Source organism: Aptenodytes patagonicus, chromosome 2, assembly GCF_965638725.1.
Source record: "Aptenodytes patagonicus chromosome 2, bAptPat1.pri.cur, whole genome shotgun sequence".
NCBI classification, from domain to species: Eukaryota; Metazoa; Chordata; class Aves; order Sphenisciformes; family Spheniscidae; genus Aptenodytes; species Aptenodytes patagonicus.
In genome coordinates, this window is record NC_134950.1 from 127,663,522 (window position 1) to 127,951,879 (window position 288,358).

General features: G+C 38.7%; 2 protein-coding genes across 5 annotated transcripts; both read left to right on the top strand.

Annotated features, from left to right (window-relative positions):
• Positions 1-3,119: 3,119 nt before the first annotated feature.
• Positions 3,120-101,500, top strand: SLC4A7 (solute carrier family 4 member 7). 4 transcript variants are annotated; one of them, XM_076331151.1, is made up of 26 exons: positions 3,120-3,278; positions 40,444-40,525; positions 54,608-54,751; positions 56,097-56,232; positions 57,268-57,428; positions 59,678-59,866; positions 62,697-63,065; positions 68,498-68,613; positions 70,081-70,238; positions 72,167-72,254; positions 73,684-73,830; positions 75,110-75,213; positions 76,747-76,921; positions 79,345-79,478; positions 80,042-80,287; positions 85,292-85,397; positions 87,355-87,516; positions 88,503-88,616; positions 89,064-89,225; positions 89,485-89,736; positions 91,970-92,038; positions 92,483-92,656; positions 93,008-93,139; positions 93,869-93,966; positions 95,786-95,893; positions 99,142-101,500. In XM_076331151.1, the coding sequence occupies exons 1-26, from the start codon at positions 3,231-3,233 to the stop codon at positions 99,221-99,223; spliced, it is 3,756 nt and encodes a 1,251-aa protein (XP_076187266.1). In that variant the 5' UTR covers positions 3,120-3,230; the 3' UTR covers positions 99,224-101,500. The 4 variants fall into 4 exon arrangements, with proteins under 4 accessions (XP_076187266.1, XP_076187263.1, XP_076187265.1 ...); XM_076331148.1 differs by lacking the exon at positions 62,697-63,065; XM_076331150.1 differs by lacking the exons at positions 62,697-63,065; positions 95,786-95,893 and adding an exon at positions 94,196-94,247 and having other exon boundaries at positions 99,142-99,181.
• Positions 101,501-103,972: 2,472 nt separating this feature from the next.
• On the top strand, positions 103,973-227,651 carry NEK10 (NIMA related kinase 10). The gene is made up of 36 exons (XM_076331152.1): positions 103,973-104,007; positions 109,512-109,621; positions 109,946-110,006; positions 111,028-111,158; positions 111,677-111,775; positions 114,572-114,656; positions 115,431-115,472; positions 117,616-117,694; positions 118,066-118,133; positions 119,198-119,277; positions 120,454-120,540; positions 121,958-122,182; positions 122,704-122,843; positions 124,508-124,569; positions 126,003-126,080; positions 129,012-129,076; positions 130,470-130,572; positions 130,684-130,812; positions 131,372-131,509; positions 132,180-132,225; positions 132,848-132,969; positions 133,175-133,277; positions 147,403-147,478; positions 168,546-168,675; positions 169,281-169,351; positions 175,611-175,824; positions 190,689-190,872; positions 190,961-191,047; positions 198,541-198,589; positions 201,833-201,870; positions 208,268-208,368; positions 211,455-211,565; positions 213,969-214,077; positions 215,478-215,530; positions 215,615-215,670; positions 227,533-227,651. Exons 2-36 carry the CDS (start codon positions 109,548-109,550, stop codon positions 227,588-227,590), a joined length of 3,354 nt encoding a protein of 1,117 aa, XP_076187267.1. The 5' UTR covers positions 103,973-104,007; positions 109,512-109,547; the 3' UTR covers positions 227,591-227,651.
• The last annotated feature ends 60,707 nt before the right edge of the window (positions 227,652-288,358 follow it).

Sequence of the window (288,358 nt, forward strand, 5' to 3'; positions counted from 1 at the left end):
GCCTGTTTCTATTTCAATAACGGCTTTTGGAAAAGGTAGGTTTTGAACATTATGAAGTTCTGGTCAACTTGATGTGAGCAGAGACATCACGTTCTTTTCACTCAGGCAGCATGGCATGGGGAAGCTAGGTTGGCCTTTTCTGCTATAGTTACACATACGGTGACCAGATGGAATGCAGCGAGCAAACAAGTTTTTCAGCTCAGCAAATGACTGGGTGTTCACCTGGAGATGCTGCTGTCAGTATAGTGTGCCAGAGGAAGTACGATGGATGAATGCTGGGCCCTACTGCCCTACTGCGCCTTGATTTGTCTATTGGGTATTCTCTGATGCCAGGGAAAAGAGTGCTAGAGCATCTCGCCAGAGATCTCTTCCGAACCCCTCTTCAGAGATTAAGAGTATAATGGAAAAGGAACATCCTTTAATGCCAAAACCTAACTGACATTCATGTCAGTAGGCTCCTTTTTGACGGACTAAACATTCTTCTCACTCTGGCTGAGTTTTTAGGAACACTCTGTCTGCTGTCCCCTGAAGAATCTCACCAAATACTGTCGTTTACTGCGCATTACGGGAAGTCCTTACTTTAGATATTACTGTTCTCTGGGCTGAGTCCCCAGAGAATGGAGAGGTTCTGTGCTCGTGAAGACGGGTTGTGTGCATCCCAATATCAAAGGAGGACCTCTGTGATCTGCCCCCCAAGACATGTATTTAGCACTAATTATGTGGGACCTGAAGTTACAATCCATCCACATTATACCCATGCTGCCTAGTGCAAGATCATTTTCAATGGTTTATCTGAGTTGAAACTCTGACAGCACTGTTGCTGGAAGAGGAAAGGACAGAATAGGTCACAGTTATATTGCAGGTGTATCAAGGCACTTTATATCAAGGTGGTTACTTTTTTGGTGGTTGTGCACAGTGCTTTATTTCTATTACCTGTTCAAACTCAGCTGAGACCTGATCCAGGTCATAATCTTTGACTGAAGAGTGTTAAGATTGCTCCCTGTTCAATCGGTTCCACACAGCTTGCCTTACTTCATCTCCTCAGTACAACTAGGCAGGTGTAGCTTACACTAATGATATGTTCCTCAAAGTACAGGTTATAGTGACCTGGTGTAGGCCCATGCCAAGTCATTCATTTGAAAGCTTCCTCCAAGTTGTACGGGTCAGGAGCTCTGGCCTTATGGCCAGGATTGCATCTGTGCCTGGTGCCATCCAACAGTGGGTGCACCTGCTGTTCCTTCCAGGACATCTGCTTCTGTTCAGGGAAACAGTGAACTATTTTCATCTGCAGACTGATCTGTCTCTGCCAGTGCCTTTCCTGAAAAGCATAGAGAGGACTACTGGTCACCAACCAGCTCTTCTTGCCCACACTCAGGCAAAGGTTCGGAGCCTTTTGCTAGCCTGTGGCCAGCCTCCAAAGCAAGCCGGTCTCTAAAGCTGTGCTAAGCCTCCTGCTGGTAGGCGGGAGGAGAGGCCTGGTTTGCCTCTACAGCCAGGTTTACATTTTTGCCCGCGGGCTCTGCAGAGCCTCCTTTTGTAGTGTTCTTAGTCCAGCACGGTGTTTGCTGATGCACGCATTCCTTTCATTTGCTACTTCTAAAGCTACTGATAAGACCAGCAGCTCTCTTATCTCCATTTGAGAGGGCTTGTTTGAGACCCAGTCTAATTCTGATCCCCTTGCCTTGATCTGTCTTGACCGTGTTGTACCTGCGTCAGTCAGCCTGCCTTCTCTTTTACACTGCATCTCCTGTGATCCCAGCCTGATCCTGAAATCTCTGTGCCTCTCTCCAAGCGACCCATCCAGACTTTGTCACTTTCGGAAGACAAGCTGGGACTGAGCCTGCAGTGAAAGTCACTGGTATTTTCTTCCTGACACTTCTGAGCCATTCAGAGTTCACATGCTGCATGTAACAAGCGCTAAGCCCAGTGCATCCCGAAAGTGGTCCAGGGTATTGGCTGTATTGCACATGTTGTGGAGACGTGTGGCATCTCTGCCCCGCTGGTGCACACCAACTCATTACATTTATGGTATTAGAGCTTCATTGACAGCTTAGTCCAGAAGTCCCGGGCAAATAAAGGCTGCCTTCTAGTCAGGCCAGGCAGGGTTTCAGGGTGGAAAAAGGGGTCACGGCATACAACTTGCCCCCAGACTGTGGTGGGTGTAGTTAGAAGGAGAAGCCCCGGGGTGGTGTAAGCATGTCATCAAGCATAGGAAGCACGAAGGGATGGTTCATCTGCTGTGTATATGCATGTTCAGTCCTATCGGTACAAGGTGTTTTAGAATTGAATGTGTCCAAGGAGGGCGTAATCTTTACAGAGACAGACAAGGCGAAAGTTACCTCTACTAGACAAGTGTAAACAGCTGTTTCTTTCTAAAAACTTTTACTGGCCCAAAGCTTTACAGAGGCAGCCAAAAGCACAACCTTGACACTACCCCCCGCCCCCAGCCTTTTGAATAAAGGACTGTTGGCATATTTATACAAGGGCAAATAATATTATTTTTGGAAATGACTGAATTATTTTTGTTACTTTTTTTCCCCCAAAAAATCAGCCTGAGGCAGGCACCTGGCATGGAAAATTTCAGCTTGCGTGGTGAAAGCTTGGCAGAAGTTACCAGCAAGTGACAAGGGGTGCTGTGCGAGGCAAGCGTCAAACAGCCGTAGTCACCGGCAGCGCTACCGCTCTCCGTCCGGCAGCGCCGGGAGCTCGCTGCTCTCCCGCGCCGGGGGCGCGGCGCTGCCGGGGCGCCGCTCCTGCCGCGCCGGCCCCGCCAACCCGGGACTTGAGCCTTTCCGTCAGGCGGAGCTCGTCCGCCCCGGCAACGGGCGGCCTCCGCCGGGAAGGCGGCTGAGGCGAGGCAGGGACAACCCGCCACGCGGCTCCGCGTGGGACCGCGGCCCCCGCCGCCCCCTCCCGCGCTCCGCGCCCCGCCCCGCCGCGGCGCGCCGGCCCCCGGGGGGCCGCGGCGGGCGGGGGCGTCGGCGCGCCAGGCGCTGCGCTCCCTCCCATTGGCTGGCGGCGCTGCCGGTCGCGCGCGGGGCGGGGGGAGCGGGCGCGCCGAGTCGGTCTGGGCTCAGCCCCCGGCGCGGCGGAGTAGTCGCGGCCGCCCCGTCCTGAGGGCACCAGCGCCGCCCGCCTCCGCCCGGCAGCCAGCCGCCCAGTCCCGGCTCCAGCTCGCCGTCCGCCTCCCGTTCCGCGTCCCTATCCCGGGCGATCTCGGCGGGGCCGCGATGGAAGAGGAGCGGGCGGGCGAGCAGATGAGACCGTTGCTCACCACGGTAACGCGGGGGTGGGGTGCGGTGCGGTGGGAAGGCGCACAAAGGGCCGCCGCGGGGCAGCGCCGCCCGCGTCGTGCGTGGGGCCGTCCCGCTCCCCTTTTGTCGGGGGACGGGGGCACGGCAGGGACCCTCCTCTGGCTCCTCGCCCCTCGGCGGCGGCAGGACGCGGAAGCGGCGCCTCAGGTACCTGAGCGCCCGGGGCTCCGCGGCCTCTCTCGCCGCGGGGCGGGAGGGCGCAGGTGTGCCCGCGTGCCGGCCTCGTGCGCGCGGCCGCCCCCCCCTCTGCGGCGGGCGGGATGGGGGCAGCGGGGCCGGAGCCTTTGTTCTGCCGCCGGCTCCGGGCGCCGCCGCGGCGTGCGCTCGGCGTCTGCGTCTGCCCCGTCCCCCCCTTCCTTTGTGAGATCCCCGCGGGGCTTGTGCCGGCGGCGGTGGGCGGCGCGGCCGCCCCTGGCCTCGCCTTTCTCCCTGCCCCCGGCCCCGCTCGCTGACGAGTTCCTGGGCGAGGGAGAAGTGCGCACACATGGCAAGCAGCGAGCTTCCCCTTGTCCTCATGTTGCACGGCCGCGTAATCGGGTCAGGTGGTGGATACGGTTCCCCGGCGGATTTCTAGTCTTGGCGGGGAGGGGGGGGGGGAGGCGGGGGATAAGGGGGACGGGAGTGTTGGTGCGGGAGGTGGGTGACACTACGGAGCTTGGGTTCATTTCCTTCCCGGGCCGGTGGCTAAGTAAAGCAGACATGTGTTGCCTTACTTCCTGTGCTACTGAAAAATACATGTGGTTCCACAGTTGTAATTTCCCCTCCCTTCAGATGACTCAAAGTCTGGATTTTGTTAGTGAGCCTCTGAGCCCTTACTCTGATATTCTCCTTCAAGGCCTTTTCCAAAAAGGTGTCGCACAGCGACTTGTTTTCAGTGCCTGAAGAGGAGGGATGTGTAGTTTGTGACACAAAGAATGCTGTGACGGACAGAGGAAAAACACGTGAATTTTCATCGCTTTTCCACTACTCTTCAAGGAGAGACTTGAGTCACATTTGATAAAATTGGCAATCTAATGAAGTGCTAGCTTCCTGTGACATCAGTATCTTTAGTGTGTCTTTCCTTTGTTATAACAGGAGTGTTGATAACTTAGTGATTCAAAGGTCCATGAATTATGGAAATTCCTTGGATTATTACCATCTTTGTATGTTGGCTTCAGAAATTAACGTATGTGCTCACCTCTAAAGATTTTGTAGATCTATTCTAGACTGCTTCTCCACCTTCTTGTCTCTGCCCCAAAAAGGCATATTCCTTATTTGTGTTAGCTTGTTCAAGATAAATTCTTGGTAAGAGCAGACTGCTTGATAGGTTTAATTCATGTTAAAACTACCTTGCCTCTCTGTAGGAGGTATCTGTTAGCTGGCAGGAGAATACTCCCATCTAGTAAAGAGATACTAGGCTGCATGGAGCAAGTTGCAAAAACTTTGGGCTTCAAGTGCATGGGGTTAAAGTGCAAGATGCTAATGGTTACCCTCAGGTGAATCCGAATGAAAAGAGGATTACAGACTCCATGAAAGTCAGTGTGCCCTGAGCACATCTTTGTCAGGCCCAGCAGGAGTCATTTAGGTTCTATTGTAACAGAAAATAACTAGGGGCTTTTGGGACAGATGCATAAGCTGCTGTACTACCGCATGGTCATTTTTGATGTAGGTGTTTTGAACAGAGGTGCTCAATGGAGTGGTCCAAGTTGGTTTCCTCGCAACAGCAACGCCTAGTCAGGAGCCTGACCTTGGTGCCAAAGTGTATTCAGGAGGTAGCTGCAGCCGAGACAAAACTGAAATGGTTAGAAAAGTGAGAGAGCAGAAAGATTGGTAGGAACTAGAAAAAAGGAATTTCTAGGGAAAACACATGAAGTAAATGGGTTAAAGGAAAGACAGGACATGCTGATCTTTGGGCAATTACATAGTATAGCAGTGTTGGATTTGTTGTGGTTTTTGTATGCAAGAGGTGTAATTTTATATACACAAAAGCTACTTAATCCAAAATACAAGTATTTTTGACAATACAGCTTGACTTAATTTTTCTAATCCTGTGCTTCTGGTAGTACAGGCCACCTTCCTGCTAGCAGAGCTTGCTGAAACTGCTTACACTTGCATAGCTTTTTCAGAAATAAACATCTCAGTAAGATGAAAGGACTTTGTAGAAAGTGTGAATCAAATCTGAGAACTTAAGTGCTGTGGTTTAATAATACAGAGGCATGATCAAACAAAGAACTCCCTAACACTTCCTTTTCTTCCTTCCTCCAATGTTGGTAAATCAAGTGGTTCTGTGTTTATGTAGGATTAGATACGTAATAAGTATCTAATCTGGTGCTTCTTGTATGGAGGAGCACCTCTGTCAGTCAGCGCCCCCCCCCCCCGATTTATTTCATCAAAAGTCTAAAATACCCTTTAACCTTGCTTGTTTTGTATTTTAGGTCCAGTCTTAAAGAAGAGAATCATCAAGTGTTTAGGACATTGGTATTTTGAGGAGTCTGCTTGGTGGCGATGTGTACATGAAAGTCGGAAGGGGGAGGTGAAACAAATACCTGATATAGTTATTACAACCAGACAGCAACCGATGGTCAGAACATCTGGGATGAGTAGAGAATACAATAGGAAAAAGCTATGCAACTGCATGTATCCATGGTTCATACCTTACGTACTGTAAGCTGTTCTGCCCCTCATCTTAGAAAAGATGCATTACTATTGGAAAACGTTCACTGAAGGGCAACAAGATATGAACTAGTTCCTAGATGAGAAGTGATTGAACGGACTAGGACTTGTCAGTCTAGTAGAGATGATGGGACAATGATATGGTAAGGCTCTATAAAACTCCTGTGGAGAGAGCAGGTAAAGATGGAAGAGGAGGCACATAGTCAGATCAGAGTTAGGCGCTAGGTTCAGAACAAACAAAAGGAGGTGGTTCTTTACTCAGTGTAGGGAATTCACGGGTATACTTGTGTATCCATCGTATAGCGAGAAGGTTTTGTGGACTTAAGGGGAGGTTGGACAAGCATTGGAAGACGGATACATTGAGGTTAGTAAATGAATGAGCAACAGCCTCAGGAAATCTGAGTTGAAAATAGCTGGAGGTTGTGAGAGTGTAAGGAGGAGGAGTTGTATGCTTGTCTTGTTTTTCCTCTTCCCTCAACGGCTACTTGGTCATTCTTTTTTGGTTTGTTTAAATAGGAGTAGAGCGCATTAATACGTTGCTTTCTATACAGTGGTGAGTTTTGCAGTTACAGTCATAGTATTCAAATGCTTGATACTGAGTACCAGTGATCTTGGTTCTAACTTCTAGCTTTTGTCATTATGGTGTTCATTACCAGATAGTTTGGTGGGTTTCTTTGCAACAGCTCTAAGTAGCATTTAAAGGAACGTATATTGCAGTTCTGTCTCTAGGTATTTTGCAGGTAATATTTTCAAAATACTTTATGTTATCTTAAAAAAAAAAAAAAAGTAGATGGAAACTTTTTTCTTTAGTATTTGATACTACTTTCATGTATGTCATAAAATGTTCACAAGGTTGTAGACCATGCAGTATGGCTAAGTAACGGGTTTATGTTTCTTTGTGTTTCTTTTCTTTCAATGAAACAAATCTGTTTTTATCACTATTCTACTGTAGATGACGATAGAACTGAAAGTGGCTCTTGTTGGAGAAGGGCATATTTCCAGGCTTCTCCTTCTGGCTTTCCTAATCAAAGCATTAAAGTAATGCGGTCTGCCATATCTCGCTGAAGAGGGCATTAGTGTCCCTGTGCTTTTTCTGAAGTAGCTATGTGGTTGGCTACCGCTTTTATTTTTTAACAGCTGTGCATGCACATTATCAGGTGGGTTTTAGACTTTCCTGTTCAACAGTGGTTGTGTTTCAATGACAGCTTTGGGCTTTCACTCCAGGCTTCATTTGAAGACTCTTTCAGGTACAGCCCACTTCACTAACACACGTCATTGCTTCAACGGGGTCTGTCCATTCCTTTATACCGATGCATCTTTTTAATGCAACAGGGTAGTGACTGGTACTCCAACTTCTCAAATCCATAACAAAACACATGAAGGCTTGTAGGAGTATAGGGTAACAGACGTCAGAGCCACCTGAAATAAAAAAAATACACAAATTGATGAGAAGTATCTTGTCAGAATTGGCAGGTAGTTACAACTTAAATAGTTTAATAATCAAAAATACAAACTGCGTTTTCTTTTCAAGAAAAATCTTATCCATTCATGAAAATGAAATTATGTTTTTCAAGGGAGAACCAGGTATTTGGTGGCAGCTAGACTGGAGTACATAGTTTCCGAACTAAGCTTTGGTCCAGTTATTGCATTTCAGATAGCTTGGTAACTTTGTCTAGCTGTGTAGTACTTCTCTTAGGTGGTTATTGAAACAATTCATTTTAAAATATGTTCTAAGTCTTGATTTACCTTGGTGGTACTTCATATATACAGTACAGTATGTACAGTATCAATACAGTAAAACAAAGTTCTACAGAATTGATTTAATACCTTTCCATATAGCTTGGATGACTTACTGTTTTAGAAATTGACTAGTGGAAAGTGTTCTTTTGTGTGATTATTGGCCTTCTTATTTGACATGTGGCTTTTGTGATGGTAAGTCAAATGACAGGTTTCTGAAGAATATTATGCTGGTACATATAAATTTTTTTCATATTAACATAGTAAGCTTGAGCTGCTGTTTTCCCTTTATGGCTGGACAAGGGTAACCGAGGGTATGTTTGTGCTGCATAATTGAGGACTGCGCAGGAAACTCTCCTCCCCCACGAGTTCGTGGCGTCTGGCTGAACACATGTTCTCCACAAGTTAAAGCAATACAGTTATACTGGTGTGGTGGTCCCTAGCCCTGATGAGAGAGAATTTTACTAACTTGACAACCTTGCAGACTTGAATCTATGACTTTTGGGAGACAAGCTGCTTTTCTGTATTGTGCTGTTTGGGTGGGGTGCATACCTCGTACAACTTGCACCATACAGTGGGCTATGTGCAATGTCTCTGATCACCTCTGGGTTAAAGTACTGTAAGCTGCTATTAAGTGTATGTGCCGGCAGTCTTTTTGAGTTCTTAAAAAGTTACCATGGCTGTCAAAAACTTGATGTGTTACTTGAGAACTTAGGCTTCATTGCAGTAGTTTTATTTGCTGTCCAAAATAAGCTGTAGGGTGTACCAAGTTGAGTAGTTGTTGCCTTATATCCATGTGATTGATCTGCTTCTGTAGGTGACTTTTGACATGTCACCGTGATTGGTGTTGGCTTTTGAATATTGATATCCTTTACACAAGGATATTTGTTACACAAGATCTTTAGTGGTCCTGAAGTAGTACTTAGTAAATAGAACTGCTCTATAACTAGTGATTGATAAAATACAGAGTATAACTTGAATATACTTGAACTTAGCTAGAAAAGGTCTCCAAAGAATATTGTCATGCTTTTGGTATAGCATATTCTGAAATGATAAAGTTTAGGGACATTTCAAATTTTTTGCTGAAATTAAGATAGCTGCCTAGCTAATGTTTTGAAATAGTGATATGAATAGTAAGATTCAAATGAGATTTTTATAAATAAGCAGGTGGAGAGAACCACCACAAACTACTTAACCCTGTAGTAAATCTGAATGCAAAATTGAGACTATGGATTCTTCTACAGGTGATCTTACAATGTTCTTAAATATGTATTTCTAAATTTACATTTGTACAATTAGCAGTAGGTGAAAATATTACATTATTTTTAAAAAAGTGCAACATTTGCATTTAAAAAGTCAGTCCTGACATCTTAGAAGCTCCTTTTTGTATTACTGAGAATAAACATCGATTATGCAAGCATCTCAGATCTACCTTGCCAGCATATCTCAATGGTTATCAGAAGGGATTATCTGTGTAAGAGTATGTGTTAGTTTGTGCTTGGCACCCTCTGAGTTCCTTGTTCACTGGAAGTTAACTTTGCTGCAGTAGAGAGAGCATGTCATGACAAAGGAAATGTGTATTTTAACCAGAAGATGGAGCCATTTTAGTTACAGATCAGCATGCCTATTTACATAAGTTTTTGAAAATTTGGTTTTTTAAAGTCTTTTCAGTCATTTTGCCTTTAGAGTATGGCTCATAGTTATAAATATAATTTCTTTATCTACAGAGAAGACTAAATGTTTTATTTTTCCAACAACAGTGCCAGGATTGTACAGTGGGAAGGCTATTCCACTTTCATAAATGTGCAAAAGAGAGTGAATGCTTGTGCTTTATGGGAATTACAGTTATGTCTGTAAATTGTCCAGTGTCCTGTGACTAGAGCTCTATAGCCTTTGTACACCTTGTGTTGCCTGAAGTAACGTTTCGGAATATTGATCCGTAGCGTTGTATCCGACAGTCTGGATGCTCTTGTGACTTGGGCCCAGGAAAGGCTGTTAGCTCAGACTGAGATTTTGTTTTTCCTACTCCAGTGCCTTAAACTAAATTGACTCAAAGCTATGTAATGGAATGGTTGTCCTATTTGGGTATACTGGCACAAGTTGTCTTATTTCAGCAATGTTGGAGTGCTTCATAACCTTGAAACACCCCTGGCTTATTAATTCTAGCAAGTCCCATTTTAGCAGAAGTATTTGCAATGCTGTGCTTATATCATCTTGTATCCTCCTTCAGCATCCACTTTTCTAAAAGGTATATTTATGTTTTTCTTAGAGTTTGACTCTTTGCCCCTGCATTTATACTTAATAATGTACCTGATAGACTTTCCCTTTCCCCCACTCTTTCAAGTCTTTGGCACTGAAGATTATTTTTGGTGAACACAATGTCAACTTGAAGAGTAAGACCTTATTCAAATCTTCATTTTGAACTCTCTCAATGTATGGTATTTTGTGTGTCATCTTCTTCCCCATATTCCTGCTGTGAGAGAATTTGAGGTTTCTTGTGACTCAGTTTTTGTTGATTTTTTTTTTTTAATCTACTTATTCAATCTCATTGGAAGTTTAAATTTTCTATGAATGATACAGAATTAGTACTGATATTTTTCATAAGACGTAGTTGTGCTGGAAGGCATCTAGACTTGTCTTGTTGGCAGTATGGCTAAGACAGTATCCTGAAATACCAAAATATTTTTAAACTTAAAAACAGACTTGAGGTTTTTTAAACTAAAAGAGAGTCTTCAGTAGAAGGTTCCAGATTGGGCACCTGTTGACAAACTGTTGCCCCAGTTTAACAGAATTTCTGGAGTCTGCCTCCGAACAAACTGGAGCTTCCTGTGAATGAGGCATGTGGGCAGAGGCTGCAGAGGGAAAGGGGGAATTACTTACAGAGCAACGTCCCACGTCCCCCCACCATCTGATGTATGTTGGAATTCTGCTGTTTGACCTTCTACTCTGCCCTCTGCTACTGTTCCTTCTACAGTACAGCTATACTACTGAGGATCTCTTAGCAGAGGTCTGCTTTTAGGTGGGGAGAATGAGGACTCACATGAAAACTTGACTTTTTTTCGGTTATTATCTTTTCACTGGGGTGGCATGCGTGTACTAAGAGTGTGTATGTGGACAGCATGTCTTGAAAAACTATGTTTCCCTAAAGTGTAAAGTGAAGATTCCTCTTCCCCCCCCCCCCCCCCCCCCCCCAATTGTTGCACTAGGCTGATTCCGCTGCATTTTCCATGACTAATGTCTACTAAATATATGCTGGCTGTGTCTTGACTGGGATCTATTTTGAGATGAAGAAAAAGATAGCTAAGTGATTGTAAATACCTAGGTTACGGCAAGGGTAATGATATCAGTTATTCCTTGCTAGAAAAAGCTAAGAATTTGCTTCAACGAAAAGTGCCACTTCTGAACACCATGACTGTTTCACTAGCAGAGTATAATCAGAAGACTAGAGAATCTCTAATCAGGCTGCTTGTTTGTATATCTTTGTTACCAAAGAACAGAAAGAGGTTAAAGCAAACCTGTGTTCACAGAGGTGTTGTAATAGAATCTCATTTGGTGTCCATTTCTGGAATGTGATTGCTTCTCAGTGCAAAAATTCTGTCACCATGTCAAGAGATTCAGGCTACTGTGTTCTGGATCTCAAAAGTCATGCTAAGCAGAAGCATGTGTGATTTCTTTCTTTTAGACAGGGTTATGAGTAAGCTAGTACAGCTAGTAAATCATGTTTATTGCTAGCTGATCAGACTTCAAGTTCACATTTAGAAGCCCTGATTCTTCAGATTCTCTCTTACATTTGTAAGAAAAGGATGTATAGCAGATGCTAATGTGCGTAACGCCTTGTTGTACAAAGACCTATTTTCTGTTTCTGTTGTATAACTTCAGTTTTGGAGGAAAAAATTAAAATGTGTTTTCTCCCCTTCGTACTGCCCTCCACCTCCATTGTTAGTTTCAACTCCAGTAACTCCACCCCTGCACGATTAGATGATGTCTGTATATTCCTCCCCGCCCCCGGCTTCCACCTTCCATGTACTGTTTTGCATTTGAGGTCAGTCACAGGTTCCCTTTTCTTTCATGCTGGTCCATTGTCAGCCCTGCTTGAATTCCTGCATGCAGGAATGGTCCCTCTTGTGCTTTGAGGAGGTTGTCCTTGAAGGTCAGCCAGCTCTCACAGGCTTTCCCTTCACCCTCCATGGTGGTCTTCCATGAAATCCTACCAAGAGGATCCCTGAACAAGCTGAAATCTGCTTTCCTGAAGTGCCATGTTGTAACTGGGTCTTGCACTGTACTATTTGTCTTTCTCACTTCTCTCAGGACTTTAAACTCAGCAATTTCATGGTTGCTGCGGCCAAGGCTGCTCTTGACTTCTGCATCTCTGTCTGGTTCTTCCTTGTTTGTGAGCAACAGGTCCAGCAGAGCATCTTCACTAGTTGGCTCATTGATCACTTGCACCAAGAAATCATTTTCAACACACTCAAGAAATCCGGAGTGCTTGTGCTTGGCCACACCCTACCAGCAGATACCAGTAGTTTTAGTATTTAGTACCAATGTGTACCAGGGCGTGCAGTCATGAAGCTTCCTCCAGCTTTCGAATGAAGGTTTCTTGATAAGGAGGTCTGTAGCAGGCACCTAGCACGGCATCACCCATGTTGGGCTGTTCTCTGATCCTTAGCCATAAGGTCTTGACTGTCTCGTCACTCGTTCCAAGCAAAGCAGTGTTGTAGACAGCCCTTTCCATAGACTGAAACTCATGTTCCTTAACTTTCCAGCCTGGCTTTTCTCAAGAGCTTGTATCCGTCCATTGCAGCACTCCAGCCATGTGAGCTGTCCCACTGTCACTGTAATTCCTGTGAGGTTGTAGCTCTGCAACCGTGCATGGACTAAGTTCTCCTGTTATTTCCCATGCTGTGTGCGCTTATGTGCAAGCACTTGAGATGGGCCCCTAGACATGCCTCTTTACAAGGGAAGTGTGAGAGCCTTCTGTCATGTGTTCCCCATGTCTTCACTTCTCTTAAGTGTGACAACCTTTCTCTACCATGCCTAGTTTAAAGTCTTATTCACAAGCTTAATGCGCTTGGTGGCAAAAATACTCTTGCCACACTTTGTCAGATGGATCCTTGTTCCTGAAAAAAGTTCCTGTGGTCATAGCAGTAAAAGCTCTGCTGATAACCACATATTGACCTTCTGGATGCATCTACTCTGCCCTGAGCCTTTTGCTTCTCACTGGAGAGACTGAGAAACACTACCTTGGCCTCTTCACCCTTGCCCACAGTCCTCAGCAGTCACTCTCGATTTGCTCAGTAATTGCTTTTTGGAAGTGTCACTGGTGTCCATATGGATAAGCAGGAAGGTGCAATAGTTTGAGGATTGGATGAGTCTCAGTCTTTCCAAAACATTATTCAGCAAGCAGCAGACCTCCCAGGTCCTCCTGCTTATCTTCCCTCTTGTGCAGTGTGTTTATCCCTTCCTGCAGCTCTCTCACCTGGCCACTCAGCACCTCAGAGATAGCAGTGGCCTCATCTGAGGGTGGTGTGCTATCAACAGCACCAGGGAGGAGCAGCGGGTGCTCCCTGCAGCCCAGCACCTGGATGGTGACATCCTCCCTGTGCAGTTCTTGGACTTGGGATCTCTGATGTGTGAGGGACAGTTGCTTCAGCTAGTGTTGGAGACTTCACCCTTTAGCATGTTGCACAATCTTGAATGGTGTTTCAGGGCCCTTTGTAGGTTTGTCGTGTGAACTGCTGCGACCTCTGTTAGCTGCCTCTGTGGGCTGAGCCCTGGGAGGTGTGCTGTGCCCATGTTTATGTTGTTAAACTATTAAACTTTGCCATCTAGTTCTGTTCATAATATAGATTTAAAGCACACGTTTATGTGAATGTTTTGTTCTACCTGCAATTGGTTTCTGATAGACACATCATGTCAATATTATTTTAACAACTCCAGTATTGTAAACTTACTTGTAATGACTACCATCTCTGCAAGGCAGCTATTCATTAATAATAATCATGAATTTTTTTAGTTGGCTGGTGCTGTTGTGTCGGCTGATGTTGCATAACTTCTTGGCTTCTCAGCTTGGAGGGACCAAACGCGACACATTTTCATGTTCACGTTTTGTCAGGTCATGTGCCTGTAATAATATACATCTCTTTCCCTTACCCTGAAATACTTAATGAGGTATTTATTAAATGCTATGAAGTAGAGGGGAGACAATTCTGCCATATTGGAGATGCTTCAGTTGAAAAGCCTGAATTTTCTTCTCTTTTTCTCTGTGATATCTGTAACATAATTTGTTGCAGGTGGAAACACTGCAGCTTCGGTCTATGTTCTAGGAATTATTTTCTTCACCTCTGTCTCTTTTATAGAGGGATTTTAACTGAATAAGGCTCCTGGTGCTTACTAGTGCTAGATAAAACTATATTATCTTCTTTTCTAGTTGCTCCCGAGAAAGAACACTTAAAAGAAGGAATCCTTTTGTGGGTTCTCTGACTAACTTGTGCAGTCAAAGGACTGATTGCAAGCTCTTTAATTAGCATTCTAAACGATAAGGTAGGATTGTTTAGGCTACTGCTAGACTTATTGCTTCTTTGTTTCTATTAAAAAAAAAAAAGCTATTGGAAAGATTGTATTTAAACTACTGCTTGTTTTAGGCTAGTGATTTTTTGCATTTTTTTTTCTTTGGCTTGTAGAGCACTATTGTGAGGATATACTATTATGTAAGTGCATGCACTTCTTTAACGTGTCAAACATATTTCCAGACAGACTTCGTGTACGAAAAAGGAAATGAGAAACTTCTTAGTGAATAGCCACAGTTGGTGTTACTGTTGGTGGTAAATGCTTCATTTTGTTTGTCAAATGACTACACCCTACCAGTCATGCATTTTAAAACTATTTATGTAAAAACAAACAGATAGCATCTGATAATTATTATGACTCATTTAAGGAAGTGATAAAGCCCAAGAGTAGCAGAGATCCTTTCCTTTTTCAGCTTGATTTTTATTAACATTGCTACGCTTGCCTGCCATTGAGAGATATCAAAAAGGAAATTAAGGAGACAGATACTCTTGTAACTAATATTTGGTTGAATTGCAAGTCGTTAGATAATGATAGGATGGAGAGGCACGTTTCAGCTTATAAATTAAGTGTACAAAACCAGTTATTGGACAGTTTTAATTTTAGATTGTAAATACAAGCAAATTTATTAAAGCTTTTCTAATTGATTTTTGTGGAAATTCTTGAGTTTTGAAAACTGCTGATGTATGCCAATCAAAAACGGAAGAACATCAACCAGTTTTTTTTTTTTGTTGTTGGCATCAGTGTTGCCATCCATTACCTGCCTTAACTGTTGGTGCTATATAAAATGCTTGCAATTACTTTACATTTTTTTATACGCGTAACCAGAGTTTATTTTCAGCATATTTTGTAATATACTTTGCTAGATTGACTTCACTTGTTTTTACTGAAATATGTAACTGTATATGATTCTGTGTATGGTAAGGATAAATATTCTTGAGTCTTGTTTTATACCCAGATGCTCCAGGTAGAGCTTCAGCTGAGGAAGATCTGTTTATTGAGAAACTGAGAGTATTTTTCCTTAAAGTCAATAGAATGAGCATTTATTTTTAAACTAAGTCAAATTATAGATTCAAGCCTTCAGAACGGGGGACCCAAAAAAGATTAAATATCTGATCCCCAAGAAAGAGAACAAATTAAATAGGGGTAGGATGCTAGCTTAATTTTTTTTTTTAATGGAACAGCTGTTCACCAAATGATTTTGTCTGACGATTAAAAAACTATTTGTCAAACGAAACATTTTGTTTGACATGATTAAATATACTTAAATTATGGTCCATTTATAGACAAATAAATTCCAATGTTTATAACTTTTGTATAGTGCAGATGTGCTTGGTAGGTAGCCTGTTGGCTTACAGTTAAGGAAGAAGATGGCTGTATTCTATTGAGTGAAGACAAATAGCGTTAGTCTGAGGCTTTTAGTTCTTGAGCATGAGTAAGTTGTCTTTGCTATGAAGAAGACACAAATGAAGGACAAAATATAAATAGGGAACTGAAGAAATTTGATATGTTCAAGGCCAAAGAATATACCTACTATTTGTATTCTGTGCTTTGAATGGACAGAATCTTTTGAAAAGACAGGCAAATGAGAGTTCAGTGTGCTTTTCTCATTGGTGATGGGGCCGACTTACTGTAACCCATTTGGTATATGGGATTTTAGCTAATCCTAATACAGCAAATAACTTGGAATATGCTGCTGTGTTAAATAAGGTGACTAATTTCTCTCTGTCACATTCAGTGGTTTGTTGTATGACTGGATATTGACTGTGTTTGCATTTGTGGTAGCCCAGGCTGGGTGTCTGATGATTATAAACTTCCGGATCCTGGAGGCAATGTAAAGGTGAGAATTTGCATGTTAAAACAGTAGTTCTCAAACCAGGTGTACTTTTCCAGATCATATTCCATATGCTTCAGTGTGTACAAGGGGTGTGCACTTAACCTGCTGGTCTACATGTATCAGCTCTATAGCTGTGTTTCTTTGGGGAAGGGGCGGGGGAGTAGGTCTACATTTTAAAAACTATTGTGGATTAATGCATTCACAAATAATTAACTTCAGCTTCTTGGCAAAAGGCTTTTTCTTTGGCTATCCTTGGAAGAAATCTGTAGAGCTTGATGACCACTGGTTAGATAATTAAGTTTCAAGCAGCTAAGGCTGTAGTCTTGTCTGTTGCCATAGGAGGTTGCTGTGGAATACCTGGAGTTGAAATCATCACTGGTGCATATTTTGAGTAAAGTCACAAGTGTCCACTTCCAGGTCCTGGGGGAGGTCGTAGCCAAAAGGTGAACTTGGTAGCCGTGAAGGCACTAGGGAACGAGGAAAATGTCTATCTGTTTTCAGAAATAGCTTCTAGAGAATGGTGGCAGTATCTCCAAACAGAGGTTTAAGTTTGTTTTAGAGGCTGCAGAGGTGGCAAAAGCTGGGGAGAGACCCGGACAATGGCAGTATAGGTGTCAGGGCTGGGAATGGTGCTGTGGAAGCTGTTAAGAGCCCAAGGGAATTGCGGCTGGGCAAGGCAATGGAGCTGAGTACTTGTGGAAGTGACAGAAAGGGTATCTGTGTTTGTGTGCATGCTTGTTTCTGGAAATGTAGTGTAAGTGTGCAACATGCATGAGTTTCTACTTAAGAGTAAGAATACATACCTGCAAGATGGCATATTGGCTTCTGTGTTGTGACTTGCATTACTGCTGTTTCTTGTCAAGTTCAGAGGATCAACTGTATGTTTGTGGTGATACATCACAAAACTGTAAATAGTTTAATGTATTATGTCCACATTATGATATGGAGAACCTACTTCTTGCTTCAGTTGTCTCGTGGTATAAAACAGGCTCCTGGGGCAAAGACAGAAGAAAATTTCCCTTCCTATCTTGAGGGTTACTAAAACAAAAAAATCCAAACACCATGAATGGCTACAATATGCTGTACAATTTAGTGAGATCTGAACAATGGCTCTTTATTGGCGAATGGATTGTTCATGTGTATGTGTGTATTTATCTTTAAGATGTACTAACTTTGAGTGGAAGAAGGTGTGTGTTGTTACAGAAAAGTAAAGAATGGACACAATCTTAATTTTTGAGAACTGGTCTCCTGTAGAGCTGTATATCAAAGTAATTTTATATTGTGCAAGTCTAATTTCACTTAACAGATCATTGATAAACATATTTCAAGTCCACTAGTATTCCTGAAGTGAAGTATAGGATGGAAAAGAGGAGAATAATCTGGGAACTGCTTTCAACCTCCTCTTGCTTATACAGGAATCATTAAGATAAGATAATGATCAAGAAAGTGGCTTGTTGTGAGGAGTGATACGGGGTGAAGGGGAGCTTGGTGGTGTCCTTCCGTAGGCTCTGTGGCCAAGGTAATTCTCAAAAATTCCATGGGAAATTCATGTGTAACAGCAAGCAACAGAGGTGAGTTTTAGGTATGCCTTGACAAGACTGCTGTTGTCCCCTTTCCCCTTTTATTTTGGTTTCCAACTTTGTTGTAAAGTATCCAATGGTTTTCTTTGTTAGAAGGAGCTTTGCCTGAATTTTATCCTTAACCTCATCTGTTGACAGATGGCCTCAAAGGATTTGGATTGGCACTAAGTGCCCTATTCTCTGTGATCAGTGAGTCTATATTCCTGTGATGTGGAAGGATTCCCATGGCATGTCTCCTATAAAAAAAATGTGGTTTGCAACTCTGAAAAATTGGTGTGCTTTCTCCACATACCTGCGAAGATTGACAGTGACTTGTACTGCAGCACTGGAGAGAAGTTTCTCTTGGTGGCTGTAGACAAGTGCCCCCTCTGTTAAAGTGAGAAAGAGAGTATTTGCGACTCTGCAATACTTCTGTGTTTCATATACTGCTTTGTATATAACTGAACACTGTGTTCCTTCAAGTAGTATAAAGTCACCTTTCTTCATGTTACTGTGTTAGTATCTCTCAACTTTGGTATGATTTGCTAAGCTCCAAGTGAAGTGCGTACCTTGTTTCTTTTGATGAATGTAATTTTAAAGCATGGCTTCTCTTTAATAACTAGACAGAGACCCACAGCAGCTTTCCAGTGTATTAATTCTAGGCAGATAGTAATGAAAACTGAACTGTAAATGATGTCCTGGATGTGACTATTTTTTTTGAAGTTTGATTCTACCTGCCTTGTGCTATTTGTATTATTGAAGAAAGTGCTTCTAAACCCCTTGGGTCCCAAGAAAGCAGCTTTGTTAGAAGTACCAGAAATTGAAGAACTTACAAAAATAATCCTGTTTTCTCTTTGATGTACATAGTGATCGTGCTTTGAGACAGTCATCAGCAGTGATGTCCTAATTTTGCATCACCAGTGTGGACAAAAGTTTCAAAACAAGTTACATGCTTTATATTCTATCTGATAGGTCAATAATCCTATATCAATGCAAGTCCTAGAAAATCCAAACCTGAAAACTAACTCTTTGTTGGAAGTGAAACAAAGAGTCTAAATGAGCTCACATTGTGTTAAAGGAGCAAAGCTCTTGGTGCAGTTGATCATGGAACCTCTTGTAGATGAGAAAGCTTATCTTTAAGTGTCCTCTGCTGATTATGTAAGTTTATGTGTTAAACTTACTTGTAGCAAGTAGTTTGACAGAAGTCTTATTAAAGGGAACAATGGTTTATATCAAAGTTATTCAGAGACTAGATGTAGTGAAACAGAGCCAGAATTACTTGCTTTAAACTGAATAATTGGATGTGGTCCTGTCATGGTATTTTAAGACCCTACTTAAGCAACAAGCGAGTCTTCTTTTCATCATAGAAAGTGCCACCCAGCATACAGCTACAGCACAACAGAGAAGTCTAGGATTGAGCACAGGGCAATTTGTCTTCCCTTGCAGCTGAGGGGAGGGCTGAGTGAGGTATCTGGTTTTAAATACTTACTGGTGACTTTTTTTTTTGAGTCTGTGTTTGTTACTGTAATAGAGAGAGCTTGTAATTCAGGGCCTGCTCATGATGTGTTTGTAAAGAAGCGGTCCCTGATTGTCAAAGCGGTATAGCGTGGGAGAGTTATGTTCATGGCTTCTTAGATCATGTGTTAGTATTATCCTGTTATGAATGGTAGCTCCTTCGGTGGCTTCCTAATTTAGAATAGATAGAATTTTCCTCTGTAATTTCATAAATTTCCAATAAAAGGTTTTTTTTTTTTGTCTTGTGCCTTTATTGCTTTTTGCTCATAAAAATCTTGAAGTGTTTGAAAAATTGTATTTGAGTCAGTGCTTCAGAATTAATGTAGAATGTTAAGGATATTCCACTTTAGCAGTATGAGCACTAATGATAACATTAGTAAAAAAGACTTGAGTCAAGTTAGTTTGCAACACCTAGAAAATACATGAATGGTTATCTGAAAGGTTGTTTGGTTTGGTGGTGTGTGGTGGGGTTTTTTTGTTTGTTTTTTTTGAGAAAGCTTAGCTATGGAATATAATACCACTTTAAAGTGTCAGTAAGTACCTAGAGCTATTAAAATAAGAAAATTATTATTTAAAGAAAAAGAAAAGGGGCATTTCAGGAAACCATTGGTGAGCTCCCTCTTCTACCGCCCTCTTCCTCCATCCTTCTTTTAAAGCGTTAGACTGTGAATGCTGCTAACTACATATTTCAAACCTGCATGCCTATGTTTGTCTCTAATGCTACTTAATTCTTTTAGAGCTTTTAGAAATGTGGGTTTATCTTGTAAATTCAAATAAAGACCCAGAGTAGAAGTGAAGCCTGCTGACACAGTGGTTCCAAAAGTCTGATATTGTGGTACAGCTCCTCTGTTGTGGAATGTGATACTCTTTAGGAGAGCACACGTGTTTATGAATGTGTATAAGTTGCTAATAATATTACGTGCTACCAAAAACCCAGTTTCATTATGGAATCAGTTAAAAGTGGAAACAAGCTTCAAATACATAGAATAAACTTTACTTTAGGCTGCTTTCACTGTTTTATTTCCTAAACAGTAAGTGTAAATATGCATTGCAGTCTCTTCAATTGCTTTTTGTTTAACATACTTCTTTAACAGATTGGTATTTGAATATGCATTTTGATAATTTTCTTCAATAGAAAAGGCTGGAAGAACCATAAGAATAGAGAGCGTGATGGTTGTGCTCTGTACTATTGTACAATAGCTTCCTTTCTGAGGTACTCAGAATTCCATGTTTTTCCCCAGTTACGTAGTCTGTATGACTAAATTTCAAGTGTTTAAGCATTATGACCTCAGTGGTCTGAAAAAAGTAAGTTATCTTCACTCATATATCTAAATAACTTGTCCATGAGTGAAAATTTGGGGTTAATAGCAGTATCAGCGTATACAAGTTATTTTTGAAGTGGACTAGGTTCCCCCTTGTGTCCTGGCATGAATTCTGTAATTGTAAACTGAACTACAGTTCAGTCTTCCTTTAACGGGAGAGCTTCCTTTTGGCACAGTTGTTCTGTCCCAGTGAGAAAAGCATGCATTACCCTTTCTTTGAGCCCGTCAATGCACAGAGACCTCAGACAACAGAAGTAGTTTTAGTAGACAGTTGACCTAGTTATAAACATTTTAAAATATCCATTTATTTGTCTCATTATGTGTGAATGTTTTTGCTTTGTGTATATACATATATTTTTAAGTAATGCTTCTGCTAGTGTTGATTTTGATAAACAAAAATGAAAACTGGTTCAAATTTTAAAGACAGATCTTTTGGAAGCCTCAGTTTTTGAGGAAGTGTGTAAAAGTTTGTTAATATCTGATATGAAATTATTGCTTTTATTTAAATTAATTACATCTCAGTCAAAAGCTCTGAAATTGATTTTAAGATCACCAAAAGCTTTATGTCATACTGCCCCAAATACAAAATTTTATTCAAATTTCAATAAAAAGGTACCATTTTCTACCAAAGTTGAGTGCCTTGTCATCATTCAGATATGATCTCATTTGATTAAGGTTAGTGTACAGTATAAGCCAGTTTGATTCTGTTTGTTCTGTACATATGAGATTTTTAGAGCATGCTGTTCGGTGACACTTTTCCAGCCTGGTTTACAGGCAGTTGATTTTTTTTCTGTAGAGTCAGTCCTGTGAAGAAATGTGAGAATAATGGCAAATAATTTGGTGGATAGGTCAATTTCTTTGTGTGTGCCCTGACTTAAGCTAAGTAACACTGGAAAAAAGGGATGGATATGCTTATGATATGCATATGATCTAGGCAAATGAAAACTTGGGGAGTTGCCTAAAACATTAGAAACTTGGGGAGTTGCCTAGAGGACAAGTATATTGAAATTCTTCCTATTTGAATATTTCGTTACATATTGCTTTTGGCTGTAGGTGGGAAAGTTTCAATATTACCACTTTTAACTGTTGTTTCCCCTGTATCTTGTATTTCATTTTTCAAATTCTTTCCTGTATCAGTTTGAGGTGGAAAACAGTCTTTTGGAATCATGGAATGATGAAAGCTTGGTTTGGTTGCTAAAAGCCTTCTAGTGAAGATGTCGTCCATCTGCCCCCGTGTCCGTGTCCCCCCCCGCCCCCCCCCCAAAAAAAAAACAGTTAAACATTTAAAGTTATATTAATGTGTGTATGATTAAGATATCTGCAGAAATTTGTTTGATACAGTAACACATCCCCAGGGCTGTAAGCTGTAGTTGTTCCTATTTTATATGTCACAGTAAAACCAAGTCTTGGATTATGTGTAGATGGCTTCTCTACAGTTTTGATAGTATCAGAAGGACATACTTATTCTGGAGGCTTGGTTCCTAAATTGTTAGAAATGTCGTGCAATTTCTTTTTTTTTTTTCTTTCTCTATTTTCCCTTATCCGATGTTTGTAGAAAATTCATTTGGCTGCCAGATGCAGTTGCCATTGTCTAGATCAACTCTTGCAATTTTTTTTTCAGCATTTAAAAATTCCCTACTAGCTGTGAAATCCTGAATTACAAATGTTAAGATAAAGTTCTTGTAGCCATCGGGTATAGCACATTTAATTCATATTGCTGGAAGGTCTTTTGCTTAGGTCTCCAGTCTGGATGATGTATTTTATGTATTTGTCTTAATGTTTGGTTTACTGTGTATTTGACTTAGTATTTTAGTTTTCTGTCTTTTAATGGGTTCAATTATGTTTGTAAGGACATCTTAAAGCTATTGAATCTCTTTTCAAGTTTGGGCAGAGAATGCAGGAGGAGAGTTTGTATCTTGGGGAATGACTTGATATCTTGAAGCCAGCTTTAGAGTTCCTAGGGCTGGTCAAAATTGCCATGGTTGCATCTCAGGGAGCATGGGTCTGGTGTAAGCTTACTCTGCAAGTTCAAATTTGCCTTACAAGAAAATAAAATGGCAGTAGAATTTTTATGGGTAGACTTTATGCAAGGCTAGATAATCATCTGTCTTCCAGAAGTCAATGTGAAAGCCAAAAGCCTGTCTAAATTCCTTGTTGTGCATGCTCTAATTTAACTTAAAATCTGTCATGGTTTAACCTTAGCCAGTAACCAAGCCCCACACAGCCGCTTGCTCACTCCCCCCCACCCGGTGGGATGGGGGAGAGAACCGAAAGAGTAAAAGTAAGAAAACTCGTGGGTTGAGATAAAGACAGTTTAATAGGTAAAGCAAAAGCTGCGCACACAAGCAGAGCAAAACAAGGAATTCATTCACTCCTTCCCATGGGCAGGCAGGTGTTCAGCCATCTCCAGGAAAGCAGGCCTCCATCACGCCTAAGGGTTACTTGGGAAGACAAAACGCCATCACTCTGAACGTCCCCCCCCCCTTCCTCCTTCTTCCCCCAGCTTTATATGCTGAGCATGACGTCATATGGTATGGAATATCCCTGTGGTCAGTTTGGGTCAGCTGTCCTGGCTGTGTTCCCTCCCAACTTCTTGTGCACCCCCAGCCTACTTGCTGGTGGGGTGGTGTGAGAAGCAGAAAAGGCCTTGACTCTGTGTAGGCACTGCTCAGCAGTAACAAAAAACATCCCTGTGTTATCAACACTGTTTCCAGCACAAATCCAAAACATAGCCTCATATGCTAGCTACTACGAAGAAAATTAACTCTACCCCAGCCAAAACCAGCACAAAATCAATCTTTCCTTGAGCCTGTATTTGTGCTGCTGGATGGCAGTGTACAGATTAAGCTGCATGGAACTGTGGTCTAACTGTGGCTGTGTTAGGAAGACAGGTAACTTCTGTTGCTTATTCCAAAATGATAAAAAAAAAATGCCTCTCTATTGTTTGGGTAACCTTTTCAGAGAGCACCCTTTTTAGTAGTTGTTGGCTGGTTAGAACTCCCATGCAAACTCAAATGTTAATGCTCTCTAAAATAGAGAATTTTATCATTTGTTAAACAAATCAAGAGTATCTAATTTGCCTGCTGCGTGTTGGATGCATTCAACTTTTTTTTTTTTTTTACTAAATAACCACTCAAGTCATAAGTTTACAGTAAGAGTCCTACAGCATGAGTTTTTCCTCTTCAAAAGACAAATGCGTCTATCTTTCTTGGAAGTATTATGTTGTAGATTCTTTTATGTGGTTATTCACAAAAGGAAAAATTGTAATAAAGTAATAAAAAAAATAATCTTTCAGTAGTTGTTCTTGAGACAAAGGATGCAGTAGCTACAAAAGAGGTAGGTTTTCTTTTTTGGCTAATTTTCAGATCTCTGTCAGATTTTTGTCCTTGCGTTTTGTCAGTTGAACTTTCCTGTAAAATACATACCATGTACGATGGCATGCACGAATCTGTTGTGTCAGAATCAGCACCTTACTTTTAAATTGATGTCTCCCAGAACCTCCTGGTCAGACACAGCAAAACATTACATTTCTTAGTACATCAGAAAATCAGCTGCTTCCTCTTTTTAAACAGAAACAAAAGGAGCTCAGCTGTATAGCTTTAAATGATGTTAGACAAGGCAAATAAGAAATAGAAGTGGATCCCCTTTTTAATGTCCCTTCAGTGATCCTTCGGAAGGATCTTAGGCTGGCTCCTAGAAATTTAAAGTTCTGTGACAGTTCTTTGCCTAGCAACATCTTCCCTTATAAAGATTATTTCAGACTTTTAAAATGTTCTGTTGTGCTTTAGAATTGCAGGAGGAAAATGGAAGAAATTTCAGCAAGAAAGTACATGTCTTAAGATACGCCTTCATGCTAAGACTGAGCTGGACTAATTAGTTCCTGGTCTTGAAGGGGAGGTGTCATTCCCCCTTTGTCTTGTCTCCTTTCGCATAAGCCAATTCAATTTGTGATGCTGGCAAAAAACAAACAAAACCTCAGAAAACACCCAACAAACTGAAACAAAACTTGTCAGGGTTAGTTTTCTGGAATGACTGTTAACTGAATTATATGTTTACTTTGTGATCAGGAAAGCATCAGATCTAATGTAAGGTGAGGATGTTATAATGTCTAGTCAAAATATTGTGAGAAGAAGAAGGGAAAGCGGCATGAGTAGTATCTCTTCATTTCTCCAAGCTGTTAATTGTACCCGAGCTGAGATGCGAAGCTACGCTATTGGAAGTGTGGCTCCACTACAGTCCAAGTCAGTCTCTGCTAGAGTTGCTCCATGGTCCTGCCCTTCCTACTCTGGGCTCAACAGTCTCACCTGCTCTATGCACCACCGCCTGCGCCTCACCAGTAATGACTGGTGTCAGAGCTGAAGTGGCAAGCAAAATATTGTCAGCGTAATTTTATTGCCGGATCAGTTCCCTGATCCACTATGTTGTTGGTTCAGATGATTGCCAGCACTAGCACAAAAACGGGAATTGCAGCTTTCTGTTACTGTCTGCCTTATTAATAAAATACATGCAGATTGCTAGAACTTACTTTTTTGGTAGTTGTGACTTTATCATGGTAGAGGCTTGCTAATACACTGGTAACTAGTTGATATTCAGCATATGGTAATAGTCTAACTGGTATTCATGATAAATGTAGATTTCAGATACCTTGAAGTTATTCAGCATAACTTGGGAGATGTGATTTGTGGAATATATTTTTGTAGTAAAATAATCTACAGAAAACAACACCTGAATCCTGTATGGTACACCACTTGGAAAGTTAAAAATTTATGATTAAATTCTGCCCTCATTCAAATTGCAGTGGTCATGAGCAGGCCCGGCATTTTACTTCCATTTTGCCTTCCTTGTTTCTAAGAAGAAACGTTGTGGGCCAGCTGAGTGCTGATACCTCCTGCTCTATCAGTCCTGCTACTGATGTTGGAAACGTTGCCTTACCTTCCCGTTACAGTTTGCTGAGCTTTGATTTGTAGGTAGTAATTTTTGTTCATGGTAAGAGTAAATGTGTTGTCAGGAAATTATTACAGATACTTGATTTGACTGGGATGCAATTATATGAATAGAGGAAAATTCGAGAGATGAGGAAAGCTAAAGGCGAAGAGTTAAGCCTTGAATTCATGTGAATCAGTGAGATTCATGATCTTTCACTTTTCTATGAAGAGAAAGACATGTAGGTGAATAATAATTCAAAAATTACAGCATTCATTGAAAGAGCAAATTTTTTATTTATTAGCTGCTGATGTTTGGTGTTCTTGCCAAGACACTGTTCTGTGTGGGTATAGCTTGGTTTGGTTGTATTTGGAGAGTCTGTCCTAACTGGATAATTGGATAATTTGACTATTTTTTTTTTTTTTTTTTTTTCCCTTTTTTCCCCTCCTTTTTTCCTCCTGAGTATCTGCTGTCAGGGAAAGGCTTTCCTGTGCCTGTACTTCAAATAATGTCAGTATAAACCAGATAATTTTATCTGCCCCATATTATGCTGCTTCATATCTGGACTCATCAGCTGTTCACGTCTGTGCCATCTATTATTCTGAGATATGAATGTTTAATATTTGTACAAGTGATAGTAGAGCATTTAAACATATGGCCTTGGTTAGGTGGCATTAATAGTGTTGAAACAGCCCTGGTTTATAGTTCTTGTGAACTTGCACAATGATCTAAGACTTCTTTAGGATAAAGAAAAAATAGAATATCTTTCAAAAATGCTGCCAAAATGCCTGAAGATGAATTTAGGTAAAAGCAAGCAATGTGGGATATGTTGTAGTTGTAAAGTGAGCAGCTTTGAATTTAGAAAGCATCCTCATTCTTTTGCCAAAAAAAACCCCAACCCCCAAAAAACGCCCACAAAACCAAACCCAACCCCCACCAAAACCCCCAACAAATCAAATCCCCCCTAGCCTAGCTCAGTGCCATTTGCATGGTGACCACATGCTCGTACATGTTGAAGTAAAATTCTTGGTAGTGTTCTGTTTGAACATGGTGAATTTCTTCCATCTCTCTCTACTGAGGGATATTTTTGAGTCCAGAAATACGTAAAGTACTCTAAAACTTTACCTACATCTTTTGTTTTTCTGCTTCATCAATGTATCCAAATCAGGACTGCAGGGTGATGATGGAGTAGTCTCTACAGTAGAGTACATAATAATCTCACTGTTGATGACAATTCAGATTACAAATTTCAGTGGTACCCTCTCTAGAGAATAACTATGCAACTCTCAGAATGAAGTGTAATGGTGTAATGCCAGGAGGGCTCAAACTAGCGATCTGCCTCATGCTTGCTCTCAGCATCCTGGTGGCTTGGGACAGCTGTCCCGCAATGCGCTGAGAAACCCAAGAGTCCACTACTGGGGCAATACACCAGAGTGTATCTGCACAGAATACATATATCTTTTTTCCTTCCTCTTTTTTTTTTTTCTGTTTTTGGAAACAGTTCCATGTGTACGTGCCGATACAAACTGAAGCAAGCTGAAGCGTGCTATGCAGATGTACCTCCTGGGAACTAGCTATTATGTGGAAATTGTGTTCTGAAAAATACGTGTAGGCAGTCAAACTCTTGGTTTTTATGGGTAGTTTTATTTCATTAAATGCTGAGCCACTGCCTGCAAAGGTTTCTGTGTTCCCTTGCTAAGGGAATAACGTCTCCTTAGAGAAATAGCTTATATTTAATTTATGTGTAATAGATAACTCATAGGAAGCTGCTGTTCTTAATATGAGTTAGTAGGTTCTCATTTAATAAGAAGCTGAACAAAACCATCTGTAGTGGTATTTGACGTACTAACATGAGACAGTTTGTGTCATACAGCTTGCTCTCCTGCATCATCTTAATCCCCTAGTACCTTGTCTCCTTTCCTGACTCCTCCCTGACCTGGGCCGCCACCCCTTCCCCCATCCAAAATAAAGTCTCATTTACAAGTATTGTCTCATAGGTAAGTATTTCTTGTTTTTTATATTCTTTTCTAAAGAGAGGTGCTTTGAGTTTGATAGATGCTATCCTGTCAGATACATGAAGAAAGGTGGCAGTGAACTGGGTTGTTTTTTGGGCTGCGATGTTAGAAAAGATTGTCATGTTCATTTCGTATAATTTGTTCATATAAGGAAGGGTTGAGTTTGGATTATGGATGCAACTCTTAACACCCCACCTCCCGAAACAGGATTTTAAAGTATCAATAGAAACCTTACAGGGCTAGATGTGTGGGTATGTCAGTATGGCCTCTTTGGAAGCAAACGAGCACTCAGTTTCCTTGTGTTCCTATCTGGCTAGGTCTGAGAGCTCTGGGCTTGAGCTCATGTGGTAAATCCTGCTGACAGCACAGTCCTACCCACCGCAGCTACTTTAAATGAAAACGTGCTCGTGTCCTGCTGTCTCGGAATGGCAGGTTAAGCACAGCTCTGCCTGCTAGAGACTCTGCAGACCCCACAATAAGGCAGTTTACTGCTTTCTTCATGATAGACTGGGATCATAATTGCTCTCTCATTTTAAGAGCAAAATGGGGAGGATAGGCAAGAAGAGGTTGTGGCTGTAGTAATATATGCAGCTTGCTGGTGTGTTAACACTAGTGTTGCTGTAAGATGTGATAGGGGATATTTTTACAGATTGATCCAGAAACGAGTTGTAACAAGTGACGTGCAAGTTACTCTTCTAATCCATTGTAAGTGTTTCTGCATTGTACCCCATAGTTAACAGAGGTTTGGGAATTAGTCCAATTTAGTTGATTTTGAGGAAATTTTTAATGTAAGCCTGTACTGCTTGCAAGGAAATCATGGACTACATAGTGCTTGTGAAAAGATTAAAAGTTTTGTAAAGAGCTAAGAGCTCAGATGAATTCTTTCTTTTCTGTCTGGAGAATAGATACGTATTTTTTGGACCTGTCTTTCAAAAAAAGTGCTTTTATAGCTGGAGATAAGCTCAAATAAGTGGAACTTGAAAGGGTATAAAAGTGAAAATAAAGAAGGAAAGATTGATGGACAGAATGTATGTTTCATGATTGCTACTTCTGTTTCTTTTTCTTTAAAAAAAAGCCCTCCTACACTTCATAAAGACTATTTTGCAGAATCGAGCATATGGTTGAAATATTGCTGCAGCACAAATAGTTTTGCTCAGAGTTCTCACAGTGTTGTCACTGAACATGTTCAAGGATGTGATAATTTTGAACATATTTGCCTACAGTTTGTTTTAGAATACTTCTGTAGTTAAGCACGTTGAGACAGTTGCAGTTTGAAGTTGTTGTGGTGTTCTCCATCTAATGCGAAACTTTTACCTGGTATTTATTCTTAGGTAAGAGCAGACGTTTATCCACAAAGTATTTTGGTATGGGACTTAAAGACACAAATTTCCATCTGCTTGAAAGAAACTTGTTTACATTTTAGAATGTTGGATTTTTGAGCTTGGCTTTACATGTGCATGTTCTTTGCTTTCTATTTTTTGTAATGAATAAAGCTTCTGAGTGTTTTTTTTGTTCTAAGACCGAGTGACTATTAACTAGGAATTGGTTGACTACAGACTAGAAAGAGATTTCAGTAAACTGCTTCAGAGAGGGTTTTTTTTTTTAAAGCTTCCAAACCGAGTAAGTATTCTTTCCAAAACTTATAAAAAATAAAGTCAAAGATGTCATTCCCAGCCCCTCCCTCACCCCCCTGCCTTATTCTATCCCAAAAGAATAGACAGCCTCTTCCCCCTTAACACCCCACCCCCAACCTAAACAAACCAACTTTTGTACTTCTAGAAATTGAAGTACTTCTAGTACGGATTTATGCTAAGGAAGACTGCATTAAAGTGTGGGAGAGCCACCAGAACACAATTCAGCATAGCTGTTTCAGTATTCATCTGAGTAGCTGAAGAACTGTATGAATCTGTGGTCTACGTTAGGAAAATAATAGGTTTGGTTTAGGATGCTCAGTTGAGAAGAGATCACTAATAGTTAGGGTATCTGATATTTTTGTTGAACTTTGTTCTTGCTATATGAAATCATTTAGTTTATAGTCGTTTACATCTAGCAACAGAGAGGCCTTCAATAGCTTGGAAGTGAAAAGATTCACACACATGTTAGAGTGCACATCTATTTACAGAGTGGAAACAAACTACTTTTACACCCTCTTGTCAGCACTATCTGAGACTACTTTTATTAGTCTATGGTTAGAGAATTTTCTGGACTGAGAAAGGCAGTGAGGGGAACTGAATGTGGCCTTCTGATTCCTGAACTACTAGGTGATAAAAACCATCTTCACAGTTGCACAGTATGTTTCTTTGGCTGGTGGTATTTGCCCTAAGTTTATGAACAGTACGTTATTTGTTTTGTTTTGTCCAAGTTGTTCATTTGTTCGTTGGTTGGGGTGGCACCAGTCCAGCTTCATTACTAGAGTTCTCGTCATCCAAGAAGTAGGAATGAAAGAAGAAAAAAGAACAAGGAAGGCAGTGTCATGTCATGAAGGTTAATTTATGGGTAATGCCTTAAAGAGCCAGTTTTCCTACGCGTTATGTGATGGGACAAGGAGATTAAGGTATGTCACTGCTGAAGAGGGGAGGAGTGAAATGAAGCTCTGAATTTGATCTGCTAGAGTGGAGTTTGCATTTTTCTAAGGTTGGCTTAAGCAAGGAAAAAGTACGGCTATGCGTATCATACCTGAAACAGAGAGCCATCTTATTCTGGAAGGAGACGTGAAATTAATTGCAGCTAACAGCATGGCTTTTCTACCTCTTCAACAGGAAAAAAACCCCCAAACCTAAGTGTGTGGGGTTTTTGTTTTGGTTTTTTTTTTTTAGTAAGCCCTGGTTTATTTTGCTGAACAAGAATATATGGCTTATGTCAAAAAAACCTGCTTTGGAATGAGCATTCAGTGAAAGGTCAATAATACAGCTATAAACACACTTAGCAGATGTTTGACTTCTGGGTTGTTCTGTTCTGGGACCCGAGGTACAAATGTGCTTTCATTTTGCAGTGCTAACGAAGTCTTGGATCAGAGCAAAAATATAACCTTGGAGCTGTTCTTAGCTGCCGTTGATGCAGAAAATGTTAAGTCTCAAACTCTGTTTCAGTTCCTTTTTTGGTATTCTGTGAGCTGGAATTGAAGGCATGCCGTCTCGCCCATTCCACTCTTGTGCGACCCTGCGGTAGCTGTAATCAGTGGCCTGGGAGATGAGAGACTCGCGAGGTAGCGATTGGCTGCGGGGCTGGGGAGCAATTTCCCGGAGTACATCTGTGTCAAGCAGAGCGAGCTAAAGCAGTCATGTATGCGCAGTCTCTGATCTCTTGGGAGGTTCATTACAGGGTCTCGTACAAGGGCATTCTCTGTTTCTGCACATCAGCATGGAAGAAGCTCGTCCAGGGAAGAAAATGCAACCTGTATGTAAATAGCAGTTGTATAACTTAATAATGGTTCAAATGTGCTTTGATGCAAGTGATATTTAGCAACTGTGTCTCAGAATGGTGTGCTACCTTAGACTCATTAGTTGTGGAAGAAATTTTTGAAAGATCTGGTGATAGAAATAATACTTGAAGTAGATTTCTGTATTAGGGAAAATATTTTCTGTGTAGTTAGAATTGCTTAATCATACTAACTGGCTTAATCCAGAAAGAAAATGTGCAATTTTGAGATTGGCTGTGTTGTGTGGTTGGTTGTGTGGTTTTTTCTTTTTTTTTTTTCTTTTTTCTCTCTTGCATTATTTTGAGTCTGCTTTTCTTAATTTGAAGGTTATCATCTGTGGCTTTGAGTAATTCTGTGCAAGTATAGCAGGGAAGTTACTGGTAGAGAATCTTGAAATAGCCTATTGATTGTTACTTTTGACAAAAAAAAGTGAACTTAATGAGCTGTGTAACTGAGGTAAAATGTTCATGGAGATAGTGTTGTCTTCAGACTTCAGTGGCATAGCCACAAAACTCTGTGGGGATTTCTGCAATGAAGCAGTGAACTCCAGTATTAATGTTACAGGCTGCTGCTTAGCTCTTGTATGGGTAGTCTTTATCACTGCCATTTAACTGCAATGCAGTCTGTAAAAGGGGTTACTACTTTAGAGTTCCCTGGAAACTAAAATCTATGGGATGGAATTTTCCTAAGCTGTAAAGCTTTAAAGACCTCTGAATTGTTTTATATAAATTTTATGAGATGGCCAGTAAATTTTCTGTTTCCTTTTGTGAGCATAAGCAAGTAAGAGTTTCATTTAGACATGTTAAACTGCATCTGATTGCAGTGGTCTTGTTTGTTAGGGTCTTTGTAGTACAGTGATTGATTTTTGATTTTCATTGTGGTGCTGCCTTCAGCTCTGAACACAGAACTCTACCAGGCACGCATATGCCTAGAAGACTAGACAAAAATCTGAGGTGACTAGTTACAACTTTGCATACTATAGTCACAGGACTGTTCAATTTTGAATGAAGCAGTGCAATGTATAAACTTTATACTTCACTCATTACAGTGTTATGCCTTAAAATTTAGAGAAACTTCAGTTTGGCTGTTGGGAAACTGATTTTTCTTAACTGTAATTTTAGAAATTGAAGTGAATGGAGCTATGAATTTTTGAATGAAACAGTGCTGTGAGGCAGTGATAAAATGCAACTTTGTAAAATGACTACTATAATGTTAGATATGCAACTTGATATCTTGTGTTGGATTGGTGACATTACTTGCTAACTTTATGCATGGTGGTAAATTTTCTGGCTTGCAGAACACTGGGGTTGAATTCAAACAGGCTTCTAATTTTAATCAAATATTTTCTTGCATTTTAGTCATTCCTTAATATTAATCAAGCCATCCCTTTTTCTTGTGTTTGTTCTAACCCAATTTTTTTTTTTGTGACAAATTGCTGCGGTGTGCTATAGTTGACAGCCAGTCACTACTGTGACCAGTCTCTTGTCAGTGTTTATGCTTCCTTTTCTTTCATACTTTTTCTCCCAATTTAATTTTGTGTTCTGATTAACACAAGCACTTTGTGTTTATTGTCCAAAGACTAGTGTCTGACTTGTCTGGGACATGGCTTGTCTTGCAGGTTGTGGCGCTCAGTGTGACGGTGGCCAGAGTAATACCTGCTAGAACCACTGGAATAAAATTATTTATAAACATTAAATGCTCAACTCTGCAGGAAGCAAAACATTAACATGTCTGGAACTGCTTTTTTCCAAAAGTGTGGTGTGTTTTTTGTTGTTGTGTTGTGGGGGTGTTGGGTTTTTTTTCTTTTTAAATTTTATTTTTATTAGCACACATACTTTTTTTTTTTTTCTTTACTGTCCTCCACATACAGTTTTGCAAAAGTAAAATGCAACTTCTGGAGAGTCTTATTGAAGTCTGTTGATGTCTGTTGGACATACTTGTCCAAACTGAAGGTTTGTATGGCTCCTGTGGTTTTTTGGTAAGTCTTCTAGAAGCAGATTGGTCAGGCATATTTAGTAGGGTAAGCTGAGCAGTTAATTAGAGGATTAGTAGGCTAGAAAAACTTCTCTAGGTATTCCTAACTGCTTTTGTTATAGCTATGGTCTTACTGAAATCTAAGGGTCAAACCTTCCTGTGAGTCTCTGAGTATTGCTTTGATTAGGAGGGATCTTCATTTACATGTGAGGATAGTTGTGTAAACTAGTAATTGTATAACCACAGATAAAATTCACAAGAAAAGGGGGGGATGGAGGGGCGACACCAAAACTCTTGAGCTGTACTGGAGTCTTTCCTATTAGTGCTTGAGCAATGCCCACTGCTATGATAGTAGGGGTGGGGGGGGAAATCTGGAAAGCAGCTGTTCCTGTGCAAATGAGACCATAGCGAATATGACCAAGGGGGAACCCATTGATACGGTGTGCTTCCTATTTTGAAACTGGCAAGTGTTCTGTTTGTGAATTATTATTAATTTTACTCTCATCCGTATATATGTAGAGGGCAAGGCCAGCTAAAAATTGTATGCTGACAAAATGAGGCAGGATCCATTTATATTTGGTGCATTTTTCCCTTGGTTGTTAGGTTGATGTGCTTGATTTAGAACTGATAGTGTTTCATCACTCTTGCAACTTCTGAAGATACAGTATTGCTGTGTAGACCAATACTGTGCCCAAATAACTTACTTTAAATATGCATTTTATGACTGCTTGTGCAATTCAGCTAAAGACTTTAATAGGCTGAATAATACTTTCACTTACTACTATTTAGAAAGAACTTTGATTTTTCATACCCTGGCTGTCCTTCAGGGAGGCAGCAACCGGAGATGCCTGCCCTCCTGCGCACCATAGGCTCATCTTACCTCTGGTTTAAAAGCAGAATCAATCTGACAGAGCAGTAAAACAATATATTTAGAACTTACCAAGTGCTGCTGTTAGTCGTTCCTGCAGGTGAACAATGTCAAAAAGCCCTTCCTAATTTAGGCACTCTTAACTAAGGCTACTCAGTGCTCTGTATGGGTCGCAGTGGGAGAGCTATAGGGTAGACCTAGTGCTGATGATTGCCAGAGGTAGAATGATTGTCATTGAACTCTGCATACAGATGGCATTAACAAATATACTAATTTTCTGGTTTCTTTTCTTATCACTTCCAGGGTTGCTGTCACTGGTAGACTTGTAGTCCTACAAAATTAGGAGATAACAGTGGTCTTGTCTGATTATTTTTATTTTTATTTTTTCCTGAAGTATTAGTGCTTATTAGCTTGCAGTTCTGGGAGATTGAATCGATAGAGAAGAGGCTGTATGTGCATTCTGTAAATTGGAGATGTGTTTTTATTTCCTGACTACATGGAGAATTATGTGTGCTTAGAACAGAAATGCAGACTTCTGAAACAAACCACTTAGGAAATGCTGCTGTGAAAATGAATTGTGAATTACCCTACTGGTTCTTAATTGTTCTGAACAATATATTTCAGTAGCTTTGTGACAAAACAATTGAGTGTGTGTATCTATCTATAAAAAAAAAGTCCGTTTTAAAATATTTTACGTATGTACATACACATGTCTGGAAAACCATTGCAAAATCAGGTTTTGTAGTTCCTCTTTAGTTATCTTTGAGATGTGTGGTCAAAATGAAGGTTTTAATTTCTTTTTCCAGCTAAACTTTTATTTTTCAAGCAGAGCAATGTTGGTAATTCTTCTTTACTTAATTTTCCTTTTTTGTTACTGGAGCCTTGATGGCTATCATATCTGTCTTCTGAATGCAGATCCAACAAAGCAAGAGGGCTGACGATACAACAAAAATAGTGCTTTGACTATGCTTCCTAGGTCTAGGTCAAGCCACCATTTTGAATTATGTTTGCACTGATTTGTAAGTTTATTGGGAAGTTGCTGTAGGCCTCTACTGTTGTATCCTCTTGGAGACAGTATGCTGGGTTTGATGGATGGTTTGATCCAGCCTAACTGCTCCTATGTACTGATGATGAAAGAATGAAGAGCAAAGTACGAAGAGCAAAATGCACTGTGCAAAAATTGTCATTTGACCTTAGTATGTAAAGCTACAGTAGCATGCTACATAGGTTTACCAGTTGGGTCTGTAAGCAGTGCGTGCTCATGTTTTGAGAGGAATGGTTTGTTGGTGCCACATTCCAGCCTAAGAGCTAAATCCTGTCTGCCAGATCTGGTGTCTCTACAAAGGCAGAGATGTATCCATGGATTCTTGTGGGAAGGAGGGGGGAAGTATTTGCCTTCTGTTCAAGCCAGAGAGGATGGGATATAATTACAGTCATAGAGCAATATGTATGTTCACTGTGATGGTGTAGGCAGTTGTAGTAGAATAATATCAAAATTAGAAGTCTTAAACTCTTGCCCATGGACAGATGTATAAGGGATACTAGATATGAACACACCTCCCCCCCCCCCCTTGTTTTTTTCCTGGTGTTTGTTTGTTTTTTAGCATTTGCATCTACTTGAATAAATGCTGCAGTGAAAGTTCTTTCTAGCATGAAAGTGGTAATGTAATTTTTTTGGGTGTGGGTGTGTGGTTTTTTCATTTGTTTGTTTCCTCTCCTGTGCCCCTACTTATTCCCATGAACACTAGTGCTATCTCTTCTGGTGCTATAAGTAGTTCCCCAACTCTGTTGGGGAAGAACTTTGTGCTGAGGGGATGTAAATGGAGCATATGAACATTCACTTAGCTAAGTAATGGTTTTAAATGTTAAGCTCAAATTATTCTCAACACAATTACTGTATTACTCTTACATTTCAAAGGTTTACAGTTAACTGTATCAACCATTTGTATGATCACTGTCTATCACCAGAATGAATTGATTGAACTACATTTCAAGTACCTTAAAAATGTGTTGCTAGCAAGTTGTATCTCTTGGAAGTGGTTATTCAGTAATGCACTTTGGCAGCGTGCCCATCTGAAGTCTGTTATGTGTATGTGACTGCATAAGGTTAGGCGAGTTGCATGGTGAGAAGAGCTTGTACAGACGACAGTGGAAAATTTCTTTTAGATTTAATATTCTGTGCGTCATATTTGTGCCAGTCCACTAGACGGTAACTAACACATGCTGCTGGAGGTTGACAACTTAGTTCTTGCAAACTTGAGTGCTTTCCTTAATGATTCATGCAATTTAGGATTGACTTTTTTAAATACTACTTTTAAAAGACATGAAGTGTTCATATTTTAGATCTAAAAAGTGTACCGTACTAAATGAAGACAAATGTTTGAGAAGGTAAATAAGTAAAGTGTAAATATTTTCTGGATGCTTGTTTGTCTGCAATGAAAGGGGAGTTACTCTTTTCTCCTGGACTGAGAAAAGGGATATGAAAATCAGGTGGCAAGAGGAATCCTACTGGGATTCTGCTAGAGCAGAGAGTATTTAAAAGTCTTGTCTGGTCTGCAACAGTTAAAAAGGGGTTTCATTTTCATGCTGGGGAAAGTTGGAAGGCTGAGAAGACGTGGTAGTGTATGTAGGCACCTCTGGCTGAATACGAAGGTTTTACTGCAAGGTTGTTTTTACAGTATGTTTGTAAGTATCCACAAATTTGGTGTTAGGAAAAAGTATACTTAGTATACTGCAATGTACTAGGATTTCTGGGATTTTTTTCCTTGAAGTACTCTGGGTTTGTTTTGTTCTTATAGATGACCATCTCCTTGTGAAAAAGCAAACCAAAGGTGAAGGCTTAATCTCTCCCTGGGGCACCTTGGTTGCTGCTTGTGTTGTTTTTTTTCCTTCTCACTTGTGCTGTCTCTTAACTGAAAACAGAAGTTACATTCCAGGTTAGTCTTAAGTTTTACTTTGGCTCAACTGTTTTTTGGGCATCTGTGGGATTATTGTACATAAGTTTCACATGAAATGGATGGTAAACTGCAGAGGAATGCTTGCTCTTAGATGAAGTCATTCTCTGTGCCTAAGAAAGGGAAGTTGATGGGTTTTAAACAATCCCACCTCTGTTTATGTATGTAAAAAGTTCAGAAAGTAAAAGCGATAACTAGAGTGGGAACGTGTTTTGATTCAGCAACTGAAACAGTTTTCTCTCACTTTTGTGCCTTAAACTGACATGGTAGATCTTCTATAATTACTGGAAACCTATGCCCTACAGACTTTATTTTTAGCAAGGAAAAGGTAGTTTGGGATTAGTTTTATAGCGTATTTGAATATTTTGGGTGTTTTACCTGACCTAAGGCAAAAGTATCTTATGGTGGGATTTGCTATTGGCATCACAAATGGTTATGTTAAAATGATGCTTTGTGTTTTTCTAAACAAAGGCTGTAAATGATAGGCTTTCTTCATGTATGATATTTGTGGTTGCTAATGGTTTATTCTTGGAAGAGTCTTTGCATATGTTGAGTACTTTGAGATAGTGATGGAACGGTTTGCAAGGGCACGCATGCCTTTCTGTAATCTAATCTCAAAAGACGTTGCTTTCACATGATGTGGTTTTGAAGGCTGCTTCTGTATGTATAAGGTTGGCATAGTACCTCTGTTACTAAAGCAAAGGGTGATAAATATTAATAACATGGTATAAGGCATATAGCAAATACAGCTTCAAAATGTTATTGGGATATAAAATCTTTTCTTGCATGTGTTTTTCACATGCATTTTCACATGCATTTTCCACAGCGTGTGTGTAATTTTCTACCAGTATGCAGTAGTCTGTATAATCTGGAGAAAAACTTTGTCTTCCTTTATTGCTCAAAAACTGTGTTTGGCAACCTTCCAAGTGTCCTAAAAGGACTATTAAGGGGTGTGTGTGTGGGGCGGGAGTTAGGTACAGGATATTTCAGCAGTTTGTGGCTGTAACCATGAAGCTAATTGTGGAAGAGGTTTTGACAGCAGTTTTCCTAATATTAGGGTTTTTTCTCTCTCATAAGACACTTAAGATAATTTAGAGGACTTGTAATACTTCATCTATTTCCGACTCTATTTTGAATTTTCTGGTAACATGCAGGATTTGTGTGTATATCTGTTTCTGTAAACTGGACTGTACTACAGTCCTATAATTTTTTCTTTCTGTGTCACGGAGATAAATTGGAAAGTAGGTATGCTTGACTCCTCCATAGTGTTATGGCATTACCAATGCAGCTAAATGTTTTGCTGTACTTATTTGGTGCATCAAAAGATTATTAACTTTAAGCTTTTTAATGCTGCTGCTGCTTAGAGATCTCTTTTTGCTATTGGGTTTATGTATGTTAAAAATTTTTTTCCACAAGCTGTGTTGGAAAATACATCTTCAGTAAAGATAAGAGCCAAGACTCACTTTGCGACTGTGTTTTTCCCTACCTTTGGAATGGTTATCAAAGAGATAGGAGACTAATTTACATTATGAAGGCACCTTCTGGAGGGCTTTTTAATTTCGTTTTGGTGTGTAGGAGACAGGAATGTACTGCTTCCCCCCAACCCTCCCTTATTACCATGACACTTTCTAAATTTCTGCCACTTATTTATTAATAGATCCTTGTAACATTTTCATAGATTTGCCCATCAGACACAACTTTTTGTTTAATCACCTGAATTTTTTTAACTGTAGCTGTCTGGAGTGTGCAGGAGTTTTGCTTGCATGTTAGAAAAATCAAAACTACTTTTTCAGTGCAGCAGTAGTGACAAAGTTATGTTACTGTGTAACGCCTTTCTTCAAAACCCCAGTCTTAGGGACACAGCTCAGAATTCACCTTGGCTTAGTTTTCAGAGGTTTATTTTGCCATGTGCCACTCTTCTGCTTGTTTTTTGTAATCTTGCTTATTTGCACAGTGCCAGCTGTTTTTATTTTTTTTTTTTACGCGGTCTAACTGCTTTTAACTTTTTTTTTTTTTTTTTAAAACCTCATCTGAATTTTTTTTTCCTATATGTGCCATTGTCATCTTCATATTCTTTAATCTACTTTCCTCAATAGTCAAACGCAGATTTGGAATTTTTTGTGTGTGTGTGTGCACACGATACGCTATAATAAATACCTATTTTAGAAAGACTAAGGAGTTATATGTTCAAAAAAATTTTTTTTCCTTTTTGGTGGGGGTTGCTACAGTATGTTTTAACTTACAGCTGTTACACCAGTATGTTGTTTTTCATCCTTGTCACTTCCCTGTGAGATGACAAACCTGTTCTGTATTTAAAGCATCGGACTATTGAGTAATTCTAAGATCAGAATTTAGGTGAATATCAACACTTTTAGCGTTCCCAGCCCCTGTAAGGTTCCTGATTTAGGCTTCCATTTTTTCCACATGAAACCATTATCACAGATCCCACGTTGATCGATATAAAGGCACCAGTGGGCAGCTGCCAGGAGCAGCGATCAAACAGATTTATTTGTGGTAGATCTAGCTGTCATATGGCCACAAGAAAAGTCAGTTTGGTGAACTGATCCAATGGAAAACTGAGTTGTTTAAAAAAAACCCCAAAATTAAAAAAAACAAAAACAAAAACCAAAACAAACAAACCGTTGCTTCAGCTCTTTGTATCTGACTTCATGATTGATAGATCTGACTTAAGGAAAAAAGTGTGTGCCCAAGGGAGCAGAAAGAGCAGGGACGGTATTCTTTAGCAGTTAGCCTGCCGTTATACATAGTTAGATGTAAAGCATTACCCTTAGTGTAGGCAGCAGTTCTTTTGGAGAACCAGTTCTGCCGGGAGGCTGTAATTTGTGAGCTGTTAAAAAAAAATTCAAACGTTTGGAGAAATTAAACTTAATGTTGTTTTGATGTCAAGTCTGAGATGAGATTGTGGGATTTCTACTGCTCAGTTATTTTAAAGTTTATTTTTGTCAAGACTGAGCAAAAGGCAGTGATTAAAGTTCTGCTTTAGTGATCTGCTAAATGTGATTAGGGGACATGTTCACAGATAAGACTCGTTCTTGAGCCTGGATCTATTTCAAATACTGTGCTTTTGCGTTATGAGTGGTATGGTTTCAGTAATAATGGAATCTGAACAGATTGTCTTGCAACTGCTGTTTTCTAACATTGTGCATAAAAACTGTGAATTAGATAGGCGTGTGGTTAACAAGCTGTCTGTTGAAACCTCAGTGAAACAGTTATTTTAATCTTTCCAAAACTGTTGGTCTAGGAGAGATCCCCAAGTTGTGTAACTTAACTTTTTTGCCACCCCTTTATATAACCTTTCGTTCACAAAAGCTTCTTACTCGTGCTGGAAAAACTCACACAGGAATTGTCCCCTAAGCAAATGGGCTCAAGATCTCTGAACGTTAATTATGTAAATTTTTATAAATTTGCCAGTTATTTTATTGAAGTAGATTCATTGCTGTTGAATGTAAAACTAAAAGAATATCGTTCTCCTGAAATGTACGTCCTGATCCTTGATATGATGAAATCAAGAGCATTGCAAAAGGAAATTGCATGGTATTTAGCATATCAGTTGATTTACTCTGTTTTTCCTTCAATACAGGGTAATGTTTTCTTGAAGAATTGGATGGTAGATTTTCAGTGCCATTTTCTTTCTCAGTTTCTAAGAGGTGAAAATATGTTGTTTTAGAAAACTTGGACAAACATCTTCAGAACTGCAAAATATATTTAGGAATTTAGAAAAAAATTAGTTCTACTTAGTTTTAACTTAAACTTGTATCTTGTTTCTTCAGGGTCACGATGAAGAAGCCGTGGTGGATATGGGCAAAACCAGCTCTACTATCAATACAAACTTTGAGAAGGAAGAACTAGAGAGTAAGTTTGTGGTGGTTTTCTGTTTACTTAACATGGATTTTTTTGCCTCGGGATAAAAGATCTGTTTTCCTTCAAATGCAAGCAGTATCACTAAAAGGAATCATAATTTTATGGCCATCATGAAATTCTAGAAATAAAACCAGTGAATGGCAGATGACGTGCTGTTTTTTGTTTCTGTGCATGCTAATAAATACTCACCATTATTCAAATCTGTCACAGAAAAAAAATATAAAAAAAAAATTTATGAAGCTTTCCAACGAAAGCTTGCTTCTGAGATTGTAGGTTTGAAAAAATTATTGCTGTCAGTAAGTAGTTTCCCAGCATGAATCATGTCAAGTTCTGCAGAATTAAAACTCGGGGAACAGGGGCCATGAGGGAGACGTTTGTTTTGTTTTCTGAAAGTTAAGTGTGCTTGTGATTGTGGTCATGCGCTTCAAATCCTCAGAGTCTGAACAGATAACAGTGTTTCTAGTTCTATGATAAACTGTACATTCTGCAATCTGCTGTCAGTTAAAGCATTGTGGAATCCTGTTAGTCTTCATTATTTGACTCGGGATCCTGCATTTAGCAACAAAAATGTCATTGAGTTAGTTTAATGTAGCAAAATGCAAAATTAGACTTCATCTAAGATAGAATTTGTTACTGACTTGAAAAGGAAGTAGATTGGGATGAAGATTCATGGATGCTATTTAGTGAAGCCAGAGGAAAAAGCTAGGGAGATCCAGTCTTAAAATCTTATTTATTCACTTTTCACACAGAATACTCTGAAGCTTAATTAACGTTTGCAAAATGCTAGACTATCAGTAGATCCACTAAGTAGTATTTCCTGACAGTACTGGCTTTTACAGCTTCAGAACACTGGAGAGCCATTATAGCAGCAGTTTCTAGCTGAGAAAAGTTGATTTAGGTTGCTGTCACACTTTCTTATACTGTGGTCTAACGAGAGACAGTTTAAAGTGGTTAAAGTTGTTTGTTGCTGTTGCAGTGATACTCCTGCTCTGTTCCCTTCAGTCTATTACTGCTCTCCATCTTGTACTGACACTTTTGTTTGTCTGACCGTACCATAAGCCTGGTTAAGTATGTTAAGCCAGTAGAAAATGTAACAGTCCTGACAAAGGAGAATAATAAGAAAGATCTCGGCAGTTGAGCACCCCAAACCAATTTGCCACACAGCTGGATGTGTGCCAGCACTGAGCAGAGGAAGTGTGAATATGAGGCTGAGAGGTGCAGCAGTGGAGGCTGCAACAGTGCCAAATTAGGTAGGGTTGAGCTGTGGTGAAACCATTGCCGTGTCTGTTTCTGCAGTTAAATCTTTAGTGCGGATTTAAGCTGTCTCCTCCTTCATTTTCTTCTCTTGCTTTTCTCTGGGAGATGCCCAGAAAAAGCACGTGTGTGTTTTGCAGGGAGGCAGGGGTTAAGGGGAAGCAGGCATTCAGCTGGAGTGGTTTGCCGTGCAGCAGCATGAACAGCAGTAATTCCTCAACCACGAAGAATGACATGGGAACGTGCAGCCAGATCACTTCCCCAGTCTCTTTTGTAGCACGTTGGCAGAGTGCTTCAGCTAGTACAACACTGTAGTTACACAAGATGCTGGGTGGGAAGGCAGGGGTTCAGGCTGCTTGAGGCAATTTAAGCACTTGTATTGCTGACTGTGGAAAATACCCCTGTTTTACCCACGGCCAAAGAATAAATAACCAAGACTTCTGTTTCATGAGCAATTGAGTCAACATAACAGCTGTTATAAAGGAGGAGATGAGGAGATGCCACTGTCCTCACCTTGCTCTTAGCCATCCAGCTTTATCTTTCCTTTGGCTACCTCTCACTTTCTTTGGAGTGACCCAGCGTAAGCGTCTCAACGTGAGAGAGGGCTGGCTATACAGAGGTTAAACATATAACTAATAAGAAGTATCTGACAAGAAAAATGTATTCCAGTAGGATTATCACATATCTGAAGCTTCATATAGGCACACATTTTCACACATAAGTAGGAATTATTTGTGGAGATTACATGTATTTTGTAGTGTCTTATATATTTGTAAGAAAATTGGTCCTTTTTTTTTTTTTTTTTTAGTGGTAGAATGGGAAAAGGGAGGGACAGCATGTTTTTTGACTTTTATCAGTGGAAACTGTTCCAAAGTAAGAACAAGAAGTTTTTCCTTTCCTGTACGAAAGAGAAAGGTATGTAAGTACAGTTGTTTATGACTCATATAGTTATCTTCTCTGAGATTCACCAAAAGAGATTCTTTAGATTCAGGGTGTTTTAGAGGATAAATTTATGTCAACTTACAGCTCTGATTTTTTAATGAGATCATTATTTATAAGCTATTATGATTAAAGTAGGTACGTGGGATTTTGGGGTTTTGTTTTTAATTCTGGTATTAAAACCCTACAAGGGGAGAAATAGAATTGTTGGCTGCAAGCACTAAGCAATGTCCAGATAGTATTATTTTTCATTACTGACTTGTGAATGTTTTCTCGTAGGCTTAGGAAGACCTGTAGTCAAGCATTAGGTATTTTAAGTGTTTTAAGACCTGAAACTATTTCAGTCCAGTCTTCCAACCTGTTTTTCTGGTGACTTGAAAAGGAGTTCTAGGAACTTGGAACCTTTCCAGAAGTGTGTGTTGATTCATTTTCAAGGAGAGGCAGCAAGCAGTTAATTCAGTTCAGCTATGATATGAAGCATCAAACCTTTAAGAGCCAATATGCGCAGGTGATATTTAACTGCTTTAAAGCCTGTGCAAACTAATGTTGATTAGGTTTGATGCTGTAGAAGGCATAATTTTGCTAATACTAAAGCAAAGGTTTCTTGGTGTTGTCGGTATTGGATACTTCTATTTTTCTGGAAATTTTGTGATGAAATATTAATGGAAAGAGGGCCAGATGCTAAACGGGAAAATAGATCTTGGAGTTAGGGCTTCCCAAGCTCTGCATTCTATTTATGGTGGCTGGGAAAGTGTGGTACATATCCGGAGTGACAGTGTTTAGGTTAGAAAGGTTAGGCACAGGCTACTTGTGTCGTAACTCTTCCTTGTGAAAGAGAAATGGGTAGAGATGGTAAACTGCAATTGTGGGCAGACTGTGTGTGTACTAAATAAAGGTACTGCTCTTTACTGAAGCTGTAAGGCCTTACTTTGAAATAACAAATGTCAGTTTACAGAAGAGCTAGAAGGGGGAATAACATCTTAAAATAACATTTTTAAGAGCACCTAATGTTCTTAACTTGATGCCAGACTCTTTGAGCTGCAGTGAATGAAAGTAATAACAAATTAAGGCAGGAGTTGGAAGTAAGGCAAGAATAGTAAAGGCAGAGGTATTTCATGCCATCTTGTAAAAGGCATTTTCTGCTAAGGACCATGTTTAAGGAGAGCTTTCTTTAACCTGAGTTAATATGTTTGGCTTGATATTACCAGGACCTGTCTTTTTAAATGCGTAGTTAGTTTTCCACCTTGATTTGAGGATACATTTACTAGATACAGTTTAAGGGAAAAGGGATATATTCTGTTATTCTTAGCAGACCAGTTACAGGCATAGCAAAGATAAGGAGTTTACACATAATAGAAGTCTTGTTCCAGAAACAATCTGAGGTCAAGAGTGTGTGTCTCGGTAGACTTGTTTTCTGGGGCATAAATCCAAGAAGCGGCTTTCAAGAGTTAAGATGATTTAATAGCTACTCTACTCTCACACTACCCTGTGGCAGGTGTAAGTAGTGTTTACATTTCAAGTGACCCTATTATCTCTGATACCTTGATGGTTTAGAGCCTTATTTTTCCTTTAAGAAAACAGCTGTGCTTTTTAGTTAATCTTAGTTGATAAGGACAGGTAATTAAATAATCCTGCTTTTTTCCTCTCTAGAAGAGAATATTGTATATCTAAGTGGCAAACTTGCTCTACAAGTCTTTTGCAGTTTAATGTATTGTGAGTAGTTAGAAATTGTTTTAGTATTATGAAAGGGTTTTGGGGAACTAAGAGAACTTACATGGCAACCTGTAGTAGAACGTACCACTAAGATGTTATTTCAGGTGGCAGGTTTACTATTACTCTACCTTTTAGATGCGTCTAAATTGCAACTGTTCAAAACCCCATGAGTAGTTCCTGTAAAATTTTTCAAGGAAAACAAGTTGTACAGGAGCAGGTAAACACAAGTAGTACAGCAGGACATTGTAGCTGCTGGCATAGTATTTATGTTTTTATGTTCTGTAATAGGCTGTACTAATTTAGACAGGCAGTACAGAACAGGTTTCTTATGGTTCTCGAACTACAGAATGAGTGCTTGAACCTTTAAGAGACCCCTTAATGGTCTAGAAAAGAACTGTTTAACAGAAAAAAGAATTTTGAAATGCTATTTCTCATGAAGTTGTATCTTTTTATGTGGTCAAACAGTAGAAAAATGTGTAACTGCTTCTGAAAACAAAAATAATTTAGGATGGTCATTAAGGATTCTTGCAGACTACCTTTCATCCATCCCCTCTAGAGGTACCCCTGCATTGGAAAGATCTTGCCTGCTCCTTAGTTTGGGTTGAACTGAGAGCAAGCAAAAACCATGTCTATTCAGATATACCTGACTAGCTGTACTGTACATGAGACATGCTTTGAGTCATAGGCAACACCAACAAAATGTTCACTTGCACCAGTTGTGCTAGTAGCTGGTGCAGGATAAATTCTTTTGTCCTTATCGTTCAGAAATAAATGTTAGCTGTGCTCAGCGCTTCTCTGTAAGTCACAAAAATTGAGAACGTTTTCCTAATATGATCTTTAATGCAATCTTGCTTAAGTGAATTTTGGAATTGGGCTGCATTGCTACACCTCTGTCACATGTGCATTGAAAATTTAGTTTTTGCTATGGGAATCCTGCAGTATACAGTCCACAGGCAAGTTCCTCCGGACTTCTTGTCCTGTTCATTTATTCAATATTCAGACTTCTGTGTAGAGAGAATAATTATCCTCAACTTACTTTATTTTATTATTTGTGGTGTTCATCACAAAGGTAAATCCTTAACAAATGCTAAACTGTTTTCAAGACTGCCTTTTGAGAAGGAAAGTTGGCAACCTGATTGTGTAGACATAGAACTCAATAGGGTACCCAAAGTGACTAGACACAATTTTCAGTGTTGATGTGTCGTCGGTTTTGGAGGCAGGGGGTTATTTCTAATTTCTGGGACAATCTTTTTGGAAGTTGCTTCTGATTCTGCCAAACACAGTACTCACAAATTACTGTAAATTCTGAAATTTTCATTTGCATGTTAAATTACTTGCAAATTACTGGAAAGACATACTGTAAGCTCCTGGCAAGTGAAGCTTAACAGAAGTTGCTTGAGACAAGAGACTTTTTTCACATTATGAGACTTCTTGATAGTAGCCTAACAAGAGCTGAGTATAAAAAGAAGCATAGACTAGCGCACCCTAAAATTCATATTCTTTAGCTAGATAACAATTGTATAAACTTAAAAAAAATTTTTTTAGCAGGTTTGTTACCACCGTTGTCCTCAACCTTGAGGGAAATTACTCATTATTCTACAAACACATCTTCTTGAATGAGTGTCCTTGAGACACTTGTTAATTTCTTATTTGTGGAATGGTCTCAACAGCTAAGGAACCCTTGTGCATACCCCAGTTGATGAATGGCTGTTGGCAGGAAGTTTTATCTTGCTAAAGAAGACGTTATCCAACTTTACAAGCTTTCTGACTGAGTTGGGACTGAGTAGTAGTATTCATACTGAAACTAAGTCAATATTTTTGTGCATATATATAATATATATAACATATATATAGTAAGTCATTCATTAGAATAACAATAGTATTGCTATTTTGATTTTATTTTTGTTTAAAAGACATATAGTGTATATATGATGCATAAATGTGTATGGTATTCTGCTTTAAAGTAAGGAAAACATTCTCAGAGAAGACAGCTTTTGTAATGTCAGATCTATTTAATATTGCAATCTAGGTGTTGCTTTATGGGAAGTGTAGACTTCAATAATTTCAGTGACTTCTGCATGGGAACTGGAATATATGTGTAGGGAATCATAAAATGTATTTTAGCTATGCTTCCCTTCTTATGTAGCCAATTTAAAGTAGAAGATCTTTATATAAATAGTGAACCTTAAGTGAAAATAATCTTTGAAGGAGGTGATGCAGCAAAGTATAAGTTTTCCAATATGCAGCTACTTTTTCTATAGAGGTAGAAGGCAGTACTGAATATGCATACCTTTGAATTGTTACAATTTCTAACAAGTAAGGCTAGATTATCTAATATTCACCCTCCACAACAGACAAAACTGTTCAATCACATTGTCTATCCTCTAGTAATCGTTTTTCAAAGTGAATCAGCGTTTAAACTTTAATGAGTTCATGAGAACATCTGCAGCAGACAATAACTTTGCTTATACTTAAATGTTTAAAATCCATTTTGGGAAATGTCCATGCTAATTTTAGCATTTCTTCTTAAAACACAGTTGTTTTTAAAATGGATGCCATTCAAAACAAATGCCTTTTATGTAAAGATGTAAAATAAATATTTAATGTAAAATAGACTAAGATGGAAGCAATACTTTTTAAAAGTTTGTGACATAAACTGTGTCCTAACTTTTATTTTCAAACTTGTTTTATCTGAGAGAACACGATGTAATATTTCTGTTCTGACTGCGTCAGAAATTTTGTAAAAAGGTAACTGCCTGCAGTTTTGTAATCTGAAACATAAGGAAAATCGTTATTCAAGTAGTAGGGCCATAAAACTGAAGTTTTACCAAACAGCACCAATTGAAGCTTAAAACTTTCAGTGAACTTGATGGCCCCAGATTGCTCAAATGTAAAATTTTTGAGATGAGGCAGAAGAAATAGAAGACCGTACTTGATTCTGCAGCCTACTGTTTCTTGATGGCTTTTAATAACATTTATCTTACTATTTTTAATCCCTTTAAAATCAGTTGTTCCAAAAATTGGCTAAACCTGTGACTTGACGGATGTCAAAAGTCTTTCTGAATGGATCACTTCTCCATTTGCAATTCACTGAAAGCTAATGTTTCACAGCAGTTAAAGCTTTTAAAGTGTGAGGGTTTTTTTTTTGTTTGTTTCTCAACACTTCTTATTTTATAAAGAAAGTATGAGAGTTTGAATTTTTCTCAAAAAGGGTAACCCTTATGTGAGGCAAGATTCCCTCTACAATATTTTTCATATCTTAAAATATCAGGAAATAGATGCATTTGGGGGCAAGCTAATCCATTGAAAGGTGCGTGCAGCAGTTTTAAGAGGGGTGTGTGATCAAATTTGTAATGAGAATGTGTTTGTGACCCATTGATGAAGTGGGAAAATCTTCTTTGCAAATGTTTCTTTTGAAATACTTTACAAGCACAGTGTTAACGAATGTGGAAGCCTTGTGTCCTTACAGGGTATGGCATCTGCGAAGGGCTGAGAAGGTTGGTTTCTTTATTAGTGGGTAAAGGGCCAGTCTTCGATCTTAATGGGACTTTTGCTTGAATTGCGTGTTTCTAGGTTTTCTCCCCTCCAACAGAAACATCTCTTTCAAATTATCTCAGCTATGTATCCTTTTTCCTGAGCTCTGCTGCAGAGGCAGGCTGGACCGAGAACCTTTAGCTCAGATAAAGCATGGGGCCCAACTACGGTCTGACTTGGATGTGCAATGCAAGGGCAGCTAGGCCCCCCTCCCACAGGTACCAGGTGCTGGCTCCTTTCCCGGGCGAGGGAGATCAGTGGTGGCAGTGGGCCACAAAGACCTGGGGTGGACGTAGCGTGCCAGAATCCCTGTGTAGCTTTGTCAGCTGGCACTAAGCTTTTCCTGTTACTGTTACTGCCTGCATGTCTAATGTAATTACTGATAATGCCTTCTTGCATATTGTTGATTGTGTCAAATAGACATTTTCAGTGCGTTTTTCTTTTACGACTGCCACTACCACCTCATACTTGGTTTTAAGTCAGAAAAAAATCACTTCTGTGTGTAATGAGAAATCTGGCATTAACGGCTTTTGCCAGTCAGTGTGATACGATGCTGTCTTTCATTGTGTAGTGAGAAAACACTCTTGCTGAGCTGCTTTACCGTATGCTATGCATACTAGATTTTTGGATTATGCTCTCAATTTTATCTATCCGAGTATTTTAGTATAAAGAGCGTACTCTCAGATATACTTAATTACCAGGAGCAACAGGAGATCTCAGAATAGAGCCCAGGAGGTTTAACGGATTCTAAAATACGCTGCACTGTGGAGAACCTTTGGGCTCCAGCTATGGCATATAACTGTCCCATGAAAGAATTTTCCTTACTCCTTTATATGGATTTGGTTAGAAAATTTTATTTCAAATGTTTTATTCTGAAAGCAAGAGATAATTTTTGTCAAATAATTCTTTTAACAAAGCAGAAAAAAAAATCCTTGGTAATAATAGGGCTTTTTTATAGTCGATTCACGCATGGACAACCAAGATTATATTAAAATATTTTATATTCACTTTTACTACTTAATTCCTTAGAAAACAATCTGACTATTTCTTGGGAACATTTTGTGTGAGAGAAGTTTATAAAATAAGCTAAAATACTACTGTTTATTTTGAAATATTTAGTTTGTGTCTCACTAAGAACTTCACTATCAATATTAAATTGTACATTTAATTGCATACTGCAGAAATGTGGCATTACTTTTCGTTAGAAAATTAGAGAATTAGCATAGTAGCAGTATTTTCAGTGAATTACTGACTTGAGTGAATTTTCAGAATTTTAATTATAAATAATTTAACTTTAAACAAAAGGACGGTGGTGGTGTAAAGGAGGGATTCTACTTGTTCCTTAGGTTTCACCAGAGCAGAGAATATTTGGAGGAGACCTTTGGGCTATGAAGTTGTTTTGGGCACTCTTTACTTCTTCCATACACCTAAGATTATTTTTCCCATCTGTGTCCTTCTACCTTCAGAACAGACCTGTAACAGAAAAGGTAGAAGTTGTGCTAATAAATTGCATTGAGCTTATTTTTGTATGTACAAGTACTTTCTGTTACGTAAGGGGAATTAATATCAAGGCATAAGATGATGATAGATTTCAAATGCTTCCTACTAGGGTAATGTGTTTGGGGATGTGAGTTAGAAGACACTAACAGCGCATAGCGCTTCTTCCCCGCCCCCCCGCTTTTCTTCCCGTTTTATGATCTTAAGGAACAGATTAGGATCTCAGATCCTCCAGTTTTTCCATACTGGAAAATTCCATGCTGGGACAAGATAGATTATGACATTATTTGATTAAATAAAGGCTTCCGTGTAAAATAAATGATCTATCTTTCAGATTTTTATCTGAAGATTTTTGGAAAAACAGTAATTCTTGTCATGAAGTTTTTGTCTTCAGCAGACTGTTGGGAGCTTATGAAGAGGATGGAGTCTGACTCTTGTTGGAGGTGCATAGTGAAAGGGTGAGGGGGAGCACACAAGATGCAGTATTGGAAGTGCTGATTGGATATTAGAGATTTTTTTTCATGCATTGGAATAGGTTGCCTGGAGAGGCTGTTGAGTATCTGTCCTTACAGATTCTCAAAGCTTGGCTGGCTGTCATCCCAACCAACCTGGTCAAAAAGATGGCTTCAGCTTTGAAGTTGGCTGTACTTTGAGCAAGATTGGACCAGATAGCCCACCTCCAGGTGTCCCGTACAACCGTAATTAATATATGATCTCTGCAGTTCAAACTTCTAAGTAACAGGATTTGAGAATTCACATAGATGTTAACTTGATTTTCTTTGTTTTCCCTTGTTAACATGGGGAAGAAAGTCCTTCTTTGTATGAAGCTTAAAAGGCATCTAGCTAACAAAATGATGGTTAGAAAAAAGAAAGTTCTGTGTGGAATTGCACTTAAAAGGTCGCCACATAGAGCATTTTTGGATATATGTTTTTGATCTCTCTTGGACTTAGAAGTCTTCTGTTACCATTTTCTTAGGGCTTTGGGAAGAAATTGGGGAACTTAAACAGCATTTTCGAATAGAAAATTTTATAGGACTCGATACAAACTGACTTTTGGAGTAAGACTAACCATGTGGTGGAGACATGTAGCAAGCTCCTAACATTTAAATTTGTCTCATACTGATAAGGACCTTAAGTAGTAAATACTCTTGGTGGATTTGAATAGTAAGCTTGGATAAAGTCATGTTAGATTAAAGTGAACAACTATCTCTTGAGCTTTGTATTACTAAACTTAGAATCAGGCAGTCTACTAATTCTATTGATTATTAGTTTAAAGTAATTCTATAACAAGCTTTGCTGGAGAGTAGTACTGTGGTGCAGATGTTTGTGTGAATAAAGCTTTGAAGGTCACATAATTGTACCTTTCAAGCTTTTAAAAACAATATTCAAGTAAAAGTTTGTGTTCCTTTTAGAAATAACACTGATGCTAGTAATATGAATTCCAACCTTTTTAGAGTTAATTTTTTCTCCATTGCTATTATATTACTTGCCTTTCTGGCTTTTTTTTTTTTTTTTTTTTTGCCAGGGTGAAGGGAACTGTAAGTTGTTTTGCCCTGTTCATTGGGAATGAAGGACAAAAATCCCCGTGTTCTTGTTTTGGTTTTGTTTTTCCTTGTAAATTGTGTTTGTAAGTAAATCTTTATCTGTCCATCTGCAAACATTAATTATTCCTATCTGAATAATGAAATTTAAGGGAACACAGACCTACTCAATACAGCTGGCTTTATTTTTAGAGGGCTTCTCAGTGCTTTGCTTTGTGGAGTTAGAATTAAGGTTAAGCTTATCCAACTTCTATTATGCAGTTTTGTCCTCCCTTTTGGAGTTGAATATACCTGAAATATGTGTTTGGGTAATCATGGTAGTATACTCAACAGCAGTAGTTTTGGATTTCCTAGGTAGTAGTGGAGATGTCTTTGTTTATGAATGTCTGTGATACCAAAAAAAAGGTCCCTTTCTTAAGGAAGAGCCTGGTGCCACTCATAAGCTGCTGTTTGCAATAGCCAAACTTTTCTTGGTTAGTCTACTGTATTGCCACCGCCGTGCTTGCTCTGAAAAACAAAACAAAAAAATTCAGAGGCTCTCTTTCAACATTAAGTTTTTTCTTGAAGTTATTCTGGTAGAATTACATTAGATTGTGATGCGTTTTACTTAATAATTGCTGAAAATGATCTTGCTTGTCAGTATTTCGCATTAGTCCCAAAATAAAGTTGCAGGTGTAGCAGTCTGATGATCACTTTGCATATACAGAAGTGATTTGGGGAAGGTAGCCTTGTTTTTTACATTTGCCTGCAAGACAGTGTCTACATGAGGAAATAGTCATTCACACAGTAGTCGCTTCTGGGCAGCATGGGCCGAAGGGTAGGATAACCTGTTGCTAGCCTGTTCCCCTGTCCTTGTGATACCCTGACCTGTTGGGGTAGTGAGAAGGCACTGTCTTTAAAGTTTCCTTCTGGAGTAGAAAGTAATACCGAGTGTTGTAGGTTGTGGGCTGGCTGCCCGGGTTGAGGACTAAGTTGGCAGTACCTACTCGGTGTGCCTTGAAGCGGCTATGAGGCATGTGGACATAGTGATAGCTGAGAGGGCAGTGCATTTTGGGCAGGAAAGCAATTTGCTATGGTCGCAAGTTGTTTAAAAGCACCTTCGGTTTGTTGCTTATTTCAGCTCGGTTTTCCCTGGCTTTTACCTGTCCCTTTGCAACGTGTCTGCTCTCCTCCAAACTTTTCTGTTGAAAAAAAATTTCAGTCACACTGCAGTTTTGTAATAGGAGAGAGATTTCTCTTTTCCTTGTTCCATCTCTCCTCCATGCAGCAATGTGGTCTTTGACTATGGAAATGATCACACTATTACAAATGCTAATTTTTGCAATAGCAGGGTGAATTGTTTAAGATGGAGGCTCTTGAAAAAATTGTATGGGATTTTTGTTTGTTCTTTAGTACAGAAAAAAATGTGGGATTTTTGTCTTAATTTATGGGAACAGCAAGAGACCAAGATGTGGAAGTCCTCCTAATTTTTCAGGAAGTAAAATCTTGAACAATTTCAGATTCCTGAAATTTTCTAGAAAGTAATCACCTGCAAGTTTTTTTTGTGCAATGATCAGAACATATGCTTAAAACAGTCTTACTAAGTATGTTAGAACAAGCTGATAATATAAAATGCTCTATTACTAGAAATATGTTTGAGTTTCTCTTAGGAAAAAATAGTTCCTGCAAAAAGTTAAACACTTTGGCAATGAATAAAACTGTTTAACTATGTAGATAAAACTATAGTTTAATACTTGCTAACTGAATATATAAAATAAAACAAAAATCCTAACAGGGATGATAATGGCGTTTGCAGTGAGTGGGGTGTGGTGAGTAGTGCAGCTATTTTTGAACCTAGTAATTTCACTTTCCCTATACACAAGATTATTGTATCACGATGGTATCAATAACGTGACCATTGTTAATGGTGCCACCTGGTCATATTATACATTGAGTGCGTTGATTTACGTTTAGGTGTTACATTTGCATTAATTTCTCCGGGAATTGCATTGTGCGTAGTAGTTGTGGAGGGTGAAGGTCAGGCTGACTGGCAGGGGCTGAGTGTTCTTGCTGGAAGAAGCTCACAACAGAAAAGTCTCTCTCTATAGATAGGACTGATGAATGCTTCAACAAATTAATCTGTTTTCCACTCTTACATGGAAACAAATAGCTTTTAATATGCTTAATTTCAGGTTTGGTCATAGTGCCAATCAGTCGACTCTAATTAAAACTAGTGTTGGAAGTCTGTCAAGAGTCAGGTCTTGTAATTTGAAAAGGAATCTTGACCAAATTAATTAAACATTGAAGCTACTCATGCATTATTACTGATTTTTGCTTAGTCTTTTTACTCATGTAGCACTGTAAAAATACTGCTTTATATAAAGGTTTTGTGTATCTTTTTGGGCTTAGAGATGCTTTTCTTGGAAAACAAGTTTGACATACTACCACTTTTTTTTTTATTTAAAGCTCTGTAATCGCCAGAATTTTTCAATATCCTTAATCTAGTATGTGTGTGCGCACGCGCGCTACACACATATATACGTGCATGTATGTGTACAGTCACAACTCTTAGGGCTTGGTTGTCTTCTATAAATTTGCTGAATTTGCATCTCTGCAAAAGTGGAAAACCACTTCCTTTTCCTTTTGTTAATGTCAGTCTTCTGTAATAACTCTTCTACAGTATGAAACAAAGTATTTAGCGTTAACCTCCAGGCTTATAGTTAATGTGTCTCTTCCTGAGATTGTTTGTTTAAAAAGGAATTGGAAAGGTTATTGTATATGCTAACTCCATTACAGGAGACATGGTAGTAATATGTTCATAACAGTCTGTTGATTGATTTCTTTTGCCAAGTTGTTGATGCTAGTATTGCCTTAATGTGAAAAGTCAAAGGGAAAACAAGATGTTGAAAGTACATGATTTTAAGAGCAGTATGTATTACTTTGAGGATGCACTACCTAAATTTATTAAAAAACTCTAGAATAGACACCCCTGCCCCCCTCCCCCCCCTCCTCTGTAAGTTATTTGATGTTTTGGCATACATTTCCAAATATTTACACTCCTAAACTGATGCTAAATTGGTGATATAGTTGAACATCAGGTTCACCTAGATGTGTCACATGCTACTTGAAGAAATATTGGCAGTTCATTCAAGCAGAGAAAACTCCTTGCAGACTCTAAACGATGGGGAATTTCTTAATGAAGTTCATAAACTGAACTAGAAAATTACATCTTGCTATTGTAATGACTGTCCTGATATGAATCCCTGCAAACAAGAGGAGTATCATGTAATTTCTCTGCCTTGCCCTGGTGTTCATCAGGTAGTTTCTTTCAGCGTTACAGGTTATGCTTGTGTCTCTATATTACTTGTTTCACAACTGAGTTCTTAAATTGGGCCATATTCTTATTCAGTTTATCAGGGAAATGAGTATAGCACCTAGTTCCTTGACACCAGGGAAGGACAGAAAGGAAATAGTAATATTTGTTCACTAAATGTAGTTTTGCTAAGTGCTTTGGGGTTTCTTTTTGTCAAACTCCTTGTCTTTTTGACTAAGACACTAAATTTGGGCAGGAGGTCGTTTTTTGTTTAATTGTTTCCTTTTAAACTTTCTTGAAAAGGCCACAGAGCTGTGTATATTGGAGTTCACGTCCCATTTGGAAAACAAGGCCGTCGACGGCATAGACATCGTGGGCACAGGCATCACAGAAGAAAAAAAGAAAAAGAGACTGACAGAGAGGATGGCCGAGAATCTCCATCATATGGTAAGAAATCTGTTGTGAGAGTTCTTTGTGTCTCTTGAAAATAAACTTACAGTAGCTACCCTGTGCTTAAACATTGTTTGGTTTGTGCTGTTTCTCTTATTCTCACTGTAATTAATGTCTTTCTACGTACCATCAGGCAAGGATTTTGTTGTGTTTTATCTAAATCATAAGCTGTTGGAATTCATCCAGGTGTCTGTGTGAATGTTGAGCAGCCTGCACTGAATAGGTTAGACTGGAGCTTTGTAATACTCGCCTGTAGCATAACAATCTGTTATTTAAATTAGACACCTTTTTTTCAGATTGTGTAGTCTTGTAATACTCTTCCTCTGTCACTTAAGATTTTTGAAAGTATGAATATAGCTGTGAAGCAGCATTTGACATGGTAATTTGATCAATAATCCATTAAAATATTTTCTTCAGCCTTCTTGCTGTCTGTTAGTAAAGGAATTGTACTGCCTCCTAAGTTTTAGTTTTGGATCAGACACCACCCCCCTCTGGCTCACCCCTTATCCTCAAGAGATGATGACTTTGTCATATCATTCTCTGAAATGAAATTATTTAGCTGCACTCTTAGCAGTTTTTCTTCAAGACCTCAAGCCTGCTTTCATTCCTAGACTGTAATGAATGGGAATGTTATGGTGCAATGTTCCACTTCAAGCGTGGACACGATGCTGTTCGCTGTCACCTTTCTGTGACTAGAACCATGTTCTACATGGGGCCAGTTCCCTGAAACAAAGGAGTTTTCAAATGGGAATACTTTGACAAGTCCCCTTTTACCATTCTCCTACAGTTCTTTTTTCATCCATCTTCAAAACTTCCCCTCCCAAATACAAATTATTATCGTTTGATCAAAAGCCAGCTATTCAGTATCTTGAACTATTACTAGGGCAACCAATCTATAAGTCAAGCTATTTGTTTCTGTCAGCCTGTTGGGGTTTCCCCCCCGCTCCTTTAATCAGTGTCTGTGTCATGATGGTATAATTTATTTTGTTCTCAAAGTGAAAACAAGGTTTCTAGTTCTTTGGTAGATTAATTTTTACTTTCTTACTAATTTTGTTGTTGATATTAATTTTCATATTGTTAATCTGTAGAAGAGCTAAAAATACTTAATTGCGTTACATAAACATAAATTTCCATATGTTTTGTTTTCAGAAAACAGTGAAAAATTTTAAAAGGGCCTGCTTTTAAAGAAACGTCCATGTTTGTTTCGTTCCTTTTCCCTCTTGAAGAGGATATTCTGCTTCATATTTCTAACTGAGAGCAGGAGATTTAACTGTTAGATGGTGTTTCTTGCATAATAGAAGTATGAATTCTTTTAATTGTTCAGTTTCTCCTTTTCTTCAAGACACGCCATCCCAACGAGTGCAGTTTATCTTGGGTACTGAAGATGATGACGAACACATTCCCCATGATCTCTTCACTGAAATGGATGAACTTTGCTTCAGGGATGGAGAAGAATATGAATGGAAAGAAACGGCTAGGTATGCTAGAAGTAGATTGTTTCAAGGTATATCAATAGTGATTTTATTTAAAAAGAACTGCAAATGAGGTCTAGGTTAGAATTTTCATGAACTATAGGAGTTGTTCACTCAATTCATGCTCAGCAAATTAAAACTTTTGTTGTTTTTATCCAACTCTGGAAGAATCAGTATGGTTTCTCAGGAGACTCCCAGTCTTACTGGTGCTGTGTTGACTTTCCTAAAACTGATCATGCCAAGCATTGTGAAAGGTACAACTGTGTTTAGTTATAAATACGGGTGTTCAGCCATGGAGCATGGTATTTACAATCTCGGAAATCTCTTTGCTCTATTATTGCTGATATATTAGTGTAAAATTTTTTCACTCAAACATAAAGAAAATTGGGTATTTACACATGTTCTTCTTAAATAGTATTTGACTAATTTTTTGCAAATTGCATGCAAGAACATTACAGGATGCCACGATTATTTTTGGCCCATATTGGTTTAGTTGCTTCCTTCTACATACGCGTTGTAATAAATTCTTCTGCATTCAGTACTTCTAATTACCTTATTGCATGCTGGCTTTTGCAGAAGTTCAATTTACATAACGCCTGTGAGTCAGAATCAAGATAAATTTATAGTTACACATATTAGTATTACCTAGCTCTTAAATGTCTGACTTAGCACCCTAGGAGACTTGAACATTGTATACGGTTTGTTTCAGACAGCTTTCTAACCCTAAAATGCTGATGAAACTGAGATAGGCAAATCAAGTAACAAGGCACAGTGCCACGCTGTTCACAAGAACTCGTGAATAGACAGGTATTGTTCAAACCAAAAGAAATAAAATGGGTGAAAACTAAAACAGTTGAGTGTGGTTAAAAGGCCTGATAAAAATGTGACTGTCACTCAGTTGAGTTGTCTGAGAAAATGAAAGCTGGTATGGGCTGATGAGATTTCCTGTTCCATGTCATACAGAAGCCACAGGGAAGAATGGGATTGCTTGCCAAATTGTCTGTCTTCCAGGAGAAATATAAATATGTGTATGCATTTCAGGTGGCTAAAATTTGAAGAGGATGTTGAAGATGGTGGTGATCGATGGAGCAAGCCTTATGTAGCAACTCTGTCTCTGCACAGTCTCTTTGAACTGCGAAGCTGTATTCTTAATGGGACGGTCATGTTGGACATGAGAGCAAACACGCTAGATGAGATAGCAGGTTGCCGCAAAACTTTTTTTTTTAAATATTTTATTCCTGAATTTTAATCTATAACTTGAGACGTTTTTGATGGTGTCTTTTTATGTTGTTGAAAATACTATATTGAAGAAATAGGTGTGTGCATGCTTACTGCAGTTTTCTTCATCTGGTTGTAAAGAGCTGATCCCACAGCCTTCACTTAGAAGGAGCTACGCTGGATGAGGAGGACCTCCTTTATTACATGTTTTAGGCTGAGGCCCAGAATTTGCCTTTATGTTCTAATCCCTGAATGTGTTCTTTGATTCTACAGATGAAATGTAAATATCTGCCAGAACATTTTAGGACTTATTTGTGCACTTTAGTACCATAATTATTAATCATAACTTGGCTGATGTTAACTTGATGCCATTAGTGCAGTTGATTGTTGCACATCTGGTATTTTTTTCACCTTTATAAGAGGTGAGCAGAAATAAATTTTGTACATGTTGTTTGACCTATTACGTTGAGCGTCCTCACTAATCACATGGTCATTTCGGATACTATAAAATCAGCTTTGAAGACTTCTTCATATATGACTTCTTCATACACACGCACACACACACCCCCCCCCCCGCTTAGCCTGAATGCCTTTGAACGAGTTTTACATAATTTTCCTGGTATCTCTTGCTACAGGTACCACAGAGTGGAATGCCTTCTCAGGAATCATGCTAGGCTTAGGGCTGACCAACATGTATGTGAAGGACAAGGTGTTTTGGCATTAAGAGCTTTGGCAGTGCTTGAAACATTTTCTTGTTTTGTTTTGAAATCTTCAGAATTCACTCAGGAAATTGGTATTCCCTTCCTATGTTCCTGACTTAGAGTAAGAGTGTTCAATACATGGTTTGTAAAAGTAACGTTTTGGTTTTTAATTTATTTTTAATAATTGAATTTAGCAATAATTTTAATACATAAGAAAAATAGTTATTGCTTAATTCTGTGTAAAGAGCAGTCTTTTAATAGCAGGCATTTTAGTTGGAACTAGGATGTCTTAAGAGATTGAATTTGTTTCAGGTTAATTTTAGGTGCCATTATGAAGCATGTAGGATAACAATCCTTGGCGTACAAATGTGTTGTCTTGTTTCCCTGAGCCAGGAATACCTAGTAGGTATTCTTGGTTCTTACAAAAAACAGGAGAGAGGGTGGCCGGTTTCCTTTTGAGAAGCTATAACAAAAGGTGGTGTTGCCAGTAATCCCAGAAGGAAGCTGCACTGTACTGACAGAGACTTTGCTGCATATAATTCTGTTTGTAAGGTATTCTGAGCCATAACCTTTTTCATTGTGAAGAGTTCTATGTAATTGCAGTTTACCAATACAGTTAGGTTCTTGATACATCAGTTAAGACTGGCAAAATATATTTTAAAAGTTGTCACATAGGTTCATGTTGATTTGTGCAGGTGCTGGGTTTTTTGTTGGGTTTTTTTTGTTTGTTTGTTTTGTTTGGTGTGGTTTTTTTTTTTTTTTTTTTTAAATTAATGAAAATAAAATAAAAAGGTAGCTAAGAAATCACAGCAAATATTTTCCCAGACATGCAGGCTTTCTTTCCTGGTGTGATCATACTGATGAGATGCCCTTTCGAAACTTGGTGTTGTTTGACAGCTGCTTAGTTAGTTTTAGATGATATAACTAGCTTTTGTTTTACACTTCCTCTTGTAAAGCATGTGAATCGCATGAAGTTTGGTAGAGAGACTTGGGAACTTAGGGCATCTGAAGGAGTTAGGGAATTCATCTCATTCTATAATAACTTTCACTTTTGTATAGTTGTATACTTTCAAAATAGGGAACACCAGGTTAAGACTGTCTTCAGAAATCTGTTCTCCATTGTGTTTCTGTCTTTGTGTGTTCACTTCTAGTGGAGGGTTGTTGAATATGTAGATGCTTTTTTTTTTTTTTTTTTTTTAAGGGAGTAGCCGTTGAAAGTTGAAGTAAATGACAATAAATTATAAAATATTAAGTAACGTATCTCTTAAAATGATGCTACTAATAAATACTGTCTCTTGGATCTGCATGTTGTGCTTTCCTTATTCTCACATTTGCTGATTTAGTGACATCTTTGAAAATTTCCTGTGGATTCTTGAAGATGACTTTGCTAAAGAAAAGACTTTTCTTTTTTTAAAATAGATTTTTTTTTTTATTATTTGGTGCAACTACAGTGCTTGAGTGTGGTGAAGGAGATATTTGATAGTGCTATATATATATATATGTGTATAATTTTTTTTGTTGTTGTTATGTAGATATGGTTTTGGACAACATGATTGCCTCTGGCCAGCTCGATGAATCCATAAGAGAGAATGTGAGAGAGGCTCTTCTAAAAAGGCACCATCATCAGAATGAGAAAAAATTCAGCAATCGGATTCCCCTGGTTCGGTCTTTTGCAGATATAGGCAAGAAACATTCTGACCCTCACTTGCTTGAACGAAATGGTGAGATAAGTTGTAGCATCCAGTTTGTTCTAACCTCTTAAATAATGTTCTCACTGGGAGATGAAGGAAAATTCAGCTGAAAATAGCAGATAAGTGTTTCCTTCTTGATAAGCAAAGAACTAATGATAACAATGTGTGCTGTGTGTAGCTGTGGATGATGTTTCTGTGTATTTTTGAACTTACACAAACATTCTACCTCCTGCCTGTATACGTAGCATGCATTATTGTTTTGAAGTATAGAAATAGACCCACATTGATCCTAATGTTTTTTAGGATATGCTTGAATAAAATGTGTAATGTTTGAGGAATTTCAGCATTGTGGCATAGCTTTATATGTTTGTCAGATGGATCCTACTTGCTTATTCAGTCTTTATACTAGAGATTTACTTTGTGGTCGTGTCATGAGTTCAGTGATGCTGACAATTACTGTGTTTTAATCCAGTGTTGTTATGTTAATATGACTAGAAAAAGTTCACTATCCTAATGGTGAAGAAATTACTTTTAGGTAGAACACTGTTTATTTTTACCTTGTTTTGTAGAGAAGGATCTAACAGGGGAAAAAAAAAACAAACCCAAACCCAAGAAAGGTATTTGGAATATTTTTATAGGCTGTACTACATCTTTTATTGAACCAATTCTGAAAATATTCTGGAATATCAATACATTTACTCTAGACATCCAGTTCCAAAGTCCAAATAGCAATATATACTGCAGAGCAGCATATTTTTATTCTTGTATTTCTTATGGCCTCTATTTCAGTCTCTGTTCTTTATGCTTTCTTTTGCCTTGCATTAACTAAGACACATATAATTTCAACTGAAATGTTTTAGTTTAGTGAAAACTTAGTACTCATTTCATGAATCACTCCTTGAAGTGAAGTTTCTTTCCTGTCTTGAAAGATGCCTCATTGCTTAGAACATGTTCCACTTAGTTAAGTGCTTGTTGGGAGCTCCGAGTTCGATACATACTTGGAGTATGCTCTGGCAAATGTCCAAGCTTGCTGATACTTTTTGTTAGCTAGTGAATATATGCTGCATGCTCAGATATTTCCCTGATAGTTTCAGAATTATTTTCTCTAGAATGAAAATACAAATAATTTATATAAGAGCATAATTTCTTCTATCACTTCTGACTTTCCTGTTTTGTTTAGCAAACATGAAAATTTCACATATAAACTTGGTTTTGCCCATTCTTTAACACCTGTATCCCCAGTTATAATTCTGAGAATTTTGTATTCGAGGTCTCTTGCTTGTCAGTTGCTTTTCACGTATCACTTCCACTTTCCAGTGCATTTTATTCTTAATACTATTCCTACAACAGAATACGGAATATATGCTGAAATAAGAAACCGGTATAACATGATGCACTCTTTGCCAGCGTATACTGATTTACTTTTTCTTTATAATCCTATGGTTACCCTCTAATAAACCGGTAAACCAAACTTGCATATGTGCATAATACTTTTTAGGCTCCTTTTTACACCTGTGTGTGTTAGGATATCTCATGTTCATGATTCATCACAGATATACTGACAGAAGTCTAGTTATTACTGTAGTGATTAATATAGACAAAATCAGCCAGTTTGCTTTATTGGTCCTCTTGTCTTTACTGCACTGCAGTTTTAATAGTTGGTCTTTGAGGCTTTTGTTCTTAGTTTAAATCAAGATTGTATCTGTAGGATCCACTTTTCCATTGGGGGAGGGGGTGGGGGAAGAATGTGACCTTTACTTAGGCATACTTTCTGCGCTTCCTTCTTGTAAATTGTTCTATCGTTGTTCAACTTAGTGGTCTCTGTAGTGCCTAGTATAAACGTGAGACTAAATGTGTCTAGTTTGCTGTTTCCTTGCTTGATGGCAAGGTACGTGAAAACAGCACGTTTTTGACTTTGGGGATTGTAGGAGAAGTAAGCAGTATTCTTCTCAAGGAGACTGCCATCCCAAGAAAAGTGTTTGTGGTAAACAGGAGGAATGGTATTGCTAGACCTTCTAATGGAAGTACTGATACGAGGATAGACAGTCTCTCTTCCTGCTTAAGGAAGAACTGAAATCCACTAGAAACTTAAATCTGAGGACACCATGACAAGACTATGTTCTCTTTATATGAAATTAGTGGGACATTGAAACTGGATAGGGCAAGAAAAATAACAATGGATTTTGGAGCAACATGTTTGGTTTTAGGCAAATGGGGATACTTGGTAAGTCACAGCAAGAAGAAATGGAGAAGGGACTATTTATCTCATCTTTGAAACTATGTATTGAGACTACAGCTGGCTAGGAAACTTCTTATTAAAACGAGACACTTACTGGAAGACAGTTGCATGTAACATGATTAGATATGTTTGAGCATTTCATTTTGAAATATTTTAATTTTAAAAATTAACAATTCTTTGTATATAATGGATGCAGCTAACTGTGAGGCCTTGTAAAGTTTTGGCTGCTAATGATTTTTTAAATGTATTTTTTGGATGGCATTAAAGGTAGCTGCTGTGCAATTTAGAATGAGAAATTCTTTTAGGAAAACGTAAGAATCAGTTTCAAGAGATACAAATTTTTTTTTTTTTTTGGTGTTATATTAACAAATCTTACTGGCTTTAAGATAATATCTTCTCCCATATATTTTTGGCATTCTAATTAGTACTCATCAGTAATTTTCTGACTTTTCTAATGTCTGAAATCAGATTTGCTCATATCTCGTCTTACTTGCATGAGTGTGACACTTTTGGCCCATAAAGCTTGCAATTTACTATGTAAATTGTTAATGCATATTTGTGTCTGTTTTTTTAGTATATCCCTGTTGTAAGCTTCATGGTGTTTCATTTGTTTTATCTCAGGGGAAGGCCTTTCAGCCTCCCGCCACTCTTTGCGAACAGGTCTCTCTGCCTCAAATATTTCCCTGAGAGGAGAAAACCGTTTGTCAGTTCTTCTCAATTACCTTCTTCCTTCTTCAAGAGCTGGAACCCCGGCAACCTCAAGGTGTACAACCCCCGTAACTACCCCTCAAAACACACCACCCTCCAGTCCTACCTGCAGCCACCCACCAACCACAAGTGCCCAGCCAAGTCCACTTCAGGGCAAGGAATTGCTGGTGTCACCTGCCAGTGACGATATTCCTTCAGTAATAATCCACCCACCTGAGGAGGACTTAGAAGTGCAGGAAAGCCAGGAAAAGAAGACAGAGGAAAATATTGGCAAAACACCAGGCAACTATCAAAATTTAAGCTGTCCATGTGTGATGCTGTCTGGATCTGGATCACTTGCATTGCAATGTTTTTGGCACATAACTTGGGCACAAAGGAATATGATAACGGTTACCTCTGCCTGCATGTTTTATTTCTTCTCAGTTGTGACTGTTTTCTTGTTCGGCATTTTTAACTTTTTAGCTTTTAACTAAAGCCAGCAAAAAAATTCTTTACTTAACCTTCATTTGTGTAATTAAAAAGGAATATTGTATTTTAAAATATAATATATAAGCAAAATGTCAAAAATGGTGGCCTTTTCCTTTCACTCACCTACAGTCCATGTCAGGTTTTGCTTTGCTGTTTTTGTCAGTGGTTGAAGTAATGCTTTAAACCAGTGTTTGATATCCTGAGATAGCTACAGCCAAAGACATAGGGAAGTATTGGAGATAAGTATAAAAAGAATTACGAAGGATGCAATAATCAGTGGTGTTTGTAGTTTATTGTATCATGAAGTCTTTAAGCAGTTTTATTTTTGCTTTTGTGCTTTTAAAAACCAGGGCCATTAAAGCCAGTAGTAGTTTATGATGGAACTGGCAGGTTCAGTTCATCTATAACTGTTTCCAGATAGCTATTCATTAGTGCACTGCTTCAGCATCGGACACTTGCTTACTGTTTTATTGTCTTTGATATGCAAAATAGGATAAGGTAGTTGAGAGTTTATAATTGTAGGTCAGAGCTCAGCAATTTATTAATTTGTTGTCTTGCAAAGCTATTGTTCTTTACATGTAACAAGTTATGTAGATGTATAGATAAGTTGAAAGGATGGAAAGTTCTGACGGTGTCTTTAGTCGTTTTTAGTAAACGTTTCATAACTCATGCATTCTGCATACATACTGTTATACTTGCTTTACTTTTGCAAAATTACCACCTGTTTAGAGACTTTTGGATTCTCCCAGATAGATCATGTTTTTAAGGGGATCACCTCTCTCTTTAGCCTTCAGGGTCCTCCTGCCTTCCCCCCCCCCCCCCAATTTATCTTGCCAAAATCTAGCTTGTAGGTTTGTCTGCTTTATGCCTATGTGTACTGGGGAGGGGGGGGGGGAAGAGCTGATTTCACTCAGTTCTTTCATCAGCGAGGCTTTTCTTGGTTTCCTTCCTCACTTGTTTAATAAGAGCACACTGTTACACATAGCAGTGAAAATACGCTGACAGAGAAAAGGCTGTGGTTATCTGCCTTTTCACATTTTGCAGCCAAGTCACTGAAAAGGAAAGAGCAAACTATGTTGTAGGCCGTCATCTTGAGTTGGAGTAGGGGCCCCATCCTTACTTAAATTCAGAAAAGTGAACAAAAAACTTTCTCTGACTTCCTTATGGGAAATGAAGAGAATTCACATGAAGATCATTCTCTCTCATGGGTGATCTTTCAAAGGTAATTAAAAACCAGAAGTAAAGTAACAGCTGTAATTGCTTTTCCAGTTCTCATTTTTCTACTCATCTGACAGGAATGACAGCATGCCAGACCCACAGCCTTTAGAACCCAAGAGATGGCAAACAAATGAAGATCAAGTACTTGATGCTATTATTATCACTATTAAAGCTTTCCACCAGAATCTCCAAGTCATGTTCAAATTGCGTTTGTGCCTCAAGGGGATGTTTCTCATAAAGGAAAAATCTGAAAGGGATGCTTTCCCAGTTAATCCATAAATAAAAGGCTTTCCAGAGAAAGATGAACACCAATAATGATGAAAGACATTTTTGTTTTCTGGGTTTTTCCCCCCTTTTTTAATTCAGGAAATCATCTGACCACAGAAAGACACATTTTCCTTAGAGATGCCTTTGAAGACATTCTCAGACTGTGACTTCAGGGCTGTAACGGGACTAATCTCTGGGAGACAGACTCAGAAGGGAACCCTGAAGAGGAAGTTATCTTCCTTGTATTAATTAAAATAAATAAAAAATCTTCCTGGTCCATTCCACTATAGATTATGGTCTGTATTACCTCTCTAGTAATTCAGAATATTGCAGCCTGAATACTTTTTCCACGTCTTTATGATTGGGTTGGGTTTGCCTCCTGTGAGAATTAGGAACTGTTTTAATTTTCTAATAGATGGCTTCATCTATCCTTGGCCTTCTGCTATTCAGATTTTATTTTTTAGTCTTTATAAATAGCTGGAAGGTTACTGAACTTAATGTGAATTTCCGTAGAAGGAGGGAAGAGGGGCACACTTTCAGTCTACCACTTGATTTTTATCAGCCAGTCATCAGTTCATAGTAAGTCAACCAGGCAAAGGGTTCTCTTTAACAATTTTTTTTTTCTTTTGTCATCAGTTCAAGAACAGCTTTTGTTTTCCCATCTTTGAAACTGTTGAATAATGAATTCCATAGGTAGAGCTAGGAAGAGAGCTGTGTCATAGCTAAAGATGAACGCTGTTAGTTCACCAGCATCATTAAGCTCTGTTAATGTCTGTGAACAACAGCAAAGCAGCCTGTTTTAAGGGGTCTTTTAGTTCACTGATAAATGTACTTTGAAACTGAGTAAACTAATATTTAGAACAGCTTTGCTTTTACAATAATTACTTCTGAAAATAATAATTCAGAAAGGTTTACATATTTGCCTTCTAGGATCTGCCTTCTAATACTTTTTTTCACATTAAGGCTGCGTTGGAATTTATTTTTAAAAATTGATTTTTATTTCCTCAAACACAAATGAGGTGTGACTGTGTATTTAAAGTTTTGTATTTCATAAATTTTGCATGTATAAACATAAGCATGACTGTTCCAATATAATTAGATGTTGAACTCATCTTATTTACCCCAACTTTTTTTTTTTAACTGAAGTGGAGATGTGAGGCAAATGGCTGTATTCTTCTTGCTTTCTTTTTCCAGTAGATAATGTCCGTTAGATTTTTGTGATCACAGTATTCAACTAAGTGTAGTTGGCTAGAAAATGCACATGATCTTTAGTGAAGGTGTAGTACTAAGTACTTTAACTTGAGTGCTCTTATAAGGTTTTAATCCAGACTTACTCAAGACTCAATCCAGTTGTCTTTCGAAGGAGGCAGGTGTTATATCTGCATAACAACATCAAGAAGAGTACTGTATATTTTTAATGATCCCCTCAGTAGCTTGGTAAGACTAGATGAATTCCTTGTCTCTTAGTCTGGAAAAACTAGGTAGTCTTCTTTTTAGCAGTAGCCTCTGAGTTTGTATCTACTGAAGCAGAGAAGAGAAGGAAATAAGTTCTTTGATCAGTGTGAGATTTGCGTAGAAGTGTTCTGCTATTAGAGATGATTTTTTTTTTTTTATTCTGAGTTTCCCTGCAAATAACAGATTGATTGATGTGCATAATGAAATGCAGTATCGTATGGAAACGCTTGCTCAGGTCTGAAAACCTGTAAGCAGTATTTTCATGTGAGCAGAGCAGTCTGTCCAACTGCAAGACCAACAGAAAAGAAAACTATTTACACATGGTTTAGTATTAGACAACTGTTCCTGTATCAGTGCCAAAACTTGTGGACCTTAACTGCGACTGGTTGGAGAAATTTTGAAGGCAAACCTTTTAGAAGAATCGATATAATTTCAGTATTGAAATAATAAATTAGTTTATGCTAATATGTAGAATCCTTATTCTTCATCTTCCTCCTTGATTGGTTCTCCACTTTTTGTTCTGCTTGCTTTTGCTCGCATGGCAAAAAGTGCAAAATGATGCATTATTGCTCATCTTTCATCAGTCATACACATCTTCGGTTACCTTTATCGTTACGGGGGGAGTGAAAAAAATGTCTATGTATAAACTTTTATATTATGGTCATCTTCTGCAACAACTGCTTAATATTTCTGTTCCATTTCTAGTCCTACAAACACATCTTAACATCAACTCTTAGGCAGTTAAATACTTTGAACAGCTGATTTCACAGGTCATTGATTGCTGCTAGTTATTCTTGTGAATAATGCATACATCTTGGAGCAGAAGGGTAGAATGTGTTTTTTGGTTTTTTGTTTTTTTTTTTTTTTTTTTGTCTAGCTAACTGAACATAGTATTTATAGTGTTGGCTAATTACTTGTGCATGTTAGGATTCACAAAGGAAATTGCAGGTTATTAACTTCATTTGGTTTTTCCTTCAGGAAAAACTACCCACACCACTTAGATCCCTGTGAACTGTAAGAATGAAAATTAATGGTAAAGGCTTGGACCTGCACGTTTTCCACTGATGATATGGCTCTTTGACAGTTTTTTGGAAATAAATTTGGGAATAAAATAAAGTGAATTCACCTGTAATTTGAAATGCTAGAAAATGTCAAATTGCTAAATTATAAACATGGAGGGATGCAAGTAGTTATGCAGCAGTAGTTATGATAGAACAATAGCCAAAAGGTAGCCAGTGAGGACTTCAGTTTTATCTTGACTAAAGTGACACTTGACCTAAATACAAATTTTCTGCATGTAATACAACGTTTAGACTTCGGTCTTTGTCTAGATGTGGTTTTGAAAGCATGTTAAAGCATGTTTATCACCACATCTGAAAGGTCTAGTGTAGACAAGCAAGGCCAAATGCACTTCTAGTGCATGTTAAACTGAACAAGTAAAAGCTCTGTAATCCAAAAGATGGGATTTGGGTTTGGTTATGCATGCCTAGACCAGCTTTTAAAATGATAGCTGGGTAGAGATAACCATGGCGCAACATGGAATTCGGTGTGTTCGAACACCTGGATTACTTGACTTTTGCACCCTTCACTGAACCTGCAATTCAGTGTTGCTGGTAACGTAGCAAGCTACATAAAATGATGTCTTAGTGCAGATGTTAGAGGGAAGCTGTACGTTTAACTTGAATAACTTTATTGTACATGCCTCTTTAGCTAACATGTTGGAGAGACCATTTCATATAGTAACATCTGGTCAGATCAATAGTTGGAGCTTTGGTCTGTTGATTGAAATCATGGTTTGCAAACTGTCTATCCTTCATGTAGTACACTATTTGCTTGTACAGGTTTAGTTAACTACCAGGGTGTCATTCCTTGTAGTTGTTGTAGCCTGAGGCTTGCCAAGGCTTTTTACAATTGAAATAACTGCTACACATTAGACTAGATAGCAGAGGTGTTTGAGGATTTCTAAATATAGTGAAGGTGCTATCTACCAACTACTAGAGCAGTTACGATTAAAATGTCAACAGTTGCTATTTTTTCTGCAATTAAAGTAGGTCTTGTTTTCTGGTGACTGTTCTGCAAATGGCCATCATTTGGGCAATATTTAATTTTATTTTTTTTTAATTATGTCATTATTTTGACAACACAGTGACTCGTTAATGTTGCATTTATGATACTAATGTGGGGCACTCTTACTGAATAACTTGCACATTTGCTTTAAGCAAGCTGCCACATTGAGTTTTGGTAGTGTCGCATACTCAGTTCACTTCATACACCATTTTGAACTTACCTCCTTTGTTTTAATTTAGGGCTATTAGCATCTCCACAGTCAGCACCTGGAAACTTAGACACTGGGAAAAGTGGAGATGTTAAAGGTACTGGGACAGGAGGAAGCAGAGAAAACAGCACGGTTGATTTTAGTAAGGTAAATAACATTAAATACCTTAATGTTTAGTACAAAATAACAATGTAACAAAAAATGTGGTTGTAACTTCCCTCTTAGTTACAACTAAGACATGTATATATGTGTGTGTACGAGTGTACACGAGACATGTACTAAGACATAACTTGTACATGCGAGTGTCAGAATATGGCGTAGGCTAAATGTGTCAAATGTTTTGAAACTCTTCCCAGTGGGACTGAACTTTCTGTTTTGTTTGATCTTTTCAGTATTTTGGTAACTTCAAGAGTGCAGCTGCTGTACTTTCTCATGCAGAGGGAGATACTTTCAGATCTGCTATAAAGACTCTTATGAAAACAATTTTGTAGGTGGTGGTGTAATTTTTTTTTTTTTTTCCCTAGGAATGACTTTTTGGGTTTTTTTTTTTTGTAAAGTGGGCTTTTAAAGGGGATTTGCTTTATATGTTTTATGAGTTTGCTGTGCAAAAGTTATTGTACTTCTTAATCGTTAGGAGCATACAATACCATTTTCTGAAGGAAATCTTGTGTAATACTGTAAATCCCTTGTATTTCTTTCATAATTCAAATTTGCTGGGCAAGTTCCATTACGGCTTTTACTATAAAACTCAGGTCTGTAGTGTCATCTGTACTGTGAAACACTGTAAGAAAATTTGTTTGCCAAGTTAAATAATTATGTTTAAGGAAAGCTAACTTACACTGTAGTTCTCATCTAATCATGGCAGGTGCCATATATTCCTGCTCCTCTGTCACAGTTTTTGTTTTTGCTTGGCCTGTCCTTCTGTACACCTGCCTTGTCTCCTGTTGGGCAGGAGTCAGCCTCCTGGCACTGTAGTTGTGGCACACTTGGTGTGGGACTCAAGAGGCCATCTGTAAGTTCTCTAGATAGCAATGTGACTGGTGCTTGTGTATGTGTGTGTATGTATGTGAACACAGAGTTCATGTGCTGTACCATTTTCTAATGCGCTTCTGTAATTATGTACAGAAATTAATGTTAAGATTTTCAGCCATCATATTCTTTATGGATGAAAACATAAACATACAAATTATTTTCCAAAATTATGACATATTTGAAATACGCAGCTGTGAAATAACTAATTGTGTTCTAGAAACCACGTGTAATTACATGAACTCTCCTTAGTTAATTGTGCATAGATTTTGTTAAGTTACGTCCTATCATGGAACGTTTGTCATGATAAGTAATATTAGAAAGGTGGTTATGCAGTTTGGATTCTTCTAGAATATAGTAGGTGGTAGTAATTCTAACTTTTAGAAAATAGTTTATTGTTCGTTGGTTGGCTGGCTGACATTTTCTACATATGTTTGTCTTTTCTGTACTGTGGGATATTTAATTTGCTTTTTAATTTTTTTCTTTGTAGCATAAATGTCTAGTATAAATACTGATAATTATGTTACAGAATTTCTGCTAACAAATGTAAGGGAATAAACACTTGTTTCATCTTTGTATGAATAGGTTGATATGAACTTCATGAGGAAAATTCCTTCAGGAGCAGAAGCATCAAATGTGTTAGTGGGAGAAGTAGATTTTTTAGAAAGACCTATTATTGCTTTTGTGAGGCTCTCCCCTGCTGTGCTTCTCTCAGGTCTCACAGAGGTTCCGGTTCCTACACGGTAAATAAATGCCTGGAAAGTCTGGCTTTACTTATACAATAAGATAATAATATTTAAGATCTCAAATAGTTGTAAATTTTTATACATACTCTATTAAGCTCAAGAAATGTAGACTTCTGTGTAATATGATGCCGGTCATTTGCTGCAAAATTTGAAGGAATGAGATCTGCCATAAAATTCTTTGAATGCTTTAAATATATATAATGATGCTGTCTTAAGCAAGTGCAGAAGTTGAAACTGATAGCTGACCTGGAGTAAAAGCAGTGAGTCTTCCAAGCTTGTGTTGCCATTTTAAAGATGGGCATGAAGATTGTTATAGTTCCCTTCAGCGCGACACAGCGCGACAGTGGGGAAGAGTCCACCAAGTCAGAAAGTCTGTCTAATCTGAAGCTCTGCTCTTTGTATACAAATACTCTGTATATGAATAACCTAGGTGGTGGAAAAACATACTTTTTTTATTATATGCCCAAATCTACATGATTGACACTGGGGTAACCAATCTGCAGCTAATACATTGAAGAATAGGTTTTCAATCTGCAGTATGCCATCCAGCCTGGTGCACCCCACCCCCCCCAAAATCATGGGTCTTGCCAGTATACTGTGGGTATATTTACCACAGATGATCAAAATGTCAAAATGCAGGTCCCATGATGAAGGTAGCAGGTAATTTCATCAGCCATCATGGAGGACACTTCATTTTCTGTGCACATTGATGTATTGGGTTGTTCTGTGGTGTTTGGCATAAATTTGTACATTTATGTTTTTGGTGGGTTTTTTAATGTTTTAAGATGATCAAAGTGCTTGTTTATCTTTGTAATTTTCAGCTTATATACTCTAATGAAAGGCAAAAATGATCTTGGCAGTATTCTTATAAACAGATGTGAGAATTTTCAGAGAGTAGTTGACGTTAGTGCTCATAATGTTTCTTGGGAAATTCCAAAATTTCTGCATACAGGTTATTGTATTAATGTAGCTAAAATTATCCTGTCCTAAACTTTCAGAATGGTCTAGACTTGCAGATTTGGAATAGCATACTTGATTCTGAAGATGCAATCTCAGTTTCAGTTAGGGTAGTCAGCTTGCATTGAGCTTTTTGTACTGTGAGGTGAAAGAAGGTGCTACTTTTTTCAAATGTGTTGTACTTAGGAACTTCATTTTCATGGAGTATAGGAAGAAGGTCGTGAAAAGAATTGCTGAGGTTCACTCTTCAGATTGTATCCTTTTGAATTTATAAGATAATAGTCCTGTTCAAGTTTAAAAAAAAAAAAAGTGTGGTAACTATTACTGTGATTGGAAATGGAGACTGTCTGTTAAGATATGCTGTGACCCACCCCCAGATTGGATTCTCTTCCCAAAATGTCACTTTTACCTTCTTAGGAGGTCAAAATGCAGGTTCCCTTCCTTTCCACTGACACAGGACCAGGATATGCCTGTATGAGTATGCCCAGTGTGTTGCTTGTAGTATATCTGTGCATCCGCTGTGTGACGTACCCAGCGACAGCAAGTGAGAGGGGTTTGACTCCTGTGAAGAGGTGATCATCAGGGAGGCTAGAACAGGTCATAAAGCTCCTAGGTCCTCGCTAAGGGGTCCTTGCCAGTGGGAATGTCAGAAAGGCTTGTTATCCAGAGAAAATATTCATTGAGCCCTAGCCTGTGGATTTCTGCTACTTTTAAGGCATTATAAGAAGTTGAAAAATTAGGCTTAATTAAGAAGATTTCGGAGTAATTTTGGTTCAGGATTCGTGTTCCTTCCAGTAATGACTTTGAGGCTAGTCTTGTCTTAGTCTTGCAGTAGTCTTTAAGATCTGAAATGGTGAAGAGGATATTTTCACTTCACCACTAAATTTTCTTTAGATATTAGTTTGAAAGAACCCCCTGAATATATTCAAATGAGTCAGCCGTATTCATCGCGATTGCTTTCTCTACAGGTTTTTGTTTTTGTTGCTGGGACCAGCAGGAAAAGCTCCACAGTACCATGAAATTGGGAGATCAATAGCAACACTTATGACAGATGATGTGAGTGATGTATTTTAAACACTTGTAGTTAAAGAAGTCTAGAATAATGTATTTATTGACTGTTTTCAATAACTGTATTCTGGAGTGACAGGTTAAAGAAAAAAAAAAACACAAACTGGTTAAATAAAGAACTGTAAACTTACTTATTTCTTGTGTTAGTGAACTAGATAATGGTAAATTAACTTTTCCCCTTGGCTTTCTTGAAGAAATCCTAAATGTATTTCTGAAAAAATATTTTAGCTTTGGTGTATAGATTTCATTTTTGTATTAAATTAGGAAATAGAGCTATTAAATAGAGCTGCATCTGATGTGAATTGCTGTATTTCGAAAAGGACACGGCAAACTGCGTGAGTGTTCAGGACAAAAAGTTTAAGAATGCCTGTGATTGAGTAATCACAAATGTTTTTTATCAAAGAGAGGTCAAATAATTAAAATTAGAATTTTACTAGGCATTTGAAGTCATATGCTTAGGGCCCTGGTGGACGCTTTTAAAGGGCACAGGGGAATCGGGACTTTTTAAGACTATTGTCATTCACTGAGCAAAATCAGGATGTTTTAATTCTGACTTTGCATTGAGCGCCACCTACCGAATTGCTGATAATTATTAGGGTTATCTAGCAGAAATTCTAGTATTTCTTTACTGTAGAACAATTTAAAGTTTGGAAATGTAAACCAGAAATTGGTCATTTTACAATTGGGCAACTAGTCTGTGAATACAGTATTTGTTCAGTGTGAGAACTGAATGTTAAAAGCTTTAGTTGCAGCTTCTAATTTTTTAAGTAGGCTGATTTTTAGGAATACTGTAGATCACTGAAATAGAAAAATATAAATTATTCAGTGGTCTAAAAAGACCTAAATAGACTTAGAAGATCTCGTTTACAATTAGAAGACTTAATGGTCAGGTCTTTGGAGACAAACAGTTCAGGTTTCAAATGTACAGAAGCAATTTAGGATCATCTTCTGCAAACAGTTTTTTTTTAATAGCAAAACTAGCATTTTTTTCTGGCTGTGTATAAAATGCATCTTTGGTTTCAGGGATTTTTTTTTTTTTTTTTTTTTTTTAAATACTACCCATTTGTCAATTCAGAGTTTGTGTTGTAGTAGCCTGTAAAGCAGCATAGGGGTTTTTTTTAAGTATAGGAGGATTGCTTTCATGTGCTTTTTAAGAAGTCTTTTAAAATCAATTAAGTTAGAGGTATACAAATGAAATTCTTATTCTTAATAAAAACTGTGCAACAAAATGTTGTAAGAATGTGCATATAGGTAGTTCTTAACGCAAAAGTATGCGAGTAAAGTAAAAGCCTAACTTTTGAGGACCTTTAAAAAAAATCTCCCATGCCTTTTTAAAAATAATGAAGTGTTCCTTGTAACAAGTTCCTCTTTCAAAATAATAAAATAAAAATGAATGTTGGGCACTTCCTTCTTGTAGGTTTTCCATGATGTTGCCTATAAAGCAAAAGACCGAAATGATTTGTTGTCAGGAATTGATGAATTTTTAGACCAAGTGACAGTCCTGCCTCCAGGAGAATGGGATCCATCTATACGTATTGAGCCGCCAAAAAGTGTTCCTTCCCAGGTAAAAGGAAAAAGAAAAAAAAAAAAAAAAAAAAAAAAGTCCAGTAGAGAGCTTCCATGATTTTTACTTTGAAAATGCCATTTCCAAATGCAAGTAAATTGTGTACTGAATATAAACTTTAGTAAAGCATCAGGAAAGCCCCCACATCCATTTGGAAGAAAAAGTGGATTGTCCATTTAAGTTTAAAAAAAAAAGTGTTAATCAGTTTTCTGCTATGTTTTTAAGTAAATTATATTTACTGTATTTCCTTTTGTAATGCTGAAATGAGTTCATGTAACATCTGGGAGAATTGGTCTGAAATTGTACCTGAGTTCATATTATAAATTTTATTGTTAATCTAACAATGATCAGCAAGAATGTTGTAATTCTTATAAAAACTTTTATTTGCATACAACATTGATTGATTGAAATGTTTTAATGTATATTGGCTAGCATATAATGTTCACAGAATGTTTAAGAAATAGATAAAAATGGATCATATCGCTCAGTTGTGATACAAGCTTAGAATGAGAGCTGGGGGAAGCTGGGACTCTTCATTTCTTCCCTTTCTTCCTCTTTACAGCTGAGGGGAATTCCTGCTGCCAGGATCAAAAGTGGGGGGAGAGACCAGTGCTCTTGATTCAGAAGGTTGATGTTGGTGTCGAATCCAGTGGTGGTTTGCCGGAGTGGGTGGAACGGAAGGGGTGACAGCAGTGCAGTTTATTCATGAATAGCCTGAGGCTACCACTTAACTTGTTTCCAAAATAAGCAGGGCTCAGGGGTTTTTGGAAGGCAAGGTTGGCTGAGAAATTTATGAGGAGCTGGTGAGCAGCTTGCTCAACAGGGGAATGACTTCTCATTTATACTTCAACTAAATACTGTGTGTGTGTCATAAAGCGAGGTCAGTTTCTGTTAGAAGCTAGAGGCTTCTGCTCTGAAAATGATTGACGGGGAAAAAAAAAAAATCTAAAGATTTCTAGGCCTCATGGTTGAGCCTCTACTGTATCTTGAAAAGGTAGGCTTTGTTTCATCATGTCTCGGGGACATACGTCTTGTAGAAAGGGGGAAAATTAATACTGTTGTGCAAGGTACTAATAAGATCTTTTTGGGAGTGTTGTACAGTTCTAGTTGTCTGTACTCAACAAAAGATGAATTTGGCAAATGGAGGACTGCTGATAAGCTGGGAATATGAAAAAGGTTTGGAAGGCATAGAGTCTGTGCACGCTGTCTTTGAATTATACTTTTTAGTGTAAAGGTGGTCTCAAGGTATGATTTTTTTTTTTCCCTTTTTTTTCTGTAGGAGAAAAGGAAGGTACCTAAATTTCCAAATGGATCTACTCCTACAGGAGAGACTCTCAAAGAAGAAGGCCATCATGCTGGACCTGAACTTGAGAGAACTGGAAGGTGTGTTCACTTCCCTAAATATTAGATACCATAAAGAAATAAAAGTGATAAATCTTCACAGTTTTTAATGATGACATTTGAACATAAAAAATCATGGTTTAAGTGTCAGAGCGCATCCTTTTTCCTTTTCAAGTGTTGGATTCTTGCCTATAAATGCCAATCTGCTTAAAGCATTTTCAAGCCTGTGGCAATGTTTCTCAACACATTTGCGAAGGATTTCATATAAGATGCTGCCTGATTTAACTAACTAACTTTTAAGAGTTGGGTTTTAATTGTTAATTGTCAAGAGCATGCAATTATCATAATTATAGCAGGAATATACAATTTTCAGTCTTGGGCTAGGTACTAAAAATTTCCATTAATGCAAATCTGTTTTATTAAACATGTACAAAATGGAACAACAAGGAATATAACTTTGGTATTGGTTAGGTTTTGGTTAGGTTTCTTTTAGATCTAAAATAAAACGGAAGGAATTTCTTTCAGTTGAGTTGCATTGTGGTTCTCTGTTAATTCTGAAATACTTGCCAAAAAAGTCCCCAACATTGGAAATATCTGGTTAAGATTAAACCTTAGTATCTCATATGAGAGAGTAGAGATTAAATCAACTGAGAAATTCTGGAAAATATGTACAATGTTGTTATCCCCAAAATAATAAACTTCCAAATGAAATGCATCTTTCTCACACCTTTGCAAGAAGGACTTTACAACGTTTGTATTGATTTTTACCATTTTGGCTTTGTTATACTTTTTGCCTTTTTGCAGACAGTATGTGGAACTGAGAAGTTCATTTCTGGCCACAGAATTATCTCTAGATTAGACTATTGTTTTTCTTAGGAACGGAATATTACTATTTTTTTAATAATTCAGAATAAAATCAATTTTTTGTAGGTTCAAATTATACCTAGTATTTTGGAGTCTTGAAAATTGTTTGGAAACTGTCAAAAGCTTTTTAATTTCTTGCTAGTAACTTACCCAGTTGAACTGACTTATGTATGTTTGGTTTTGTATTTCCATTTGTAGAATATCTCTGTACTCCAGATGAAAAACACTGTTAAAAATGATAGACTTAAATTTATTTATGGACCTAACCATATGTGTGTAGAGAACTTGAATCAAAAAGCTACAACTACTTATTGGAGTAGTAATATTGAAATGTATCAATGCAGTGGTCTTGGTTGAGATTTAGCATATTTCTTCTGTTCCTTGTTTGGAATATCATAAGACAGATTTGACTTCAAACATTATTTAGGTAAAGTCGTTTGCAAAGATATTTTTTCAGTATCTAGCCCATATACAAAAATACCTAGTCAGCTTTTAAAAATGTGGATAACCTGCTTGATTATATTTGGAATACTACTGAATTGGAATAGATAAGATTCTCATTTACATTTTAAACTGTTATGCTTTAATCTGGATTATGAAATAGCTAATTTGTGCTGGCAGTAGGCACTGGCAGTCATGTGTAGCCCATAGTTTTGAACTAGCTAGAATCCTTTAGTGTACAGTTTGACGAGTTTCATCTCACCTATTTAGGCTTTTTGGTGGTTTGATACTTGACATCCAAAGGAAAGCACCTTTTTTCTTGAGTGACTTCAAGGATGCATTAAGCCTGCAGTGCCTGGCCTCGATTCTTTTCCTATACTGTGCCTGTATGTCTCCTGTAATCACTTTTGGAGGGCTCCTGGGAGAAGCTACACAAGGCAGAATAGTGAGTACAAAGAATGGTAGTGGCCAGGCTTTTAGACCTTCAGAGGCAAGTCACTGTGTGCATTTGTCTCATTTATTTATACTTGTATTTGAAGAATTTACCCACAGCACTTGATTAGCCTGCCCCAAAGCAGATCTTCCCCAAAAGGTAATTGCTGTGGAAAATGTGGGGAACCCATGTGAACAGGAGAAGATGCACAGTGGAGGTAAAAAATGTTTATCCTGCCTTATTGGATGAATGGCTTCATGAATTGAGAAAGGGCTTGCATTGCCTTCTTTTTGGCTACTTAAAAATAATGAATAGAAGTAAAGGTGCACCATCCCACTAGGCCTACTTTAGGCAAAGTCAGAGGCTCAAGGTGGATAGCCAAGAACATGTACTGGCCTTGAGTAGTAGGCCTATGAGGATGATAATGCCTGCAGTGTGTGAGTAGCAGTCAATTGTGTATTTAAGTAACGGACAGGATATGTATATGCTTTCACTAATGGTATGTTGTTAACAATAAAAGAAAGTGGCTAAGGTTTATGAGCAGAAAATACTCTTCATTGTAAACGACTTCAATATAAACCATACACGTACAAAATTCTGGTAGTGTTACGTTGGGCAGTAGATAACACCAGCACCTTTTTAACCAAAATATCATTGCACTTTGGTTTTTGGAGCAGGGAAAGAATATTTAACATCAGCAATGTTAGTAACTTACTGTTTGTGTCAATTGGCTTATGAGTAAACTAGTTTGAAGGGTATTTTCTGTTTTTAAATCTATCACGAAGAAACAAGGCTCTGTCCTTTTAGGGGAGGGAAGGATGTATTCAGACATGTCCTTTACAAATTTTAAGATTCTGATAAAGCTTATGATGCTATAAAATTCTTCTTGATACTTAGATCAAGTTTTTAAGCTTGTACTATATTAAAATTTAGTTAACTATTTTATCTCTTTCAAGTAATGCTGTTGACTCAGATTTTTATTGATGTAGCACTTCAAGCGGATAGCAAATACGGAAATAAATTATATCTTTCCTGTGTGCTGTTTTTGCCACTCTAAATGTAGGAATGTTTATCAAAATGTCGATGTAATTTTTGAACGTACGTTACGTATAATTATGAAAATATGTTCCTTTTAAAGCTTGATTCTTAAACACCTTCTTTCTTTTAGCTATCTGGAATTGTTTGCGGGTTTGTTCCTGCCTTCAGATACTTGGTGTGCATCATTGAATGTAAAATTTAGTTACTGCACACACATGTTCAAGCACAGTAGCTGACATTGTAAGGTACACAGTTTGTGTTTGAAACTTTCCCTCACATTCCCAGAGGTCATCACCTTCACAGTACTCTAGTCCCTGCCACCCTGATTGAGAGCCCCAAGGTTAATGCATTGACTAACCAAAAGCACTAATTCAAAGGTATTAGAACAAGAGACTGGGATTACATATATATATATATATATATATGTATACATATATATATATTCCCCCCCCCCCCCATGTAATTAACAAAGGACTCATGTTTTCATTTTTAATAGCCCCAGTTCAGCAAACCATTTTGCCCAATTTTAGATGCTTTCCTGAATTGGAGCTTAAGTTCACATAAAGGTTGTTTTCTTAAGCTTGCATAATTGCAAAATAGCAAACATTTAAAAATTCCACCAGGAACCCTTTAATCTGTAATCCATGACTTCTCATAGTTGTAAATGGTGTAGTTAACTATTTTCAAGTGATTTTAATATCATTTTAGTATCTAAAGTCCTGCCCCTCTCTTTTGAGGTGCACTGTAACTTTTTTTTTAGCAGAAAATGTTACAGTAAAACATTTAATTCAAGAACTGAAGTAGGTACCTTACTTCAATGAAAAGAAATGCATTACCAGGTGGGACATTGGTTTACGGCTCATCTATTTTTGGTGTCATGTATACATAAACCAATATTGTTCAGTAATTTCCCCTGCACCTCCACCTGTCAGTTTTTTCTTTTGTAATGCTTGGTTGACTGATGCAGGTTTGATACGGCACACCATATCATGTTTTGGTACAGGTATGTTGCTATATATCTATCTATTGTCTTTACAGAGACAGATAATTCTTTCCGTAAACTACATGTTGAGTAACTTTTTTTTTTTCTTCAAACTTGTAGTAATTGTTGGTATGTTTTTCCTTCATAGCTAGCAGGACTAGTGACTTGTTCTCATGGTTTTGGATGGCTATATGTTTCTCAGGAGTGAAGTTTTCAAAATCTTTTGTCCATGGTATTGTTACTGCAAAACTGTGTTAAGTTATTCTTGTCTCAAACATCAATGTTAATTGCAGTGTTTTTACATCTTGTCTTGTTTCTAAGTTAATGCATCTTAAAACTGTATTTATGCAGATGTGATGCTAAACACTAACCTGAAAGGCAGCATAGTTACAGCAGTTTCTTTTCCCCCAAACAGAGTGCGATCGAGTCTCTCTTTGGAGCCTCATTAACTGGGATTGCCTATTCTCTCTTTGCTGGGCAACCTCTTACTATTTTGGGGAGCACTGGACCAGTTCTAGTATTTGAAAAAATATTATTTAAATTTTGCAGGTAAGTGGTGTTTCTATTATCTTGATGCACTTTCTAACTTTCTAGCCTGTTAGAATAACTGTAATTGAAAGCAGATGTGTGTTAAAAGTGGATGTCCATGAAGATGTAAGTTCAGTGGCAAGAGACTGAGAGATGGATGTGGTTTGGCAAAGCTGTGAGGCACTGGTGAGCCTTAATGAGAAAATCAGTGATGAGAAGTGCTGGGACTTAAGTAAAAGTTATGTTCTGACTGTGTGGAGATGTTGGCTTTGATTCTGCAGGGGTAAACAGGGATTGATCTACCCTTTTCTAGGAGAAAGCTTCTAGGTGGTTCTGGAAAGATCATCCCCATGATGCTTCCCAAGCTTAGGTAGTTGCATCTTCAATCCTGGGAACACCTTGCAGTGTTGCTTTGCTTTGGTGGAAGATGAGACAGAAAAATTTCTGCTTCCTTCAGAACTAACATCAAGGATGAGAAAAGTGGTGAATACCTATAGAGCTTGGCCTCAGTATCTGTTTTCAAATAGAATATAGTATAGGTGACTTTTGGCTCAGTTAATACTTTTGTTTCTTTCTTCACACAGGGATTATGATCTTTCCTACCTCTCCCTGCGAACTAGCATTGGTCTGTGGACTGCATTTTTATGCATAGTGCTTGTAGCCACAGATGCCAGCAGCCTTGTGTGTTACATCACTCGATTTACTGAGGAAGCTTTTGCAGCGCTTATATGCATCATATTTATTTATGAGGCATTGGAAAAGCTTTTTCATTTGGGAGAAGCGTATGCCTTCAATATGCACAATGATTTGAATAAACTGACTTTATATTCGTAAGTATCAAGTTTCTATCTGTTAGTAAAATACATAGGGAAAACGTTTATAGTATAGAGACATACCGTTTACTAAATTGCAATGTGTGCCTCTCCGTGGAAGGGTAGGAGGAATGCTGGGGGTGGTATGGGCATGAGAAACCTCAGAAAAATTCTATTCAGGATGCTGTGGAATTGAATTTTCTGTGTTAGCTATGGGTGGTTGGAAGGGATGAGGGGCCGTGACAATGCCTGCTTTAATTGCAGCTTTATTAAAGGTCAGCCTGGAGATTAAAAGTCAGAACAGGAGTTTTGCCTTGCCACTTCTAGAAATCATGATAGTTTATCCCACCTGGGTGAGGATTATTTCCAGATAGCTGAGGCATGGAGAGCTTCTGCAACTTTCACGTGCTATGAATGGGGAGTTAACATCTTTAAACAGTGTTTGTTTCTACTGGAATTATGAGGGATACTTGCCTTTTAAAAAATTACTTCTTGAGAGAGAGAAGAATAATAGAAATACAATACAGCCGTATTTTTTTTTTTTTTTCCTTTCCCAGCTAAGTAGAACTATTAGTTCTGTTCATCACAGTAACTAGCAGTAAAACTATCAGTACAAAAATAACTTTATTTCATTTAAGGAATGCTATAAGCAAGCTATTTAGGTGTGTCTTTTTTACATTTAATTTATTTCTGTGGCAGTTGTATATTATCTACCTGTGGTGTGTTGACCTTGGCTGGATACCAGGTGCCCACCAAGCCGCTCTGTCACTCCCCCTCCTGAGCTGGACAAGGGGAGAAAAATATGACGAAAGGCTTGTGGGTCAAAATAAGGACAGGAAGATCACTCAGCAATTACCATCACGGGCAAAACAGACTTGACTTGGGGAAATTAATTTAATTTATTACCAATCAAATCAGAGTAGGGTAATGAGAAGTAAAAACCAAATCTTAAAACACCTTCCCCCCACCCCTTCCTTCTTCCCGGGCTCAACTTCACTCGTGATTTCTCTACCTCCTCCCGCCAAGTGGTGTAGGGGGACGGGGAATGGGGGTTGCGGTCAGTTCATCACACAGTGTCTCTGCTGCTCCTTCCTCCTCAGGAGGAGGACTCCTCACACCCTTCCCCTGTTCCAGTGTGGGGTCCCTCCCACAGGAGACAGTTCTCCATGAACTTCTCCAACATGAGTCCTTCCCGCGGGGTGCAGTCCTTCAGGAACAGACTGCTCCAGTGTGGGTCCCCTATGGGGTCACAAGTCCTGCCAGCAGACCTGCTCCAGCGTGGGCTCCTCTCTCCACGGGTCCACAGGTCCTGCTGGGAGCCTGCTCCAGCACGCGCTCTCCACGGGGTCACAGCCTCCTTCGGCTGCATCCATCTGCTCCAGTGTGGGGTCCTCCATGGGCTGCAGGTGGATATCTGCTCCACTGTTAACCTCCATGGGCTGCAGGGGGACAGCCCGCCTCACCATGGTCTTCACCACGGGCTGCAGGGGAATCTCTGCTCCAGTGCCTGGAGCACCTCCTCCCCCTCCTTCTTCACTGACCTTGGTGTCTGCAGAGTTGTTTCTCTCGCATATTCTCACTCCTCTCTTTTGACTGCTGCTGGTGTTGCACAGGTTTTTCCCCCCCTTCTTAAATATATTATCACAGAGGTGCTACCACCGTTGCCGATTGGCTCAGCCTTGGCCAGCGATGGGTCCGTCTTGGAGCCGGCTGGTATTGGCTCTGTCAGACACAGGGGAAGTTTCTGTCATCTTCTCACAGAAGCCACCCCTATAGCGCCCCCCCCCCCCCCCCCCCCAAAAATCTGGCCACACAAACCCAATACACTACCTTTTGGTGTGCAGCTGTACCACTTCTGAATTCAAAGAGTTTGCTTATATGGTGAAATTAGCATTGAGTACTTTTTATACAATGTGTCTTAACACCCTGTATTTTTTAGTTTTTGATGATATGCTTAAATGCTGCTTTATCTTTTGCTGCTTAGTGTGGAGTTTCCAAGCTTATGGTATAGTTTCATGGAATGGGATGAATTGGGTTATCAGCTCACAGCTGCCAGAAGGGGGAGATCCTGCTAACCGTTGCTGAGAGAAACCGCTCATTTCACATAGTTTAAATGAAATCAAAAGCAAAGTTGTTCTTTGATTCATCAACAACACACAATTAACTGTCAATCAGTGATCCATATGTTCAGGATCAGTATCAGTAATACAGCAGATAAACCACAACGCGAGACACTTAAGAAATACTAGCAAGAACCTACACATTTTTAAATTGTCTTCTAATCCCCAAAAGTTCTAATTGCACCCACATCAATATTTACCCTCCAGCCCCAGACATGTGGGTTACAATCACACACCATCTTTGAGGAGCCCAGGTTTCTCTGTTAGTGCTCCCCTCCTGTTGCAGATGTGCATCCTCCAGCTTTATTTGTACCTGTGGTTCTCTGTAGTCTGCTAAGTCACACGCTGGTGAGGGAGCCCCCTGCGAGGTCACGTCCATGCACCTGAGGTGGGAGTCCCTTCTTGTTGCACCCTGCAGTCAGTCCCTAGTTGGAGGGCAGACTACTCACCGTCTCGCTGGGCGGCTGCTCTGCCTGGCCAAGGCGGAGATCATGATGCATGCAGGGTGACTTCTGGCAGTGTCAAACCAGGTTTTGACTGTTGTGTTTCCACTCCAAGATCTCTCCTCGCTTTTCCAAAGATGCATGAATGTTTGTTACTTCCTTTCAGGATGATCCCATTCCCCCCCCAAGTCTTTTTGTAGTTCCTTTGTTACTATTTAATCCAGCTGATGGTCATCATCTTCCTTTTCAACGTGATCAGTTTTGGGCAAACACCCTCTCAGACTGTTTCTTGTATTCCTTTTACACATGGCATTTACACTCACTTTCCTGTCTTAACAGCTGTTAAGAGCAGGCCATGTTGCCAGAAGTGGGCCATGGGAGTATGCTCACTTCCTAATTTCCCCCTTTCTTTTGGCTGCTCATACTTCTGTTTCAGTGGCTCTGGGACCTCACTGGACTCCTATGTGAGCATGTTAAATTCGCTAATCTAGCAGAAACTGTACTGTAGGTCTGTAGGTCTTCTGACACTTGCCACCTGATTGTGTTTTGCTACGCTAGCATAGGCAGGCCATGAGGGTGGAGAGAGGAAGGTGTGACATTTCCTTGGTTTAGCTCTGTGAGGTGTCACACATGTCTTTCAGGACATGCCACAGACTTCAGCTTTGGTTTGTCCTATTTTTTTTTTTCCTATCACAAAACTGTAGGAGATCTGGCCTTTTATAATTGCTTTTTATTTTCTCCTTTTTTTTTTTTTTTTTTTGCCTCTGTTCCCCCAGTGGGGAAGAGGGTGCGGAACAAGCATCTTCAGCTAAGTGAGCCAGAAGACAGTCTCAAATACTGTTACATTTTCTGTTTTTTCTTTCTCTTCCTGTATTTCCACTTATCTACTTGGTGGCATCCTTTATCTTCACTGCATTTGTTGAGAAATTTGTCTGTCAGTCTTCCTTCGGCTTGCTTGTTCATGTTACTGCCTTGACCAACAACTAAAGATGCTTTCTTTTCATCTCATCATACTTACTGTTGCAATTCCTTTCTCTTCTGATGATTCTTAAGTGACTCTGTTTGCAACTACCTTATAGGAATTACTGCTTTCCAATCTTCTCCTGTTTCCTTTTGCTGTCACTTTAGGATTCAGTTGTCGAAAGAAAGTATATTTACTTCTGTATTTTTTTTAAGTTCCCTAAACATTGTGCTTCGCAAATCTAGATTCTTTTTGCCCGTGCACATTTAGTCCTTTTTCCTTCCTTACCTTCACGCTATCAGGATGCAAGTTTGCCCTTCCATGGTTCGTTCTTTGTTTTTCAGTATCTTGATGAATCTCATAGGAAAAGAGTTATTTCTTGCTTATTATCTGTTTCTCTTCTATATAAATGTTTACGTGTTAAGCTTATAGTTTGATGTACTTGAATAGCTTTATTTGAAAACATCCCATTAAATTGTGGTGGTGTGTTGTTTTTTTTTTTAACAACTGATGTGTACTTTTGTCAACCTGTCTGACAAAGGATTCCACAGTCCAAGTTTGCAAACCATTGCAGTAGGGAGGGGCACTTTTGCTTGTCCAAAAAGTTACTAAAAATGCATGTATGCAGTTGCTTTAAATCTGAGCAATTTATGCATTTATATCTTCAGTTAGCTGACTGCATACTCAAAAATGGTGTCTTAATTCAGGGTGACCAGTTTTGGTCATGTGTGGATTGGAAGGCATGCCAAATGCAAGATAAATGGCTAACTCTACCAAAATTTTAGAAAAGACTTGGAAACGTCTAGAGGCTAATGACGTGTCTGGTTGAAAAGGAGTTGCTGAAACTGTGTCATCTACACTAATTTTTTAAGTGAAATGGTTTCAATCTCTATTTTATGTTAGTGTACAGTAGGACTAATTGAAGTTTGAATCATTGTGGGATGTTATGCTGTATAGAAATCTAAAAACCTTAATTTGTACGCAGTCATAGAAAACTATTTGCGCCAAGTTAGTCCAATTATGTAGAAATCTTTAGAAATAACACAATATATATTAGTATAGGATTGTTAGAAGGTGGTGTCATTTGGATTTTTATCTTCCTCTTTTTATTCACAATATGTAGAAGTCCGCATATATTATCTATTTCATTTTCTTTTTCAGGCATCATTCTGTTTAAAAACTGGCAGATCAATCATATGGTTAAGTCAACGTCTTGCCTGCTTCTAATCTGTTAAAATACATAGTTTGGTTTTCTTGGTCCAATCTGTTAAACCTCCTGAGCAGTCACTTCTTTGATTCTTCATTCCCCGTGCCGCCCCCCCCCCCCGCAATCCTAGCTCATGTCATGTAAGGAGGAGTCTCGTACTCTGCTGCTTTCATAGATGGTTGGGCTAAACTCTGGTCTAAACTCTCCAGGATTTTTGAAATTACTGTGAATAGCTGCATTTTGGCACATACAGCTGGAAAGCATGTAAATTATTTTTTTTCTTCCCTTCAGATGTGTGTGTTCTGAGCCTGAGAAACCCAGCAATGAAACTTTGCAGGTGTGGAGGAGTATGAATAAGTCTGTGGAAAATATAACATGGAGTAACCTTACAGTTTCTGTGAGTATCTAAAAGCTATGTATATATATGTGTGTGTATATATGTATGTATAAAAAATAAATACCCACACAGTACCAGTCTTGATTAATATTTTTCATCTAGTTTCTTTCTTGATTTGAACCTCGACTGTTTTCTTTAAAACTGTATTTTTGAACTCTTTTACTTCTCCCATAATGCTTTAAACAGTCATTGTAGTGGTTTGGATGAACAAGTCCATGGCAGTAAATACTAATATCATAAATGTCTGCTTGAGGTAGCCACTTTAATCCTGCTAAGCAGAACAGTCTTGTTTCTGAAGTGCAGATGAATATGATGAGATGAATAAACAGGAGATTGCTTCCTTCAATTTCCTGGAAAGGATGAATAAATATTTTTAAGAAGATGTGAAGATGGAATCTGCAGTTAAAATGTGGTAGCAAACATGTTTCATTAGTTTGTTAGACATTGGTATAAAACTACAACAGAATCAAAGAAAATTCCTAAATATTGATTGGAAGAAAATAACTATTTGGAAAATTGAAGGTTAAAAGAAAAGGGGAAGAACTATTTGAAGGAATAGGCTTGAAAGCATTACCTTCTGAACTGGATATTTCATAACAATATCTAATTTTGTGGGCAGGTGAAGAGGAGGAAAGTTTTATCATGTGGAAGTGATACTGAAGGCTTTTAGGAAGAAATATTTTTGCTGATTAGTAGTTCCTTGGGTGGGATTCAGTTGCCTAAATGCAGCTGTCTAGAGCCGTTTTGCATACCCTGGCATCTGGTTTCCACGTACATCTTGAATGATTTGGATCTGCTATAGATTGTGGTGCATTTGCTAGCTGCGTGTGCCTACTTTGGCCATCTTAGGCTATCTAAAATGGCAGTAGATACCCGTGTATGGGCTCTCCTTGTGTGTGAGCCTAGGTGTTCACACTGAAGGTAGAAGGTGTTTTGCACAGCAAAAATACTATGAAAAACCTCAGTGCTTTACTTGAGTTTTAGCGGTAGTGTTTTCTATGTACCACCAATGGCTTCTAGTCTCCCATAATCACCTAGGATGGCAGTTTCTCTTGAACTTAGTTTTTATATTTATTTTTTATTTATTTATTTTTATATTATTTATTTTATATACCTTTTCATTCTCTTAAGCATCTTTAGTCTTCCCAGAGAACTGATCCAGAATTTGGTGGTGCTTATAATCAAAGTAGATTGTTAACAGGGAGAGTTTTTGTCATGAGTTAAATTTTCGGTAAATTAACCTGTTTAAAGACTAGGTTGTGGCAGTGCTGCTTCCAACTATTTGATTTATTGGCTTGTTGTTTCCCTGTACTCCGTGTGTCTACTTTAATTCTTTGCTTTGCGTTTCAGTGAGCCTTTTGGATAGGGATCATCTGACTTTGTTTTCTTTTTTTATTCAAATTCATTGTTTACGATGCTTTTCTACTTTACTAGAAATTTTTTTCCTTACAGTTGAGTTAATCTCATTTTGTAAGAGTTTCTTCCTTAACTGTATCAGGACAAAACAAAGTCAAGAATAAAGAGGTGGGAGAAACTAAGATCTCTTTTTTTGGTGTGGGTGGGGTTTTTTTTTTTTTTTTTTTTTTAAATGTTTGTCAGCTGGAAAGTTGATGTTGGATAGGCTGCTTTTCATGAGCTTAGTCCTCAGTCTTTATGCATTCAATCTTGTGATGCTTTGAGAAATAGAATAGAAATGAGGTGAATGTAAAGAAGTTGTTTCTTCTTGGGCACCTCCCAGCATTTTGGTATCCAGACATAATCAGTGATGGACACTGTGGCTCTTCTGGAACAGACAGCACGCATTTTTGGCATTTCAGGATGAGGTAATGATGAAGGAAAGAACCCCTTTTTTGGGATTGTGAAAGTTCTCAGGTGTGTTTTATATTGAAAGGCTACAAGTTAGATTGAATGTACTAAATGAATAAAACATAGAAATTTAAGGAGTTTCTCTTTGCAGGAATGTTTAGAACTTCATGGTGCATTTCGTGGACCAGCTTGTGGCCATCACAGACCATATATTCCAGATGTTCTCTTCTGGTCTGTCATATTATTCTTTACAACGTTTTTCCTTTCCTCTTTCCTTAAGCAATTCAAGACCAAACGCTATTTCCCAACTAAGGTAATTCTGGTTAGAGGCTATTGTTGTCTTGTGATAAATACATTAGTATAACTTAAGAGTTGAATTTTTTTATTTTGCTTCAGAACTTTTTATTGAGAGATTTCTTTTAAGACAGAAAAAGAAATTAAAAACAGAAAATTAGCTAATAATTCCAAAAATTAAGACATTGGAGTAAATAAATTGGCTGCTGAAAATTCAGTGCTTATTCTCTGCTTTCCTATAGTTACAACAAGATGTTCTAAACATTAGAAGACCTAAGCAGTCTGTCTCCCGATATTAACGGGTATCGCCAGCTATCATTTGGAGAGATAATACTGCTGCTGTTTTCCTCACCTAGCTGTACAGAACAATTGATTGCTTTCCCCAAACTGCTGACCTATGAAGGGTTCTGAGTGGTTCCTCAGGGGATTACTATTTCTAATAGAGCCTAATATAATGATTATCCTTGGACTGATTTGCACACCTTACTTCTGTTAGCCAAAATAAAATGGTTAGATCGTCTCTAAACCTCAGCTGATCCCTACAATGTGTTCCTAATGTTTAATAAAGTCACCTTTGATAACCTGAATCTGTTGCAAATTGTCCCCCTCCTATCTAGTAAAACATCAAATGCATGAATATTAATTTCAGAACAATTCAGTGATGTTTTTGAATTAAGCTACAAGAGACTAGCTGTGATGGCCCAGCCTCCCAGTAGGGTTGAGAGGACAGGAAGATGAGGAAGGAGTTATTTTAAGTAATTTGCTGCTTGCAGTAGATCATTTTAAATGAGATAATTGTTGTACAGAATACTTACCTTCTGCAACTTCATGCTATGCTGGTAGGCAGCTTATATTTTAAAATAAAAGGAGAAAATATATATAATGTTCAGTGGTGTAGTATAATATAAATAGACTTCACTATTCATAGGGGAGAAAATTGACTTTCTGTACATGCAAATTGTAATGATGAAAAAGCAAGAGTTAACACAAGTCTTTTCTTTATAGGTGCGTTCTACCATTAGTGACTTTGCAGTATTTCTGACCATAGTTATCATGGTTTTGATTGACTATCTTGTAGGAGTACCTTCTCCTAAGCTTCACGTTCCAGAGAAGTTTGAAGTAAGAAATAAAACCTTTTAAAAAGCTTAACTTTTTAAGTGCTTGCAGTTTCATAGACAGTAGAATAACGGAATTGTATAGAAACAGAAATTTATCTTTTTTACTTAAAATGTAGTTGATGAAGTAATCTCCCTTTTCTGTTTTGGATGTATATCTCATCTGACAGAAGAGACTATGCTTTATATTCTAATATCACTGAAAAGGAAGCATTCTTTTGTGCAAATGTGCAGAAATGAAGGAATGGAATGGATTTGTTTTAATTTCTTCCCTATAAATGTCACATTCACATGTAACAGCTAAATCAGTCTTTTGGTTAAAGTCATTGGAAAAAAAATTAAACACATATTTAAGAGAGTGTTAATCTGTTCGTTGCAGCTGTTTGTATCAATAAAATTAGCATTTTATCTTAGTCGTTTAATTCTTATTGTTGATGTTTGTTTTTTTCAGCCCACCCGAAAAGACCGAGGGTGGTTCATAGATCCTCTTGGAAGCAATCCTTGGTGGACACTCTTGATCGCTGCTGTTCCTGCTTTACTCTGTACCATTCTCATTTTCATGGATCAACAAATAACAGCTGTTATTATAAACAGGAAAGAGCATAAGCTGAAGGTAAAAGTCATTTTTGCAAAACTCTAGTGTTGTGTAAGTCAAGTTTATTTTAAATCAGATTAATTCTGCAAGTCTGTGAAGCATTACCAACAGCTACTAAATAAATGTATATATTGACTAATAAAGAACAAATATAATCTTGTGGACGCTCTCAAAGTATCTAACTTTTGTAGTTATCTGTTATTTGCCAGCTAAGTTATAAATACGGTATCATATAAATAGAAAGTTTATCAAATGATTTGTTTGCTTAATTTTACAGAAAGGCTGTGGTTATCATCTTGATCTGCTCATGGTTGGTGTTATGTTGGGGATATGTTCTATCATGGGCTTACCATGGTTTGTTGCTGCAACTGTCTTATCTATAAGTCATGTTAATAGCCTGAAAGTTGAATCTGAATGCTCAGCACCAGGAGAGCAACCAAAATTTTTGGGAATCCGGGAGCAGCGAGTGACAGGATTGATGATTTTTGTCCTGATGGGGCTGTCAGTGTTCATGACCTCTGTGTTAAAGGTAAAAGACAGTTTTTCCAAAATACTTGTATTTTCTTTGTGCTTTTGATTTTGATATTGTGATTTAGCATTTTATAATGCTAAGAAGTTTTATTATGTTAAGTAAAATATGCCTGGACTCATTCTTAAATTGCCTTTTTAACAACAGGTGTTAGTTGAATAGAAGCGATGAGGGGAGATGAAAGAAAATGAAATCTAAATCTGAGCAAGCTAGAAATGTAGTAAATAGTGAAGAAAGCAACGTTTGTCCATGTTACCTGATTTTCTTGCCAGCTATTTTTGAGTTTCTCAAGTCCATGTTACCTAAAATAGTTCTGTAGTTTTTATGTGAGTGCCTAAATGGAGAGAGAAAAGGAGTGTGATAAAGATACACAGTTACTTGAGCAGAAGTAATATAATATAGCAGAAGAAACAGAAACATCTGGTTTAAAAAGTTATCATCAGAAGCAACACTGTTCACTTCTCATTCTTATCTTCAGCTTATTAAACTTCCTTTGATGTTTAAAGTGTCAAGATTATCTTATGCATCATCACAGTGTAATAGAGATTTTTGCAGGTAGTATTGTGGCCTCAGTTTATACTTTGTTTCTTAATTATATCCGTAGTTCCCTTCCAAAGACTTTATTGGAAGAAAACCAAACAGTTCAGTTGGCTTTTTGCTCAGATTTGAGTAAAATTCGTTCAACTTCTGCTTTGTTGTTTCAAATCCAGTAGTTAAAAGGAGAAATGAAAAAAACTGTCTTTTTGTTGCCAAAATAGCAAATATGGCATAAATTGCATAATTGCTAATACCTTTAAATAACTTTATAAAAGTCTGTTTAAAGACAGCTCACAAGTCATTTCACAGAAAGGTAGCTTCTAATGGCTGTTCAAGTTTAGATAATGGGAAGAAAGAAACCTATGAACACACAGATACAGTTTAGTAATTAGAGCTACATATTACAAATTCGTAATAGTTGACCATTTGTATGTGTTAAAGAATGTAAAGGTCTGAAAACAATAAGGCAGTAGCAGTTATTAAAAATGAGAATTCAGATTTGACAGTCTCTGGTTGAAAAGCTAGCAAGAGCTCAGCTGTATAATGCAAATGATCAGAATCAGAAGCAAAAATATTGAAATAGATTTATTGTTGCTCAAAAGCAAAAGATAAAGGTGCTGATTGCTGAAGCGAGGTGTTTACCCCACATTTTAACAGCTGATTCTTAGAAACTAAGACTTCTATTTTTTATGGAACCAGCGGTAATAGGAATGAAATTATTACTATTTGCTTTTTATGAAATGTTTTTCTTTTTCAATGTGAATGGCTGTTACTGTTCAAAAGAAGGAAGGAGAACAAAGCTTTGCATCTGTAGGTCGCTGTGCTTTTGTTCCATGTATGGATTTATACTGATTTAATGCAGTAGAAGTTAACATAAATGAAGTACTAGCATGTCAAATTATAGAGCTTACAGTGAAGACACTAGTGCTTTTTTTTTTCCATACATACACACACATATATATACAGTAATGAATCCCTAAGGCATAGTTTTATTCTACACTATTTAAGTTTCAGTAAAGGCTTTTGTTCAGGCTTGATAGCAGCAGTTTTTATTAAGATTTCGAATTGTGTCTTGGTTGTCCTTTACTCAGGAGTTTCATGAATTCAGGAGCAAAGAAAGCTTTGCTTGCTTTGTGTAGGTTGCAGAGGTTTGATGCAAGTGCCACTGAAATCGGTGGACAACTTCATTATCTTAGTAAGCTTTAAATTGATCTGCTTATTGGAGCAAAATTTAGCCCTGAATAATTAGCAGATTTTCATAGCTCAGTAGGTATGGTGGGTTTTTTGTTTCATCTGCTCCAGAAATGCAAGATTCGTGATCAAAAGCAAAACTTCATATGGCAATTTCATGAAGTTGATAGTCTCAGTACAGTTCCTATCGGATAGCAACATAGAGCAGCATACTTAGCATTAATAGAAATCTTGGTTGCAACCTAGAAAATTGAATGAATAGGCAGTCAGGACTGAACTACTTTTTTAATCCTGGTGGTAGCCTTGTTAGCTCTAGATTTTTTTGCTGCTCAATGATGCATATATTTCCTCTGTATTTATAAAGAGCCTCAGCTTTTACAGACTTCACTTAAGTAAAATATAAAGTAAAAAAAATAACTTGGTCCATGTCTTTCACTAATACTTACTGCTATGTTATGCCATGTTGATTTCACAAGTGACTGTGTGGGTGTTTTTTCCTCCCCAGTTTATTCCAATGCCAGTTTTGTATGGTGTCTTTCTTTACATGGGAGTATCTTCATTAAAAGGCATTCAGGTAAAGTCTGATTTTAATGAGCAATTTGCTTTTGTTTAACACTAAATAAAAATGAAACTGTAACACATTACTTTGTGAGCAACAATAAAGTTAGCCCATATTGTCTGAATAGCATGTAGGATACTTTCCTGAGTGTCATGTTCAGATACTTGTTCTTATCGTGTTGTGCCTTCACTTCAGTTCTTTTGCATTTATTCTTTCAGTAGTGTAGCTGAGCAACGAACTTTCTGAAATATTCTGAAATTTTGTAGTAGTAATGAGAGGCGGGAAAAAAACCCAACAAAACAAAACAGCCCCCAGCCCCACGCCCTTGAATATTCAGTGCCCTTCATTAGTATTTTATTTGGGATTAACTTACGTTTCTGGAGTCCCCTAAAAATGTTTATTTCTTTCCGGAGGGAAAGAAAATAATTAACTGAAGGATGATTTTATTTTTCAATGCAGTTTTTTGACCGTATAAAACTGTTCGGAATGCCTGCGAAACATCAACCTGACCTGATTTATCTACGTTATGTGCCACTCTGGAAGGTCCATATCTTTACAGTTGTTCAGCTCACTTGTCTAGTTCTGTTGTGGGTGATTAAAGCCTCTGCAGCTGCTGTTGTTTTCCCTATGATGGTAAGTTACCTGTTTTACAAGTTAATAATTTTCCAAGAGTACGTGCATCATCCAGGATCCCTTCAGAACATATTTGCTGCCTTAAAGAGGGGAGTGGGAAAGAAACAAAAGAACCCTTAGTACAATTGTTCACTTTTGTGAACACAAGGACTTTTCATTTCCTGAAAATAAGCAATTCAGTTGTGAATAGCTATTGATAGTGGAAATTATTTAACTTTGTGTTAAGATAAAACTAGTACTACAAAAAAGGGCTTCAGTTAAAGATTCTGAATATACTGAAAGTGTGTGTGTGCGCGTTTTTGTTCATTTAAATAGTTTAATATAAATGATTCCATTTCTGGTTCCCTTAAGGTTCTGGCATTAGTGTTCATTCGCAAGCTCATGGATTTATGTTTCACCAAAAGAGAGCTTAGCTGGCTTGATGATCTTATGCCAGAAAGTAAAAAGAAGAAAGAAGATGACAAAAAGAAAAAAGAGAAAGCAGTAAGTGTGAAAACAATCAAACTAAGCATGTTGTAAATTACTAGAATATACTTAAGACTTAAAAGAATTTCAAGTGGCCTGAGCATATGACCTTATATACCAAATACACATTTTGAAATTCTTTACTAATGAGATTTAATGCTAGAGGAACTATTACTGGCAATTAAGTTAAGGAAAAGTCACTGTTTCAATGATGCTATTATGAACTATGACTCTTAATTGTGATTAAAATTAGCAAGCAAAGTGGAAGGAAGCAGTTTTTAGCACAAAATGTTTTCTGTGTCTTTCATGAGGTTAGAAGGTGGGTGTGGATGGGAGAGAAAAACAGTGGAGTAGGGATCTTTACCCTGCTTAAATTAATCACAAAACTGTTCATATCAGGGACATTTTGCTTGTGTGTGTTTGCAGAGCTGTAGTTAAAAACAACTGCTAGTTACAAATCGTATAGTAATATAGCTTGTATAACTTCTCCATAAAAGTCTTATTTAACTGTACATCAGCTAGCTGAATTCCTTACAAAAGTTGTAACACCCTCCTTCCCCACTCCCCCATCCCCCTACCTGGATAAAACACTTCTAAGAAAAAAGGTCTTAAACTATACCTCCTGCATTCAACTCGAGTACTTATGGGGAAATGCCCCTTACCCCTATGAAAACTAACTGTCAGCATGAGATACTTTGATTTCTGCTGCATGAGTAATTTTATAAACTTTTTACTTGGAATTTACAGGAAGCAGAGAGAATGCTTCAGACAGGGGACAATGAAAGTGTACACCTTGCATATGGAGAAGCAAATTTGGATTTTCCTGTAAAAAACCTAAAATACAGGTATAATAAAATGTTGGTCTTTTAAGAGTTTTTGTATCACGTGCTGTAATTTGCTTTATATTAAGTTGGTTATGTAGGAGTTGAATTAATTTTTTTTCCCAAGCTTGTAACTCAGCCATGATTAGGAAGTATGAAGGTATATCTCATGGTGCTTATAGTAGCATTTTTATGTTGCATTGTTCTTTAAAACTGCATCTTAATTATAAATTTACGTGACCATCTTGAACAGATCAGATGACTCAATTTCGACCAGCTGTACTCAAGGTGAAGAAGCTTCCTTGGTCAGTTTTCGTGGAATACTTGTGTGTTACTGTGCATGAAATACCAAGTATTAAGCAACTAATAGCATCAGTTGAGCCGTGTGTTTACCAGCCACTTGGATTTTTCAGAAGAAGTCTAAGTGTGCAGTTCTTTGATGGTTTATTTAATTGAGGGCTAAAGTCTATAATTTCTGTGATATAAAAAAAAACGTTTTAGAGGCAGCCATTTTTACTTTAAAAGGTCATTTTCTGAAAGTAAATGTGAGGAGAGGATTACTGGTTCTCTTCCAGAAAAGGAAGTGCTGGAATTTCACTGATGGAAAGTTCCTCCAGCACTGGAAGGCGTTTTGTCCCAGTATGTATCTCCCTTACTGGGGATGTATTCAGCTGAGTTGTCAGGTATTCTACAACTGTTCAACACACCCGGAAGATGCGACAGATAAATAGCTTGCCAGCTTTTTTTGCCTCTCTAATACTAAGGGTTCCTAGGTTAAAAATTGGCTTTCCTATGGATCTAGGGTAGTGTCAGGTCTACCCTGATCTGAGTTGGGAACAGGCAGATTTTTGGATTAGACAGATACTCCTGCTGAGTGCTATTGTCTACTCTAAGAGCAGGCTTAATCAGACTTCAGCAACTCAAATGAAAATGCTAAATGCTAAAGCTTTTTTAAAAAACATTTGAGTTGCTAATTGCTCTCATGGTAGAACTAGGATTTCATCAACTATGGGCGTGTGTGTTTATATATTTTACTGTCTTGCATCTTGTGGGGTTTCCTGAGGAAAAATGTCTTTGAAAGATTCCTGTGCATTCTGAAGAACTCTTACAGATACCCTGGGGTAGATTCTGAAGCTTAAGTATGGAACAGCACAGAAAACGTATCTACAGACAACACCTAAGTCTGCTGTACATACAAACATGTGGAAGGCAAAGGGGGGAAATAGGTTTTGAAAGCTTGCTATCTGAGGGTGAACTTAATTTCTGCAGGACTTGGGGGGGTAGTGGCAAAAAAACCTTGAAAAAATGTCTAGTAAGGCTCTGCAGGAAAAAAATTAACTTGAAATCTGTCTAGATAATTGGGACTTCTAGATTTTTACTGGTTTTAAATCTCAACTGATGTACCAGTTTCAAAATTTTATTAACATCGGCTCTTCTGCCCTTGATTATTTCCTGGAAACAATTTAAAATAATTCTGATTTATGAAAGCCTTAGCAGAACAGTGTGATTAATTTCATTTTTTCTGAGCATGCAAAATAACTTTCTGAAGTTACAGGTAATTTAGAAATGAGAGATCTCTCAAATATTCTCAGTGTCTTAATGGTATCTATGTGAAAAACTGTTTTAAGATGCTATGTGTTCAAGGCAGCGCTAGTGAGTTAAATTTTCAAATTTTTGTTGAAAAAATTATTATTTTGTTGAAATATATTTGTAAGAGATGAACTCAACTTGTGGCTGTGTAAATATTGAAAGGAGGCACAACTGATGTAAATGATGAGTGACAATAAGTATAATGCTGTTGCAAGGTATTGAATACTAACCAGAAAGTATGTTTGTTCTTTAGTGTTGATCCCTCAATTGTAAACATATCAGACGAAATGGCCAAAACTGCACAGTGGAAGGTTCTTGCCATGAGTACTGAGAGTGCCAAAGTAACCAGAGCTAACCTGAGGTAGCTATAATTACTCACGCATTTTCTAACGATGGTCTTGTGTTTAGCAGCTAATAGCTGTACTTGTATTTCTTGAAATGTATCTCAAAAAAATGAGTATATGTGGTTTGTAAATCTGCGTTGACTTTTTACTTTTGAGGAACTTGAATTCGAACTTTAATTTTTGCCCTTTACTCTGAAGTTAAACAATTTCTATAAGGAATTCCATTATTTTATTAAATGTATTATTACAATTTTAAAGTTACTCTTTATTTGCTTAATACAATTGTATGCTACTCTGATGGGCTTAGGGTTTCTAAAAGCTTTACTAGAATGTATATGAGCATGGGAATTGTTTGATCCTGAACATTACAAATGCCAGTGGGAATAAAAGGTAAGTCCAGCATTTTCGTTGTTGCTTTATGCTGCCCTAGGGTCTGCCCCCTGTTTTTGTGGGTGGGTGGGTTGGTTGGTTTATTTGTTTTTTTCCCCAGCTCATTTTTAATCTCTAAAAATTAAACATGGCTCAAATACTATCTTCACTGGATATGAAATATACTTGAATGAAGTGCTGGACACTTAGGAGTCCTTGATGCTATGAACATTTCCTGCAAGCTGACATGCATCTTCTGTGATGGCCAGGAGCCTCTTTCTCAGTGAGCTTCCCATCAAACAAGAAAGTCTGTATGCAATGAATCATTCTGCTATTCCATCCTAGTTTTTTCCCCGTCTGGCTGAATCTATCAAGGGGAACAAACCAAATCCTGAATATTCATATAGAATACCCCCAACTTCCTGAAAGGCTTGTGATTTATAGGGACTGGTATCTGTGGACTGTTCCATCACAGTGCAACTATTGCTTAGTAGTTTTTATGTAGGAAAGAGGGGAGAATTGGCCTGTTGACTTGGAAAACTAAGCTTATGCAATCCTGCTGTCTGTACATACATCTTCTTTTGGTTGATCCCATTCAGCCAAATCTGTCAAAGGAAGACAGGTTTCAGAAATGGGATATTGTCAGGTTTTGTGTAAAATTACATCTTGGTGGAAGAGTTGGTGGTGAAGGGATTATTCGTACATAATAGTCCAAGCTATCGGTTGCTGTTTAGCTTGCATCATGGAAACAGCAGTAGTGACTGGCCACCTAGCACTTGTACACTATCTGTTTATCCAACACGTGCATTGCTCCAAACTAGGCATGGAAATACACTTTGTTTTGCCCAGACAGTGGGTCAAACAAGGGTGAAGAAGGAGACAAGGAGAGAACTTGGAGGTATTATAATAGGAAGAGCTGAAGAGACTCATTAGTGCAGGCACCATTTTCAGTGAATCTTCAGCCTGTATTGTTTAAACATTTTTAAATAAGTGTTTTAAACATTTTTAAAAGATCTTCTAAAACTTGCGTGCCACACAAGCTAGACTGCCAGGAAGATAGATAACAGAGGCATTAGGTAGATAACAGAGTGTGTGTGTCAGTATACCCTCGTATTCTAATTTTTTATTTTCTTTCATGCTGAGTTCTGAGAAACCTGTTACAGAATTTGTGGATGCTTCTGGTACGTTATCTGATAGTCATTGGGTGTATAAGGCTTGAAGAGATACAGACCTGTATTTCTCTTTCCAGAAGAACTAAAATTTTTAGAATCGGTTTTCAGGCAGTTAGAAGTTAGTACAACTCCATCTTGTGCTCTCCTGTTTCCTGAGTAGGTTAAATTAGTATAGAATTATATGCAGCACTAGTGAATTAGGCTTCTGACAGGTTTGCAATGTTTTTTCATCTACTTAGGTCATATTCAGTATTCCATCTATTTTTTATATTTTGCTATAAGGCATTTCCCTTTGATTCCGTAACATGCCCTGCTTGAGATTAGTATGGTAAAAATTGCATCTTGGAAGGGAACTTGCTAGAACTACAAATTGAAAACAAAAAAAGCTGGTGCCGGAAACTAGCCCTTTCAAAAGGCAATCTGATATTGCATGAATCTGGAAAATGTTAGAAGGCAGGACCTCCTTGAGCCTTAACTCAATTAATTGGTTGCTGTTTTGAGGTATTTGCTACCCTTTTTTGTATAGTGGGTGCTGGAGAGATTGAGAGATGTCACCACTGCTCAGGCAAAAGTAATTCCCGGTAAATTTTTCATGTCAGTTCTGTTAAGGTTTTTCTGTGTAACAGTCTTCATCTGAAAGCATGGACAGATGTTTAGTGCTGTGCTGAAAATGGTTCTGTAGGCACTGCTATTTTCAGATTTATAGGTTTCAAATAGGTTGCAGTTTGAAGCAAGCAATGTCTTGGAATTCCAGATGACATGTTTTTGGGTTGGCATTATTTCTTAAAAATCTTACCTTTTTGAAAAAAAATATTTTGTTAGATTTGTTTGTATTTCCTGAACTGATCCAGATTGCTTTTTCTTTCTACCTCCACCATCTCTCATATTTTATAGACTCTGTAGAGTCCAGGCACACTTATATTTTCTAAGGAATCCCAGAATGTTTCTCTTTGTGTGAATTTCTAATACTTTTTTTCCTTAAAGAGCAACTCCACAGATGTGTCCTCTCTTCTAAAATTCATGCCTAGAGAATCCTCCCTCTTATGCTGTTCCAATTTCTCTTCTACTGTCCTGTAACTACCCCGGGACGTTCCTTTCTGTCCTTGGATAAGCCACTGTTCAGTGGCTGTGTCCCTAAGAGTGTCAGTTGTCCAGGTGCCAGCCAGCCTGTTGTCTTTAGGGTCTTCCACTTGAATGGACACTTATGCAGATTTCTAACCGTCCTCTACTGTTGTTACAAGTGTGGTTCCCCATTTTGAAAAGACTGAAGTGTTTTCCCAGTCTTGTATTGTGAACAAAATTGTTTCCCTGCCCAATAATTAAGCAGCATTAATAATATTGCTTGTTATATATTTTTGAGCATTTTTAACTAGACAGTTTTGTGGGTTTTGTTTTTGTTGTTGTTTGTTTGGTTCGTTGGTTGGTTTTGGTTTTTTCCCCCAAAAAAAGATGTTTTGCAAAACAATTTCAAATCAATAGAATCAATAAAAGCAGTGGGATTAGAAATGGTATTTATAGATAAGATCTTGGGGATTTCTCTCTTTAAGCTTGTATTGTTCCTATGAATAGTATTTAACAATTACTAGAATGTAATAGAAATACATCATCATGAAAGTATCCTTACATAAATACTTTCAATGTTCATTGTTAAGTATAAAATGTTTGAAAGTTAACCTTTACTAAAGTGAACCAAACCTTACATTTTCCTCTTTGCTTTCAAACAGCCCTGAAAAACCAGGAAGTGTGAAAATAAATGTGGAAGATTCACCTGTTGTGAAATACGTGGATGCTGAAACATCTTTATAGAACTGAACCAAGGGGAATTGCGTGTATTTGTGTGTGTATATATATCACTGCAGGATATTATACCATTGAAGTGTGACTTCCAATTTAAGGAGTGACATGTATTTAATTCTGCCATTGTTTAGGGCACTGTAGATATGCTTGCATAATGAGAAGATTTTCCTACAAATAAGATGAGTGGTAATCACACTTCAGCTATTTATTTTATTGGAAATTTTATTTTCATTTTTAAATAGGAAGATTGTAATGAATACATATTATTTTCAATAATCAATATGTGCATAAAAGTTAAATCAGCTTTTGCTGATGATTACTGGTCCACATTGCTTAAAATTTTGCAATACCTCTGTTTATAATGTGCGCTACAGAAGTTTGTTTTCCATGCAGGCAATTACTGCTTGTTTTTGCAGGGTATACTTTTTTTGTGATTTCATAGAACAAATATTAATGTGCTGTTGACAAGAACTACTGTGTTTTGTGTCTCCACTACATGCTAGTGTGTTCTGGATTCTGTCTCTCCTATTTTACAGGAGTGGCCTAGAGCCCTAAGTCAGGTGGTTAGTTAATCCTTAAAATATATATAAATACCCTGTTCTGCTACTTTTTTTTTTTTTTTTAAATTTACTCTTGATTTTTCATTATTGTCCAGTAGCAGTATAAGTGCAGTAACTGTAGTTACAGTCCCAAGTTAGGATTTGCCATTCTGGGCACTCCATGTTTACACAATATAAATTGGATTTACAGACAGCAATTTGGTCTATAGGAAGTTACACATACTTACCACACGAGTGCTTTTGAATTCTTTGTTCCTGTTTTTACTTATATTTTTCCATCGACTTTCAGAGTCTGATTTACTCAGCTCTAAGACTGAAACTTTAGAGTATTTCATGTCCTCATCAAATATATTTCTTGCTTAATTAATTTTTAAATTTACTGTGTATTTGATTAAATTAGCTGTAGTTTAATTCTGTAATAGGTTTATGATCAGTATTATTTTATGGATTACAAATTGCTCATGATATTTGTGTGTACAGTTCTGATCCTCTCCATTGTAAAGGGCATATATGATAGCACACCAACTTATTTTTAAACATTTTATTTATTTTAATTAGTATAAAATTTTATCATGTAAGATTAATTAAAAAAGTAATTATTCATTTATTAAAGTAAATGGGATTTTTTGGGGCTTACTGATAAAGATGCAGTCAGTACATTTTCAAGTTCTAGTGTTTAGCATTATAGTATTTGAAATAATGAAAATTTTATGTATAAATGAAAATCTTGATCACTTACCTGCACAGTTTCCATTATTAATATTTTTTTGCCTTACGCCTTAGTTTTTTGGCTTTAATTTCTGAAACAATCTCTCTGCATTCTGAATTGCCACCAGCCCTTTCTGGATGTATTACAATGGCTTTAATTAGAATCTGTGCTCATTTAAAATTAGAAGATGCCGTTTGCTTAATTCTGCTTTTGGCAAAGTTGGGAGTTTTACCATGGACCGTGTGGTAAAATTCTCAACAACTGCAAAAGGAGCTGATTCTGGAGGAGGGCAGAGTTCATCTGAAAATACCACTTGAGGTGGAATTTTGGTGCTCTTCAGCCAAGTGTCACTTGGAGAAAAGATAATTGTATATTACAAAAATAAAGCAATCAGTGGGAATAAATAGAAACATTTAAAAATAGCATTTAAGTTACATGGACTGTTACCATGCCCTTTAAATGTAATTAAATAATGTTTTTATTTTTCTTTTTTCTTTTTTTTTTTTCTTTTTTCATTTGGCTGAATTCCGAGAAGGCAGTTTAAAGAAAGTAAATCATAGAGTACAGCAATACGAATAATGTTATCCAAACTGTCGTAACAAAGGCTCAGGTCAGTGGCAAAGCAAGTGAGGTCCGTATTACCGATTTGACTAATACTGTTTAATGACCTATATACGTGCTCCTTTATTCTTAGATAATAGTGTAGCTTGTGCCTTAGCTTGAGTATGTGCTCTTTCAGAAAGTACCCCTGTTTTCCCTCTAGTCAAACTGAGATGCAATGAAACTATAGCAGATGGTTTCCTGAAGCTTTCTGCATTATTTAAGAAAAAAAAAAAAAAGAAAAGAACACATCTGCATGTCAGTTGTTGACTACTAAGTAGCTCTTGCTGAATCAGAGGGAAGATTATTTTGGGCAGTTTACATAGTGTTATCCACAACACATTACTTCTGTACTAGTCCTCCCAGTAGTATTTTACACTTCATGTTCACAGTCCTACAACAATTTCCAAAGCCGCCGCCCCCCCCTTATTATGAGCCTCTTAGATTTTTAACTCTTTAATGGCGGAAATCAGGGTTCCCTGGTGCTGCACATCTTGTATCTGGTTTCTGCTTCAGAAGGGTAAAGTTTTGGTAATACTACAGGAAGTGGGTATTTTTCTAGTAAAGTTGAAAGGAAACAAAACCAAAGACCCACAAGTCCAGTCACAGTATTTATTTAATTTTAATTGTGTAGATATTTTAATCGGTGCCAGAAATACCATGACTTGCAACACAGTTTACAGTGACCTTTAGTTCCAGTGTTCTTGGTCAGTAGCATGTTATGCGTGCACTTTTTTCCCCATATGAATAGAAGAAGAACTGGTATTAAGTGCATAAAACCCCGTTGATAATCTATGGTTAAGTGATTCGCTGCTCATTTTACACCTTCTCTGCTTTAAAATCACACATAGTATTAAACAGCTAAGGGTGTAGTTTACTGCATGTAGATACACGTTTTGCCTTAACGGATGCAAAAGAGCGGTGATAATGCGGTGCACTGATTTTTTTTTTTCCATAGGGGTTAAGCCCTGTAAAAACTACGCCAATGTATTTCCATTCCAACAGTTAAGGAAAATAAACAGCCCTGCACTTTTTTTAGATGCCTTGGTTTCCCGGAATGGAGCTTAGTGCTACTGTGTGTCTGGCTGCAGAGCCACCTCAGGAAGTCCCTATTTTTTTTTTTTTCCTCCCCTTCTTTTTTTTCTTTTCTTTTTCTAATTTATTTATAAATATGAATGTTTACATAAAGTGTAGGTCTTAATTTTGACCACTCCATTTAAATTATCATCTAAAATATTTCACTTAAAATGCAGTTTCATGTTTAAATTATATTCTACAAAACTCATTCTTAGTATTTTCATATGTATTGCAGTGACATGCTTTTCATTCTGTTTACATATGCCCAAGTTAATTATACTTTCTTCCTAGATCAATTTTGCAGCTGTAACATAAGGTTATTCAGTGAAATGTTCCAAATTGCCAAGTTTGTCATCATAAAACCTGTTAGGGTGGAATTCGGTGCCCTAGCGGAGGTTTTTCAACCAAAGGTCTTGGCCATTTTTTCTACATTTAATGAAAGTTCTCCCATAACTTCACCATTTGCTTCACCTGCATCTCTGTCTTTATACGGTAGCTTCCTAGTCTGTGCCCTTTGCAAAGGCGGGTGCGACAGGCTGTAAAATACATCTGTAACGAACAGGTGTCGTGTCGCGGAGCCTGCACCGTGTTAAAGGGTTGTCTTGTACATACGTTCTGTAAATCGTAAGATAAATGGTTCATGATTTTCAGTTCACAAATGTAGTCTGTTAGATGAGCACCACAATGCTTTTAGTTCTCTTTTTGCTTTATATGATTAGTAATGTTTTAATTACTCATCTAGGTCAAATTCATTATCAAGTACAGTACAAACGTGTGAAATACGTTTATACCAACAGTAATTTATTTTACGGCAAATTTTAAGACTAGAGGCGCACAGCTTTGAGTCAGCGTAAAAGTAGTGCTATAAAGAAAGCAAATTGCTTAGTAATTTTAAGTCGATTTTATTTTGTAACCTTTTTAGTGAAAACTTACAGGACTTCTTAGTTGGCATTGAAGTTAATCTAAAGACACTTTCATATTGAATTTAGTATCTGTTGACATTTATTTGGAATAATGAATGAGTTTGAAAATCAATACTTTTCTAAATGATTTTATTGACAAGACACATCATTTGTAGTATTTTTCTTTCTATTGTTGCTGATACTCCTGTGCAAAGGTGTCTTCCAGGGTTCAGCATCTGTAGCTGAACCTACAATTTTGATTCTAATACTGATTATTTGAAATGTGATTACATACTGTACGGTTCGAATTTTTTATGACTGCTTTTCTAATTACAATGATGTTTTCTTACTTTATAACAAAACCCAAAGCAAATGAAAACATTATTCCAAACGTAGAATCAATATTCAGTTTATACAGAAAACACAACTCTCAGACTTGTCTTTAATGTGAAAGATCCAGCCTTCGTTGTTTTAAGTACTGCTAGAATAAAATTATCTTTTGTAATGTTTCAGAAAGTTGGTAAAAGCAATAAAAATCTACTGAACTACAGGTAGTGTGGCGCTCTCTCTTCCTTACGTGCAGACGGGGGGGGGGGGGGCGGTGGGTGCTGTGAGCGGACCCCACAGCTTGCGCGCTGCAATACGGGAGGGGGCCGCTGGGAGGAGCGGCGGCTCGGGGTGCTGGCGGCGGCGGCTCGCCGCCTCCCCGGGGCGGGCGGCCCCTCGCCCGGGGCTGGCGTCCCCGTGCCCATGGCGACGGCCGCCGGCGTCGGCGGTCGCTAGGGTGGCCGGGCGCCGCGGAGCACGGCGGCTTGCGATTGGCCGGCGAGCCCGGCCCTTCTCGAAGAAGATGGGACGCGATTGGCCGGGGGGCGGGGTCCCGTTCCCGGCGGACGGAGCGCCGCCGTAGCCGGGCGCGGGGCGGAGGCGAGCGCGCGCCGCGACGTGAGTGGGACGGGGCGGAGGGGAGGGGAGGCACGGGGGCACGCGCGGCGCGGGCTGCCCCAACGGAAACCGCCCGGCGGGCGCAGCCCCCTCAGAGGAGCCGCGGGGCGGGCGGGAAGGGAGCACCGTCCGTCTGGGCTGCGGGGCTGGCCGTTAACCCCCTCTCCGAGACCGGCCTCCGCCAAGGGCCCGCAGCGCCTCGGTGCCGCCTGTGGCAGATAACCCCGCGGGGCGGCCGAGGGCTGGCGCGGGGAGGGGACGAAGGAGGCGACAGAATTAGGCTGCTGTCTTTTCAGCGTGTCGTGGTCTTGTCACGGAGTTGCTGGATGATCACATGCTCCAGCCATGGTATGATTAAGTCGTGGAGGGGTAAAGGTTTCAAACTTGATGTTAAAAAGGTCAAAAGATAATGTTAGCATCTGGGAATATATGTAAACATGCAACTTGGTATAAAACACTTCAAAAAAATCAAGTGCTGAGCCAGGCCTGCTTAGTCATGAATAAGATGTGAAAACTCCAGGGAATCTCTGTGCTTCTAAATGAAGCCCAGTTTGTGCGGCGTGCCACCTGCCAACTCGAGCGTGCATCTCGGTCCTGAATCTCGCCTAACAAACTAGGAGTAATGCCTCTAAAATAAGGGTTACTCTGCCACCATCCCTCCCCCAATCCTCCTAATGACATCTTCCCCAGCCCTGCACCTCTACCAGCTCTGAGCCTTCAGGAGACTTCAAACAATCTCTCATGATTCCCAGAGGCTCTAAGTCGTAGCAGTACAGTTCCCTAAAAATGTCTGCCTGGTAGCGAGGGTAGAGAGGATGAGTTTCACAGAGCTATGTATTATCCTTGCGTTGATACAGAGCTGCTCGCTAGACCTCAGAAATCCTCTTTTTTTTCTACATCTGTGAACTGCAGATTAACAGGGTAGATTTAGGCAGAATCTAGAGATAAAAGTTATCTGGAAAATAGTCCGGAGACTTGCATTGCATGGGTCCAGGAATCTGAGAACAGGCCTGGCCATTTATGGCTCCACTGGAACTGGGGTTGTGCAGAGGGAAAACAAACAAAAAAACCCACCCAAAACCAGCAGTGGCTTGAATATTTCAATTTGTTGGAAAAACAGGAACCTCGTAGTGGATCCTAGAGAACCTTCAAAGAAGTTATAAAATTTGAGGTAAATACATGCGTGTGGAAGTTTTCATGTATAGCAAACATGCAGGTTTCCATATTGATTCAGTCAATAAAATGTGTAAGAAATATTCTTCAAACATTGTCTTTATGGGTTCATCAGTGTAGAATTTCCTAGACGTGGGCTGTCACCAGTGGTGACCCATCCTTCTGACTGCTGTGTTCTCTGAGAACAAGAGTGGAGGCGGTCTGGAGTTCCCTTTGGTTTCATCAGACTGGAGAAGGAGAAGTACCTTTTGGGAACTTTTCGTCGTCTTTTATGCTTCCTTTGCCATTTCTATTTTGACAATAATATATTGATAATTGCTCTTTTAAGGACTGAATTTTCATCTGACGTCACACCCAGCTTATGGTATTAGATACGTTCCTATCTGACAACATCATCAAAAGTCTTATTAAAGCTAAGATATAACATATCTATTGCTTCTTTATCCAGCTTAAGCCAGTTAACCTTCTGTGTATAATTAGATAGTAGAACTCAGCCACTGGAGTGATTAAGAAAGGAGTTCAAGGGTAAATAAAGCAACTAGTTGGCTTACAAACTGTCCATATCCAGTAGTTATTGCTAATAAAGATTATAAAGAATGTAAGCATCTTTCGGTTTAAGGGAGTTTCTAACCATTACACTGTAGTTTGTGGCGGTAGATTTATCCTCCACTGTGTCTTTGTGTTTTTGTTTATTTGGGGGTTTGTTTTCACCTTCTGAAGCTTTATGTGCTTGTGTCATCTGAGACACACATTGGACTGGGCCACAGATCAAGCCTGGGGTGGTAATTCCTTTGTCTCCCATTTCTCATCATGTGAATTCTTTCATTTCTGACAGGGTTCTCAGAGCATTTCTTGTCCTATCCTGCATGCCAGCACTATCGGAAAGCATCTCTCTCCCTATGTAATTGAATTAACACAGCTGATTAAATGTAATTATCCTCAGTTAAAATCAATTGGTCAATATTGCTCTCATTTCATTGTTTTAAATGGAACTGAATAAGAATCTATGCTGTAAAGACATTGTCCTTTTAATGTGTTTCTGTTCTTTTGAAGAGTTGTCGATCTCAATCTTTTTCTGGTATAACTTAAGTGAAATGCGAGTGTTGTTTGGTTTGTTTCTTGTACATTACTCATGGGGCTGGCTTAATAGCTGGGGGATAGTTATGAGGATAGTTAATAGCCTGCCTCCATGGAAATTTCTGCTGGCACAAGTAAAGAAGAAACACAGGGGTGGGAAATTATTCAGTGATTTCAAAAAAGTCAAATAACTGTGAGAATAGGTAAGGAAATATTTCATGTCTGTTTTCTCTCAGGTTTATGGCTGATACTAGGAAAACAGGGGGTTGTTTCCTTTTGTCTACTCCTCACTCAGGGTGTGGTGCTAATACACCTACCTGATTTAATGACTGGCTACTGATGAAAGGGTTTTCTGCTCTTCTCTATTTACAGCTGTGCGTTCTTGCCCCCTGCCTTGTCAGCAGAGATACTCATCAGGCCACTGTAACAGTGAGTTAAATTGGTAGAAAACTAACAATACAAAGGGAGGTATATTGTTTTCTGCCTGTTTAGCTCTCTAAACTGGCTCAGGTTTGGGTCAGGTCAGCTGAAGAAGTGGAGGGGAGTGGCTGAGGTTGGGAAGGGGAAAGAAGGGAAGGGGAAAGGATCCGCCATTTTCACCAGCAGCTGGCTGTTAATTGGTTTATCTCTGTAGTAAAGCTGAAGGGCACACCGCTTTAAGCTGCATGGATAAATGCTCCTTTCTGCATGTTGTACCTGTCCTTGTACAGCAGAAGTACCTGGGGACAAACTATAGGGTAATCAGGGTTAAAGTAGGAGAGATTAGATTTGTAACCTGAATCGGGTTTCCCAATGCAGTGAGCTGTGCACCTATGGTGATGCTGTGCTGGCAGACCAAAGAGGTTGTCCAGGGTCAGTTTGTGGCCAGGGCTGGCCTCTTTTTGTTGAAGTGCTTACTGACTCATGCTGGCTTAGTGGCCTCTAGGAAATAGAGAGGTAACCTCAGGATGAGTCCTCAGAGCTGGGTGAGGGCTGCATCCTTGGGTGAGCTGCATCCCTTCGTTCTCAGACAGCAGTTGAAGGGAATGTGGCTTGATGTTTGTCAGGTTCAATTTTGTACAGGGACATTTGGATCTGTGATGGCAATGAACCTTTAAAATATTAGTCAGTTGTTACTCTGTTTGGTCTTTACTAAGGTACCGCACACAGTGAAAGCATTGGACTGACTGCCGTAAGTAAGGTTGGTCTACAGTTGTAAGATTTTGTAAATAATCACAAAGACCTAACAATTTTGGATGAAATCCTAGCCATGCTGGGAATCCTGCCATTTATGGTTTAGAAGTTTAACCCAAGGATTACTTTTTTAAATGGGATGCTGAAAATTTTAAGATTTAATTGTATTTGCTCATGGACAAGTTGTTTTGTGTGTGGTTTTGTCTGGCGATTCTTTACTTGGTTGAAATCTGTTCTTTGTACACACGTACTCATGAGCAAGTTGATAATTTCTGAGTTTAACAGTATTTCTTAGTGTGCAAATGTGAGGTCATGATTGCATCGTATCATGCCTCAGTAATATGCCAAATGTATTGGGGTATTGGGGAGAGGATATAAAATACAAATATCACTAAAACAATACATGGAAATCCTTACTCATGAGGATTCTTAAACATGCTTAGCAATGTACTTGGCTTCTCTTAACTTTTACTGCTTTTGAAGCAAAGGAAATAAATGAATTGAACTAACTTCATTTGGTTTAATTTGAATTCAGGAATTTTGTCTGCTGGCTGGTAGAACAGATCCTGTTTATATTCATTCCCTGGTGATAACTGGTATAACAGGAGTGTTCTGAGGTGTTTTTTAATAACCCTGTTGAATGGGTGCGTGGAGGAGAGAGGAGGAATTTCTTGGGGATCCAGATCAATCATTCTCTGTGGGGGGAATTGATGGTAGGATAAAAGCTTGTTCAAAAGAACAGAAATGGATGAGCTGGGCTTACAGGCCACTTACTAGGGCGAGTTAATACAGTGCATGAGTTCATACCGTCAACAGTTGCGTTTTGGGTAGTTCTGATGCGAGAATGTACAATTGGGAAAATAACTGATTTTCAGTTGGGAAGCAGCAGCTTCTGGTAGTTTACGATGCTTTTATTTCCTGCCAGGTTTTCTTCTTCTTTGCCTTTAGAGGAAGAGGGATAAAAATCAATAGCTGAGGAATTCTACACTGCACAAAGAGAAAAGGAGGCTGTCATATTTCATATGGAAAATCCTATTAAAGAGACACTAAAGGGAACATCCAAATGGTCCATGTTTAGTGAATAGTAAAATGGGTAGAAAGGATCAGACAGTGGTATTATATCCTCGTTTTTTTAAATCAGAGGTGCTCTACCAATATGCTGCAGCTGTATGCAGTTCTGTGGGGTAATTCTTCAGCCCCCACCTGCTCCTGACCATGCTTTTTTTCACTCAGAGCAGGATCTGCATCAATATAATTGCTTTTGTGGCAGCAAGAGATTCCTCTTGACTATCCTCTTTCTATTGCCTTCTGCCTCTTTCTAGGGCTTTGTAAGATTTCCAGTGAACAAGTGTTGTATGCTATACAAGCAACAAGCTGTGGGCTTTTGTGGGAAGTCAGACCTACAGACTGAACACTTGTCTGCAGTGGATCTAATATATGGTAATGGCCCTGATGAGGCCAGGCCATACAGCTCTGCTCATCAGTGGAAATAAGCCGTGTGTCCCACTGCAAGAAAAGCTGGACACTATTGGCATAAGGCATTCGGCTGAAATTCAGAAGACCCAGATTCCAAACTACTGAAAATTTCTGTGGTTCTTTGGTAGACTGCGTGATGTATGCATCGCATTTATTTGTCAGATACCTCCTTTTTCTACCCTTCATCTGTCTTGTTTACTTAGATGATAAAACCATTATGTTCTGTGTTGTCTGGCTCATTCTATTTTCTGTTGATGTCAGCCTGTAAGCACTGCTGTAACATAAATAGATAATCCATGGTGAGAAATAATGGTAATAATATGCAAGAAGGGGAAAAATCCCAATAAAAATGAAGTGTTATAGCAGGACAGCCAATATTATCTTACCCATGTGTTGGGAAAAGAAGGTTTCTGTATGTTAGGTTAATTACTTTCTCGTTAGTATCTGGAATTCTAAAGGATATCCTCATATAATGCCTAAGGGTTCATGTTGAGAAAATGGTAGAGCTGTTTTTTTCCTTAAAGTTTTATCAGTTGGTTCTGTAAGTAAATATTTGTTGCTTTTGCTGCAATGATATAATTCTATCTATCTACTTTATTTTTAAGGAAATGAGTTTTTAGCCATCTGATAAGTGATACACAATGCCTGATCAGGACAAAAAGTTGAAGAGCACAGAAAAAGCAACAGACAAAAAACCTCATGGGATCTCTATGAGGTATAGTATCTGATGTCTTCCTTTGAACTTCAGCAGGACCCATGTGGAATTTGCACTAGCTGCCAAAGCAGAATGCTTTAATTTGAAATGCAGTATAAACATGACAACTGTTACTCTGGTCACAAAGTTTATTTACACCTTTGTTGATTTAAGGCATTCTGGAGAAGCTATAAATTCTTCTCTATGCAAAATGGGGACACTAGGCAACACTAGAAAACTTTTTTCTGTCAGTAGCATTGCTGCTTGTTGACCTTCTTTACTCTTACAAAAGTACTTTTATGTAACTATTAACACATATATTTATGCTATTTTGTTTTATCCTAGGGATTATTCTGATCTTAAAAAACTTCAGTCTCTCTTAAATGTTCAGTCAAGCAACCAACAGGTATTTTTCAGTAACTCTTATTTTTCAGTAACTATTAAACATGCTGCAGAATTGTGTAATCATAAGTAATGGTGATTATGGATTGTGGCAGATACTGAGCATATTGTGTTCCACTATGATTAAACGTTAGCAAAATCTTGTGTAGTGGATGTGGCGTTGCTTTTTAAAATTTTTTTTTTTTTATTTTATTGTTGCATATGGTCAAGTAGCCTAACAGATTTGTTTTCTTCCATGCCATTCCACAATGTCATGAGAAGGTAGGCTTAGAGATGTATTACTTACAACATGATGAAGGAGTGGTAAAGAATATTAAAAAAAAAAAAAATCAGCATTTTAACCATAAACAATTTGTCTCTGAAGAATAACACTTCAGCTAAAAATCTTCAGGGCATAAATAGCAATGCATGAGACTTACAGGACACAGTAAAATCTCCTTCACCTCAAGTCACTTGATGAAGCTTGTGTTTGCCATTTGAAGCACAGAAAACCAACACGTGATGATGGGTGTGACTCCTTGGAATGCCAGAACAGTTTTTCCCTTTCTATTCTGTAAAAAGATACGACAAAATGACTTAGGGAATTGTTCATGTGAGATAAGAGTTATGCACTCCTTTCCTGGATAGAGGCATGGAATTGCTTCTGAGCAGAAAGCTGAAACATCTGAGTTCTACAGCCTAAAAAGAACATGAAGGCTGTGCAGTTGTAGAAGTGTGACAGGTCAGGAGCATAGATAATACGCATGTGTTGCAGATTCTATTGAGCTTTACTATTATAAATTTTAAAAGACACTGTTCTTCACACTTTATATATCTCCATGTACTTGTTTTTCAGCCTTGCTTTACATCAGTTTTCTACCATGTCAGTTCTGTTTTTGCGTGGGGTGTGTGTATATTTTATAATGGCAGATTGTAGGTCCAAAGTTCAAGTCAGAACTCGAGAAAAGGTACTTTTGCTTGATAACATTCTTATAAAACTTAAAATGCATTGTTTGACTCATGAGTACTTTTCCTTTACTCCTTAGCTTCCAGCTATACATTTTGAAAGTGGTCAAACCAGTGTGACAAGAGCTCGGCAAAACGTCAAAAGCGATAAACAAAAACCTCATGGTCAATGGCAAGAATCACCAGAAGCTGTTGAGCTTGAAAACTTTAGGTAAAAAAACCAAAACAAAACAAGCTAATATGATGACACTGTGTTGTATCTGAACGCCTTTATGTATCTTAAGCTTCTTGAGGTGTTGAAGACATTTATATTTGTACTTACGTCTGTTACTTGTACTTTCATGTTAACCCACTATCCGAGATATGAATTATATATTTTTAACTTTCTAAACCTAACTGTGAATGTTCCTGCCACCGTAAGTTTCAGACACAGGCTCCCACTCAGCAGAGTGTACTGTTGAGAGTTAATGTAGTCAATTTAAATAAAGTAATGGTTTCTTTATTTGGAAAGCTTATATTATACCATTATAATAGTCCCAAATTATGCATTCGACAGACTGTTCTTCCATGCAATTAATGTCTGGAAATCTGAAGTTGTGTTATTCCATTGTAACTGCTGATATGACATTTCTTAATTTTTCTTGCTGATGTTAAGTTTTGGCAATCTAAAATTATGTTGTGGCAAGATAATCAGCAATTCAGCATTTTTCTTTTTTTTTTCCTTGTTAGTGTGACCTACAAGAATGAGAGAAATTTTAGCAAACATCCCAGACACAAGCTGTTTCAAGAGATCTTTACAGCTTTAGTTAAGAACAGACTTACCTGCAGGTCAGTATATTGAACACATTCATATCCAAGGAGGGTCACTCTTTCATGCCTGAAGCAAAGAACCAAGATGCATGGATAATGTTTCATACTGTTTCAACAATATATATGGCATATGTGTTTCAACAATAGACCTCTGTGTGGAAGCTGCCAGCTTCACATCCCTGCATAATCTCAGTTTTAAACAATCACTTCTGTATTGGCTTTGAAGACCGAATGCTTGGGTTAGTGGGACAGAAGAAGAAAGGCCTGGGTATATGACAAAATATGGATGACCAAAATTCTAACATCTTCTATGTTTCCTTGATCATTTGTCCATATCTGGTATCTGTAATCTATGGTTTGCTTTTCTAATTTCATTTTTATTTTACTGATTTTACTTGTATTTTATGGACTGCTGCCTGTATATAGAAAGGTCAGTGGCTTTAATAAAATTCAGATGAGTTTATGCTATTGTTCATATTTATTTGTATTCATGTGTATAATGGGATTAGAAAGGGGAAACTTTCTTATGTTGCTGTCATTTGAGCAAGGAGGAAGTGCAAGACCTTAAAAAAAATAGGGGGGATAGAAAAAGATACTTTCTGAAAAAAAGAATGTGTTTTTCAGGATTTCTATTACTATACACCACTGCAGTGTATTGTATTTTTCCTTTTTGAAGCCCAAGTACATTTTCTGAAAAATCTTAAGTGGTACAGAAGCTTAAAGGAAGAAACCTAGGGCATTTAAAGGTATTAATGTATAACTGCTAGAGTTTACAGAAGTACCTAAAAAACACCAAAAAAATCACATAGTTTGCTTAGACCCTTTTTCAGAATTAGCTAGGGAACTAGGGATCTCCTCTTTGATTATCTAAATAGCAGTGAGTTTTTGACAGATCATTTAAGTGATTTGTAAATCTGGTACCTCTTTTTTTGCAAGTGAACTTTATCATCTCAGTACCCACCAGTGGGATGTCAGTGGCTCAGCTTCATTTGCCAAAAATCTAAGAATAACTTGCGTTGTGTCTTCCCAAGTTCTATTTATACATGGTGTCATACCTGGCTCATATTTTGGTTTTTGTTTTCTTTGGTACTTGTTGATGATGATATAGCAAAACCAGCCTTGTATTATAAGTGAAAGCACCCAGGTAAGGTTAATGATTCAAGCATGTATTAGTTGGTATGTAAAACCCGTAAGGTAAGTGCAGTTACAAAGATGATTTAGTTGCCCTTTATAAATATTTTACTATGGCTGTGATGGTGTCCTCTCTTTGGAACTACTGCCATTGCATTGTGTCAGAGCCTTAGGAACTGTCACCGTCATCTGCATTATATACTTTTGCTGGCACAACTATGTTGGTTGGGGTGCAAGAAAAAAATCACACCCACTTACTGGCATCACTGTGTTGGCAGAAGTCCTGGTTGGAGGTAGTTCTGTTGACAAGAAAGCTGTGATCAGCTTAGCTTAAGTAGTTTGGATAAGGAGTATAACTAAGCAGGCAGAAAAAATCCTGCTGGCATATGCTGGATATACGCTAGGGTATCTAGTAAAGTGTATTGTAAATGTAACTATAGTAGCAGAGGCTCTCAAATGTTGGCTCAGAGAATTACTGTCCCTGCTTGGAAATGTGACAGATGCGTTGCTCCATTAAACAAACTAAATTCTGTCAAGAGTCAAAGCTTTTTGAAAGAATAAGTTTGTAGAACCGCCACGGTAATGATCTTCAGGTCACTTTAAAATCTGACCTACAAATTTTGCCTACCAGTATATGTTGCTGTTTTCTTTCCATGAAAGTTTCGTGCCATTCTGAAGCGGCCAATTATGGAAGCATAATGAAAAATAGTATTACTTTGGGCAGAATATTGGCATAGAAGGGCTGAGATTTTGTTAGTATCTATTTGCAAAACATTTATTTTTATCAAAATATTTTTAGCCATTGGCGTTGTTCCCAACTGCAAATGATAAAAAGGGAAGAGAACTGCCATGTCTCATAGACTTCTTCCGTTCCTTGGAAACTTGCCCAGATACTACAGATTCTGTCCTCTCAGTTAAAACAACAACAAAAAAACCACCGCAAAGATGTCCTATTTTAGGTTTATTTTAAATAGGAAAATGGGGATATGTACCTTCAACAGACAATGGAAATAGTGATTCCATTACTGGTATTTTATGCAGGATTACTGCCCCTGGATGCTTTGTGTAAATCTGAGTTGTGTTTTCTGCCAAGTCTTGTGCTGGGGAATTGTATGGAGAAATATAAAAGAGGAAGTTCTATTTGGAAGTATAATCCCGTATCAAGAACATTTAAACTAAATAACAAATTACTCCAAGGACTAATGGTATTAAGAGTTTTTAAAACCCAGGATAGATTATGATAATTCAAAAAATTATTTCAAATCTAGCTATTTTCACTTCTGTAGCACCCATGTGTGTTTTTTTAATATTTTTATATAAGTGTATTTTGTGCACTGAAGTTTGTTATGTGGTTTCTCAGTGATTTTGCCCTTTGGGCCTTGATCCAAACACTTTAAGTTTATGTCAAAGCATGATCAGTTTGTGCTTAGAGATAAGCATGTACTTCCCTGCATCAGTTCAGTTAATAAGTGATGGCTGGCAATGTTCATATAATGAAATCAATTTATTTAAAGCTGTTAGTATGTTTGAATATAAACGGTATTAAAAGTTCTGTGTTATAGTGTCTTGTACAGCTGTTGTAGGTCACTAATCTTCTAGTCGATTCCTGAATCAGTGTTTTATCTAAGTGTTTTAACACTCTTTTATTGTATTTGGTTTATATTTTGAATATTTCTTTTACAGGGATTGGGTTCATCAAGCTCCATCCATCCATTTTCTTAGGGTATTAATCTGCCTGAGATTACTAATAAGGGATCCGTGCTATCAGGTCAGTATGTCAAAATACTGTTTCTTGCTTGGATAAGAGAATGCATATAAGCATCGTGCATATGAGTTGTGTTGGTGCATGTGTATAAAAATGTGCGTTCTTATGGATGCATGCTTACTATATGTATGTACCTATATTTCTATATGTGAAGATGTGATTTGCAAACAAACAAGAGTGAATTTGCACTGTTACTGCATAACTCGCTCGATTTCTGATATTTCTTATGTAGCGTCTGTCGTTGCTAACCCTAACAAAGAACCTGTAAATCTCCATAATAGATGGCTTGGTCATTGCTCTGAGCCCTAGACTCCATTCTTGGCTTTACCATATAGATATGTAAAATTCCCATAATGTAGTAAGTGAAGAAAACTGAAAGCTGCCTATTCCTCCTAGCAGCCCAATGCTCTGAACTACAAACAACTAGCTTTTAATTTTATTCTGGCTATTTTAGTTGTTATTCGTAGGACTAAGCCTCAGACATCTGTTAAGATACTTGTTTTTGTGTATTTCTTTTCTATGTGTTCCAAAGCTTATACTGTTTTTCCAGTTTTAGAACCTTTAAATTCCACTTCTGTGTTTTTATTTATCTACTTATTACAAGTAATTCTGAACTGTGGAAGGTGCTAAGCATCTCCAGAATCCATTGACTTTGACAACTGGAGTTAAGGTTTCTCAACATTCATAACCAAACAGAGCATTTATATTATAGTGTTCTCTCATTCTAGTGTGTTCTGTATTTTGACTCAATTTTTTTTACTTTTTATTTTCTTTTAGGAAATACTCCACAGCTTGGGTGGGATCGAAAGTCTAGCTCAGGTAGAATTACTCATAGTACCTTTGTCCATTATGTTGCATGTCAGTTTATGATGATTAGAATGAAATACACTGTAAAAAGCAGTGTACATATATTCTAGGTTTATGGAAAGAAGCGAGTCTATTCTTCTGTTTGCACATAAGCAGTTGGTGTGGGTTTTTTCACTCGTGCGCAAAGCAGCTCTCCTTATAATCTAGCAGCATTTAACCCAGGACTTTTAGTTAGGAGGCTTAACAAATGCCCCCTGAAGTGGGAGGATTAGAAAAGTCAGCACAATTGGTTCAGTCAAAAGAAACTGTAGACTTTTGAAGGAAGATGAGTAAAGTCACCTTGAACTGTAGCAAATGATTTTTCAAAGGTAAAAGCATAGTCATAGAATGTTGAACAGGTTTAAATTTGGGGACTACAGTAACTTTTGCACTACAGAACATTATTGATAACTGACTGCTGTATTGTTATTGCTCTGTGTTAATACTGCTTTACTCCTGGGCTTTTAATACTTGTTCATCAGTGCCAATTTAGCAGTGAGATATGACATATCTTGAGTATCTTTGAAACTGTTGGGAGTTTTCTTTCTAGAAAAAAAATCAGAATTTTTATAACAAATGTATCTTTCTAGAATGCAGTGATCGTTCATTAATATTTATGGAGCCACCTGTATTTCAAAGAACCAATCGTGTGCTATGAGCCCTTTGGTCAGACAATCACCTGTTTGAAACATCCCTAAAGTTGCAGGAGTTAGAGGTTATTAGTTTCTAATGGATATGGTTCCCACAGGAACTGCTTGGTGTTTTCCGATGTCGCATGTCATTAATGCTTAGCCCTACTTTTCGAGGAGCTTGCAAAGTGCAATGGCCTGCTGAGACGTTGGCAACATCTGCAAGTGGAGTCCTCTGCAGCAGGAATCCAAATCATATAACTGATAATCATTTTTACTATGCGTTACTATGTGTTGCTGGCATAGAGAATTTAAAAAGTCGTGAGATGTAATTTTTATGATTTCTGAACTCCTGGGGAATTTAATCTCTTGTGTCCTTTGCAGTGAGATAAAATTAAGTGTTAAATGGGTTTCCAGCACTCTGAAATGCAGTTTGAAAAAAGTTATAGCTGAGACTTTCAAAAATCCCTCAGAAATTTAGAAGGTGGCAGTAATTTCAAGGTGAATTTTGCATCCAAATCTTCTTGCCAAATCACAAGTCTAAAGTCCTCCATTAGACTATTTTATACAGCATTAAAAACATATATTTTTTGGGCGAGCAGTTTCAGATAAAAAAACTGTTCTCATTTTAAAGTGTTTTGGAGTGTTTTAGTAGAAAATGCTAATAAAATTATTATTACAAATATTACTTTGCATAGTAGTGTCCTCCTCTTGTGAGTTTTCTTTCTAAATTGTGTGCTACTACTGTAGTTCTAGCCTCTTTATACCATCTGCTTGAAACTGCTGTAGTTTCCCTATACAGTGTTCTAGAAATTTCAAAATGCCACCATATGTAAGACCAATATATAAGCAATGCTGTGAATCTTATAATGATTTTGTGTACTAACAAACATTACATCCTTGTGATAATTCTCATTTCCTGGAAAAATATGTTTGACCAGGTAGTTATTAGGATTGTAAAAGAAGATTGACCACCATTTCCCACCAGTTGGCTATGTCCAAAAAAAAAAAAAAAAAAAGACACAAAATCCCCCCCTGCAGTTGTGTAGGTTTTGTAGAGTCTGAGCCTGTCAGCTGTGTGGGCTGAAGATCCATCTGGCTGTTCCAGACAGTGGCCAATAGTAGATGCTGAGGGAAAAGTTTGAGAGCAGAAACGTGAAGTGGTAGTTCACCAGAAAACTCTTATCAACCTCTAGCAGCTTGCAAAGAAGGGAATTTTGGCCCTAGAAGTAGGGTCGTTGTATTTGTTAGTCTTCAGTGGATTTTCCTCTTGTGGAATTTTACACTTGCTCTTTGAATTCTTATACTTCGAAGATCTCTTCTGTTCCCTGACAAATTTTACAGCAAAATTATGCGGGCTGTCGCAGACTTAGTTTTTCGTGAAACAGATGCACCACCTACAGGCTATTTCTGTGCATAACACTCTAGGTTTATGAATTCTTAAAACTATTTTTAATGGTATCCTTTCCCCCCCCCCCCACTTGTAGTATATGGAAACAGTAGCAAATGGCTATCTTGATTACGGAGAAGAGCAGCATAATGTAGACAAGCTGGTCAACATGACATGTAAGTGTTATAGCTGATAACATAAATTATAAGAGCACTTACAACTTTTTGTGTGAGGCTTAAAATGTTTAAAATACTTGAGATGGTCATTAAGTAAGATATTACTTAATGATATTAAGATACTTAAGATATTGTAGGCATCATCACACAAGTAAAAACTGAAATTGCTGTGGAGAAGCACATCTTGGTTTTGTACATAAGTAAGATTTCCTTAAGAAATTAATACCTCTTTACACACTGAAATAACAGAGTAAAATGAGCTAGTCATGGCTCAAAGAACTCATCCAGTGTTTTGCTTTATTATCTGATTAGTAAAATGAAAAATATTAAGTGGTAAAGCTTCAATTTATGTGACTTCCTTTGTCCCATAGACATTTTCCAAAAGCTTGCTGCTGTTAAAGATCAAAGAGAATGGGTTATAGCAAGTGGAGCACATAAAGTAAGTGCTTTATAAAATTATAACCAATTAGCTACTTAACTGAATGACTTATGCTTTTCAGATTTGATCTAGGTGGGAGTAAATTCCTTACCTTGTCAAGCTTGTAAAGTAAGATAATCTCAGTTCTGTGTTTTACAGGTGTATTAATAGTATCACAAAAATTACTTCTTTTACATAAGTTAATTGGCATGGTTATTGGTTGTTTGAGATAAATAGGTCTTAAATGTTTGGACTAAACTCGTTCATATAAAAATTAGTACTCATGTTTACACTGTCCTGAGTTACGTGTTACTATGATATAAATTGTTTTATATATTTTTTTAATATAAATGGTTTTTTTTTTTGGTATAAATTTCTGCTATGATTTTTCGCTTATAAAGTATTCTGTGTCTAAATGGAACATTGTCAACCTAGACAGTGACAACCTAGACATCCCTTGCTATACATTACTGCCAGTCTAAGGATCTATACTTAACCACTGCTGATTTGTGGCCAAACTGAGAAACAGTAGAGATCAAGATCAGCATAACTGGTGCTTTGTGATTCTATTATGCTGCAGTAAAACATTGGCAATTGTGATAAGATAGTATCGGACAACATGTTTTTAGAGAATCTAGACAAATATGAAATTTGCTTTGATACAAATCATTAACAGAATATATGCAGGGCCTTAAATTACATACTGCATTGTTTAAATATAAGCTGAAAATTAACTTTTGCTTCAGGAGGCCTTGATTTAGAGTTCTGAAGTGTTTTACACAGGAACATTTTTACAATGGTATATTAAGTTGGACAGATGCTTTAGCAGTCAAGAGAGATGCTAACTGCAGTTTGAGAAGAAACATCCTTGCTTGTCTTCAGACTGGGTGTATTCTAAGACTTTAAGTGTATATTTAAGTGTACTTAAAGTGTACTTTAAATGTGCCTAAGGCTTTTAGTGTATTGTGTAAGGATTTGGTATCTTAATTTTGACTTTTCAGTAACTAACTCTATATGTGTTTGAGTCGTAAAAGAAAAGAATATAATTTGTATTTATTTATCTTGTTTCATGTTTCATTTTCCAGACCTTAGTAATTTTGTTATCTGCCAGAGACAGCAACGTGCTTTTGGGTGCCCTTCTTGCTCTGACTAGCCTAGCAGAAAGGTAGGTTCAACTTAATGTGCTGTAGTTCACAATAAGCATTTTAATGTTATCTCTTGACACACTATTAAAACTGCTGTTTATGAGGAAGACTTCTTTTTTTCAAAATGAGGCCTTGTTCTGTGGAGGTCTATGAAGTGTGCTTAATTTTATATTGAAGCAGCAGAAACTAAGTAGAAACTTTGGTCCTTGCAGCAGACTTCTTGCTCACGTGGAGAACTTTGCAAGACTGGAGTCATAGAATCTCTCTTTGCAATCCCTATGCAGGATTCTGTAATTCTTACTGACTTCCTGCATGTAAGTGTCTTTTGTGCTGAGCTTAATATAACAGTGCCTCGCAATAACCAGCAAGAATATTGTCCAATGTAGTAAATAATGAATGCATACACTCAAATCCATGTATACGTATCCTCTCTTCACTAATGACCATTTTAAATAAAGATAGGACTTTTTTTTCCTGGTGTGGAGGGAAAAAAAGGAAAAGGAAGATACAGCATCTTTCATCCTTAATAGTTTTATAGAAGAAAATCTGCTGCTTCTGCATTATTGTTCTGCTGACTTCCAGACTTATATAACAATTTTATCTTTCAAATGAAAAATTATAAGGAAAATTACAAAATTGAAGAGAATAGGTACAACCCCTTGAGATCAGTAGAAATTTATTTACTAAGATTTCTCTGGATTTTCTTTTTTCCCAAATTTCTTTCATTCTATTTCAGTTCAATTTTTTTTTTAATATCAGCATTAATTTAAATTATGCTATACATACATTTTCAACTTCCATTTAACTTTCTTCACAGAATTAAATGCGTTACATTTGGACTGGGCAAGGAAGCGTTTGGAGTATATTACAAATATTAACAGAAATTGTATTTGATTCTAAAAATGTACCTCATTTGCTTAATTTCTATTATGAAACAAATGAAATACATTTGTGTCTTTACTTTTATGCATTCACATTTACTTTTTTTGTACTAGGAAAATTGGAAATTGTTGCAGTGTCACTCTTGACCCAGCATATTTTTGTTGCTTTAAATATTTGTGTTCACAATATAATAGTATTACTTAAGACTTGAGAAAAAAATAATTGGTCAAATGTATAAGGAGGGAGGCTAAAGAGCAATGTGTTTTTTCATATAATTTAATTTGATATAAATGCCAGGAATAATCAATTTGTAGTCCAGAATGTAGGGAGAAGATAAGTGAGCTCACCATTGTTGAGAACTTGCTGGTGATATTACATGAATACGATTTGCTTTCTAAAAGGTGAGACTTCGCTTGTAGATTAATTGTGTTAAAATATATTTTGACTTTTTCATTTAGGGACATGTTTATTTAGAGGAATTAGATAATGTGCCACTTTAATATACTCAAGGTGAAGTTCTGATACTTATGTATTTTCAGTCAGGTATTGATATAGTAAAATCTTTTCTAGTAGTTTTGTTATAAGCTGTCTCCTTTTTCTCCACTGATGGCCTACAATGCTGTGCAAATAAATTGCAATGTTACCATAAGGTGATAGCAATCGCTTTTCTTGGTGCATCTCCTCTTTGCTTCTGGCAGACCTGAGTGGTTAGATGGAAAGCACGCTGAACTCTGACAGTTCCTGGGATGCGCAATATAAACTAGTGAAAAATTGCAAGAAATAGCTGTTGTACTTTATGCCAGCGGCTGGGTCAGACCCCATATCCCTTCAATCAGAAAATCATAAAGGTCCCTTCAGTTCTTTAAATGTCCTTTCATCTCGGCTAAGCTTGCTAGTTGAGCATAGTATATCTGCATTTCAGTAAGAAACCAAGAGACTCTCAAATTTGATGATATGTCACTTACCCTATCACATTTAAAATTCTGAAGAGATTTTTTTAAAATTTCATGCTTAATTATTTCATACATGTAAATTATTTTACATATTCAATTTCTTTATCTTTAGTCATATGCCAAAAGATTTTATTTAGTTTCTGGGTTTGAAATTATTTAGATTATATGTAAACCAAAAGTTTGTTATAAAAACTGGAATTTGAATGTAGGCAGGAAGCTGATGAAGTTCAGAGCTAGTTAAGAAAAATTCAGATTCACATCTGAATTTAAAATTAATATGTTTCATCAAACACTGCAGCTTTTTTGCTGCAAGTGGAAATGGAAATTCCTAACCGTATTTTCTATGGAAAGTCCACCTTAATTGGAGTGAAGTTAAAGAAAGTCTTGTCTAACCTTTTAAATGATAGATCCAGTCCCTTTTGTAAACATAATATTCAAACCATACTGGAGAAGAATCACAATTATTTGTGGAATTATTCTAATTCCACAGATGGACTTTACAAGTTCATGCAGTCAGTGGTACTTATACTATTAATGCCATTAACAGGAAGGTGGTACCACGGATGACAGTCCACCTGGCCACTTCCATCCTGGCTGTGTATGCTTGGCTGCCTATGCTGACAGTCAAACTCAATGTAAATATAATTTCATTGCTTGTGCAAATTTGGACCTTCTTCTTTTTCTTTTTTTTTAAACAGTGACTTTAACCAGTTTACAGTGACTTTAAGCATTTTTCTTTAACTTCTTTTTTTTATAGGAGGTCTCTGTTCTTTCTTAAACATTTGCTGTGTTTTTTTCCCTTTGTTAACTGACAATACAAAGTAATGATAGAGTTATTGTTAACATTTTTTGCTGATTTTTTTAGGCTCACAGCAGAGTTGCTACGTCTCCTCTGTGCAGAGTCACAAGTCAAAGAGCAAGTAAAAATGTATGAAGGAGTTCCAGTCTTGCTTGGTTTACTCCATTCTGATCATATCAAACTTCTATGGAGTATAGTTTGGATTCTGGTACAGGTTTGTGAAGACCCTGAGACTAGTGTGGAAATTCGAATTTGGGGTGGAATTAAGCAGCTCCTTCATATATTACAGGGGTAGGTTTTCAGTTCTCAACATTGTGGCAATTATACGAGACTGTGTCATATTTTAAGATATATTTGACCAAGCCCTGTTTTATCAAATAGCATCTTTGTTTTGTTCTGCTGTATGTGATGTCTGCAGAAATTAAAAGGCTATTTAGAATGTAATGAATAAGCAGTATTTTTTTTCAGCTGTGTGTATTTTATTGTTATGTTAAGGTGTTTTTCATATTTTCAGTGTATAAACTAAATAATGAATAGATTATAAATACATCATTGCTGTCTACTTAGTTTCCCTATTAATCAGACATCTATTTAGTGAGCTAGAATTGTGAATATAATTGATGAATGTTGTAAAGGAATTTTCTGTTTAAAGGCTTGTTTGCTTTTTCAAAGTGTATTAGCTAATTTAGTGAAAAACATACAAATTTTCAGAACATCAGAAATGGTTAACAAAGATATGTTAAGCCATTTTTTTACGCTGCAATTTGGTGTTTTGTATTTTTTTGTTTTGTGGTTTTTTTTTTTTCCCCCAGAGAAAGAAATCTTGTTTCTGATTGCTCTTCAGTTGGAAGTTTATCTAGTGCGAATGCAGCAGGGAGAATCAAACATCTTCATTTGACAGATGATTTGAGTCCTGATGAGATGCAAGAAAATATTTTCTCACTTCAGGCAGGTAGGTTTATGAGGCCTAATCCTCTGTTATGTGTTTACTTACACTTGTGCAAAGGGATTTTAAAATATTTCAAAATTGAAATTGTAAACTTTTATACCTGCTTTAGGGAGTGGGGGCACCAAGTCAGCTGTGTTTATTTCTAAATGTGGAATACCAGCACATATTTTCAAAAAGCACACTTTTTTTAGAAAGAAGCAAAGGATAAAGTATTAAGTACATGGGAATCATATATATTTCTTCCACCTGTAAAAACATTTCAAACACATATATATATATTTATTTATTTTATTTTTAGACTGAGATTATTTTTATTTGATCATATTTCCTCTATTCAAATTTACTATAGTAGATCAATCATGAATTGATTATGATGGAACTCTTTCAGAGTGGTATTTTAAAGACTACCAGTCGGGCGAGGATTCCTCGGTAGTTATGAAGAGAATCCGTTTTAGAGGAGATTTCTCAATAGCACATCAACTATCCATTCTGAAATGCCTTCTGAAGGATCATGTCTTTTTCCAGTGACTATAGAAGGACAATGCAAAATATCCTTACTAGGATTACATCAGCCTTTGCAGTATCTTCCTGAAAGCTGTAACATAATACATAAGTGTTTTTGAATACTTTATCATGAATGTTACCTCTGAAGAGCTGGTAATGTGAAATAAATTGCAGTGCCAAAAGTATTGCCAGCGTGGAGCGTATTTCTGGGTTACTTCTGCCTTCCTTAAGGACTCCTAAGAAAGAGTAAGCACTGAATTTACAGAGGTTCTTTTTTAGTTCTGGCTGAGTACTTGTTTGTATTTTTAGCCTTCTATACTCGGTGTGGGTGGAAAGGTTTTGTTAGCAGGTGGCCTCTGTGGGAAGAGGTAAGGGACTGCCCTGTGCTGGACACAGCTGGTTCCAGCTGGCTTCACAACAGGCCCACTGCTTGCCAAAGCTAAGCCCATCAGTGAAGCTGGTGATGCATCTGTGAAAACATAGTTAAGAAAGGGCAAAAACACTGGGTGAGCAGAGGAGGAGAAGAAAAAAAAAATAAAGGGGTGAGAAACAGCAGTGCAAACACCAAGGTCAGAGAAGAAGGAGGGGGAGGAGGTGCTTTAGGCACCAGAGCAGAGATTCCCCTGCAGCCCATGAGAGAGACCTCGGTGGAGCAGGTATTCACGCTGCAGCGTGTGGAGAGGACCCACGCTGGAGCTGGGGAAAAGTAGAAAGGAGCCAGCAGAGTGGAACTGTTATGTACTGACTGTAACCCTCATCCACCACCCCACAGCGCTGCTGTGGGAGAGGGTAGAGGAGTCGCGAGTGAAGGAGTAAAGATGAATCTGGGGGGAAAAAGAAGTATGGTATGGGGGGAAGGCATTGTTTTAATTTTTTGTCTTTGTTTTTTTGCTATCAAAATCTATTTTAATTGGCAATAAATTAAATTATTTTTCCCCAAGTCAAGTTGTTTTTCCTGTGATGGTAACTGGTAAGCAACCTTCCTGTCTTCATCTTGACCCATGAGCTTTTCCATCCTATTTTCTCCCTCTGTCCTGTTAAGGAGGGGGAGCGAATGGGCAGCTGGATGGGCATTTGCCCCTTAGCCTAAGGTTAACCCACGATGCTATCTGAATATCTTTATGAATCTGGCCCTAAATGTTACATCTGAATTTTTATTCTAGCTTGTTGTGCTGCAATTACTGAACTGGTGCTCAATGAGACTAACGCTTACCAGGTAGTACAGGTAGGAAGACTTTATTTGGTTAAGTAAGGCATTATCGTTTATAATTTGACTTAACTGTTCTTATTTGTCACCATCATTTAATTAACAAACAAATGCATTTGAAAGGGATTGGAAAATATGCCTTTATGTAACTTTATCTCTGTTTCTTTATACATTTACACACAGAGACGTATACACAAAGATATCGACATATATACCTAGTTGTCTGGGAGAATAAACAGCTTTATTCAGACAGGGTTCATTTTGGTTGGCATCTCTTGCCATGCTTTTGCCATATTCAAAATAGGATAGTAAATAAGAGTAATCACGGAATTAACTGAGAAATACAAATTCTGAATTTCGTGAAGTTTATTAAAACAAACTCTGTGCAGCTTAATATTGGTGCATTGTTGTTTCACAAACAATTTCTCTTTTCCTCAGAGTTTGGTGTTTCCGAGATAACTTCCTGGCACTCCATCCCCAGTGCTGTGTTTCTTAACTGCATTTTAAAATATAATATTTAAATCAGCTAGAATCTATGGTTCTGAAAACTGTTCTTAAAATCCCTGGTATGTATTCCAGACATAGTCAAAGACACAGATATTTAGGACATTAATACCAGCTAAAAGCTGTAGCCAGCTCTTATACTCTAAATGTTAAGTCAGTGATCAAAGCCTTCAAGTTAGCTTAAAACCCAACTAGAGGTATTCCTAGAGGAATTGAGAGAACAAAGAGCCTTAAATACGACTGGGAAAGAAGTTTGTGTGTATTTCAAAGCTATTGGTTAAGAGGAAAGGAATGGAAGTAAGTCTAGGGGAAAAAAAAAATATTTTCTATGTATCTTACGCACTAAAATCATCAATAAATCATGCTGATTTAGACAACATTTTATCTGAACAATATAACTGCATACATTTTAGGCTGAGTCTGGTTTCATCAAAATAAAATATCACTTATTTAAATTGGATATATTTTGAAAACCGTGTAACTCCTGGGCGACTTGGGAAATAAAAAGCTGATTTTAACATGGAGTTTTTCTGCATTGCTGTAGCAGTGCATAACTGTGGTGTCAGTAAATTGCTTAAAAATTGATGGGACCATGTGCAGGTTCAAGCTTAACTTCTTCCCCCACTCATCCTTGTGACTGGATTTTTGGTTCCTGACAGTTCAAAATATCCACATTGTGATGGGAGATCTGTTGCTGCAATTTCCTTCACTTCTAGAGACAGAAGCATTGCTTCATTATCTGTTCGCAAACTGTCTTTGCAGTATCAGTTTAAATGTAATCATGATTTCATTCTTACGTATATTTAAGTCATTTGAGCTTATAATTTAGGTATGCAGTAGGATGTTGAGCTTGTATTAGCTTCTGATATATCTGAAGTAACACTGGGTTTTATTTGTGGTTTGTATGCAAAGCAGTGCTGTTAATACTGACCTTTCTCTGTTTCCAGGCAAATGGAATATATACAATAGCAAAGCTGATTTTACCAAACAAAGAAAGGAATGCTGAAAAAGCTAATTTATTACAGGTAACTCCCTTTATTATCATTGCATATTGAAAGACCCAAGCAGTCCTTGATAATTTTTTATTATTTTAAAGTTTATTTTAAAGTGCAGTAAAAAAGTCTTACTCAAAGGGGAAAAAACCTCCACCAAAACAAAGCCAGGAATAACAAATGGCCCAGGAACGAAAAGTTAAATAGTGACTCAAATTCTGGTGTTCTGTTCTGATCAGCTTTGTTTCTGACGCCTCATATAGTGTAAAGGAAAGTGAGTATTTTTCTTGTGATAATCTCTTTTCCACTTTTTCAGGCTGCCCAGCATCAGATCTTCTTTTTAGTGCCTTGGTCTTCATTGAAACTCACTGTAGATTTGACACTGTACTAATATCTGTTTCTTTCTGGAGCATCTTACTGTGGCCGTTAAATAAAATACGGGAAAACATCACATGAAGTAGAGCAAATTTAAATGTAGGATAAATATAGAGCTAATAAGCATAGAATGTTTTTGCATGTCAATACCCCTGTAAATATACTGGTTTGAGTCAACTTAGGCTAAAAGTTATCAGTAGTAATTCATTATCTGGTAGCTCTTCTCCAGCCTCTGTGAAATGGTGGTGGTGTCCCTTTAAGCTACAGGAGAGTAGTGGTCTGGGGTTAAACGCAACTGCTGCTGCTCCAGTTGCCCTTCTGTGGGCAAGTGTGAGGAGGTCCTTGGCACAGGTGAATGCAGTCAGGATCCTGCCTCTCACCTGGTCTTTGTTCTGGCACAGCCCTACACCAACATGGCTACATAGCTGCTCAACTATCTAATCAGGTAGACATGCCTGGATAGCAAGGGAAGGCATGTCCACAAATGCCTTTTTTCCAGAAAAAAAAATTCATTGTAGTGTCATCTTTCTCATCACAGTTCTTCTAGATTAGGGTTGGAGTGCAGATTCAGTGCCATAGGTACCTTTCTTCCGTAACAAGGTTTTATAGTGTTCTTCAGTTACATCGGCTTAAGGGTGAGATAAATAAAAATCTTCCTAGAGGGTATATGAAACTAACATGGAGTCTAATAAACTGGAGCATATGCTCAGTACAGTTGCCTCATACAACTGTAAGTAGCTTAATTTATGCCCACTGAGATTTTTAGATTCCAGCAGAATGTGTTGGAAATAACGCACAAGAGATACTAAGCAACTGTAGTTGTGTTAAACATGAAGCCATGTGAATTTATAATGGACTTAATGATCACATATGAAAACTAAATCCGTTTCAGGCAAACAATAAGAAGTCTATTTTTTTTATGAAACCTTGTTCAGATTCTCACAGTGCTACCTGTATTGCCTTTATCACTGTTACTGCTATGCAATACAGTCGCAGCTATTGGAATACCCTTTTTGAATTTCATAGGCATTTTTCTTAGAATTCTCACAACACTGGTCTGGTTTCTTTACTGCTCTATTGTCTGTGTTTTCAGTGATTAAATTTTCAGCTTCCTTCTACCATACTACCTTAGTGATCTTACTCCATTACTTCAAGGGTGGCAGTGATATCAGTCATTTATTCTGCACACATACCATATCTAAAAATCATCATGCCTTAACTGAAGCATATCACAAATGTTAAATATTAATCTCACGATACTAGTGTGAGAAAGACAAATATTATTGCCATTTAATCATATTGCTCGTTATTAATCTATTATCATGCCCCTTCACTGATGGGCTTTCTACCGTAAGGTCTATGTATAGTCTCTAAATTAAAAATCTTTCAAGGTAGCAATTATGGCCCAGCCGGTCTGGGTTATTTTGTACTGCTAAGTTGTGACTGTGATTCTCAGTAGAATGTTAGACATCGTAACGCAACATCCTTCTCCTGTAATGGGGAGTTTACTTTGGACTAAAAAGAAACATTGTCTGTAAAAGAGACAGCTTCTTAGCAGCATTAACATACATTCCTTTTCTGTGAAATTTCAAGTATCCTGCTTCCTTCAAAAGTAGCATTTGGCCTTTATTTTCTTCATTTAATACATCGTCTATATATTGAAAGATTTGTTTTTAACATGGGGATTAATTCTGCAGTTATCACTAAGACACAGTTACCGTTGTCTAAATAGGGATTATCACACTGGACTATAGTAGTGTTTTAGTCACTGCTGCAATGAAGTAATTCTAAATTATGTTAAAGACATTTACTATTTGCATTGTTTCAGATCCCAATACCTTATTTCCCTTTGGCTTACTTTATACAGTCATCTTTGGTTGCTCAGCCATATATGTGCCATATTATTGACTCTGGATAAATGGAATTAAAAAAGAGTTGCATAAAAGCATACGTATTAACTACCTGCCAGCGGCTGTTTTAAAAATAAACTTTCTTCAGTAGAGATCATATTGAAACTACGGTACATAAAGATAGAAACTGAGGTACATAAAGATCTCTGTAAATATGAACTTAGTATTAAAAAAAAAAAAAGTTGACCATTCTCTCTTTCTCACTTTTCATTTTTGTCCCCTGTTAGAACTTAGTGTTCTACACTGCATTTTTCAGAAAAAATGCAAAGTGCTGTTTCTACTGCATCATTACAAAACCACTGATTACATTTACCTTTTTCAGCATTGAAGAAGAGAGCAGGTCTTAAGTCTTGAGCTATCTGCAAATAAAAAGAGATGATAAAGACTTAGATGTTCCTCAGTGTGTACTATAGCTATAGTCACCCACTTCTTTTTTTTTTTTTTTTTTTTTTTTTTACCTTTTATTTCCCCCCTAAATGGCCCTGCCTACTTTTAAAATACAGGAGAAACTTACTATGTTTTTACTCTCTTCATTATCAGGTTAATAACGTAATCTGTCTAGTCATTTAAGTACAAAGTTTACCAATGTGTAAAGTCAAGGGGAATCCTTGATGTTTATCAGAGGCTTTTCCATTTGTGTATAAATTTGTCATTAATCTAAGTATTTTTCCTGCTGTAGTGTTATGCTTTCAGAGCCCTGAGATTTCTCTTCAGTATGGAAAGAAATCGACATATCTTTAAAAGGTATGTTAACAAAATGTTTTGTGAAACTCCTTTAGGATAGCTTTCAAAAGTTGTCGCTCCAATCAGAAAGACATGTTTTTTAAATGTCATTTATTTTCAACAAGAAGAAATAGTAATGGGCAACTTCTGTCCTGTCCACAGCTATGGATAGCCATTCCTGCATTGCATCAGTGCCAGCCTACAAGATTTAGATGTTCAGTGTGGGGACTTCTATTGTATGCATGCCAGAGAACCTGGCTCTGTAGGGGCTCCTTCCTCCCCCATGAATCAACGTTTTTAAATATGTTGAGGACAGATTTAATACTGTTGGAGATAAACCATACTTTTATCCTGAAGATTAGCAGATGCAAGTTACAGCCCTGGACAGTATCAAGTAACTAGGAGCAGGAAACTTTTTCTCTGAGCCCTCCACTCCTTCATGTGGGAATGACTTTGCATCAAGCTGGTTTACTTAGGAATGTTACTGAAACGTTTGGATCAATAGGGAGAAAATGTCTTTCATCAATTACCCTTTTTTACTAGTAAGATGACAGTTTCACCAGGTTGGCTACAAAGGCCATGTAAAACCTAACAGTTTGATTTGTGGGATTAGGATAGTAATCATACTGCCTAGGAGGTCTGCCTGTCAGTAGTGTTTCTGTATGATTTTATTCTGTATCATAAATTACTAGAATTCTAAATATAACTTTTGTGTTATTTTTACTTTTGAAAAAGTGGATTTTTATACTGAAAGGGCCCCAGTTTGTAATGAATGTTCATGGTTGATATCAAGTTTTGAAAGTGATTTGCTGTCTTTCATATTTTGCCAAATGCCTTAATTTTCTGTATTTCTACTTCTGCCAGAACTTTAAAAAGAAACAAACCTTCAGTTAAGCATGTCACTAATTAAATATTGCCTACTATCTGTTAGCTTTTGCTTTTCTCAGTCCTTTTCATCTTTTAGACTAGACTTCTTGGACAAAAATTCCAAGATGGGTGTCGTGATTCTTTAAATGCAGACAAATGTTAATCCTATCGCTTAATGCATTACAGGAAGGAACTTAGATAAAGTGACAACAGGCATCATATAAAGTGCTATAAGAAAAAAAGTAGGGAAACGACTGGAAACTCAGGAGGTGCATTGACTTTAAAGAGGCTTATACTTGTTTGGAGAACTGGCATTTATATTAATACCCAACCCATGGAGGCTGAAGTCTGACTTTTGAAAGGTCCTTTAACGCCTATGTATGTAATGTTAGAGGGTTAATATCTGAATAGATTAGTAAAAAATAAGTGTATTATTTAGAAGGTTCTAAAGTAAGTTGTAATAAGAAACATTGAAAAGTCTCTGCTGTAGATTAATAGCTACTGTGTACAGTGTTTCTAAAATATATCAAAATTTAAATCTTTGTAGACTTTTCCCTACTGACTTGTTTGAAATCTTCATTGATATTGGACATTATGTGCGTGATATCAGTGCTTATGAAGAGTTGGTATCAAGGCTAAATTTATTAAAGGTAAGTAAAAACCTTCATAGCTTTAAGAAGCTGTATTCTTTGCACATTCTTAGCACAAGAAAGGCATGAAATATTTTATATTTATTTATCTGTCATTTAATTTATAACCAGGAGGATGAATTGAAGCAAATTGCTGAAAGTATTGAGAGCACGAATCAGAGTAAGGCACCTACAAAACATATAGGCAATTATGCAATTTTAGAGCACCTTGGCAGCGGAGCTTTTGGAAGTGTATATAAGGTAAACTTCCCTTTTGATATTAATTTACAGGTTTGAGGGGAGGATCCATGAAGAAGGTCTAATACCTATTTTAGGCACTACCATCCTTTGAATTTCAGTAGGGGAATGCAGGTCTGAAAGGTCCTTTATGGATCTGGGCTTGTTGTTAGTATTTACTGTGATTTTGTTTGTCCCCTCTTGTATTTGTAAGATTGACCAGTGTTATCTCTTGGGTTTCCTACTTTTGCTTCCTTTTAATTCCTTTCCACAAACAGCATTTCTGTCTATTGCAAAGGCTAACAAATCTGTGTAAAACCACAGAAATTCAAGCATGTTTTATCTGAAAAGCAACACTGGGCACAGTGTTACTTCAAACACTGTGGCAAGTTCAGCAGTGTACTGCTAACCTGTATTGTGGGGCTCCAGTTCTTTTGGCTAATCACATCACACACAGAAAAAGCTATGATTGTAGCTTTTGTGAGACAGGTTTGGGCTCTGATAAACTAGTCTGATAGCCATAATAATATCTTTTCTGTCCCTATCCTATATTAATTTCACAAGAGTTTTATCTTTTTCATAGGTTAGAAAACATAATGGACAAAATCTCCTGGCAATGAAAGAAGTCAATTTACACAATCCAGCATTTGGAAAGGACAAAAAAGACAGAGACAGCAGTGTGAAGAATATTGTCTCTGAATTAACCATCATCAAAGAGCAGGTATGATTCATGTGTGGGCATTCTGCTGTTAGCATTATTAACTGTGAGTTCTCATATAGCAGGACTTCCAGCTGCTGTTACTATTTTTGTCTGATCAGTACAATATTGGCCCCTTTTACCTGAATGCTGTCAATATTGAAAAACTTCTTACTGTGTTGTTAGCAGCAGTGCAAATGCTTGTTACTAAAGATTCTTACTTTCTGTGTTGGCAGTGTTTGAACTTTTTCCAGGGATTCTGTAAATTAAGATTGTGATAGAAAACTCATGAACCTTTGTTCCATTTAATGAATTCTTGGGTTTAAAATACGAGAAGATAGTCTTTTTTGTAATTGAAAATTAAAAAAACAGACTGATCATTAGTGTTCTTAGCCTAAGAAAGCCAATACTTTGATGCAGGTGTAATTGCCCGTCTTCAAACTTCATTTACTCTCTTTCAGTTATTAAAGGGAGAATGGATAGGAATCATGCTGTATTTTCCTCCTGGTTGCTCTAGTAATGTGCAGCACTTCTTTGTGTTTGGGGTAGCAGCGAAGGTCTACTGCACTGCAGTTCATAAGCAAGTTTGTGGAATCCTTGTGGAATCCTTCCTTCCAATATGTAGCTAAACATTATAAATACCGTGCCATCAGTTTAACTATTCTAAACATCTAAATTTCTTTCCTCATTGTAGCTTTATCATCCAAATGTTGTACGGTATTATAGAACCTTCTTGGAAAGTAAGTATAAACGCAGAGAATTACCACATTGTACATAATGAAGAAATAGAAATACATAATAAAAGCACTTACAGCTTGGAAGGAGTGTATCAAATTTGAGCAATAAATGGTAATATTTTCTGAACTGCTGCAGTTCAGACAGACTTATATTCCTTTAAAATTGAAAAAATGGTGAGAATATTTATATTTGTTTATCTGTCAGTAAAACTAGATGCAATGTAAATGCATAGAAAGCATCATTCTCATCCTATAGAGTTAGGATCCAAAATTTATAACTGGAATGCTAAGTAGGGAGAAAAGCTGTACTGACTAGTAGAATTGATGATATAGATTGCTCAGCCATATTGTCTTAATTTTCTTTTTTATAAAGAGCTAGCTACATACACCTGCCCACTGAGTGGTTATCAGGCAGTGAATTTCTTATAGTTGCTGTGATATAAATTGAGGAAAAAATGGAATAACAAGGAGTTGAACTACAATTAAAATGTATTTGTCTGTACAAATAAATTTTTTAAAAATAAAAAATAACAGCTTTTAAAATATATTTTAACCTCAAATACTCTATTTTCAAATGCCTTCTGTAGAAATGTAATGTTCTATTAATTCATTTTCTTTTATGTAGATGACAGATTGTACATAGTCATGGAGCTCATAGAGGGAGTGCCATTGGGAGAACACTTTCACTCTTTGAAGCAAAAGCAGCAACAGTTTACAGAAGAAAGAATATGGCATATATTTATCCAAGTAAGGGCCTCAATTTTTTTTTTTTTTTTTTTTTTGTTACCAGGACTTTCCTGCATGTAATTAGTAGCACCGTTTATGTTTGTTAGGCTAAAAAATTACAAGGTAATGCTTCAGGCACTAATATCAGGTATGAATTTAATTTTATGTGCCTTTATTTAGGTTGTAGTTAAGAATCTTTGTAAGGCTCTTTCTGTTTGTTTTTAAGCTTTGTCTAGCTCTTCGTTATTTGCATAAAGAGAAAAGGATTGTTCATCGAGATCTCACTCCGAACAATGTCATGCTGGGGGATAAAGACAAAGTTACAATTAGTAAGTAGAACTACTTTACTTGAAGAGAATTTCCCATGATGTACGTGAGTAGAATTTCTTTACTGAAACTCTCAGAAGATTTCAGATTCCTGGGCATTGGTCACGGTACTTGGAAGCTAGTAAATTATTACATTGTTATACTGTTGTGTAAAATAATTGCAGATTTTGTGATCATTGCCACCAGGTGTCATCAGCCATGACTATTTTTTGCAGCTATGTATGTCAAATATGATGGAGGAGATTATTTAGCCCTAAAAAACTTAAACCGTAATTATGCTTCAAGGCCTGTTTTTATTTAAATCAGCAAGAATATAAAGATAACCAGATTAGATAACAAGTGCTAATGAACATACAAAGTACAACAGTCATCTGTTCTATTCCAGTTCTCCCACGCAATTGTTTAGTACCCATCAGTTGTTCCCAGTGATCAGCTGCAGTGAGGTGCTATTTGTCTAAGCCTGTAGTAGTGAATATTCTTGACCTATACTTCTATAATCGCCACAGTGTGGAGGAAGGAGCCTAGGCAGGTTTCAGGATAGGCTTTGAAAGCAGTATATTTGTGAACAGTACTCCAAAGTATGACAAAGTTTTACTCTTTGAGTGAATTAATACAACCTGGTACACACAGCAAGCCTTTCAGGCGATTCAGATACTGCAGTTTTTAAAGTTCTCAAAGAACTACTGCATGCTTTCTTACTGCTCACGACACAGAACTAAATAAACAATTTGAATGCTGCAGAATTGTTGTGAGAAGTCTTGATGCAAAAATCAATCTCTCTTCTTTAAAAATAACAGGGAAGTGTAGACGTATGCACACACCCGACCAAAACCACTCAGCTATAATAGGCAAATTGTTGTGGTTTAACTCCAGTAGGCAACCAAGCACCACACAGCCACTCGCTCACCCTCCCTGGCCCCCAGTGGGATGGGGGAGAGAATCAGAAGGGCAAAAGTGAGAAAACTTATGGGTTGAGATAAAGACATTTTAATGATTGAAATAAAATATAATAATATTATATTACAATATTATTAATAATAATATTGTAATGAAAAGGAAAACAACAAAAAGAGAGAGAAATAAAACCCAGGAAAAACAAGTGATGCAACCGCTCACCACCCGCCGACTGACACCCAGCCAGTCCCCAAGCAGTGATCGCTGCCCCCCAGTTTATATACTGAGCATGATGTCATATGGTATGGAATATCCCTTTGGCCATTTTGGGTCAGCTGTCCTGGCTATACACCCTCGCAGCTTCATGTGCACCTCCTCGCTGGCAAAGCATGGGAAGCTGAAAAGTCCTTGACTTAGTATAAGCGCTGCTTACCAACGACTAAACCGTAAGTGTGTTATCACATTATTCTCATGCTAAATCCAAAACCCAGCACTATACCAGCTACTAGGAGGAAAATTAACTCTATCCCAGCCAAAACCATGACAGTATCCACCCCTTATTCTATACCATCTACGTCATGCCCAGGTCCCACACTTTCAAATACATCCCAGTTAATCACCACCACTTTTCCTGTCTTTTGATATCTATACACACAGATATCATTCCCTTAGCCTATGGGCGATCCCTCTAAAATGTCCATTGAGTTCATTTAGTCCATGACTTTGGGCTCCATCTGTCATAACAGTCCTTCAGGGCAGGAGTGATGGTGTGTGGTGTTGGATTTTTTGCATGCTGAAGCCAGTTTTGGTCCCATCACTGCTGCACTTTGCTCGGTTTCATCAGAGTTCATTCTTCATTAATCTGGGTGATTAATACTGTAATACCATTGAAATGATATGTAGCAACTATAGTAGTGATGACATACAGTATTCCATAGCAATTACCATCAAACAGTTCAGATCATTGGTTATTCTCACCCAAAATCAAATCCCCTTGAGGGACACATTGGACTTCCCCATCCTCCCACATTACACACCAAGGGCATCCAGGTCCTTGAGCAAAAGCAATCCCACGGATGGGTTTGCCTTTGCCCAAGGCAGGAGTAGCCCAGACTGTCTTCCCCAGCATATTTTTTATGTGCACTACAGGGACTTTATTCCCATCTACAGTACGTAAAAGTTTTGATTGGGGAGGGCCTGCTCGATTGGCAGATCCCCGAGTATTGACTAACCAGGTGGCCTTTGCTAAACGAGTATCCCAATGTTTGAATGTCCCACCACCCATTGCTCTCAGTGTAGTCTTTAACAGTCCATTGCATCGTTCGATTTTCCCAGAGGCTGGTGCACGATAGGGGATGTGATACACCACTCAATGCCATGCTCGTTGGCCCAGGTGTCTACGAGGTTGTTTCGGAAGTGAGTCCGTTGTCTGACTCAATTCTTTCTGGGGTGCCATGTCACCACAGGACTTGCTTTTCAAGGCCCAGGATAGTGTTCCGGGCAGTGGCATGGGGCACAGGATAGGTTTCCAACCATCTGGTGGTTGCCTCCACCATTGTAAGCACATGGCGCTTGCCTTGGCGGGTTTGTGGGAATGTGATATAATCAATCTGCCAGGCCTCCCCACTTTATATTTCAGCCATCGTCCTCCATACCAGAGGGGCTTTAACCGCTTGGCTTGCTTGATTGCAGCACATGTTTCGCGTTCGTGGATAACCTGTGCAATAGTGTCCATGGTCAAGTCCACCCCTTGATCACGAGCCCATCTCTATGATGCATCTCTTCCTTGGTGACCTGAGGTGTCATGGGCCCACCGAGCTATAAATAATTCACCCTTATGTTGCCAGCCCAGATCCACCTGAGCCACCTCCATCTTAGCAGCCTGATCCACCTGCTGGGTGTTTTGATGTTCTTCAGTGGCCCGGTTCTCGGGTACGTGAGCATCTATGTGATGGACTTTTATGACCAGGTTTTCTACATGGGCAGCTATATCTTGCCACAATGCGGCAGCCCAGGTGGGTTTGCCTCTGCGCTGCCAGTTGCTCTGCTTCCATTGCTGCAACCACCCCCACAGGGCATTTGCCACCATCCATGAGTCAGTATAGAGATAGAGCACTGGCCACTTTCTCAGTCAGCAATGTCTAAAGCCAGCTGGATGGCCTTCACTTCTGCAAATTGACTCGATTCACCTCCTCCTTCAGCAGTTTCTGCGACTTGTCGTATAGGACTCCATACAGCAGCTTTCCACCTCCGATGCTTTCCCACAATACGACTGGATCCATCAGTGAACAGGGCATATTGCTGCTCATTTTCTGGTAGTTTATTATACAATGGGGCCTCCTCAGCATGCGTTACCTCCTCCTCTGGCGATATTCCAAAATCTTTGCCTTCTGGCCAGTCCATGATCACTTTCAAGATTCCTGGGTGACTGGGGCTTCCTATTTGAGCCCGTTGTGTGATCAGTGCAACCCACTTACTCCACGTAGCATCAGTTGCATGATGTGTACATGGGACCCTGTCTTTGAACATCCAGCCCAGCACCGACAGTCAGGGTGCCAGGAGGAGCTGTGCTTCAGCACCAACTGCTTCCGAAGCAGCTCGAACCCCTTCATATGCTGCCAATCTCTCTTCTTCCGTTGGAGTACAGCGGGCCTTGGATCCTCTGTACCCCAGACTCCAAAACCCTAGGGGTCGACCTCGAGTCTCCCCTGGTGCTTTCTGCCAGAGGCTCCAGGTAGGGCCATTCTCCCTGGCTGCGGTGTAGAGCATATTTGTACATCTTGTCCTGCCCAGACTGGCCCGAGTGCTATTGCGTGAACTATCTCCTCTTTAATTTGTTCAAAGGCTTGTCGTTGCTCAGGGCCCAATTTGAAATCGTTCTTCTTCCGGGTCATTGATAGAGAGGGTTTACAATCAGACTGTGATTTGGAATATGCATCCTCCAAAAACCCACGACGCCTAAGAAGGCTTGTTTCCTTTTTACTAGTTGGTGGGGACATGGCTGTTATTTTGTTGATCACATCCACTGGGATCTGACGACGTCCATCTTGCCATTTTATTCCTAAAAACTGGATGTCCTGTGCAGGTCCCTTGACCTTACTTTGTTTTATGGCAGAACCAGCCTTCAGCAGGATTTGGACTATTTCCTTCCCTTTTTCAAAAACTTCTCCTGCTGTGTTGCCTGACATGATGATGTCATCAATCAGGTGTTCTGGAGCCTCACCCTGTTCCAGTGCAGTCTGGATCAGTCCATGGCAAATGGTGGGGCTGTGTTTCCACCCCTGGGGCAGTCGGTTCCAGGTGTACTGGATGCCCCTCCAAGTGAAAGCAAATTGTGGCCTGCACTCTGCTGCCAAAGGGATTGAGAAGAATGCATTAGAAATATCAATTGTGGCATACCACTTGGCTATCTTTGACTCCAGTTTGTATTGAAGTTCTAGCATGTCCAGCATGGCAGCACTTGGTGGCGGCGTGACTTCATTCAGGCCACGATAGTCTACTGTTAGTCTTCACTCTCCATTACATGGGTTCTACCCTTGTATAGCTTGATGGCATTAGGGTACACTGTGCACTGGTGCCTACTAGAGCCTTATATTCTTGTGGGTCTGATGTGCCAGGCCATCGAATCCACACAGTCCAGTAAACCCGGTTGTCCCTTTCCTCCACCTGGCTGGAGGCAGGGCCCCTCTAGTCCGGGTCATAGTATTTGTTCACTTCTTGTAAATACGAGTCAGAAGTCAGAAGTCTCTTCATTAAGATCAGAAGTAAGATCAGCCCTTCTACTCTGTCTGGGGAACTGCCCACTGGAAACTAGAGCAGCAATTTTCCTGGAAGAACCCCCTTTTGTGATTGTTTTCCCTTGCGACTCATGTACCCATGCCTCTAGGGTCAAGGTATATTTTCCATCCCACTTCCTCATGTCCTCTCCGTGGTCACGCAGATAAAGCCATAGGGTGCCGTGTGGTATGTACCCTCTATATCCTCTCTCTTGAGCAGAAGAACGCTTACTCCTAATAGCCGAGATACTGGTCCGTACAGGTGTGGAGTAGGACCTATCCTCTTTGAGTTGCTGGATCTCCTGGGACAGTTTCTCCACAGCCGAGACGAGGGAGGAAGAGATACTTTCTTCGTATTCCCGGAGTTGGCCAGCCAATTCATCCACCGTTTGTCCATCTCCATCTTTCTAGGTCAGTATTACCAATGAGTTGGCATACAACGCTGGTGCGCTCTGTACCAACTTCCGCCACATGGGTTCTGTGCACTGGACTTCATCTGGATCTTTGGATAACTGCTCATTGTCCAGGTCACCATAAATCACCTCCAGCATGGCTAATTCTCTCAGGTACTGGATACCTCTCTCCATTTGCTTGGGCAATATATAACATCTTCCTTGAAGGAGTATCTTTCCTTCATCCGTGACAGGAGTCGCCTCCAAAGGCTGAGGGCTTGTGCCCCTTTTCCAATCGCTTTGTCAATGCCTCCTTCCTTGGAAAGAGATCCCAGCTGCTTGGCTTCCCTACCCTCTAATTCCAGGCTACTGGCCCCGTTATCCCAGCATTGGAGCAGCCAGGTGACAATGTGCTCGCCTGGACGACAACTGAAATCTTTTCATATATCTCACAGCTCGCTCAGGGACAGGGATTGGGTGGTTTCTGCCTCGTTTATGAGTTCTTCCTCTTCCTCCTCCTCTCCCCATGATGGCCCTGCTTTTTCATCATCCCTTACTAAATGAACTGTTTAGTATTTAGCAACTGTTATTTTATAGTAAATATTTATACCTGATGATGTACGTACTTAAATTCATTCATTATTAAATTTTATGTGCTAAAAATCTCTGATTCTTAGTAATGATATAGTTTTGAAAGAAGGTGATTTAATGGAGCGTTTGTCCCTGAGTGATGAAAATAAATATTCAGAATATTATTTTAAAGTATCATATAGTTGTTTTTTATATCAACATACTGCCACTGAGGGGCACTCTTGTCTTGATTTAACACCTTTGCCTTACCTCTGGTCCAATCTAGATATATAGAAGTGTAAATGTACTTTCAAATGTAAGCTCAAAATTGCCCTTGAAAAGCATTTATATTTTTGTCAAAGATTTACGGGAGTTGAGGAAAATTGGAAGAACTGAAACTTATTTTGACCATTTCTACAGTGATTGATTCAAAACTATTGCAATATTTAAACAAACACTTACTTTATTTAGTACTTTAATTAATACCAGTGTATATTGAATTTTCGGAGGGTGCTGAAGACTTTTTATCTGTTACTTCTGAATTTTACTGAGCCTTGTTGTCTTACAACCTTAATGAAATTAAGAATAATTTACTTTCTTTCTGATGGTAGTAAATATGTACTGTATTGGTGCATGCTGTGGTATTATGCCTAACTCATACAGTCCACATATGCCAAAGACTGGAGCATTTGCGATCTTGATAATTATGTGTCACAGTATTTGTGGATAAGTGTACTGTCCATTTGAGAATTTCAAGTGGTTCTAGATGAAAGTTAATACAAAATGTCAGATGAAGGTGGAAGCGTATGCTCAAATATTGACAAATCTTAAATCTGCCTCTGCAGTGAATTTAACCTCTCAGCTTTTATAAAAGGACAGGGTCTGCTCTAAGACCTACTCAGAACTGTAGTTCTGTGTTTACAGGCTGTACAGTCATCCTAAAGAGAGTGAGTTCAATTTTCTGGAGTCTTTCAAATCTCAAAACTGTCCACAACTTGTCTCGACCTAACTAGAGTAATACTCCTATGGGCTACCCGTAAAGCAGTGTTGTGTGACTACGTCATTAAGATATGGCCTCTGATGGTCCAAATTATTTTGGTTCATAAAAGAAGCTTGTATATCTTATAATGCTGCTCTATTCTCTTTTCCTCAATCAGTCCTTCTGGAAATAGTAACTCTTGTTAATCTTTTGCTATGAGAATCTGCAGGCTGACAGTATAACACAGGCAGCTTCTTCCTCTGTAACTAACGTTCTTCAAGAATGTTGTCTTTAGAGCAGTGCCTTAGTTTCAGACTCTCATGGTAGATTTTGATTAAAAAAAAAAAAGAAAAAGAATAAAGTGAGCAATACACTGGAGCAAAGTGCTTCTATAGGCTAAGACTTTCATTCCATACTGTACATGGCTATGCAGCAGCCCCAACAATGAACTACTTTAAGAAAGTTCTGGGACCCACAGGTAGGCATTTCTCACCACATATGTGAGAACTGAGCTGCTCACGTTCCAAATCCCATTAAGACCTCTCATACAGTTTCTGAGTTTACGTTGGTTGAAAAGGAAAGGAGTGCATAGTGTGGGAGACATTCCCACCTTGCTGTCAGCACAGAAAAAAATAAACCTGCTAAAGAATTATGCTTGCTTGTGCTGATGTCATGGAGAAATTGCTACATATAGGTGGCCCTTGCAGAACAATTCCAGCAGAACTTGGTAGGCAGGAACCTATGGTGAAAGATGGCTGAAAACTAGAATTCATACAGGCAGAGAACTCTGCAACCGGCCTGGCACAATGTAAGATTAAGCTATGAGGAGCCTTTTCTAGAAATGGTCTCTGAATATAATTTCTATAGGTTTTACTGAAAAATGAATACCTGAGGTAATAGTAGGAAGAATTTTTTTAATCTGTATATTCGCACTGTATTTTCTTTTTCTTAAGTATTGAGTGTGATCAGACACTATCCTTATCCAGGTCTTTGTTTATTGTTTTGTTTTTAAACTTATGCAAGATACAAATGAAAGTCCTAAGCCCAGGAGGTGCTTCATTCTAATGTGAAGATTATATAACTTCCTTTGCATTTCCTATGACATCTTTTACAAGTCAATTAAATCTGAATTATCCCAGTCTTTTTCAGGCTCTTTTAAGTTGTGTGTTGTTACAAATGGAAACACTTACAATCTGACCCTAGCCAGACTAGTGGTGATGTAAGATCTCTGTTTCTGACTGTATAGAACTTTAAGCATGCTGTTGTTATGTAGTCTCTGGAACCGCCCACCCTACTCATCTGTTCTGTTTCATCTCTGACGTAAATTTGATAGGAAGGGGGCCATAACTACCATCTCTTATATGTTGTTACAGCATTTAATCATAATTGGTTGACCTACAAATGCTATGAAATATAAATATTAAATCATGCTAACCTGCAATTTCATAAAACATCTAATTCTAAATTGGTAGAAAAGTGTTACTGAAATTGGACATCTCTGGTCAGGTTGAACGTCTGATTTATAATTTCTGACACAAAAAAAAAGTAGAATTTTAGGCACAGCCTGAATGAAAGGTTTTTTTGTACAGGGTTTTCGAGATTCATTGAACCAATATTATCTGTGGCTCTCAGTTTAATCTGCCCAGCCTTTTTATAGAGGACAGTGAGAAGTTACAGTTTTCTGAATTCAAAATGTGTATCTGCTCTTATTGCAGGTATTTTTTACTGCAGCTGTGTTTTGTTTCTAGCACAGCATATTTCTGTCTAGAGCTCCATAGGTGCATCTGTTTGTAGAACAAAACAGAAGACTGTATATCGTCGCTTTTCCTCAACGTCATCTAGTTGCAGTAAGGTTTAGATCTTGATGGTCAAAGAGGGCTGTGTGGAATCACTTTGACACCTTTCAGGTCTGATATCAAGGAGAATTGTGAAGGGTTCCATATGCTTTTTTGAGTGGCATGATCTGTTTAATGTTTAGTACACATGATACAATAGCAGCAGAAAGGATCTGTATGGAACTGAAACCTAGGACTATATAGCAGCAGAGTACTAGTTTTGAGACAACTCACCTGTCTGATATACTTCTTACCATAGCAGGCAGACATGAACTGTCAGAACGGTGAAGCGAATGAGACTTGAAAAGGTCAAATAGTTGCTGGATGCTGGAAGAAAGCTACCTGTTAATTTTGTAATTCAGAATACTTGCTTGTTGAGTGCACTTTTTAAAAGACCTGTTGCCTACTGATTCTGTGCCCTGCCCAGAGAACCAGTGGCCATGAGGTAAAGTGGATATAACTAGTATCTGTTGTGTGTTAGTCACTACTTTTCAGAGTCACTTGGATCAGTGCTAGTTTTTTTGCAGATCATATGGCTCATTTAACCAGTCTTCATTATCAGAATTGCTACCCTCCATATCAAGGTTCAAGGAGATGCTTGTAGTACTTAATTCTCAAAGCTTCCATAATAAGCTGAGTGGAATTTTCCACTTGTTTACATTCACACTATAAATCAAACATTCTGGACGCTATTCGTGGATTAATAGCACAATCACGTCTTTCTCCACAAATCTCAGTTCTAGATGTGGATCAATGCTAAAGTTCTTAGTGCAGAAGTTACAAACTTCACAAAACTGACAGAGAGTAGACTGAGTTTACGAAGCATTGATATTAGCACACAGAAAGGAGGGTGATAGAATAGCTAGAAAGGTGTATTTGGGAACGATGAGAAATTCATTCAGTAAGTTGCTGATAAACTTTCTTGATTACAGTTGCAAACTTGCTGAAGAGAAGCAAAGTGATTTTTGTCTCATCCTGAGCCTTTCAGGGTAGAAGAAGAAACTGTTCAATGGGGACACAGTGAAAATCTGACCTGAGTAGGTCTGAAGTTCACATATGCGGTGAATTTGATACTCCATTCATCCTCCTTTTTTACTTTTGCTTTTGGTCTTTGTGTGCATATTTGATTTTAGGAAAAATTAATGGCATTTTCAAGTAGGGTTCAAATATAAATTAGGGCAACAAATGTGCAAATATGAGATCAGTGTTGTTAAGATATAATATCTGGAAAATTTTCCTCTTTTTTTTACTGTTGAAGATCAATCTACTGGGTGAAATCTTTGGGAAATAAAATGGCCAATGAAAAACCAGATTCTGTCAATAAAAAGAGAAAAGACCATTGCACGTACCTAAAATGCGCATTTAAAGAGACTGCTAAGATTTTGAAAGTTTTTGTAATTCAGCTATTATGAAAGTTGAAGAGATCATTCTGTAGGAGGTTAAGATACTAGTCAAGTCAGCCTACTCATTTTTTCATAATTCTCTCTTCCCTTCATGCCCTCTTCCCCAGCATGTTAATGTTTTCTGAAACAATCTTACTTTATTATCACTTACTGTGCTACCCTAAACACAATGTAAACAAGTGAAAACAAGTGAAGAAGGGTGTTTCAGAATCTAAAGGATTATGACTGCATCATTTTGTGTTAATTTTTCTTCCTATTTGAGGACTGTCTTGCATGGTTGTTTGACTATTTTTTAATGAATTTAAAAAAAAAAAGTTTTGTTTTCTAGATTCCTGATATACAGAGGAATAAACCCTCAAGGCTTAATGTTTACAATCACAGTACAAAATCTAGTCAAATATAATAATACCGTGGAGAGATATGACTATTGGTAATTAATTGCTGGTGAAATTGCACGTCTAGTCATAGTGTATGAAGATCCATCTAATGGTGAAAGTTTGTTAGTTTTTTATTGTCTTTGAACAGACTTAAAAATAATCATCATCTTCAATGAAGGATGCCAAACTTCCAACCATTAGAGAAATTAGATGTAAAGAAATTATGTCAGTTGAGGTTGCACAGTAGACAAAGCACCAAAAACTATTACCATGGAAATTTTGTTTTATAAAACTTGTTTGCTAGACTGATGTACCTACCATTCCCCTCAGTTTACAAACTGTCATGTATTAGGATGGTACAATAAGTTGTGCTGGTGATATGCATGTAATTCACATGAACCTGAAAAATTTAAAGTAGTGTTTAAAACCAGAAAAGGTATCATTTTGCAAAATGACATGTGCAGGTGAAAACAACCATTATTTTGCAGCAACAGACAACTCTCTTTTGGGGCAGGTAGATGGATCTTTCCACTGGTGCCATTAAAGCTCCAAGACTGCTTTCTCATGGAAATGGGTCATCGACTAGCATTTGGGGTTTTCTTCAGCTGTAATACAAAATAACCATTGTTTGTTTTATTTTTGGTCCAAAAGGGGTAATTTTTACTTTTCAGGAAGGTGGGACAATCTAACAGTCAAAATGAGGGGGTTTGTTATTTTGGGGGGATGAGGGAGTTGCCTCTTTAATGCCAATTTTATTCCTGCATTGCAAGACTACATAGGGCAACAGGAATCCTCTGAAGTGGTAGACAATTCAATGATTGTAGGACTGCAATATCAGGTCTGGGGCTAGGTTAAAGCGGCATGAAACTAGCCTAGAAAAAGGCTGAGCTAAACTCATCAAGACACAAGTGCCAGATGAACTGGTTTCCAGAGACAGTGCAAAAGAGGGGCAGGGCTGGTCTTTTTTATGGCAGAGGGTTGGTTACTAGCTCATCTTTCTCATAGAACCTTGCTTTGAGTCACTGAGATGGGTTTATAATTTCCCCTTTGGATGGACTGATGCAGCATGCATTTCTGCATCCTGATGTTGGCGGTGGCTGGATGGCCTGCCTGCCCTCTTACCAGACTTTGTTTTGGTTCACCTGATTTACTGGTTTACAAAGCTTTCACTGGCCTTCTCAGTATGATTCTCGAAGAGCTTTTCTTTTCCATTTTTCTCTGGCACCTTTATTTTACTGATATTTATGATGATATTGTCAGCATTGATATAGTTCCTTCCAGCAAGTACTCACAACACTTCTGTTAATTGGTAGGTTACTTTTTTATGTAAGTGAGAATGGAAGCTGTAGGAAAATATTTGGAAGCTGTAAGTTTTGTTTTTCATTCTGAAATTGGTGAGATTTGTGATCAGATGCATCTGCGTTCACACAGATATGTGTGAATTGGTTAGGTCTAGCTTCTGAGGAAGGGCCCATTCCTGTACTTACGAGCTATGTCTTAATGCTTTGTGTACCACTGGATGAATTAACTGTAGTTAATTGAGATGGTTCAGGAAGAATACTTTCTTTAATAATTAGGATTTTGAATTTCAGGAGTAACCAGTAAGATCATAACATAAGAATCATTAGATCAGGTCAAAGATTCATGTAAGTCTCTGTGATAAAAGCTGACACTTGGGTAAAGTTCATAACAAGTTGAGCAAGTATTGAGTTATCTTGCTCTCACAATTCTGTTCCCGCTTCTAAAAGACATACTGCTATGGTGTGAAGCTATTTCAGGTAATTGCCAAATATGAATTGTCACAATGGGTCCTCATTAATCAAGCCTCAGTTCACAGCTGAAACAATGAATACCAGTTAATAGGGGTCATCTTTATATTTGATCATATCTTAATTTAATGGTATGGGAGGCAGGCCTCTTGCAGTTCTCAGAAATTATTTCATTTGTTTGTTAGTTATTGTAGCAACTTTTGACATCAAATACCAGATAAAGAATCCTGGAGTATTAAAAGTTGTAGACCAATTTATAAGCTGCAGACAGATGCCTAAATAAATTAAAAGAAGCAATTTCACTAGTTCAATGCATTTCAATATTTGCCAGTTCCTTTTCATTCAATTCTGTATTATGGGCTTGAAGAAGCTAAGAAAAAGATTTAAGTTTAATGTAAAGCTGATTGTCCTCTGCTTTACGTTCCTTAGCTCTGGCAGCACCAGTTGTATTCAGGAGCTTCTTGCTGGTGTCAAGACGGTTTAGCAGAATTTAGAAAAAGTTATTGCCTGTGAAATGGGTTTTTTCCCTCTGTTTCTAAGGACCTGAGCCTAAAAGGAAGAGAATATATTTACTCCATGCGGCTGATTTTTTCCCTTGCTTTCTTTTTTCCAGATAATCACTAATGTTGTATTAAAATAGACTACTTGTTCCAGAACAAAGATGTCCACCTCTCCTCTTCCCTTTCCTAAATCTTTCAAGCACCAGGAACTGAATTTATTGATTGATGTAATGTCTTAATACTCCTTCTTCATAGAATATTATGTGAAGGATTCCAAAGGAGGGAATTTAGAATGATTCACCCTAATTAATTCAGGGAAGTATCAACATTGTAAAAACCTCTGGTCCTTTTGGGATTAATATTCCCTGGAGTGAACTCCCTGAGGACTGTCTTAACTCAAGGGCAAAAGGGAGGCTTCTCAGTGATCCTGTTAATTTGGCATTCTTTCTACTTATATTTTCCAAGCACTGCAGAGCTAGTCCTTCTTTGAACACTTTGTTCAAAGAAAAATGATCTGTGGCCTGGGTACCTAGATTTGGCTTTTTTATCAAAGACCCTTTCTGAGTAAGAGTTCTACTCCTTTTCAGACCTTTGAGGCTCACACTGAGCAAGAGCCAACAGAAACTAATTTTTCTTACTTGTGTTTCTTCTGATCTGTAGCTTTTTTGATGTGTAGAAACATTTTTAACTAAAATGTTTATGAACTATCTTACTGTAAAAACAATCGGAATAGGAATGCTATGGGCTCTGTCCAAGTAGAACAGGAGCCTTAAAATATTTTAAACAATATTATTTACCACACAAATCTTCCCCATTCTGAAGTAGTATTACAATACAAAATATATTAACAGACTTTAACAAGTACAATGATTTTCTCTTGCTCTCTATGCTTGGATTTAATAAAGTGTAATATGTCTTAACTGCATTGTTGCGTTGAGGCAGCAGTAGAGTATTGAATTGAAAAAAAAAACCTTGAACTGTTTGCGTGGAACTTAGATTAAAAATATCTTCTCTAAAGACTGTGTGACAATTTTCTGAAAGACTAGCTGATAATTACACAAAAGGCACTTATATTAACATAATTGCATGATCATCGGAATCTACAGCTTTTGTCACAAGGTAAGGCTAAGATTCACCATTATTTCTTACCAAATGCAATCTTTCAACATGAACTATTCAGACATTAGACCCCCCGTACTCCTTTGAAATTAAATTTCTGAGAAAGTCAGCCCTTCCCAGCTATCATAATTTGAAGGAAAGTGAAATAATTACTAACTTCATTACATTTTTTTTCATTAATTTGGGCATTAGATCACTGCATATTAGATACTTACCACTGTCATGCAGTTGATTGGAATATATTAATAGAAACCTGAAACTGGTCATGTACTTTGGATTGAAAGCATCAGAGGTGTGTTTATAATAAGCTGATAGGCCTGATTCAAACGTACGTTCTTGATTAATGTGGAGATAGGAAGATAGTATGGTCCAGTACAGTGAAATGTAAAAGATAAAAAAAACCCCAAACCCCCCTTCCACCCTCCCCCAACTTTTCAGCTGTTGTGAACCAGCACTGATTGTCATGTAAAGAGGGTGGTTATTGACATGTGAATCTTTTTTTCTTTATTGTAGCTGACTTTGGGCTTGCAAAGCAAAAGCAAGAAAACAGCAAACTTGCATCAGTAGTGGGAACCATTCTATACTCATGGTAAGTACTCCTGCATACAACATTCAGTCCGGTGACTTCCATCTTCATGGTTACTTTTTTGGAGCAGACAGGCAAGTTACAATGGAGTAAGGAACAAGGTGCAAGTTACCCACCCACAGCTACTCTGCAGTAGTCGGTTGCCTGCTTATTTTGCTGTTGCCTCTTCTTGCACGTGGCGGTTACTGTGGGTTAAGTTGGTGCAAAAATGAAGTAACTGTGGTTGTGTAGTAACTTATTCATCTATCTATATCCTTATAGATAAAGAAATGTGTTTTCAAGTTATAAAAAGATATATGTAAACAATGTAAATTAATTTTAATGGCTTTTAATGTAACTGCGGCTTTGTTGTTCAGTTACATTGTACGTGTGGACAACTTACCTTCTGAAAAATATTTAAAATTGGCACTAGTGGATTTGTTTTGGATCAGTAGGCATTTGGTTTTAATAATTGAACTGAAAGTTCAATTTCTGAAGTTTGAAATTTTCAGTGGTGGAAAAACATGACACGCATTGTTTGCAATTTAAGCTTAGTAAATGCATAAACGACTGCTCTAAAATTTTGCCTTAGACAATACATTATTCAGTCTGCTGAATGAGCTGCAGTTTCCCTTGGCATCCCATTTGTAAGCAAGCCAAAGTGAGGAACCATATTGTGTTAAATTGTGGTACCAATATAGCTACCTAAGGTCCTACATTACTATTGACTTGTGTTTTGTTTTCTCAAGAGCATGGAATAGAAAGCATTTCCTATCCAAAAGGTTCCCCTCAATATGTAAACAGTGTATGTAATTGAGAGTATTATATGCATGTCAGATTCTCTCAAACAAAAGTAATTGTGGGCAGGGCAGAGTATTGATTTTTGTGTTGCATGATGTATAAATAAATGCCTGTTAATTGAGGTTACTGTATTGCGAACAAAAGGGAGCAAATGTAATCTGGGTAAAAATCTAAATTGTGGAAAGCACAAGCTCAGTATTCATCTAATAGCAGTTGATGTGTTCTGGGCCTGCCATTTAAGCTGAGAATTTCTGTTGATTGAAATGCTAACATCAGAAACCAATTAAGGAATTGCTAATCTGTGCCACAGTTCTGGATCTCGCTCTTTGTGAAATTATCGGTTAAGTTTTGCCTACCCTAACTACTACTTTATTAAGGAAATATGTTTACAATATGTTCAGCTGAAGCATTGCACATCCAGAGATTTCTCATGCCTGCCTGGGCTTGTTCCAGCTTCTTTGCAACACCTTTTTACATACTGCTGCTTTTCCCTCTTATCAGAGTCACTCTGTTGCTTCTACTCAGTGTCCAGCTTTCTAAGGTCAGAAGTTGGTTTTCTTCTTTTAGGGACTTTCTGGTGCTCTTGCTCCCACTACTATAAATTGCCAATTCTAGCTCCTGTAAATAAAGTGAAGTTTATTTGGCATAGGGAATAGAAAAAGAAAACTACAATGAATGACACATAAACAAACCAAGAATGCAGTCTATACTCTAATATTGTTTTCTGTTTTCATCAGAACTTTTAATTTACAAAATACCTGCCAATAAGGAGAAAAACTGACAAAACATTATATCCTAAATAAAACTGGAAGTGGTTTCATCCTAAATTTCTTTTAAGACCACTGCACTGGCTGGGGCACTGACAGTATCTTTCGCAGAAGTTTACAGGCCTTTTTGATGTCACTCGTCTTCAATCTTCTTTTCTGCTGTGGTGACTACATGTGATGGCCATATACCTGCCAGAATGCTTGGCCTGCGTGCTCGTAATAAGTAATTAAAGGTTCCAAGCTACTGGGGGAGCTACTGGTGGTTCTTCTGAATTAAGAGGGAGAGTCAAACTCAGACATTCGTCAGTTGAATATAATTCATATTGCCACTTTTGAAATTGTTACCTGTGATTTCCTAGGGCTAGAATGATAACGATTGACACTTAATCCCTAGAAATCACTAAATCCTAAAGTGGCTTCAAGAGTGAGTCCTTGTAATGTGTTAAATATTCAAGTCCCATACCTTGAAAACTAATGCATATACTGCTTCATAGTGAGCAAAAGTAAGGTGATTGCAAGACTGCCTTAATTGGTTCCCCAAATACTCCTGAAGCATAGCACAGTCTGTGAGTGATGCTGTATTGGGTTTGCGTGGCAAGGTTTTGGTAGCATGGGGGCTACAGGGGTGGCTTCTGTGAGAAGATGCCAGAAGCTTCCCCTGTGTCTGATAGAGCCAATACCAGCCAGCTCCAAGACGGACCCACTGCTGGCCAAGGCCAAGCCCATCAGCGACAGTGGTAGCACCTCTGTGATGACATATTTAGGAAGGGGGAAAAGTTGCTGCACAACAGCAACTGCAGCCAGAGAGAGGAGTGAGAATATGCGAGAGAAAGAACTCTGCAGACACCAAGGTCAGTGAAGAAGGAGGGGGAGGAGGTGCTCCAGGCACCGGAGCAGAGATTCCCCTGCAGCCCGTGGTGAAGACCATGGTGAGGTGGGCTGTCCCCCTGCAGCCCATGGAGGTTAACAGTGGAGCAGATATCCACCTGCAGCCCATGGAGGACCCCACACTGGAGCAGATGGATGCAGCCGAAGGAGGCTGTGACCCCGTGGAGAGCCCGTGCTGGAGCAGGCTCCTGGCAAAACCCGTGGACCCGTGGAGAGAGGAGCCCACGCTGGAGCAGGTTTGCTGGCAGGACTTGTGACCCCATAGGGGACCCACGCTGGAGCAGTCTGTTCCTGAAGGACTGCACCCCATGGAAGGGACCCATGCTGGAGCAGTTCATGAAGAACTGCAGTCTGTGGGAAGGACTTGCATTGGAGAAGTTCATGGAGGACTGTCTCCTGTGGGAGGGACCCCATGCTGGAGCAGGGGAAGAGTGTGAGGAGTCCTCCCCCTGAGGAGGAAGGAGTGGCAGAAACAAATGTGTGATGAACTGACCGCAACCCCCATTCTCCGTCCCCCTGTGCTGCTGGCGGGGAGGAGCTAGAGAAATCGGGAGTGAAGTTGAGCCCAGGAAGAAGGGAGGGGTGGGGGGAAGGTGTTTTAAGATTTGGTTTTATTTTCTCGTTATCCTACTCTGATTTGATTGGCAGTAACTTAAGGGTTTTTTTCCCCAAGTCGAGTCTGTTTTGCCAGTGATGGTAACTGGTGAGTGATCTCTCCCTGTCCTTATCTCGACCCACAAGCCTTTCATTATATTTCCTCTCCCCAGTCCAGCTGAGGAGGGGGAGTGATAGAGCGGCTTTGGTGGGCACCTGGCATCCAGCCAGGGTCAACCCACCACAGATGCACAATCTGCGAGTGATAGTTTGGGTAGTTAAGTGTAGTAAGAATTTGGTGTAACTAGTTATGTGCCATCTTTTTCAGCTCCTCTGAAATAATTTATTTGTTTTGTTCAGTTGTAACTGGGCAGAGAAGCTGTTGATGGGAATTTATTGTGCTCTTTTAAACAACAGTTACGGGTAAAGGGTCTGCAAGTTAGATCAGTCTTTAGAAGTGTCAGGTTCCAAACCATGCCCCGGTGGCCTTGAGGGTCACTGAGTTGTAATTTTCTTATGCTATCTATATTCACTTCTTTTTTTTTTCCCTGTTAAATTCTGTTGCTGATGTCTTTGGGTCTTCTCACATTTTATAGGAAATTTTTGTTTGAGTAGTGTTCTGTAGATTTAAATATATTCTTTTTTTACGTTTGCTTATACCACATTTATTATTCTCATACCCTGTCTTTTTATGTGGAAGTTCACATCAGAGCTAGGACTTTGGCAGTTCTTCTTCTACCTCTTTGTCCAGTTATTTAGATGTAGGCATGAGGATAAAATGTCACTTACATGTTGCAGTCTCTCAGTAAGTGGTCTTTTGGAACATTACTTGTCAGTTCTACTCCACAGGCAAAATCATGGAAGCAATGATCCTTGCCTGTCTGCAGTCAGAAAAGAGAACAAGGACACAGTACTGATGTCTTTGTATTTAAAATGTATGCTTAAGTAATATTTAAAATGACAGGCTAAAGCATTGAAGTCTTTCCAATGTCATAATAATTTAAGAATGTTAAAAAAGCTTTTCAAACAGCTGAATGCACTGGATGCCACCTTCAAGGTACTTGGCTGGTACTGTGTGTGACAGTGGGCTTTTTGATACGGAAACCTGTTCACAAGGAATGAGGTGAACTGATGGAGTGTTTTAACACAAGGCATGAAACAGAAGTCAGAGCCTATAGACTTAATCAGTGCTTGGACTAGATACTTTTGTGTTTGGTTTTTTTGGTATGATTTAATAGATGTGAAGGGCTATAAAATAATCAAAATACTGCATATCTACCAAGAGCAGCAATTGTTCCTGCACAAAAAAAAAAAAGTAAGGAGGAAGAGAAAGAGCTGTGAGACAGCATTGTCATTTTAGAGTGGCAGAAATTGCTTTCTTCTGAATTGACAGGATAATAGTTCTGGGTAGTTTGAGATACAACTCACCCTTCTTGGAGCAGACAATGTAGTACAGAAACAAAATAATAAATGTCAGAAGTAGTGTCTGATGCTTATTGTTTAAATTTGGCTATGCAGCATTGCGCAGAGTGGTTCATATAAAAACACATCACTATATGTACCAAACATGTTTGGTTTTGGGGTTGACTGAATCAGTTTGCTAATGCAATTTTTTAAAAACTGTGTCGTCATAAAACTGTTTTACGTTTAGAGAGGGGCTTATACAATTAGGCTTTGTAAATGTGATGGTTTTTAATTCTACTGCATACTAAGCTTTATTCTACTATCATACTAATTGAATTCCTTTTAATTGGTTATGTCCTTGAATTAAAAAAATCCAGCAATGTGTATGTTTAGAATACCAAATGTATTAAATGGATGTGTTTACACTTAATACATTAAAAATTGAGGAAAAGACTGCTTTAGGGAATTGATAATGAATTCTGAAGTCTTTTTTCAGCTCATAAGTCACCAGAAACAATCTGCTCCAAGTTAGTGGTGACAGTCTTTATTATCCTGCTGTCTCGAAGGACTTCCCAGAAGAGACACAGCAAATTGTACATAGTTATAGAGAATGATGTTTCCTTTCATGTATACCTGCCATTTTTTTGTTTCACAAAAAGGATTGTAACTTATGAAGGGAATGTATCGACAGCAGATCAAGAGATACAAGTAAAAGTTAGCTGAGTCATGGTTATGATAACTGCTTTTGTAATTGTGTATGTATCCAGAAATTTTAGAAAAACTCTAGGAAATGAAGTAAACTTTGAGATTGGGATGGAATAGAGAATCCCATCATAATTCCTTGAGAACTTGACTGATCTTGAAAAGCTGTTGGGAAACTGTGAAGAACAGACCCCTCAGGTATCACTAAGAAGTAGGTAAGGATGTTTCATGTTACCTGGCGAACTAACATGAGCTTTTTGAAGCATAATTGTTGATACACAGAACAATGTTATATAAGATTTGGCTTTTTGTGCTAAAGTTGAGGTGTTTTCTCTTTGTGGTGTTCTGAGGAAACTCATTTTTGTCATAATTAGAGGTACTATTTTACTTGTGCCTCTCATCTCCTCTGCTGTGGAGGAGAAAATATTCCTTGATCTTAATTTCTGTTTATGGACTACAACACAGTCTGCATACTGTGTTATGTCACCCAAATTTCTTTTCCAGTACTGGTCACTGCTTCTATTTATAGCCATATCTCGTAAGAGCACCGCATAAATCAATATTTTAATATGATTTCATGCAGAGATCTGCAGTAGCTGTTTTTTCTCATTGCTTATTCTGGTGACATGATAATATTTTCACTTATTTAAAGCATTTTTGTGTTGGGAAGGGTAATTTAAGATGAGGGAGTGTGTTGTACTTTCGTACATACTTAATTTTTAGCTTGCTTTATGATGCTATATGATCAAACTGATTACCAGTTTTTCCAGCAGTTCTTTCTGCCTCTTCTGAACTATTTCACCAATTTCAACCAAATTTGAAGAGTTTAGGTTCTTTCAATGTTTGTGAAAATTTGGTGACAGCGAGTAGAGACAGTGTTTAATCTTTTTGGTGAGAAAAGTGTTTAAGCTTAGCTGAAATGTTACCTTCCAAATAAGCCACAGTCCATGCTGTCATGTGACAGTAGTTTGGTGTATTTAGATAACCAAGAGAATAGGAAACTGAAGGTACTTTGGGGTAAGGGAGAGTAGAAAACTAGTGAAAAACTAGTCTTGCTTTAGTTTTGCCCTTCATGGAATAGCTGGCTCCTGGAGAGGGTTTGCTGATTTGATTAGAAAGGTAACAATTTAAATAATCCTTTCAGTATATTAATACAGCATTTTTATCAGAGGATCTTCTGAAAGTCGATTAATACAAGTATTCACTCTGAGACTGAAACATAGCAATGAAATGTAATTGTGATAGTGTGTTTGTAGTTTAGGCATAGGTTTATAATAATGTGTCAGCAAAAAGTCCAATGCAATTGGAGGTGGAATCCCCAGGGACAGTATAGCTGAGGACAGGCAGACAATATTGTCTCTAGCTGTATGCCACAGTGCAACTCTGCATAGAACATTACCTTTCATTATGGACATACCATTACTAAAACGATAAGCTGGATGAACTTCAAGGAAGAACATTATAAGTAGTTGACAGAGATTGACTTATAAAAAGAAGACCAAATGATTTCACTTTATATCATTTTTATTAAGTAACAAGTTTGGCTAAATAACAACTGTCACCTCACATTTGAAATGTACTTAGTACCACGTCCAGTATTACACAGCATTATACATGGAGTAAAACTGGAAATGATGTGAAAAAAAGTAAGAAAAGATGAAGATATCTGTATTTATCTCTGGAAAAATGTTTCAATGGAAATGATAGAAGTCCCTACCATAAGACATGAATTAATACTAGACAGGAGAGAATGCAAAAAAATCTTGGACTAAAAGAAAGCAGGCCACTTTGGAAGTGACATGGACTAGTTTGTACAGATGGGGTTTTGTATCCTAAGAAAAGAGTTGTTTTACTCAAAAAGGCTTAGAAGTAACTTAAAGTCATAGCATAGGTTTTCTTGATGAAAGGGAGTGTGAAAACATGCAGGTTAGTTTCTATACTTGTTTTCTAACAAGTGAGTGGTGCTGATCTAGCTTCTAAAGAGTTACTTTAACGCTTGAAAAAATATAAAAATAAAAGTAAGGTATGTAATAATTCTATAGACTCCATGATGAATTTAAACTGCTGTCTGGAAAAAAAAAAAGTACTGTTCTACCAACATAACAGATTATAAACCAACAATGTACTACTTTGGAAATAATTCTTTCTGTAGAACTTGTATAACAATTATTTTAATGTTTATTAATTATTATGTTTTTCCCCTCAATGGCTTAAGACTTTTCATTTATAATCCCTTTGGAACAGATAATACTAATGAGTGAACACTTTTTATTAGAATAAGATTAGTCATTTCATCAAACTAATTTATGAGCTTGTAAATGTCTTTTAGTCCAATGTTACTGGTATTTATTTGCTAGAAATATTCTTTTTAAATTTTTCCTTTTAAGTAATGTCAAATGAGCTACATTTAGATGAAGTGTGTTACTTCGACATCTGAACTGCAGGAACTTGGAATACTTTTTTTTTTTTCTCCTGTTTTTTCCCATTCTCTTCTATCTTAGAAGTCAGCTGTATTGGTATCTTGGCAGATCCTTACTGTTTCTAAATCTTTGCCATTTCTTGTTCTGCTTTACTTTGCTGCTCAGTATATGGTGTGCTGTTTCAATTTCTGCTGCCATTATCTGTCATCTTGCTGTCTTTGATGTTTCCTTAATAGTGTGTTTGCTGTTTTACCATGTCTTTGGTGGTCAGTTAAAGCTATTTCCTGTCCTCACTTGGGTCTTGGGCTTTAGTTTCTGGTGTGGCTTTTATTCAGTTGTTTGCTTTTTCATAGTAGCCAGATTTCAAAGCTCTGTCAAGGATTGTTCAAACTGCCTTAGTCTTTCCTTGGTTTCTTCCATCTCTTTTATACTTTTTCTTGGTTTTTTTTTCCCCACAGCTGAGTTTTTGCACAGAATGATGATTTTGTTGTTATGATAACTTTAATGGTAGAATAAGTGAAAGCACATGCCACTGTAACAGAGTAGAGTTCTCGGACTCTATGTAGACATTATTAGAGTAAGCATCAGAGTGATAAGTGGCCATGTCTCATTAGAGAAATGTTAATACTGAATTTTTAAGGGTCTGCTGTCCTCTTTTTACCCTTTCCTATTTTGTGCAGTAGTAGATTCACTGTCTGCTTCAAGGAATGGCAGGCCAGCTGTTGCTTAAGAATTACTGGAGGCAGCATGAGGTATGCTAGGCATCTGACTGAAAGAACAGCCATGTCAAGAATTGACTAACAAGTGGGAGGCTGAATGTTTGTAATACTCTTCTAGCATAATTGAAATAAAGACAATAATTAGAATCAGAAATAGGATCGACATCTGGTTAAGAAATGCTATAAAGGGGCATTGATGCCTTCTAAATGAATAAGAGGTTCATGTTTGAGTCATCTGCAAGCAGAGCAGCCAGTAGTCTTTCCTTCTGTTTCCTCTCTTACCATAAGTGACCATATTTTCTGCTTGAGTTGCATCCGTAGTCTTATCAGGGTCTTATTTAAAATGGGTGTTATGGAACAGTCTGTTTTGAATGAAAGAGGGGAGAGGTAAAAATAAATTATTTGTTGATACTTGAATAGCTTTTGTGGGTTTAATAATTTGGAGTTAAACTGCCTTTAACTATGTTACTCACATTGGCAACTGACATTTTCCACACCTAGAGTCCTCAAACTTCTTGGTTATGACTGGTCATTGCTTACAGGAATGTCATAAGGAGGTTAAATTTAAATACCCCATGATTTCAAACAGATGTATATAACTGCATTTGCTATCTATTCTGCTGAAGAATTCTGCTCTTTTCCTGGGTTACTACTCAATGTCTAGGCTCTTCACAATTTGAGATGCAGAAGCAAGGGTCAATGATTTTATGACTAAAGAGGTAGTACAGTGTTATCCAGGGATGTAGCAGTGAATTAGCTGTGTGATCCCAACTGCAGACAAGTAGTCTGTGTATTTTTATAGAGATCAAAGTGCCGAGTTATTAAATTGGGAGATGCAGGAGTGTGTTGTAAATGTAATTTGTTGGTAGGTTTTGTTGATTACTATTTACAAATTAAGGTGTACAGTGTTTTCTTTCTACTTCCTATCTCAAGAAGAGTTGATAAAGGTTTTAGTTTATTCCTGGAAGGAATTTTAGAGATAATTTAGAGAAGAAAACTGTGGAATTAAATTTTTTTCTCATGACAGGATCATGTGACAATTCAGTTTAGGTCACTTGTCCTATTTTGCTTCTGGCCTGTTTCTCAAGGGTGCCCATTACTGTGGTTAGGGAGTGCGCTGACTAGAATGAGGTGATATCTCAAATCTCCTCCTTCCTTCTCTTTAGTCTTTGCCCAGTTTCCCATGTAGCTTTACTTTTTCAGCTGATGTTTGTAAGTGAGCCATCAAGCAATAAATTATTTGTCTAATATTAAAATATGTAACAAGTTATGCCTAGATTATTATGTTATGACCCTGTGCTCATATTTCATCTACTGACTTTCGTGAGGGTTTTTTCAGGCATCTGGGTCAACAGACTTTGTTTAGATTTCAGAATTTTAAATTCTATGTAAAAGAAGACAATGAAGTTACCATCTTATTCAGGTAAAATCTTCAGCTGTCTGCTTTCTTTTTTTTTTACATTTAATCCATACTGAATGTGATTGCTAGACAGAACAGTAGTTACTAGTTAATTATCTTGTATATTAGGTTCCAACAAATCCAAATATTTGCAAAGTCATCTAATTCATACCTTACTGTCAGAAACAAGTTACTGTCAGCAATAAGTTTCTGTGTGGCTGGGATTCATCTCGCTTATATGTAGTCATTCAAAAACTAGGCATCTTAGTCAAGTCAAGCAGCTAGATGACTACTGAAAGTAATGGAAAAAAATAGGCACTTCAATAATGAATTTAATCCTATCTATCTTAAACAGATATTTTAGGATGAGATGAATCAACCACTTGATGTGCCTGTCCCTCTCTATTTGCTACAGAGGGAGCTGGAGCACTGGCTTAGCATAAATCTAGCTTACAGGAGTTTAAAGTTAGGTGAAATTAACACCTTATATGAAATCAGGTATTCAAGATTTAGGTTTATTTTAGAGTTGTTGTAGAATTAGATTTGCTACTGCTTGTGGTCATCTTCTTGCAGATACTTATTTTTCCATGTCTTTCTTTCAATTTTAAATATTCATGCAATTTCTTGATAAGCTTGGTTATTTGGACAAAGGCACTGAATTAAGTTCATTCTGAAAGGCATATCGCTCAATAAGCAAAATCCTTTTCCATTGTTTAAGTGTTCCAATTTCTGTTCCATAGATAAAAGGAAAAAACCTTTTTATTTTCTTGAGCTGTTTGTACAGTTACAGACTTCAGACAATTCCTCAAAGCATTTTATAAGAAATTGCAGTTATAATTCACTGGAAAACATCTCTGGTTGGAAGGAATCAATTCTTAGAAGTATCTGTCAGATGCATGTTATGAGTACCTTTTAGAATCTGAGTGTTTCAGTTTTTATGTACATGGATAGCACTTTGCCACAACTTACAGATATAATTTATCTAGACCATTTCTGTTAAAACTGACAGCTTGACAAACTGCTAGATATTTTTGTATGGTTAAGAACACCGGATGTGTAGACCATGCAGTGATGCTTGTCTTCAGTAATATAAATCAAAAATCACATCGAAGGGGAATTTTATTTTCTAAGTTTCCGAATCTGGCTTATACTTCCTCTTGTTTTAGACTTTGTTCCATGATGTGTCTGAAGGAATAATAGGTATAAATTAGAACTTTAATGTGTTTTTCTGTTTTAAGCCTCCCAGAGGCTCTGTACGTAATACTGGAACACTAAACTACATATTAATGATACTTTGATTTGTCCTTATAATTTACTCAGAGGTGCATATGATAATCTTGAAAATTCAGAAGTATAAAACCAGTTGAAACAGCTATGCACATTTTGAGCTTAATTAGATAATTGTTGTATTTTCATTACAGTGTGAAAGGTGATACTTCATGACATTCTTCAGTAATAATAAGACAACTGAAGGAAGAAGCAGCTTGCTATAAACATCACCTTTTCTGATAAAGCCTGCAAGCCTTTTTAAATTGTCCTTGAAACAAGTTTTTTAAAAAAGTAAAGGCCTAGAAACATGTAGTAGTTTTACCCACTGACTCACAGAAAGTTTTTTTCCAGATCAACAGATGCAGTGTATAGACAAGAAGGCCAAATTCAAATTGAATTTTATCTTTGTGGGATATTTTCCCAATATATCTGCACACAATATTTGTGACTGTATCCTGATTAGGGGAAAAATATTGCAAACAGTTGCTTAACTATTTTTAAAAAAAGTTTATAGAAAACCTTCAGTTGGGAATAAATGTACATAAAAGCCCATAAAACTCCAATACTTGCGGTCTGCTTGTAAAGAGTACTTAAATATTGATAACGTTGGCCCTTGCGTTATGTTGAGAGTTCTCCCAATTTTTGTTGCCAGCATAAGTCAATAGTATTGTAAATTTTTATACTCTAAGTGCTCCCCATTTGCTGTATTTCTGAAATGAAATATTCACAGAATACCGTTCTGGCTGGAAAATTATAGAGGCCCAAAATATATCTTTGAGTAGTACTGTGTATCTATGTATGCACATATATATATATTTGGACACACATAGACATGCACACACATATATAAAAACCAGTGAGATTGTTCATACTTGTAGAGAAGTTAGTTCAGTTTAGATAGCATGAGGCAGATAGATACTGTTGTGCTTTTTTTTAGTTTAATTCTTTGTTCCACATTGTCAAATTAAGCATAGATTGGTTTATCCAGCTAGCAACACTGTTTCTGGCATAACTATATTCGAACAAAGTTGTCATATTGATGTCTTCAACGCTTTCAAGTACATATGACCCTATACATTACGAGAATTCTTGGCAGCTTTTGTGTTCTACCTGCTGCCATGGATACTTAAGCAGAAGACTTTGAAATTGCCCAGTGGTGTCCCAGCAAGTGCGCAATTGCCATATCTGGGAATTTTTGGAGCACGTTATTTTCCGTGTATTCAAACATGAGAACGTTGAGATATGGATGTCTCTTGGGCAGCATACTCGGTGAACATCAGTGAAATGTATCCTTCCGTTTTAAAGATCCTTTTTAAAAAGGCACTTATGCAATGAGGTGCTTTTTTGCTACTGCTCCATGAGATTCAGAAAGAACTTGTTTTCACTAGCGCTAAAGGTTCATATGTGTAAAAGCAGTGAAAATATAAAGTTGCCACAAAAAAAAAGGTCTGTCGGATAAATACATGAATCTTTTCTAACTGCCAGAGATGTACACTCTTGCAGGAAAAGTACAGAGTTCAAAGATGGGAGAACACATAGTAGTTGAATGTATCTCGCTGGTCTTCTGTATATGAACACGGAAGTCCTCACAATAAAATTCTGCTTTTTATATAGGCTTTATACTCAGAAGGAGGAAATGAGAAGAGATATTCTGAAGCTTTTTATACATTTTCTTGGTTTAGTTATATTTTGATTGACTAAATTTTTCTTACTTAGCAACGGTAAAATAAAAGTTTCAGTTGAGCATTATGAACTAAGAGTAAAACTGAAAGTTGTGTTTCAGTAGAAGCTGCTTTTGTATTTATAAAGCTGGCCTCTTGGCAGTTGTATTTAGTATCTCCCTTCCCTAGAAAAAGCCTCCCAAATTTCTGCCAGTACCAGTTGTTTTTAGGGCTGTGATATAAACTGTGTCAATGAAATGATTCAAGGAAAAAAACCCCAATCGTGGAAAAAAAACCCCAAAACAGCCATACCACTCCTGGGCCAACATAAGCATTTGCATAAACATATGATGATGAACTAGGTTAAAGAACTGACCTGGCTGAAAAATAATTCAGGTTATTTTTCAGGTGCATCAGGTCTTTGGTCTGATGCATAATGCAGCCATAGAGGTACTTGTGCTGGCACAGCAGAGCAGACAGTGGTGGTAAATAGTGGCTGGGATCAGCAGGAGCAAAACAACATCTTGGCTTACAGTATTTTTCAAATATACAGCCTAAACAACTTACCACATGTGAGGCTGTTTTGGCTTTCACAGATTCATGTGCTCTAAGTTTTGCTGAGGGAAAAAGCAGGTATGAGTGGCTCTTTGCACTTAGGGATTAGGAAGAGGACCTTGTGCTCTGAACATGCTTCTGCCTTGGATATTTAATGATTTAGGTATGAAGAAGATGATTTTTGTTTGTTTGTTTTTGTTTAACAAAGCAATAGGAGTAAAGAACAATAGAGTAAACTTTTTAAAAAATGTCATTTGATTTGTATTAATATATGACATGGGTGAATTAGAAGTGAATTGCTGGCAGTTTTTCATGTGTTCTAGAACACTGTCTTATTACACTGCTAGAGGCCATAAATTATTTTTCAAAGTTAATATATTTGGCATCTCTAACCAATAATGTATAATGTTAGCACATATAAAAGCTTAAAGGTTTGTAAATTCAAAGAAATACAAATCAGTTTTTGAATGTTAACTGGATGTCCGTATCTTTATTTTCAAAACTGTAAAATAAAACTCCCAACAGGTGGAGTATAAAACATCTGCTTCTATTTCAGACAGAGAGACACTGAATATGTGCTGAAAGAAAGCAGTAAGTTAGTGATTTCTCTAAATTGTTGATCAATAGCAGTGTAGCTGAAAGCTACACTGGTTTGTTACTGGGATCTTGTATTTACACATTTCTCTGTGCTCATTAACATTTCAGATTGAGACAGACTACACAACTTTACTACTATTTGCAGTGCAAAGTGTCCTTCCACATCAAACCAGGCTTTTTTTTTTTTTTTTGAAGATTTTAGTAAAAACATAAGGGAGGTGTTATATAGTCTGCTATATCCTACAGTTATTAGTGGCCTCTCAGTGACCTCAGATTGTTTTTGCCTCTCTGTAGACTAAATTATATGAATGTAGAGGAACTTTCTGGGCAGAGACAGGCAATGCTTGGACTAGAAAATGAAACTGTTGAGATTACACTGATGAGAGAGCAATTATACACATGAAAGTTATCTTTCTTAGCTGACTTCACCCATTTTAAAATTACATTCCTCACCTGCTGGCAAAAGGATTTATTACACCGTAAAATTGCAAAATGAAGGTAGTAAATTTCTTCCCTACTCCCATACATTTTAAAAAATGGTGGAAATGATGACTTTTTCTATAGGCATCAGCAGAGGTTTAGGATGCCTGAAAAGGTGTCTTTTGTGAAGAAGAAATTTTACATATATATAATATTTTACAAAAATATTTAACATAATTTGTAATGAGAAAAATGTATACAGGTTAGAAGACAATGTAATAAATTATAGAATTACTTGGCAAGACGTTTCAAAATAGAAAACTGTGAAGGCAAAATTTTTAACTAGTGATTGAAAATCCCATTCCAGCTTCATCACTCAATGGATAGAATATCCCCAAAAGGCTTGTGCTGAATTCTTCTTGTAGGTGAGAAATGCAAATAGCTTTCAGCAATGTTCACAGCAGCTCTTTATTCAAACCATCAGTTTTGTGGCTCCTGTTTCTTCTTCTGTTGCTTTTAGTGGTAATTATGAAGCTATAATACTGAATGCGTATCTGTAACTTACAGCGAACTATCCAGAGAAAAACTGTGACAAGCAGCAACTGCTTTTCTATTTTTCTTTTTTACTCCTTTGGGATGATGCTGATGGTGAGCAGGTTTGGTTTTTTTTGTTTGTTTGGTTTTTTTATCTTCACCACCCCCCCCACCCCCACCCCGCCTTCTGTGATTCAGAGAACTGATTAGGTAGTCGATCTGTGTTTTTTCACAGTGGTCTCCAAAGACTCACAAATTATCCTGCAGTAGTTTAGTAAAATGAGAACGGGCCACCTGGTTCATGGAAACCTAGAAACGGTGCCAAAACACAAACATACCCTTGATTTTCTCATTCTTTGGACTGAAATTGGTGGTCTTGGCCCTTTTCTGAGAAAATAGACATTCATTGAAACAGGAGAGATTCTAACTTGATATAAGGCTGTTGTGGTTTAACCTCAGCCAGCAACTAAGCACCACACAGCTGCTCGCTCACTCCCCCCCAGGGGGATGGGGGAGAGAATCGGAAGAGTAAAAGTGAGAAAACTCGTGGGTTGAGATAAAGGCAGTTTAATAGGGAAAGCAAAAGCTGCGCACACAAGCAGAGCAAAACAAGGAATTCATTCACTCCTTCCCATCGGCAGGCAGGTGTTCAGCCATCTCCAGGAAAGCAGGCTTCCATCACGCCTAATGGTTACTTGGGAAGACAAACGCCATCACTCCAAACGTCCCCCCCTTCCTCCTTCTTCCCCCAGCTTTATATACTGAGCATGACGTCATATGGTATGGAATGTCCCTTTGGCCAGTTTGGGTCAGCTGTCCTGGCTGTGCCCCCTCCCAGCTTCTTGTGCACCTCCAGCCTTCTCAGTCGGTAGAGCATGGGAAGCTGAAAAGTCCTTGACTAGTGTAAGCACTACCTAGCAACAACTAAGACATCGGTGTGTTACCAACATTGTTCTCGCCCTAAATCCAAAACCCAGCACTGTACCAGCTACTAGGAAGGAAATTAACTCTATCCCTGCCGAAACCAGGACAAAGGCAAATTTTTTTCACAATTATGCACCTCGAATACTGTGTTCAGTTTTGGGCTCCCTCACTACAAGAAAGACATTGAGGTGCTGGAGCGTGTCCAAGGAAGGGCAACGAGGCTGGTGAAGGGTCTGGAGAACAAGTCTGATGAGGAGCGGCTGAGGGAACTGGGGTTGTTTAGCGTGGAGAAAAGGAGGCTGAGGGGAGACCTCATCGCTCTCTACAACTCCCTGAAAGGAGGTTGTAGCGAGGTGGGTGTTGGTCTCTTCTCCCAAGTAACAAGCGATAGAACAAGAGGAAATGGCCTCAAGTTGCGCCAGGGGAGGTTTAGATTGGATATTAGGAAAAATTTCTTCACCGAAAGGGTTGTCAAGCATTGGAAGAGGCTGCCCAGGGAAGTGGTTGAGTCACCATCCCTGGAGGTATTTAAAAGAAGTGTTGACATGGTGCTTAGGGACATGGTTTAGTGGTGGAGTTGGCAGTGTTAGGTTAACAGTTGGACCTGATGATCTTAAAGGTCTTTTCCAACCTAAACAATTCTATGATTATAACAGTCAAATGTAGAACAGGCTGCCCAGAGAGGTTGTGTAGTGTTTACTTCTGAAGGTTTTCAAGACACTACTGGATAAATCCCTGGTTAGCCTGGGCCAGAGAATGACAGTCTCATTTTTATAGTGAATTGTGGCAGTTATAGGTGCAAAGGTTGTGTAAATCCATTCCTCTACTTTGCTTTGATGAGTTCTGCCAGCAACTAAAAAGGCTGTACATTGCAAGCAAGTATTATTTTATAGGTATCTTAACAAAGACATCTGAATATCTGAAGCTGAGACTCTTTCAGTATTTGGAACAAAAAAAAAAAAAAAAGGTTTATCAGTATATGGCAAACTTGTCTACCATCTCTCCTACTGTCCTGTCTTCAACAGTGGCAATATCCATAGGGAAGGAAGAATTGGATAAGTATATTTGATACTTTGCTAGCCTCCAACTATTTTCAGCTTGGGTTGCTTCCTGACCTAGATATGGTTTCTGGGCATGAGTGTTTGTATAACCACTACCAACTGCAGGAATCTCCATCAAACAAATTAATTGGAGGAATGATAAAGACTAAAAGCAGTAACTCTGTCATTGTTAAAATCTTCTGCAGTGGTGTATGCTTCTTATTTATTTAGTCTTTCATTATAACCATCACCTCTTCTGGGAGATAGTCCTGAAGAATCACTCTTAATTTAATCAATCCATAACTGTCTAGTTGAAATCACGTCTCATTTGAAAATACTCCTCATGCTGTAGGATGACATACCAGCTTGTTCTTACACCTGTCGGAAGCACTTGGATTAACCAGTGAACACTGTACAAACAAGTCATGAGTGGATTACTGAAGTTCTGTGCAGCTTGGGAATTCTTCACTGATTGTGTCCCACGTAAAGTCAGCCTGGTAGTATTGACAACATTTCTTAGAAGCTTTAGAAACTCTAGAAAATTAATGCTGTTCTGAAAACATCATTTCTTCAGCTACCCCTTTCCTTCCCCTTCAAATTCAGGACTTCTTCCTTCATTTTGGAACTTCTATTCACTAATAACTAATGTGAACATGAGCTAATCCAGTGAGGACAGTCATCTTTCATATAGGTATGTGATAGTACTAATGTAGCAGATTCAGATTGGGACAGTCTGTTTGTAAATCTCTGTTAAAAGTATTCTTAAATAAAAAACATGACAAAATAACCTCAGTGAGCAAAATTATAAATGAAAGCTTGATTGCAAAAAAGTTTCCAAGGCCATGTAGAGATGATTTGGTGAAATGGTACTGTTTTACAAGTAGCACAAATATTGACAAGATTTGATTTTCTTTTTTTTTTAAATCCTAATTAAAAATATGGGGTAGTATGGAAAGCTATCTTCTGTATTTAAAATAGTTGTTTAAAATTTTGCAAAAGTAGTTCATAAGAAAAAACAGATAACTTTGGATTAAGCAATGGCTTAATCAAATTCAAGACTCATTTTAAGGCTGTTGGCATTGAAGATTTTGTTATTAAATATAAAAGCAATGCTGATATGTTAAGCAAGAGTGAACTTTCTGAGAAACAGTTATAAAACTGTCTGTTCAAGGTTGCTGAGAATTTGAAGAATTATTCTGTGAATATATTTGTGTCATTTAGAAGAATTTAGTCTTGCTTTTGCTATGGACATTTGTTCGGTGAAGGACTCTCCTATATTTAACATAATACTGCTGAAGTAAGCTTTTTCAGCTTGAATATGTAATTTGGAAATGAGCAGTAATTTGTGAACCTAGAGGAAAACTGTAGTGATTATCTTGCATATGTTAGCTGCAAGAACTAAATGACTAATTAGATAAGTATCTGCTGCTTCTTTTAATATCCAAGACTGTGGATATCATAGAGTATAGCATCAGTATTGCTGCTTCACGGCGGTACGATCAGCCCGTGGAGCAATGGAAATGAAATTGTTTATCAGCTCTTAGAGTTTCTCCCTTTATGTATTTTATTTTGACACTGAATGCATTTTATGATGTGGACATCAGTTTGCTAAAAATTTAATTGATGCCACTGTCCTGTCCTATTTCAGCCAATCGAGATCTCTTAATCTAAGAATTAAAGGAAGAATCCTACCTTTACAAATAAACCCAAAATGGTCATACCAATGCTACACCCTTAAATGGATTTTCAGTGTTTGTGGCTAAGACTGACTTTGAAAGGTTTTTATGGAATAAAATTCAGAGTCTAGTTCTACTCATTCTTTCTGGTCTTGACCAGACAGTGACAGTTTATATACAGTTGTCGACTGAATTAGACAAACCGTATGTACTCCCACCACCCTCCTGTTTGTGGGTGGCAGTGTACAGGAACAGAACTGGGTGCTTTCTCTGCTTGGCATCCCTCAACAGTGTGGATCCAAAAGATGCAACTCAACTGCAGAACTGTTTTGCTAGTCAACAAGTACTGTACCCCGCCCCGCATTTCTAACTAGCAGATGGTGAGGCAAGCCTGTAGAACATGGTGAGGGATTTCACTACATCTCTTAAAAGTAAATAAATAATATGTGAAAATTCTATTTAAAAATCTAAATTACAGAGTTAATTAGCCATGAAAGTATAGCATCATGTAAGTACAGGATTTTATATTCTCTGTAAAACTTTTATGGTCATCTTAGCTAAATACTACTTCAGTAATTTAAAGTACTTTTAAGCATGAGACAGTATTTATTTAAGGCATTGGTCATCCTAATGCTCTAAATATCAGAGACTTCTGACTAAAGACATTTGTTCTGGAAGAAAAGATCAAGTAGTACTCTGCTGCAAGACCTCCTTTTGATTTAAAAAAAAAAAGGGGGGGATTAGATATGCATTTAGAACAAGAAGTCTTTCAGTATGAATAAGCAGACCAAATGACTTCATTAACTTCAAGCTATTATGCATTTGTGTGAAACCATGCTAAAACTACAACCCTGTCAGCACTGTATTCTTTCTGTGATTTCCAAATCATAGTAGTAACAAATAAATTTTTCCTAGTCACCAGCCCAATGGACTGCTGTTTGTTCTGGGCATCAAGCTAGGTTCTTCCCTGCTGTTCATGAATACAAGATTCTGCAGGCCAGGTCATGGTTGCTTCTGTTTCTCTCTCGATTGTATTCAGCTTATTCTTTCTGTGACTGCTATGCAACTTTTTGCATAGATACATAGATTTGGCTTGAATAATCTCACTTTGGGATTTTAATGTTACTTAGTCATTTAAAAATAATAATTTATAACTTTATGTCTCTTCATGCATGAGAATTATCACTAGAATGAAAGATTAAAATTCAAGTCAGATTCATTTTTTTGAATAGGAGCATGCTTAGAACTTTGCTAAGACAGGGGCTTTGCCTTACATAAATCTATATGATAAGTTGCAATACTGATGTTTGCTCTAATAGACACATTTAATACATAAAAATGAAATTTCCACAAAGTCCTCTAATGAATTAGTGTCACAGTGAGCAATAAAGACAGTCTGATTACAGAAATGGTATTATGTTCTAACACCATGTTCAACATCCTGTATTCCCCTCTATGGTTATGTAACAGCAGCAGCAAAATTCAAGGAAAATGTTAATTAGGTTTCACCCAGGAATCTGTGTCTTGTTTGATCAATTTTATCAGAAATGTCTGACCTGTCAGTCTCTCTCACTTCCCCATTAAGATCACTTAATTTCTTTTCAGCATAATAGTTTCTCTAAGGGACCTCATCCCATTTGTTTTAAAAATCTGTTTTCTGTACTTTGTATATATCAGCAGCATACCTTCTAGCAATATACTTTATCCAGACTGCATCATTCATTGAATTTACACAGTACCTCTCAGCTCCAAAATAAGGCATTTTACTAAAGATATCAGTAGTATAATCATGAAATTGATATAGTGGTTCCAAATTCTAAGCTGAAAGAAAAAGGAAAACAAGTAGGTTTTCAAGTTGATTTTATAGATGAAAGGAGTCAAGTTTTTTTTTATCTCTCTGAATAATTACAGAGAGAAGACACTAAGTGGAAAAAACCCACATTATGTGATATGACCTTTACTTACTGCTAAGACTTGAACTCCAGCATCAGAATATCCCTACTATTGTAAATTATCATCATCCAGGTGTATGAAAAGTGCTGAGGAAATTAAGAGAAGGAACTGGAGTCTGCTTTGTACTGAGTCAAAACTGAAATTGCTGCCTTCTTCCATTGCTTTAAATGGATCTTTACAATGGATTTTTTTTTTTTTTTAATTGTCATTCGGCTGGCTGTTGAGTGTCCATGTGGCATCCTCACAGGGAATGCATTACAGTAGTTTTAAGAGGATGAAAATGATATAATAAGTAAAGTTTGTTTACTCACATTAATAGCAAAATCATATCCATTAGCATTCTAAATATAGGAATCTTATTCAAATCTTTTTGATATCTGAATTACAAGAGCATGCGATATATTCATCTGTTCTCTAGTCCATTTTATTGAAATACCATCTTTGTAAACAAGTTCTGAATGCTGTAGTTAATTTGTATCCATTAAGTCCGAAGACATTATAACATGAAATAAGTGGAAAGGACAAGTGAACAAAATTTATACCACTAGCGTTGTGAGAAGAACTGCAGTAGAAGTGGAAAAGCTATTAATTGTATTTCCACTTAAAGAATTTGGCTGGTAAAGGAAATAAATACCATTACGTTCAAAAGGTTGCATGTGCTCTGAAAATATGTTGTAGTGACTAAATTATTTTGTGTTTTTTTAAAAAATAAGCCTACTTCTAGGTGAATTAATTAAACACTTGTGGGTTACGTTGCTTTTTACTTAGCCCTGAAGTTGTAAAGAGTGAGCCGTATGGAGAAAAGGCTGATGTCTGGGCTGCAGGATGCATCCTTTATCAGATGGCAACTCTGAACCCACCGTTTTACAGCACCAATATGCTCTCCTTGGCAACTAAGGTATTCAGATTTGCCAGATCAACCTACCAATTATTTCTGCATGTGTTCACTAGATCCATGAGAATTTATGTTTAAGGTTATAGAAGCATAAACTGCTCTCTGGTCTGATGTGTGAATAAGCACAAGTGTTTATCATTGTATGAATTGCTATCTTGCCATTCTAATTGCAAAAATTGCTTGTAAATGTTAGTATATTATTACCTCTCAGATTAGCATATTTTTATCATTGCATTTGGTGATAGGAGCTTTAGATATATAAAATTTCTTGATGTACTATAATATTGGATTTTCTATAGCGTTGTGTATTACACCTTAGGATGTGATCACAAATAAAAATAAATCATTGTTTGTCTGGGTTTTTTTTAATGTTTCCCTTATTCAGATATTGTAGACCTTTGACCTACAGTGATTATGTACATTAATGTGGATACCTGATTAGAAGTGACATTCTGCATTAGAAGACATGTTCTAAGTTGTTTTGCAAGTTAGAGTTGATGATGTAATGTCCATCAGGTTGTTTCAAGGAGCAATACTTATCATATGGGATCTTCAAATAAATAACGGAATATTTTTCTTCAATTAACCGTAGATTATTTATTTTGCAGATAGTAGGGGCTGTGTATGAACCTGTGCCAGAAGGACTGTACTCTGAAAAAGTGTCATTTACCATTAAGAGGTAAATTACTCATCTAGTTTTATTTCAACATCCTGCTGAAAAGATGTTTTGGTTTGTATGTTTCCATGTGACAGTTCGCTGACTTTAGCAACTGCCAGTATTTATCTCTGAATATGAAACATCTTCTGATTTAAAGAAAAACAGAGGTATCTCCTTACCCTGCTAATAACATATGCAATATAGTTGCATACATGCAATTGGAAAACTCATGCCAGTATAGTCAGCACATTTATCCAGCCAGTATAGACTTTATACTCAGTACTGAAGTTTAACAATACCGGTGCTGTAGTTAATTCCCTACACATCCATTTTTTCCCCCATGAAAATACAGCATTTTGAGTCATTTTCAAGTGCAGTTTATGGTCAAGAAAGTAACCCTGTTGCAATATGTTATTTATAGATCACTGTATGATCACATTCATAGTTTTGTGTGTTTATTTGACTGATAGAAATATGTTTCCCACTACCTTCTAACCCTGTTAGCAGGATAGCAGAGATGATAAAGCAGAGATAACGCAGTAATCGAGGAAAAGATGAGCTTGTGTTTGTTCCACTCACTCATCACATATTTCTCTTAGCTATGGTTACATCTTCCTGGTGATAATGTAATCTGTTAGGCAAAGTACAGAGAGTGAATTGGTGCACTTCTATGAGATTTAGCTCGCTTGATTTTTCCATTTTAGAAAAACTCCACTTAGCACGAAAATGCTTTTTCTTTCTCACTCAGATGTTGAATTCCATCTCTAAAAAGCACTTTACTGTACAAAAACTGTAACGTTTTAATACTATGTTTTATTGTACAAAAAGGTTTCTGTAGACCTTGAGGGTGAAAGGACAACAATGGGGAGGATAGGAGCTAATAGAACTAACATTTACCTTTAAGAGGTCCTGAAATAAATTTTAATATTTTAAATATTTACAGATATTTGTAGTTAGAATAACTGACTTTATTCTTAAATAGCGAGCAATGAATTAATAATATAGTAATCCCAAATGCATCCAGAAAATATCTTCCAGTCACGTTATATCAGTATTGATATGTATTGCATTCTCTTACAAATTTTAAACACATCTTTATCAGTGACTTAGATAAAGTTATGTGAGTATCTGGCCCTCTGTCTTTTCCTCTTTAAATTCCTGATAATGATGAGAAACTCTGTAATAGGAAGTTTTTGAGGGTTTTTCCAAGGCCAGCTATTGAGTTATTTATGATTGCAGATACTGTGGCTGTATTAAACAGGTTCACTGAAAGTCCCATATCATCATAAGACTGGCTGCTGTGGAGGCTAACTAGTTTAAATAGGTGATGAAATAGGTATTTGCATGAAAATATTAAAATCAAGTTTTCCTGTCATGTAAGAATTTTTCTCCCTGTTTTAATGGCAGTGGGAAGCATAAAATGTTTTTCAAAAAAATGTTAATTCTCTTACTATGGGTTGGTCCTTAAATGAAGTATTATGTTTAGGCTTTGGCTTATGCTTTGTGAGGTATTTAGAAAGAATAAAGAACATTAAAGAAAAAGCAGTAATAATGAGATTTTACTTATAATATAGATGAGGAAATATTAACAGAAATGAAGAAGTTCATTCCGAATAACTGAAGCACAACACATATTCAAGGATGAATGTCATAAATGATAATGATTAGAAAAAACATTGAAAGCTTATGGTGCAACTGTAAATTTGCATTTACTGTTAACATTATTATTATTCAGTATTGTTATTATTAAAGTACAGTTTTATTGGATTAAGCTACTGAAGAAAGTTCTGGAGTCATAATCATCAAAGTCTTTCAGAGTTGAACATCAATCTACTCAGTGTTTAGTCATAAATCATTTCTTTCTAGATGCATGGGAAATGGATTTAAGGCTTATCAGAAATCTTTTATAGCTCACAGTTCTTGGAAATTTTGACCAATTTCAGTGGATTAAAATAAAAAATTAAAAAGAAAAAATCAAACAGAACATTTCTTACGGGTGAAAAACTTGCATCTGTTTAAAGGAAATATAAAATTTTAAGTAAAACAGATTAACAAAGTTATGAAAATTAATGAGAAATCAATGGATTTGAGCAAATTTAAACAAAAAAATTAAAACCAAGAAGTTCAAGTACTGTAAAACATTTTCAAAACTGCTACTTTACATGGCAGTTATGTTTATTATAGAAAGTACTGTTTTAGAAATAATAAAATTATTTGTGACGCTTTCTTTAAAGAAAGGTGTTGGGTTAAGTGTATCTGTATGCTAGCTGTTCAATAGTACTCTGCAGGGAAATCATAGTAAATTATCAGGTTCACTGCAGTTAACAGTTTTAAGACAGTTTATAGTACATGCAGAACTGTCCCTATCAGCTTTCATGTCCTACACTACATACAAAATATTCTGGGGATTTAAAAATAGACCTAATAGCGTATTATTACTGTTACTAAACAGCTACCTAGGGTGCCTGAAACAAGAACCATAGAACTGTAAAGTAATTTAGGTTGGATGACCCCGGGAGGTCATCTAGTCCATCTGCTCAAAGCAGATACAATTAGATCTGGCTGCTCACTGCTCCGGGTCTTGTCTAACTGAGTTTTGAATATCCTGAAGGATGGTGATCCCACAACTTCTCTGCGCCCTCTTCAGTGCTTGTCTGCCTTTATGATTAAAAGAAGTAGTAGTAGTAGTAATAATAATCCTTATATCTAATCAGACTTTCCTGTGTTCTGACTTCTGTCTATTGCCTCTTGCCCTATCACTGTGCACCTCTGAGAATCATAGAATCATTAAGGTTGGAAGAGACCTCTAAGATCATCGAGTCCAATCGTCAACCCAACACCACCATGCCCACTAAACCATGTCCCTAAGCACCTCGTCTACTCGTCTTTTAAATACTTCCAGGGGTGGTGACTCAACCACTTCCCTGGGCAGCCTGTTCCAATGTTTCACCACTCTTTCAGTAAATAAATTTTTCCTCACGTCCAATCTAAACCTCCCCTGGCACAACTTGAGGCCATTTCCTCTCGTCCTATCGCTAGTTACTTGGGAGAAGAGACCAACACCCACCTCGCTACAACCTCCTTTCAGGTAGTTGTAGAGAGCGATGAGGTCTCCCCTGAGCCTCCTTTTCTCCAGGCTAAACAACCCCAGTTCCCTCAGCCGCTCCTCATCAGACTTGTTCTCCAGACCCCTCACCAGCCTCGTTGCCCTTCTCTGGACACGCTCCAGCACCTCAACATCCTTCTTGTAGTGAGGGGCCCAAAACTGAACACAGAATTCGAGGTGCGGCCTCACCAGTGCTGAGTACAGGGGCACGATCACTTCCCTACTCCTGCTGGCCACACTATTTCTGATACAGGCCAGGATGCCATTGGCCTTCTTGGCCGCCTGGGCACACTGCCGGCTCATGTTCAGCCGGCTGTCGACCAACACCCCCAGGTCCTTTTCTGCTGGGCAGCTTTCCAGCCACTCTTCCCCAAGCCTGTAGCGCTGCATGGGGTTGTTGTGGCCGAAGTGCAGGACCCGGCACTTGGCCTTGTTGAATCATACAGTTAAGAGCCAGCAGGATCTGGCTCCATCTTTCCTATACCCTCCCATTATGTAGATAGCAATCAGATCTCTGTATGGGTGGCACAGGTCCCTCTGACAGCAGCCCTGATCCATGTATCAACTGATTCCTGCAATTTGGTGTTCACAAACCTTTTGAGAATGCACTCCATCCCATCACCTAGGTCATTAATAAAGACATTAAACAGTGCTGGCCCAATATCAATCCCTGAAGGATGCTACTTCCAGCCACCAGCTGGACTTTGTACTGCTGATGACATCTCTTTGAGCCAGGAAGTTCAGCCAATTATCCACCTACCTTATAGTCCTGTGGATACTGTGGGATATTGTGTCAAAGGCCTTGCTAAAATAAAGCTACCCACAGCATATACTGCTCTCCCCTTGTCCACAGAGCCAGTAATCTCATCAGAGAGAGCAATCAGGCTAGTCAGGTATGACTGTTGTTTGTTAAATCCATCCTGGCTGTTCCCAGTTGCCTTCTTGTCCTTTGTGTGCTTGGAAATTACTTCCAGGGGAATTTGGTCTATTATTTTCCCAGGGACTGAGGTGAAGCTGACTGGCTAGTAGCTTCCTGGATCCTCCCTCTTGCTCTTCTTGGCTACGTGTGTGATATTCAACTTTTTCCAGTTTACAGGAACCTCCCTCTGATCCTTTCAGACATGATGGATAGTGGCATTGACCAGTTGCATCAACACCCTCAGGCTCATCTCATCTGGTCCCATGGGCTTGTGTATGTCCAATTGGCTTAAATGCTTTCTCACTATATTTTCTACTGTGTGGTAATGCTTCCTGCTTATGGATTCTACAGGTAGGCTTAGAGATCTGGAACGCTTAAGGCTGAAGTTTCCTAATGGAAATGGAAGCAAAAAAGGGATTGAGTGCCTCAGCCTTTTCCATGTCCTTTGTTACTAGGTTGCATAGTGGGTCCACGTTTTCCTTAGCCTTTCTTTTGTTGTCAATGTACATATAGAAGGCCTTTCTTCTGCCTTCCAGATCCATTGCTAGTTTCAACGCTAGCTGAGCTTTGGCTTTCCTAACACCACCCTTCGGGCAATATCTGTATATTCTTCCCGTGTAGCCCACCCCTGCTTCCTACACGCAGGAGTGAGCTGTTCTTGTGCTTTGAGGTGTCCCTGAAGATTAGCTACCGCTCCCAAGCTTTCCCTTTACCTTCCAGTCTTCCATGAGATTCTACCAGGAAGATCCCTGAACAGGCTGAATTCTGCTCTTGTGAAGTCCTGTGTTGTGACCATACAATCTGTCTTTCTCAGATTTTGAACTCTGCAGTTTGATGGTTGCTGTAGCCAAGGCTGCCCTCGATCTTCACATCCCTGTCTGGTTCTTCCTTGGTTGTGAGCAACAGGTCTGGCAGAGTGCCTTTGCTAGTTAGCTTCTGAATCACCTGCACCAAGAAATTGTCATCAACAGATGCCAGAAATCCCCTGGATTGCTGCACTCAGCCATATTACCCCATCAGCAGGTATTAGGGTGGTTAATGGGCCAGATGAGTATGAGTGCCTGCAATCATGAAGCTTCCTCCATCTGTCCAACAAAGGCTTCATTGACTTCCTCTCTGTTTTTGGGTGGTTTATAGCAGGCATCTACCACAATGTCACCCATGTTGGTCTGTTCCTCTGATCCTTATCCATAAGCTCTTGACTACATGCAGCCAGGTGTTGGACTGCAGGTTGCATCCACCCTGACTTGAGCCTTTCCCCATCACTGGAAGAATTGAGGAGAACCTCGGCCCCCTGCCCTTCACACTTGACCCCAGTGCTCTGTAGTCACTTTTGGTATATTCAGGGTCAGCCCTGGTAGTGTCATTCATGCCCATATGAATGAGCAGCAAGGTGTAATAGCCCAAGGGCCAGATGAGTCTTGGTAGTATCTCCACAATGTCCTGAATCCAAGCACCTCACAAGCAACAGGCTTCACAATCATCAAATCAGATCAAGTAGATGGGTGCCTCTGTTCCCTCAGTCTCAAATGACTGTCAGCTACTGCTTCTTATTTGTGATGTAGACACTTGATTCAGACTCACCTGGCTCTGGTGTGTCCTCTGTTAGGTCTTGTTCTTCCTCACCTGTTCCCAGGTCACTATACCTGTTCTGTAATTCTATATCTGTAGGCAGAGGAAAAGCCTTCCTTCTGTTGGCAGAAGTCACAAGTCTCCAGCCTACCTCCTCTTGGGAGCCTCCATCCACTGCTCCTTTGAGTGTAATTTCTAGGTTTTCCTCCTTCTTTGCATTGTTTGGGGGTCTTGTCTCTGCAAAGTCTCTGTGAAGATCTTGTCATTCTCCTGTAAATCCTCCTGACAGCACACTCATCTCCTTCACAGCTGCATTGTCCTGCGGTGCAGCACATTGACCAGAGCACAGTCCCCACAGGGGAGGCCAATGTCTCCCCCAGCCCCAGAAAGAGGCATCAGGCACTCCTTAGTGTGTCTGGGAGTGCACAACAGCAGCCCCCCATAACAGTTCTGTCTGGGTCAGTGCCTCTGAAGTGCCAAGGATAATTGTTCCAGCTGATGCCAGAGACTGTGCTCTGTGGTGTGTCAACACCAAAGCTGCACAGTGTCAAATTGTCCCACGCAGGCTTGAGCAGAGTGCTGGCCAGCATGACTTGATAAATACCAACGGAGGAATACTGTGCTACTAAACAGTTTTTTAGAAAGAAGTAATTAGCTTTCATTAGAGAATGTTCTTTCTGTAGATGCTTGACTCCTGATGCAGACGCACGTCCAGACATAGTGGAGGTCAGCTCACTGCTGTCTGATGTGATGATGAAATACCTGGATGTCTTATCCACCTCTCATCTCATGTTGGAGAAGAAACTGGATCGGGAGAGGAGACGAACCCAGAAGTACTTCATGGAGGCTAATCGAAATGCAGTAATCTATCACCATCAGCTTTCCATTTTATCACAAGTAAGTACATGTATTAGGTTTTATTTTTTCTTATCATTGTTTGCCATATCTGAGAAAATAAGGTACAACAAAGCAGAAAATAAATCAAAATAAAAAGACCCATCCTCTTAGAACATTTTTCCATGCAGGCTCTTTAATTTATTTTTAATGAGGTATTCATTCAATTTTGTGGACATACTTATGCAGGAAAAATAACAGTATCTTAAAAAATGATGTCATTCTATGTTGGAAAATGGCATTGTTATGGAGGTACTTGCAGTTTTGATAGAATCTGATAATGTTTAATTATTACTGCACACTTGTGAATGGTTTGTGAATAGGAGAATATACACTTAGAATCATAGAATAGTTTGGGTTGGAACGGACCTTTAAAGGTCATCCTGTCCAACCCCCCTGCCATGAGCAGGGACATCTTCAACTAGATCAGGTTGCTCAGAGCCCTGTCCAACCTGACCTTGAATGTTTCCGGGGATGGGGCGTCCACCACCTCTCTGGGCAACCTGTGCCAGTGTTTCACCACCCTCAGCGTAAAACATTTCTTCCTTCTATCTAGTCTAAATCTACCCCCCTTTAGTTTAAAGCCATTCCCCCTTGTCCTGTTGCAACAGGCCCTGCTAAAAAGTTTGCCGCCATCTTTTTTATAAGCCCCCTTTAAGTACTGAGAGGCTGCAAGAAGGTCTCCCCAACACCTTCTCTTCTCTAGGCTGAATAACCCCAACTCTCTCAGCCTTTCTTCATAGGAGAGGTGTTCCATCCCCCTGATTGTTTTTGTGACCCTCTTCTGGACCCGCTCCAACAGGTCCATGTCTTTCTTATGCTGAGGGCTCCAGAGCTGGACACAGTACTCCAGGTGGGGTCTCACCAGAGCAGAGTAGAGGGCTGTGGTGGAACAAACGGATAATCTTGTGTATGATTCACAAACAATGACACCTAGAAAATGGAACCTACGCAAATACAATTTTTAATTACAGATTGCTAAAGAAAGAACAGTGATGCTGATAAGGTATTTGCTAATACTTTCTTATTGTCTGATACAGTTCTGCAGAAATACTTCTTAAAATTCTTCCATTTGCTTCAGGCTGTGTTTTAAGCATTCTTCTCGAAGGACATCAGTATTTTACATAATGAACCAAACTTGTATATGATCTCAGAGAATTTACTTAAAAAAATACAAGGACAATGCTTTTTTTATAGTAAAAGCTCACTGTGAAAATTATTATTATGGTAATTATGAAGCAAAGTTATAATTTACATAGCTACTCTTGTCTGTTCAGCTATTGTATCTCTGTTAGATTCCTTTTATGAGGGCTCAGAAGTTTGCACTTGAAGAACCCCTGTGTAGGAAAAAGATTTTCAGGAACACCTTTTCCGAAACTCGTGGATTTTTTTTTTTTTTTTTTTAATACGTTGTCTTCACCTTCCTGGCCAAACATAAGACTTGTAGAAATTGTTAATAATTTTTTTTTTCAGTAGTTTTTTGACCTATAAGTCCAAGATCATTATTTGTATTATACCATTTTTTTTCAAGAAAAAGTATGCCAACAACTTCCAGAAAAACCTCAACAAACCACTGTCATTTGAAATGTAAGAGGTACTGAGATGGAAGAAAGATAGAGTAGGATTTATAACTTAAAACAGTATGAGCAATTATTTTCCATGTTTTTTGAATTTTCTTACCCTACACATTTGGAAGCTTGTTGTATGCCATTATTTTTTCATATTTTGATATAGTCGTTCTCTTGCATAACTATGCTGAAATTTGCGAAAATACATACTATGGATGGAAAGCTGCTTGAGAAGAGTGCCCTATCCAGACACTTGTAAGACATGATAGAACTAATAGCTTTATATTGAAGTCAGAGGACTTCTGTTTTGTATAAATACTTGAAAAATACACCTATCTACAAAACGAGAAGGAAAATGGCTCTGTCTTTTGGGGGATAATAGCTAGTCTTCTCAAGGAAGGAATACTGTAATTGTAGTTCCGCTCCAATGGATGTTTTATTATGTATATTAAAAGAAACAGGTACAACAGGAGGATCTGACAAAGATCCAGAACACTACAGAAGCTGAGAGGAGTATGGCTCGTTAATGAGAAGTGGGAGACCTAATTGTGTGTCCTTGCTGTAAATAAGAAAGAATAAACCAGGCTAGGATCTTTCAAATTTCAGAGGAGTGCTACAGGGCTTAAAACAGAAGGAGCCATGTTGTTTCCTTGTTCTTGGTATTGTAGGAAAATTTTATGAAGTTTATGAGGATTTCTAATAAAGAGAATAATTATTCCTGAAAAGTTTGACTTTTGAAAAAAAGACAATATTCTGACTAAAAGTACTAGGAAGAATTTCAAGCAGCTGTTCCTGAAATAAAAACTCTGTGAGGTATGGACAACCTAATTCATCTTAGCCGAGGCCCCAGCGATTCCACAGCCAGGTAATGTGTCATTTTTCCATGGTGTCAGAGAATTCGGTGTTTCTGCCATGTAGTTCAATATTTTGTTGAAGCCAGCTATCTTATACTTTGTTTTCTTTCTACTAAAATGTACTTATGGCCTCCTTTTTCATCCCAGTTGTGTCATCTAATGTTTCTGAAATAAAGAGCATACTCTCTGTCCTGGTTTATGGAACTAAGCAGCAGAGATCTTTTGGAGTTGGAGTGGAATCTGTTTTATAAGTAGTTTAAGACCAGTGTGGAAGCTGATAAGTAGGCAATTGAAAGGCAGGTCAGTAGATGATGTTGGAGAAGTGTAGTTACCTTGCCTGGCAAGTATAGCATAAAATCCAGGCTTGAAAATAATCCTAATAAAAAGAATCATTATCAGCTCCCTACATAAGTTCTTATCTTTCCTTGTTTTCCATAGAAGTTGTTTAGGTAAGAACAGAAGCAGATGTAGGGATGAAAGGTGTTTAATAGAGTTTGTGTGTTCAGTTCTGAAAGGTTAAGGCTGCTGACATAACAGAGGGTACAGAGGACCAAAACAAGTAATAATAATAGTAGTAATTATCTATCACATAGTACCTTTCATTTCAAGGTGGTCAATTTTATATTTTGATACTCTGGTTAGGAAAAGGAGAGGAAAAAAGTAGTTTATGTAAGGTCACCAAACAGACCAGTGGCAAAGTTGAGTTTTCTGTGTTCCAAGCCAAATCTGAGTCTCAATACAGTAGTTGATTTAACTAATAATGAAAGTATCTTTCTAATATCTTCCTTTAAACAGATGAGACGGTGGCCAAATAATAATTTGATTGCTTTTTTGAGGTATATAGATTTGAAAAATTTAGACATTATTTTGGCTGTTTGCAAAAAGCTGAAAATAAGTCACTTTTATTACTTTGGAAATATGTATTTGATTACATAGGCATCATCCATTATTGTTTCATTTACTGTATATATCCTGAAGTGTTTTTAACTTAGAAATAATGCTTAGAAGCCCTTGATAAGCCAGTGCGTTCGTATACTGTTTGACATATAAATAGAATAACTTTTTTCTCATTGCCAGATTTTTTAATGTAAAAATCAATATACCTAAAACAATATAGAATGATGAATATTGAGATCTGTCCTATATTTTGAATGTGGGAGAGAAAACTGTAAGCTTTATAATCGGAGTCTTTCAGCTAAAAATATATAACAAAATATGAGCCATTTGTACCTCCTCCTACTCTGATCAGCCAGGTAGTCTATCATGTCTGCCCATTTTTAATATATTCTCTGAGAGTTTCTCAATTTTTGAAGCTCTGGTCTGTGCGTATGGCACACATGTTCTGTCACATTCTTTCTCTATACCAGGTTTTTGTAATACTGTGTTCTTTGGGAATTTAAGCTTATTTTAATTTTTGTATTGATAATGTCACTAGAATACATATTTTATTTTTAAAACCATATATGCAAATCCATGTATTCAAATGACGTTCCCAATTATGCAGAGTAATGGGAGACTAAGATACTTAGACAATGGAAAAGTAGGTACAACTTTTGTTTCTGAGTGTAGTGCGATCTATGGAGTGGCTCCACGTCCAGTGTTTGTCACGGCTAACAGGGTGTCAGAAGTCATTAACAGTGCTTGGTCTGAGCTGGTCCATTTAGGTCACCATTAGCTGAGTGCTTTGTCCCAGTGTTCAAACACACAAGAATGCTTATTAGCAAGGTTGCTCTCTGCATTTTTCTGTTTTCACACTTGAATTGATAAGTCTTCCCCTAACCCAGCATGCCGAAGAGCATGGCATGGCATATAGACCCCCGGTGTGTTGTCTTCTATCTAGATAAGATTTTTAGCTGCAGGTCAACACTGGCCCTCCCAGACCTAGGTCTGCAGGTATCAAGGTGTTGCACTTCTGGTGGACTAGGATACTACTGCTAGGAGACATATTCTGATTATTCTGCTTGCAGGCAGCTTGGTTACAGCCTATGCTAAGCAGCCTGCCTGGTGCGCTCTCTTGTGGAAGCAGTTCAACTATTTATTGGCTGGAAATAGTGAAAGAAGCAGTATAGCAGTTTTCAGACAGGACTACATCTAAACTAAAGAGCCTGGCCAGACCTGAAATGGCTGATGCAGTTTGCTGACTTCCATCTGTGTCATAAACCTTCATAATCCACCTGTAGACAATTAAGAGTAGATTGTGTTATGTCTTTTCTAGATTGGTTTAGAAACATCAATGGTGTATCTAAAGTCCTGAGAAATGTTGGGATTTCTTTGTATGTCCCTTCTATCACAAAGACCCTAAGGTAAATAGTTGTGAAGCATTTTGTAGGAATACCTGTAAATACAGACATGCTGCTGCTCCCACTCTTCTTTATCCACAGGAATGGATTTTCTTTATCCCAATCTCTTTCTTCATCCACAGTGGCCAAAGGGGGAAGGGTTAAAGCTGATGGTTTAAGAATCCATACTTTTGTAACCACCCTGCAGGCTACTGGCAACTCTTGTAACTAAAAGCAGCCATCAATTTCCTCAAATTCCTAGAAGAAATGAGGACAGGATCACAGCTCTCTGAAAGACAAAGAAACACAAAATGATTTAACTGTGTTTTCACCAGATCTTTTCCCCCCATACCCAAATTCAGTTCTGCACTGTTGGCAATTGCTGTGCTAATAATCATGTTAGTTTCTAAGCACCACCACATGCATTACAAAGGAGTGCTTAATTAGCAATTCAATTTGAATTAATCTATTTATTTTTTTTGTTAACTCAGAAAAAGACATGAAGATTGGATTAATGTTCATTTTAATTTCCTCTTTCTTTGTGTTTAGATACATATTTTGCTCAATTCAGCCAATCAATGCACAAAAGATTTTTTTTCTTAAAACAACTGTATATGAATGCAGCAACTGTTTTTGTATTGGTTGAAGCAAAGAGTATGTTTGGTTTTAAAACACTTGGAATGCAACAGGTTATTAATATTGCAGCAATATAGTCCAATCTTTACATTAGGTTAGAGTATTCAATTCCTATTTTTATTAAAAATTGATTATTAAAAATTTTATAAAAAAATTTGGGTGGTAGTGCCTGTCTATGCACTGCTGCATACAATTCCCATTGCTTTGGAAATGAGTGAGGACTCAGGAATGTCATGAAAGCTTAGCATTCCACAAATTGTTTTCTTCTTCCACCTTTCACTCCATTGATTTTGTTCTGACACTATTCTGTTTTGGCATTTATGTAGCAGGTACTGGAATTATAGTTTAAATGTTAGAAATTACAGTTGGTGTGATAAGAAGAAAGTAACCCTTTAATATTTATACTATTTATGTTTGGAGAATAAAATGATTGTGCAAAAACTGGTTTGCAGGTATAATTTTTTTAACAGTTACTGAATGTAGAAAATAGTCATCACAGCCAGGTTACTACCTGTGAAAATGTATGATCAAACTTTTAAGGACAACCCCATAATATGTTTTAATTCAGCTTCAATTTGTTAGTGCATCAAAATACTTTAATAGAATCACAGAATATAAGGCAGGAAGATTATCGTGTCCATCTCCAAGCCTTAGAGCTACCTGTCACTCCTGACAGGTATTTGACCAGTCAGTCATAAAAATATCAGGTGATAGAAAGTCTCTCCCAAGGCAAACTATGCCAAATTAGGGAACAGTTTGGAACCAGCAGAAATGCAAAAACTGTCTTTACAGTCAGCAATCACATATCTGAATGAGTCTTTTTTTTCCACCCGAAGATAATGTCTGGAAAACCATGTGGATGCGTGAAGCACTGTCAGAAGATAATTGGAAATCCTGGGCATACCCATAGCACATATACACAGGGCTATATACTGTATCTGCAGTTAGTCTGATGCTTTCAAAAAATGTTGGTCTTGCTTTGTATCCTTGACAGAGTAGATGTGTTATGTATGTCTTGTTTCCAGAAGATATTAGATGGACAGATGCATGTGCACATATGGGATGTATATGACACTTGAAATTTTCACACCCACTCTTAAGTGTCATATAATTGCTCTAAAAGCACTAAGTCCAGAATGTCCCCAGAACACTGCATTTGCTGAGCACATTCAAACCTGTTACATAGTTGTCCTGGTTTCGGCTGGGATAGAGTTAATTTTCTTCCTAGTAGCTGGTATAGTGCTGGGTTTTGGATGTAGCATGAGAATACTGTGATAACACACCGATGTTTTAGTTGTTGCTAAGTAGTGCTTACACCAAGTCAAGGACTTTTCAGCCTCTCATTCTCTGCTGACTGAGAAGGCTGGAGGTGCACAAGAAGCTGGGAGGGGGAACAGCCAGGACGGCTGACCCAAACTGGGCAAAGGGACATTCCATACCACATGACATCATGCTCAGTATATAAAGTAGGGAAAAGCCAGCTGGGGGGCCGCTGCTTGGGCAGTGGCTGGGCATAGGTTGGCAGGTGGTGAGCAGTTGCATTGTGCAGCACTTGCTTTGTATATTCTTTTTTTATAATTATAATTATTATTATTTTGGGGCATCCAGTACACCTGGAACCGACTGCCCCAGGGGTGGAAACACAGCCCCACCATTTGCCATGGACTGATCCAGACTGCACTGGAACAGGGTGAGGCTCCAGAACACCTGCAATACATTGATGATATCATCGTGTGGGGCAACACAGCAGGAGAAGTTTTTGAAAAAGGGAAGGAAATAGTCCAAATCCTGCTGAAGGCCGGTTCTGCCATAAAACAAAGTAAGGTCAAGGGGCCTGCACAGGACATCCAGTTTTTAGGAATAAAATGGCAAGATGGATGTCGTCAGATCCCAGTGGATGTGATCAACAACAAAACAGCCATGTCTCCACCAACTAGCAAAAAGGAAACACAAGCTTTCTTAGGTGTCGTGGGTTTTTGGAGAATGCATATTCCAAATCGCAGTCTGATTGTAAACCCTCTCTATCAAGTGACCCGAAAGAAGAACGATTTCAAATGGGGCCCTGAGCAACGACAAGCCTTTGAACAAATTAAAGAGGAGATAGTTCATGCAGTAGCCCTGGGGCCAGTCTGGGCAGGACAAGATGTAAAAAATGTGCTCTACACTGCAGCCAGGGAGAATGGCCCTACCTGGAGCCTCTGGCAGAAAGCACCAGGGGAGACTCGAGGTCGACCCCTAGGGTTTTGGAGTCTGGGGTACAGAGGATCCAAGGCCCGCTGTACTCCAACGGAAGAAGAGAGATTGGCAGCATATGAAGGGGTTCGAGCTGCTTCGGAAGCAGTTGGTGCTGAAGCACAGCTCCTCCTGGCACCCTGACTGTCGGTGCTGGGCTGGATGTTCAAAGACAGGGTCCCATGTACACATCATGCAACTGATGCTACGTGGAGTAAGTGGGTTGCACTGATCACACAACGGGCTCAAATAGGAAACCCCAGTCACCCAGGAATCTTGAAAGTGATCATGGATTGGCCAGAAGGCAAAGATTTTGGAATATCGCCAGAGGAGGAGGTGACGCATGCTGAGGAGGCCCCACTGTATAATAAACTACCAGAAAATGAGCAGCAATATGCCCTGTTCACTGATGGATCCAGTCGTATTGTAGGAAAGCATTGGAGGTGGAAAGCTGCTGTATGGAGTCCTATACGACAAGTCGCAGAAACTGCTGAAGGAGGAGGTGAATCGAGCCAATTTGCAGAAGTGAAGGCCATCCAGCTGGCTTTAGACATTGCTGACCGAGAAAAATGGCCAGTGCGCTCTCTCTATACTGACTCATGGATGGTGGCAAATGCCCTGTGGGGGTGGTTGCAGCAATGGAAGCAGAGCAACTGGCAGCGCAGAGGCAAACCCATCTGGGCTGCCGCATTGTGGCAAGATATAGCTGCCCATGTAGAAAACCTGGTCGTAAAAGTCCGTCACATAGATGCTCACGTACCCGAGAACCGGGCCACTGAAGAACATCAAAACACCCAGCAGGTGGATCAGGCTGCTAAGATGGAGGTGGCTCAGGTGGATCTGGGCTGGCAACATAAGGGTGAATTATTTCTAGCTCGGTGGGCCCATGACACCTCAGGCCACCAAGGAAGAGATGCATCATAGAGATGGGCTTGTGATCAAGGGGTGGACTTGACCATGGACACTATTGCACAGGTTATCCACGAATGCGAAACATGCGCTGCAATCAAGCAAGCCAAGCGGTTAAAGCCTCTCTGGTATGGAGGACGATGGCTGAAATATAAAAGTGGGGAGGCCTGGCAGATTGATTATATCACATTCCCACAAACCCGCCAAGGCAAGCGCCATGTGCTTACAATGGTGGAGGCAACCACCAGATGGTTGGAAACCTATCCTGTGCCCCATTCCACCGCCCGGAACACTATCCTGGGCCTTGAAAAGCAAGTCCTGTGGTGACATGGCACCCCAGAAAGAATTGAGTCAGACAACTGGACTCATTTCCGAAACAACCTCGTAGACACCTGGGCCAAAGAGCACGGCATTGAGTGGGTGTATCACATCCCCTATCGTGCACCAGCCTCTGGGAAAATCGAACGATGCAATGGACTGTTAAAGACTACACTGAGAGCAATGGGTGGTGGGACGTTCAAACATTGGGATACACATTTAGCAAAGGCCACCTGGTTAGTCAATACTCGGGGATCTGCCAATCAAGCTGGCCCTGCCCAGTCAGAACTTTTACGTACTGTAGATGGGAATAAAGTCCCTGTAGTGCACATAAAAAATATGCTGGGGAAGACAGTCTGGGCTACTCCTGCCTTGGGCAAAGGCAAACCCATCCGTGGGATTGCTTTTGCTCAAAGACCTGGGTGCACTTGGTGGGTAATGTGGGAGGATGGGGAGGTCCGATGTGTCCCTCAAGGGGATTTGATTTTGGGTGAGAATAGCCAATGATCTGTATTATGTGATGTTAAGTACTAATTATAGTTATAATAGTTATATTAATAATACTAATAATATTATATGCCGTACTAATGTTATTACAATAAGAATCACCCAGACTAATGAAGAATAACTTCAGTGAAACCAAGCAAAGCACAGTGATGATGGTACCAGAACTGACTTCAACATGAAACAATCCAACACCACATACCATCTCCATTTTTCCTGCCCTGGAAGATTATTACGATAGATGGAACCTGAAGTCATGGACTAAATGAACTCACCGAATGTTTTAGAGGGATGGCCCACAGACTAAGGGAATGATATCTCTGTGTGTGTGTGTGTGTATATATATATTAAAAAAAAAAGGGGGTGGTGATTAATGAAAATGTACTGGAAAATATGAGACTTGAGCATGACGTAGATGGTATAGAATAAGGGGTGGATACTGTCCTGGTTTCGGCAGGGATAGCGTTTATTTCCTTCCTAGTAGCTGGTACAGTGCTGGGTTTTGGATTTAGGATGGGAACAATGTTGATAACGCACCGATGTTTTAGCTGTTGCTAGGTAATGCTTACACTAGCCAAGGACTTTTTAGTTTTCCACGCTTTACCGACTGAGAAGGCTGGAGGTGCACAAGAAGCTGGGAGGGGGCACAGCCAAACTGGCCAAAGGGATATTCCATACCATGTGACGTCATGCTCAGTATGTAAACTGGGGAAAGCTGGCCGGGGGGGCCGCTGCTCGGGGACTGGCTGGGCATCGGTCAGCGGGTGGTGAGCAATTGCATTGTGCATCACTTGCTTTGTGTATTATTATTATTATTATCATAGTATTATTATTATAATTTTATTTCAATTATTAAACTGTTTTTATCTCAACCCATGGGTTTTTCTCACTTGTGCTCTTCCAATTCTCTCCCCCATCCCACCGGGGGGGGGGCGGAGTGAGCAAGCAGCTGCGTGGTGCTCAGTTGCCGACTGAGGTTAAACCACGACAGATGGTCTTAAAGTCTAACCTAAATTTTTTTTTTTGCAGCTTAAGCTGCTTACTTTTTGTCCTCCCCACAGTGGAAATATGTAAGAGTTATTTCTTTTCTCTTATATGTTATATCTCCCCTCTGTAATTTTTTTTCTTTGGACTGAATAATCAAACCCTGTCAGTCTTACTTTGTAAGTTGTTTTGTAGACCTCTGATTATTCCCATTTCTCTCCTTTGCTGTCTCTCCAAATTTTTTAAGTGTAGTGTTCAAAACTGGACTCAGTTACTCCAACTGAGAACCCTATTGGTACCAAGTACAAAGATTACACAGTTCTTGGAGATGATTCTTTTTATACATCCCAGTATGATGTTTACCTTTTCATAACAGCATGGGATCATTGAGTCATGCTCCGTTTCTGATCCACCAAAATCCCCATATCGTTTCCTGCAGAGGTGCTGTCTGACCAGTCCTTCCCCAGTCTCTGCATTTGTACAGTTGTTTTTCCCTGCTCATAGAACTTTGCATTCTCCATGTTTAAACTTCATCAGTTCTTTTAGTTTCTCCGGTTTGTCAAAACTTTCTTTGAAACCTGTTTTCACTTGCATTGACGCAACTCTGTGTATGATGTATATGCTGTAATATGATACATGATGTGAATGTGTCACAGTCTATGCACATTTAATAGGCAGTCTGTCTATCCCGTTATACAGATTAGCATTGTAATTCAGCGACAACACTGAATGATTTTGGAACAAGGTCAGAAGGGATCCTGAAAAGTTGTGCTCACTACCCATTTTCAGTTGAACAAACACTCAAAGTAGTTACCAAGTTGAGTACAATTTTTATGGTCAATTGTACAGCCAAGTGATCGTGACTTTGCCTAGGTCACGCTTCCCTAGCTTTCTTGTAAGATGTCATGAGAAACATTGTCAAAAGCCTGACTAAAGCCATTATAAATAACATCTACTTCTTGTTCCCAGTGCACAAGAACTGTTACCTGTTACAAAAAGAAATACATTGGTTTAGTATGGGGCTTTTTTCCCCGGCAATTTCATGTTAGGTGTTACTCATTTTATTGCTATCTTCTAGTCTTTTACAAATAGTTTAATAGTGGAAGTAGTTCTATTTTTTTTTTCTTGAAATAGAAATTCAACTGACTAGTATAATGCTGTAATTACTTGTCTCTAATAAAAAAGAATAATTAAACACTGTTTGCAAATGCCACTAGAGAGCTCTATATTTCTTGAAGACAGGAAAGTTAATTCATCTGGACAGCAATATGGCAAAACAGAGCTAAACAAAAGATCAATATCTTTATTCTAGTTAAACCTAGTTGGGTTTTTTTTGACAGTGTTAATTTCAATTTATAAAAAATTAGATTCCTGTTGGAAGTCAAAAAGACCAATTTAGGTTTCACTTCTCCAAAAAAAAAGCAAATCTGATTTTACAGTGTTAACGGTGACCAGTGAAGAGAGAGACAGTGCAAGTGTACAGGGTATGGATGAAGAGTCTCAGCTTGTAGACAGAGGCTTTTCTTCATGGCTGGGATGCAAATTTCAAGTGTTTCCAGAGATGCTTTTGCTCAGTCATAAAGATGAATTCTGGAAAAAAAAAATAATTGGTTTATAATTTGAACATTTTTGCACAGGGACTCTTTTCCCCTTAGATTTCCTTTTGAACTGGTTTGTTTATATTAGAAGGCAGTGTTTGTTTCAACAAAGGTGGCGAACAATTGGACCCATGGGGAAACTGAGGTACTAGTTTGTTATGAAAATGTGAAAATAAACTGGATCAACTGACGAAGCCTCCAGAAAGATTTGTAAAATACTGGACTCTAGAACAAAGTGTAGGTATGAGCACAGTTCAAATGAATATGTATCAATCTAAATCATGTTTCAATGTTTGCGATATTTTGAATATCCCACTGTTTAATAGATTTCTTCAAAGGATAAGCATCTGTCTTTCTGCCTATCTGAAAGAAGTCTCTCCAAGGATATGGAAGTGGTTGTTTCAAGGTGTTGGAGAATCCTTTCTCCATGCTCTTCTCACAAAATTATGTTCTTTATATCCTTATATTCTTATGTAGGTCCTTATGGTTCTGCTCCAGTGCTGAGCAGAAGTGGCATTAAACTCACATCCCAGCCTCCTTCAGTCAGTGTACTTTTGTCCTTCTAAATCAGTCAGGCATCCTACTCAAAAGAGAAAGAACAGTAGCTAATCTCATTGTTGTGGTTTAACCTCAGTCGGCAACTGAGCATCACACAGCCACTCGCTCACTTCTGCCCCCCGCGGTGGGATGGGGGAGAGAATTGGAAGAGTAGAAGTGAGAAAAACTCATGGGTTGAGATAAAAACAGTTTAATAATTGAAATAAAATTATAATAGCAATAATAATAATAATGTAATAATAATAATAATGCACAAAGCAAGTGATGCACAGTACAATTGCTCACCACCCGCTGACCGATGCCCAGCCAGTCCCCGAGCAGTGGCCCCCCCGGCCAGCTTTCCCCAGTTTACATACTGAGCATGACGTCACATGGTATGGAATGTCCCTTTGGCCAGTTTGGCTGTGCCCCCTCCCAGCTCCTTGTGCACCTCCAGCCTTCTCAGTCGGTAGAGCATGGGAAGCTGAAAAGTCCTTGGCTAGTGTAAGCATTACCTAGCAACAACTAAAACATTGGTGTGTTATCAACTTTGTTCTCATCCTAAATCCAAAACACAGCACTGTACCAGCTGCTAAGAAGGAAATTAACTCTATCCCTGCCGAAACCTGGACACTAATTTTTGAAAATTGTTAGCTATTGTCTAGGTAGGGCAAAATATATCATAGTAAATTTATATATTACTCTCAGATTAGTAATGACATACTATATTTCTCTGTGTTCAGATATTATATAAATGGATCAGATTTTATGTATAGACACCTTATAGCTTTACAGTTTATGTAACTGCTTTAAGGCTTTAGGATACATTTCACTGATCTCTGAACAGTTTCTGTAGCAGGCACGATGATTATTTTTATCATGAGGTCTACAGAATTCAGTTCAGGCATTTCAAACAGGTTTTCTTTCTTGATGTGGTTTTTTTGATGTGGTTTTTTTTTTTCCTTAGCTCCACTTGATTTACAAGTTATTGTTAACAATTAGTCATTTGAGTGTAAGGTTCAGTACTGGCAATGTTGAAAGGAGTTTTAAGTTTGAAATGTCCATGCAGTTTGACCCTTCTCTCCCTTTACTTTGTTATCTTTGATGTAGAACAGGTGAATTGGTTCTCTTCAGTAATTGGGCACTTACTGTTCAGGGCACAATAAGCATGCTCATATGTCATGACTAGACTACTCTCTTTAAGTGAGCTTGAGAGTCATCCTTAGTGGTTGCCATGCTGTGCTACACTGCAGTCACTGCTATTGTGGCATCTTGGACATAAGCTCAGTCCAGTACTTCAGTATAAAATGATCTTTTCCCACCCAAATTTAAAAAGAAAAGCTTGACAAGCCATCTCTTACAAGTTATAGTTTTGGGAATAGAACAAAAGATGGGGAAATAATTGAAGCAGACCATTACGCAGTGCTCAGGGGTGCAGTTAGGTTTCTGAAGGAGGAATGTTTTCAGAATGCACCCATTCTGCTGTGTCCCAATAAGGTCAAAATACTTCATGGGAAAGACTTTGGAAGAATATTGTCTTAGATACAGGCCAAATTGTCTTTGACACACTTGGAAGAATATAAGCATTTAGGAATGTATTATCTCCTGAAATTACTTTAGTATTAAAGAAACTCATTTGTTTAATCTGGTATGTTTATATAATTTATCTCCTGTTCTCCTTTATCACACTTTGCTCTGACAAGATAGAGTAAAAACAAGCATGAATTTATTTACGCACAACAGAAATAATATGAGAAGACTTGGAACAATATATAAAGAGATCATAGAAACAGTCTGTTTTCAAAATATGTTGCATTAAAATAGAAGCAATAACAGGGATCAGGGATCTCTATGCTTTCCAGAAAAGCTATAAACAATGACGACAGCAGAGGCAGAATTTTATACTCATTGAAGAACCCCTTGCTACATTTGGTCAGTTCAGTCTTGGGGAGTCTCTCTGGCATCACATTGTATCAAGTTCACTTCATGTTTTTCTACGATCTTGACTGTTGTGCAGTCCAGAACTGGTGTGCTGTTTATTATCTAAGCCAGAAGAGGGTAAATCTCCCATTGCTTGTATCTGGGAACCTACTATCTTTGTCCAGTCTTTTATTTTTTATGTTGTTCAGTATTTCTTTCTGGTCTGACATTTGTTTCTTTTTTTTCACTTTCAGTGCTTGTTATGAAAAGACCTTCAAGAACAAAGATGCCTTTTATGTAAAGGCTAGAAATAAATTGTTTAGATTAAGAGTTTGAAAGTTTTGCTCTAAATTTAGAATCAGTGGCTGAACCAGGTACCATGTAGTCCTGGACCAACAGCTAAGTGGGAACAAAAAGTGCATTTTTATGCGTGTGTGTGTATACACAAGTGACACTCATTTGCAGGTTTTCTAATGAGTGCTGGATAAGGACAATATGTAACATTTCCTTTTTGTTCATTGTTGTCAGAAAAATTACGAGAAGTTGAGTCTTCATAGCAGCAGCAGTGGAGCAGCCAGTTGCAAAAGTGAATTTTCAGAAAATACTGACCTCCCAGCTGAAAGTTGTCAATCTGCGTGTGGAAAAGACGAGGAAAGAACATATGAAGAAATCCTGGTAGAGGATCACAGCATTTTAGAGAACTCTGAGAAAGGTAGTCATTAGCAAAAGAAGCATTAGAAGTACTATTATGCTGGTCAGAGGTGGGTTAAAAGCTTCTTTGCTGTCATTTTTATGTGCAGATACGTTCTCTGAATTAGATGATGAGGTGGACATATTGGACAACTCGAGCAGCTCCAGTTCAAGTCATTTGAAAGAGTCTGCTATTGGTAAGATTCCTTAAGAATGAAGTGTACACTACTTTCTAACAGCAAAGTAGTTGTTTATTCCAAAATATTAGGGTATTTAATGATTTGTTGCAAGTTCATTATCTGTTATGGGTCCTAAGCAAAAGAAAAATAAAATAACTGTGCCTCTGTGGCAGCCATTTCCAGTATAATACATTTTGCATCACATTTTCTTTGTGTAGTTTGTCCCTATATTTTGAGGTAATGCCTGTGAAAACTAGAATACTATTGGGCAACTTGACAAAGAAAGTGTTTTTGGATTTGAAGCATAAGATAACTAGCGTTGATAAGAAACAGAAGGAAGCCAGTGTGAAAGTCTCGGTAACAATAATGCTATGCAAATGAACAAATGCAGTGCCCTGTTAAGCGGGTGTAAAAAAGAAATTTGAAAGAGGTAAGCTTTAGCTGTCTAGATGAATTGACTAAATGGAATTGAAGGAATGCTTAATGATTAGATTTGAATTAGGAAGGGATTATGTGACAAAACACAGCATTAATTCTGCCTGTAGTTATTTATGGTAGTTATTTACGGTAATCAGATAGGAAAGTACCAGCTGCGTTGGGTATTATCTTAAGTAATAGTTTTTTGGATTATATTCTAAATATGAAAATTAAAAAAAAAAGAGATGTGAAACATCTGCAACCACTGTGAGCTACCTGCTAAATTCTGAGCTACCATGATCTACCAATTAAATGGGATGGGATTCTGATTAAAGGAAAATCAAAGAGCATTTTATACTAGAAGAAAAAGATTGATATTAGACCTGAGCAAAAGTTGATATTTCCATTCATCCCATGAAGTTCTGACAGAAAATCTGTGGATGATTTAAACTGTCCTTTTAAATGGTGAAGGGAATGTAGTTGTCTGAAGATTAACAAATTTTATTGTTTCAGGGTCCCAGGCTTCAAAAAACGTAGAATAACATTACTTTATCTGTTTGTAGTGCTATTTGCTAGCTGGGTTTTCTTCAGATTTTGGCCCAAGTACTGAAGAAATATGACTGCTTTTAATTGAAATGTCTAGCCATTAGTGCAGGGTAAATAAATGATTTGATAATTCTACTTAAAATCCATTAATATGATTTGCTAATTGTAACTGGATAGCCTGCCATTCTAAAGGCTGGAGAACCTGTGGCTAGCCAGCCCTGAGTTTATCATCAAGGTTTTCTTTAAAAAAAAAAAAAAAAAAAGGAAAAAACCCCATTCTTTGTCATTTTCTTGTGCTAAGAGAGTAACAAGAGAAGCTTACAGGGAAGCCTAGTCTGACTGTGGGAGGGGGCTTGCATAGAATGAACGTCTTGAGGAAAAGCAGCCTGGTGAAGCAATGTTCTATTTTGGTGTTTATACTGAAGAATAACACATTGTGCATCTCCCAGAAATTGAATTCTTTGTGGGCTAGTTCAGCATTGAACACAGACATTTGAAATCTTTGTGTAGTTTGTAACTTGCCACACCCAAAGTGTTATTGGTAATTATTTCCTTGTTGTTAATTTTTCTTTATTAAGATTTGGACATTAACAAAACATCAACTTTTTCTAATATTTAAATATTTTTGTGCCAGATTTCCTTTGAGTTAATGAAATATTTTAACTGGAAAGATCCAGTCAGCTCCTATTAATTCCAGTAACTTTAATCAGCATTTCTAGAAGTCATTGCCCATTTTCCTCCCAGCATAGAGTTTAATTGGTATATAGATACTTCAGGATTGCTTTTTCAGAAAAATAATTCTGCAGTCATACATTCTTAGATCATCTGTAGTTTCTACTTAATGTTGAAGTTAGCGTTGTAGATTAGTTGTAATCAATGCTGGCAAATTTTTCTTTTTTTCAGGGAAAAAGAAAAGATAGCTTTTAAAAAAAGTATTATAAATTCAGGATACTTGGGTATTGCTTGGGTTATGCTCCATTTGTTGCTAATAAATGGCTAGCTGTATGAATTATCAGCCATGGTTTTGTCAAGCAACGGGAAAATGTGACCAACTTACATCTAGCTAACTTGGAAACTGCTAACATGAAATTGTGAGTTTCGATTACGGGTGTATTGATCAGGGTCTTGAAAGGGTTTGTTTAATCATGCTGCCATCACATCACTTTAAGAGAAAACATGATCTGCAAATGTAGAAAAATATTGCTCTATTTTAAAACTGGGGTGGTATTTTGTAAAAAGGTGTGATATACCAAGTTGTTCAGTGGCACAGAAGCTGGTGTGCGTGTGAGTGACAGTGTAGTAGTGGTTAGCTTTTTTTGTACTCCACTAATTGTCATAATGATTTTACACACCCTGTGCTTTAAGAAAAGGATTATTGTTCTTAGTCTAGACAATGTAGTTCTACAAGACCAGCTCCTTTAACAACTCCTAAGATTGCCAAATGCAGGGTATGTAGATTCTGGAATAGTTGTTCATGCTACTTGGAATGATGAATCCTACAGGAGCAAGATTCTGCACATTTTGGAAGCATAGAGGCAGTAGTGTGAGATGCGATTTTTTTCCCTGAAGTCCTTACAATTTGAAATGATAAAGATTGACAGAGGATAGGGACATATTGAGTCAAAAAGCAACAAAGAGTGATCGGATGATTACAGCTTATTAGTTGCATTATTTTTCTTATCTTAAAATTAAGAAGGTTCCCAACTTTACCTTAGCTTAGTTATATTTAAGGGGTTTTTACTTGGTTTTGATTTACAGTGTAACTGTAGCTGCATTTCTGCTGGCAAACCAAATAGCAGGAAAATATGCGGTATCTCTTAGTGCATTGTAGTCCAGTAGAGCTACTATGCCAGTTGGGTGAGAGAGAGTTTAAAAATTTACTCTATGTCTGGGAACACTTTTTGGAAAATATTTTTTGTTTCCTTGAATCATGTTCATTTACACTGCCATCAGGACAGTGTCCTAAATACACTGAAAGACTAGTTCTGTGTACAATATGCTATTAGAAAACCCTAGTCCCTAGGATTTTATGTACTTGTCCTCTGACCTTCCTCACAATAAAAAGGTAAGCATACGATAGGTCCCTTTCAGAATTGCTCAGCTACTAGCTTTTCATGAGGCTAAGAAGTCTCAACGCACAGTACTGTTGTTGTGCTGTATCTTGCTTAGGAGTTTTTCTGTTACCTCATAATTTATGTTTCCAGTATTTGGAGGAATCTCTGAACTTATCTAACTTGTGACCAATAAGTAAAGATGTTGAGATTCAGGACTCCTTTTCTTGCCAAAATTTCTGCAATGCAATAGTATTCAGAATTACTGTGGAATGAAGAGACCGCAGATCTGCCAGAAGAATATTCTAGTGATGTAACTCTAGAAGGGTCTCCTATATCTTTCTTTGAGCTTTTAGAAAAATGACTTGTTTACACAGTGCCAGGACTGGAGTCTTGTGCAGGTAATGCTCAAAGCAGTCAACAGTATCCAGTTGAATACTGGGGACTTCTAGAACTAGGATACTCTCAAAATAGGAACTCTGCATGTTGTATGTAGCAAATGATTGGGTTCTGAGTTTAGGTCATCATTTAGCTCCAAATTTAACTATTTTTGAGGATAACAACAAACACAGTAGGAAATAAATACCCATTCAGTAATGTTACTTGCTGTCTGGAGCTAGTAGTTTCATTCAAAATTTGGGCTTAACTGCAGGCAGCTATCTTATATCTTGCAAGTTCTGTATCACAAAGCTTTTTTTTTTTTTTTAAATTCAGACTAGTTGTATTCTTTGGTGGATTTGATGATTTGAGAAGATATTTCTTCTTTATATAAGACATTTAGATAGTTTGGTAAGTCTTAGGGGTAAGATCTCACATCTGCTATATATGGTTCTTTAGCTTGTGTGGGGGAAAGCTTAGGAATTTGTTGAAAATAATTATTGCATCAAGAAACCCATAATTTGCACAATGGGCTGTCTGTGAAGAATTTTGGAGATCTTACAGTGTTTTTAGGCTTGTTTTTCCCAAACTGACTTTGTCTAAGATTCAGATTTCTCTTGAGGCCTCAGTGTAATGGGACTATGTTGAAGACATCAGCTAGAACAAGATCTGCCAAGACCAGGTTTTCCTATATATGATGCTTGAGTTAAGTTTAAAGTATGTTTATGGCAACTTCTGTTGCTGTACATGTAGTCACTGCTAATGAGCAAAAAACTTAATTCTGTTTGCTCTGCAAAATAGCTTAATTAACATGGTTGGGACTGTCTGTTCTAGTGTACAGTGATTTAAAGGGCAGCTTACTAAGAGTATTTTGTATAAATAAAGGTAGTTTGACTTTTCTCCTGAAAAGATTATTAAGCCGTCATTCAAAAAAACACTTCCATTGTTTCCATTTCATTCAAGGAAATGGATTGACGTTTTCTGCTAATATGAAATCTTGATTCAGTTTTCCTATCAGTCTGATCAAACTTGAAAGGGTTTTCAGAGGTTTTTTTAGATACCAGTGAAGTGAAAGTGAACGCCAAAGCAAAAGTTACTGTCTTCCCAGGTTTTTCTGAACTCGTATCATGTTATAAGCTCTTTTCTTGAAATTACATGGTTAGGAGCCTGCAAGGGAAAAACCACTAAACTGCATATTAGAATGTATTTGTATGATTTGCACTGATGTCAATGCATGTTAAGAAGTTAAAGCCTTAGAATTTGCTTTAATTACATCAGCTATTAAAGACCAAAGTAGCAGTCAGAAAAATGCTTGATGCCTCATTTGATATATATATCTTCATAGAGCTAGGCAGAATAGGGAGGCTGATGAGAATCAAAAGCTTTGGTTTTTGTGTGTCTTTCACATTCCAAGAAGGGTGGGCACAGAACAGGAGAGAGATGGAAGATTTATATTTCATTTTCCTTGAGAACATCTTGAACTGAGAAATTCCCTCTTGCAAGGCGTTTGAACAAAACGTATGTTGCCGTGCTCTTCCCATCCATGTCAAAGGAGGAACCATGGTATAAGGAAATATAGTCCAGGTAACACCCTGGGCTGAACTATGCACTATGTCCTCCATGACTTATGTTAATTAACTTTCCTACGCATCTGTGTTGTTTCTTACTCCCTGTCTGACTTTGTATGATTAGCATAACTCTTACACAAAAGACTGAGGATTCTAACTAAAGTCATTACTGTTCATGGGTGTGTGTGTATACATACATGAATGTGATTGTTACAATGATTTTTAGATATCTGAGTCTCCTCATGCTTAGTTATTGAAGAAATTATTTCAGTGTATTTTCATAAAGAGACTTCTCTCTCAGTTGTAACTGCTCGGTGTGTCTCTAACATAATAATAAGCAATAAAAATGGCACTGAAGGGTGTCGGCTATTGTTTACTGATGTTCTGCGTCATGATTTCTGGTTTGTTTTTTTTTTTTAGCATTAATAAGTATTTTCCTAACTTTAGCATATGAATCAGAAAATATTGCATCTCTGCCATGTACAGTGTATGGTGAGACAGTATCTTTGGTGTGAAATATCATGCACTTGTAAATATACTCATAAGCTGGCAGATTAGCAAGTCAAATGTGGTGAGTCATCAGACTGATCAAGAAAATTTGGATATGAGCCCTTTACTGATAGAGAGACCATTTATTTGAAACAGCCAAAAGTATATTTCAAATCCAATTTTGTATATGAATACTTGGAAAGGGAAGCTGTTTTTAAAATTCTAGCAAACAGCTGTGTTCAAACTTAGCTTTCTAGCCAAGTGGCTTCTGTTACAGGTTTTCTCACATATATTCCCATAATATATAATAGTCTTTGTTATAACAGAGAGCCTGAGGTTGTAACTCAAAATCCTTACCCCAAACAACATGATTCAGGTTCAGTCAGAGCTTCTACTTTTGTATTTGTATTGTTGTGTTTGCACCCTAAGCAGGTAAAATATCTATTCCTTGAATAGGCACAATCATATTTTTTCATTTCCAAAGGCCTTGTTTACTTTCTAGACACTGGATACTGTATTTTCCTATCTATTTTTCTGTCTCAGTGTTAAAGTTAATTGAAGTGTCTTTGCTTCTATAAGGGCTTGGTTTATTTGCTATTATGTAAATCACCTGCTCTTATCAAACCTTTTTTTGGGCTAACTACTACAGAGTTTTAATATTTGTTTTGCTAAGCAAAGCATTAGCAAGGAATAAAATACTGTTTGTTTGTTTGTTTTTTTTCTTTCGTACTGTCTGTCTGTCTGTATTCTTTTTAGGGAGACAGATTTGGCCTAAAGATGTATCATTTATTTTGGTTTTAAAGTGAATTCTGTGTGACAGATGCCAGCCTCCTTCAGGATTTTTTTTTTTTTAAATTCAGAGGATCTCAGAAAAGTAGGAAAAATAGAGGCACTATATTTCAGAGCACAACAAAAAGTATGTTTGAACACAAAGAAAAGATTTAAGACTCTCAGAAATGTGTTTGCTCTCTGGAAGTCCTCTACTGTTGCTCTAGAACTAATATAACTGCTGTAACAAGACCAACAATGGGAAAACTAGTGTAAGTTTGGCATAAAATCTTGTTTTTCTTAGCTACTGTTTGAGTGATTAGATGCCTCTGTTCTTGTTTTATGATAATGCTTGTGATGTTACTAGTGTGGAAAAACATCTCATGTAGACAAAGATGCAGGGTATTATATTAAAATGCATTAATTGTACTGGAAAATTGTAGAATTTCCTAATCTTGCTACTCAGACCTTCAGTTAGCTGAAATATCTTTTGATTTACACATACACTTATTCAAAGTGAGATATCATTTGTAGGAGAGAGTGGTCTCATATGTCAAAATTACCATTAAAGGAATGGTTTTACAGGAATGTTTTAAGACAAATGCTTGACAAATACTTGCTTTAAGACCATGCTTTCCAAGTGCATAAATAATAAATATATCATCAAACATTACCCCTCCTTCTCCACATTTTTTGGCACTATGCAATAAATGACATAAAAGTTTGGGTTCAGTTTTATTGCTGATTAGATGTTTGACCAAAAACTGGTCATACCCCTGTCTTCAAGGTCTTAAAATCAGTGGGATTATTTAAGAAGTAAGGTATTGCATATGTAGTAGTTTGAATAGTTAGCTAATAGGATGGTGGCAATAAAATTCTGGTAGAACAAGGTTTAGACAACCCATCAAAGTTCCTCTGAGAAAGTGGGTAAATGTTCTAGCTTTTTATCCAGACTAGAGACAATGTTGTGGCTACAGTGGTAGCAGTAACCGAGGTAGTTATTTAATGCAAATCCACATACATCTTCTGTGGACATCCGGTCAGCATATGTTACTAGTTTCCGTGAAATTCTGAAAGTATTTATTAAGATACTGTGCGGGGCTGAGATTTTAGTTATGATGCAAGCAAATCTTTGATACATCAAACAGCAACTCCATAGTCAAATGGGGTTTGGAGTTTGTTTAACACTGCTTTTTAAAAGTTATTTTGACATCGTGTCTGGGGAATAGAAAATATTAACATGTATGTATATATTTTTTTTAATGTAGAGATAATATTTATACATTTGTTTCAGGTATAATTAAACGAAGTTTTAGTGCTCCTGAAAGACAACCTCAGATTAGGTAGGTACGATTTATGATTTTAATATAGATTATATAATTGATCGTTGTTATGATCAATTCCAGTGGGTCATTTCACAGTGGAACAGTTGCGCGATTGCCTTCATGAAACATTTCAGTACTTAACATTACAACTTCATTTTATCTCAGCCTATGACACTTAGTCTGCTTGAGGATATTGTTCAAGGGTGTTCACACACATAAGCTTTACATGAGTAATTTGAGGACTGGCATTAAACTGATAAATAGTTTTAAAAGTGGACCTTGCTACATCAGCTTAAACTGACATTAGTTGGTTAGCCAAATTCTGGTTTTGCATTTTTAAGTGGCTGTTTTTCTATAGAAAAATGTGTTTGTGCATTTGATAGTGTAGAGTAGTATCTTGTCCCTTTGAACTCCTCTAGACCTTCTATATAAACGTAGATATCTATTTTTGGAATTCTGGAGTCCTCCTCATTTCTTTCAAAAAGGAAATAAACCAAAACAGAATATGGCATGGCCATCCCCATTCTCCTTCTAAAGGTCTTTCCTTTTTATTCTGTTATTTATTCAGAAATGCATCAAACACATTCTTGACCAACCATTATTTTTTCTGATCTCCTTGGCCCCACTCTTATTTATGGACTCTGTTTCTTCATTTCTGCTTTTCTTTCACATCTGGAAAAAAAACCCCAAATCACTCTTGGCTCCATCTGCCTCCTGAACAATTTTTTTCTCTTACCTTTAATTTAACTAGGTAAGTGTTTATAATAATGGCATTGATTCCTCCCCCGTGTTTCTCCACAGACGCTGTTTGATCCAGCTTTTACTTAAGGAATATTACTGTAGCAACTCTTACTAAGCTGTTTAGTGACCTCTTCCAAGTCATAGTTCCTTTATTTTCTTGATCTGCTATTTACTATTGGCGCTATCTTTGTCTTCTTAAAATCATGTTTTTCTGACTCTTCTGACTGTATCCTTTTCTAATTCTTCCCCTATCTTTTGAAACTGTTCTTAAGGACCATTCAGAAGGATACTAGTTTATCTGTTCATCTAATTTCCTCTGGATGTTACACGTGGCTTTATCACTGATTTTCTTGTCTTTTCTCCTGCATTGTGTCTTTGCATGTACAAATGTGTCTACTTATTCATCTACCTGCAAAATCATGCTGCAAATCATGAATTTAGCTGTATACACCAGATGTATTTCCTTCAGTCTATACTAAATTTTTGCTCATCTATGTAAGATCTCTTCATGGTCACGTGGCCATACAGTTGAGTACTACATAACTAAAAGGAATGTCATAATTGCCTGAACCTGAAGTCCTACCCATTAGCTTGGGTTTTGATCATTCTCAAAAATAACATCCATCCTCACCAATACTTTGACATCTGAACATCTGCTTTAACTTGTGCATCTCTCAAAGTTCTTGCATTCAGAATATGTCCTACTGTTCTGCCTGGCACCTCTAAGAGATAATCTTTCCTATCAATATACGCTGCTAAAACTCTTGCTTAGGTTCATAAGGCTATTATGCAAGCAACATCTTTCCTGGTTTTGATACATGCATTCTAGTCACTCAAATGTCCATTCAGAACACTGCTGCGAGGAACATTTCTACAGCCCTACCTTCAATTCTACAGCCCTGCCTTCAACCTTGCCATCTTCTGTGTGTATCCTTTTACTGGTTGTGTTTTTCCTATCACTTCAAACGCAATATTTTATTTTTGCTTTCAGAGTTGTTCTTAGCATATCACCATCCAGTCTGTCACTTATCACTCACTACCTTTCCAGTTTCAGTCCTGCTGCAGTCAGTAATGGCAGCTTCCTAATGCTTGAGTGCTGAAGCAAACACATTTGTTTTTTTCTTCACCTCTGCCCCTCACATAAACATTAGCAAAACTATCTCCTTATCTGTCTTCATAACTACTACTTGCAACTGTAATTTTCCCTACTGCCTAAAAAATATATACAAATTCTTGCCATGCTAGGGCTGTTGAGGCTGCCATCCATCAGGACATCATATTGGTTCTTTCAGTTCCCCATTTGTCCTTATCCATTTGTTGTTGCTTATCTCAGCTAGTGAAATCTGAACGCTGAGACAGTGTTTGTGTGGAGTATAGAGCAGAAGCTAGCACTGAAACATCTGGACCTATATTTCTGACATTGAGGTATTGCTGTCCTGCTGATGTAACATTAATCCCCCCACACACACACTTTACTAGTACTGTATGCATTATTACTCCTGTTTTTATCCACTAGACAATAATGACTTTATTCTTTATGTTTTCCATCCATAAAATGGGTTAATTGAAACGTCCTTTGTCATGGTTTAACCCTAGCTGGCAACTAAGCACCACAGAGCCGCTTGCTCACTCCCCCCCCGGTGGGAAGGGGGAGAGAATCAGAAGAATAAAAGTGAGAAAACTTATGGGTTGAGATAAAGACATTTTAATAGGGAAAGCAAAAGCTGTGCACGCAAGCAGAGCAATAGAAGGAATTCATTCACTCGTTCCCATCGGCAGGCAGGTGTTCAGCCATCTCCAGGAAAGCAGGCCTCCATCATGTGTAACGGTTACTTGGGAAGACAAACGCCATCACTCCGAACACCCCCCCCTTCCTCCTTCTTCCCCCAGCTTTATATGCTGAGCATGACGTCATATGGTATGGAATATCCCTTTGGTCAGGTGGGGTCAGCTGTCCCAGCTGTGTCCCCTCCCAGCTTCTTGTGCACCCCCAGCCTACTCGCTGGTGGGGTGGTGTGAGAAGCAGAAAAGGCCTTGGCTCTGTGTAAGCACTGCTCAGCAGTAATGAAAATATCCCTGTGTTATCAACACTGTTTCCAGCACAAATCCAAAACATAGCCCCATACACTAGCTACTATGAAGAAAATTTACTCTACCCCAGCCAAAACCAGCACATGCTGTACAAGTGCAAAATAATGTGTAATCTAGCGGATTATTGAGTTTTAAATATTAAAATCCTGTCTACTGTTTTTGTACTTTCCAGACTAAAAACTGAGCAGGGAAAGGAATGGAGTCTAACTTTTATTTAGTAGAAGTCATTCTATTTTGGACATGTAGAGTGAGCCAGCCTTTATGTGACTTACAAATGCATAGTTAAAAACTAGTGAATTTGGACAGATTTCCTTTAGAGGAAACATGAGAAGGACTCGGGGAGTACTGATATTTCCTCTACAGTCATTGATGCCAAACACAATTAAAACTACTTTTTTTTTTTTTTTTTTTTTTTTTTAATAATAACAGAGATTATATTGAAAGTCCGGGATCAAGACTGCGACCAGGTAATTTTGTGCTTACAACAAAATCAAGCTTTAACTTAAATTAAATCTAACAATTTCCAAGTTTTTAAACCTTATTCTCCTGTTGCATATAGAGTATCTCCTCTTTGATTTCTTCAGCTTTACTGCCTATTGATCTGCTCTTGAGAGTGCCTCCACAGATGCATGGGGCCCACACTACGCAAATAGAAGATTCATTCATGACAGGGTGGCAGTCTCATAGTCTTCCAGTTGTAGTTCTCTACAATATGAAAAATCATGGTATTATCTAATAATTATATTTTGAAATGTTAGAAAAGGAGATAATTACATTTCAGATACAAATATGTTATCTGAAATATCCTTAAGGAATTTTAAAAAAATATTAATTCCAATAGTAAATCAGTAAGACCTTATTTTAATGGTCATTATCCTGGCTAAACTTCTGCTGAATGTAATGGGAATTTCTCCTATGAAAGGAATAGTTCATAGAACCCTTGTAAATTATCATGTATTTATACATCATCATGGATGAAACAAGTTTTCCTTTTGAGATACTTTTCTTTCTTACTGAGAAGCTTCACATACTGTAAGCTGCTAAGCTGTGATTTCAGAATGCATATTTCAAATAATAGTTGAAAGAAAATTATTTTGAGCAGTTGAAATATTGATCTTCATAAAAAAGTACTTTTTCTAGACTAACTTCTATTTCACAGCTTTTTGATATAAAAATTGTATTAGGAATTTTAATTATGCAGTACAAATCAAAATTTGCTGTCCACTTTCAGCAGTTTTCAATGCTGTTTACTGAAGAGTGCCATTATAATACCAACATACAGTTTAAACGCCCTATCCAGCCATAATGTATCAGAGCTGTAACGATCTGCAGACAAACACTTTAGCCTTTGTTAATATTTTCAGTCCTGTGGGTAATTTGAGGAAATCCGATATCTTTTGTCAGTAATGTTTTCCTTTTGGGTAAAACTATTAAAAGTTTTGATCAGGTCCTCAGCAGCCTGTTCACACACACATGCCCTCATCCCCCAAATAATGCTATACTTCTGTATTTAAAAAAAAATATAATTGTGGAGTGGTCTGGAGTATATGGACTTTATGGGAACTCCTAAAGTTCTCTAGCTGTCTTTGAAGCACATAGGCATTACAAGTAGTCATTACATCTGGTCCTCCTCGACTGGTAAGTCGTATTGTTGCTGTCAAACTAGAAAATAGAGAAAGCTCTATACACTGAATAACAGGGAAATCCATATTATGTCCTACTCGGTCCTTTCTGTTTGCTGATATAATTCTAAGCATATTTTTATTCAGAAAAAAAAAATCTGAGAAGACCCACAAAAGAAAGGGCACTCCTTTATTTGCTTTTGTTTTGTAATACAAGCCATTGACAGCAAAGGAGAAGTCAAATACCACAGAACGGGGAGCAGTGAAAAAGGTAACATGTCAGGGAAGTAAAGTTTTTATCAATGACCTAATAAAAACTGAAGATTCCTAGGTTGTAATGGCAAGATCACACTATTTATTTTGGGATTGAATACAGCAGTGTTGAAACAGTTGGTAGAGAGGTGAAAATGAGGCAAAAAGAGATAAATCAAAATCGTTCTCTCATGGCATATAATATTTTAGATTATTATAGCATGGCTTCCACTGTCACCTTGAGCAGAAAGACCAACCTAAATTCTTCCTTAAATGGCTCAGGGGAAATGCAAGACTTCTTTTCCTCTTATTCATTATTAAGAGGAGACTTAGGGAAAAAATGTTGAACTAAATTTCACTTGCCTCTCTCAACCCATCTGCCAAAAGGCATTGCCACAAAAAATCCAACAATGGCAATGATGTTGTTATCTTCCTGATCCTACTAGAAATGTGTGTCTCTGTGATAGAGAATGACATTTTCTATATCTATTTTCTGTGAGTGCGCAGCTCAGATCTGGTTGGTCCCTAGACACTTCAGTTTGTGAATGTCTCTCTTCTACTTCTTGTTAAAGTAGCCAGCACAGAGATTCAACGGGAAAAAATGGTAATAGTTCAGTTGTGGGCTAATTCATTTTGGTGTTTGGATTTCATCTCCCTCTCAGTAGAATTTTCATTCTTGATACCAGATAATTTAAAAAAAAAAAAAGTTTAGGTGGATGTAAATCAGTACATAAGACTTTATGATCCTCAGGGTGTTTCTGTATTAGGAAATTTTGGAGTATGGATCTAAATTACCCTCTGAAGTGTAGTTTAGAGATAACTGTATTTAAGAGAGGTACAGGGCTGCTGGCTGAAGTTCAGTACTTGGACTTAACCTCTTTGCTTAGCTTCCAGGTCTAATACTCAACTTGGAAAGATAATTTTGGTAACTAATGTTCTTACGTGATACACTAAGTGTTTTGTAGTGGCAGTCTGCTGATAAGCTTTTATTTAATCTCTGGGTCTGACAGTGTGTATGACTTAAATACACAAGATTAAAAATCATAAATAACAACTGATTTACCACATAAAAATTCAAGAATCTGATTTAGTTTTGGCTCTATACTTTTTCTCAGCAGGCAAAGCATGATAGAGGAGCACTAGGTAAATAAGAATCAAGCTGTTCTGTTTGTTTTAATTGTTATATTTAAAATCTGAATGATATTTCGTAAATCTGCAGTTTGTAGAATACATAATATTTGCTTCTATGTCCTAATTCTATTAAATTACCTAAAGCTTGATCAGCAGTATTTCTCTATTGCTTCTTATGGCTGGAATTAAAATTTTTCCATGGAACACAAATAAATTATTATCTATTTTTTTGGTTCAGTAGGTAAGTTCATAATGCTCTTTAGTTAACAAAATATAGTCAATCTTTTAGGTATAATACTCACAAATCAGTACTGAGTTTACTGTGTTTTGTAAAATTTAAGTAATGCTCACTCATTTAGGTAGTCAAGTGAATTTGGTTTTGCTTTTTATCAAGCTGCCTTTGGCTAGTATTGTTCAAATATGTCATTGAATATGGCAGGAGACAAATCACATGGATATTTGATATTACTTGCTGGTAAATTAGGGCAGTTTTGCTTCAGAAAAAGAGCACGGTCTTTTAATCACCAAGCTGCTTGTACTACAAGAAAAAATGTACCTACAGCAGACAAGTATATCTGTCTCAAATTCTGGATGACCAAGACTATATCTGATATAATGGCTGTGATTGTAAGTCCCAAACAGTAGTTCAAAGGGGGAAATGAACTTTCACTTTCACCTCTTGTTTTCAATTCTTGATCCCAAGAACTAAATATTTTCACATAGCTGATATATTTTTTTAACCTGATTTTAACACACAGAAGTAAATAAACAGGTTAATATTGTTGTGTTAAATTTATTTTGCTGAAAGAAAAGCATAGCTTCCATTCATACATGACTTCCTTTGCAGTGCTTTTGTCTATGAAAAGTATACATTATGTACATGGATTTGCTTGACATAGGATGGTAGTCTAGCTTTAGAGGAAGAGGAACAGGTTTACACCTACTCACTATTTTCATAAGATAAGAAAAATTCAGCTTTCTTGCTCCTTGCCATGATAATTAATTCACACATATCTAAATAAAATCAACAATAATCTAATAAAAATGATACGAGGAAGCCTAAATGTTTGAAGTACTGCAATATTCTTAATTCTAAAGTCATGTTTCTCCTTTTAATTCCAAACTGACTCTGTTCTTTAATTCAGAGTTTGTACTACAAAATGTAGTGTCATTGTCATCGGGTATGATGGATGCTTTTTAGCAAAGATCACATTTGGATACCCAAATAAACAGTTAAGCACTAAAACTTTAGGGAAGTGATCGTGCCCCTGTACTCGGCACTGGTGAGGCCTCACCTCGAATACTGTGTTCAGTTTTGGGCCCCTCACTACAAGAAGGACACTGAGGTGTTAGAGCGTGTCCAGAGAAGGGCAATGAGGCTGGTGAGGGGTCTGGAGAACAAGTCTGATGAGGAGCGGCTGAGGGAACTGGGGTTGTTTAGCCTGGAGAAAAGGAGGCTGAGGGGAGACCTCATCGCTCTCTACAACTACCTGAAAGGAGGTTGTAGCGAGGTGGGTGTCGGTCTCTTCTCCCAAGTAACAAGCGATAGGATGAGAGGAAACAGCCTCAAGTTGCGCCAGGGGAGGTTTAGATTGGACATGAGGAAAAATTTCTTTACTGAAAGAGTGGTTAAACATTGGAAGAGGCTGCCCAGGGAAGTGGTTGAGTCCCCATCCCTGGAGGTATTTAAAAGACGAGTAGACGAGGTGCTTAGGGACATGGTTTAGTGGGCATGGTGGTGTTGGGTTGACGGTTGGACTCGATGATCTTAGAGGTCTTTTCCAACCTTAATGATTCTATGATTCTATGAAAACATAAGCCTGTGTGTGCACTGTTTGTGAATTTGTGTATGCGTATCTATTGTGCGTGTTGTTAGGTAATAGCTAAAGGGAATGTTCAAATACAATGTGTTTAAAAAAAAAGTTTTTTTGAATATCTGTTTTAGAAGAAAATATTAGAAACAACTTATAGCAACGTTATTTTCTCAACATGCTGATAGTTTCTTATTGTGGATCTTAACTTTGTGATGTCTTAGTAATTAGTCAATGAATATTTTATCTTCTGATCTGTCTAGTGAACAAGTCTACTTGAAATGTTAATGCTTAGAGAAATGATATGGAGATATATTAAGAGACACAACACTTTTCAAAACTGATAAAATATTTAATTTCTACATTTGCTTAGTCTTTTCTTTTTCTTTGAACAGGCCAACTTTATATCCCATATAATACAGCAGGGGCGGGGGGGATAAAATTTTCATTACATATAGTGTATATGTAATGTGCATAGCTCATAATTACATGCATATGTACGTGCGAATTGAATCTGTGTTAATTTTTTCTGGTTTGCATAACCCCATTTTGTGGTTTGCTTAACATCATGCATTTTTCTATCAATATCTAACTAGCTTTGCATTTATAAGTTTCTAAAACCCACTTTTCCTTTATATTCACAGGTCAACACTACTATTTTTATGGAATTTACAAGCAAAAGCAATATGCAGTCTGTAATACAGAACAATAGTCTATATTCTTTCCTTTGCAGGGAGAGGAATTTTTACAGCATTATTCTTTGCTTAGCATTGATGTTCTTCTATTCTAAACATGAAAAATGCTGTTTATGTGCTTTATGATGGTGTCATTTTGATCATGGAAAATGCTGATAACAGGTCCTTTCCACAGTCTCCATCAATATGTCCTTTTGATAGGGTGATGTCTAGTGGGGAGGAATTTATGACAAAGAATAGAGACCACTAGTTTTCTGATGCAAAGTAAAGAAGACCCAAGAGATTCATAGCTGCTTGCACATTTTCTTGAGGTTTCTCTGAAAACATGCTCTTGCTAGATGTTGGAAACGAAAAGTAGCTGTGATAAAGCAACACACATCACTACAAGGCAACATAGAATCATAGAATCATAAAGGTTGGAAAAGACCTCTAAGATCATCGAGTCCAACCGTCAACCCAACACCACCATGCCCACTAAACCATGTCCCTAAGCACCTCGTCTACTCGTCTTTTAAATACCTCCAGGGATGGGGACTCAACCACTTCCCTGGGCAGCCTCTTCCAATGTTTAACCACTCTTTCAGTAAAGAAATTTTTCCTCATGTCCAATCTAAACCTCCCCTGGCGCAACTTGAGGCTGTTTCCTCTCATCCTATCGCTTGTTACTTGGGAGAAGAGACCGACACCCACCTCGCTACAACCTCCTTTCAGGTAGTTGTAGAGAGCGATGAGGTCTCCCCTGAGCCTCCTTTTCTCCACGCTAAACAACCCCAGTTCCCTCAGCCGCTCCTCATCAGACTTGTTCTCCAGACTCCTCACCAGCTTCATTGCCCTTCTCTAGACACGCTCCAGCACCTCAATTAAAATATACTTTAATAAAATCGTTCTTCACATGGTCCACATCAGACATTTTATTGTAATTCTTAGGGTAAGATCAAAATAAATTTCCTAACATCAAAATATATTAAAAATAAATATCATGTGTGTTAGTCTATGTAAAAAAATAATCAGTTAAAATAAGAAAATTCTGTTTATCATATCTTTAACTTTCCTTTTGAATAAATATGGGAAAACTTTTATGATTAGTGAGGTACATTAATACTTCTTTTCTCTTAGAGTAACTTAGAAGTGAATCAGAGAAAGGGATTTTCTTTTGAAACCCATTATCAATTACATTGTCTAATCTTTTAAGTTTTTAGATTATCCTTTTTTTTTGTTCCCAACACTACTGGAAAAATAAGTAATGCATTAAAATTTAGTATTTACATCTACAGGTCTTAAACGGTGTACGCTATTAATATATTTAGGCAACAAAATGAGCTGTCCTCCTGATTTTACTGTTGTCATCTACAGCATCGACAGGAATTGCTGTATCACAACGGAAGGTGCGTCAGATCAGTGACCCTGTTCAGCAGATTCTTATTCAGCTGCACAAAATTATCTTCATCACTCAAGTATGCATTACTGTTGCTTCTGACATTCTATACTTTTTAGTTATTTGCTGTTGTCAAAATGATGGTACTGCAAAGTGCTGCTAATTTAGTCACTGTTCTTTAAAAACAACAGAACTTGACATTTTTGCAGATGGCAGGATGCTTTAAAAATATATAATTTAAATAAAGACTAACCTTGAATATTAGTATGTGGAGGATGGCAATAATTGAGTCATATGAAAAAAATTCATTGGCTCACCTCAGAAAAATGGATTGTACAGTATATTATTTTTACAACATTCTGTCATGCCAGCAATATGAATATTTTAAGTGACTTAATATCATATACTGACATGGAGAGTACATAAAATGCTTTCCTCTATAGCAATAATTTCTAAATAACTTCTAAGTAATAATTTTTATTATCAATAAATAGTAATAATTTCTTGGGACTTCTAGTGCAATAGTTCAAATCCTGAATATGTTAAATATTTTGAAATGTTAGATCTTTTTCAAACTTCAGATATATTTTAAAATTAAGTTCAACTGTTTCATAGTGAAAGAGAGTTAAAGTTATTTCATGCTGATTCCAAAGCAAAAATGGAGCTGATATAAATCTGCATTGAACTCTCAACTAAAAATGTGATGGAAAACTTTTTATTCTCCAGAAAGATGGCTGCCATTCAGTTACTTGCGAAATTTGCTATTATTAAATCTTTTTATTTTCCAAAATGAAGTGTTTATATTTGGAAAGTGATTTTTATCACCTCAGGGGATTTCAGATTGCTGAGCCAAATTCGTAAGTTTTTGTTTAGAACAGAATAGCATAACTGAATTTGGGTGTATTTTACATGTCTTTTTTTTTTTATTTTTTAAACTGTCAAGCTTATCAAAACAAGTAATACAGGAAATAAATTATCAGGGACAAAGAAAACAATTGTTATTTAAAATAATTGGAACTGATTGAATTTAATGCAAGAATGATCTCCTTCACCTGCTAACAGAAATGAGGCAGTTCAGTCTTTACATGCTATATTAGGAGTATGTCCAAGATGCTTATTAGTGAACCTACCCTTTCTGCTGAAGAAGGTTTTCTTAAGTGGCCTACTAATTAATGCAAGTTATCATAACATGGATGCCCAATAACTGAGAACTAACAGCAACTCAAAGACTCACTCAGAATTGACCACTGAAGCAGTAGTAACAACTTCGATGCTTTCGGTGTCAGTTGGTTTTGAAATGGGAAGGCAGAGAAACCAGGATCCATGCCTGTACTTGTTCACTGTGTACTATGTGCTTCTCTTGTACTTGTTTATGTTCTTACAAATCTAAGGTAGAATATTTTTTATAATACATAGCTGTTTTCTAAAACTCTGTTACATATTTCAGCTGACAATTCTAAACTGAAGTTTACAAGGGAGAGTTCTTGCCTGTTAGTTCTTGGCTGCCAGCAGCCTTCCCAATCCAGTTTCCATGGGAACAAGAGTCAGAGTGATCTCTGGAAAACAATGTAAGAGAAAGCTTTTAAAAAAGCATTATGTAAACCCTTGGCCTTATTTTTTTTTTTTTTAACTGATTTGACATCTGATTTCATTAAAACAAAAGCTAAAATTGAACACTGGTGCCTGAGGCAACTCTGAGTTTCTCATACAGTGGACTTGTCCTTTACCACCTTTGCTTCCGAATATCCCAGTATGCCCATGACACATTAACTGCACGCAGTTCATTGCAGTGGCATGTAGCCTATAGAGTATCTTGCAGACCTTTCCTAAGGCATCATTTTTTTTACTCACTTATAGGCTAAGCAACATTCAACATCTGACTTAAAGCATATGTGTAAGGCCTTATCTGCATGAAAAGAGAGTAGTATCTATCTGTAACAAAAAACTATATGCGACCAGCTGTCTGATGAAGTCTTTTATGCTTAGGATGTAACCTTGATCCCCGGTTTGCCAGAGCAAATCAGGACTCCGGTGAGGCCAATATAGCTGTTCCAGATTTATAGCCGTCTAAGAGCAGTAATTTGTTCCAATGGGAAAAAAATCTTTATAATGTGTACTGTGACAGTGTCTGAATGTGAATCTTTGGTGGTCAAACCTTCCCTGAGTAGTCAAAAAGCTTCCTGAATTCAATGGAGTGGCACTTTGTGAATTTACATCAGTGATGTGATTATAAACTCTATACTAAATGATAGAAAATCAGTTTTATAAACACTGTCTGCAGGTATAAGCAACTATACAGAAACAGCATAGGAGATCCTTCCAAGAGGGTAGTACATACCATAGAATTGTCATCAGACTGGGTTGGTGTCATTGCGGTGACCAACAGCTGAAGTTTTACGTTTACTGTTGGAGCATAAAAATGACTTTAAAGTCTCAAAGAGCAAAGGAAGAGACCTCCTTTGAACTGTCTATTGAAGACTTTAAAACACAATAAAGTGTGATTTGTGCTTTTCTTTTGTAAATATAGTTGAAAGATGTGTATTTTTTCAACCAAAAAATACAGGAGAAAAAGTATACAAAATCAGTTTTGCTTTATAGAGAAGTGAAATGTAAATTACCTCCCACAGGAAGCTTCTAGCAAAATAGACATTCTGAATTGTATTAAGATGTACATAAGGACCTTAAAAGAGCCTGTTGAAGCTGTGAGGAAGATTCACATTAATTTCTGCACACATTGAATGAAGGTCTAAGCTTCTTGAAGTTCCATTAATTTCAGATGGAGTGACTCATTATAGCCAACATGAAATCTAGTCCAACGTTCTATGGGCTTCATCTGTAGAAAGATGTCCCAAATACTAGCACTTTGATCAGGGAGGCAAATCCAGTATTACCTGTATTAGGCTTATTATAATGTTCTTTACCTTCAGGGCTAGAGGGACTGAGTAATGTGATATCCCAAGTCTAACAGAATGGGCAAACTAAGGAGCATTATTATAATATGCCATTAAATCAAGTCTTGTATTGTTGTTTATCGCTGTGCTATTAAACATCAGTGTTTATTTTTGCAGTGTAGCTACTTTTTTCAATAATGGTACTGCTGATTAGGTCATCTTTATGGGAGGTGTAACTGAGCAGTGAAAACATCTGTTTCTTTGTTTTGTATAGCTTCCTCCAGCTTTGCAATGCAACTTGAAAAGGAGAATCATTGAGAGATTCAAGAAGTCCCTCTTCAGTCAGCAGAGCAATCCTTGTAATCTGAAATCAGAAATGAAAAAGGTGTAGTACACCAATTACTACTTATGCTCAACTTTGTCACTTCTTCTATTTGAATTAAGCTATTGATACTTAATATCACAAAAATCTAAGTGTAAGATTCCATTTTTAAAAGGAAATATTTAGATTGTTCTCTAGCCTTTATTTGGAAAGTACGGAGGCTTCTTAAGTAGAGCAGTTTCTACAGGTTGGTTTCAAGTTTGTGTCTGATCATTAGAATATTTTTTGTAAATGGAAGGGACCTGCTAGCTGCTAATATGCAAAACCAGACTTCATCTCATCAGAGCTCAGAAAGAGAAGAAGAAGGAAAATGTATCTTTTTGTAGCAAAGGCTAATAAAGATTATGTAAGCTCTTAATTTATGTAAGATCTTCTTAATTTACTATTAGTTTCCCATTATTATCCATGTTTTGGAATGTATTCCTACTAAAACTATGAATTTTAAGAAAGCACTGTCCCAGAGTGTCTTGAATATAGCATACCTTGTCCCATTATTGCATAGTGTGTCAGAAACGGTTTACAGTCATCAGTTTAAAAATACTGCAGATTTGCAGGAATGGCATGACTAAAGAACCATGCCTGCATGTTTTCCAATGACATGCTGGGCACTCTCCAACAGAGAAAGAGCTAATGACCAATGTCAGAATTTCTAAATGTTCCTTCAAAACTTCCTGAGAAGACTGTAGACAGCAGAGGATCTGAAAATGACATCCTCAGCATCTGTGTACTGTGGGAGACCGTGAAGCTAAGATATATCATTTTTTAACTGATGACAAAGCAGTTATTAGGTATGTTACTGTATCTAAAATTTGATAGCAAAGATAATTTCTTATCACTCACATAATTCCCCTGTGTAATCTAATTTGATTGTCACCTACTTGCACTGAATTGTGCAATCTTCCAAGTCATTGTTTGCTATGGAATGGACTGACCCCAAATGCTAAATCCTTCCTGTACTTTTGTAATAATCTGAGATGCTTAAGCTCCATGGAAGGTGGCTACTTAGTGTTTACATTGGTAGTACATTTGAAAGATAGTTAAGGATGCCTCTCTCTGAGCCATCGGTTTCATGCCAATTTGCTGTCCTGTAAATCAAGCTGGGATTCCTGTATTTAAGCCATAACACTAAATCTAAGGAAATATTTGCTAATTGTGTATTGAGTTGATGTTTTCAGGAAAGGATGCCCAAAAATATGATAAGAAAAAGGAAATGTTTATTATAAAATTAACCTAATTTTCAAATGCCCAGACATAAAGGAACCTATTTATTTATAAATTTATAAATGTTATCAAGTGTAAAATTGTGTTAGTTTCAAAACTATTGGATTTAAACCTGAAGAAAAGGGAAGAAATACACTATTAAAAAGTAAATGGTAGTAAATTGAAGATGTTTGAAATGCTGAATGCAATTCTGGGTATTTCTACCTTGAAGGAAATAGTTATAGAAACTATTAATAGAAAGCAACAACAAAAAGCGCAGTTAGAAGGAAGGAGAATTGATAAGCATCAGTGAATAAATGGTACATATTTTACCAAAATCACCACCATAAATACATTGGATAACATGGATATAATTTGGCGGTAATAGGAAGAACCTAAATAGAGAAAAGAATTAGGTTGAACTCTTCCAGCAAGTGTTGTTATGAGGTTGTGCAATTTCTGCAAATAAAATTTAAAAATCATGGGTTTTTAACTATGCTGAATTAGAAAACCTAATTAGAATAACAGACGAAAAGATTCCTTCACTGATCAGTGGTGGGATAAAGGTCTTCCAACAACAGATATAGTTCTGTTTCTGTAACTGTAAAAGTCTGAACATGCTGCAGAAATGTATAACTGGAATTTCTCTCCTGCTTACAAAGATATTTTCATGTCAGAGTTGTTACCAGTGGATATTTTCAAAGCTAGGTATTTTAAAGTTTATATAATCAAGTAGCTAAACTGCCTTTCAGGTTTCAGAAGTGCTGGGATCCCTCTAATGGGAATTATACCACTTGAATATGGACTAACAATTTCACTTGAAGCCCCGGTTTTGAAAACCAGAGTCATCGGCTGTTTCTCTCCTAGGTTCAAGGGAATACACTTCCCTGTTTGTTTTACACAAATATATAGTTTATGACATTTTATTCAGATAGTCTAAAGAACTCAGTGCTTTATACTGAGTGCAGATTGACAGCTTGCAATGTTCAGTCAGTGTTTCTGGAGAGAAGAAGGTAGGACGTTCATAATTGCGTTCACCACTTTTTCATTAATCTAAAAAGTATTGAAATCTCCTTTGACTTCTGATTGCACTGGGAAACATAGGAAAGGGTAAACTGCCTCATAGAAGTCTGTAGTTTTGGCAAATGGGAAGGGTGGAGATTTCAGGTGTCTTCTGCTTTTTTCTCTTTTTTTTTTCTTCCCCAGCTGCTGCAAGGTTCTCCTGAATTGATTGAGCCCAACTTCTTCACAGCAGATTGGCATGTGGTACTTCTCTCTTCAGGTGGAAATATGTTGCTTCCAGATGATAGAAAAGGTAAAGAAAGCAATAAAACCTCTATGGTGGTGTATATATTTCTAATAAAGTGTATGGTATCAAAGCAGAAGGAATTGCTGCTCTAAGATCTGTCTTTAAGGACAGCAAAGTTAGGTTGACTATACTGATTTTCATTATCAGGGTTTTTTTTTGTTTGTTTGTTTTGTGTAATTCCTAGTAAGATATGCAGTTTACCACTGATGGAACATTCTACTGATTTAAGAGAGTGTACTTTGGAATTACAAAGAAATATCAAAGGTGCAAATAACACATGGTTAATCCATGAAAATCAATAGAAATGTTTGTAACTGAAAATATCCTACTTAGGATTTACCTGTCCTTGCACGTGATTTTTAAACAAACTCTGTTTAAACCCTATGTTGTTCTTCTGTCATGCTTGAAACAGTTATACTGGGATGATTTAATGACCTAGCTAGATCAAGCCCTACAAACTTGAGGAGAGAAATGCTACATGCTATACCACATCTATCTAGTGTAAAGTGTATACATATACTTTAGAAAATGAATAGTGTCAAATATACTTTGGACTAGTGATACTCAGAGTGACAAATCATGAACTCCATCTTTAATCAAACCTACCATCACTAGCATTATCCAGGGTGGGGAACTACTATTCCTAGTTCAGAGACTTGCTTCATCATATGTCTCTTTGTGCAATGGACATAAGGGAAATAACTTTTTGTGCAGCCTATATTTTGGGATTTGTGCCATTTCCATTCTCCTAAATACAGGAAAAGCTATGTCACAATGCATGGACTAGAGGACATAGTAGCATTAAAAACTGTGGTGCCAGAAAGAAGGGTGAGAAACTTTGGTTTTGCTGGCCTTTGTGTTGAAACTGGCATATCAGTTCCACAGCTTATTGCAAAAAGTGAAAATAATACTAGGTGTCAAGGCTGATACTTGAGTAGGAAATGAGTCCCTAACAATCACTTTAAATGTAAGCTTTATTTTGTTCCCAGAGACAACAATGCAATTTGATCTGATGTTCAGTATCTTTAATTTTTGAATCTCTCAACCTGCAAAGAATACCTTTGTCCTCACAAATTGCTGCTGGCTGTGTGCCCTTTCCACTATAAATTGTAAGTGGGGAAGAATAAGAAAGTTGCATTGCTGTGTTGTGTGACATTAAGTATTTAAAATATTTTCCATCAGTTAGAACTCTTTCATAACGTGATAACATTGCGTGTCTCAAATGTTCACATCATGCCATAAGATGCCTCCCACCTTTGCAGGGGGTCATTGTGGTCAGTGGAATAAGCTGCTGATAATCAAGCGTCTCTCTTGTCGTTATATTTGTACTGGAATTGCTAAGAAACTGATGAGGGAGCTTAAACCCCAAATTCAGTAGTATAACATTACTTGCCTTTTACTTGAAGGTATTGTTGGCACTTCTGACATAGCAGAAGGGATGACATATGAACAGTTGCAGGTAAGCTATAAATATACCTATATGTATTAATTTATTACTTTTAATAAAGATAATTTACTGAAATGTATTTCTTTTATCTTGTAGACTCTAATTGAAGAGGTTCTAGAGGAAAGTGGTTATTACAATTTCTCTTCTAACAGGTGAGTCTGTTCAATTTAAAAAGAAAAAGTTAATTATGATGTGCTAAACCCAAATGTATCATCTGTCTGTTTACGTGATTGCAATTTCACTTTAAACTTAGTGCAGTACATGGTCTATTATAATACATGGATGCATAGACTGGAAGAAATGTATGTGGGACATATTAGCTAATCTAAGCCCTTTTTTTTGGCCACATCTGTTTTCTTCACTCAGATGATAGTGGTAGCAGTTTGGCAGCAATTTCCTCACATTTTTCCCATATAAAATCACAGCTGAACAAAAGTTTTATTTAAATAGAAGTATATTTTATTATAATACTCTACCATTACAGGGTTGAAAGGATGAAGCTGACATATTTAGTAAAATGTTTGAGTACAGCACAACAAGCAGAATAAGTGGTTGCGAGCACAAAAGTGCAGGGGATGAAAAAAAAATTTAATGGTCTTTGAAACTAGGCAAATGCCTTGTCCTAGAGATGGTATATCTTTCCTGCAGGAAACCTTTGACGAACACAAGAAAGAAAATACATGAAAAATGTCCTTCTAGTCCACAACATAGGCTTAGCATTTCTCATTCTTTTCACCTGCTAGCCTGTTATTTATCATCTCAGATATTCTTTAGCGCAAAAAAAGTTCACTACTTCCATCAAGTAAGTCTGTTCTGTGTCTTTGCAGTAATCAGCATTTTAAAGCCTGGGGATCTGCAGTTAGGTTTTCTAAAACAAATAAACAAGCATATACCCCCTCCCCACCCAATACAGATATTAAGAGACTTTAAGAATTTATAGTTCCTGGTCCTTCAGTGATATTTTTCAGTTATCTATTATCTCTGCAAACTTTTCTGTATGGATTGACTCCAGCTTGAAAAGTTTCAAATGTTAGTCTGAATATTATTGTAGGCTACTCATTAAATTGGAATTCCAGCTTACAAGTGTCTTGCAGCTGCCAGCTGTAAATATTGAAAAATCATGATTCAGCACTCCCAAAATAAAATAATAATTCACTCTTTAAACCTTCAGGGTATACTTGAATCATGTTTACAAATCACTTTTGCAGCCATGAGGTCTAACAGATTTGTTTGTAAGTGTTTTCAAGTATTTTAAATTTTTGTCCTAATCACAAGCTCCCAAGATTTGGAGCTGTAGAAAAAAAACATCACACAACTTATGGAAAAAAAAAAAAAAAGGCTCTCATTTTTAACATCAAGATCTAGCAAGTCTTATAAATGTATTAATGTGTTGTAGTTGTATACGCATTTATCTCACAAACAGACTGGCAAAAAGCATCTTACTTCAATTAACTGTAATGAAGCAGGTGTGTGCTGAATATGGACTTGAGTATTTTACACAAACTACTATAAAAATAAGCTATCTATTAATGGAAATCATAGAATCACAGAATATCTCAAGTTGAAGGGGCCCACAAGGATCATTGAGTCCAATTCCCTGCTCCTGGCAGGACTACTTAAAACTAAACCATATGATTAAGAGCGTTGTCCAGATGCTCCTTGAACTCTGACAGGCTTGGTGCTGTGACCATTTCCCTGGGGAGCCTGTTCCAGTGGCCGACCACCCTCTCAGTGAAGAACCTTTTCCTAATGTCCAGTCTGAACTTCCCCTGACGCAGCTTCATCCCAGTTCCTCATGTCCTATTGCTGTAAATGTAATCGCTGAAATGTAAAGGATGCTTAAAGATTGCAGGCAGATATGCTAGTGCTTTCAACATGTAACGTAGGAATGCCACAGAAATGCACGAGACTAACAGCAGTAAAATAATTAACATTCTATTTTTCCTGATTCATTCAGGACTACTTATTTTCCTGCTGTGCTGGAATTCCCTAGAGAGTAGTTGTTCTGTAGAATCTTAAGTTATTTTTCTACATTTTTGGAAATTTTATTTTAGAGGAGACATAAGAGAATATTCTTCATAGCCACACGGGATGACAGTGTAGTATAAGGTATTCTTCTCTATGCTATGTTTATCCTGAAGGAGGAAACAGGGGGAAAAGAGCAAGCAGTACATTTCCACACATACATAAAGTCTGGAGAAGGCCAGTGAATGCTCAGCATCCTTCTTCACATTGGTGGATGTGCTATGTATTTGATTTTCCCAGGAGCACAGGAAAATTGGAAGTCACATGGTGTTTCCCCTGAGTCATGCAACTTGTTCAGGAGCGCTGATAATATGTTATTCACAGTCGGTGCTGATTTGTGCTCTGTTCATTGGACTTGTAGCAAAGACAAAATTGATTTTGGAGTGGGTGAAAGGAATGGAGTGAAATCTCCTTATAAGTATGAATCTCCTTAGAAGTTTAGAAGTATGTTGTCTAGATTTGATTTTTTTTTTCTTCTTGCTTAGAATTGTTAATGTGTGCATGTAACAGCTATTGTTGTAGACTTTGACCCACTCCACTGCATGTGTGTCACTCTAGCACGTCCTGGCTTTAGGTGGCAGATACAAGATATCCGTACTGCAACCCAGGTGTTGTTGATCTGTCACTAGCAACAATACGTGCCCTTGATTTTTCACTATGTTTTTGAATCCTATTACCTGCTGTGATGCATAATTATGTTTGGTTCCCCTGTCACCATTACATTACTTCTTTTCCAGACAAGGTTCGACTCCCAAAGAACTTACTATTTTTCCTTCTATTCTGGAAAATTGACAGACCATGCTTTGGCCTTGGCTGTCAAAAACATGTCTTTATTTCCAGAGGACTAGCCATGTTTTCTAAAGTCTGCTCTGCTCAATGCCATTCAGAGCTTTCGGAACTTAAACAATTTTTTTTTTTTTTTTTTTTTGCTTCTCACACTCTTTCCAAATAGCCAAACAGTCCAGTTTCGATGCTGTCCAGTATTGAATGATTTGTTTGGCTAGCAGACATGCATCATTAGGCTTTGCCTCAAACTCTCCAAAAAGCTTAAGCAGGCTAGAAGGACAAATCACTCTCCCAAGCTGCACTGCAAGTCACTTATCAGTGTCCACCATTATCTGGTTTTATTCCACCATGCAGAATTTGGTTTGCAGCCCTCAGAGCAACATCCTATCAGCCATTCTTGCCTAAAACTGTTTTGAACCTTGCTCTACTTCCTCTCTTTTATACACAGTGAAACATTCCAGAAGCAACTGCAAATTTTCCAGCAGAAACTCAATACATCCTATAGCTTTCCTGGGATCCCCTTCTTAGAAAAGTGTTCACGGAAAAGCTTTAGAAGAAAGTACTAGGAGTAATGAATATCTGTATCTTGTTTGCTTTAGCAACCTATAGGGCAATACATGTATTTTTTAACTTTCTTAGCTTATTTTAAAAGCTTTTAGTTTAGATTGAGTTTTTCAGTTTCTAAGGTGGGAAGTTGTAATGATGCAGCATGTGTGGGGCTTTCACAATGGAAACAGAATGATAGTGTTTCTAGCAGGAAACAAATTTGTTCTGTCCATAATAAGTTTCTAGCTCTTCTAATAGAAATGTGAAAAAAAAGAACTCTAAAGGCTCAAAAGTCCTCAGAAGGTACATCAGAACACCACAAACTTGATTTGTGAAGTTGCAAATTTTTAAAGATGGTTCTTCATTTTAGGGCCAAATTTGTTCATGATTTCTGACCAAGTTAACTTGACGGTATTGGTTCTGCATGTTGTATGGCTACAAGGTGAATTCTGTTTTGGAACAAAGAATTCCACAGCTGCTATGCAATGACATGGGATGTGTGCTATTGCTAAAAGCACTACTAAATGCAGAATAAACAGCTAGATAGTGTATAGCGTAATAATGCAATCTCCTACCCATCATGGAGCACACTTTATAGAGAAAACATTCTGCAAATATTTTTTCTTTATTTTCTGTTTTTGGGGGATTTGTGTGCATTGTCTTTTTTCCCATTGCTGTTGCCCCTTGTTGTGCCCCCAAAATTCCAGGATATACGGTGGGAAACAAAATCCTAAGTGAGGCAACAACATGAAAATTGTAGTAGGATGAATAAACTGTATAAAGGGTTAAAAATGATTCAGACAACTTGATTGGGTGATGAGAGAAACATGAATTCTTTAGAAACTGAGACAGCTTCATAAGAAAAATGTCATGCTTTTTTTTCCCCCCCATTTTCATTATAATAGTAATTACTATCTCAATACCAGTCATTTCATGGGGATTAATAACCAGCTGAGGATAATGACCCTCAGCTTTACGTTGAATAATCAACTTGTGCGCATTTATCACTAATCTCCTGAAATTACTCAGCACTCCAATTGTATTACTTGTTTATACAGAAATTTGGTAAACATGCATAAACCCCCCCCGTAATGTTTCAGAATTATTCTATTCACATCCATTGTGCCACTCTTTCTTTTTTTCTCCTTCTGATTTAATATTATACCGCACAAGAGGCAAGCTCCTTGTTGTTTGTGAGCCTATTTATGAATAGGACAATGAATACTGGTTTCAAACTTTCATCATGCTTTTTTATATTGAAGTAGACATGTAATACCCAAATTGATGCAGAAATCTATTTTTAATGAATTGCATTAAGAGATTTAATCCAAGCAGAAACTCAGTTATATGAAAAAAAATTTGTTATAAATAAACAAAAATAGCAATGGTCAGAGACAGGGGTTATGTTCAGCGGAGTGTTGTAGCTCTGTCATGGTTTAACCCCAGTAGTCGGCTCAGCACCACACAGCCACTCGCTCACTGCCCCGCAGTGGGATGGGGGAGAGAACTGGAAGGGTAAAAGGGAGAAATCTCATGGCTTGAGATAAAGACAGTTTAATAGGTAAGGCAAAAGCTGTGCGTGCAAGCAAAGCAAAATAAGGAATTCATTCGCTACTTCCCATCAGCAGGCAGATACTTAGCCATTTCCAGGAAAGCAGAGCTTCATCACACCTAATGGTTACTTGGGAAGGCAAGTGCCATAACTCCGAACATCCCACCCCTTCCTTCTTCTTCCTACAGCTTTTATTGCTGAGCATGATGTTGCATGTTAGGGTATCCCTGTGGTCAGTTGGGGTCAGCTGTCCCGGCTGTGTCCCCTCCCAGCTTCTTGTGCACCCCCAGCCTACTCGCTGGTGGGGTGGGGTGAGAAGCAGAAAAGGCCTTGATTCTGTGTAAGCACTGCTCAGCAGTAACGAAAACATCCCTGTGTTATCAACACTGTTTCCAGCACAAATCCAAAACATAGCCTCATACACTACCTACTACGAAGAAAATTAACTCTACCCCAGCCAAAACCAGTACAAGCTTATATGACCAGAGGTCTTTTTGAGAGAAATGTTGTTTCAACATCAGTTTTGTAGGAAAAAAAATATGGTTGCAATGCAAGTAAGAATAGAAGGAAACAGTCTTCATAATCAAGGGCATATATTGATATGTTGTCACTTATAATTTCCATAACTTTGTTCAATTCAATCTTTTCCATTGTTATTGATGTTTTAGATTTAGAGAAGCAACCATTCGTGTAGTTAGAAAGATCTAGTTCATGAAGAGGAAAACTGTCAAGTCTGGCTCTAATGATAGCTATACATTTTTAACTACTCAAAGAATAGCTCAACGTATTACTCACAGAAGGGTAATATAGCTCAGGAATGACAGCAAATTCTGAATTTTGCCTGTTTGAGGCAGCCCTCATTTGCATTGGGTCTGTGATACATGGGTAAATCGTTCAAAAATAGAAATGCATTAATAGAGCTTTTTCTAGCTGCAAATTCTTACCATGTTATCTATTTATTCTTCAACATTAATGTACCTCTTTAACTGTGTTACATGACTAATGAATTCAAATTTGAATTTAGTTTAGTTTATGTTTTTTAACGTTCTAGAACATACCAAACCTGAGAGTAGATGAAAGTACACAGCTCCAGCGCTCCTGGAATCTAAAGTAGATTTTTCGACTTAGTGATGTCTAGGTGATTTAAGACACTCTGCTACTTTTTATTCCATTCTGGCACCACTTCCTGCTAATGTTGCCTGGCATTTTCTGGTAATTGTTTTCTTCTTCCAAATGGTTGTCCATTCTTACTTCTTACATCTCATACATACAAAAGAAGATTGTTTGGGCCAGCAATGTTTATTAGAGTCATAGCAGCAATCTGTTCATTTGTACTTCTCCCCAAGGAGGTAAAAAAGTCTGCCAAAGCTTAGTAGTACTTTTTTTTTTTTTCTTCTAAACATCCGAGGCTGCAAGAGTCTTTGAACTACCCACCTACAGTTCTGATGGCTATCAGCTGAGGTCTGTCTGGCACTGTTAAGTATGCTGCCCTGTTCCCACAGACCAGCATTCACTACATCTTTTGAGTTAGCTGTCCTTCCACTAAGAGGCAGTATTGGCCTACCTTTCCCAAGTCACAGATTACAGAAATTAGAAAAAGGAGAAGCAACGTGAAAACATGGGGTAGCAATTTGTCCTAGCTTCAATTTAATCCAACTCCTAGGGTAAGGCAGTGACTAATCCTTGTCACATTGATGAATATAGAGTGTTCCAATGACAAAGAAATGTGTGGCCAAGAGATGGATTAAAAGACACTTGCTGGATAAAGTTCACCACTGCACATGGTAATAGCCACACTGCACCTTTTCATGCTTGCTAGAGACATAATTTTTACCGAGTTGTTACAGCTGCACCAATATTGGCTGTACTCGGAAGATACATGTGCCAAGACTTCCTTTTAATGGTAAAGTGGAGCTCTAGAGAAATAATGACTTATAAACTAGGGAAAATGTATGCCTTAGATCCTAGGGTATTAGCAGCTGTGCATGTCAAAATCAGATGGCCAGGTGTGAAAAACTTACTACTAACTGGCTTTTTAGAGAATTGCAGGAATGTTCTGGTCACTTCAGGGATGGCCAGTAATCTAATGACACAGAAAAATTTTCTGTCATTTTTCTGATATTACAATACCATAACAAAACACTTTTCCCATTTTGCTTAGTAAGTCAGTCTTTTTTTATTTTAGGGTTTTTTTTCCTGTGAATCAGAATGATAGGAACTGTAGCAGAAACTGTTTATTGCTCTAGCAGTTAGTCAGCATCAAGACTACTAGATTTGGATAGTATCAGGGCTGCTAGGTATAAAAGACTTAGATGTAGAACCTGGCTGTAATTCATGAGATTGCGTTGTGCAGAACAGCAAAGTGATCCAGTGATCCATCTGGTGCAAGTACCAAAATAATCTGATCATGTGGTAGGACTGTCATTGATGCAGAACCTCTCCCCTCACTCAGCTGAAGATTCTCTTTAGCAATGAGATATGTGGAAAGGTGCATTTCACCTCTTGTTGGAAAAAATGAAGGAGCATCTGGCCTGAATTTTGGCTGACTGGTAGGTACCGAGTCGTTGATACAGTTCAGTGATGAATACACAAAATTAAGTGGTCTCCTGACAGTGGAAATGCCTGAAGTCCACACTGTCTGTAGAAAAAGTGCATGTTTATGAAACTGTCTGTCAGCATTTGGATTGTGGGAATGACTGTTTTCAACACTAGGCAGATGGCTCTGATCCCTTGCAGAGATCACATGCCCTGAGCTCTCAGACGTTCTTATATGAGCTTCCCATCTTTGAGTAGAAGCATCTGTCATCACAGACTTGTTTGGCTGAGATAAGATGGGTTTGCTCTTGCAGTTCTGAAGCAGGTCTTTCTACCAGTTTGAGGAAAAGATTTACTTTGAGACTGACTTCTGTGTGTCTGAGATGTCTGCTTGGCAGAGTTCTTGTACAGAGCATAGATAAAGTCTGTCAAACAACATCAAATAAGAAGGCACCTTCCTACTCAAGGTGGTTCAGAAAGCTCACTGTAGTCTGGAATCGTTCTTGTGCTAGCAGACCTGTATCTTATACAGCTGCTGTGAACTAAACACTTTGAGTTGAAGTAAAGAGGATTTTTTTCTCTTTTTATTTGAGGCTTTAATGGTTTGGTCTGGCTAGGGCAGTTTAGCTGAGAAAAATGTAGTACCTTTCCATGTCACAGCAAGATGCTGTTGAAAGGGGTTTGGGGAATTCTTAGGCTAAGTGAAAGACAATCTGAAAGTTTTTGAAGAAATGGAAGGCAAGATTGGCCTCAGTGTTCAGAAATCGGGGCCATACAAAGAAAAATTCTTTTTAACTGTCACAAGATATCCTTCATGACTGTGGCTAGGGGAGGAATTGCACATTGTTACATAGGTAGCTGTTTTGATATAGCGGTGTAAGATACAACAAAAGCTATTCTAGGATGTCAGTATAGTACTAACAGGCACAGCATTCCTCTAAATACTGTAGTTGTGTCCCTTGTCCTTGGAGACTGCCTTTTTGCTAGCAGAACTTCCGTTTACCCGTAAGGGAAAGTCAGATCTTCATGTTTCTGACACGGTACTCCATAAAGATAACTCTTAGGCCTCATCAAAATATCAGCCCCAGTTTTGAAAGTTAATTTGAAACCTTTTACTTAGGACCAATCATCTGAAAATTATGTAAAAAGAAGGAATAGCTCTTTGTCTTACTGGGATTTTGTATCTGTAAAACACCTTGATCTCCTTGATCTCTTGAGTTTTCCATGTTTCCATGGAGTCCCGTAGCTTTAGAAATCTGCGTCGTGCATGGAAGCAGCTGAAAGATTTTAGCCTTTACAGCACTGGATGAAGGCATTGAAAATATGAAGCTTTGCCCTACATTGCTTGCCCATATTAAAAATAATCTAGTGATGTTTTCTTTATTAACTTGTGTGTTAGAGCAAGGATTCACATTTGCCAAGGAAGTACCTCCTTTGTCACAGGTATGACTTTTACCCTTCTCTTAGAAGTTCGTGCCAATGTAACCAAGTTATAATTTTGAAAAATCACAGTAGGTATATGCTTAACAGTAGCCTTAATAGAGCACTGAAATATTGTCAGATCAAGTCTAGACATCAGAACAGAAAGTGAGTCTGTCTGACCATCTTAAGGTAATGCCTGGGCAAAGAAATTATGAGTAGCAACTGATGAGATAGAGGCTAGGAAGTGAGCAGAAGATACATACATCTAATACAGAGCCAAGAGCAGGAGACAGAACGTAGGAATCCTGGAAAGGAGGCTGGTATGGGGAGAAGGAAGAACCACCTGTAGCTGGGACTGACCAGGTGAAGAAAATGGTTTGCAGTAAGGGCAGATGGTAGAAAGGGTAGGCACACAGAAAAGGAATCAAGCTCAAAAGCTCAGACAGAAGGGGATCCTTTGACAGCTGGAGCACTTGAGTGCACACTATTCTTTTTCGTATTGTGAGAAAAGTGTGTATATCATTATCATCTGGTGCTGGTCCTCACAGAAGGGTAGCTACCCATATCTGCTACAAGCTGTTTATTAATTTAAAGAGCAGAGTCTGTGCAGTGTAGTTAATGGTTTCAATGAACTGAGTTGGTGATATCACATAATGAAATTCCTGGAGAGGGGTTAGTTTACGATGTAAAAATTAGGAAATAACATACACAAAGCCTTACATTAAATATTCTTATCTATATTGCAGAGGTTCTGGTTCAAGAAAGACATAGAAAGTACTCTTAATATGAATCATGGTAAATATTTTAGTTGTGTGACTACAGCCAAGATGGCTTCACCAAGGGCAAATCATGCCTGACTAATCTAGCGGCCTTCTATGATCGAGTGACTGCATCAGTGGACAAAGGAAGTACTATGAATGTCATCTACCTGGACTTCTGTAAAGCCTTTGATACAGTCCCGACAACATTCTTACCTCTAAATTGAAGAGATATGGGTTTGATGGATGGACTGCTAGATGGATAAGAAATTGGGTGGGTGGCCACATCCAAAGAGTTATAGTCAATGGCTCAATGTCCAAGTGGAAACCAGTAAACAATGGTGTCCCTCATGGGTCTGTACTGGGACCAACACTATTTAATATCTTCATCAATGACATAGCCAGTGGGATTGAGTGCACCCTCAGCAAGTTTGCAGATGACACCAAGCTGAGTGGTGCAGTTGATTCACTTGAGGGATGGGATGCCATCCAGAGGGACCTTGACAGGCTTGAGGAGTGGGCCCATGTGAACATCATGAAGTTCAACAAGGCCAAGTGCAAGGTCCTGCACCTGGGTCAGGGCAATCCCCAGTATCAATACAGGCTGGGGGATGAATGGATTGAGAGCAGTTCTGCAGTGGAGGACTGGTGGATAAAAACTGGACATGGGCTGGCAATGTCCAATGTCCAAGCCAGCGCTTGCAACCCAGAAAACCTGGGCTGCATAAAAAGAAGTGTGGCCAGTAGGTCAAGGGAGGTGATTTTCCCCCTCTACTCTGCTCTCGTGAGACCTCGCCTGGAATACTGCATCCAGCTCTGGGGTCCCAGAAACTACAAGAAAGACATGGACTTGTTAGAGTGGGTCCAGAGGAGGGCCACAAAAAATAACCAGAGGGCTGGAACACCTCTCCTATGAAGAAAGGCTGAGAGAGTTGGGGTTGTTCAGCCTGGAGAAGAGAAGGCTCCAGAGAGACCTTATTGCAGCCTATCAGTACTTAAAGGGGGCTTGTAAGAAAGATGGAGAGAGACTTTTTACCAGGGCCTGTGGTGACAGCAGAAGAGGCAATGGTTTTAAACTTAAAGAGGGTAGATTTGGATTCGACATCGGGAAGAAGTTTTTTACAATGAGGGTGGTGAGACATTGGAACAGGTTGTCCAGTGGAGTTGTGGATGCCCCATCTTTGGAATTGTTCAAGGTCAGGTTGGATGGGGTTTTGAGCAACCTGATCTAGTGAAAGGTGTCCCTGCCATGGTGTTGGACTAAATGATCTTTAAAGGTCCCTTCCAACCTGAACCATTCTATGATTCTAGTTTTTGCACAGGTACAGTGCCCCATTAAGGATTATGTTATCCACATAGGGGGCTGAATGAAAGTTTGCTGTCAGCCTTCAGTCTATGTGTTTTTTTTTTCTTATGTGTACTTGGCTTTACAACTTCAATAACAATCTTTCAGCTTAGGGATTTCTATCTACATGTGTTGAAGTGTGTGTGCAAAACTAAATTATTTTTCATATTTTTCCTTTTCTTATTACTGGAATACTTCCATATCTTTCAGTACTTCAGTAATCAACATAACACTCTGCTTCATGAGGGACCATCTGTATAGAGGAATGTTTGAAAGGGCTTTGGATAGCTGGGTTATACATATTGTATACAAGTAGTCAGGGAAAATTTCAGAAGAGGTCTTACTCTTGGAATGGAGAGTGGTGGAGTTTTGAGACAGAAAAGAAACACCTGATTTACTTTCTCATAGCACTGATTATAAGAAGTCTTTACATCATATTTTCACAGAATAATTATAACAATATAATATAACTTGATTATGAGGCAATTTTCACCTATATAAAGCTGACAGAAGCAGCTCCATCACTTTCTGTGCTAATTTTCTATGTAGCAGGCTAAGGAGGAATTAGAAAAGGAGAAAGAAGTGATGTTAAAGACTTTCTTTCAACTAGTTCTCCACAGTGCTGAAGTCTCTGGAGATGTTACATCAGCAACATAAGTTAAATCTGGCCAAAAATACATTACGTTGCATTCAGGCCTCATTGATTAGCTGTGGGAGACCTTTACGCCACACTGCTCTAATTCTATTTGTGTATAGTGCAGACTAGTCCATAAATTTTGAGTCAGAGGATCATTAGAGGAACTAATTCCCTGTGTATAGCATAAATGATAGAGTTTCACCCAGAAATTTCTGCATCAAACTCTGTTGTAAACTCTGAACTAAAACATTCCTTTTGATAGACTTCTGAGGTTCCTTGTCTTTGACATCATGCTTGTACATCAGCTTTCTGCTGATAGTACAAAGACTGATCCTATACCTGGTGACTGTGAATAGTGGGGAATTCTTACTTCCAATACATGCTGACTACCGATTTTTCCCTCCTCAGGTATCTCTACTATCCAAGGGGAACAAAGAACTGTCCAGCAAAAGAAGAGAACTTGTAATTCTGAACAAAGGGTTCAGAATTGTTCCTAATGAAGTCAACCTGCCTGTACTTCAGCTGAGGCTGTCTGATTACCAAAGGTGCAAGCTTTGCTCGTTAAATAGCATCTGGATGGAATTCCAATGTGGAACAGCTTCAAGAGACCTCACGTGATATTTCAGGACAATACTGTTAACTTTAGCTTTGTTTACAGCATAAGCACTTTACAAGGAACGTTGGGAAAGATGCTTCCTGGTTTATACAGTAGGAGGAAAACACAATTCCCAACAGTACATATGTTCTATTTTTATATTTTTTTTTAAAGGATTGCTGCATAGTCAGGTTTTCTGGAACGATAGTTCAAAGCCTGTAACCTTATTTATATCCATGTATGTCTTCTATGGGAAGAAAAAGAGCTTTGTAATATATCCAGACAGAAAATATATGTAGGTTCACTGTACCATAATTAGAAACAGATTAAACACCATCAGTATGATTTTAATATTTGGAGGGAATTTCTCTACTTACATTTGGTTGGTAGCAAATTCTAACGCTGGTATGACATGTTAATAGTCATTATTTGCAACTGGCATAGCTTCTGAAAGGATTGTTATTTTAAAAACAGCTGTTTTTTCTGCTATTTCAAAATGTCTGTATATTATATGTCTGTCTTTAGGCACACATTGTATAGATCGTGTATATAAAATGTGTCATGTACATTTATATAAATTTTATATACACATTCATTTACTGTTTAACAGACTAAGTAAATACATGCTTTGCTGCTAATCAAAACTGTAGAACTTAAAAGCACTTTCAGAATTTCAATATTTATTCACTCTGTATTAAATGGAGAAAAAAATGTATCACTGCAGTAGGAGAGAAGCTATTTTTTTGTCTACAGTTACAGTTGATACGTGGCAGTCATAACTGTTGAAAATAACCAGAATGCACTTGGTGATATAGGTCTAACTGTGTTGAAAATTATTAAACATTATGGTCATCACATGATTACTCATAAGTAATTTGATACAGATGTATGTTGTGTATTCTTTATAGACTGGCAAAGGTTTGTTTGTTTGTTTGTTTGTTTTTCCAGTGGTTTGTTTGTAACCATAAATAGCTAACTGGCATTCATTTCCTAACAATTCAAGTGTATTACTTTACCTATAATGTGTGACTTCAACATCCTGAATTGTGAATCAATGAAAAAGGGCCCAATGGGCTGTGCAAAAAAAAAAAAAAAAAAAAAAAAAAATCTATCCTCTTTTCACATATATATGTAATGTAGAAAGTCATCAGGCGCTATCTTTGCATCTATACAATGGTACAGTAGTGATAGCAAAGGTCTGTTAAAGGTCAAGACATATGATTCTTAAGGTACCACCATCAGGTAGTTACAGTTTCCACCATGAATCACCATGGATGATGCATTTCCTGCAATGTTACCACTAAAAATCAGTTCCTGTTCTAGTTCAGAGTGTTAGTTTTGCTTTGCTAGAATGGAGAAAGGGAACACAGTATGGTTAAATCTGATGGATTATAAGGTAAATCCACACTATACATGACTGCCAATGGAACTGATTACACTGATATTTTATCCAAAAAGACTTCATTTAAATTAAACCTTGATATGCTGGTCCTACTCAAATTGCATATGAATTCTCATAATTTTCCATTACAATAGTGTAAAACCAATCTGCACTTAAAGTAACCTATTTTAATATATTTTTGCAAAAATGTCTTATAATTTTAAATTGTCAGAGTGCATTGAATGTCTTAGAAATAATTTGGACCTTATTTCAAGTGTGTTTTGAAATATCATTGTTTATGTTTTGTCTGGATTTGTGTGATAGTGTAGCGTTCATACTTGATGACATTATTTTTGCTGAGAAATAGAGCATAATTAATTACTCTTATTGTGTTTCTCTTAATGTATTTTTAGTGCTGTTAACTTTGCAGCAAATTTTGTGCTCGTTTTTGTGACTGTGAAAGGTGGAATACTAGCTGGTGGCCAGCAGAGGAGAGCAGACTTCTCTCCGGTAACTACAAGATGAGAGCTGGATTGGTGGCATGTACAGCTGTAACCACCAAGGCAAATCAAAGTAGGGAATCAGTGGTCTTTTCTGTTTCTTTCCTAGTGTTCACTGGGATTTTTTTTTTTTTTCTCCCCGACTGCAACTTGAACTGACAATGCTGGCTGTTGTAGGAAAGAGCTGATGCATTTTACATGTAGAACAATTAACTGCCACAGAAGATTCATTATCTAAGCTGTTAAGTAATTTATGGCATTAGTACATAGATGTTCTCCACTGAGATCAGGGCCCATTGTGTTTCCCATTGTATGAAAAGTAACAAGAGCCAGTTCTGCCATGAATAATTTCTGCATGGCTAAATTCTGTAGAGACAACATAGATAAAGCATATTTAGGGAAACACAGAAACCAAAAATAAGTTGCCCAATATTATTCAGCAAATCATCAGGAAACTTGAGAATGGGACCTACATCTCCTGAGTTCCAGGCCAGTGCATTACTGGTATCCTTCAAGGTGTGTATCTTTTTTTCTTGTATGCTTGTAGTCTTTAATGTAACCTGTTATCAGAGAAAATCAGAGAAACAGGCATAGCTGTACTTATTATTTAGCTAATTGAAAACGATTCCGCAAAGTTTGGTACTAACAATGTTGAAACACTGTACTAAACTACAACTAACTTTTGATTATTTGTGAGTTAATCTAAACTGGGATTTATGTAGGCCTTTCCTTCAGTTTGCTTGGCTGCAGTGAAGTACCTGAGATTATGTAGTATTCTGCCTTCTATTATTCATACACGCACCTACTTTCTACAGTCATCTGATTACAAGTACTTTCTCAGGGGAATGCACTGTGTGTGTATTCTGTAGCCTGTTTTACCTATGTTTTGCTCTACCTGAATAATTTCCCAGTCCCCTGTCATACCCCTGAATAATCAAATGTTGACATTGGATCAAATCATTAGTTTTATTCCATAAGAGAATTCCTGTTTACAGTCACAGAATAATGTATTTAAAGACTATTTCTTGCAGTCATTGTAACTTGTAGAATTACTGCCTGATTATTGGAATTTCGTATCAAGAAATTTGACAACTAGTTCATGAACTTATGGAATTATGTTAATTAAACAAGAAAGGCCAACAACATTCCTTGCTAAAAACAAGAAAGCTTCTAGCATTGACTTCCCCAAATGGAATAATATACACAATTTTAGCAGGTATGAATTCTGTCATGCTTTTAGGAAGAACTGGCAATTCTGAATGACTGCATTTCAGGAGATGTGAAAAGAGGAAACCACTTGAGAATGTTTGGTTTTGACTGTATGAATTTGCCATGCATTTGAAGTGAAAAACTTCTCAACTGAAAGTTTCATCATTCAATTTGTCTAGATGGACAACAGCAATTGGAAAGAAAGGTCTTCTAATTAATTTTGTTTCTTGACTTGCAGGAAGGTAAATCATACGAATCCTCTCTGTTCAACTGTTCTCAACAGGAGATGGTGAGAATCATAATGAGAAAACTAGTTATTTTAAAATATTTGACGTTTGAGTCCTCAAATTTCCTACCAAACTAAAAAATTACATCTATTAAGATTTTGCTTCCATAATTGGGTAAGGATGAGGGGGAAGGCCAACGAGGCAGATATCCTGCTGGGAGTCTGTTATAGACCACCCAACCAGGATGAAGAGGCAGATGAAGCATTCTACAAGCGGCTGGCAGAAGTCTCACAATCGCTAGCCCTTGTTCTCATGGGGGTCTTCAACTTCCCAGATGTCTGCTGGAAATACAACACAGCAGAGAGAAAACAGTCTAGGAGGTTCCTGGAGTGTGTGGAAGACAAATTCCTGACACAGCTGGTAAGTGAGCCTACCAGGGGAGGTGCCTCGCTTGACCTGCTGTTTACAAACAGAGAAGGACTGGTGGGAATGTGGTGGTCGGAGGCCATCTTGGGCTTAGCGACCATGAAATGGCAGAATTCTCGATTCTTGGTGAAGTAAGGATGGGGGCCAGCAAAACCGCAACCATGGATTTCCGGAGGGCAGACTTTGGCCTGTTCAGGACGCTGGTTGAGAGAGTCCCTTGGGAGACAGTCCTGAAGGCCAAAGGGGTCCAGGAAGGCTGGACGTTCTTCAAGAAGGAAGTCTTAAAGGTGCAGGAGCAGGCTGTCCCCATACGCCGTAAGAAGAACGGGCGGGGAAGATGACCAGCCTGGCTGAACGAGGAGCTTTTGCTGGGACTCAGGAAAAAAAGGAGAGTTTACCACTTGTGGAAGAAGGGGCAGGCGACTCAAGAAGAGTACAGGGATCTCGTTAGGTCATGCAGAGAAGAAATGAGAAAGGCAAAAGCCCAGCTAGAACGCAATCTGGCCGCTGTCGTTAAAGACAACAAAAAAAGCTTTTACAAATATATTAATGACAGGAAGAGAGCCAAGGAGAATCTCCATCCTTTATTGGATGCAGGGGGCAACATTGTCACCGAGGATGAGGGAAAGGCTGAGGTACTTAATGCCTTCTTTGCCTCAGTCTTTAACAGGCAGACCAGTTATCCTCAGGGTACTCGGCCCCCTGAGCTGGAAGACAGGGACAGTGAGCAGGATGAACCCCCCATAATCCAAGAGGAAGCAGTTAACGACCTGCTACGCCACCTGGATGCTCACAAGTCTATGGGGCCGGATGGGATCCACCCGAGAGTGCTGAGGGAGCTGGTGGAGGAGCTCACCAAGCCACTCTCCATCATTTATCAGCAGTCCTGGTTAACAGGGGAGGTCCCGGACGACTGGAGGCTTGCCAATGTGACGCCCATCTACAAGAAGGGCCGGAAGGAGGATCTGGGGAACTACAGGCTTGTCAGCCTGACCTCGGTGCCGGGGAACATTATGGAGCGGTTCATCTTGAGGGTGCTCACAAGGCATGAGCAGGACAACCAGGGGATCAGGCCCAGCCAGCACGGATTCATGAGAGGCAGGTCCTGCTTGACCAACCTGATCTCCTGCTATGACCAGGTGACCCGCCTAGTGGATGAGGGAAAGGCTGTGGATGTGGTCTACCTGGACTTCAGTAAGGCCTTTGACACCGTCTCCCACAGCATTCTCCTAGAGAAGCTGGCGGCTCACGGCTTAGACAGGTGTACTCGTCGCTGGGTAAAAAACTGGCTGGACGGCCGGGCCCAGAGAGTTGTGGTGAATGGAGTTCAATCCAGTTGGCGGCCGGTCATGAGCGGTGTTCCCCAGGGCTCAGTTTTGGGGCCGGTCTTGTTCAATATCTTTATCAATGATCTGGATGAGAGGATCGAGTGCACCCTCAGTAAGTTTGCAGAAAACACCAAGTTGGGCGGGAGTGTTGATCTGCTCGAGGGTAGGAAGGCTCTGCAGAGGGACCTGGACAGGCTGGATCGATGGGCCGAGGCCAACTGCATGAGATTCAACAAGGCCAAGTGCTGGGTCCTGCACTTCAGCCACAACAACCCCATGCAGCGCTACAGGCTTGGGGAAGAGTGGCTGGAAAGCTGCCCAGCAGAAAAGGACCTGGGGTTGCTGGTTGACAGCTGGCTGAACATGAGCCGGCAGTGTGCCCAGGTGGCCAAGAAGGCCAATGGCATCCCGGCCTGTATCAGAAATAGTGTGGCCAGCAGGAGTAGGGAAGTAATCGTGCCCCTGTACTCGGCCCTGGTGAGGCCGCACCTCGAATACTGTGTTCAGTTTTGGGCCCTTCACGACAAGAAGGACGTTGAGGTGTTAGAGTGTGTCCAGAGAAGGGCAACGAGGCTGGTGAGGGGTCTGGAGAACAAGTCTGATGAGGAGCGGCTGAGGGAACTGGGACTGTTTAGCCTGGAGAAAAGGAGGCTGAGGGGAGACCTCATCGCTCTCTACAACTACCTGAAAGGAGGTTGTAGCGAGGTGGGTGTTGGTCTCTTCTCCCAAGTAACTAGCAATAGGATGAGAGGAAATGGCCTCAAGTTGTGCCAGGGGAGGTTTAGATTGGACATGAGGAAAAATTTCTTTACTGAAAGAGTGGTTAAACATTGGAAGAGGCTGCCCAGGGAAGTGGTTGAGTCCCCATCCCTGGAAGTATTTAAAAGAAGCATAGATGAGGCGCTTAGGGACATGGTTTAGTGGGCATGGTGGTGTTGGGTTGATGGTTGGACTCAATGATCTTAGAGGTCTTTTCCAACCTTAATGATTCTATGATTCTATGATAATTGAACTAATTGTCCACTGTCATATTTTGACCTAAACTCTTTCTTTCCCAGCACCACTGTGTTTGTAATTTCACCAATCAGGACATGTTCCCTGACTTAAGCTGTAACTGGACTTACTCAGTTTTGCTCAAGATTTAGACTTACTGTAGCTTCAGTAATGTCTTTCGTCTGCCTCCATCTCCATTGGTGCAATGTAAGCAAGTATAGATAGTGTTGGGAGTTAGCCTCAGCAACGGAATCAGTAGTCTGCTACACTCAAAATGTTGTCTACAGACAAAGAGGAAGCACACATTTTTAGATATGTATATCTAAAAATATACGTGTGTATATATATATAATATATATCCATGATTTTCTTAATTCGTATAGTTGAAATCTTAGCAGTCTAATTCAAGAATCATTATTAGTCTAGATCTGTTGCAGAAAAAGAAAGAATAATAATACAGTTAAAATTGCTTTACAAATACTTCTTAGCTTCTCCCCATTTTGGGGGATTATGCTCACCCTTTCACTGCCCTGTGTCCCAAGGTCAGTGGTGGTGTTCTGGTGGGGGTGTTACTGTGAGTTGTCAACATCTGGCATCCTGTGCCAGGAGGAACAGGATGTTCATATCGATGATTCCTTCTTCCTCACTCTAGGATCCACCCCTTGGGATAATTTTTATACATTTGCTAACACACTTTTACACCTTTGCCATTTCTTCATTGGTCTGCAGCTCCATGATACATCTGGATTTATAATGTATGGTGCATTTTACATGTACTGGATACTGGTTCTTTGTTCTCTTAGCTTCCTCTAAACCCAGTTTTGTCCAGGTCTGTGTTTTATTACTGATCATAGTTGAGTTGTTTATAGTCACCAGTGCCAAGTCTGTGCCTCACCTCTTATCATCCCATACCTGTACTCCTCTATACCGCATTCACTTCTCAAGGCCTCTGCTATCGGATCAGGCCTATATCTCTTCATACTACGTCATTATGTTAGAGTCATAAGTATCTCATTCTGCATAAAGTAACTGCTTTTTACTGCTAGCTGTATAAAACTACGGTTGTACTATACAAAGATAAACAAAAGTAAAACAAATTAGAGGTACACAACTGGTCAGTTAGAGGAACTGCAAACACAGCTACAGCAAGTAAAACAAAGCTGCAGGCAGATCAAGACATTCTCGGACAGAGCAAGGCTGACAAGCCTCAGGCCTGAAGCCTTTGGCCAGTATGAAGCTCATGGCCTGTTGTTAGCAATGGTGCTGCTGTTTTGCAGAGCTACGTGATTACAGCTTTCAGAACTTTTCAAAATGCACTGACTCTTGCTCCTGTGGCCTGTGTGCTGCTCTTAATGCACTCAAAAGGTATAAGTCATTAACACAGTGGCAATATTCCCATGTGTCTGAAAAGAAGGCCTTGTTGCTAAAGTGTTGTCAGTATGGTCTAGCTGATGTGTGGTCAACAATATTCAATTAAGAGAGATAATGTTTCAGAGCTTGCCAAAATGGTGAATAGTAGTTGCTGAGTGTGTGACCACATGGCTGAACAAGTGGTCAGATAGATGTCTTTCAGAGCAGCTAACAGTGCCACAGTAGGATGAAAAGGAAAAGATAGAAACAGCAGATCCACTGTACAAGACAGAAAATGAGTCTTTTTGCCAAAGATGTGGTCTGAATACTTAGGACTCACTGCCTGTGCATCTGGTGCAGCCTACATTGCAGTGCTGACGGGTGGGAAGAGAGCACTGGCTTTGTGACTGAGCAGAACATGCCCATAAACAGTGGTGTTCCAGCAGCTTGTGGGTATCTTGGACCCTTGATAGCAGTGCTCCATGAGGAATAGTTTGACTATTACTGCTTCTAGCTACTGAAAAGATCATGTTGACTATGAGGACATATTAGTAGAGGTTGGTAGGTCAGATAATTTGCTCATCTTTGCTACCTGGTCCTCAGGCAACATAGGGATGGAGTTGTCTCATAGACTACCTTCCTGAGTTTCCTCCACAGTGTAATGCATGTGTTCTACAAATACATGAATACAATAAGTGAAACAATAAATACAGTCACTGAAACAATGTTTATTGACTTCAGTTTTTAAAATTTTGTTTTAATTAACAGTATCTGTAATCAAAGGTTTACATTTCTTTAGCTTGACGATTAATTCTTTACCTTTTCTCAGATGGGTCCTGATACAATGGAATTATACAAGATGATGAATGTTGGCAGAACATGTCAGTTTGATGTAGTGGGTCTGATGCTCTGGCCCACAGCCGATGACACAGTATGTGCCTGAAGGGTTATGTATCTAGTATCTGTTGTGATTCATTTGTAGTCCAAATGCAGCCAATGAAAATAAACTGAGACAGCAGTGTGCCAAGCAGAAGCAGCACTGACCAATTTTTCACCTGTTAGCAGTGTTGGTATGAATGATCCTCTTCTGAAGACCTGTAGGAGTCAGCAACAGCACAATAAACCCCAGAGACTTTTGTAAAGCTCTACAATGCAATCTATTAGTCTTAAATGATGTTGTGCTGAACGGATCATTTCTGCAATTAGGTTTATATTGCAGAGAGTAGACATTAAATAAATGAGGGAGGTGTAGCACTCTGTAACTGTAGACAGCTATTTTTAAAGATACCTTCAGTGAGACTTAAATTAATGTTGACCTATTTGTCATCTTCCCTTCTCTGAGACAGACATTTCCCATGGTCCTTTACATACAGTTTGGATACCCTGTCTGAATAAGGAAGCCTGGCAGTTGATTAGAGCTTTGCCTTGAGCAACCTGCCCACTGCCTTTCAGAAAGAGTTTTTCCTGAGAGTTTATTATTAAATGATGATGCAGTAATAGTGATTTTTTTTATATATATTGAAAAATAATTACAGAATGGATGGAAATAGCTGTTCCTGACATGAAGGAGTAATGGACAATGAAAACTACTGTGTTCCTGAACAGGTTAATCAACAACGAGCTTGTTTCTCATAGCCCTGTTCTCAGTAAGAAGTGACTGCTGAGAGACATGCTGGTGGAAATCGGTGGTACAAACCTTTTTTTCCAATAGGAAACTCACTTTGTTATCAGATTTCACTGGGTGAAACTGCGTCTACTTGACAGTGCAGAATTCTTGGATGACTATTGAAAAGGTCCACTAAACGCAAAGCACAACAGTAATAATTCAGCACTGTTCTGCTGAAATCACTATACATTGTGGAGCATTTTGAATATCCGATCAGTCTACCTCTCTACAATTTCATTTGTTGAGACATGAGACTTCCCATACTCACTAAATATTTATTATGAGGAGGGCAACCTTATTCTTTCCAAGAATGAGACTCCATTAGTCTCCTTCATGCATTTTCTGAACGCTGTGACCTTTCATTGGTGCATCTAGCACTGAGGTCACACACAGAAGATCAGGATACATTGCTCTAGAATCTGGGGATCAAGGAATTCCTGCAGGGGAGGAATTCTTGCAGCTTTTACTTACCAATGTAACAGGAAAACATGTAATACAGCTGCAATGTAGAGCTAGAGCAGTGAGCAAAAACCCAGCACACTGAGACTATCCTGGTGAGTACTCGGGAGACTTTGTTGAAGCTGCTACTATAAAGGCATTTTGGAAGTTGACTGTGCCCTTTTGCAGGATGCCTGGAAAGCATGCATAGCTCCCAATCAAAAGGAGTTTTCTTAGAGTTATTAGTAGTGGAAAAAGATAAGCTCTATATAAACCCAAGCTATGTCCAAGAATTTTGGTATCCAAGCTTTAATTCTAATTTTAAATCAATTCTTAACCTAACCTTTTATCACCTTCTGTTTCAATTGCTTCATGTATTCCTGCCTTGTTTTTGTCAGCCTATGAAGAGAAGATAGCATACTTATATGTAGGGGAGAGATGAATTTCCTCAGGCTATTTTCCAAGTTTTCTTCTTTGATTTTGTGTATTTCTCTGTAGCTGCACTGTTCTTTTGTACACCTCCAAAAGATCTAGAGGATATTCTCAGTCCTTAAGCCAAACATCCTTGGCAACAAGCTGCATCTTTTGTTTAATGAAGAGGGGTTACCCATATTTTTTGAATGTATGCTTGTTTCCTCTATCTGGTCTCATTCTTATTTATCAAGACCGCACATTGCAAATGGTCACTGTTTACTGCTTCAAAGAGACAATCCCAATGCATTGCATTCAAATAAACTTCAAAAAAATATTGAAGGGTATCCTAAAACATGTTTCACCGTAATCTGTAAAAGAAAACACAGTGAATTTCGGACTGAATTTCTGTAGTCATCAATGTAGCACATACTCCTTTTTTTTTCCTAAAGCAAATTATATATTTCCTCTTCACTAAAATGTGTTAATTGCTTGACAGTAATTATTCTACGTGTTTGCTTCATTACCAAGTAAAATATTAAGGCTTAAGTATCCTTAATGGTAGGGACTAACATCCTGTAGCTTTGACTCATTTGTATGTTTGTAAAAAGCCTTCAAATTTGTTGGGTGTTTTAATATTATTCTTTCATATTTGAGGAAGTTTTTTGCAATTTTTTTCATTCAGTTTTAAAGGGAGGTGAAGATTATTGCTGTGTGTCACTGGGATGAAGTAGATGGAGGAGGAGGGAAGAAGACTAGGAATCATGGTAAATATTTTGAAATTTCATTATTACATTTGAGAGTTCTGTTTAGATGAGACAAGACAAACTGTATTTTTGTAACATATGGGAGAACTTAATAGTAATTTGCATTCCTGTACGGCTTTCCAGCTAAGGCTCCAAAGTGCTTTATAAACTTTATTGAACTAAATCGCTTAGTGCCCACACAAGGTAAAGGTTAAGATCTTCATCTTACAGATGCAAAAGCTATACAAAGAGACACAGAAGCTAGCCATAGCTTAGCTCTTTTACCCATGGACCAGAACTATGAAGTGGAAGTTTTTGTTGAGTGAAACATCTCATATCATGGGTGAGAACAGCAAGTTCTTGAGAATTTGTTGTGGACCTATTTCACTCCAAGCTGTAGGATCAAAGTCTCTTGCTTCTTTGACTTGTATTTTAGCAATTACATCATCTTTCTTCTCTCAAAATGGAGATCTTACATCTAAGAATATTCTTATAACTATTTACTTGTTTGAAAAAAGAAGCTTTTCTATGTGTTGCTGAAGAGGAGATAAAATTTAGTTTCTATGAGCTTGACTCATTTTCCAGTCCTGTTACTCACACCACAGTTAGTCATTTCTTTAAAAAATAAAATCCCGAAGCAGAAATGTAGTGATATAAAGCTGGGTTTTGCCATCATTCCTAGTTGTTGCTGATGCAGCTGATTGCACGGATGTCCTAGTACTGCCACTAGCAAACTAAAAAAAAACAAACCAAAACAAAAAAAGCCTGGAGTGGTGGATGGGGGTGTGCAGATGCAGCTTTGCAGAAAAGGACCTGGGGCTCCTGGTGAACACAAAGTTGAACATTAGCCAGCAATGTGTCCTTGCCACAAAGAAGGCAAATGGCATCCTGGGCTGGATTATGAGGAGTTTTGCCAGTGGGTCGAGGAAGGTGATTCTTCCCTTCTGCTCAGCACTGGTGAGGCCACCTCTGGAGTACTGTGCCCAGTTCTGGGCTCCTCAGTACAAGAGAGACATGTACATACTGGAGAGAGTCCAACAAAGAGCCACAAAGGTGGTTAAGGAACTGGAGCATACTAACCCTCCAATTGTTTTGGGTTTTATTTTACTTGCAAATACTGACAGCAATGTCTTTTTAAATGTTGGCTTGCTACAAATTCCTGTTAGCTTGTTAGCCTGTCCCTCAGGTGCACATTAATAATGTCTTTTAAACACATTCAGATTTTTGTTTTTCCTTTTTGATTCCTGACAGTGTCATTTGCTTCCTGACTGTTAGACTTCTTATTTAATATGCATTAGCCTGAAACATTCCATGAAAAATGTGTTGAATGTGAATTTTAATATATTTCAGAGACTTAATAGGTATTAATAGAGCAATAATACCTACAGCAGCAGGCACAAACTGGATTTGTAGCTTTACAGCTTGTAAATTACAGCCAATGTATTGAGGGCAAACACAATTAAGAGAACATAATTTGAACATTAAAGAGATTGTGTTTGCAATCAGGACATCTGCCAAAACCGTATCCAAAGATGTAGAGGTCCTCTACCACACTTCTTTTGCAGCATGCATTTATACAACCCCTGATGTCTTCATCTGTCTAATTGAATTAACTATTTCGAAGTACAGCCAGAAAGATAATTACTACAGGAATACCAGATACAAATACAACTTAAGTGAAGGTAATGTTTGTAAAATGTGGTCTGCTGACAGCCTTGGATATAGAACTCTGTCTACATGAGCAGATGGAGGGATTCTGTCCTATGCGGGGCCCCACAGAGAAGATAATTAGCTAGTTGCTTTGCTACTCTGTTTTCAATCTCTGACCTGAAACTACATTGGCTTGAGTCGATCATCTATATGAGAACATCTTTGAACTCTGTGTTCCTTCAAGAAGAAAGTCATCTTCCTAGCTGGAGCTTGAGTATGGCTGAAAATCAGAAGGGAGAATCATTTGTAGTTTATAATTTCCCAGGGTTTCTGATAGTTTGTCTGTTTTGAGGTTTCTGTTAAGCAAAGGAGTCTAATCTTCCTGAGTCTTTCTCCGACCCCTGTATGAAATGCTGTCATGTTCCCAACCCTGGTAACATCCCCAAACACTTAAGAAAAATCCCAAACCCAGGACCTAATTCCATGTTGATAAAGAATTTTGAAAAAGGATTCTGGTAAGAAGGGGTGAAACTTGAAATGCAAGGTTATCTGTCTGCATTGGACAACATGCCTAAAAAGTGATCAAGAACAAACAGATGCAGTGAACGTTTAATCTTTTGCACAAGTAGAACTTTATGTACCTTCAGTTCTTGGTTTGTCTGACACAACTACCAAGAAGGGGCTGCTTTGCATCAGTTCTGATGGTAGATTTTGATATATGGTATCTATCAGTGGGGAACAATTTCTCTGAACTGAAAAGAAATTGCTTCATGGAAGCTGGTCATATCAGATCATTAACAGATCATAGATGGTAGATGACAGCCACTACTTATAAAATCTATTCTCAAAGCAGTGACTGAGAATAGAAAGGCCGATTAAAAAGCTATGGACTAGTCATCTAGCTAGATGATCATCACAAGCTCAACAGCTGTTTCATGTCTAGCTCTGCGAGTCATGAGTGATTTTAGGCTTTGTTTTTCCTGGCATACAGCTGAAATTCTTGAGTTTACTCTCTAGGTGATTCAAACAATAATAATTTACTGTTTGTATGTTTGAATCCTACCTGCGATCATGTAACATCTTTTCTTCCTTTCTGCAGTGGCTCTTAGGTGCATCCTATTCTGTTTCCCCCGTCTATTTTATATTTTGTTTCTGTTGCTCTCTAACACTCTCTGTTGTAGTGAGCTTGTAATAATTTTCACCAAAAGTGGGCTGGCTGCTCAGATCTCTTACAAGAGCTCTACAACAGAGTGAAAGCCACGTGCTCTGTAGTGCCTTCTCACAATCCAGCTCTTTCCCACCTTGAGGAATAAAGGGCAGGGCTGTTTCCAAGTTGTGTGGTATTGATGGACTTCAGCATTTCCGAGGAACTTTAATCTTGACAATGATACCTTTAAAAGCAGTTTTATACATTTATATTACACTAAAGAACCAGCCAGGGCCTTTTGGCCCAAAGTGTGCATACCTCCACATTTTACCTTATTGACAATATGAGATACTTGGATCACCAGTTGCCAATTATATTACCACTTGCCTGACAGTAGTCTTGAACACTGATAGAAGGGGACAGAAGAGGAAGTGTCGTGGTGTTATTTCAGTGTCAGGGTGTTTTCTCTAGATGCTCTGCCATGTTTTACCTTTGGGCTTTGTTTCAGGCTCCCACCCTAGTTTCATGCTATTCACCCTATTCATCAACCCTATTTTTAAAGCTTATATAGAAATCATGGCAACTTGTCAGAGTGTGAACCTGTCTACAGCTCTGTCTGATTTACAGAGAAAGCATCATTGTGCTGTACACACACCATGACCAGAGCAGAAACATCACTGGTGCCTTGAAGCTGAATGTTTGATTTGGGAATGACAAAAGAAGGTCTTTCTGTTGTTCAGACACCAAGAAAAAAGAAAGAATTCCTATCCTAGAGGGAGGTGGACAAAGAGCACCGTATTTGCTTTTACCTACCACAGCAGGAGCTACCTGGGAGAATCAGAGGCCAGAACAGCAGACCTGAATGAAGTCTTTTTCTGAGGCCTCTTCTGCCTCCGGTCAGTCAGACTCCTCTCCTGGGCTTCAGTTATCACCCACTAGTCCTTCCTTGTATGCTGTAAGGACCAGTATCCCTACAGAAAAAAATGTGCCTTGAATAACTTTAAGGCTTTGTAGCCCTTTCAGATTCCCCTATGTTATTATTTGTATGTGAAGCTAACTCATGCAGTAAATTAGGTGACTGTTGATTAAATTAGAGTGATCTGAGAGAAAAAAAAATAGACGCTAAGGAAACATTCTTAAAGGAAGTGTTTTAAATGGCTCAAAATCTTCAAACTGCTGCTGAGCATAGCTGGAAAACTAATTTGGAGTGTCATTTGTTTCCATTCTCAGAAATGACACAGATTTGGCAGTCATGCTCTAATGTTAATGATTTAAGGGACTTATACCTTGCTTTATGAATGGAATTCAATCCAGCCTTAAGGCCGATAGGCAATTACTGGAATAGACATTTGCATGACCACATACTTTTAAACTCTCTATATATCGTAAAAATGCTAGGGGGGGTTTTACAGGGAGACAGCAAACTTAAGAGGAAATCCTAATGGAGGAACTGCATGATAATCTTTATCTAAGCACATAGGTCATAAAGTGCAGGAGGAGATGTTAGTAGTATTTGTCTCACATTAAGAAGGCATCAGGTCAGGGAATGCAGGAGAACTGAATATTATTGAAGCAATCAGACTGAGAGTGTTGGAGTCCAGTAAAGAGGTGCCTAAAATTAAGAGAATTTTCTGAGAGCAGTGATGGCAAATGGCCACGACTATTATCCAGGTAAGTTTTTGAATGTGGTAGCAAAAAAGCAAATTCTTGAAAACCTGGAACAAAATAAAGGAGTTTAAACACAAAGTTCTGAAGGATCCATTCTTGATCTCAGCAGTTGTTGTCCCAAAATTTTAGAAAAGTGTTGTCCTTGGTTAATATAAAGCAGTATGAAAGGTTCCTATCCTAGTTTTGGTAATCTTGTTTGTATGTGCAAAGAACAGAAGAAACCTCAAGAGGACTACTACTGATAATGACATTTTTTTTTTAACTTACTATGCCAACTTTTTGTTCTCACTGCCATCTAACAGGTTCCACAGCAGTTTTTCCTGTCTCTCAGTGCAGATCTGCTCTGGATCCTTCTCTTTTCCTTCCTGTTTATTCCTATAGAAAGTGTTAGACATCCTCTTCATAACAAAAGTGTTGGATTGAGATGGAGCTGTCTCTCTAACATGCCTCTAAATTGTTTTCCGTTAGTTATTGGATGTCTGAATTGTAGCTTGATGTCTTCACATTTGATTAGTGAATGCTTGTAGAGTAAGATGGGGAGGAGAGAAAAGCTTCAACAGGAATGGTAAAATAGAACAATCTGTAGTCTGTTTTCCGTTCTTGAACCCATGAAGCCATTTCTCAAGCCATTTCATGTAATGTTTAATCAGTGTTTAAGTTATTTTCAGACATTCATACTGCTCTTTTTAAGTAAGGGCTTCTATGTGCATATAGTTATTTTGGAAGAATACTGCTGGACTACTTGCATGTGTGGACACTCCTTAATGCGGAAAGGAGTCCTTGATCTCTTTTAGTTTAGAGTATCTGGAAAGGAATAGCTTTATCAACATCCATGTACATAAAAACAATGAAATACAATTATATCCTGTAGTGCATTTACTAGTGCAACTGGTGCAAGATATATTTTCCCTTCTTTCTTTCTCTAGGCCAACAAGATTATTAGAATAATAGAAAATAAGTCTGGAAATAATTTTGGGATTGATTCTTTTGCCTCGAAGTAGTATCAGTAAGACCTGTTTAAATTCTCACAGATGATTGTGTATAACCAATTATTTTTTGGATTTTTTTGCAAGTTTCAAAGGTGAGCCCTTTATGAGTCTTTGAATGAGCAAAATCTCAGTTGTTCTTGAATGGAGAAACGATAACCAGATAGACCTGCTAACTGTAATAATTTGTAGTCATTCTCTTGCTCTAGTTGAACTGATGTTTGTTAGTAATTCACCGACTAATGCAGAAGCCTGACAGCCAGCAGTTATGCTCTGTTCTCACTCAGAAGTTAGGAAGACTCAGGCTGCTGCCATCTGGGATAACTGAGCTGCTGCTGACTATTGCTGTATAATATTTGCAATTATTCTGGACTCTGCCAAAACCCCTGAGGTCATGTGACTGAGCAACACTCATATTTTAAGACTTGAAAATCTCTCCAGGTGCCCTAGCCCACTATTTCACAATTGTTAACGTTAGGAAGCTTTTCTTGTTGTCTAAGCTGAGCTTCCTCACTTTAAAGTCCAGTTTAAATTCCTTATTTATTATCCTTTTCTCTATGAATATTGTTATTTTTCTCTTTGCAAAAACTTTTTACATTCTTGAAATCTATTTCTGTGTTCTTCTTGGTCATCTTTAGGCTGAGAAGTTTGACTCATTTTTTATTAGAACCCACTGTCTAAGAATACTCATGCACTTAAAGTCTTACTTTCAATGGGACTTTTGCCATTGGTTTCTCTGGAAAAAAGTATTGAACCTCACTGCCAAATTGTTATATTTTGGATATTAATGAGCCCTTGAAATTTATTTTAACATTAAACAGTTGTTTAAAAAAAAGCCCTCTCTTCTTACATGTCCATATAGAGATTGTCATGTATGAGGTAGAGACCTAAGTATCCGATATGTAATTAAAAATCAAGAGAAAGTTAGTGGCCACAATCTTCAACTTCTGAAATAATCTTAGCCTGTCTGTTTCACTTACCTTACTGGCTAAATCTTGCTTTCAGATTTGTCATCTGCTGCAATGACATGATGAGTCAACCGTACATACTATGTTGTACCTAATTAGCGCACTTGTCTCTTGTCCTTTGCAGACTGTCTCTTTCTAGGTATTCTGACACATAGTTATTGTTTAGTTTCACAAGCATCATTTCAACACATCTGCAGACAAGTATGGGTCCATGACTTTAGATAATGCTGCCGTGTTCTAATTGCAGTAGCTACAGCAATATGTTGGCCTTGCACTTCTTGTTCTGGCATGGTTGGATTGCTCACAAACTGTAAGAATGATTCTAGAAACTTATAAACAAGGTTCAATCTTTCATTAAGGTAAAAATTGTTTAACAATTTTGTACATGAATTCTAACACAGGATAGTGTTTAACATCAAAAAATGTGTTCAATGCTGTTTTCTTTTTGTTTTGTAATAAATTGGCACATAGTTCTCAGGCAGCTCATGCAGCTATAGAACCTATTTAACTGTTGGGTACAAATTATCTTTCAATTGATTAGGTCATGGTCATTTCAGAGAAAAAGAGCTTTAACGTATGATCAGTGCTCTCCGCAACCCAGGAATTTGAATGAAGATCAAAGCTCAGGAAACTAAAGGCATATGAAAAGCAAGATAAATGCAATGTGCCATGTTAAATATTTGAGAACTTATGCCAAATGGTTATTGATGAAATAATAAGATCAGAGCTAGAATTCATCAGACAAAATCAGTTTTGAGTAGTCATGGGAAAATATCTTGCTGTCACAAGGTTAAACTAGAGCTATGGTTAATACGGGGAGTGCTCTACAGGTTTAAACACTGATGAGGCAAGAAGTTGAACAAAGGTATACCAAAAATATATGAAACCTTTGCATTTAGTTGAGAAAACATACTGAAAACTATCTGAGCAGCAAGAATGGGGAAAATCATTAGATATTGCAGGGAACAGCACAGGCCAGAGAACAGGTTGTCAGCACAGTAGCTTGAGATAAATGATAGATGAGAAATGGAAAAATCAAACAGAGGAAGGAGAAGAACAAGCTAAGGCAGAGTAAATGGGAAAGTAGCAAAAAGTGACGACATGAAACACGGCATGGGATTGTGAACTGTGGAAGCTGATCATATATGATCCATGTAAGTTCCTTGGCACTACATAATCAATTTAAGTACATAGATTATCAGTTGTTTTTACTATTTACTGTACTTCATCAATCAAGTCTTTAAGAAGGTTGGGTTTTTGGTGGTTTTTGTTTGTTTGTTTTTGGTGATCTAGACCACATTGACTAAGCAATTAAATTTTAAAATTTTATTTTGGATCAGAAAATTGTTCACTTATGTTAGAATATGCTATGTATACTCTAGAATATGAAGTAGTGTGGGTCCTGTCCACGTAGATCCTCAAAGGTGTCACAACCCAAGCCTTAGAAGACTAGATTACATGTGGATTGAAGGAAGTTCTGTTTCTATTATGGTTTCTGCTGATTCCCTGGAAGGAAGTTAGATTTATTGGTCTTACTCCTGGAAATCTTTGAAGAAATTGTCATCAGCTTTTCTATCCTCCATTCTTCAGATAATACATCTGATTTAAGTGAGGGTTTACATGTCCCAGCTTATAGCTCAGCAACCCTGTATTTGAATTCCTTTAGAACTCTTCAGGGATATCTGTTTTTTGAGCATTTTTTACTACTACTTTTACTGATTTGTTCTAAAACCTTTACTACTGGCTCTTCAGTTTGAGACAACTCCTAATTGTCCCTGCAAATCACTGTGTGGGTGAAGAAACCTAAGCAAGCTCCTCCATAGTGAAAACCAGTGCAAAGAGTTCATCATCTGTACCCCTACAAGTGTGCTCTGTTACACCCCCATCATCCATCAGCCCCACAGAGCCCATGACCCAGAAGCCTCCTGCATTTTAGAAAGATGTTGTTATTGGCCATTAGCAGGTTGTTGCTGTTCTATCATGTTCTATACTTCTAACATGCCAAGACTAAATGCTGGGTTTTGGTGTGGATGTGACTTGCTCTTTTTGAGATTGTCTTTTTTTTAGTTCTAACCTTTGTAATTTACTGTTTAATGGTGTCAGTTTTAATTTGTTGTTCTAAAATTTTTTTTGACAGTGGTTTGTATTTAGTCTGAACTTGTACTTCTGCTCTGTTTGTACTCTCTGAAAATGTCTTCATCTTTTAATCTTCTAATAAGTTTCCTTATTATTATATAGTTGTCCCTTTTTTAGGTTATGTATTCTTTCAGTGACTGTTTTTGACTTGTCTCCTAAAAATATGTTGAACTTAAGTAATCATGGTCACTATGTCAGTATCATTTTGATGCAAATCCAATAGTGTACTCAGGAAACAATCCAGCATTTCTTCTCCTCTTCTAGACGTTAGTTGTTCCAAGAAAATGTAGTTTAAATGGTGTAAAATTGTTTCTTATGCTCCATTGTGACATTTACCCAGTATGTATGCAGATAAAACTCCTCCATTATTAGTCTTCTGCACTTGCGGTCTTTTTCTCAGCCACTCCTCTGGATGGTTAAGAATGTAATAATAATATTCCTTTTCAATTTGGGCATGGAAAATTCAGTCTGTATGGATTCAGTGCTTCTTATTGACCTTGTTAATATTTGTATCCTATTTGATTTTCAGCTTTCTTTAACATGTAAATACTCCTTCACAGATGTCACTACTATGTTGTTCCTATATAATTAGTTCACCTTCAGTACTATCATGCACCACAGATTATACTTTTCACCGAATTTTTGGGATATCATTATTATCACATACAGCCAAGCATTTCAGTCCACCACCTTATTTTTAGGTTCTTGCAAAGTATTTGAAAGGGTGATCTTGAGCTGATCACCTGTATTTATAGACCTACCATAACAGAAGTTTTATTTGCTGGCACTGTAATTCACTATTTCCTGTTAGAATTTTATGAAATTTTATGTTAAACTTTATTTGAAAATATCATCTCTAGTTTAATGACTTCATCCCTCAAATATCTGTTACATCATGCTGTTCTCCTTCATGCCTGTTGGCTTTCTTTAAGTCTTAACTTTAAAACCTCTTCTGTATTGTTTTTAGTTTCAAATGTGAACAGATGAATTCTCTTGTTTTGTACAGAGACATTTCTTTCCTTATAGGCTCCATCTATCCCAAGCTTTCCCAAGACACAATAAATTAAACCCACTCTGTCCATCACTATTTTCTGAGCTATGCCTTGAGTTAACTCAACAGGACCTCTCCTCTTTGTCTGGTCCTAGTCACGTACAAGAAGCACTTCAGAAAAATGCTATCACAGAGATCTAAGCCTTGAGCTGCCTCTTAGCAGCTTGTTTTTGTCTTGAGCAACTCTTTCCCATCCCCTTCCTTCTCACTGCGCTATGGTTCCTTCCCATGGCCTAAGGAGTTAGGATTGTATTGTCCTCTCCCCTGACTGGAGTTCCTGTTGCATCCAAGTTTCCCATACTGGCTTGCTTGCTTTTAGCCTGTGCCTGTATACTCTTAGCATAATATACATGAGCAGAAAAGCTTGTAGTGGGGTGTTTTCCACCTATGAGTTTCTTGTAGCAGGGATGTTTTGCTGGCTGCCCAACTTGGGATGGGAGCCAACAATGGAGATGTCATCCCTCAATTTGATTGTATTCATTGCTTCCATAATAATTCCTTGATTACCTGTTTGTTCTCTTCTAGGTCAGTTGCCAACTAGGTGAATGTAGTTCACCAGGAAGATGGAAACTTATAGAAAGCAAATAGATAGAAAGATCAGAAAATCCTTGGGTGAGTGTGGGAAAGCACTAGAAGATTGTAACAACTGAGGTCTGATACCCAAGAGTCAGCTGGCTGTACAGACAGTCAAGCCAGGCAGGCATGCTCAGTTTCAGGGTGCATTTTAGCACAAATGAAATGATTTTTTTATGGCTGCTTTAGTGAAGCTTCCATTAAAGCCTTGGCAACAGCCCACAGTAAGTCCGTGTTGAAGAGATTTAACTGCAATTGGTACAAATAATCCTTATGCAACAGCTGAGTCAGTGCTTGAGGGAGGAGTGCATGTTTTTCACTTGTGTGTACAAGAAAGAAGGGAAAAGTCTCTCATCCTTTGCACACCCAGCAAAAATGTTCAGGATATCAGTGCTGTGTTGCTTGTATTGAATTTTATTTGCAGTGCTGCCTCAGAAGGCCTCTGTACAGCAAAAACTCTCATAATCAGTTTAGGATTTCTTCCCTGAAAACATAACCTCTGAACCTGCAAGTTTTGTTTGCCAAGAGGCAGTCAATGCATGGTCAGTTGAAATATCTTTGACACGTGGTTTGTGGCTTTTCCAGTGTGCTTCAGAGAAGCATTTTCATGCATTGTGAGGTCTGTGCAATAGAGATAAGCCCAGCCCCACGCTGCTGAACAAGCCTGAAAAGGCATTTTTTCAGCAGGAAAAAAGGGATGATTCTAAGTTGTAATCCAGATCTGCATCTCAATCTGGAAGCTTGAATCTATCTCTACTTTACATGCACTGACCCCCCTAATAGCTGAAAAGATTTATATTTCTTCAGGACAAATAAGGGTCGATGGTTCATTTGCCTGGCTTTTCTTTTGAGAGCCCCTCTCCATAGCAGGCTTTTGCAGTTTGCTCACAGCAAAGCTTCACTTGCATGTGTGACCTTGTCGACCGCTGTCAGAATGTCGCTGCCATTTGTCAATGCCTCTGACACTTTGCTTCTGAATGTTTTGTTGTGAACTGGTTATTGAACTACTTCTGCCACTGCCCAGAGATCCGTGCTTGTGAAACTGGTGACATATACAGATGTCTGTCACCTGTGCGCTGGGGAAACGTCCAGCCTAGCAGGCCATGAGATCGGAGTGCTTAAATGAGCTGTGACAACCATGTAGTGTAATGGCTGTGGCTCTCTGCTCTGGCTGGCAGGGTTGAGGAGCTCTGCAGTATGTAAGGGATTTTTCCTCCTGCACAAGTAAAACCCTGAAAGTGAGAAGCACTCTTTGTGCTTCCTTGGGACTCAAGACACTTGAGTTTCGCTTCTTTCTCTGCTCTTTCATTATTACTATTAACATAAAGCGATATCATCAATAAGGTTAACATTTCATGTGTGCACATGGCATCAACTTGCCAAGACCCACAAGTAAGCTTTTATAGCAACTGCTAATTGTTTTTTTCATTTTAGAAACCTGAAGAACTACTAGTGAAATTAATCATGGCACAGCCTTTTAAATTTGATATAATTCAATATTAATTAGATTTAATAAGCAAGAGGATGGATTGAGGCATTGTTAACAGGACACAGAATCTTTAAACCCCCTTCTGAAAGTCAGTGCTGCTTACAGATTAGTGAGGTGGTTTCTGTGAATTGAATCTGGCAATGTCATTGCAGTGTCTCTGGCAATATCTGGAGTGGATACATTTTGCAGTTCACTCCACAAAGTCTTCATTATTCATATTCAGAGACTTGCATGAAAATCTTGCATGGAAATCGGGACATAAGTTGGGATGGTGTACCCAGCTGTGTAGTGAAATAACTGGAATGCTGAACCTCAGAGCTTGGGAGCACTTGCAGAATCCATAGGTTAGCCTGTGATTGTAGACATGCCACCTCCAAATTAGCTGCCCAGAGGTCAGGCTCAAGAGGACTAGAATGGTTGCAAAGACATGTCAACTTCACTGCTGACCAGAGTTTGTAAAGCCCTGGGTAGATGGGAACTTCTCAGAAATTTTTGCAGTTCTTCCGTGAGTGAAAGGAGGTTCCCTTGGGTATCAGCTTAACAACTTCTTTAGACATTCCATCAGTTTGAAAAATAACCAAGAATAGTGTGTACAAAGAGAGCAAAGGAGTGAAAAATAAGGTTCTTGTCAGCAAATATATTCTTTTTACTATTTTGAATTCTACAGGTAGTTACTTCAGCTGTCACCACAGTATCTAAATAACTTCAAGCAATATGTTAATATGTGTGAATAGCCTCAGTCAGGAGTGGCTTTTTCCTTCTTTCATACTCTTTTCATCCTGAGAACTGAGTATATATTTCTGTAAGGAAAAAATGGAAATGCAGTTTGTGTAAAAAATGTACCTAATTTTTTCTTGTTTTGCTTTTATATCATTATATATACATATATATATAGATATAAAATACTATATCTCTATATATATTATAGATATATATTATATGTTAATATATTTTTATATATATTTCTATCTGGCCTTTTTGGAAGCAATGATGAAGAGATTCCTCAGGCTTTGAGAAGGGGATGCCATTTAAGGTAGTGATTAAATGCAATGGAAAATTTAATATATGGAACAAAGACAGCTCAGGAGCAAATGCCTAGTTATCTGCACGACCAGTATCCCGACTGAGGCTGCAGGCTGGATATTTGTTGAAGGAAAGCAGAAAAATTATGCTTTGCTTCTGAGATGTGAATGATTCAAGACTTTTGGAGAGTATGGAAGGATTACAGCTTTCCATTGATCTTGTACCTAAGCCAGTGAAAAAGAAGTGCTCTCTAAGTATGGCAGTGCAGCTTGTTAATCCTTTAGCACAGCTTCCAAGAGAAGAAAACACTAGCCAGCACCCATGCTTTGACATTTCTTAAAGATAGCTGTTCTTATCAAATGTCAAACTGAATGTAGGTTCAGATGTATGACCTGAAAATTGTATTTGAAAAACAATTCAGCTGTAGTATAGAGATGTCCAAGCTGGTTGTTTAGCTGCATGTGGTCTCCGGTGCCAGGTTTATATCATGCAAACAGAAAAGGACTGGGTTGGCATGGAGTTCTTGGGATAAAGTTGGGTTTGTGGCTATGGAAGCAGGGAAGGCAACAGAGGCTGTAAAGACAGTATTTCCAAGCTGGCTGAGAAAGCCACCCTTTGGGTTTGAGACACCCGCATGTGTCTTGTGGGGTTTTTTAAACATGTGAAGGGTTTGACACATACTTGAAAGAGGAGAAAGACTGGTCATCTCTGAGAGAATACAGGGAATCATCTTGTCAGAAAATTTGTTCTCCCCATGTTGCTTAATTTCTCATTTTGGTAATGCATATTCTCACCACTTCGATTTGCATTCACTAATGTTTCTGTCCCTGTATATATCCACTCCTCAGGGTAAGCTGGAAGCTGCTTCTGTCAACAGTCTGCAAGCTTTGTGTTTTATTTGGGAAGAGGCCAAAGGTAATGATGATTCGGCTGTGATAAGAGCCAGTTTCCAGGGAGCTGAGAAACTTCAGTCTCCAATGAATTATCAGCCCAATCTTTGAGTTTTTGTTCAGCTGTCTGCTCCACTTGACCACCTCCTGGAGAAGAGCAGACAGGCAAAATGGGCAAAATCCTTACTCCCTTCTCTAGAAGGAAAGGCAAGAAGGTGCAGAAAAATCCCAGCAGCTCTCCTCTCTTATGCCTCTTCTGCCTCATGTCACCGTGCATTAGGATGGCTGTTCTGTCCCTTTTTACAATGCTGTCTTGAAAGGGAGGAGACCACAGCTCCACCAGGGGCAGAGTAAGGAACACAAGGCAGGATCTGAAGATATGAGACTGGGAAATAAACGTGGCATGCAGGGTCTTTTTGCCTGGAAATTGCTTGGAAAGGGAATAAGGCTCTCTAAAAAGGGCTAGAAGTAAGCAAATATCACTCCTATCTTCAAGAAAGAGAATCGAGAATACAGGCTGGTCGGCATCACCTTCATCCCTGGGAATGTGATTGGAATGAATAATCCTGGAAACCATTTCCAGACACTTGAAGGATAAGAAGGTGGTTGGGAGATGTAAGTGTGGATTTATGAAGAAGAAATTGTGCCTGACCAACCTGATAGTCTTCTACGATGAGATGACTGGCTTGGTGGATGAGGGGAAAACAGTGATGTTGCTTATCTTGACTTTAGCAAGGCTTTTGACACTGTCTCCCATAACACGCTTAAGACAAACCGATGAAGTATGGCCTACATAAGTGGACAGTGAGGTGGATTGAAAACTGGCTAAACAAATGGGCTCAGAGGGTTGTGATCTGTGGCACAAAGTCCAGCTGGAGGCTGATCACTAGTGGAGTAGCTTAGGAGTCAATACTGGGTCCAGTACTGTTTAAAACTTCATTAATGACCTGAAGGACGTGACAAAGTACACCCTCAGCAAATTTGCAGATGATAGACCAGATGAATGTGTTGCTATTCAGAAGAATTTCAACAGGCTGGAGAAATGAACTGCAGGAACCTCATGAAGTTCAACAAAGGAAAAAGCGAAGTCCTGCATCTGGGGATGGATAACCCCATGCACCAGTAATGTTGGGGGCCGACTGGCTGAAAAGCAGCTGTGCAGAAAAGGACCTGGGGGTCCTGGTGGACACCAAGTTGAACATGAACCAGCAATGTGCCCTTGCAGCAAAGGAGGCCAACAGTAGCCTGAGCTGCTTTAGGAGGAGTTTTGCCAGCAGGTCGAGGGAGGTGATTCTTCCCCTATACTCAGAACTGGTGAGACTCATCTGCAGTGACAGGTCCAGTTCTGGACCCCCCAGTACAAGAGAGATGTGGACATACTGGGATAAGTACGGCAAAGGGCCACAAAGATGATTAAGGGACTGGAGCATCTCACATATGAGGAAAGGCTGAGAGAGCTGGGACTGTTCAGCCCAGAGAAGAGATGACTCGGGGGGGGGGATCTTTTCCATGTGCAGAAATACTGGGAGGAGGGGTGGGGGAAAAGAGGGGGTGGAGGGAAGAGAGCAGGGGAGTAAGAAAGATGGAGCCAGACTTTTCTCAGTTGTCTCTCATGTCTTTTTCCTGTCACAAGGGGCACAAATTAAAATACAGGAGATTCCACTTAAACCTAAGGGAAAAAAAGAAAAAGGTATCTTCACAGTTAATTGAAGACTGGAACAGGTTGTCCAGAGAGGCTACATAGTCTCCATAGTCTCCATCCTTGGAGATATTCAAAACCCAGCCAGGCAACATCCTGTGCAACCTGTTCTAGTTGGCTGTGCTTTGAGCATGGGGTTGGAGTAGATGATGTCTGTAGGTGGTCCCTTCCAACCTCAACCATTCTGTGGTCCTACCAATTAATATGTGGAATCATCTGTGCCAATTGTCAAAAAAAAAAGTTTGAAAATCCCATACAAAAGCATCTTGCTATTTCAATGTCAGTGATATTTTTTGTGTGAGGGTAACTCATATTTTTTAACCTTTGGGGTTGTCACTAAAAACTAAGTATAGATGTGCTTTCATGATGAAGCCTGGCAGCTTAGAAATGGTTTCTTCTTTTCTTCAAGGATAAATGAAGATATAATCTTACCAACTGTTTAGCTGGATACTGAGACTCCTCAGCTGCTGAGGATGTCCATACACATGATAACTTTTCAACTGGGAGACCCCCTAAATACCTGAACTCCTAGGATCTTTAGTCCCTGGTGAATGTACCTAAAGAAAAAAATAGCCCTCACTGTACGCATGCAAGATGGGGCTATAAATGGGCTATTACCCTGCTGGAAATGGGTCTTGGTATCAGCTGTTGGCAGTTCTCAGAAAATCTCAATTCCATGTTCCTGGGTTCCTATGAAGAGTATAGAGAATGGCATAGAAACTGTCCCTAGATGGCTATATCAGCTGTACTAAATACATGTCTGATCAGTCTATTTCAGAAAGGGTGTAGCACATAGAAGTGGAGTCTGGATGATTTGAAAGGAAAAAAGGGGACACTAACAACTCCCTCTCTGTATTTCTTTTCAGCTCCTATATTTCTAGCTGTGGGTCATTGTCAAGAAGCCAACCAAAAGCCTCCTAAGCATAGTGTTGCTGAACACAGCAACAGCTTCCCCCTTCTTTTCCTCCAGTAGCCGAGCAGAGAGACACATATCAGTGTCTATACTGGTCCCACATGTTCCAGCCACTGTTGGACACAAAAGGTAGAAAAATCAGTTGAAAGCAATTGTCTGACTGCTGAATAGTTTTCCTGCAAAGTGGGACTGAATGGGCTAGGACTTGCTAGCCTGGAAAAGTGATGGTGGAAAGGGGAATGTAAAGGTTAATAAACTAATTTCTGTTGTGGAGATGGTGGATTGGAAGCAATTACTTATGGCTGCTCATAAAGGGAAGTACTGGGGACATGAGCTGAATTCCCTCCTCACTACCTTCCCCTTGCCCCCAAAGAACGGAAAAAAGGGGGAAGTATTTACTCCTCTAGTGAAGTTGTGGCTGTTATTGCCACAGGAATGTAACAGTGGTGAGAAGTAAAGCAGGCTCTAAAAGAGCTGAGACACGGGGCAGGAGGAACAGCTGACTTTCAGTCTTCATTGTCTGGATGATACCCGTGGCAGAGAAAACTCTCCAGCACAGATGGTAGGAGGTGCCCCATGGGAAGTTCACCTCTAAGCATCCAGTCCAGTCTATTGTTTGAGAGAGGATACTGGGCTGAACAGTCCTCCGGCTTACCCTTGTTAGGCTGTCCTTGTGTCCTCAGGCAGGATGGTATAGCAGACCTCAGAACCTGTCCTCTTATGAGCTGTATTTCCCAGAAGATAGATAGAATTAAGAATTTGTTCTTAATTACGTGTTTTGGCAGTATGAGCACAATTTCCATTGAATTCAACAAGGATTAGCACTTGTCCATGAGGGGATATTTTAAAACCTCTTAATGCAATTAGAATTGTATTAAGGTTGTAAAATCCATTGCCAGGACATGGGAGCTAAAGAAAGTGCCAGCAGAAGGAACAGGTTGTGATAGTGGTAACATGTCATCTTTTCTCCCTGCTGTCATTCCTTGTGTCCCTAAGTACTGGCATCTCAATTATTTAGTGTCACATACCAAATACAATAATTATAACATCATGCATCAGTAAGAAACTGTGAAGGTAAAGTTTGGAGTCTTCATTATAACAAAAACGATTAGGCATGTTTTCTGTATTTTTGCCTGCAGCATTATTTGTCTTGAATAGTGTTTCTCATCTTTCCTTGTGGTGATGATGTCATTGTATGGTTAGGCATTGAAACCCACTGATTATGGGAAATAATGTGGAAAAACTCCTAGATAAATGCCAGTCTCCATTTCACTATAAATAATGAGTAGCCAGGAAGTCAAAATATATTTGTTTTGTTGGTTTTTTTTCTGTGTCTTTTAGAGTTCGTTTGATTGGTTTCTGATTAATGTTTCTAAGTTGGGAGCCATGAATAAATCAAGAAGAAAGATCATAACTGGAGGGATGCCAATCTGTCTGAAGGTAATTTGTCTAGTCTGTGAACAAAGGTGTTTATGGGTCATGACTAGTAATGGCATTCTTAGTGATGTTTTCCACTTGAACAGACAACCTAATGAATTCACATACAATATTCTGAATCCAAATAAGTGGTGGGTATCTGATCAGAAAAACATGCTTTTAGTGTTTTCTGAGACAGTGTTTTATGTCAGAGTATGGTATAGCCATAATCTGGGACAGCGTCCCAGTTAGAGAAGCATGAGGTTCATGGTTATTCTGGTCTTTAGGGATCTTACCTAAACTTCAGGATATACAGATCAATAGGGTTAAGAGTCTGTATCTGCTTTGATTCACCAGAGAAATTATTGTGCCTCCCTGCAGACCTCCAAAGGTCTCTTGATCCTATTCTCACCCTTTAAAACCTCCACTATTCCTCAAGTTCTTTCTCTCCTAATGCATAGTCTTTCACATACAAACTCTGACTTCATTTACATACTCCACCCAAAGGCTTTTGTGCTGTCCTTTCTAACCCATCACTCTTTAACCAGCTGTCATTAAGTTAAAATTACACACACTCCACCATTCATAGCTCCTTAACTTGCAGCACGTGTATTCAGCAGCAGATGGAAGCAGGAAGAAAAATTGCCTGTGCTGCTAAGTTTCATTTCCCAAGGCAGACAGAGGCTATAGATCAGGAAGGAAGAAGAAGGAGACTCAATAGGAAGATGCACACAAACTTTGTTGTGCTGTACAGGATGTCTGAACAGCTGTAAATAAGCAAAGAGCAGGGGGGCTACTCATGATCAGAGAGGACAGAAGGCTTGCAGTGAGACTGGGAAAGAGCCCTCAAGTTATGGCAGACTGAGGTGAAAAGGAATTTCTGAGTAAGGTGAGTTTTCAAAGATCACACAGGCTCAGGTTTATCTCCAAATAACAGCCTTAGTCTTTGCTATTCTGCAGCAAGCTGTTGCAGGTGTTTTCTGCGTTGAAAATTAAGCAAAGTGGTTCTATTTCTTTTGTGTGAAGAATAGCTACATTTTTAAATATTAATTTCCCCAAATGTGCTGTATTTTTTCATTACTGGTCCGTGATCAGTCCCAGGGACAGCTTCCCTTGCTGCTCTTTGTCGGCCAGTCTCAATGGTGTGTTTGTGCAGGACTAGGGATACCCATTAGCCAGAGCAGGGACAACACTGAAATGGACATGAAGACCATCTCCCCCTTTCTGCAGTGGACAGCCTTGCCCTCACCTTGCTCTTCACAATTTAAAATAAGCTTTTCTTAAAAACTGAAGACAAAAGTATTCTATATCCCTCAAAACTTCTGGTTTCTGTTCCAACTCTTTGGACCCATCTTGCTCCGCAGTTACTGCCCTTTGTCATTCCTTTGGCACAGCAGGAACTCAAAGCTTCCCTGACCCAGTCGCCTCTGGATTCCTGTTGGTGAATAGGTGACATAGTTGCTTTGTGGTGGAGAGGCCCTCCCTGACATAGCACAATGCTGTCTGGCTGATGTGATGACAACTCGACTGCCACATAGGTATCTGATGGCTGGGCTGCTCGCTGATGTTCATTTAGAGTCCTGCGCTGCTCCCCGTTGTGTCAGCACAACTGATTGCATAGCTGGCTGAAAAACAGCGTTAGGCTGGATCCTTTTCCTACTCTAGTTCTCTGACAGGCCTTGCCAACAGTGGTGTGTCAGCAACACAGGGATACAACAGGGCAACCGCAGTGGGGAGGGGCTGTTCAGTCAACAATGCTGCTGACGTTATAGGTTGGCCTGGCACTTAATAAATAGTAATAGTGGAAAGGAGAGCACTGTCAGTACACAGAACACTATGAGAGATGAAAAGTCTTTGGGCAGAAGGAAAATGACACTGGGAGTTTGAGCTGTGCATGCAGAGTATCCATACATGTGGTAAGAAACAGAGCATTTGGAAGTGTGGAACATGGAAGACCTACACTGTCGATTGTTTTTCTGGTTCCCTGCAAAGCCAGGTATGGGATTCAGTCAGCCCACATTTACTATTTCCCCAAAATGGTTGACTACTTCAGTGCCTGGCCTGAGTAAGAGCTACACGCATGTGGATGTTTGCAGCAACTGTGTTTATTAATCTCTGAACTGTGACAGGGTTCAATGAATGAAGATGTGTCACACTAAAATGTATGCATAAAGTTACATGAGATTGTGGGACGGAGAGGAGTGTTACCTCTCATTCAGTCAAGAAGTTGCTAATAGGCCAGTCAAGTACAGCAAATAGTGACCGGTCCCTTAAAATAACATTTCCTTTTCCTTCCATAGTTTTAATCCTCCTCTTGTTATCTGTTGAGTAAGACAGAATAAATTTGATGGGCACTCAGAAGGAGGGTGGAATATTGATGGAGCTGGAGAACCTCAAAAGGGAGATTGGCTGAAAAAACTGTTAAGGTTAGCATGCTTCAACAGGAAGATGATTGGAAATGAGTCAGGAGTGCAAATAGTCAACCTTCCAGATGTGATCTGAATACTAGAGGCTTGTACAGGCTTTTCTTTCATTTCTTCACCTTTGTCTTTTATAAGCATTTGAAACTGGGTTGTTTATTTTGTAGATTGGAAATAAATACTTCTCTGTGCATTTCACTTTAACCTACTTTGACCTGAAGGTGATTTTTAAGGTAACTGATTAACACAAGACATTTCTCACCCACAGATGTGGTGAATCTTAAAGGCAAAGTTCTGAGATGCCTGAAGAAACACCCAGCTCCAGGGTCAGGAACCTGCTAGCAACTATGGTAGGTCGGCACAGAACCGTGTGAGCCTGTTGAAGGGCTGGCATTGGAAACGTCGGGGCTATGAGAAGTGTCATCCAGGGAGGGCTTACAGCTAAGAAGGCTCCCCAGCATGCAGCAAGTCAGCAGAGAACACATCCGAGTCCCTGAGACTTGGATCTTCTCTGAGAAATGTGAAACTGTGCTGTATCACTACATCACAGGCACCCATCCCACTGCTCTAGCAGTGGTGTGCCAGTGCAGAGCAATGCCAAGAAACCTCTTCTCTCTAGTTAATGTGGGTGAAAGAGGAGGTAACGCTGTATAACAGAGCAGAGCTAGCAGCTGAGATGAGTCAGAGCAGTCAATTTTAGCCTCCTAGGACAGGCAAGAGTGCTTAGTTCTGCCTTCCCTAATGCTTTCCCTCGCTGACTTAATGTCTTCAGCGTCTGATAAAGTATGAAGAGAATTAGATTATTTCTCACTCTTGCGCACTGGGATATTTTAAGAGGAAGCTGTTATTGCTGGCACATAATTGCAGTTCACAGTTTTGCTGTCCCCAGTGTCTTGAAGGTGGGGGCAGATGTGTTTGTCATCTACCCATAACATTCCCACTGAGCAAGCAAGAGGATCGAGGACTTGCTGAGAGGACACTGAGAAGAAACCAAGAGTATCTCCAAGTGCTAGAGGAGAACTTTACAAAGTGGTAAAAACAGCATCCCAGGAAGTGGGTTTTGGAGGAGTCAGCAGTCTTTGCCACTGTAGTGGCTGGAAGAGTCCTTCTGTAGCTGAAGTTCCAGAAAGTTGCCTCAGGATTTCATCTAACAATAGAAAATACTCCCAGATGATGGTCATGGCAGAAACCTGACTTCCAGCTGCCCTGCCATATCTATAAATTAGGCCATTAGCCTGCTACTCACAATTTCCTCCTGCCATTTGCAGTAGTAGCACAGAACGACAGGGTCTAATGTAATATGATATGGAAAGTTTTGAAGTAGATTTAAATTTAAAATGGAAAATGAAATGATGATCCCGTGTGTAAGGGCTGATGTAATAGAAAAAATGTATTTCTCTTGCCTAATGAATTTACTGGGAAATATATTGCCAATTATGCTCAGCTCTCTCTGCTAAAAGTCACCAAATAACAGCCGTGGTTATTTAAAGAGCTGCCAATGCAGGGCAAATGGGAAGAAAGGAGTGGAAATGCAAAGGCACCTGTGAGGCTAGCAGATGCATTAAAAATCAGAAATAAAGAGAAATGGCTGTGTTACTGACAAAGATAGACTGACTGCTAGGGAAACCATGTTTCAAATATCATCTTTACATAGATAGCTGTCAGAGGTTTGGGGCAGGTGCTTCATGCCCTAAGTTAGCATTTCACTGACATAGAAAAGGCAGAAAGATATTTGAGACTCTAGTATTCTGTTGTCAGCATCCTCCACATCAAAACCTTGGAAAAATGGGGTTGGATTTTACTTTGTTTCTTTTCAAACAGTGTTTCTGAGTCATGTGCATGTCTGTTGATACAGTCTCTGCAAGATGAGATGAACCAGACTTTTTCCCCAGAAATAATTTCTGCAGTCCCTCAACAGCACTGAATAAGGTTTTCCTGGAAAGTAATCTGCATATTATCTTGGAAAGGAGAATTATCTCCAGTAACTGGCATTCTGCAACAAAATGAACTGAGCTTATATGAAGTGTATAATCAGAGAAAAAAAAAGGAGTGCACATTCTGCTCTGCTTTGTCCTTCTGTTGCACTAGCTCTCCATTAGAACGGTGTCATTAATCTCACCAGAGTTCCGCTGGTAAAGGATGGGTTTCTGAGCCAAGCCAATGCATATGTGGTCCTGAACCCATAGCCTATGTCTATTCTCTATGTGTTACATTACCGGGCTTTTTGGTGTAAGCACTAAGTTTGATGGGTTAGGCAGGTTTGATTATTCTTGGCCAAGGCATTAAGCACAATACAAAAGCCCAGCCATGAAAACCAATCACAAGGACAGAAGTGGACATGGTTGATCTAGTTTTACTTGCTGAGTGGCATTTCCAGGAAAAAAAAAGAACATTATAGTTAAAAGATCCCATTATGAAGTTGCTGTACCTTGAAAATGAAGAACCTTTAATGTAATAAGTAGGCACTGTGGCATTCAGTAAAATAAAGAAGTCTTTTGCCTTTAACTTTACAGCTAAAATCAGCATCCTTGGATTACTGTATGGATGCAGCTTTTGTATACAAGCAGCAAAGGGCTTTGACTCAACTTTCTGAGAGTTTCAAGGTCCTTATTTCTATAGAGAAAGCTGTGATCCTTTAATGACTGTGTTACTTGTCTAGAAATGGTCAGCTTTTTCTAAAATTCTTCTCCTGCATGATTTTTTTTAAAAAGCTTATTCACCTCAATCCATTTCAGTCCTTGGGACCCCAATGTATTTGACAACTCTCTGCCATTGTAGGAGGTAGGCCTTTACCTTAATGGGTTTGGAATTCTTTTGCGTAATATTTGGGAAATAAAAAGTTTGTCTATTACAGTGTGCTGACATGCAAAAAAAATAGTTTGCCTGCTTTGGTTTTGTAGCAGGTCTCAGGTTGAATAATTCACCTCAAAATCAGCACTCAGATTGGTTTTCAAAGACTCAATTTTCAAACATTTCATGACTGTGTGAGACATTTATTTATTTCTGCTTTATTCATTCCAGCTCTGAGCAGCAGCCTCGTCTGGATGAAAAACACTAGCATTTGACCATGGCTGGGAGTCTGGTTTCTAACCCATGAATAACTTGACAGCATTACCAATTTAGCTATTATCTCCTGCTTCTACATCTGTCTGTGAAGAACTGCTTTCCAGGGGAAGTGTCTGACAAAGCAAACACACACAAATGTATGTGTAAGTGCATGCAAGACACTAGAAATACCACGCTTACACAGAAGAGCACTGTGCAGAAAATCCAGGTCAGGTGTTGGAAACAATATAGTCACGTCGTTATGTCACAGCACTTGGGCTAATAAACCACATCTCTGAGCAGGTCTCTGTAGTATAGCAGCAGCACAGCTTTGATCTTCCGCTTCATTTTCTAATCCTGGAGGTGGATCTCTCTCAAGGACCTCCTGGCAGCATTCTGTTCGGACGGGTGGAACAGCCCCACGTGTCACAACACTGGAGGTAAGGCTGCTTCTCCTGAGGTGTGGGTTAAGTGGGAGCCTACGTGCAGATGTGTATGTCATGGTGTTCACTGGGTTCATATCTCCTAGCTGCTTATGCTTCTAAGGCTTCATGTTAAGAAGGAAGGGTATGAGCAGATTGACTTTCAGAAATGTTGACAACAAATTGTTCCCATTAAGTTCAATGGGAATAGTCCTGAAAAGAAGCTGGTGTTGACTAGTGTCTTCTACATGCTAGCAGTCCCTATATGTTCCTTACTGCAGAGACATGCCAAGTTTGATTAATTATGCTAGGATAGTACAGACCAGGATGCAGTAGAAATAGCATCTGTATATATGTCAAATTGCTAATGACAATCCTGCCTACACTTCATATTGAAACAGTTCCAAGACGTGTCAGAAAGAGGAGGTGTATAGTAACTGACAGTGAAGAAAGCAATGTGAAATTTAAGCAGTCGTCATTAGAGCTTGCATCTAAAAAGCAAAATGAGATTACTGTGAGACTTGCTAATGAGTTGAGACTCATGAATTTGAACTAATATCTGCCTTGATTGGATCCTCGTAGTGCCCTCTCAATCTGCAGTTGAAAGAAAGGAAATAGTTTACATTTCAGTATGGCAGTGCAAACAGATGAGACATTGATTAGAGACCCCTCAGTTTAAAAAAGGAAGCAAAGAAGATGTACCTAAATGCGTACAACATCTCCTCAGAGTTATCCTAATAAGGTAGAGTTATTGCAAGATTTCCAGATGATTCACAGTGCCTGAAGTATCATGTTTTCATGTTCTAGTTCTCTGGATCTTGGAGATTTGAGTTTTCTTTTCCAAATTCAACTCAGAAATTATTTTTAGTAATTACTTGGTCAATTGTTCTAGCTAAGGAGACATTAATCCAGAAGTTTCTGGATAGTCTGTTTCTATGAACTGATCTTTCTTTAAAGCTTTACAGCAGCAATAAAAAATATTCTTCAGCATTCCACTGTAACGGGCCATTTCAGCATGGGGAATATACCACCTCCATCAGCCCAGTGATTCAATGTCTCTGCTCTGCCTTGAAGGACTGAAAAATCCCCAAGTCATAGGAAACACAACCCAAGGAGAAATGCCAGGCAATAGAAGATGATAAGTGATTGAAGTGTCTTATATATGCATATTGCAGTCTCTATGGGGAAGCATTTGCTGTCCTTTGGAGGCAGTTTGATCACCTCCATATGGACTGTTGAAAATGTCACAGCCTGCAATTTAGCTCACTAAGAAGTACAAGATGTTTTCTTCCTTTTCCTGTAGATCTTTCTATCACCTGCCATCTTCCTCAGCCACTTCTAGAAACTGCAAAATTAGGAATGACAAAACATGCAAAAATGAATCATAGGTAGAAGTGACAGCTCAGAAATATCAAAATGCGCTGTAGGTGGGACTTGATTTAGAATGGAACATGAAAAAGAGCAGGAATTCTTTGAAAAAAAAAGTGATATACAGAAAGTGGAAAACTGAAGGCTCTGAAAATCCTAGTGAGAAAAGAAACGGCAAAAAATCAACACAGCCAGGCGAACACAGCAGAGACCTGTGTAATTAAGCTGCCAGATGTGTTAGAATTTGCTGATCCAATTTGCTCCTGAGCATTGGCTTCTGTTTAAGTCAGACCTGTCCAGGTCTCTCGTTATTTCTACCTCTTTAAATCTAGGATCAGTTGATTTGGTTCACATTTGCTTCCACTTTACAGGTTTATGTGCCTTTGATGACTTAGTATTCACAATAAAAGACAGAGTCATAGAATCATAGAATAGTTTGGGCTGGAAGGGACCTTTAAAGGCCATCTAGTGCAACCCCCCTGCTGTGGGCAGGGACATCTGCAACTAGATCAGGCAGCTCAGAGCCCCGTCCAACCTGACCTTGAATGTTTCCAGGGATGGGGCGTCCACCACCTCTCTGGGCAACCTGTGCCAGTGTTTCACCACCCTCAGCGTAAAACATTTCTTCCTTCTAGCTAGTCTAAATCTACCCCCCTTTAGTTTAAAGCCATTCCCCCTTGTCCTGTCGCAACAGGCCCTGCTAAAAAGTCTGCTGCCATCTTTCTTATAAGCCCCCTATAAGTCCTGATAGGCTGCAAGAAGGTCTCCCTGAAGCCTTCTCTTCTCTAGGCTGAACAACCCCAACTCTCTCAGCCTTTCTTCATAGGAGAGGTGTTCCATCCCCCTGATCATTTTCGTGGCCCTCCTCTGGACCTGCTCCAACAGGTCCGTGTCTTTCTTATGCTAAGGGCTCCAGAGCTGGATGCAGTACTCCAGGTGGGGTCTCACCAGAGCAGAGTAGAGGGGCAGAATCACCTCCCTCAACCTGCTGGCCACGCTTCTTTTGATGCATCCCAGGATACGATTGGCCTTCTGGGCTGTGAGCGCACATTGCTGCCTCATGTCCAGCTTTTCATCCACCAGTACCCCCAAGTCCTTCTCGGCAGGGCTGCTCTCAATCCCTTCATCCCCCAGCCTGTATTGATACCAGGGGTTGCCCTGACCCAGGTGCAGGACCTTGCCCTTGGCCTTGTTAAACCTCATGAGGTTCACACAGGCCCACTTCTCCAGCTTGTCCAGGTCCCTCTGGATGGCATCCCGTCCCTCTGGTGTGTTGACCACACCACTCAGCTTGGTGTCATCTGCAGACTTGCTGAGGGTGCACTCGATCCCACTGTCTATGTCATCGATGAAGACATTAAACAGTACCAGTCCCAATATGGACCCCTGCGGGACGCCACTCGTCACCAATTTCCATCTGGACATTGAGCCGTTGGCCACTACCCTCTGGATGCGACCATCCAAGCAATTCCTCACCCACCGGACAGTCCACCCATCAAATCCATACCTCTCCAGTTCAGAGAGAAGGATGTTGTGGGGGACTGTGTCAAAGGCCTTACAGAGGCCCAGAGAGACGACATTTGTAGCCCTTCCCATGTCCACTAATGTGGTCACTCCATCAGAGAAGGCCACTAGGCTAGTCAGGCAGGACTTGCCCTTGGTGAAGCCATGCTGGCTGTCTCAAATCACCTCCCTGGCCTCCACGTGCCTTAGCATAGCTTCCAGGAGGATCTGTTCCATGATCTTCCCAGGCACAGAGGTGAGACTGACTGACCTGTAGTTCCCCGGGTCTTCCATTTTTCCCTTTTTAAAAATGGGGGTTATGTTTCCCCTTTTCCAGTCAGTGGGAACTTCACCAGACTGCCACGACTTCTCAAATATGATGGATAGTGGCTTAGCAACTTCATCCGCCAGTTCCTTCAGGACCCGTGGATGGATCTCATTGGGTCCCATGGACTTGTGCACCTTCAGGTGCCTTAGATGGTCTTGAACCTGATCTTCTCCCACAGTGGGCGGCTCTTCCTTCTCCCAGTCCCCGCCTTTGCCTTCTGCAGCTTGGGCGGTGAGGCTCGAGCACTTGCCAGTGAAGACCGAGGCAAAAAAGTAATTGAGTACCTCTGCCTTCTCCATGTCCCGGGTAACCAGGTCTCCCATTTCCTTCCAGAGAGGGCCCACATTTTCCCTTGTCTTCCTTTTATCCCTGATGTACCTATAGAAGCTTTTCTTGTTGCCCTTGACATCCCTGGCCAGATTTAATTCTCTCAGGCCTTTAGCTTTCCTAACCTGATCGCTGGCTGCTCGGACAATTTCCCTCTATTCCTCCCAGGCTACCTGTCCTTGGTTCCACCCTCTGCAGGCTTCCTTTTTGTGTTTGAGTTTGTCCAGGAGCTCCTTGTTCATCCATGCAGGCCTCCTGGCGTTTTTGCCTGACTTCCTCTTTGTTGGGATGCATCGCTCCTGAGCTTGAAGGAGGTGTTTTGTTGACAACCCAGAATGATGTTTTGTTTGCATTGTTGCAATAGCTAAAGCTGTCAGCTGCTTTAAATATAATTTTACAGGGTTAACTTCTCCTTCTTTATACTAAAATGGTTTTTTTCCTTAACCATGCCTGCGATCACTTACAGTGAAGTCTGTGAGCCAAAGCGATCTGATAAGCTATGAAAATTGAATCTACTATGAGTATTGAATATGCTATAGTACTAAGGCCCTACTGCATGTCTGACTGCCTCTTTAAATGTAAACATGGAATTACAGGAACTAGCTATGTATGTCCACAGTGCAGCTGGCATTCAAAGTATCCTTCTGAGGCATGCAGTACAACGATTGCATTTATTTCTCCATTTTTAGGACACACTCTTGGACTCCATTTTGCTGAAATGACAACTTTGAATTCTTTCCTATAATAAAGCAAGGCTTCATTTGTATCTTACAGGTGTTCAGACTTTGGCCTTTTGCATACATGTGACCTGGATCTAGACCAGAACCAATCTTTTTTTTTGTTTGCTTTATAAAAGACATGCTTCATAAGCGAGACAGCTCCTGCCTCAAAGAGCTTGTGGTTTGCATGTAAGCCCAGAGATTGCTGAAGGATGCTGCTAACAGGTAAGGAGGATGCACAAAGTAGTAGTGAGACGGCTGTGGGTTCTGGAGTACATAGCAGCCTTGAACATCTACATCTCTGGGGAGAAACTGCAATGGAAACCACAAAATTACTTGGGGACAAAGATGCTTCTACACACACCCTTTCATGATCCCGGGACAATGGTAAGCTGTGGCACACTGTGCCTCTCACCTTTAATTCTGTTATGCCAGACAATGCATCCAAAATATCTGACATTTAAGATCTCTGGGGCCTCTGGGACTTAAACAAATGTTCTGCTTGTCACCCTGGTGCCATTCAGCCAAAGTATTGCAGAAAAGTGGGGAAGGAGGTTTTTAATTCTGGAGAAGTTGATAGAAATCTTTGTCTTGATTTCAAAGAGTTTCATCTCAGGGCAACAGAGCTGAAATCAGCTCTTCAATTCTGGAGAGGTCAGAGCCAGGGAAGCAGAATTAGGTGAATATTCTGAAGGATTATCCCATCTGTGTGACTTTATAAGCCACTTTTCTCCTCTTTTTTGATCTTAGAGAGTGACCACTTATCTAGAGAAGAGAAAGCCTTGGGCTGGTCTGAGGCAAGAGTTTGCTGAACGCATCTGTACTCTCATACATGCTCCTGGTTCTGAGAAACATCAGGGCAGGCTTAAAGAAACACTGTAAGGGGATGCCAAAGCTTCTAGGGAAAATGTAGCTCTTTTCCAGCTCTGTTGGAGCTACCTTGTGGAGAGCTTGAGCCAAAACCCAATGTAATTTTACACTCTTGGGCTGGTCTGAATATGCATTCCCTTTGACTGCAGACCGCCACATTAGTGCTGGCACCAGCATTGTCCTTCTATAAAGAAGGGAAGGGGAGTTGTTTTCAGAGGGGTTTTAAAGCATGATGGGTTTCTTGCAAGCATGCAACAAGATGTAATTACTATAAAAATGGTCATGTACCATCTTGTTTTAAAATGTGTTTTTCCTCTTGTAAGGGAGGAGGAATAGACTCAGACAAAAGGTGAAAACACTATATGCTTTTTATTGCATTTGTTCTTCCTATGCATTGTATTGGCTTTTATCCCAGGAGGTGTTAAAAAGGAAGGTTATGAAAACCATTTCAAAGAAATCAAAGAGCACCCAAAATACTCATAAACACAAACAGTTATGCTGCATATATACAACCTTATGTATGGTCTAACTCCTGACCTTGCAGTCTAATGCACTCCTGTGCTGGGCACACAGAATCTCTAAAAGCAAATTACTCAGCGCCAGCACAAGAAGCGGACACTTTTCCCATGCTTTCTACCAAAAGCCCATGCCTCACACAATAGCACCCATATGGCTCAGGCAGGATGAGATCCCTTCATGGGATTAAACACTGTCCCAACAATGCTTCTCCTCCACTTTACCCAAAAACAGTTGATGGGGTGGCAGGCTGCCAAACTTAAATTTCAGCCATTAATTTCTAAGTGGCAAAGAGAGATGGGATTAGACTGAAACTCTGTCCCAGTTCACTCATTTGTAGATACTAGGATCAGTATCCCTAGAAGAAAAAAAAAAAAAGCTACACTAGCACAACTGCCCCTTTGGCAGCTTCAGAGCTAATTATGGGCAAGAAGGGGGAGGAAAGGCTCTCATGGAAGGTGACAGATCTCAAGTGAAGCCATGGAGATAAGCTAGGGGATGGCCAGAGACACAGATATTTGGACAGGATGTTAGAATATCTATGCGAGTCATTAAGAAATGCACATGGAGAGAAATATTTTGTGAACCATTTCTTCAATGTGAACTGCTCCTGTTGTACAGGCAGAAGCGTTCCCCTCGCACATGCCACCACAGGCAACTGCCCAGAAACCTTAGAAGCACTAAATCTGCATGTGCAATAAGACCATATAAAAGAAAGGAAAAGAGAACTGAACATAGATCATGAAAAATACAGAGACTATCAATAATATATGATGAAGAAATTAAATGACCACCCGGAAGCTATTCTTAGCCATAGTCTTCAACTCAGTTTGTTAAGGTTTATGAAGCCTATAATGCTCTTACTTCTCTTTGTCACAGTCCTCGCAGACAGAGGTGAGAGGGGTCACCTGGGTGGATTCCCCTGCAGCTTCTGTGAGGCTGATAATCTGCTGATGCTCTTGCACCGCCAGTGTGTAGCTCCTGGTCTGCCCCTGCCTCTGTGCTGTTTCTCATTCTGTCATTTGGCTTGGCCTGGTGACAACTCCTCATCCTAGCCCAGTCTTAGTGGCTTAGCTCTAGGCATGTGAGTGGGGTGCAGCGCTGCCTGCCTTACACTGAAAGGGCTGTGCTGACAAGGCTTCACCACCTCCTTCCTGCTGGCAATGTCAGCCTTTGCAGGTCCTGGGGAAGGAAATTCACTGTAGGGTCTACATACCATCTATGTATTTCTCTCTTTAAACCCTGCACAGGCCCCCGTAACAGTCCATCTTGGAGACATTTCAAATTTAAGTACAACTATAAACAAAACCCAGCAGGCAGATAGGAGCTACCATGCTATCTTTCTTCTTCTTGCCTTTGTCCTTCTTTCCCTCTGTCATTATTCACAAGACTATCCAACCCAAAACTTGAGAGAAAAGACATCCTGTGTGTGTTTGGCCTGAGATAGGCTTTGTTATGTTTGACCGTGTAATTCCCCTTTGTCACTTTCACTTGTGACAACATGTGAAACGGTTAAGTTCAAGCAATGATATGGTGATAGGGATACCACAGGCTTTGTGTGTAGGAGCGTGTAAAGAGATTAGCATTAATGACTGGCTGTATAATGCACACACAGAAGTGTACATGTAAGAATGGATATTCCTCTAAAGAAAATCCTTGAGATCTTTCCCCCCTCTCTCTAAAATATCATAACTCACATTTTCTGCAAACTGTTTGCGAAGAGAAAGGTGTTAGCATTAATTCTGTTTGAACATCAAGGCTTTTTCTCATGGGAAACTTCTTTCTCCTTCCAGATTTCCTGCAGTACTTCACTGTCTGAAGGTAGGGAGGGACTTTCATGCTGAGATGTGACAGGATCAGGCCCTCTGTTGTAGTTGCATGCTGGTGATTGGCATCTCCCCCCTCCCTTAAGGAGGGCTCCTTCATGAAGCACGCATGCATGCATGCCTTCTTCAGAAGCTCTTACTGAGTGTATGAAGGGAGGGCAGAGCCCATGTTCTCTCATCCCAGCACAACCTGAACACAAAGCACCTAGTTAAAAAATGGGATTGTAACAGAAGGAGCCAGTGATCTCTGAGCAGGTTTTAAAGACTATCTATCTGATGGATTAACTGACTGAGCTTTCTGGCTGTCCTCCCATCCATGCTGGCTGCCTTTTTTGTCTGGATGTTGGCTAAGAAGAAAATCATGGTACATTATCCAAGAGGCTCATCCCTTCTTCCTTTTCAGAAGCTGGTGCAGCATATTTCCTTTCCTAGAAGTGCTGCCTTCCACAGGTAGCACAAGTGTATGTGCTTTCAGAGCTTTATCCAATCAAGTCAGCTGTGTTGCTGTAGCATTATTTTTGCAAGCAATGCCTCAAATATCCACATCTCCAAAAGCAGGGACATAGAAGAAACACTGTGTGGATGGGTAACCAGTGTTGACTTTCTCAGTCTTGTTTGTTTTCCCTAAAATGGTCTCTGAAGTGTTTTTTTCCAAAAAGTACATAGTTGTAATTAAGAGAGAAAAATGAGCTGTTAATCAGAAACACACTCATTGCTCTAACAGCTCAGATACACCTGGGGCAGAGATCTCCACGTGTGATACATCCATATTAAACAGCATATGGGCAGGCTTTTCTTTTCATGGTTGCCTTTATAATTAAAAATTAGTATTGCTCTTGCACAGATGTCTGGATGCCTCAGTTGTCTACTGCATCCTCAGTTATATTCAGTGCTAAAGAGGAAAGGTACTTAGGTTGACTCTGCAAACAGGATATGCTGAGCCCTTTTTATGCCTTTCCACTGGACCTGCTAATATAAAATAGAAATGCCAGTGATTAATATACTGAAGTGACTGTTGTGTAAGGGATAATAGACACTGAAGTTTAGAGGTTAATAGGAAGAACTGCATCAGATTCACTTGGGAGTCACAGAGGTAATGTAGTTTATGAAGTTGCTATTAAGCTCCTTTCTTCCTTTCCTGGATACTTGAGTGTCCCAGATTCACAGAGCAAATCCAAGAACACATGTCTACATAAAGTTGCTTCAAGGCATGGTTATGGTATGCAATTACAGTTGTAACTAAACAGTTGTATGTCCTGATGTATGTTTGATGTGGTGGACCAGGTCTTTCAGGGACATGTCAGTGCAACTCTACTGACTTCAGGGCCTTATCAGGTCACACAATAACTTATTTCAGCATCAACCTGTGCTTTGTCTCACATTCTGTTTAGGTCTCATCGTGGATTAACACCATCTGAGGACTTAGAAAAGCAAATGTTAAAGGCAAACAGCAGTAGCATTACAGAAGCCTCTCACAATGAGGTAAGGATAAACTCAGAGATCAGTGAGAAGTATTGTTTCCTCGGGCATTTTATGCACTCATACCCCTAACCTCACCTTCAAAAGCTACGGCAAACTCTCAATCATAACGTAACATTTCCATGTATAAGGATTCCTTTGGTAGACTTCAAGATAGTGAAATCTTGCAGATAGAAAGTATTGTATTTAGAAGTCAGATTTCTTGTAGCACACGACAGATGCAAACTCACCAGAAGTGCTTAACAGAGAATTCGTTCAGTGCAAAGCAAGCTAATAGTTGAAGAAAATATGAATGACTGGAAAAGGAAGGGAGATAGTAGGTAAAATTCCTCCAGTTTTATGTTAGCTGGGCTGAAAACTGTAGTGGTTCAGGAGTTGTTTCATGGACAAGGCTGCTACTATAAAGTTGGCAACTTCCATGAGAGGGACAGGGCAGAAAACTGAAAATAGGAACAATCTTAGATACTGAATTTTAATGTACTGCTGCACATCTATCAGAGATCTTGGAAATGCATTGCATTTTCCAGGAATCCCAGTCCCATCACCACTGAATTTGCCATAATGTTATTAGAATAATTTCCTAAGAAAAACGTTCCAGATGTCAGTAGGAGAAAAGGATCAAAGTTCAGTAGCTGAGAGATCTGTGCTCAGAAGCTTCAGCACACCACTGCTGGTATGCTAGAGACACTAACATACAAGGTGGAGCTGACTGAGGAACGGGAGAAGGATTCCTTCAGCAAAATTTCACTTGTCATTCAAGACATGGAAGTCCTGTAGGTTTCATCAGATTCATTTTCTCTGACCTATCATCCTAATGCACACACGCACACAACCCCCATTGCCCTTAATTTAAATTACACTTAAAAAATTAAAGATCTTCCTTATTCTGAATTTGAAAGACTGTAAGCTCTTTGAAGAAATGAGACATGATATTTAAACAAGAAGTTTACCTGAAAACCCCATTCAGAAGAATGACTGCCTATAAATAGTTTTCAGTTCTCTTAGAGACTGGCTTTGACACCGAGATTGTTTCTGGCCTATGTTAATTTGATGAGAGCCATATCATCAACTCATGCTAATGGCATCTCAGCTCAGGTGGCTTCAGTGATTTCTGGGAGATACCTTCCAAATAACAACTGACAGAACAGATGCTATTGAACATGAGTAAGAGTATTGGAATCTGAGTCTGTATCAAGGTGAGAATCTTGATTGAAAGTCCTTGAAAATGGATTAGGCTTTCCAAGTCCCCTTCTGTGTTATCGCTGATTGCTTTCTGCTAGCTACTGTGCTGCATCTCTTTGTTTTTCTCCATGTTTCTTCTGCTGCCCTAGCCTGCAGATTTAACCCTGTACTTCTGTAGTATCACTTTGAACCCGTGTAAATTTGTAGCACCCTGAAGTAATTTAGCAATAAGTTCCACAGTCTACTGTCTACTGTGTGAATAATCAAAATATTTTGTTTGTATTGGACTGGCTCATGTTATCTTTATTTGATGCTCTCCAGTTCTTGTACTAAAAGACACTGAACAATCAATCCCTATCCATCCACGGCACATTTATTTTGTAAATATATACCACATCACCCCCAGTTATCCCTTTTCCTGACTGCAGTGCTTAGCCTGTTCATTTATCCTTAATATGACAAGCCTTTCATGCCCTTGATGATCCTTGTTGGCTTTCTCTCGGCCTTCTCAAAGTCTGAAGTATCTTCTGAGATGAGGGGACCAGAAATGCACATTGAACTGGTGGACAAACCATGGATTTATACAGTCACAGAATAATGTTCCATTTTGTTCTGTATTCATTTTCTAATAACACCAAACATTTGAGTTGCTCTGTTGACTGCTACTGGGTATTGAACTGTTGTTTCAATGGAGCCACCTACAAGAGACCCAGGACATCCTGAGTGGTGAAGACCAGTTTAAAGCCCATCATTTTATGTGTGAAGTTAGGATTTTTTTTTTCCCATGCCCATCACTTTGCATTTAGCTGTACCAAACATCATCTCTCATTTTATTACACATTTTATCGTCTTTCTCAGTTTTCTCTAAGACTTCAGTCAGCCTGCACTCTTGCTAGACTGATAAATGTGGTGTCACCAACAAGCTTTCTCATTCCACTAATCCATCATTTCCAGGTTTTCTTATGAATATGTTGAAGAGTAGAGGTCCCAGCACAGACCCCTGAAAAATTCCTCTTGATTCCTCCTACCACTGAAAGAACTGATGGTTTGTTCTGCTTCCTATCTTACAATCATGCAAGACCTTCCCTCTAAGAGCTGCTTTTGGTGAGGGCCTGTTGTGGTTTAACCTCAGCCGGCAACTAAGCCCCACACAGCCGCTCGCTCACTCCCCCCCAGGGGGATGGGGGAGAGAATCAGAAGAGTAAAAGTGAGAAAACTCGTGGGTTGAGATAAAAACAGTTTAATAGGTAAAGCAAAAGCCGCGCACGCAAGCAAAGCAAAACAAGGAATTCATTCACTACTTCCCATCGGCAGGCAGGTGTTCAGCCATCTCCAGGAAAGCAGGCTTCCATCACGCCTAATGGTGACTTGGGAAGACAAACGCCATCACTCCGAACGTCCCCCCCTTCCTTCTTCTTCCCCCAGCTTTATATACTGAGCATGACGTCATATGGTGTGGAATGTCCCTTTGGCCAGTTTGGGTCAGCTGTCCTGGCTGTGCCCCCTCCCAGCTCCTTGTGCACCTCCAGCCTTCTCAGTCGGTAGAGCATGGGAAGCTGAAAAGTCCTTGACTAGTGTAAGCACTGCTCAGCAACAACTAAAACATTGGTGTGTTATCAACATTATTCTCATACTAAATCCAAAACACAGCACTGTACCAGCTACTAGGAAGGAAATGAACTCTATCCCTGCCGAAACCAGGACAGGGCCTTTGTCAAAGCCTTCTGGAATTACAAATAGACTATATTGTCCAGATAACCCTGCCCCACTAGCTTGTTGACACCTTCACAGAAAAAGCAGGGTTATGACCTTTTATATAAAGCTTCACCGACTGTATCGGTATGGATTATTTATGGTACAATGCTTATGCAGTTGCCTGCTAACTCTTTATACTTTCTATTATTTTGTCCAATATGGACATCAGTCTCATGTTCCTGTAATTCTTCACTGGGACCTCTGCATTACATATGTTATCCTCCAGTCCTAAGTACCCAGACTGTTTTAAATGAAAGGTTACACAAGTCTCTCAGCAATTCAGCTATTTCATCCTTGAATTGCTTCAAAACTCTTGAGTGATTACCATCTGGTCTTGGCAATGTGTTACTGTTCTTTATATCATTTGTTCCCAAACTCCTTCTGTAGTCACTTCAGTATCTTTTACGACCTGAACTAACCCAAGAGTCTCTCTTTACTCCTGAGTAGGCCAGGGCATAAAACAGTTGAGTGACTAATGCTTTTCTGAAAGCACAGATCTTGCTGATGACATTTGGCTTGGGCTGGGCTATGGTTTGGTTATATTGCCTCTGCTAGCCAGTAACTGAATGTGTAAAAGTACTGTATAAAGGAAAGTACTGGTGTAGTACAGAGATGGTCATTTATCATCATTAGTTGTCAGAAGTGGCTGTGCTTTGAACACTGGCTACATTGTTTGAGAAAGAAATGCCATGAAGTCAGGAGTACCAGCACCGAGGTAGCCCACCCAGTTACCCCCACCTGCATCTGGTGTCTTGCCACAAAACCACAGTTATTTTCTTGAAGTAGAGACATTGGTGAGCATTGCAGGAGTGGGGTTATGAAGCAGGAGCTACGTGCTGTGTGATGGTGGGTCTCAAGGAGCACAGCTTAGGCAAAATCTTTCCTTGTCACAGCCTAACTACAGCCTCCAGAGAGCTCACAGGTAAAAGCAGAGCGCACAGGAACAGGGCTGCCTGGAACAACAGGGTGTTATATATGGCTCTTCATAAAAGCAATTATAAACAGCTTTTCTTACACTTAGAAGTACTTGGAAACAAACAATTTTTTAAGGCAGGGATGACATTATCTTGCCTTCTGCTGGTCTCAGTTTAGGCTGAGTCCCTGTGTTGAAGCAGGGGGCGTTGCGTTTGGCCTGCGCAGGGGGTTGAATTTGTGTACTGGCATCAATTTGGCTCCATGTCTGTGCGTCCCCCATGGCTCCTTTTGCCTCAGACCCAGGGGGACGGGGAGAGGCTGTGGAGCAGGGGGTGTCAGGGTGCAGTGAGGGCCAGCTGCACTTCCCTGGAGGTTGGTGTTGGCCTGAGGGAAAGTCTGCAAAGCGGCTCTGCTTGCCAGCTGTTTTCTCCCTGGGTCAGCAGAACCAATCCTCATGACTTCCAGGCCCCGCAAAGAATTTTCTTCCTCTTTGCTTTCTAACAAATGAGAACGCTTTGATCAGTTCATACTGTTCCTTCAAGCTTCTTCATTTCACTGTCTCTACAGTGAAAAGCTTATAGATATTTTCCTGTCATATTTCAGCTCCGTGCTGCTTTTGGCTCTGTAAGTTGCATAGGCGGAAGGCACTAAAAGCATCAAAACAAATCCCTGGAATATACATGTAGACATTTCTTAGGCATTTGTATGAGACTAATTCTATAATTTGTCAAACTGAGCCCTGAGAGAGCATCTTCTCTCTCCGACCAAGAGCAGAGCAGTTGAGCTAAGACTTTTTTGGTCAAGCGATAACAGTGGCTGCTGGTAGATGACTTGCTTAAGTGAGTTTTCATCATTAAGCTAAAACATAATATTTAAGATAAGGCTTAATAACAGGTATTTTTTTTCCTTAATGGCACATTACACTGAACTCATCTCATTTTATCAGTCCATGAGTCCCATCAACCTATGGCTGGTTTCATGTCTTAATGAGAGTTGCTTAACAGTGGGCTGTGCTCTGGACTGTACTGAAGTGTGTTTGCACTGTGGCAACTGCATAGAATTTAAAATAAAAGTCTGTTTCATATGTAACATTATCTTCTCAAAAAAAAAAACCCTCTCCTGTTGTAAATAGTGGAAGGAGTGGTGAAAAATAGCAAGAAATTGCAGGAAGATTTATGCTAGACTTAAAGGCAGAAGGGCAGAGAGGGGGAGAGAGAGATATGAAAAGATTTTAGAGAACTGAGAAAATCATGATGTGAAATGACAGTAAGTTTACTGAAGGGTCAGACCCATCTGCCTGCCTTCAGCCACCTGAGAGGTAGATGTGCAGTCTAAAATGCTCTGGTGCTCTGGTCCATGGGAAAAACGTGTCTTCGACGCCCATCTTATGACAGAATGAACTGCTCTTTTGGAGGTGTTTATGTTCCAGGCGGACTGTGGAGGAAGGCTAGGCCACTAGCTTGGATGGCTAAAGTTACCAGAGATGAGCTCCAGACCTAGTCTGGTTTTGAGCAAGGCTTTTAGGGTTCAGTTTTCAAAGCAGCAGCCATGCGATTCTATGTGTGGCAGTACGTGTGGGACATGCCACTGATTTGAAGGTACATTTTTCCTCTTGCAATTAGGGCAAGTTCTTAAGTTATCCTCTGTGAAGATTTTGCAAAGCTCTGTTGCTGACTTTGGATCTTACCCTGATTCCAGCTTTGATGTCTTGGGATGGCTGGGGGGACACTTGCCAAAAAGTCAGCAATTGTGCATGCAGATGCCTGAATTCCACCTGGTGAGTTGGATGCTTTTGTGACTCTGAAAACTGTCTCTTTTGCTTTCATTTCAGAGTCCCACTTTTCTTTGTTATATAAAACACAATGACACCTGAATTGTAGGTGTGTTGCAAGGATTAATGAATTAAAGCTTGGAAAATGCCATAGAAAATGTAGAAATGCTTTAGAAAAGCATTCAGTCATTTTCTATACTGTTTGAATTTTTAAAGATCTGTTTACCACATTAATTAAAGCAACTAATTAAAGTAATCTTTTAGTGTAATTTGCCATCCCCTAATAGATCTTCTTTGATTTGGACCTCAAAGATTTCTTTATTTTGCTCTTTTATTTGTCTTGATCTCTTGCCAAACTATAACACAGCACCAGTTTAGCACACACTCTGGCCTTTCTTAGGAGACTGTGCTGGGAGTGGACAAAATGATCTATAGTAAGTACTTCCAAGCTCTTCCTATTCCCAGCTGCTGCTCACAGATGGATCAGCAGTTTTTAAGTCCTTCCTTGCTCCCTCACTAGACTAAACTTGGCACTCGGCATGCTCCGAGTTCAGCCCTCTTTTTTTAAACAGCAAAACCTCCCTGATGCCTAAGATCCAGGTGTGGAGTCTGTAGTGGTCCTACAGTGAAATGAGGTGGAAACACAGGTCTCTCACTCTCTCCTTTTCTTATCCTTTGCCCACCTCCTGCACCTAAAAGTTCTGAGGTCCCTTCCCATTGCCTCTTAGCTAAAACATCTCCTAAGCTTGTACAGAAGTAAAAAGCTGGATGGGGCCAAAGGGAGAGCTGTTTGAAGAAGATGGTGCGGGGAAACTGCAGAATAGAAAAAAAATAAAAATTCTAGATGCAATAAAAAGGATAAGGGAGAATTTTTTTGCTTACAGCCATATTTTTGCCCCATTTACTCATATTTCCTTTTATTCTTCACAACAACATTTTTTGGACAATGTTTCATTAACATAGTGATCTCCCAGCAGTTATTTTGGTACAGAAGACAGATTGTCAGCTGGAGGTATACAAAACTTGTGGTTGAATTAACGCACAAATATTCTTTTTTGGCTCAGAATTCAATGGTTTTCAGACTTATTGGTTCCTGAGCCACCTTTCCAAATAGCTAATTTTGAGGTGACTTGGTGAATACCCAGATCACATACAGACAGTGCTTAGATCCCACCATAGGTTGGCATCACATCTCTTCAAGGCTTACTCTGAATGCTGCACTGTAAATCCTGAATGCTACATTGTAAACCCATTGAAAACATATGAGAACATGGACTGAAGAATAGGTTTTGCTATAAACTGTATGTTGGCCGGTCTCTGTTGAAAGGCAGCTGACTTGTCTGTGCTTGTAAATGATACTTAAAAGTTGCTAAAATCTGTCTTTCAAGCTACAGCTAGGTAAAGGTCACCTTAGAAGCCGATCTGTAAACATTTAATCCAAAACTGGTTTTACCTTAAGTGTCTCTGTCATATTTCAACATTGTCCATTAAATGCAGTTTTAGTATTGGATCATGTTTTGGATTACTATCAAGTGCACTTCTAACTCTTAAGAACTGCTTTATTTCAACCCAGAGCCCAGTCTTTACTACAGAACATTGATCTGAATTTCTAAAGTGACTCAGATGGAAAACGGTTTTGAAAAAAAAAGGCTATGTAGTAACTGAAAAGGCTTGCTCAGCAGATCAGAGAATCATTTTAACTATTCAGGCTAGAGAGACATATGCCTACAGTCAAATATGATTGCATAGCTAATATTACATATACTATTCTGTAAAAATTCCTATTTGTCTTCCAGATTTGCTAATCTCTTTTATTAAGTCAGTCTGTAAAGACATACAGTTGTCCTGGTTTTGGCAGGGATGGAGTTAATTTCCTTCCTAGTAGCTGGTACAGTGCTGTGTTTTGGATTTAGTATGAGAACAACATTGGTAACACACCGATGTTTTAGTTGTTGCTAAGCAGTGCTTACACTAGCCAAGGACTTTTCAGCTTCCCATGCTCTACCGACTGAGAAGGCTGGAGGTGCACAAGGAGCTGGGAGGGGGCACAGCCAGGACAGCTGACCCAAACTGGCCAAAGGGACATTCCATACCATGTGACGTCATGCTCAGCACATAAACTGGGGGAAAGCTGGCCGGGGGGGCCACTGTTTGGGGACTGGCTGGGCATCGGTTGGCGGGTGGTGAGCAACTGCATTGTGCATCACTTGCTTTGTATAATCTTCTTATTATTATTACTATTATTATTCTTATTATTAGGATTTTATTTTATTTCAATTATTAAACTGTTTTTATCTCAACCCATGAGTTTTCTCACTTTCACTCTTCCGATTCTCTCCCCCATCCCACCGGGGTGGGGGGGAGTGAGTGAGCGGCTGTGTGGTGCTCAGTTGCTGACTGAGGTTAAACCATGACAACAGTTGTTTGTATATTTTAGCAAAAGAAGCCTGCACTTCTTGAAAAACAGAAAGGTAACTTTGAGGTTTCAATGTTGTAACCTATTAGATCCCCTAATGTTTGTCCTGATCATCTTTGTCATGAAAAGCAGTATTTTACAGTTTTATCTCTACTTTCAAACTCTATATCGCAACACAAGTATTTTTCAATGGTGTTAGAATTTGGTGATTTCTTCCAGGCTTAGAGCTTGAGGTGTATAAGGGAGTAGCAATTAGCAAGCATACAGGCAGTCTTTTGTAAGGACGGTCTTTGGCTGTGAGACCTGCCAGGGCAGTTCTCTTGTGGTTTCTGGACACTTTCCATTCCCTGAAGGCCAGTGGGTACCCAGAACTCAATGTAACTGTGATAGCAATGGGGGGTTTCTCGTTGCCCGGGCCCGTCTCCCACAGCATTCTCCTAGAGAAGCTGGCGGCTCATGGCTTAGACAGGTGTACTCTTCGCTGGGTTAAAAAACTGGCTGGACGACCGGGCCCAGAGAGTTGTGGTGAATGGAGTTACATCCAGTTGGTGGCTGGTCATGAGTGGTGTTCCCCAGGGCTCAGTTTTGGGGCCGGTCTTGTTCAATATCTTTATCAATGATCTGGATGAGGGGATTGAGTGCACCCTCAGTAAGATTGCAGACGACACCAAGTTGGGCGGGAGTGTTGATCTGCTCGAGGGTAGGAAGGCTCTGCAGAGGGACCTGGACAGGCTGGATTGATGGGCCGAGGCCAACTGTATGAGATTCAACAAGGCCAAGTGCCGGGTCCTGCACTTCGGCCACAACAACCCCATGCAGCGCTACAGGCTTGGGGAAGAGTGGCTGGAAAGCTGCCCGGCAGAAAAGGACCTGGGGGTGTTGGTCGACAGCCGGCTGAACATGAGCCGGCAGTGTGCCCAGGCAGCCAAGAAGGCCAATGGCATCCCGGCCTGTATCAGAAATAGCGTGGCCAGTAGGAGTAGGGAAGTGATCGTGCCCCTGTACTCGGCACTGGTGAGGCCGCACCTCGAATACTGTGTTCGGTTTTGGGCCCCTCACTACAAGAAGGACGTTGAGGTGCTGGAGCGTGTCCAGAGAAGGGCAACGAGGCTGGTGAAGGGTCTGGAGAACAAGTCTGATGAGGAGCGGCTGAGGGAACTGGGGTTGTTTAGCCTGGAGAAAAGGAGGCTGAGGGGAGACCTCATCGCTCTCTACAACTACCTGAAAGGAGGTTGTAGCGAGGTGGGTGTCGGTCTCTTCTCCCAAGTAACTAGTGATAGGACGAGAGGAAATGGCCTCAAGTTGTGCCAGGGGAGGTTTAGATTGGACATGAGGAAAAATTTCTTTACTGAAAGAGTGGTTAAACATTGGGACAGGCTGCCCAGGGAAGTGGTTGAGTCCCCATCCCTGGAGGTATTTAAAAGACGAGTAGACGAGGTGCTTAGGGACATGGTTTAGTGGGCATGGTGGTGTTGGGTTGACGGTTGGACTCGATGATCTTAGAGGTCTCTTCCAACCTTAATGATTCTATGATTGTCCTGGCAGTATGTGCGACATGGGATAATGTTAATGAGGAGATAATGGCTACCTTATTCCCTCTCCCACATCACTTCTAAAGGAGAGCGTTTCTCCTCACGTGATCAAATCTAAAAAGCAGTATTTGATTGTGTCCTTTGTGTATATAAAGTGGCCCACAAAAATGAACTAAACAGCACAGACTAGCCTGTAGGAAATAAAAAGCAGAGGAACATAAGCTTCTCTGTGGTAATGAAGAAAATTAAAATGGTTTTCCGGAAAGTAATGTTCTTTCTACGTGATAAATAAACTACTTTGTTTTTCTTCACTTGCTGCATTCCATTATGTAGTTATGAATTATAAAGACCTTTGCGGCTCTCTGCACATTCCTAAGAACACGACGATCATTTTTCTCCTTTTGTCTCTTAGGAAGAAGACTGTAAGTACACCATCGTCAGATACTTTCATATAACGTTTAGTGATTAATGCTCCTTACTGTAACAGATAGAAACAGCTAGATGTCTCCTAATGCACTTCCAAATATTCCCAAAGAGTGGCTGTGGAGACACTCTCCAGATTTGCATTCAGAAGGTAATGACCTGATAGTAAAAGAAAACTAAATTGGACTGGTGGAAACATATTGTCACTGCGTCTTAAATCCAAATCACCTACTGAGTTTCTATTTCACTTCCGTTGTTTGCTAGGTAATGAAGGATTGACTTCTAACATTCATTATAACATGGCATTATAGTTATGACTGAGAAAACACTCTCATGCTAAAACCTTCTATTCAGCTGCATAAAACTTTCTGGCAAAATTATCCTTTGGGCTGAAATTACTTATGCTTGTTCTCCTCCCAGAAGTAATTTGTTTTTTAAAAGTAGTACAATGTTCTTTGGTGGTGGTGAGAGAAATACATTTAAAAAAAAAGGAAAAGAAAAGAAATTACTTTGTTACAAAATGTGATTCTTTGATCATTAAGAAATGACTAACAGTTACAACTTCAGACTTGCTGGGTTTCATACCTAAGGAGCACAGGTGATTGTTCTGTGTTTGGAAAAGTTTCATTGGTTAGAAATATCAGCACAATCTTGCAAATTCCATTTACCTTTTCAAGGCAACCATGAGTCTTTCTGCAAAAATATGTTCAGGGTATTTGCGAGTGTTTGTGTTTGTGCAGGCAATGGGACGCTCCATGTTTGCAGAGGACTGTGTGGCTAACAACGTATTTGTGACTTTTTGGAGTTCTATTGGAAAAATTGACCCGTGATATTTATTCTCTTGCTTCCCTTCCAATAGGTTATAATGAGAAGGAACCCAAATTCAGCACCGAGCAACAATAATTTAAAGCTGATTGTGATGGATGTTGCTTTCCCTGTCCAGTATGAGTTGTCTTGCCTCTATAAATCTTAGAAAAAGAAAGCAACATGCCAATGAATTTTCATATACACAGTTAAAGTTGTAAGTAAACCAGTGGAATTGGGTAGGCAAATAATTTATGAAATGGAGGTGGGTTTTTTTCATTATTATTTTCAGACTGCAGTGGAATTGAAAGAAGATTCAGATGTAGCATATGAGGAGAAGTAGGTTATGTTCAGCTATACATCTTGTTGGAGACATGAAGAAATTAATTGGTTGTTCCATCCCTTGGTTTTGCAGAGTCACAGATGTCGCTGTAGGAGCTGTGCCCAGGAATAACAGTAGTGTCAGTGGAAAGTTTCCTAGTACCACAAGAAGAGACTACTAATCTAGTAAGGTGAACAGGTGAGAGGAGTACTTGGGATGTCATTGGATTGCCTGAGACATTTTATTTCAAATCATACAGTATGTCTCTTGTTTATAAGGAGAGACTTTGAGAAATTTTCAAAATAAAATCTAGCAGTAAAGCCTGCCAGATTTTCGAGTCTGTGCATGTCCCTCCATTCTACTGCAGCTGGTAATAGTGCACCATAACAGCAGTCCCTCAGAAACCTGATATTCTGCTCTGGTAACTTTATACCAAGTTTCAGTGGTCAAATAATCATGTGATTTCCCCTCTATTCAATGCACACAGGGAATTCTGGTCTATAGGCTGGGCCATACATGGAATAAAGGGAAACTGTGTCACCTGCAACCCTATTCTATCACTTTGAGGTTAAGCTAAACCCAGAAACCATAAAGAGAGCTGATCTCCATATTTTTGGCTTATCACTTCCAAATCTGATGTAATATTTGGAAGTTCTAGAGTAACTATCAGAGCTCTGTTTGGCTATATAAGTGAAAAGGGGGGAGGTCAGTTGTGCTTCCCCAAAATTTCCCTTCGGGTCAAGGCTGACATGTTTTCAGCTATGATGGTGACACAGTCTGTGATCAGAAGGAATTGTTCTAGGAATCATATTTCAGACCAGATAGATTAGTAAGTCAATAGTAACTGGGAAAATTGATTTTAAAGAAGTCCTTGTGATTTTACAGGGGAAGAGAAATTAAAGGATTCCATCACAACAAACCACTCCTCACTAGTGAGAGCTGTCACCCAGGGGACAGGTAATAAAGCTATAGGAAAGAAAACAGAATGTAGCTAAAAGAGAGAGAAGTGAGTCAGAATTAGCAGTAGGATGTAAGGCACACAGTGTAAAACCCACCTAAGATGCAACAAAACCTGAAGAAACGAATCTGTGAATTTCCCTTTGGCCACTCTCCCCCAGTGGAGACTGAGGCTCATGCCTAATCTTTTTGGTCCTCATTTCATTATGCACCAGATGTTTTGGCATGGCCTGCACCTCAACTTGACAGAGCTCTGAAAGGCACGATGGCAAATAAGGGGGCAGTTACATGAATATATTAAGGTATTTCATTGCATCACTGATCCTTAGTGCTCTAAGAGATCTGGTTTTATATCTCCTGAATACTTTGAGGTTTATGATTTTACAACTGAACTGAATATCAGAGCCAAACTTGGGCACCCAGTAACTAGGATTATAGAACTATTTTTCCTCCAAAGGGTGATCCTTTCAGTCTGTGCCCCAGTACTTGGAGGACATGGCTGTGATGCATCAAAGCTTGATTTATCTCAAAACTGGCAGTGTCCTAGGTTCTTCCAGTCACCAGAAATAACCTCTGGTATCTCAAAAAAGAGAGTAGAAACATTACGGTGGGGGATAAAAATCTCCTATACTTCTTTTGCGATTGAAATTCTTCAGGAAAATAAGCCTTTTTCATTTTAATGACCAATGTTTGAAATGTAGAGAAGTCTACAAAAAGAGTACACCTTAGCTTCCTCCATCCTCCTCCCCCAGCGCAAAGCAGGCCCTGGTTATCAGCGGTAAAGACAGCTTAAAAATGCAGTGAAATTTAACAAAAGCTGCAAAATCCACTTTTAAAGCTATCTCTCTGGCCAGAGTTTGCACTTTTGTGCCTTGCTTTAATGAGAGCTTTGCTCAACAATGGGTGATGGTAAAGGAGACCTACGAAAATTATATTTTAATATTGGTACTTACTATGTTCTGAACTCCTTATGAAACCAGTGTCTCACTCCTTCACTCTTGCTCCAACAGTGTAAAACACACTGTCAGCCTTTTCTTTTTCTAGCTTTGAAATACCTAGGCTCACCGAGAACTACTGGTTTCCTTTGAACCCTGAAACAGGGTTGACAGGAGCTAACCTGTTTCAGCCAATGCACCGGTGAAGTCAGCAGGAGTAGTCCACTCTGAAAATGCAGTAATGGCCTAGCAAATTAGCTGTGACAGACTTTGCAAGAATATGTTTAGCCTATCTTCTGCCCACATGCCCAGATTTGCACATTTCTCTGTGTTATGGGATAAAGTAAAAGACCCTGAAGTGTATTCAGCATCCCCTCAAATGGTCTTTGAACTCAAAGCATCATAAATAACAACACCAACAAGGTGGGTCTAGATGATTTTTCTTTCCAGGTCTGACTTCTACTTTGGGGCACTTGGAGAGCTGAAACAAGGTTTGTTAATAAGAGTGAAAAAGGGTGCTGCTCATGATTTGGAGTCTGCTAAGGAGGACTGAATGGTTCAGCCAGCTCCGAGAATACTTGTCTGGTGCACGGACAAGGAGGACAGGGCTGCACTGAGCAATGATACAAGTGTGACCTGCTGCCAGATTTGCCAGAGAGACTCAGAATAACAGAAAGGTCACTTCCAGGCAGGAGGGTTTTTCACTTTGTTCAGACTTCTCTATCTGAAGTTTACAGATTTTCTATTGGAATAATTATCCAGCCGATGCAGGCACCCAGTGTCCTATAAAAATCGTGCTTATATGCATATGCACTTGTTTCTCTCTCCCCAGAGTAATTTTTGAACCAGGTGTGTGATATCACCCAAACTTGACAGAGAGACAGGGGTCTGGAAGACAATGAGGAAGACTGGGAACCTCGTTGCTAACACCCTGATGGTGAGTGCAGTGGGAACCTCACAGAGCAGAGCCTCCTGGCCATACACCTGTCCCAGCTCCAGGCAGAATTTCAGCCAAGACTTGCATCTTTCTATAAAGGAAAGTCTACCAGCCTCAAGGAATCAACATGTAGAAAAACAGGCTTCTTCAGACCCGGGATTCAGTAAAACACATCTTTTCTGCAGATATTCAAGCACAGAGTAAATCAAGGGAGGTAAAGGGTTTCCTCTTCTCTTTTCCCCTTCTTTGCAGTAGCACCGTCCAGCAAGGTGTATCGTGCCTGTCCTGTCATGGGGGTGGGAGGAAGGCTGTGCGTGCTGCAGGCCCCCAAGACCATCATGATGACTGCTTATGATTTACCCTCTGCAGCTCTGATTCTGGTGTGAGAGGTGTATGTGGGTATAGGTCTCCCTAAGGGCAGAGCCCCACTGTGAGTACTTTCTCTAGACCCCCAGCTCTGTATAGGGATGATGCCCATAAGTAATTCATCACAAGATCAATCCCAAGATAGCAGCAGTGAGCTAGAAACTCAGGAATACAAGGGGTTACTTTTTGCCTCCTTTTCTCCCCCAGGTGAAATTGTGCTTGACACAATCCAGGCTACACTGAAGGCAGTGCTCTGAAATGTGCAATAGGTTATTTTTGCCTTGGCAGTGCACTCCAGACATAGCAACAGTTTTTGGAGACAAAGAGCACAAAGCAGTAAAATATGCCAGATTTGAGTATTTGACCAAGATACTAATAACGCTGCCAGTGTTGGCAGGGATACATGGCAGTGAGCTCCCATAGCAAATGTATGCAGATGCCTTTTTTCACATTGAAATTACCTTTTTTTTTTTCCCCATGAAACAGGGGGAGAAGCTGTTGGCATTTTCAAACCCCTAACATTTGGATTTATGAGCATGCCACCCATATTTTTGTGTGTGGAGGACTGCCATCCCTAGCCTTGCCACTGCTAAAATTAACCGACATCTTAGGCCACATAAGCTGCTTATTCCCAAATGTCAAGTCACTAGGGGCACTTACGGCAAAGAGAATGTTAATGGGATATTTCTGAGAATAAGCATTAAGTATGGAAAACACTGGAGCAAAGAAATGCATGTTTGAAAATCATCTAAGTACCTTAGGCACAAGCCAGAGCATTCTGTAACGGGAAGCTGGTGAGATATACAATTCCGCAGAGGGAGTTGTGAAACTCAGTCATTTCCTCATCCGGAACACTTCCATGGAATTAGCTTCCATTCCCAGCACAAGGAACACTTATTCCTTAGCTTATTCAACAAAGATGTTCTTGACCCAGCTGTCCCATCAACCCATCTGTACACTAATGCAACCTTACAGCTGTGGCCATCTCATTCAGGTCTCAGAAAGAAAATGGCTTTCTTCTACCCCAGTACCTTAAAGGATAATATTGCATGATAAGAACTGGTTTGTGTTCCAGAAGTGAAACCCAGAACTAACCAGCCACTAACTTGATTTACTGAGATCAGAATCAGGTCAGAAAGAAGGGAAATGCAAGCTGTGTTTAAGATTGGTATTCTATATGTTTTTACATTACAGAATCACTATAAGAGCAAATCAGCCAGGACACACATCTGCCTGTGAAAGGTCATTTACCTATGAAGCCTCACTGCTGTCTGCAAGCTGTTTTAAAGGTAGACTGAAAGGGATTGTGGAAATCAGGGATCTGTCCTGCACATGCCCACAAACAGACCACTGAAGTAGATTTGCATGACAGCTTCTCTACTGTGCAAAAGGCGTACTAGATTTCAGATCTGGCACCTCCTTGTCTCTCCTGAACTCCAAAACACACCTGGGCAGTTCACCTCTCTCCCTTTTCACAATGCTCACCCTTCCTTAAAAAGGAAAAAAAAGAGAGATCTAACACAAAAAGCCCCGAAATCTCACCCTCTTTGACATTTGTAGAATAGATCACAAGCAGATTATCAGTTTCTTGTCATCTCCCCTTGCCTACCCACCGTGCCCCCCCCCCTGCCCCCAGTTACCCTAATTAAAGTTAATACATTCTAACTAATATCTATGTTGACAAAGGAATCACTTGGTGTTTCTGAGGGGCACATGTGCTAGGTAACCTTGAATGCAAAAAGTCTGATGGAGTCTGCAGAAACGAACACGGACGTCCTAATGAGGCAATTGCCTTGGGGAACACAGGCAGGTCTCTGTAACTGGGGGAGCTAGACTTAAATGGCAGCTGGCCAAGTGCAACTCCAATTATTGGAACCACTTAGCTGCAAACCTCAGGAGACACGATCAGGTTTTCAACAGCAAATGATTTGGCATAAGTAAATGCTGGATACTCAGCATTGCACGCTGACCCTTTTTTGAGTTTGACTGTCATAGCTTAAACTTAAATATACTGTTAGCGCAACCAAGTTTTTTCTCACACGAATATAAAAAAGTGAATTCTTCTCAACTTCACTGCTTCAGCTTTTGCCGCCTTTAGTCTAAAAGCCCCTTATTGAGAGTGGTGGATAAGGAAAGGTACTGTCTTAATGAACGGACTGCCAAGTCCTTAGCGAAGCTGGCCTTTTTGAAGCCACATTTTATAGCTGAGATGGACTGCGATTCCACCCATTCATCCATAAACCCAGGAATGAACTGTATTACAGCGCTGATTTCATGATGTTTCTGTCTAAACAGTGAACACTGCTGTGTTGCTAGAAGGTACCAATGGAGGCAGGAGCTGTAGGCGTTGCTCCAGAAATAAACAAACCATGAAACACCTCCAACTCTCTCTCTCATAAAATCCCCCTCTTGCTGCATTCACCAGGATCCTTGGCAGGATTTGGCACATTTTCCTCCTCCAGGTCAGGAGAGGCCTCTGAAATGTTTGATCTGTTGCCTCAGTTAAATAGCATGGGCTGACAAGCAGGAGTGCAAAAATAAATTAAGAAATTATCATTGGTGAACCAAGAAGTTCATGAACTTGTGTGACCCATGGTCCCAGGAACCTGGTTTGTGAAAGAGTTTTGTGGTTGTGTTCATAGAAGCAGCGCAACATTTGCTGTTTTCAGGAGGCAGCAATTACAGAAAGGAAGGCAGTGTCTCTCTGGGGAGTCCCCACCTCTCCTGCAGAATAATAGTGGAATGGCACCAGTTACGTGCCACAAATGTCATTTATTGCCAGTTGTTCCCAAAGTTATTTGCCATGTTATCTATGCCACCCAAAGGGAACTGCTTTTTTCTGTCTGATTCTAACATAGCTTTCTTTATTATATTCGTTTAGCTTTCCACAACCACTATTTTATTTCATTTTTCTATTCTGCCTCTTCTTTCTGATATATATTTGCTGTCTAGGTATCTTAACTAAGGCTCAACCTCCTCATTACTGATCTCAGCATTGTGTATGACATTATGACAATTTTATGCATACGCATTTTCACATGGTTTGCTTCCCTTTCTTGTCAGCAATTATGAGCTGTCATTAAAAGCCTGAGAAATGGTTACCGTGCTGTTACAATTTTACACTGACAGGTAATCTAAGGGAATAAGGGGGAGGGAAGAACATAAAGACTCAGAAAACCAGTGCAGAAGAGGAGAACTGGCAAAAGGATGAATTAGT

Bases quoted from the DNA above. Each gene is read 5' to 3' on its own strand.
- SLC4A7 (XM_076331151.1), top strand. From the start codon at position 3,231: ATGGAAGAGGAGCGGGCGGGCGAGCAGATGAGACCGTTGCTCACCACG. The intron at 80,288-85,291 runs GTAAGTATCAAG...TCTTCCCTTCAG, and splicing joins AATAAACTGACTTTATATTC to ATGTGTGTGTTCTGAGCCTG. The intron at 88,617-89,063 runs GTAAGAAATAAA...TGTTTTTTTCAG, and splicing joins ACGTTCCAGAGAAGTTTGAA to CCCACCCGAAAAGACCGAGG.
- NEK10 (XM_076331152.1), top strand. From the start codon at position 109,548: ATGCCTGATCAGGACAAAAAGTTGAAGAGCACAGAAAAAGCAACAGAC. The intron at 118,134-119,197 runs GTAAGTGCTTTA...TTCATTTTCCAG, and splicing joins TAGCAAGTGGAGCACATAAA to ACCTTAGTAATTTTGTTATC. The intron at 147,479-168,545 runs GTAAGTACTCCT...CTTTTTACTTAG, and splicing joins GGAACCATTCTATACTCATG to CCCTGAAGTTGTAAAGAGTG.